This window comes from Oncorhynchus keta, chromosome 10 (genome assembly GCF_023373465.1).
Source record: "Oncorhynchus keta strain PuntledgeMale-10-30-2019 chromosome 10, Oket_V2, whole genome shotgun sequence".
Taxonomy (NCBI): Eukaryota; Metazoa; Chordata; class Actinopteri; order Salmoniformes; family Salmonidae; genus Oncorhynchus; species Oncorhynchus keta.
Genome location: NC_068430.1, coordinates 61,264,471 through 61,516,542, shown reverse-complemented (window position 1 = coordinate 61,516,542; position 252,072 = coordinate 61,264,471). Strand labels below are relative to the sequence as shown.

General features: G+C 42.7%; 2 protein-coding genes and 1 long non-coding RNA gene across 7 annotated transcripts; 1 reads left to right on the top strand and 2 right to left on the bottom strand.

Annotated features, from left to right (window-relative positions):
- Positions 1-101,730: 101,730 nt before the first annotated feature.
- On the bottom strand, positions 101,731-203,617 carry LOC118389126 (signal-induced proliferation-associated 1-like protein 2). Of its 4 annotated transcripts, none has more exons than XM_052527430.1 (23): positions 203,399-203,617; positions 163,765-165,497; positions 161,139-161,266; positions 159,213-159,401; positions 153,097-153,271; positions 148,074-148,177; positions 144,449-144,606; positions 138,722-139,301; positions 137,013-137,287; positions 133,302-133,517; positions 127,762-127,911; positions 125,777-125,874; positions 125,057-125,154; positions 123,413-123,816; positions 119,372-119,596; positions 116,530-116,583; positions 115,308-115,428; positions 114,083-114,323; positions 111,577-111,708; positions 106,727-106,789; positions 104,755-104,875; positions 103,827-103,908; positions 101,731-103,191 (listed from the first exon to the last, which is right to left on the bottom strand). In XM_052527430.1, exons 2-23 carry the CDS (start codon positions 165,230-165,232, stop codon positions 103,042-103,044), a joined length of 5,232 nt encoding a protein of 1,743 aa, XP_052383390.1. In that variant the 5' UTR covers positions 165,233-165,497; positions 203,399-203,617; the 3' UTR covers positions 101,731-103,041. The 4 variants fall into 4 exon arrangements, with proteins under 4 accessions (XP_052383390.1, XP_052383391.1, XP_052383393.1 ...); XM_052527431.1 differs by lacking the exon at positions 203,399-203,617 and adding an exon at positions 201,131-201,150; XM_052527433.1 differs by lacking the exon at positions 106,727-106,789.
- LOC118389128 (uncharacterized) lies at positions 201,137-205,324 on the top strand. Its single transcript, XR_004826677.2, has 3 exons — positions 201,137-202,873; positions 204,713-204,749; positions 205,200-205,324. It is a non-coding gene; the product is annotated as an uncharacterized LOC118389128 (long non-coding RNA).
- On the bottom strand, positions 204,069-239,500 carry LOC118389127 (uncharacterized). 2 transcript variants are annotated; one of them, XM_035778912.2, is made up of 19 exons: positions 238,661-239,500; positions 232,284-232,402; positions 229,327-229,441; positions 228,986-229,063; positions 227,934-228,049; positions 222,584-222,737; positions 222,187-222,323; positions 221,991-222,084; positions 221,614-221,688; positions 219,811-219,960; positions 219,378-219,587; positions 218,965-219,090; positions 218,359-218,511; positions 214,083-214,300; positions 213,670-213,853; positions 213,320-213,478; positions 212,625-212,957; positions 209,278-210,957; positions 204,069-205,840 (listed from the first exon to the last, which is right to left on the bottom strand). In XM_035778912.2, exons 1-18 carry the CDS (start codon positions 239,159-239,161, stop codon positions 209,302-209,304), a joined length of 4,578 nt encoding a protein of 1,525 aa, XP_035634805.1. In that variant the 5' UTR covers positions 239,162-239,500; the 3' UTR covers positions 204,069-205,840; positions 209,278-209,301. The 2 variants fall into 2 exon arrangements, with proteins under 2 accessions (XP_035634805.1, XP_052383394.1); XM_052527434.1 differs by lacking the exon at positions 221,614-221,688.
- Between the last annotated feature and the right edge of the window lie 12,572 nt (positions 239,501-252,072).

The window sequence follows — 252,072 nt, the reverse complement described above, 5'->3', positions numbered from 1 at the left end:
CATGCACAGTATTGCAAAAATGTAGCAAGTTACATGGTTATGGTTATCCTTACGTTTATGGCTATGGTTAAGGTTATGCTTATTATTACAGTTTATTTTAAGTGTGCTTATTGGTTTATTATTCTCACAGATGTAATTGGTTGTGGTTTATTTTAAAATATACCGAAACAGCGAGCACATGCAAAAAACATATATGTCTGAGACCCATCAAATCAAGCTTTATTTATAGATCACATTTCAGACTTGGAATGCAACGCAATGTGCTTCACAGTGGAAGAAAAAAAATAAATAATGAAAATAAAAGCTGAAATATTTACTACACAACAAACATTAGAATAAAAAAACTAAAATAATGACAAAAACTGAAAAACTAAAAAAGCAACCTGAGGAAAAGTAAAGCTAAAAATGTGTTTTAAGATCTCTTTTAAATATGTCCACAGTTTCGGACCCACTCAGGTACTCTGGCAGGCTATTCCAGAGGCCTTGGAGCATAATAACTAAATAATGCTACTTGATGAGTTTGGGATGATTAAAAGGCCAGTGCCAGAGGACCTGAGCGACCTACTGGACACATAAAAGCATTTCTGATATTTATTGGGGTGCATGTAAATAAAATAATCTTAAAATGAATTCTGAAACTCACAGGCAGCCAGTGCAGAGACCTTAAAACCGGTGTACTGTGTGCTCTCCGTCTGGTCGTGGTCAGTACCCGTGCTGGAGCATTCTGTATGTTTTGCCAATGGCTTCCTTCGGTAGACCAGACAGGAGAGCATTACAGTAGTCAAGCTCTCCTGTCTGGACTACCCAAGAAAGCCATTGGTCAACTGCAAAACATACAGAATGATGCAGCACGGGTACTGACCAAGACCAGACGGAGAGCAAACATTTGATCGGTTTTTAGGTCTCTGCATTGGCTGCCTGTGAGTTTTCTGAATGTGAGTTTACAGTAGTCAAGCCATCACTGCCAAGACTTTATTGTAATTTCCTTCTTTTTATTTATTTAGTTTGTTTTCTAGCTACTACCAGTCTGCATGTCACAGTGTTTTGGGGTGGCAGCACAGCGACCTGATTCTTAAGTAATGAATCTTTAAGCAGTAGGCTGATTCAAGTCCCAAATGGTTAAATTTGCCTTGCTCGTGTGAGGGTTATTTGTAGTAGCAAGTTTAACTTTTCACACCATTACTCAAGAAGCACATGCTTCCAGAGATTTCCCATGTTTTTTTGTGAATTCATAACGCTTTCTGTCTCTTTCACAGACTGTTTTATATTTGTAGTTTTTTCCAAATGTTATTTTCTCCCGTGGCTTCTTGCCCCAGTTGTGAGTGAAGCTGTAAAATAGGCCTACTGTGTACTATGAGGGGTGTGCTTGTGTGTGTTTGTGCGTGTACTTATTGTCGTGTCTTTGGCTATGCCGGATTAAGTGATATGACATGCTATTCTATAAAATAATTTATCCGTAATTAATATTACATGATTGAGCTAATCATGTAAATGTAATTAACTAGATAGTCGGGGCACCACAAAATAATATTTATAGAGCTGTTATCTTCTTAATAAACTCTTAAAGACCTAGTAATATTTTACATCAATAGCAGTCCATATTAATCGTCACCTTAATTCAGTCTCATCTAAAAGTTGTAAATTCTTGGTTATCTGCACGAACCCTGGCTAACAAGTTGAATCAGCAATACAAAATTGGGTTTAATTATTTATTTACTAAATATCTAACTAATCACACAGAATTACACATACACATAATTAATCATAACTTGATTACAAATGACGTCATAAAGGAAAACGTCCCTAGCGGGCGGAACGGATATGTCAGCTTGTTACACAAAAGAAAAGGGGCTGGGTTTGAGTGAAAGAGCGGGAAGACTGAGGAACAAAGGGCGAAGCTGTGCTATCGTAAATACAATATCTTATGCATTCTAAATTACCGCCCGTTTGGAAAAGGAAAATGCAATACATATTTACTCTGAGCTGCGCTTCAGTAGGTTGGTGGTAGATGGAAGGCTACCGTGCTTCTACACCTGCATTGCTTGCTGTTTGGGGTTTTAGGCTGGGTTTCTGTACAGGACTTTGAGATATCAGCTGATGTACGAAGGGCTATATAAATAAATTTGATTTGATTTGATTTGAAGGCCATGTTGCCAAACCGAGTCCTTTGTCCTTTGAAGAATGTCTCTGGTGGTCAATTGGATATGTTGTAGTAACGTCGTTGTGTGATAGACGGGATACTCTGTCTGTTCCTTCCTAACCCTCGTTTGCAATGGCTGTTGCTAACTCAACGGCTAGGAGGTATCACTTCTGTAGTGAATAAGAGTTCAAAGTTCATACCATTCGCAACCAAAGCTCACGCTGATGTTGGCTTCATTCTGTAGTTATTATCTGAACCATTCTGACATCGGACAGTCATCCTCACATCCTCGGAACAGGAGGTTACATTGTCATCAAGGCTTTATATAGGAAGGGAGAGGCGGGCGTGTTTGAAAAGTTTTATAGCCCATGTCCTTTCACAGGGGCGAGCCACTGATTGAGCATAGCCCTAACCTTATAAAAACCCAAATCTCACATCTGAGATGCTAAAATCACATTTCATCCCATCACGAATGATTTCATATTCAAACATTTAAATTGAACAACAATTCCATGTGAATCCGATAACTCTGATGTGTAGACTTTCCACTGTAGAGTTTATGTCATCTTATCATTGACGAGAATGTCTCAGATGACAACCGAACTGACATCATATTCATTAAGTACCACCGCATGCATATGTTCAATTGGTCGGATTAACAGAATATAGTTTATTTCCCCCCACCTTCTGATGTTCCCAGAATCACTATGTTAACCAAGGTGTTTGCAAATGTAACATCAGTAGGATAGAGAGAGGAAAAAGGGGGGAAGAGGTATTTATGACTGTCATAAACCTACCCCCAGGCCAACGTCATGACATTATAAATTAAGACAGTGGCATAAACATTACTATCCCAAGTCTGAATTCTACAGTTTTTATTTTGGAATATGTAGCTATGCATGCCTAGCCTGGTCAATATTACTGACTGCTGAACTCAACCAGATTGGCCGCTGTGCTCACTCAGTCTGGTTTAAGGGGCTAATGCATACCATGCCTTTTGCTTTTAGGAGCCGCACCACGGCTTATGACATAATCACACAGTGCCGTCTGAGACCATTTTCCCTGTTCTGGAACGTGAGTCACTGAGGTGCTCCAGGTTGAAGTTTCCTCTAGGTACAGATGCAACACTGACCCAAGATCAATGTCTAGGGACAACTGACATGAGTCGTTGAGGTAGCACTGCTGCTGCTGCTACTGCAAGCATTTCTCCCTCCATGTCTAGGGAGAGCATAGAACTATTTAGAGAAATAGCAGGACGTCGTAAATGCTTGGCAGGGTATCTTCTCAGCAGGAAAGTGGGCCAGCTTATCTGTCACATTTGAAGGAAAAATCAACACTTGAGTGACTCGATTCTGCAACTTCTTTTGACAGTAAAAGGGACAGTGTAAATGTCAAGACAGATTCAAAGTTATAGGTTGGCATGTTGGTTGAACACTTTGGATTGATCTTTCCATCACTGGCGTGTCAAAAGTTTTTGCGAGAAGGCTTTCAGATCAATCCATTTTTGCTTTAAAGCAAACCCCTTCAGGAACACACTCGTACACAGATAAAAACCCAGAGGAGTTTGAAGCCAGAATCAGCTATAGTGGGTGTTAGCTTTTTGAACAAATTATATTTGTGAACCAAACCTACATTTTTTTATGTAAATGGCACATTATAGAAGTGTCCAGATACTTTTTTTGTGATTTCACTTCCCCCACCATTGACATATATTTTTTAATGGACATTTTGCAGACACTCTTATCCGGAGCAGCTGGAGTGCATACATTTTTGTACTGGTCCCCATAGGAATCAAACCCACAACGCTGGCATTGCAAGAGCTAAGCCCCACCAAATGAGCCACACTGAGCGGCTTTGTGCAGTGATAAAACATGTACAAAGGCTCCAAAAACACCCAAATATGTCCATCTGATGCTCTTCAGATGTGGCAGGGCTTGAAAACTATTATGGACTACAAGGTGAAACCCAGACGCGAGCTGCCCAGTGACGCGAGCCTACCAGACGAGCTAAATGCCTTTTAGGCAAGCAACACTGAAGCATGCACAAGAACGCCAGCTGTTCTGGATGACTGTTTGATAAGGCTCTCGGCAGCCGATGTGAGTATTGCGTCAAACAACAACATTGACGAATATGCTGATTCGGTGAGCGAGTTCATTAGAAAGTGCTGATGATGCCGTTCCCATAGCAACGATTAAAACGTTCCCAAAACAGAAACCGTGGATTGATGGCTGCATTCGCATGAAACTGAAAGCGCAAACCACTGCTTTTAACCAAGGAAATGTGAAAAAGAGTGTAGCTATTCCCTCTGCAAGGCAATCTAACAAGCTAAGCGTCAGTATAGAGAGAAAGTAGAGTCACAATTCAACGGCTCAGACACAAGAGGTATGTGGCAGGGTCTACAGTCATTCACGGATTACAAAAAGAAAACCAGCCCCGTCATGGACCAGGATGTCTTGCTCCCAGGCAGACTAAATAACTTTTTCGCCCACTTTGAGGACAATACAGTGCCACTGACATGGCCCGCAACCAAAACTTGCGGACTCTCCTTCACTGCAGCCAACGTGAGTAAAACATTTAAACGTGTTAACCCTCGCAAGGCTGCAGGCCCAGACGGCATCCTCAGCCGCGCCTTCATAGCATGCACAGACCAGCTGGCTGGTGTGTTTACGGACATATTCAAGCAATCCTTATCCCAGTCTGCTGTTCCCACATGCTTCAAGATGGCCACCATTGTCCCTGTTCCCAAGAAAGCTAAGGTAACTGAGCTAAACAACTACCGCCCCTTAGCAATCACTTCCGTCATCATGAAGAGCTTTGAAAGACTAGTCAAGGACCATATCACCTCCACCCTACCTGACACCCTAGACCCACTCCAATTTGCTTACCACCCAAATAGGTCCACAGACGATGCAATCTCAACCACACTGCACACTGCCCTAACCCATCTGGACAAGAGGAATACCTATGTGAGAATGCTGTTCATCGACTACAGCTCAGCATTTAACACCATAGTACCCTGGGTCTCGACCCCGTGATGTGCAACTGGGTACTGGACTTCCTGACGGGCAGCCCCCAGGTAGTGAGGGTAGGTAACAACAGCTCCACCCCACTGATCCTCAACACTGGGGCCCCACAAGGGTGCATTCTGAGCCCTCTCCTGTACTCCCTGTTCACCCGTGACTGCGTGGCCATGCACTCCTCCAATTCAATCATCAAGTTTGCAGACAACACTACAGTGGTAGGCTTGATTACCAACAACGACGAGACGGCCTACAGGGAGGAGGTGAGGGCCCTCGGAGTGTGGTGTCAGGAAAATAACCTCACACTCAACGTCAACAAAACAAAGGAGATGATTGTGGACTTCAGGAAACAGCAGAGGGAGCACCCCTCTATCCACATCGATGGGACAGTAGTGGAGAGGGTAGTAAGTTTTAAGTTCCTCGGCGCACACATCACGGACAAACTGAATTGGTCCACCCACACAGACAGCGTCGTGAAGAAGGCGCAGCAGCGCCTCTTCAACCTCAGGAGGCTGAAGAAATTTGGCTTGTCACCAAAAACACTCACAAACTTCTACAGATGCACAATCGAGAGCATCCTGTCGGGCTGTATCACCGCCTGGTACGGCAACCGCTCTGCCCACAACCGTAAAGCTCTCCAGAGGGTAGTGAGGTCTGCACAACGCATCACCGGGGGCAAACTACCTGCCCTCCAGGACACCTAGACCACCCGATGTCACAGGAAGGCCATAAAGATCATCAAGGACAACAACCACCCGAGCCACTGCCTGTTCACCCCGCTATCATCCAGAAAGCGAGGTCAGTACGGGTGCATTACAGCAGGGACTGAGAGACTGAAAAACAGCTTCGATCTCAAGGCCATGAGACTGTTAAACGGCCACCACTGTCACGCCCTGGTCAAAGTATTTTGTGTTTATCTTTATGTCTTGGGTCAGGCCAGGGTGTGGCATGGGGTTTTTGTATTGTGGTGTGTTTTGTCTTGGGGTTTTGGTGTGTATATATTGGGATTGTAGCTAGTGGGGTGATCTAGCAAAGTCTATGGCTGTCTGGAGTGGTTCTCAATCAGAGGCAGGTGTTTATCGTTGTCTCTGATTGGGAACCATATTTAGGCAGCCATATTCTTTGAGTTTGTCGTGGGTGATTGTCCTTAGTGTCTTGGTTCCTGTCGCTGTGTTAGTTGACAAGTATAGGCTGTTTCAGTTTTCGTTACGTTTATTGTTTTGTAGTGTTTGTGTTATTTCGTGTTTACGTTTGTTTGATTAAACATGGATCGCAATCTACACGCTGCGTTTTGGTCCGACTCTCCTTCACCACACCTAGAAAACCGTTACAACCACTAACATTGAGTTTCTGCTGCCAACACACTGACTCAATTCCAGCCACTTTAATAATGGGAATTGATGGGATTTGATGTAAAATATATCACTAGCCACTTTAAACAATGCTACTTAATATAATGTTTACATACCCTACATTACTCATCTCATATGTATATGTATATACTGTACTCGATACCATCTACTGCATCTTGCCTATGCCATTCTGTATCATCACCCATTCATATATCTTTATGTACATATTCTTTATCCCTTTACACTTGTGTGTATAATGTAGTAGTTTTGGAATTGTTAGGTTAGATTACTTGTTGGTTATTACTGCATTGTCGGATCTAGAAGCACAAGCATTTCACTACACTCGCATTAACATCTGCTAACCATGTGTATGTGACAAATACATTTGATTTGATTTTGATTTGATTTGACCTTTAAACAGGACAACATTCACAAAGCCGTTGGGCCAGAAAGATTACCAGGACGTGTACTCAAAACATGCGCAAACCAACTGGCAAGTGTCTTCACTGACATTTTCTCCCTGACTGAGTCTGTAATACCAATATTTTTTAAGCAGACCAGCATAGTCCCTGTGCCCAAGGAAGCGAAGGTAACCTGCCTAAATGATTACGGCCCCTTAGAACTCACGTCGGTAGCCATGAAGTGCTTTGAAAGGCTGGTCATGGTTCACATCAACAGACCCACTCCAATTTGCATACCGCCCCAACAGATCCACAGATGATGTAATCTCAATCTCAATCACACTCCACATTTCCCTTTCCCACCTGGACAAAAGGAGCACCTATGTGATAATGCTGTTCATTGACTACAGCTCAGCGTTCAACACCATAGTGCCCACAAAGCTCATCACTAAGCTGGGACTAAACACCTCCCTCTGCAACTGGATCCTGGACTTCCTGACAGGACGCCCCCAGGTCGTAAGGGTAGGCAACAACACGTCTGCCACTCTGATCCTCAACACTGGGGCCCCTCAGGGGTGTGTACTTATTCCCCTCCTATACCCACGACTGCGTGACCAAACACGACTCCAACACCATCATTAAGTTTGCTGACGACACAACAGTGGTAGGCCTGATCACCGACAATGATGAGACAGCCTATAGGGAGGAGGTCAGAGAACTGGCAGTGTGGTGCCAGGACAACAACCTCTTCTTCAATGTGAGCAAGACAAAGGAGCTGATCACCGCCTGGTATGGCAACTGCTCGGCATTTGACCTGTAAGGCGCTACAGAGGGTAGTGCGTACTCTGGTCTCCCAAGTCATAGACTGTTTTCTCTGCTATCGCATGAAAAGCGATACCGGAGCGCCAAGTCTAGGACCAACAGGCTCCTTAACATCTTCTACCCCCAAGCCATAAGACTGCTGAACAATTAATCAAATGGCCACAAACTATTACATTGACCCCCCTTCCAATCCATTTATTTTGTACACTGCTGCTACTTGCTGTTTATTATCTATGCATAGTCACCTCACCCCAACCTACATCTACAAATTTCCACCGCTCACTGACTCGGTACCAGTACCTGTACATAGCCTTGGTACTGTTTTGTTATTGTGTTACTTTTTATTTGTAATTTTTTACTTTAGTTTATTTCATAAAAATGTTCTTAACTCTTCTATAACTGCACTGTTAAGGGCTTGTAAGTAAGCATTTCCCGGTATGGTCTACACTTGTTGTATTCGGCGCATGTGACAAATAAAGTTTGATTTGATTTTAGAAATGGCAAATTTCTCAGTATAGAGATGTATGTCTTTAGATGTTGTACACACGAACATGTGTCATTCTGAACTTCACAACGTTATAATCCATTATGTTGAACTCAAGCAATACTTTTCCGTGTGCGAGCATGGGCTTGCTTTACGTTCCCATTGTGCTGATAGAAAGCACACGCATGCTCACACATTGAAAAGTATCGCTCGAGCCTAAACAAAATGTAATATATAATTATCTGTATTTTTTAAAATGTCAAAGCAGGAATCCTTTGCCTTTCACCTTTAAGGGCATAGGTCATCTAGGATACCTAGAATCCCATCTAACTTTAATCAGGAGTCTGTTCCAAAGGGCCCCATTACAGAATGCAATGCTCAGCTAGAAATGTACAGTATTGTGTTCAACAGATATTATTGTCTGTCGGTTAGAATTGTGGCTGCTCTTTTAATTTGATTTATGATTCACTTGTAAAGAACTGTATCAAAAGAAGGAAAACAAAGACAGCGCTTTTCAATGCAAGCCCCTCCCTCCATTGCCTTTGAAATCCAAAGAACTAGAATCATATTTTTTAATTACACTATATTTTCATGGGTAACACATTACTTTACTGCACAGGAAAAAGCAGTTATGCTAGTTGTGACCTAAAATACTTACCGACATCACTTACAGCAGGTTTTATTTTTTTTAAAGTACATAGTAAAATGGTACATGAAGACCTTCTTTTCAGTTTGACAGTTAATGACGGCTATCTCCAGGAAGTCTTTGACTGTGTCCCAAATGGCAATCCATTTCCTAAATAGTGCACTACTTCTGATTACAGCCCTATGGGCCCTGGTCAAAAGAAGTGACCTACATAGGGAATAGGGTTCCATTTGAGAGGTAGATTCTGGAACTGACCTTTACAGTTAGTTGGCTTGGCCTTTGTGACAAGGCGCCTTCCTTTCCACTTGACATTTCTGGGGCTACTGTGTGCGTATGGGGGCGGTGTGTGTGGAACGGGGGTATCTGTGTGTGTTTGTGTGTGTATGTGTGTTGGGGTGTGTGTGTGTGTATCGGGGTGTGTCTCTGTATGTGTGCGAACACATGTGTGTGTGTGTGTGTGTGTGTGTGTGTGTGTGTGTGTGTGTGTGTGTGTGTGTGTGTGTGTGTGTGTGTGTGTGTGTGTGTGTGTGTGTGTGTGTGTGTGTGTGTGTGTGTGTGTGTGTATAGCATGGCTGGCGTTGGAGGAGCTGAGACTTGTGACTGTTCACGGAGGTGACAGTAGCTTATTGCGTGGAAGGAGATCAGTGTTGAAATTCCACCGCTGCCAGGGGGATGCCAGTGACAGGGGCTCTTTGGCAGCCACCCACTGGGCAAAAACTGGTTGAATAAGTGTTGTTTCCACGTCATTAAGTTTTTTTTAATGTTTTCTTTTTAATGTTACGACGTATCAATGTGGAAAAATTATTGGGTTTGCAAAACGTCAACAACATAAGGGAATTCTGAGATTTTTTCACCGAACTTTAACCTAAATCCAATGTCATGGTAACATTTTTTGTTGACAAAAAATAGACATTGAACTGACGTCTGTGCCCAGTGGGCAGGCACGGGTGTGTGTGTTTGGTGCGTGTGTGTGTAACCTGATGTGAAATGGTTAGTGGTGGTACACGCTAATAGCGTTTTAATCGGTGACGTCACTCGCTCTGAGACCTTGAAGTAGTTGATCCCTTTGCTCTGCAAGGACCATGGCTTTTGTGGAGCGAGGGGTAACGATGCTTCGAGGGTGGCTGTTGTCGATGTGTGCAGAGGGTCCCTGGTTCGAGCCCAGGTAGGGGCGAGGAGAGGGACGGAAACTATACTGTTACATTGATGCTGTTGACCCGGATCACTGGTTGCTGAGGAAAAGGAGGAGGTCAAAGGGGAAGTGAGTGTATCCGATGTGAAATGGTTAGCGGTGGTACGCGCTAATAGTGTTTGAATTGGTGACGTCACTCGCTCTGAGACCTTGAAGTAGTTGTTCCTCTTGCTCTGCAAGGGCCACGGCTTTTGTGGAGCGATGGGTCACGATGCTTCGAGGGTGGCTGTTGTCGATGTGTGCAGAGGGTACCTGGTTCGAGCCCAGGTAGGGGCGAGGAGAGGGACGGAAGCTATACTGTTACGTGTGTGTGTATGTTCGGTGTGTGTGAGTGTGTGCTTGTGATGATATTTTTCAGTGTGTATTCTTATCAGCCAGTCTGAGTATACAGAGGCTTGTTGAATGACGTGTGTGTGTGTGTGTGTGTGTGTGTGTGTGTGTGTGTGTGTGTGTGTGTGTGTGTGTGTGTGTGTGTGTGTGTGTGTGTGTGTGTGTGTGTGTGTGTGTGTGTGTGTGTGTGTGTGTGTGTGTGTGTGCGCGATGGCGCACGCCCGTGTGTGTGTGCGCATGTGCGACCGTACACGCTTGCATATGTGTGTGTGGATGGGAATATGTGGGTGGGTATTGTCTGTTCATGCATCAATAACCAAATTAACCCAGTGAAATTAGCAGCCATTCCAGACTGGAGGTTAAATGCATTTAAGATTCAAACCTTCTTGTTCTCACGCAAGGTCCCAATAGACCAATGACATGACAAAAAGTGTGTGTGTTTGTGTGTGTTTGTGTGTGTACATGCTTGACAACGCCTGTCCCCCTACATGCCTTTAGCATTTAAATTTCATACAGAATGTGACAATTTCAATTTTCCTCAATCCTTTTGAGGCATAACGTTTTGCAATCTAGTATCTATGAAATTATGTTCATTGAATATACTGTATGTCAAGTACTGTAAGTTCATTATCAAGTGCTGGTCAAAGGGGAAGTGAGTGTATCCGAGGAAAGAGGAAAGGCCTCCAAATTGGTTGTAATTACTATCGTCATATTGCAGAATGATACCATGCCAAGTTATCTCGTTATGCTGTCTGACCAATATGATGGAATCATAGATGTACAAAATTATCATTGTACTGTGTTGTAGGCAGAGGAAGGGATGGTTTCAAATGAGCAATCTTGCATCACTCATTCAAAGTCCCAAGCCATTCCACTAAGAGCAACGAAGCCTAATGGCTATGCTGTGAGAGCTTACTGACATGCTCGCTATGGTTGTCACTAGAATACACTCCTACATGCTGACCAGACCATATGTGCGCATGTGTCCGTGTTCGCCATGGCGCGCATGTTGATTCTGTCCCCCCACACTGGACACTAAAATAAAATATCAAAACAAACTCTGAACCAAATATATTAATTTGGGGACAGGTCAAAAAACATTTAGCTAGCTAGCTTGCTACATTGGGTTGTTATTTTACCTGAAATGCACAAGGTCCTCTGCTCCGACAATTAATCCACAAATGAAATGGTAAACGTTTGTTTCTAGTAATCTCTCCTCCTTCAGGCTCCTTCTTCTTCTTTGGTCTTCATATGGCGGTTGGCAATCAACTTTAAGGTGCATTACCACTACCAACTGGAATGGAGTGTGGACCTCAGTTCGTCTTTCAATCACCCACGTAGGTATAAAAACCAACAAGTAAATAGTAGTTCAATTTTAGCACCTGGCCACGCAGACGCTCGTTAACGCGCACAAGCCGTATGGGTGCAATGATTGAATAACATGTATGTGTACATTTATTTTGCAACGCTTGCTCACGTGATGCGAGCGGGGTTGTCAGCATGTTAGAAAACAGGGTTTCCTAAGGGTTCTTCAGCTCACCATAGGAGAACCCTTTTTGGTTCCAGGTAGAACCCTTTTGGATTCCAGGTAGAAAGAACCCTCTGTAGAAAGTGTTCTGCATAGGACCCAAAAGGGTTCTACCTGGAACCAAAAGGGTTCTTGAAAAGGTTCTCCTACAGTATGGGGACAGCCGAACAACCCTCTTAGGTTCTAGACAGCACCTTTTTTTGTAAAAGAGTATACCAAAGCCCCTGTTGATGTCAAACGCCATTGGTTTGGAGATCCAGCCCAACCCCAAATTAATGGAAAAGATAAGCACCGCAAATGTGGAAATGACATGGGGATTACCTTATTCATTCAATTTGGATTGTGGCATAGAGCTGGATATACACAATAGATCTCCTGGGACATGAACTCATCTTGACATTAGACTACTTTTGACAAAGTTTGATTTTGGAGGGTGTTGTCCCTTTAAGTCAGCGTCCTTCAGCCCTATTCATGGAGGGCTGCAGTATGTGTGGGCTTTAGTCTCAACCCAGCACCAACACACCTGATTTGTCTCGTCAACTAATGACCAAGACCATGATTAGTGGATTAGCTGAATCATTAAACTAGGTGATTTAATGTTGAGCTGGAATAAAAGAATGCACACACTGTCTATGTACAGATTTCTAAGATCAGAACTGTGAAGTGGAGAACACTGCTTCAGTTAGTCATTGTTTCGTTGATGCTTGTTGAGTGATGGAGGCCATGTCTGCCTGTATGCAGCTGCGTCGTTGTTCTCTCTGCTGTAAAATCTTTGTTCACTTCAGCCTCCACTTTGAGATGTCGATGTTCAGAGGCGGCAAGCCTGAAGCGTAGCCTCGGGGGAGACAGGACCTCCAGTCATCCTCAAATAGCTTTCTCTGATGGAAGTTCCAGCTGCAACAACAGACAACTATGTAGCAACATTGTCATTGCATGCTTCCATTATTCCATTATATCACTCTGGTAAAAACCCAGAGTGGTAAGATTTTTGGTGCAGTGGTAAAAATAGAAATGGTTCTTTTACTGGTATTTTACTCTTTGACTCTCTCTCTGTAGGACATTTTCTTTTCCTTTTTGGGTGTTTTTTTTAGATGACTGCTGAAGGACTTCGCCTTTTATTGGACTGTACTTGTCCTGTAATGTACAGTATGGTGCTCAATGGAATTCTGTACTTCAATTACATTTTGCTTGGTGCATTTACATTAGAAATTCAAGACTTAAAGGAACAATCTGCAATTGCTACATCCATTTAGACGTTTAAATGAATGATATATGTGACTCACCAGCTGGATTCGGTCTCATGTAGCAAAATTTGAAATTTTGTTTTTCACATTAGATACAAGTAGAGACTCAGAGATACACAATGGTATATCATACACAAATTTTGAGGAAGATTGGGAAAGTAATTCTGCTTTGAAAGTTGATCAACTTGTAAACTCACTTTTGACAAAATCGCCTTTGAATGTTTTGCTATCTATTGTAGAGTTAATCTTTGTCTACACCCATTCAGCATTGTTCACACCCTCTACCTAAACTTTAGTCCCCCCCCCCATCTCGTTTCACTCTCAAAGCGCACACTTGACGCTCTGGCCGATGATTTGTTTACCTCTGGATAGCATGAAAACAGCCTAACCAGCTCTGCTGGCAACAATTTTATTACACGTTTTTGCAGACGTTTACTGACACCGGCCATATTCAAAGGGTGTTGTAGACACGCCACGTGACGAGCCAGCCAGCCAGCCAGCCAGCCAGCCAGCCAGCCAACGTTAGCTAGTTAAACAATGAACAGTGCCAACACTGCCACAGTGCTGGGAGCTAACCAACTATGGCTCTAACTAGAACAGCACACGGCTCTGGGAAACAAATTATAACGTCAACTAGGGAACCGGCCAGCTAACGTTAGCTAGCTAGCTAACAGTACACTTTAGCTTAAGACATATAGCTAGCTAGGTAAACAATGTACCTAGCTAGGTAAACAAAGTGTAAGTTCACACAAGTCACATAACGTTAGCTAACAAGCCAGCCAACTAACGTTAGCTAGTTAAACAACATGTTCAATGTTAGCTAACTAGATTAACAAATTGCTCTGGGAAACGAATGATAACATCAGCAAGGGAGCCAGCCAGCTAACATTAGCTAGCTAGCTAACAGTACACTTTAACTTGAAATGAAACCACTTTCTGTCAAAATTAGAAAACGTGTAATATCTGAAAATGTAGCTAGCTAACGCTAGACTATTTTACCTGTATACATCATTGTGCATTGACGCGTCTCCCTGACAGAAATGCCATGCCACGGTTGCCCTTAGTTTGAAGATGTAATCCGAGACAGGTGTTTCCTCCATCTCTTTAGCTATAATACCCTAATTCCACTGAGTTCAAAACTTGATCCTCCAGAAAGTGGAGAGCAACACTTATGCAGCTCCACTACACAATACATTTTTAAAAAGCCGCGTTCGACAGGATTTCCAACACAGACTGAAGAGCTTCTATGGCAGACCAATCCGAATTCCTCTCTCGGGCATGTCCAGCCCACTCATTATCTCAGCCAATCATGGCTAGTGGGAAGGTTGCTGAATTTTTCTGTGGCTTAACCAACAAGGCTTATAATTTAAAAATTGTATTCGTATGGCATACAAGTTTGTTATTAAGGCACATGAAAGTTCACATATCCAAGAAGGCATTTCTGTCCAAAAACACATTTTGATTTAAAAAAAAGTTTACGTTCAAACGGCTCTCCTGTGAAGTCAAGACTTGTGACATACGCCTAGTTTCCTGAATCGGGTCACACATACCCCTTCTTTATTGAAGAATATACTATAACTTATAGATGCCTCATGAGCTTAGTTCAACTGTAGTGTCCCATCAGAACTCAAAATATAAGCTTGTTTTAATCCAACAACGTGAATGTAAACAAATCCTGTATAGCCTGAAAACATGATTAAAACTATACATGTGATATTATGGATGGTCAGTCCTTGTATCTATAGCTCTGTCCATGAGTTTGAGAGTTGTTACATTTCTCCAGCTCCACCCTTCAGCTGTTTACCAAATCAGTGGCAGGGTGTTGCTTTGTTATTTTTTCGAACCGGCATGGAGTGACTGCCCTTTTAAAGGGACAATCTGGGATTGGTACATCCATTTTTTAGAATCCCAGATTGTCCCTTTAAAAACACGTTCTGCATTTCTTACACTCTACACGTTTCCCTGTCTATAGGAGCCATTTTGGCCTGTTTATGATATATATGTTGTCTGTCAAGGGTTATTTGTACTTGTTTTGTACACTAGAGGGCACTAAATGTTTGTTATGGGTCACTGGTCTTGTGTGCATAGGTCGCACAGGTGACCAGGAAGGGTTAGCACAGGTGAGAGGAGAGCACATACAGTTCTTACCGTATCACATATATACAGTGGCAAGAAAAAGTATGTGAACCCTTTGGAATTACCTCGATTTCTGAAATAAATTGGTCATACAATTTGATCTGATGTTCATCGAAATCACAACAATAGGCATACACAATGTGACACAAATTATTGTATTTTTCTTGTCCATATTGAATACATAATTTAAACATTCACAGTGTAGGTTGGAAAAAGTATGTGAAACCTTGGATTTAATAACTGGTTGACCATCCTTTGGCAGCAATAACCTCAACCAAACATTTTCTGTAGTTGAGGATCAGACCTGCACAACGGTCAGGAGGAATTTTGGACCATTCCTCAATGATTCTCCCTCCACCATTGTCTTTTATGCAATCAGGTGAAATAAACACTTGTGCTGTGTGGTAAATGGTGCATAGAGTATTAGCTGTATTCCTCTTATCCGTGTAACATGAATTATTTCCGCGTACCCAATCAGCTGACCATTTAGAATGCAGACACGACCACAGAAATGACATAAATGAAAGGGAAGCATAGAACCCCCACAGGCACATGAACACAACTAAAAAAGGACGTTGAGACTAGAGACATTCGACTTCACAAAGGATAGAGAAATATCATTCAAGGATGTTGAGAAACATTAGATTCACTCAGAGTGTATTAAATATTTAATCCAAAAGCCCCCAATTCGACATTTATGCACTCACTTCACATGCTCAATTCATCTCCACTGAGCCTACAGTATGAGTCAGTGAGTCAGTAGCTCAGAAGGGCATTTCCTGACCGGTGGATAGATCTTGACATGACAGCAGGACAAGTGTGTGTCCAATTACTCACATTATAGTCTCCTGAAGCAAGCAAGGAAAACTCCACAGGGACTGCAAGTAGATAGTGAATCATTTGCTTTTGTTGTGACTTATCTTAAATTTGTTTCCTTACCTTAAAAACAGTTGGACATGGAGTGACTGCAATCAATACTTTGATTTTGTTAAAGTAGCCAAACAAATATGTAAAATTGATGAACCATCCCTTTAAGACTGAGTAGGGGAACTTAGCCTACAGTCACTGTTAGTTCAAATAATGCGTAACTTAATTGGCATGGCCCAGTTTCATTTAGAAGTTTGAGTCATTTTCTTTTTTTTAAATGACATCCTTTCAAGGAAATGTAGGCTACAGCAGCAAACGGATCATACCCATCAGACCAGTATTTGTAAAAAAAAAATGTAACTAATGTGACTAAGCGCAAATTGTGAAATCAGTTTGTTATTTATGGGGCACATTATCAAATCAAATCAAAGTTTATTTGTCACGTGCGCCGAATACAACAGGTGTAGTAGACCTTACAGTGAAATGCTTACTTACAGGCTCTAACCAATGGTGCGGGAAAAAAGGTATGTGTGTGTGTGTGTGTGTAGTGTTAGTGTTTCTTACTGGAGAGGGAATGCAAATCAACGACGCTGGACAGAGTGGAATCAGGTGTATCAAAAAGGCCGTTTATTGGTCAAAGATATCTTGTTCTACATCGTGCACGGATCTAGTTCATATAACCCGATGAGGGGTCATGTGAAAAAGAGGACTTATACAAAGGTTACATTCATTTTTATACATAGAATAAAGTAGGTATAGTCTTGTCGTGATGTCTTCTGAATGGTCCCGTAGGGTTGGAGGCGGACCCGCTCTAGCCAGAGTAGAAGCCCCCATTAGTGCACAGCAGTCTTCTGTTCTGGTCACCCGACCAGTAGCAGGGGAGAAGAGTGTTTATTCTAGGAGATGTTTGTGTCAGGGGTTCCTGAGACAGGAGAGCAGAGGGGGTCGTGAAACAACAGATCTGAGAGGGTAGTTTTATTGCAGGGAGAGTGACCTGGTTCCTGTTTTAGCAGGGGTACGTGAAATGACTTGAGTCAGGCGGATTAGCTTAGCGCTGTATAATATATAAGCTATGTGTATAAATATTTATATAACAGTAGGTAAGTAAAGAAATAAAACAACAGTAAAAATACATTTGAAAAAAAGAGTAGCAAGGCTATATACAGACACCTGTTAGTCAGGCTGATTGAGGTAGTATGTACATGTAGGTATCGTTAAAGTGACTGTGCATATATGATGAACAGAGTAGCAGAAGCGTAAAAAGAGGGGTTGGCGGGTGGTGGGACACAATGCAGATAGCTCGGTTAGCCAATGTGCGGGAGCACTGGTTGGTCGGGGCAATTTAGGTAGTATGTACATGAATGTATAGTTAAAGTGACCATGCATATAAAATAAACAAAGAGTAGCAGCAGCGTAAAAGAGGGGTTGGGGGGGGACACACAATGCAAATAGTCCGGGTAACCATTTGGTTACCTGTTCAGGAGTCTTATGGCTTGGGGGTAAAAACTGTTGAGAAGCATTTTTGTCCTAAACTTGGCACTCCGGTACCGCTTGCCATGCGGTAGTAGAGAGAACAGTCTATGACTGGGGTGGCTGGGGTCTTTGACAATTTTTAGGACCTTCCCTTCATAAAAAAGGTCCTGGATGGCAGGCAGCTTTGCCCCAGTGATGTACTGGGCCGTACGCACTACCCTCTGAAGTGCCTTGCAGTCGGAGGCCGAGCAATTGCCGTACCAGGCAGTGATGCAACCGGTCAGGATGCTCTAGATGTTGCAGCTGTAGAACCTTTTGAGAATCTCAGGACCCATGCCAAATCTTTTTAGTTTCCCGAGGGGGAATAGGCTTTGTCGTGCCCTCTTCACGGCTGTCTTGGTGTGTTTGGACCAATCTAGTTTGTTGTTGATATGGACACCAAGGGATTTGAAGCCCTCATCCTGCTCCACTACAGCCACATCGAATGGGGACGTACTCGGTGCTCCTTTTCCTGTAGTCCACGATCATCTCCTTTGTCTTGATTACGTTGAGGGAGAGGTTGTTGTCCTGACACTGTCAGGTTTCTGACCTCCTCCCTATAGGCTGTCTCATCGTTGACGGTGATCAGGCCTACCACTGTTGTTTCGTCAGTAAACTTAATGATGGTGTTGGAGTCGTGCCTGGCCATGCAGTCGTGGGTGAACAGGGAGTACATGAGGGGACTGAGCACGCACCCCTGGGGAGCTCCAGTGTTGAGGATTAGCATGGCAGATGTGTTGCTTACCACCTGGGGGCAGCCTGTCAGGATGTCCAGCATCCTGTTGCAGAGGGAGGGGTTTAGACCCAGAGTCCTTAGCTTAGTGATGAGCTTCGTGGGCACTATGGTGTTGAATGCAGAGCTGTAGTCAATGAACAGCATTCTCACATAGGTGTTCCTTTTGTCCAGTTGAGAAAGGGAAGTGTGGAGTGTGATTGAGATTGCGTCATCTGTGGATCTGTTGGGGCGGTATGCGAATTAGAGTGGGTATAGGGTGTCCGGGAGGATGCTGTTGATGTGAGCCATGACCAGCCTTTCAAAGCACTTCATGGCTAACGATGTGAGTGCCACGACGCGGTAATCATTTTGGCAGGTTACCTTCGCTTCCTTGGGCACAACAACTATGCTGGTCTGCTTGAAAAAATGTAGGTATTACAGACTCGGTCAGGGAGAGGTCGAAAATGTCAGTGAAGACACTTGACAGTTGGTCCGCGCATGCTTTGAGTACACGTCCTGGTAATTCGTCTGGCCCAACGGCTTTGTGAATGTTGACCTGTTTAAATGTTTTGTTCACATCAGCTGCCGAGAGTGTTATCACACAGTCATCCAGTACAGCTGGTGCTCTCGTGTAATTCTTTAGTGTTGCTTGCCTCGAAGCGAGCATTAAAGGCATTTAGCTCATCTGGTAGACTCGCGTCACTGGGCAGCTCGCGTCTCGGTTTCCCTTTGTAGTCCGTAATAGTTTTCAAGCCCTGGCACATCCGACGAGCATCAGAGCCGGTGTAGTTGGATTCAGTCTTAATCCTGTATTGGTGCTTTGCTTGTTTGATTGTTTGTCTGAGGGCGTAGCAGGATTTCTTATAAGCGTCCGGAGTAGTCTCCCGCTCCTTGAAAGCAGCAGCTCTAGCCTTTAGCTCGATACGGATGTTGCCAATAATCCATGGCTTCTGGTTGGGCTATATACGCACAGTCACTGTGGGGACGACGTCATCGATGCACTTATCGATGAAGCCGATGACTGAGGTGTTGTATTCCTCAATGACATTGGATGAATCCCGGAACATATTCCAGTCTGTGATAGTAAAACAGTCCTGTAGTGTAGCAACCACGTCATCTGACCACTTAGATATTTAGCAAGTCACAGGTGCTTCTTGCTTCAGTTTTTGCTTGTAATCAGGAATCAGGAGGATATAATTATGGTCAGATTTGCCAAATGGAGGGCAGGGGAGAGCTTTGTATGCATCTCTGTGTGTGGAGTAAAGGTGGTCTAGGATTTTTTCCCCCTGGTTGCTCATGTGACATGCTGGTAAAAATGTGGTAAAACTGATTTAAGTTTGCCTGAATTAAAGTCCCCAGCCACTAGGAGCATCGCTTCTGGGTGAGCATTTTATTCTTTGCTTATGACCTTAGATTTGGTTGAGAGCAGCCTTAGTGCCAGCTTCATTTTGTGGTGCTAAATAGACGGCTACGAATAGTACAGATGAGATCTCCCTTGGTAGATAGTGTGGTCTACAGCTTATCATAAGGTACTCTATCTCAGGCGAGCAATACCTCGAGACTTCTTTAATATTAGACATTGCGTACCAGCTGTTATTGACAAAAAGACACACACCCCCACCCCTCGTCTTACCAGATGTAGCGTTTGTTCTGCCGGTGCCTTGAAAATCCTGCTAGCTCTATATTGTCCGTATATTCGTTCAGCCACGTCTCGGTTAAACATGTTACAGTTTTTAATATCCCGTTGGTAGGATCATCTTAATCATAAGTCATCAATTTTATTTTACAATGATTGCACGTTAGCAAGAAGGATGGAAGGCAGTGGGAGTTTACTCGCTCACATCCGGATTCTCAGAAGGCTGCCCGATCTGTGGCCCCATTGCTGGGGGTCTTTTCTTCATGCAAAAGGTGTGGATCTGGGCCTATTCCAGTGAAAGAGGGATGTCTTTCTTGTCGGACTCGTTAAAGGAAAAAGTGTCTTCCAGTCCGCGGTGAGTAATCGCTTTTCTGATGTCCAGAAGTTATTTTCGGTCATAAGAGACGGTAGCAGCAACATTATGTACACAATAAGTTAAAAAATAAGTTACACAAAATGCAAAATAACCCAACTAAATAGCACAATTAGTTGGGTGAATCTAAAACGTCAGCCATGTTCTTTGGCGTTATCTTTTTCGGCCATCATGGTTGAAGATTGAATCTTCCTCATGTATGCCATCCTCACTGGCTGCTTTGGCACATTCCCATATCCATTTAGCTACTTTAAGTTATACCAAAAACATTTGAGTTAAAACCATTCTCAAGATCTGGAACCAGTTTAGACATCACTTTAGTTTCCAAACCTATTCATTAAGGGCCCCTCTACTCAGAAATCATGTTTTCCATCCATCCCTAGTAGACGGAGCCTTCTCCATGTAGTTCAGCCTTGGCATCAAACCATTCAATGATTTGTATATTGACAGCACATTTGCATCGTTCCAACAACTCTCAGCTAAATTCTATTTTCCGAATAGTTATTTCTTTACATATCTACAAGTGCTCAGTTTTGTCCGTGACATGACCTCTCAATTCTCCACTCTTCATGTGGGCCCTCCCACTGATGCATTTTTCACACCATCTCCAACAGTAAAGGGTATTATTTCTTATAGCTATGATCAAATTTACTCTCTTCACAATCCTTCATTCGCAGCTATTAAACTCAGGCTTTCTAAGATCTATCCTGATGTTGACCCTGTTTGCGACAGGTGTCGGCAAGCCCCTGCTTTATTAATACATATGTATTGGTCCTGCTCTTCTCTACATAACTACTGGTCTGCCATCTTTGATACCATATCTAAAGTATTACAAGTGCCTTTTACTCCTACTGCCATAACATCATAAATTGGGGTAATACCTGCCTTTCCTTCCAGTTCTCTACTGCCAATGACTGGAACGAATTGCAAAAGTAATTGAAATGGGATACTTATATCTCCCTCACTAACTGTAAGCATTAGCTGTCAGAGCAGCTTACCGATCACTGCACCTGTACACAGCCCATCTGTAAATAGCCCACCCAACTACCTCATCCCCAAATTGTTTTTTATTTTTCTCTTTTGCACCCCATTATCTCTACTTGCACATCATCATCTGCACATCTATCACTCCAGTGTTAATGCTAAAATGTAATTATTTCGCCATTATGGCCTATTTATTGCCCTACCTCCCTAATCTTACTACATTTGCACACACTGTATATAGATTTTTATATTGTGTTATTGACTGTACTTTTGTCTATCCCATGTGTAACTCTGTGTTGTGGTTTCTGTCGCACTGTTTTGCTTTATCTTGACAGTTGTAAATGAGAACTTGTTCTCAACTGGCCTACCTGGTTAAATAAAGGTGAAATAAATAAATACAATTAAATACTATAACATTACCAAAATACATATGTGACTTTTGTTGTTGTCATTTTGTTGTTGTTTGTTCTGTTGGCAAGACTTCTGTGGAAGTTGCCCACCCCTCCCTTTCATTTTCTGTGGATTAAAGATGTCTTACACTTTAGTAAATTGGAGAAGATAAAATATACCCTACGGGGTTCTTCTGTCAAATTCTACCGAATGTGGCAACCTTTCTTTACCTACGTAGAAACACTACAATTTCCCTCTAAACTACAGTCAACTGCCTACCTAAGCTTTGTATTTAATTGATCTAACACCTGTGAGTGTTTAATATTAGTCTGTCTTACTGTTATAATTCTTCTATTAGGTTTGAAGATTAGTTTTATTTTATTTATTTGTGTATGTTATTGTTGTTCTTAATGTATGTTTTGTTAGGAAAGTATTACTTAAGTATTTTATTATAATAATCGTATAGGTTAACACATTCCTACCTCATTTAAAAAGCATGTTCCCATGGTATATCCAATGTATAAAAACACATGTGCAAACATTGTTTACTGTAACTGTGAAAGAAAATGCTAATAAAAAGTTGTAAAAAAATGATAATTCAGAACATGGGCCGTTCTTACAGTATTCGCCGGGTAAACCATGTCATAACCGTATTATAAGCAGAACGTGAAAGCTCTTACAATATTCAATGATTACATTTATCTCAAACAGGCTATAAGCTACATGTGCACCACCAAGTCAGAACAGTAGGCTAAGTTAGGAGGGGGAAAGGGACCAAATTATTAGGGTGAGGCACATGGGCTACAAACTGCTTACTACACAACATACACTCAGTATTACTTTCTTAGCTACAGTATACATATCTCCCTGGCATATTACATCATTTATGCAGCAGCATATAAGACATTCGTGGACTCACCTTGTTAGCTGTCAAGAATGTCCTGTGAGTATCCGAATGGGTCAGGTCAGCTTGGCAATGGATGACAGTAACCAGACCCTCTCTCACCCACAGAGGGGAGGAGGGAGTTACTGGGGGGGTTGACGTTTCACACCCTGTCATAAATTAAAGGAGAGGAGCGAGAACATCCTCTTCAAAATCCACACAGGAATTGTAACGGCAGATTTCCTCCTCTTCGTCTGAAGAGGTGTAGCAAGGATCGGACCAATACGCAGTGTGGTAAGTGTCCATGTTTTAATAGAAAGGACTGAACACTATGAAATACAAAAACAATAAAGTGAATATAAACGAACCGAAACAGTCCCGTGTGGCACAAACACTGACACAGGAAACAAACACCCACAAACCAACAGTGAAACCCAGGCTACCTAAATATGGTTCTCAATCAGGGACAATGATAAACAGCTGCCTCTGATTGAGAACCATATCAGGCCAAACACAGAAATAGAAAAAACATAGAAACACAAACAGACTGCCCACCCCAACTCACGCCCTGACCATACTAAATAAAGACAGTGCAGGGGGCTGCCACCGGAGGGCTGGTGCGTGGAGGTGGCACTGGGTAGACCGGACCGTGCAGGCGCACTGGAGCTCTTGAGCACCTTACCTGGTTGAATGCTCCCGGTAGCCAGGCCAGTGTGGCGAGGTGGAATAGCCCGCACTGGGTTGTGCTGGCAAACCGGGGACACCATGCGTAACGCTGGTGCCATGTACGCCGGCCCAAGGGGACGCACTGGAGACCAGATGTGTAGAGCCGGCTTCATGGCACCTAGTTCGATGCCCACTCTAGCCCGGCCGATATGAGGAAATGGAATGTACCGCACCGGGCTATGCACCCGCACCTGGGACACCATGCTCTCCACAGCATAACGCGGTGCCTGCCCGGTCTCTCTCCTTTGTCTACACAGACAGTCTTCCTGCCGAAACTAACAGTTTCTAATGTGAATACTGGAACAATATTTCTAACATAAGAACGTTGGGAATGGTCAGAGATGATTTATAAAAAAGTAATGTCATATTGGTTTTTATTTTGTTTTGTGATGTCATGTAAAAGTGTTATAAAGGAAATACTGCAACTTGAAAAGTACATAAAGTATTTTTATTATGATAGGAATGTGATTTTCGGAGTTATAAGAGAGAATTTATCTCCTATAAATCTTGCACAGTAAGTAGCCACGCCCAGAGTGAGGTCAGAGTGTTTCAGCCTGACGGAACCGTCCTTCTCAATCAGAGTGCATCAAAGGATTGGTAAAGAAAATCGTGTAGCGGCAGCTACACGTTTGAAATGGTTGGAAGCTTGAACCTCAACATGAGGTTCTCTTTCTCTCCCTATGTAGTACTGAATCATACCTAACGCTGGAGCTTTTGCAGATGCAGGATATTACGACTGTTCAGAATGATGATATGATAAGAGGTTATGATTAATACGTTGACTGTTTTATGGATGCGATAGGTAAAGACCTTAAGTGTTATATTTGGGAGATTGTAACTTTAAACATTTTTTATATTTTATTTTTGCATTTTCCAATTGAGAACATTCAAAACAAAAGTGAAAAGATATTAGACAACGATAGGACAAAGTGACAGTAACAGACGAGCGTAACAAAAAAATAATTATAATTATAGTCATATATTTTATTTATTTCATTTTATTTATCCGTTATTTTACCAGGTAAATTGACTGAGAACTCGTTCTCATTTGCAGCAACGACCTGGGGAATAGTTACAGGGGAGAGGAGGGGGATGAATGAGCCAATTGTAAACTGGGGATTAACACCCCTACTCTTACGATAAGTGCCATATATACAAACATACAATAAGAAGAAAATAATAATGAGACATTGGATCACCTGCCGTAGGCTACATATTATACATTACGTGTGAAACATTATGTGAGGATTATATAGAGATTCAATCAATAAAAGGTTGCCAAATTCTGTAAAATGTCTTTAACTTATTCCTCAAGCAGTAAGTGATTTTCTCCAAAGGGATACGACTATTAACTTCCGATAGCAACATTGCAACTGGCTCTAAAGGGAGGAATCAAATTTCCATTTCAAGGCAATACATTTCTTGGCAATCGCTAGCAATATTTCTGTTAGCTTTATAGTATGGCTTTGCCTAAGATTGGTGTTAGTAAAGTTACCCAGTAGACAGACCTCCGGGTCTAAAGGGAATGCAACGCCGTGAATTGAGGATATGGTATCGCATACCCCCTGCCAAAAACCGTGTAGTTTTGAACACTGCCAAGTGGAATGGAGGAATGTTCCTTCATCTGAGCCACATCTAAAACATAGGGAGGAGATATCTGGGTTGAACTTGTGCAGTCTAGATGGGGTGATACAGAGCTGATGGAGGAAATTAAACTGGATCAGTCTGGAGTTCAATGTGGATGTAACACCATCCCTGCATAGGTCACTCCATAGATCCTCATCAAGATCAATACCCAGATCTTTTTCCCATCTAAATTGGGGTTTATCTAGCCTAGGCCGTGTTAATCCTGACATAAGGTCATCATATACAAGGGAAATGGTATTGAACAGTGGTTGGTCTGCGTGGCAGAGTTGTTCAATAGGTGACATCTTAGGTAGGTTAAAGGGTTGTCTGTGATGGTTTTTATAGATTTTCTGTCCCATTTGAAAAACAATTCTGCCCCAGTGTCATCATTTACCTCAAGCTTTTCAATGTTCAACCATGAGGGAGAGTGACCATTGTGTCAAACCTCTGAGCCAGAAAACTAGACTGTGCAGCCCAGTAGTACATTCTAAAATTGGGGAGGTTTAAGCCCCCTTGACTGTAATCAAGGATCAGTTTATCCAGGCCAACACTAGGGGTTTTGCCGTGCCAGATAAACCGTCTGGTCAGCTTGTCAAGAGGAAAAAAATGCTGCGGGAACAGGGATAGGGAGAGATTGAAACAGATATAGAAACCTGGGCAGGACATTCATTTTAATTACATTGATTCTACCCAGTAGAGTGAGAGGTAAGTCCATCCATTTACAAAGGTCAACCTCCACCTTTTGCAACAAACTGGCCAGATTGAGTTTATAGAGGTTGTTCAGATAACCATCCACCATTATGCCCAAATATGTGAAGCCCATTGGCGACCATCTAAAAGGAAACTTATGCTTGATGGTATGATGGTCAAAGACAGACAACGGTAAGATTTTGCTTTTATCAAAATGTACCTTATATCCAAAGAAAGAACTATAACACTGTAGTAGGATCTGCAAGTGAGAAAGGGAGTGTTCTGGGTTGGTTAGAAATAAGATAAGGTTGTGCGCAAAGAGTGATAATTTATGGGTATGGGGGCCCACCTCAAAGCCATGTATGTCAGGGCACGTTCTAATAGCCTCAGGCGATGGCGAGGGCAAAGAGGTGGGGGCTAATTGGGCAACCTTGTCTGTTCCCCCTATAAAGAGGGAAAGAGGAGGAGGTAATCCCATTGGTAACAATTCTAGCTTTAGGAGATTTGTAGAGTGATTTTATCAAATTTACAAACACTTTACCTAAACTGTCTTTCCAAGGCGCGAAAGAGGTGTGGCCATTCAACCCTATCAAAGGTCTTTTCAGCGCCGAGAGAGACTGGGACGCTAGGTATTTTGTTTTTGTTAGGTGAATTATATCAAAGAACCTTCTGAGATTATTGGAGGACAATCTATTAATTATGAAGCCAATTATGAAGCCAGTCTGATCTGGGTTGACCAACAGGGGAAGACATGACTCCAGTCTCTTAGATAGAATCTTGGTGACCAGTTTACAATCTGTGTTAAGGAGAGAGATTGGTCTATAGGAGGCGCACTTTTGCAGGTTTTTCCCTTTCTTGTGGATTACAGTAATCACTGCTTGAGAGAAAGACTCTGGAAAGCAGTTGTCTTACCTGGCTTTTTTAAGTACCTCCATAAGGTAGGGGACGAACAGCTCCCTAAATTCTTTATAGAACTCTGGAGGGAAGCCATCCTCCCCGGGAGATGTATTAGAAGGTAAGGATTTAATGGCCTCCAACAATTCAGGAACTGAGAAGTGTTCACTCAAGTGCTCGCTGTCTTCCCCTGACAGGCATGGGAGGTTGAGAGAGGAGAGAAAGGAGTCGATCTCTGATAGATCATGGCTTGATTGGGAAGTGTAGAGGTCTTCATAGTATTTCTTAAATGTATTATTAATTTCAGTAGGGTCGAAAGATACTGTATCGCATTAGTAAGACTTTCTATAGCATTAATTGTCCTCTTACTTTTCTCTGCTTTCAGTTGCCATGCCAATACTTTGTGAGCTTTCTCTCCAAGCTCGTAATAACGCTGTTTTGATTTAGTGATGGCCCTCTCAGCTTGATATGTGTTCAGAATATTATATTTACGTTTTTTATTTACCAAAAGCCTGTATAGATCTTTAGTCGGGCCTCTTTGGTAGGTTTTCTCTAGCTCGGAGATTTCAGATACAAGGGCACTCAGTTCCGCACCGTGTTTTCTCTTCAGACCTTTAGTATAGGAAATTATCTGTCCCCTCAGATAGGCCTTCAATGTGTCCCAAAGAGTGAAACTGTCAGGAGGGGAGGGTTTGTTTGTCAAAGTAAAAATATTGATCTGCTCTTTGATGAATGCACAAAATTCAGATTGCTTTAGGAGTGTAGAACTTAGTCTCCATCTATATGCTCCATTTACCTTGGTAGGAATGGAGATTGATAATACCAGATGAGAATGGTCACTAAGCAATCTGGGGAGATACTCGACATCTAACACTCTATGAAACAGTTGTGTCGAAAGTAAAAAGTTATCTATGCATGTGTGTGTCTTGTGTGGGTGTGAATAAAAAGAGTAGTCCCTATCCTGTGGGTGCAACTGTCTCCAGATGTCTAGTAAATTGAGATCTTTCATGAATGACATGGTGAGCTTGCCGGCTTTGGTAAGAAGTGAGGGTTTATCAGAGGACCTATCAAGAACTGTATCTAAGCAAAAATTAAAATCTCCTCCAACCACTAGCCATCCTGGTGGTGCTTGAGCAACCTGAAGGAAGACATTCTGAATAAACATATGCTCATCGAAGTTAGGAGCATAAATATTCAATAGGGTCCAAGACTCTGAAAACATATGCCCCTGCACCAAAACAAACCTGCCAGAGGGATGAGAGATGGTGCTGTTGACGCAGAGCGGATGTGTCTACTTATCAAAATTGCAGTTCATCTTGCTTTGGAGTTAAAAGAGGACGCAAAAACTTGTCCTACCCATTCCCTCTTCAATTTCTTGTGTTCACTGGCTATAAGATGTGTTTCTTGTAAAAACACAATGTCAACCTTTCATTTCTTAAGGTATGTATAGACTCTTTTCCTTTTAATCGGGCTGGTAAGACCTTTTACGTTGAATGTGACATATTGTAGTGGATTAAGCATAGGTTGGCTTTCAAATATGTAACTGAATGGAAATCTATCATATGCAGATAATTAGGAAATGTTTCAACTTTGGTTTGAACACAGAAGTGACATATGTGTCTCTTTAGGAAGGAAACAATAAACATAGAAAAAAGGAAGAAAAAATAAATAAAAATCACACCCAACCTGATTCAGACTAAAACAACAATCCCAACAATCAAACATGAATACACTTGTAGAGATACGTTGCTGCTCGCTTTCCATTTTGCTCTTACTAGCTAAACCTTGGGGTAAACTAAAACCTGTGAGCTCTCTAAGTTGAAAACAAACATTGTGAATAGATATTTATGGTTGAATATTTACTGCCCACGGTAAGGGCTGCTTGAGTCTCTTTTCGAAAGATTACCATAAATGAGGGGGAAAGCAGTGGGCCTAAGCCCATTTATTTGCTTCGCCCAGTGGATATGGACTAAACCAAAATATACTCTCCTGTAAATGTAATAGAACTCACCCGGAAAAGATACGGTTACTTGAAAATATGCAAATCAATTATAGTGACCGGGAGATACCAGCAGTTCAGTCCGGATAAGAGAAAACAAACAAACTGTATTTTATCCCCCAGAGAGACCGTCCTGGCTCAGACGTTGCATCTTATCCCCCAGAGAGACCGTCCTGGCTCAGACGTTGCATCTTATCCCCCAGAGAGACCGTTCTGGCTCAGACGTTGCATCTTATCCCCCAGAGAGAGCGTCCTGGCTCAGACGTTGCATCTTATCCCCCAGAGAGACCGTCCTGGCTCAGACGTTGTTCAGTTCTTTGAGAAAAGTGTGCACTTCTCCCGGTGTGTTGAAGAGATGGCTTCGGCCTTTGTACTGAACTTTCATCCGCGCAGGGTGGATGAGGTAGCCGGTGATGTTCTTCTCCTTCAGTGCTTTGGCGGCAGGTCTGAACTGCTTGCGACATCTGGCGAGATCCGCTCTCATATCCGGGAAAAGGCTGACCCTCTTTCCATCAATGGTGATGTCCCCTTTGGCTCTTGCGAGTTGCAGTATCTTCTCTTTGTCTTGGAAACGGAGGAACCTGATCAGGACGGCTCGTGGGGGCTCATCTGGCCGGGGTTTCGGTGCTGATGTTCTTTGGGCGCGTTCGATTTCCAGCGGCTTGGTGAAGTTGATTATGCCTAGGACCACCGGGATCCATTGAGTGAAGAAACGGACCGGGTCACGGCCCTCGCTGTCCTCTTTCAATCCCACCACACGGATATTACCACGTCTACTCTGGTTCTCCATCTGATCTACCTTGTTTTTGAGGTAGGCATTGTCCTTTTGCAGTTGTATCAAGACCTGGTCATGTCGAGCGATGGTATCTTCAACTGTGCTAATGCGCAGCTCTGCCTCAGTCGTTCTCAAAAGGAGATCATTCATGGAGGATTTCAGGTCGTCAATGGAAGAATGGAGTTCAGCCGATTTCTTATCAATTTTCATAGAAAGACCTTTGTTACCACCCTGAATTTCCCGGAGGAGAGTAGCCAGCATGTCGGCAGGCTCGTAAGAGCAACAGTATGGAACTGTCGTCTGAGTTGTGAGGGCTAATGCTAATCTTGCTAGCTGTAGCATTATCGTTATCTTGGGAATCAACAAAGTTTTGGTCGCCCTTCTTGCCTCTCGGTCGGAGGTCCCCATGGCTCTTTGGGAAGGTAAGTACTTGACAATTTATCAGCCGATGTTAGAATACTGTTTCAACATTGTTATTTCGGTAAAAATAGAATAACTTTGAAGAGCTCGGTTTGTCAACGTCTGCTCAGCTCCGCGGCATCACGTGCTCCTCCGATGGTAACCTTTTTAAACAACTGCTCTCGATAAATAACAGATAAATAACAGTCATCAGATTAATGAAAGTAAAGACACGACATTGTGCTGTACTCACTTGAACAGGAAGGGGCCCGATCCTTCATGGACAAATTTTGTCATCAAAGTCTGGCATTCTCTGGATTTATGGTGCTTTCAAGACAACTGGGAACTCTGAAAAAACAGTTGAATCATGACGTCAGTGATCTTCAGGTCGGAGCTCTAGAAAGAGTCCAGAGTTCCCAACTTGGAATTCCGAGTTGAATGACCGGTCAAAATGTATTTTTACAGTCGGAGCTCGTTTTTCTTTCAGAGTTTCCAGTTGTTTTGAACTCACTGAAGTCTGAGATTTTCCAGTTCTGAGTTTCCAGTTGTTTTAAACACGGCAGAAGTCATGCTGGATTGATAGCATTGCCAATGTATTCAACCTTTTCTGGCCCATGGTTAACCCCTGATTCTTCCAAACCACTCATTGTTGAATTTCTAACTTGTTGTGTAATGTTCATGACCAATTGTCGATGAGCACCAATACATTTTATCCATAATTTCTCATGTTAGAAACGGGCTTCTGATCATGAACAATCATTGATGTCAAAGGGATTTAAAACCAGGTTATTGAGCTACAAAATCAATTTCAAATATGTTTTGGGGAAGAAATCGGAGGTTTACATACACCTTAGCCAAATGCATTTAAACTCAGTTTTTCTCAATTCCTGACATTTAATCCTAGTAGAAATTCCCTGTCTTAGGTCAGTTAGGATCACCACTTTATTTTAAGAATGTGAAATGTCAGAATAATAGTAGAGAGAATGATTTATTTCAGCTTTTATTTCTTTCATCACATTCCCAGTGGGTCAGAAGTTCACATACACTCAATTAGTATTTGATAGCATTGCTTTTAACTTGTTTAACTTGGGCCAAACGTTTCGGGTAGCCTTCCACAAGCTTTCCACAATAAGTTGGGTGAATTTTGACCCATTCCTCCTGACAGAGCTGGTGTAACTGAGTCAGGTTTGTAGGCCTCCTTGCTCGCACACTTTTTCAGTTCTGCCCACACATTTTCTATAGGATTGAGGTCAGGGCTTTGTGATGGCCACTCCGATACCTTGACTTTGTTGTCCTTAAGCCATTTTGACACAACTTTGGAAGTATGCTTGGGGTCATTGTCCACTTGGAAGACCCATTTGCGACCAAGTTTTAACTTTCTGACTGATGTCTTGAGACGTTGCTTCAATATATCCAGACAACTGCTTGCACAGCAGGATAAATTAAGAACATGGGGGCCTAGGGGCTAGTTCTCTTGGGAGAAGGGCTATGTGTGTGCATGTATGTGCACACGTGAATGTTTGTGTGGATGGGGTGAATTGCACAAGCATGCCATACTTGGTTTGGTCCAGTGGAGACCGAAAGGTCAAAGCTCACTCAACACATTGGGCTGCGCTGGAGCAAATTAACACTGGAATGGCGCAAAACAATGCTGGGATGGATGAGGAGGGAACACTGGGGATCACAGGATCAGCATGGTCAGTTTATAGTGTGGAAAAAATATATCAGATGACAGGTTCACTCGTAGGCATTGGACTGAGCTGTACTCACACAGCACTGTACTCTAGGTCAACTTATCTGAGCTGGAGCCCTGGGTTCCTGAGGTGTAGTTATCTTTAAGCCATATAAGTAGTTGAAAACAAATTTAGGGTGTAAAAGTGTACAGTACCTTCAGAAAGTATTAATAGTGTTTAACATGATTTTTGAATGACTACGTCATATCTGTACCCAACACAAATAATTGTAAGGTCCCTCAGTCGAGCAGTGAATTTCAAACACAGGTTCAACCACAAAGACCAGGGAGGTTTTCCACTGCCTTGCAAAGAAGGGCACCTATTACTATATGGTAAAAAATAAAAAATATTCAACCCCTTTGAGGATGGTGAAGTGTCCTTCCTAATTCAGTTGCTGGAGAGGAAGAAAACCTTTCAGGGATTTCACCATGAGGCTCACGGCGACTTTAAAACAGTCATGGAGTTTAATGGCGGTGATAGGAGAAAACTGAGGATGGATCAACAACATTGTAGTTACTAGACGATACTAACCTAATTAACATAGTGAAAAGAAGCAAGCCTGTACAGAATAAAAAATTCCAAAACATGCATCCTGTTTGCAACAAGGCACTAAAGTAATATTACAAAACAATTGACAAAGCTAAAAGCTATACTTTTTGTCCTGAATACAAAATGTTGTATTGTATTTTCCCTAAACATAACACATTACGGAGTACTACTCTCCATATTTTCCAGCATAGTTGTGGCTGCATCATGTTATGGGTATGCGTTAACTGGGAAGCTTTTCAGGATAAAAAATAAACATAATAGAGCTAAGCACAGGCAAAATCCTAGAGGAAAACCTGGTTCAGTCTGCTTTCCACCAGACACTGGGTGATAAATTCACGTTTCAGCAGGACAATAACCTAAAACAAGGCCACATCTACACTGGAGTTGCTTACCAAGAAGACAGTGAACGTTCCTGATGGGCCGAGTTACAGTTTTGACTTACAGTGCATTTGTAAAGTATTCAGAATCCTTGACGTTTTCCACATTTTGTTACGTTACAGCCTTATACTAACATTTATGAAATTGTTTTTTCCCCTCATCAATCTACACACAATACCCCATAAAGATAAAGCAAAAACAGCTTTTTAGACATTTTGGCAAATTTATAAAACAATAAAAACTGAAATATTACATATTACAGAAAAGCTCAAATGAGGAAAGAGAAATGAAAGTCCATCATTACTTTAAGACTTACTTTATTATAACTGAAAGTTTCTTCAAGTGCAGTTGCAAAAACTAAACTAATGGAAGACCCAGAGTGTCACGCCCTGACCTTAGAGAGCCTTTTTATTTCTCTCTTTGGTTCGGTCAGTGTGATTTGGGTGGGAATTCTAGCTTTCTATTTCTTTGTTGGCCGGGTATGGTTCCCAATCAGAGGCAGCTGTCTATCGTTGTCTCTGATTGGGAATCATACTTAGGGCAGCCTTTTTCCCACCTGTGTTTGTGGGTAATTATTTATTTTCTGTGAGTGTTTGTGTGCGCCACAGTTGCGTTACGTTCTGATTCTGTTTTACCTGTTTTTTTTGTGAAAGGTTTCACTTCGATTGAAGATGTGGAATCAGACAGATCTCAACATCAACTGTTCAGAGGAGAATGTGTGAATCCGGCCATGGTCAAATTGCTGCAAAGAAACCACTACTAACACCAATAAGAAGTTGGGCCAAGAAACACAAGAAATGGACATTAGATCGGTGGACATCTGTCCTTTGGTCTGATGAGTCCAAATTTGAGATTTTTGGTTCCAACCACCATGCTTTTGTGAGACGCAGAGTAGGTGAACGGATGATCTCCGCATTTGTGGTTCCCACCATGAAGCATGGAGGAGGAGGTGTGATGGTGTGGGGCTGCTTGCTGGTGACACTGTCAGTGATTTATTTAGAATTCAATGCACACTTAACCAGCATGGCTACCACAGCATTCTGCAGCGATATGACATCCACATCTGGTTTGCGATTAGTGGGACTATCATTTGTTTTTCAACAGGAAAATGACCCAACACACCTCCAGGCTGTGTCAAGGCTATTTGAACAAGAAGGAGAGTGATGGGGTGCTATATCAGATGACCTGGCCTCCACAATCACCTGACCTCAACCCAATTAAGATGTTTTGGGTTGAGTTGGACGGCAGAGTGAAGGAAAAGCAGCCAATAAGTGCTCAGCATATTTGGGAACTCATTCAAGATTGTTGGAAATGCATTCCAGGTGAAGAGATGTTTGATCAAGTTCAAGTCCGGGTTCTGCTGGGCCACTCAAGGACATTCAGAAACTTGTCCCAAAGCCACTCCTGTGTTGCCTTGGCTGTGTGCTTAGGGTTGTTGTACTTTTGGAAGGTGAACCTTTGCCCCAGTCTGATGTCCTGAGTACTCTGGAGCAGGTTTTCATCAAGGATCACTCTGTACTTGGCTCTGTTCATATTTCCCTAAATCCTGACTAGTCTTCCAGTCCCTGCTGCTGAAAAACACCTTAACAGCATGATGCTGCCACCACCATGTTTCACTGTGGGCATAGGGCCTGTTTTCCTCCAGATGCGACTCCTGGCAGTCAGGCCAAAGAGTTCAATCTTGGTTTCATCAGACCAGAGAATCTTGTTTCTCATGATCTGAGAGTCTTTTAGGTACCTTTTGGCAAACTCCAAGCGAGCTGTCATGTGCCTTTTACTGAGGAGTGACTTCCATCTGGCCACTGTACTATACAGTAGGGCAAAAAAGTATTTAGACAGCCACCAATTGTGCAAGTTCTCCCACTTAAAAAGATGAGAGGCCTGTAATTTTCATCATAGGTACACTTCAACTATGACAGACAAAATGAGAAATCCAGAAAATCACATTGTAGGATTTTTTATGAATTTATTTGCAAATTATGGTGGAAAATAAGTATTTGGTCAATAACAAAGGTTTATCTCAATACTCGTTATATACCCTTTGTTGGCAACGTTTTCTGTAAGTCTTCACAAGGTTTTCACACACTGTTGCTGGCATTTTGGCCCATTCCTCCATGCAGATCTCCTCTACTGCTTCACAGTAGGTATGGTGTTCATTGGATGCAACTCAGCATTCTTTGTCCTCCAAACACGACGAGTTGAGTTTTTACCAAAAAGTTATATTTTGGTTTCATCTGACCATATGACATTCTCCCAATCTTCTTCTGGATCATCCAAATGCTCTCTAGCAAACTTCAGACGGGCCTGGACATGTACTTGCTTAAGCAGGGGGACACGTCTGGCACTGCAGGATTTGAGTCCCTGGTGGCGTAGTGTGTCACTGATGGTAGGCTGTGTCACTTTGGTCCCAGCTCTCTGCAGGTCATTCACTCAGTCCCCCTGTGTGGTTCTGGGATTTTTGCTCACCGTTGTTGTGATCATTTTGACCCCACGGGGTGAGATCCTGCATGGAGCCCCAGATCGAGGGAGATTATCAGTGGCTTTGTATGTCTTCCATTTCCTAATAATTGCTCCCACAGTTGATTTCTTCAAACCAAGCTGCTTACCTATTGCAGATTCAGTCTTCCCAGCCTGGTGCAGGTATACAATTTAGTTTCTGGTGTCCTTTGACAGCTCTTTGGTCTTGGCCGTAGTGGAGTTTGGAGTGTGACTGTTTGAGGTTGTGGACAGGTGTCTTTTATACTGATAACAAGTTCAAACAGGTGCCATTAATACAGGTAACGAGTGGAGGACAGAGGAGCCTCTTAAAGAAGAACAGAGAGAGCCAGAAATCTTGCTTGTTTGTAGGTGACCAAATACTCATTTCCACCATAATTTGCAAATAAATTCATTAAAAATCCTACAATGTGATTTTCTGGATTTTTTTTCACATTTTGTCTGTCATAGTTGAAGTGTACCTATGGTGAAAATTACAAGCCTCTCTCATCTATTGAAGTGGGAGAACTTGCACAATTGACTAAATACTTGTTTTGCCCCACTGTATAAGCCTGATTGGTGGAGTGCTGCATAGATGGATGTTCTTCTGGAAGGTTATCCCATCTCCCAATCTCCAGATTGCTTCGTTTAGCCGGGCGGCTAGCTCTAGGAAAAGTCTTGGCGGTTCCAAACTTCTTCCATTTAAGAATGATGGAGGCCATTAGTAGATTTGTGATGAGATCTGTGCCTCATCACAAATGCACCTGAGCTCAGTTTCGAGTCTCATAGCAAAGGGTCTGAATACTTATGCAAATAAGGTATTTCTGTTGCACAATCAAGGTGTGGAAAACTCTTAGAGACTTACCCAGAAGGACTCACAGCTGTGATCACTGCCAAAGGTGAATCTAACATGTATTGACTCAGGAGGTTGAATACTTATCTTATCAAGATATATTAGTGATTGATTTTTTATTATTTAAAAACTTTTGTAGAAGGTCCAGGTATTCCCGCTCTGTGTCAGTCTGTTTTATTCTGTTTGGTGCTTAATGACCTGCGTGGCTGTAACGAGTTTCCTCCTCTTCTTCCGAAGAGGAGAGGCGAAACGGATCAGAGGACCAATACGCGGCGTGGTAATTTTCCATGGTACTTTTTAATGCTATAAGGTACACATGAACAAAACTAACAAAACAAAAAATGTGAAACTCAAAACAGTCCTATCTGGTGCACACACTGAGACAGGAAACAATCACCCACAAACACACAGTGAAACCCAGGCCACCTAAGTATGATTCTCAATCAGAGACAACTAATGACACCTGCCTCTGATTGAGAACCATACTAGGCCGAAACATAGAAATTCCCAAAACCTAGACAAACAAACATAGACTGCCCACCCAACTCACGCCCTGACCATACTAACTAAACACAAAACACAGAAAATAAAGGTCAGAACGTGACAGTACCCCCCCCCCCCCAAAGGTGCGGACTCCGGCCGCAAAACCTTGACCTATAGGGGAGGGTCTGGGTGGGCGTCTGTCCGCGGTGGCGGTTCTGGCGCGGGACGCGGACCCCACTTCACCCTTGTCTTTGTCCGCCTTATTTTCCGCCTCCGTGGCTTTCTCACCATGGCAACCCCTCTCAATGACCCCACTGGACAGAGGGGCAGCTCGGGACAGAGGGGCAGGGGCTCTGGACAGAGGGACAGGGGCTCTGGACAGAGGGACAGGGGCTCTGGACAGAGGGACAGGGGCTCTGGCGCCTCTGGGCTGAGGGGCTCTGGCGCCTCTGGGCTGAGGGGCTCTGGCAGCGGCGCCGGACAGGCGGGACGCTCCGGCAGCGGCGCCGGACAGGCGGGGAGGCTCCGGCAGCGGCGCCGGACAGGCGGGAGGCTCCGGCAGCGGCGCCGGACAGGCGGGACGCTCCGGCAACGGCGCAGGACAGGCGGGACGCTCCGGCAGCGGCGCAGGACAGGCGGGACGCTCCGGCAGCGGCGCCGGACAAGCGGGACGCTCCGGCAGCAGCGCCGGACAGGCGGGAGGCTCCGGCAGCAGCGCCAGACAGGCGGGAGGCTCCGGCAGCGGCGCCGGACAGGTGGGAGGCTCCGTGGCGCCGGACAGGCGGGAGGCTCCGGACAGGCGGGAGGCTCCGCAGCGGCGCCGGACAGGCGGGAGGCTCCGGCAGCGGCGCCGGACAGGCGGGAGGCCCGGCAGCGGCGCCGGACATGCGGGAGGCTCCGGCAGCGGCGCCGGACAGGCGGGACGCTCCGGCAACGGCGCCGGACAGGCGGGAGCACCTGCAGAGAGGAGACAGAGAGACAGCCTGGTTGGAGCTGCTACAGGAGGCAGCGGCGCCGGACAGGCGGGAGGCTCCGCAGCGGCGCCGGACAGGCGGGAGGCTCCGGCAGTGGCGCCGGACAGGCGGGAGGCTCCGGCAGCGGCGCCGGACAGGCGGGAGGCTCCGGCAGCGGCGCCGGACAGGCGGGAGGCTCCGACAGGCGGGAGGCTCCGGCAGCGGCGCCGGACAGGCGGGAGGCTCCGGCAGCGGCGCCGGACAGGCGGGAGGCTCGCAACGGCGCCGGACAGGCGGGAGGCTCCGGCAGCGGCGCCGGACAGGCGGGACGCTCCGGCAGCGGCGCCGGACAGGCGGGAGCACCTGCAGGGAGGAGACTGAGAGACAGCCTGGTGCGTGGAGCTGCTATTGGGGAGACTTTCAGGAGGCTTGGTGTTAGAAGGAGCCTGAAAGACCGGGCTGTGGGGAGCACTGGAGCTCTGGTGCGCAACCTTGGCACCACTTCCCCAGGCTGGACAACTACTCGAGCCCGACCTTCCAGAGTGCAGGCACAGGTTGAACCGGGCTGTGGGTAAGCACGGGAGATCTAGTGCTTACTACACGCACCTCTCCCCTAGGCTCCACTCCCACAGTTGCCCGGTATTGGAGCGCAGGCAGAGGACGCACTGCACCCTCCCAGCGCCCGGAGACACAGCACGCAGAGCCGGCGCAGGATAACCTGGACCAAGACTGCGTACCGGTGACCAGACCCGCTGAGCAGGCACCATACGCCCTGGCTCAATGCCCACACTCGCATGGCACTCTCGGGGGCTGCCCTAAGCGCACCGGGCTATGGACACGCACTGGCGACACCGTGCGCTCAACCGCATAACACGGTGCCTGACCAGTAATGCGCTGCTCATAATAAGCACGAGGAGTGAGCTCAGGTCTGCTACCTGGCTTAGTACCACACCTCGTGTGCCCCCCCCCAAAAAAAATTTGGGGCTGCCTCTCGTACCTGTCGCACTGCCGTGCTGGCTCCTCATATTGCCGCCGATCAGCTTTCGCTGCCTCCAGCTCTGCTTTGGGGCTGCGATTTTCCCCAGCCCGTGCCCAGGGTCCCTCTCCGTTCAGTATCTGCTCCCATGTCCAGGAGTCCTGTGATGGTGGCCTCTGTTGTTGATGCTGCTGCTGCTGTCGTCGCTGTCCTTTACCACGCCGCTTGGTCCGATTGTGGTGGGTGATTCTGTAACGAGTTTCCTCCTCTTCTTCCGAAGAGGAGAGCGAAACGGATCAGAGGACCAATTGGTAATTTTCCAAAACTTTTTAATGCTATAAGGTACACATGAACAAAACTAACAAAACAAAAAATGTGAAACTCAAAACAGTCCTATCTGGTGCACACACTGAGACAGGAAACAATCACCCACAAACACACAGTGAAACCCAGGCCACCTAAGTATGATTCTCAATCAGAGACAACTAATGACACCTGCCTCTGATTGAGAATCATACTTAGGTGGCCTGGGTTTCACTGTGTGTTTGTGGGTGATTGTTTCACCAGATAGGACTGTAATTTGAGTTTTCACATTTTTTGTTTTGTTAGTTTGTTCATGTGTACCTGATAGCATTAAAAAGTACCATGGAAAATTACCACGCCGCGTATTGGTCCTCTGATCCGTTTCGCCTCTCCTCTTCGGAAGAAGAGGAGGAAACTCGTTACAGTGGCACACTGTTTTTATTTCATGATATTTATTCTGTCCAAAACAGACGTTGCATCCCTAATGGCACCCCGTTCCCTACATATTTCACTACGTTTTCCATTTATATTTGAGTCATTTAGCAGATGCTCTTATCCAGAGCGACTTACAGGACCAGAAGCCATAGAGATCTGGTTAAATGTGGTGCACTATATAAGGAATAGGGTGCCATTTAGGATGCAGAGCCAGAGGCACAGAGCGCGTGGTGGTGAGTAGCCGACTCCCACGATGCAGTCGGGTACCAGTGATGAACTGTTGATGAGACATTCCAGAAGGTGCCAAAGGGGATGCTGTGATACGTAATTAGATCACAATGCCGATTGGACCAGAAGTGGACGTAGCTGAGAGGAAGGCAGATAAGAAAAGCAAAACATTTTTGATTAACAAATCAACTCCCAAAATGGATGCCAAAAAACATGCAAAAAGAAACATCCGAAAGCATTAAGAACACGTTGTTATGCGAGATCTAGTCTCTGACCAAAATCGACTCACTTTATACTGGGGGCAGACATGAATCATTGAAAACCTATTTGGTTGTCATCGCACAGCAGGAATGAACAAACACAGAGTGTGTGGTGGCGGTGGCAAGCAGTGAGGGCAATTCCCACAATGCAATGGGGCACCCAGTGATGGGGAGTTGATGTTACACAGGAGGCTGCCATAGTGATGCTGGGTAATTAGATCTCAACTCCAGTGAGCCGAAAGTGGCTCAGACACAAAGGGGAGGCACATAGGGAAAGTGTAGCATGTGTGTGTACCTGTGAGAGTAGACAGATAGTGCACTGATCCTCTCTTCAAGGTCCATGACAGTGTCCTGGCTTTGCAAGTAAAGGGCAACTCTACCACTTTTCAACCTCATTTTCATCATCCCCAGCACAATATCAATGTCAACATATGAAGAATTTAATTCCAAAACATACTACACATCCATTTTCAGTTCATGTGTTTTCTAATCATGGTATGGGGTTGGTAAATGACAGACATGAACTTGTTTGAAATCATGTTTTTTGCAAACACTAGTATATATCCACCTCACTCTCAGAGAAATAAGTTGTACTGCTAGGTTTTACACTGTCAAATGTAACAAATAACTCGATTTTTATAAAGAACTGTAGAACTTTTTGACATCAATATTTAATAATGTAATATTACATTTGACATTTTAGTAATTTAGCAGATGGTCTTATCCAAAGTGACTTACAGTTAGTGCATTGATCTTAAGATAGCTAGGTGAAACAACCACATATCACCATCAAATGTACAGTATATAACAATTCGATTAAAAAAACACATTAAAAAACACATTAAAAACACATTAAAAAACACATTAAAAATCTAAAATATATGAATAAAGAAAGTGTATTTTACACACACATGAAGGTACCCATAAGCAATCTCTTTTTGTGAATAAACAACTGTGGCAAATTGGTGGATGTAGCATTGTTGAAATAAACTCTTCATATACAAAATTGACATTTTTACCTGGCTAAAAGAGAAAGAATATAATATCTATTGTTTACAGGAAAATAATTCTACAAATATAGATGAGATTGAGTCGAAAAAGGACTGGGAGGGAGAAATATATTTTTGTCATTGGCAAAGAAACTCAAAAGGGGTGATTATACTAATTAATACAAATGTTGAACTGATTGTAAATTAAATCACACAACAAACTATCACCCGCAAGCACTTAAGGAGATCACGTATCGTGGATACATTAGAACTAGATGATATATGGAGGCTGAAAAACCCTGGCCTAGTGAGAGATACATGGAGGAGGCGAAATCAAGCTAGCCGTCTTGTTTACTTCCGAGTCTCATTCTTGCTGGCATCAAAAGTTTTAAAAAGTATGAATAGGAGACCGATTGTGATCGGAACACCATCTAATTGGCCTCCATATAACTCTTACAGAATTTCCACGTGGCTATTGGAAATTTAATCAAAGCCTATTGGATGAAAGTTTGTCTGTTGTTTTTGCACAACATAGGTACAGCAGATCCCCTTATTGTATGGGACACTTTTAAATGTACTTTTATAGGCCATTCAATACAATACTCCTCATTAAAACAAAAGCAGTTTAGGTTAAAAGAGATGAGACTAAATAAAGGTAATATAGGAAGTAACAGTGCAGGTAGATGGTAATGGAAACTGTACTATAGAGGAACAAAATAGGATAGAGGAAAACAAAAAGAAATGGAGATACTTATTCAAGAATGAACAAGTGTAATGTATTACAAAAATTGTGAAATGCTACCAAAAATAATTTACAGAAACTCGTTACAAATGATGGAGTCATCCATGAATCACCAAATTATATTTTGAAAGAGGAAGCAAAATATATTAAACATATGTTTTATTTTCAGTCTCCTCCATTTCCACTGAATGATGTTAACTGTAAAGATTTCTTTCCTAATCGCAATAATAATAATGTCAAATTAACACATTTACAGAAAGACCTGTGAAGGCCAAATTGCAGAAGATAAAACTTTGAGGCAATAAAATATTTTTAGTCTGAAAAAACACCAGCGCTTGATGCTATATAGAGGTATGTCAGACCTTTTTTATGTACTCAAAGATGCATTATTAGTATGTTGTAATTATTAATCACTCCTTTACAAAATGATACATTTTCAGGTACTCAACAAGAAGGTCTGATTTCATTACCACTAAAACAGGACCCAGGTGGTATTTATACAGATCTAGTCCACTTCAATGTTGTGATGCGAAAATCCTGGTGAAATTAATTGAGCATAGAATAAAAAGGTTTTACCAGATATTGTTAATCCTGATCAGACATGTTCTTTACATGAACGATATATTGGACATAATATACAACAATTACTTGAAACAACTGAACATTATGAAACATCAAAGATACCAGACCTGGCCTTCATAGCAGATTTTGTTAAAGCGCTTGATAAAGTACGACTAGAAATGATATCTAAATTCCTGGATTACTTTAATTTAGGTGAATCTCTTATACAAAGTGTTAAAGTTATGCACAAAGGGTTAAAGTTATGTACACCCCAGATGTAAAATAGTAAACCTCTCAGAATGTATTGGGCTTTTAAGAGGAGTAAAACAAGGCTGTCTGTTGTCTCCATATCTATGTATCATGACCATTGAAATGCTAGCTATTAAAATGGGATCAAACAAAAACATCAAGGTGTTAGAAATACAGGTGTCAATGTATGCCGATGACTCTAGTTTTTTCTTAAGTCTGCAATCTGGATCCCTGCAAACTGTCATTGAAAATCTTTTCTAGCCTCTCTGGACTAAAACCTAATTATGACAAGTGTACCATATTACGTATTGGATTGTTATAAAACTGTGTTTACATTACCATGTAGTTTACCGCTAAAATGGGTGGATGGTGAAGTAGACATACATGGCATTCACATCTCAAAAAATATTAATGAACTAACCACAATCAATTTCAATAGAAAGTTAGCAAAAATAGATAAGATTCTGCAACCATTTACTTGTCTATTTATGTAAAAATCACATTGATTCACTCTTTGGTCCTATCACAGTTTACTTACAGTTGAAGTTGGAAGTTTACATACACCTTAGCCAAATACATTTATACTCAGTTTTTCACAATTCCTGACATTTAATCCTAATACAAATCCCCTGTTTTAGGTCATTTAGGATCACCACTTCAGTTTAAGAATGTGAAATGTCAGAATAATAGTAGATTTATTTCAGCTTTTATTTTTTTCATCACATTCCCAGTGGGTCAGAAGTTTACATACACTCAATTAGTATTTGGTAGCATTGCCTTTAACTTGAGCCAAACGTTTCGGGTAGCCTTCCACAAGCTTCCCACAATAAGTTGGGTGGATTTTGGCCCTTTCCTCCTGACAGAGCTGGTGTAACGGAGTTAGATTTGTAGGCCTCTTTGCTCACACACGCTTTTTCAGTTCTGACCACACATATTCTGTAGAATTGAGGTCAGGGCTTCATGATGGCCACTCCAATACCTTGACTTTGTTGTCCTTAAGCCATTTTGCCACAACTTTGGAAGTATGCTTGGGGTCATTGTCCATTTGGAAGACCCATTTGCGACCAAGCTTTAACTTCCTGACTGATGTCTTGAGATGTTGGTTCAATATATCCACATAATTTCCCCCTCCCTCATGATGCCATCGATTTTGTGAAGTGCGCCAGTCCATCCTGCAGCAAAGCACCCTCACAACATGATGCTGCCACCCCCGTGCTTCACGGTTGGGTTGGTGTTCTTCGGCTTGCAAGCCTCCCCTTTATCCTCCAAACATAACGATGGTCATTATGGCCAAACAGTTCTATTTTTGTTTCATCAGACCAGAGGCCATTTCTCTAAAAAGTACATTCTTTGTCCCCATGTGCAGTTGCAAACCTCAGTCTGGCTTTTTTTTAATGGCGGTTTTGGAGCAGTGGCTTCTTCCTTGCTGAGCGGCCTTTCAGGTTATGTCGATATAGGACTCATTTAACTGTGATACTTTTGTAACGGTTTCCTCCAGCATCTTCACAAGGTCCTTTGCTGTTGTTCTGGGATTGATTTGTACTTTTCACACCAAAGTACGTTCATCTCTAGGAGACAGAACGCGTCTCCTTCCTGAGCGGTATGACGGCTGCGTGGTCCCATTGTGTTTATACTTGCGTACTATTGTTTGTACAGATGAACGTGGTACCTTCAGGTGTTTGGAAATCGCTCCCAAGGATGAACCAGACTTGGAGGTCTACAATTGTTTTCTGAGGTCTTGGCTGATTTCTTTAGATTTTTCCATGATGTCAAGCAAAAAGGCACTGAGTGTGAAGGTAGGCCTTGAAATACATCCACAGGTACACCTCCAATTGACTCAAATTATTATTATCTGAAGTTTCTAAAGCCATGACATAATTTTCTGGAATTGTCCAAGCTGTTTAAGGCACAGTCAACTTAGTGTATGTAAACTTCTGACCCACTGGAATTGTGATTCAGTGAATAATAAGTGAAATAATCCATCTGTAAACAATTGTTGGAAAAATGACTTGTGTCATGCAGAAAAACTATTGTTTGTTAACAAGAAATTTGTGGAGTGGTTGAAAAACAAGTTTTAATGACTCCAACCTAAGTGTATGTAAACTTACGACTTCAACTGTACTTACTAATGGCACTGCCTACTCCAGATGTCTTGTTTTATTTGGAATGCTAAACCAGACACAATTAAATGTGCCTATTCTTACAATGAGTATGAGTTTGGGGAGCTAAAATTATTACATTTTCAAGCTTTAAACCTCTCACTAAAAGCTTCACTTATACATAAATTATACCTAACCCCCAAATGGTTCTCTAGTAGATTATTAAGAAAGGCTCATTCTTTGTTATAAAATGTCCTTTTTGCCTTTATACAGATAACAACTTCACATTTCTGACTAACTGAAATGAAATTGTTTAAAGTATCGTCCTTTCTTAAACAAGCCAAACAAAGATAGTTACAATTTCAGTTTTATCCTCCAGAAAAGAGAGAACAAATATTACAACAAATTTGATGGTTAAACTCAAATATACTGAAAAAATAATATGGTATTATATTTATTAAGGATATTATGAATAGAAATGGATGCAGCTAACGAAAATATATGAGAATATCTGCTCAATCCAAATTTACAACCAACTGATTGCAGCATTTCTGCAAAAATGGAGGAGGCAACTGTCACGCCCTGGCCTTAGTATTTCGTGTTTTCTTTATTATTTTGTCAGGCCAGGGTGTGACATGGGTGATTTATGTGGTGTGTCTTGTCTAGGGGTTTTGTAGGTTATGGGATTGTGTTTAGTTAAGTATTCTAGGTAAGTCTATGGTTGCCTGGAGTGGTTCTCAATCAGAGGCAGGTGTTTATCGATGTCTCTGATTGGGAACCATATTTAGGCAGCCATATTCTTTAGGTCTCTTGTGGGTGATTGTTCTAGTCTCTGTGGTTTGCACCAGTTAGGACTGTTGTTGGTTTTCCACGGTTTCTTGTTTTGTATAAGTATATTGTTCCCGTTATCATCTTTATTAAAGATGTTTATAAATAACCACGCTGCGTTTTGGTCTGCCTCTCTTTCACCAGAAGAAAACCGTAACAGCAACTGGAAAAGGGAAAATGTAGGGTACTTGTTTGCCTGCCATATTTTAAAGATACAAATTGGCTGAAAGGAATTGGCTTAAATAGAAGAATATACCAGTTTAATTTGAGGACAAAAATGTTGACAGCTGTGTCATACAGGTTTTAAAATAAATGGGAAGAGATTTTCGATGTACCGATGCCATGGTATCGGTACATTGAAAATCGCACTCAGTACCAGAGATAACAGAGGGAGCTCGGTTTTGTTACCCACAGGATACAGAAATACCCCGGAGCCCCGAAGATGGTATTCTTTGTGTTTTAAATAAACACCCTTGAAACCTTGCTAATTCTGTCTGTGTCTGATCTGTGTAAACATCTTGACCAAACCACCTGGTCTGCCACAGGTGGTGGAGAATGCGGGAATTCTGATAACTGGGTCAGTTCAGGGTTGACATTTACACAGCATCAGCATGGACAAGTTGATAGCTCAGTTCGTCCGGGCCCAACAAGCACAACAGGCGGTTCAGGAATGGATGCTGGAGGAACAGCAGCTACAAAATGTCCACCTTTTTGAGGAAATCAGGAAGCTACAAGAAGGAGCGCCTACTGAATCACATCCAAACCAGTTTTTAATCAAGCTAGGAGGACAATGACATCGAAACATACCTCTGCACATTTGAACGGACAGCGCTATGGGAAAGCTGTCCAAGGCCGAAGTGGGCATGTCTGCTGGCCCCATTCCTGTCCGGGAATGCCCAAAAGGCGTATGGGACATTAACAACGAACATGCGGCTAACTACAACGGTCTCAAACTAGAGATACACAGCCGCTACGGGTACAGCCTGGCCCATCGGGCCCAACTGGTCCACGACTGGATTCGTGGCCGATGCCTCCCCCCAAGGGAACGAAAGGTCACCCCCACCACTGTATTACCCGAACCGAAAGTCAACAGGGCCAAAGGACCGCAGACCCGTAGAAAGACAGCTCGAGGAGAGCATACCGACGCCGCCGGCCCCAGGTAGATGGAGACCAATAAGGCCCGGTTCGAGAGGAGTTGATGCCATCAGCAAGCCAGGAGACGAGGTGGGCCAGACGAGGTGGGCCACGCAGTGAACTATGTCATCTCCTGTTGGGCACAACACAAACTAACGGTAGCCATGGTCCTAGGTGAAAGTAGATGGACACAACACTGAAGTTCTATTGGACTCCGGAAGTGTAGTTATGCTCGTAGCCATGGGCCTACTGGCCCAGAGGACTGAACTTGGCAGGGAGATGTCTGTTTCCTGTATCCAAGGTGACACCAAGCGGTATCCAACCATACAAGCCAACATCATGACGCCACAAGGGAGCTGCCAGATGATGGTGGGTGCCGTACCGGAGTTGCCTGTACCCCTCCTTGTGGGACAAGATTGTCCGCTGTTAATGGCACTGTGGAGGCACGAGCTGAGGAAAAAGGTACGAGCCGGCGGGAGACGAGAGTGAGGACGACCCATTACCTGTAAAGCCCAGAAGCAAGTGGTTGACAAACCCATCTATACGTGTCCGGAGTCGGTGGTGGAGGGGGTGCCGGAACCCAACCCTCCCTGGTGAACAACTGGAGGAGGAGCACATCCTCCCCCTAATTGATTTTGAGGGACCAGCCGAGACACCCGTTATGGGCCAACTGAGGGGACAGTTCAGGACTGCCCAGTGGGAGGAATGCCACTGCAGTCCAAGTGATAGCGGTGGATGGCCATGTCCAAATAACCTTTTCTATCAGGTGTCGCACCAACAGGGGGAACTTCAAGAGGTACTGTGGCTGCCCCGACAGTACGTAGGAACAGTTAGTCAACCCACACACATCTGTTGGTGGTGCACCTGGGAATGGAGAAGACCCGGGAACGTATCAGTTCCTGGTTCCACTGGCCCAGGATGAGGAGTGCTGTGGAAGACTATTGTCGCAGCTTCCCGGAGTGTCAAATCACTGCCCCAAAAGCACACTTCCAAAACCCGCTGGTCCCCCTACTGATTGGGGTGCCCATTGAATGCATCTCCATGGACATAGTAGACCCCTGGTAAAAACGGCACAAGGACACCAGTACATCCTGGTAATAGTATAGTAGATTATGCCACCCGGTATCCCGAGGCCATTCCCTAAGGGCGGCGGTCTCCAAGGGAATCGCCCGAGAACTGTTACACCTCTTTAGCCAGGTGGACGTCCTGAACGAGATCCTGACCGACCAAGGTACCGAGCTTATGTCCTGTCTAATTAAATATTTGTGTGCTGTTCTGCAGATCCAGACCTCTGTCTTTCACCCACAGACGCATGGGCTCGGTGAGCGGTTAAATAAAATGCTCAATCAAATGCTGCGGAAGGTCAACGAGCAGGACAGGAAGAACTGGGACCATCTACTACCTCACTTAATGTTCTCGATCCGAGAAGTGCCCCAGTCATCCACCAGGTTTTCCCCTTTCAAACTCTTCTATGAGAGGAGGGCACACGGTCTACTTGACCTCGCCAAGGAGGTGTGGGAAGTCCAGCCGCCCCCTGACTGAGTGTGGTAGAACACTGAGACGATGAGGGAGCGGATGACATCCATATGGCCAGTGATAAAGGAACATATGGAGAAGAAGGGCCCAATGTGCCCAAACTCAGGTTTAAAATTGGGGAACCCAGCCCTGAGAATTCCAGGTGGGAGACAATGTGTTGGTCTTAATCCCCACAGCAGAAAGTAAGTTCCTGGAAACATGGCACGGACTGTACGAGGTGATAGAGAAGCTGGGACCTGTCAAGTATCGCGTACGGCAGCCGGGGAGGCGGAAACCCCAACAGATTTACCACGTGAACCTATTTAAGAGGTGGCATGACAGGACAGCCGTGGCCATGTTATGGTCGGGACCCAGGATGCCAACGGTACCAGTGGTGGTCCCGAGCAATGAGGACCTCAAGCACCTCGAAGCAAACACTCCGGGGCATGTCGATCGGAATGCGGCGGTGTTCTCCGAGAATCCAGGCCACACGTCCTTCATTGAACACCACATATCGGATATCGGCCATATCGGATCCCCGAGGCCCAAGGGAAGGCCGTGAATCAGGAAGTGGAGGCTCTGCTGAGGATGGGGGTCATCGAAGACTCCCACAGCGCATGATGCAGCCCCATCGTGTGGGTGCCCAAACCGAACGGTAGCCTGTGCTTCTGTAATGATGGCGTTTTTGACACCAGATGCCTTATATCAGTACCGAGTGCTCACATACGGTCTTCACGGAGCCCTACCCACATTCCAGCACCTGATGGACCGTGTCCTCCGACCCCACCAACAGTACGCAGCAACCTATTTGTATGACATCATCATCCACAGCCAAGGTTGGGAAGAGCACCTGATGCGCCTCCAGGGGGTGCTGGATGTGTTCAGGCAAGCTGGGTTGACAGCAAACCCCAAGAAATGCAAGCTAGGGTTCGAGGAGGTAGAGTATCTGGGGTATTTGATTGGACGGGGGAACGTCAAACCCCAGGAGAGGAAGGTCCACATGGTACGTGACTTGCCCGTTCCACTCACCAAGACACAGGTCAAGTCCTTCCTGGGACTGGCAGGATACTACAGCCGGTTTATTCCCAACTTTGCGGCTATAGCCTCCCCCTTACCGATCTAACCAGGGCCCGCCTCCCGAAAATAGTGAAATGGACAGGTCGAGACCGCATCGGCGTTCAGGCACCTGAAGGAAGCGCTGTGTTCCCATCCGATTCTCTTAACACCAGATTTCCAGGTACCGACATTGGTCCAGGTGGGTGCATGCGACATGGGACTAGGGGCCGTCCTGTCCCAGGTACACGATTGGGAGGAGCACCCCATCATGTACATATGCCAAAAGCTGATACCAAGAGAAAAAAGTACTCTATTGTCGAGAAAGAGTGCCTAGTGGAAACGAGACATTCAAATATTACCTGTTGGGTACCCACTTCACCCTGGTCACAGACCATGCTCCCCTGATCTGGAAGGTCAGGGGAAGGGACACAAACGACCGGGTCACCAGGGGGTTCCTATCCCTTCAGGGCTTCTCTTTTCCTGTTGTGCACAGGTCAGGGGTGAAGCATGGGAACGCGGATGCCCTATCGAAAAGGGAGACATATGTAGCACTGACGACAGCCCCCTCCCCGACAGAGCTAAGGGGGGCATACAGCAGGTTACCCACCAGGGGTAGACTCATCGATGCCTGGTGGCAGACAGAGTATACATATACGCTGTGATGGCTCCCTCTGCTGGACATACCAGGTCTCGATGGACTCTCTGGCCAGGACTAATTGGGGCTGATTGTGGTTGGTGAGTGATCAAGGGGCTGATTGCTCACCAGCTGGACCAGTGCCATAAAGCTGCCAGAAGGGCAGCACACGGGTGTGGGGACTGGGTGAAGAGAGGTTCCTCTCGTATAGTCGTGCTCAGTACCAGAGATGACGGAAGGAGCTCGGTTTTGTTCTCTACAGGATACAGCAAGACCCCGGAGCCCAGAAGATGGTATCCCGGAGGAGGTCTCCTGGAGGAGGATATGTGATATGTGGTCTGCCACACCACATATCATATGTAAACACTGGTTTGGTGCTGGAGATGATGAATATGAGGTTGAAAAGTGGCAGAATTGCCCTTTAAGTGATACATTAAATGTATTAATTGTCCAGAGGTAGCACACACATGTCTACGTTTCTTAGGCCCACTGCCTCTTTAGGCCAAAATCTCTTTATTAGTCTGAGGACAAAGTAACTTCACTCTAATACAATAAAATGTAAAACCTGAGGAACACATCACTTTTCTGTTCGTGCAATAAAAATTTATGGAATAGAAATTTTATTTATTCCCACACACAGAGTAGGGGACCACACGGCAGTCCCCAAAGGCCTTCTTCACTCAAGGGTACTCCATTCTAGATTTCGCTACAGTCTTTCACCAGAAGCTCAATCCAATTGAAATGATTAAGATATCAGGCTGAGCACCAGCACGTTTTCAAGTACCCCACCACACACTACTCGATATCCGTCAATTCAGAAAACGTGTTTGCATCCTAAATGACACCCTTTTCCCTATTTACTGCCCTACTTTTGACCGGGACACATAGGACTCTGGCAAAAGTAGAGCACAGCAGGGAATAGGGTGTCATTTGGGACGCAGACCACTTGTGTGTTGATGAATCAAAAAACACCAGATGGTCATGTATTATCAAGCCATGTAAAGTGATCAAAACAACACAGCCAAAGTGCTTGGGGCTGGTCTAGTGGTAGTGCTGCTGATTCTGAACCAAGCATGTCCCCCCTGGTGTTGTGAGTTTGAATCCCCAATTGGCAACATTCAATTCTGTCATTCCTCCTCTATTTGTCTCATATTTACCATGCCAACTGTTGCAAAATAATATAAGAAATCAACACAGCCACATGGATGAGACGAGAACTTTAGCAGAGATTTTGCAAATTAATTCAAATGGCATGATTGCAGCATTACCATTGCAGCATTACCTTCAATTTGAAATTTGAATTTGCAAGATTTCAAAAGACCTGATATGAAATAATTCTGAATCATGATTTGAATTTCACTTTAGCTCTTGAATTGAGTTTAGAGAATGGAATTGACCCAAACCTTGGCCAATTACAGAAAAAGTTATTTCATCCTGTCTTGACCTGGGTTTGGTATAAAGCACCATTTTGTCAAACTGTGCCTAAAATGGTTGCATGACCTTGCAGCACAGTTACGGTGCATGCCATCTCCTGGGCACCGTAGTTTCAGTTTGTTATTATGATCTCACACCCCTAACTTACACTTCGTGGTACACCTCTAGTCACACCAGATTGTGTTACACACACACACACACACACACACACACACACACACACACACACACACACACACACACACACACACACACACACACACACACACACACACACACACACACACACACACACACACACACACACACACACACACACACACACACAGGTACTAACACCCCGACCGAGGGCTGCCATGGTAACCTTAAGATAATTCACTTCTTACAAAGGTGTTAGCAAAACCCTAGGTGAGGTGATAGGAAGCCAATTATCTATAATGGGGTATTTCATTTACGTTGTCTGGATGTTGAAATTAGACTACCAGAGAATATCTCATGGCTATGTCTGGGTGGATTATAATAGGGCAGATATTTGGGCCACCCACTGCCTTTTCAAGTCTTGATTTACTCCATTGCCTCAAAGCAGTGACAGGGACGACAGTGTGTCGGAATCACAAATGAAAATGGTTTATTTTTGCTAACTTTTGATTACAGTTTTTGATTGCTTGAGCACATTTGTCCAAACATAATTCACTTTTTCAAAACAATTAACACGCAGCCCCAAACTGAAACACTTTGACCAAAATGACACATTGCATTTGAAAAATCCATTAAGACTCTAAAAATATTATATACATGACACAAAAATGAAACTACTGAAAAGTTATTTCAATCAATCGTTACACAATGGCCCAATAAATACCAACTGCAACTATCAATATACCCTAGCATGTTTAACCATCTTTTATATGTCTGTGCCATTTGTTGATACTATAATTATAGTATGCACCATAAAAGGCAAGTAAACATATTATCAGCATGGGCTGTATTCTGTTTTACTAAAATTATTTGACCAAAGATGACCAATGAAGAAATAATGTCACTCAAGAGCATGAATATCCAGGAACAAAAGTCTAATAACTGAACACAACCCTGTTCTTTCTCTTAGGCAAACATTATGACGTAAAGTATGCTGTCTATAACTCAACCCGATAATCCGAAAGTGATTGGAATTCCACTAAAGACGTTGACCCTAGTTCAGTTCGGTCTATAGAAATAATTTCATCCTAATATTCAATATAAGGATGGATACATGTCAAGATTCATCTGAGACATTATAAAATCTCATTTAGTCTATACCTATACTAGTCAGTCGGATATCTCCCGACTTTTTCAGCTCAAGGGAAATTCTTAATCAGTGTTTTGTGTTTGGGATTATGCAATTGCTTATGATGACATACTGTAGTATAGAATTTTAACCTTTTAAAAGGCAGGATGTGAAGGCACTGCCATTTTGCTTTACGTGATCATATGTTAAAATGAGATAATAGTACATTCTTAGGGTTTTCTCCATTGCATTGCTTCAACACCTGCATTGCTTGCTGTTTGGGGGTTTAGGCTGGGTTTCTGTACAGCACGTTGAGATATCAGCTGATGTACGAAGGGCTTTATAAATACAGTTGATTTGATTTGATTTAATTGAATGAACTCAAACTGAATTCAATTGGTATGCAGCAGACGCAGATGGTTAAGACGATCACATGTTAGTGGTAGTTTATTGCCGTGAAATGTATTAAATATCCACATTTTTCGGAAATTACGGGACTACTGTGCATCTCTTCAAAAACAGATGCACACTCAATTACTTAGAACATGTCAGTGAAGACTTCGCAGCTTTTGATAAGATACAAGAATAGGTGCATATTCCATGGCTATAAAACATGCACATGCACACACAGTTTGCAAGCCTTTCAGAGCTACCAAGAAGATGGACCCATGATACCCTTAACACAAAGCATGGCAAACTAGTGACATGTAAACTGCAGCTCAATCTCTCCATAGGATCAATAAACAATTCATCTCTATCCAGTCTAATCAAACCACGAACGATAGCACACGATGCAAGCATGCCATACCATACCAGGATAGCATGCCCAAATACATATACCATTTACCCTCCAATCTCTAACAACTCCCATGTCATTTGGGGTACAGTATCAGGGATGTCAGTATGTCAGTGTGACGTTCTAACTGGTGGCCCAATGACACAAGGCACGTCAGCCATGGTAGCTGTTTCATTGACTGTGGTCATTTGATTTCTTGCAGTGTCACCATCCTCGCCTGCTTCAGATTATGAGGCCAATGTTTCCGCGTGAGCGAGCGACACACAGGCCGTGCGCCAGAATGAGATGTTCAACAAAAACAATGCTATGCATAAATATGGAATTACACACTGAATATATACTGAACAAAAATATAAACTGAACGTGTAAAATGTTGGTACTATGTTTCATGAGCTAAAATAAAAGATCCCAGAAATGTGCCATATGCACAAAAGCTTATTTTTCTCAAATGTTTTGCACAAATTTGTTTACATCCCTGTTAGTAAGCATTTCTTCTTTGCCAAGATAATCCATTCACCTGACAGGTGTGGCATATCAAGAAGCTGAATAAACAGCATGATCATTACACAGGTGCACCTTGTGCTGGGGACAATAAAAAGGCCACTCTAAAGTTTGGAGTTGTCATACAACACAATGCCACATGTTTTGTTGAGGGAGCGTTCATTTGGCATTCTATTGCAGGAATGTCCACCAGAGCTGTTTCCAGTAAATTGAATGGTAATTTCTCTGTCTTTAACCTCCTTCAATGTCGTTTTAGAGAATTTGGCAGTACGTCCAATCGGCCTCACAAACGCAGACCACATGTAACCACGGCAGCCCAGGACCTCCACATCCAGCTTCTTCACCTGTGGGATTGTCTGAGACCAGCCACCCCGACAGCTGATGAAACTGTGGGTTTGCACAACCAAAGAATTTCTGCACAAATTGTCAGAAACCGTCACAGGGAAGCTCGTCGTCCTCACCAGGGTCTTCACCTGACTACACTTTGGCGTTGTAACCAACTTCAGTGAGCAAATGCGCACCTTAGATGGCCACTGGTACACTGGAGAAGTGTGCTCTTCACAGATGAATCCCGGTTTCAACTATACCAAACAAATGGCAGACAGCGTGTTCTGGTGTTGTGTGGGCAAACAGTTTGCTGATGTCAATGTTGAGAAATCTTGCTTGTTTGTAGGTGACCAAATACTTATTTTACACCATAATTTGCAAATAAATTCATTAAAAATCCTACAATGTGATTTTCTGGATTTCTTTTTCTAATTTTGTCTGTCATAGTTGAAGTGTACCTATGATGAAAATTACAGGCCTCTCTCGTCTTTTTAAGTGGGAGAACTTGCACAATTGGTGGCTGACTAAATACTTCTTGCCCCACTGTATATAGGACCAGGGGCGGTGAGGAACAGGCAATGGTTGAAGGAGGCCAGCCGGAGCTTGCCACAGGGTCTTATTCTGAGCACACACAGTGATGGTGTCGAACGCAAAGACATCAGGAACCATGTTGGGCCTCCAAAAACGTGGTCGTACAAAGGCCAGAGATATTCCAGGTTCTTGTGATCAGCCCACACTATGAATGGATGTTCCTACCCCTTCTAACCAGTGCCCCCACTCCTCAAACGCTATCTTCACTGCAAGTAATTATTGTTTTCCCACATCATAATTCCTCTCAGAGGTGTTAAGACGATGGAAAAGGAAAGGGCAGGGATGCAGCTTTTGGTCCTGGGCAGAAAGCTGGGAAAGGACAGATCCCACTCTGACGTCTGAGGCATTGATCTCCACCACGAACTGATGGGATGGATCCGGATGGATGAAAATGGGAGCTGTAGTAAACCGATGCTTGAGGTCTGAGAATGCCCGGTCAGCAGCTGGAGACCATGTAAACAGGACATTGGGAGAGTGCTGAAAGGGGGGATGCGAGGGTGCTGTAACCCTGGATGAAACAGGGGTAGAAATGTGCAAACCCCAGGAAGTGTTGCAGCTGTGGGTTGAAGCCAATCCACCACCGCTCTCACCTTACCAGGATCCATCTGCATATTTCCTGCAGCGATGATGTATCCGAGGAAGGAGATGGTGGAGCGATGGAATTTGCATTTCTTAGCTTTAAACAAAAATCTGGTTCTCCAGGAGACGCTGGAAGACCTGTTGGATATGCTCTTGAAAAAAAAGAGGATATCATTGAGGTAGACGAAAATGAACCGGTTTAACATTTCACGGAGAACATCATTAACCAGGGCCTAGAACACTGCGGGAGCGTTGTTCAGTCCGAATGGCATCACTAGGTATTCATATTGCCCGCTAGCCATGTTAAAGACTGTCTTCCACTCGTCTCCTTCCCGTATCTTCACCAGATTATAGGCATTCCCGAAGGTCCAACTTTGAGAAGACAGTAGCCCCCTGGAGAGGCTCGAAAGCTGAGGCAATGAGTGGTAGCGGGTAACGTTTTTTAACCGTGATGACATTAAGGCCCCGGTAATCAATACACGGGCGCAGGGTTTTGTCCTTCTTCTCTGCAAAGAAGAACCCTGTGCCGGTGGGGGAGGCAGAAGGATGGATACACCCTGCAGCCAGGGAGTCCTCAATGTACCTTTCCATCGCTTTGGTCTCTGGACCTGAGAGGGAATAAAGCTGCCCCCGAGGTGGTGTAGTGCCCGGGAGAAGGTCAATAACGCAATCGCAGGGTCAATACGGAGGGAGCGATGTGGCACGGGCCTTGTTGAAAACCTCCCGGAGGTCCTGGTACTCAGCGGGAATGGCGGAGACGTTCAAGGCTTTTCCCACGCCCGCAGGAAGACATCCCGGGGCAATGAGCATGGCAAAACGGGCTCCAATCCTTGATAGAACCAACAGTCCAGTCGATTAGGGAATTGTGCCTCTGGAGCCATGAAAACCCCAAAACTGTGAGCAGAAATTGCATGGATTCACTGTGGTTACCTGACACAGGTTGAAAGGAATCGTATTGTAGGTGACTCTGCCAATAGAGCACCCATCCAGTGCTCTGATGTTCATGGGAATGGAGAGGGGTTGAGTGAGGATTCCCAGCTCTGACCCCAGGGTAGTGTCCATAAAACTCGTCGGCCCCAGAGTCAATGAATACCCAGAGAGATTTTAATCGTTTACGCCGCAGCAGGATGGCATGGAGAGGGGTACGAGTATTGACAGTTTGGAAATTCTCCATAGGGCCCACCAACGTACTCGCACCTACTGATGAGCCTGGTCTTTTAACCTCTCTAGGGGGTGTGGAACGGTAGCGTCCCACCTGGCCAACATCCAGTGAAATTGCAGAGCGCCAAATTCAAAAACAGAAATACTTATTAGAAAAATTCATAAAACATACAAGTGTTATCCATCGGTTTAAAGATTAACTTCTTGTTAATCCAACCACGGTGTCAGATTTCAAAAAGGCTTTACAACGAAAGCATACCATGTGATTATCTGAGAACAGCGCCCAGCAGACAAATCATTACAAACAGTTACCAGCTAAGTAGAGGAGTTACACAAGTAGAGAAATAGCGATAAAATGAATCACTTACCTTTGATGATCTTCATATGGTTGCACTCACAAGACTCCCATTTACTCAATAAATATTAGTTTTGTTCTATAAAGTCCCTCTTTATAGCCCAAAAGATCTGTTTTCTTTGCGCGCTTTGTTCAGTAATCCACAGGCTCAAAGGCAGTCACAACAGGGAGACAAAAAATCCGAAACCTATCAGTGAAGTTCATAGAAACATGTCAAACGATGTTTATAGTCAATCCTCAGGTTGTTTTTAGTCATAATACATGAATATTTCAACCAGACAAAAGCTTCATCAATATAAAAGGAAAACAAGAAAGGCGCGCTCTCGGTCGGGCGCAAGAAAAACCTCTGGGACACTGCAGTGTCCACTCATTCAGAGTGGTCATACTCCCTCATTTTTCAGAATACAAGCCTGAAACAATTTCTAAAGACTGTTGACATCTAGTGGAAGCCATAAGAATTGTCCTAAGTCAATGGAATCTGTATAGGCAGTCAATGGAAAACTACAAACATAAAACAATCCCACTGCCTGAATGGATTTTTCTCAGGTTTGTGCCTGCCATTTCAGTTCTGTTATACTCACATACATTATTTTAACAGTTTTAGAAACTGTTTTGTATCCATGTTGAAGTGTTTTGTATCCAAATCTACTAAATATATGCATATCCTAGCATCTGGGCCTGAGTAGCAGGCAGTTTACTTTGGGCACGCTTTTCATCCGGAGGTGAAAATAGTGCCCCCTACCCTAGTGAGGTTAATGGACAGGTAGAAATTAAATGACCGGTAGTACCACAATACAGACAGCTCTTGTTGTTCAGTCTGCGTAAACGTTCGGCTGGAGACAACCTAGCTCTGCTAAGTTGCATAGGCTCCTGAGGAGGCGATTCAGCAGACCTCTGTGGTTCCCGGGGTAACCTCAGACTCTCTTGGTAATGTCGACGTCGGGGACTTCCGGGATTCCTCGGAGGCGAGCTAGGATCGATCCTTTGACGAGCGAGTGTGACTGGGACCAGACCTAATCTCCCTCCTATGTTCCTGAGTCGAGATCCATAGGCACCTCCCGATCTCGTATTTAATCTCCATCGATAATCCATGCAGGAATGTGTCGAACAGAGATTCCGGGTTCCAGGCACTCTCGGCGTCCAACGTAAGGAAATCGACTGCATAGTCTGCCACACTACGGAAGTTCTGACGTAGCCGGAGTAGTTTCCCGGCGAGAGCCCTCCTGGACATCAGCTTTATAAGGTACGCTATCTTTGAGCCGTCCGAGGGAAAAGAAGAGGGCTGCAGTTCAAAGATGAGGGACCACTGGGAGAGAAACGCCCAACAGTTTCCTGAATCTACAGCGTAGCACTCCGGAGGAGGTAAGTGGGGTTCTCGGGAAGCCAGGGTGGGCTGGAGAGACACGCTGCTGACAGCGGGGTTACTGAGAGGCTGGAAGATAGACAATCCGCGGAATTGCTCCAGCAATGTATTGAAATTGCAGTCATGGGCATTCCGCCAAGATCTAAAACACGCTGGTAAGACTTGACAAGATAAGATGAACTCTCAACCGACCAACAGAAAACGCAGGTATATCTACACAGGGGATAATGGGGTGAAATGAGGGACACCTGGTGGGTGGTGGAGACAAGCACAAGACAGGTGAAACAGATCAGGGTGTGACAGTCCTGTCAGTGCAGTAACCGACTAATGACTATGTTCCATATCAATCTGTGTGCGCTCACACGCACACTTGTGTGTCCAGTTACTGTAAGTCATTAGGCAGGTTTCCATTGACCCAGGTTTATTCGACAAAAGCATTGTCTCAAAAAATATATTTTTGGCTCACCTAGGGCAGCAGAATGGCCAGAACAGGCCCTGTTTATTGAACTTTTTTTATTGAGACAAATTATGATGGAATCTCTGTTTTTCGAATAAATGGTGATTGACAAATAATTTATAAGGTATGTCATCAAATAACTATAAAGCTTCACCCCATATTTAATTCTTAATGCCCACTGCTTACAAAATATATTTCTTCAACTACTGTTTCAATAGTGTGGATTGTCCTGACTTTCAAGAATGCCTGAATTGCTTCACCTTGCTTTTCTGCTTGGCTGTCAAATTTCACCATCCAATTATTTCAGATCTACAGCAGTGCAAGTTTCACCATGGCACGGGCCGTGACGATAAGTTGGCACATAAGAATTATTAGTCAATTATTGCATTCTACTCATTCTTGGTTTTGCTGGGCTACCTGAGACATGAAAGAGATAGATGGGATGGCATACAGGCTGTCGGCAGTTTATTAATGAGCAATTTGCCTAAATTGCTAATGGAAACACATTTTTTTATGTGATGTCATTACATCCAGCTGTTTTTATCGACACAAGATAGTTAAATGGCAATGCACCTTAGCAAGCAATTGTCCCATTTATTTTCTATGCATAATATCTAAATATTGACAAACAAATATATGGACAAGGTCATGGAAATGTCAGTTAATGTCAGTTTAATATGGGCTTAAGGCAAGGAGAAGAGAAGAAGTGATTCGGAGGGGTTTTTTACTTGGCTTTGCAAGAATCCAAGCAAACAGCTGGAATTAATCTAGTACTCCCTTCATCTGGGTTGTGTTCACTGGGCACAAAATGAAAGAAAACGGATAGGTATTATAAAACGGGGAGGTATAACCTGAAATCATCCTATAAGAAACAGTCATTATCGTTGCATGTTTTGAAACGTTTTGCTATGGTGTGCCCTAATGAATACAACCTACAGTAGTTGTGTGTTTCTTTCCCTGTGTGTTTTCTTCCCATATTGTAAAGAATAATCTTTCTCTTTTGGGTCATGCTTGGATGTGAACTAAATGTGACAGGTTTTTTGGGGCGGCAGGTATGGGTTTCTTGAATACCAAATGAACCCCTAGTCCCTGTCCTGTAGGCACTAGATCTGAGAGGATTGGACATGTCTCTGCAATATGGCCACAATTCCACCAGGCCTATCAGAGGGCAAGATGGAGCTACCAATATATTGCTGACATCTATGCAATCTTCTCAGATCTACACAAGAGCCTAGCTAACGGGTAGGAAGAGGCTAGGGGTTGACATGGGAGTTAAGACTGCAGCTGCTCTCCTAGCTATCTCTATCTACTCTGGCTATTTCCTGAATAGCAGAAGCCACACCTCTTTTTAATTAGTGAAGCACAGGTGTTCTGCATTAGGTCAGGGAACCTGTTAAATAGATACACAGAATCAGTTAACAAGCAGTATTCAACCCCTCAAATTTCAATAGCTTTTCATCCGTCAAGCCCTTTTAGATTATTGGTCTCAGGGGAAATGAAACTATCATAGACTGTGCTGGAGTCTGGTCAAATGGCAGTGTAGCCCACTCTGGACCCCATATTACCCCTAGAGACATTGGTTCTGATCCCAGGTCTGCCTGTAGGTTTCCCCTTTTTATCCTAAATTTCCCCTTTGATTTATCTGGACCCAATATTACCCCTAAAGACATTGGTTCTGATCCCAGGTCTTCCTGTAGGTTCCCCATTTTTCTACTACCCCTTTCATTTATCTCCCTCTCTCTGAAAAACAACAAGAAAAAGTATTAAAGACCTTTGGGTCCACAGTATTTAGATCCTTGAGATCCAGGTTTAGATAACAGCGTGTTTTCCTTCACAGCACTACTACTAAGAGCAATCTATTTATAATTCATCAACTTGGCACTATGGACGCAGGGACAGTTATTTTTGTTAGGTACTGAGAGAGAGGAGTGTGTAGAGAGGTTGTCAGTAGGTCGCCCAAATAGCTCAGAATACCTTTTTTTAGTATGACTCACCGTTCCACAACAATAAACACAGCCACCATCAAATTAGCTTGGGCCCTGAACACTCCCTGGTTCTCCTTATTAGTCTTCTTCTGATGGAGGGAGGAGGTAAGTTGAACTCAACTAGTGAACACCATGTCAGGAAAAGGAAAAGAGGCAATTCACCTGAACTCAACTAGTGAACACCATGTCTTGACGCCGGCAGAAAGCCCACCCTATTCCCACAGTGATCAGCCAAACTAAGCCTTACCATTGTCATGTCGTTGCCCTCTTTGGGTACAGTGAGCACCATCCCCCTCTCTCTGTCTCCTACACTCAGGCTGCTGTGACCTCAGGTCGTAAATTCCTGGAGGAGATTATCTCCTCATGGCCACAGTATATAGAGAGAGTGAGTTTTCATAAAGAGAACAAAGGAATTTCTTCCACCTCGCAGATCGGTGAAGAATCCAGCTACGAACTTGTCCGTTTGGTACAATTTTGTGAAACTCGTGGGAGACAATATGGCCACATTACCATAACGCTGTTTATATAATAGCCTCAGATATGAGGTTTACATCTAATTGTTGTATAAGATGAATGAGTGAGGATGATACTGTTTGTGAAATTGTGTAATGTGATTTTGGACTGTTTAACCTGTCTTGGAACGGGGTTCCGCCAACAGCCAATGAAATTGCAGAGCGCCAAATACAAATCAACAGAAATCTCACAAATAACATTTCTCAAACATACAAGTATTAGACACCATTTTAAAGACAACATTCTAGTTAATCCAGCCACAGTGTCTGATTTCAAAAATGATTTAAATCGAAAGCTCCACAAACGATCATGTTAGGTCACCACCAATTCACAGAAAAAGCCAGCCATTTTTTCAGCCAAAGAGATGAGTCACAAAAAGCACAAATAGAGATAAAATGAATCACTAACCTTTGATGATCTTCATCAGATGACACTCATAGGACTTCATGTTACACAATACATGTATGTTTTGTTCGATAAAGTGCATATTTATATCCAAAAATCTAATTTTACATTGGTGTGTTATGTTCAGTAGTTCCAAAATATGCTGTGATTTTGCAGAGAGCCACATCAATTTACAGAAATACTCATTATAAATGTTGATGATAATACAACCGTTTATGCATGGAACTTTAGATACACTTCTCCTTAAAATCAAATCAAATTTATTTGTCACATAGATGGCATAGCAGTTCAGACGTCTTTTATCCTCGTCTTGTCGTGTCCCGTATATATATATTTACAACTTTTTTCACATACATTTTTTTTAAATTCTCCATCAACTCATCTTCAAAACAATCTCCTGCAACCCGCCTCACCAATTTATATTTATAAAAAAGTATTATTTACCTCAAATCTGTAATCCTCCAAGAAGCTAGCCAGAAACTCCAAGAAGCTAGCCAGAAAACTAGCCAGAAGCTAGCCAAGAGCTAGCCAGAAGCTAATCCAGAAGCTAGTTCAGAAGCTAGTTAGCGTCTTTACTGGCAAATCGTTAGTATTCAGCTAACCACGGTTTGTGGTCATCAGCTATCCTTTAGCTCGAAAATCTATCGCCAGTTTTGTACGGCGCAGCGCGGCTCGGAAGGGAACATACCGGACCAATTTTTCTCTCCATGTCCCTGGATTTCAACCGCTAACTCTGGACATTCATACCTGGATCTCACAGCTAGCTAGCTGCTCTCCGTGTGACTATCGGCTTTCGTCGATTCCGGAGCAAACATCAATTATTCCGGAGCTAGCCAGCTCCGTCAATCACTCCTGAGTTCCATTAATCACTCCTGGGCTGCAGTCACCTATCCGGACCCGTTTTACTGCCTACGCGGAGCCCCACCGGGCCTTCACAACTGGACTGCCGACGTTATCTACCTGAACGCCCATCTGCGGCCTGCTAACCGTTAGCTGTCTTATTGGCTGCTATCTGAATAGACAATCGGACAATTTATTTATTTATTTTTATTATTATTATTATTATTATTATGTTTTCTTCTTGGGCCTCTATAACTATATCTATTGTTTTTATTTTTGTTGTTGTTGTGTGATTTGGATTAATCCCCTCTACCACACGGAACCCCACTAATCTACTGACGGAACGCAAGAGGTGGCTAATAACAGACCTCCATCCTATGCTAGCTTGCTACCGATGGCCGGGCTAGCTGTCTAAATTGCCGTGGCCCCCAACCAACCTCTCCACTCACCGAACCCTTTTGATCACTCGACTAAGCATGCCTCTCCTTAATGTCAACATGCCTTGTCCATTGCTGTTCTGGTTAGTATTTATTGGCTTATTTCACTGTAGAGCCTCGAGTCCTGCTCACTATACCTTATCCAACCTATTAGTTCCACCACCCACACATGCAATGACATCTCCTGGTTTCAATTATGTTTCTAGAGACAATATCTCTCTTCATCACTCAATACCTAGGTTTACCTCCACTGTATTGACATCCTACCATACCTTTGTCTGTACATTATACCTTGATGCTATTTTATCGCTCCCAGAAACCTCCTTTTACTCTCTGTTCCAAACGTTCTAGACGACCAATTCTTATTGCTTTTAGCCGCACCTACTCCTCCTATGTTCCTCTGGCGATGTGGAGGTGAATCCAGGCCCTGCAGTGCCTAGCTCCACTCCTATTCCCCAGGCGCTCTCTTTTGACGACTTCTGTAACCGTAATAGTCTTGGTTTCATGCATGTTAACATTAGAAGCCTCCTCCCTAAGTTTGTTCTATTCACTGCTTTAGCACACTCTGCCAACCCGGATGTTCTAGCTGTGTCTGAATCCTGGCTTAGGAAGACCACCAAAAATTCTGACATTTTAATTCCAAACTACAACATTTTCAGACAAGATAGAACTGCCAAAGGGGGCGGTGTTGCAATCTACTGCAAAGATAGCCTGCAGAGTTCTGTCCTACTATCCAGGTCTGTACCCAAACAATTTGAACTTCTACTTTTAAAAATCCACCTCTCTAAAAACAAGTCTCTAACCGTTGCCACCTGCTATAGACCACCCTCTGCCCCCAGCTGTGCTCTGGACACCATATGTGAACTGATTGCCCCCCATCTATCTTCAGAGCTCGTGCTGCTAGGCGACCTAAACTGGAACATGCTTAACACCCCAGCCATCCTACAATCTAAACTTGATGCCCTCAATCTCACACAAATTATCAATGAAACTACCAGGTACCACCCCAAAGCCGTAAACATGGGCACCCTCATAGATATCATCCAAACCAACTTGCCCTCTAAATACACCTCTGCTGTCTTCAACCAAGATCTCAGCGATCACTGCCTCATTCTCTGCATCCGTAATGGGTCAGTGGTCAAACGACCTCCACTCAACACTTCAGCGAGCAGGCCTTTCTAATCGACCTGGCCGGGGTATCCTGGAAGGATATTGATCTCATCCCGTCAGTAGAGGATGCCTGGATATTCTTTAAAAATGCCTTCCTAACCATCTTAAATAAACATGCCCCATTCAAGAAATTTAGAACCAGGAACAGATATAGCCCTTGGTTCTCCCCAGACCTGACTGCCCTTAACCAACACAAAAACATCCTATGGCGTTCTGCATGCTCCTTTGCACCCCATTAGTTTTATTTCTACTTTGCACATTCTTCCATTGCCCATCTACCATTCCAGTGTTTTACTTGCTATATTGTATTTACTTTGCCACCATGGGCTTTTTTTGCCTTTACCTCCCTTCTCACCTCATTTGCTCACATCGTATATAGACTTGTTTATACTGTATTATTGACTGTATGTTTGTTTTACTCCATGTGTAACTCTGTGTCGTTGTATCTGTCGAACTGCTTTGCTTTATCTTGGCCAGGTCGCAATTGTAAATGAGAACTTGTTCTCAACTTGCCTACCTGGTTAAATAAAGGTGAAATAAAAAATAAATAAAAAACATACACATGGTTAGCAGATGTTAATGCGAGTGTAGTGAAATGCTTGTGCTTAATGCAACCGAAAATGCTTAATGCAACCGCTGTGTCAGATTTCAAAAAAACTTTACGGAAAAAGCATACCATGCAATAATCTGAGTATGGAGCTCAGAGCCCAAACCAGCCAAAATAAATATCCGCCATGTTGCGCAGTCAACATTAGTCAGAAATAGCATTATAAATATTCATCAGAATGCACTCCCAGGAATCCTAGTTCCACAATAAATGTTTGATTTGTTCATAATTTATGTCCATATACCTCCTTTTGTTAGGGCGTTTAAAAAAAAAACTTTCCAGCGGAAAGGTCGGGCGAAAATTCCAAAAAGTTAGATTACTGGTCTTAGAAACATATCAAATGTTGTATAGAATCAATCTTTAGGATGTTTTTATCATAAATGTTCAATAATGTTCCAACCGGAGAATTCCATTGTCTGTAGAAAAGCCATGGAACGAGAGCTAACTCTCTCGTGACCGCACGTCATGAGCCTGTGACACTCTGCCAGACCACTGACTCAAAGAGCCCTCATTCTCCCCTCCTTTATAGTAGGAGCCTCAAACACGTTTCTAAAGACAGTTGACATCTAGTGGAAGCCTTAGGAAGTGCAATTTGACCCTATAGACACGGTGTTTTCGATAGGCCAAGCTTTGAAAAACGGCAAACCTCAGATTTCCCACTTCCTGGTTGGATTTTTCTCAGGTTTTCGCCTGCCATATGAGTTTTGTTATACTCACAGACATCATTTAAACCGTTTCAGAAACTTTAGAGTGTTTTCTATCAAAATCTACTAATTATATGCATATATTAGCATCTGGGACTGAGTAGGAGGCAGTTTACTCTGGGCACGCTTTTCATCCAAAAGTGATAATGCTGCCCCCTATCCCAAAGAAGTTAATGAAGGAAACTCAAATTCCCTTTGGAGTTTTACTAAATCAGAGGACCTCCCATGAGCACGTTTATGGTCTGGCGTCCTGGAACAGGCCCCTTTCTGCTCTTCCGAATAAAACCCCCATCTTGAGAATTTCTCAACATTCCACGTTTCTCTCAATTACGAGAGGACTAAAGGTTGCAGACCAGCTTACCACGAGAGGGCCAAGGTTTGAGAGGAGACCATAAACCTAAGGTTTGAGTAGATGGCTGAATCTTTTAACCACACCACGTGGTTAAACTCTTAGACTATTGATACCGACAGAATAAGAACAAGTCTTTGATATGAATTACTCGTCTGCAGCTAGGAATTCGGTATCATTGAACGCGAAGACCGACAACCGCCGAAACATCTATCCTATAACGACATTAATGAATGTCACTCTGAACTATCCATTCTAACGACAGAGAGAGAGGGTGGACAAACTCTCCAATGTTATGATTATCAACTTTGTAGAATCTCACAAAGTATCCCTTTGTGTCCACCAAGCCGCGATACCGGTTTATCCCACTAGGGAAACTCCGTTATCATTTCCTTGTAACTATCTACTCTTTGTTTATGCATTTCTGTGAATTACTTAGTTAGTAAATAAATTATTTAAGACAATTGATGTATGGATGACTCATAGTAAAGACTGGGTTCGTGCAGATCAAGAATTTATGACGTTTGGAATGAGACTAATGTGAGGTAAAATAAATAAATAATTAATTAAGAAGACTAATTGATCAGATATTAAAATATATCTGAAAAGTTGTATTAGGAAAATTATAACTTTGTTATCTGAATATTTTCCTTGGTGCCCCGACTTCCTAGTTAATTACATTAGCCTGATTAGTTAATCATGAAATGATAGTAAAAAAAGTTAATGATAGTAAATACATGACACCATCATGGCTCTCAGTTCTGGCCACTTTGGCCAGCACTGGGTCCGGCTGAGATATATGGGGGAAGGCGAGGCCAAGGAACAGAAATAGGACAGCACTCTGGTAAATCAACTTAAACTGACACATTTTAATGCCCCATGAACATTTTGGGTAAGAGCCCTTCTTCTGCGTTCAAGGCAATGGCAATCAATGTCACAACATCAATACCATACAGGTGGGCATAATTATAAATTCACAGTCAGTATTGTCCCAATCAAGAGATCCCAGCAGAGGGAGCTGTGGGGGAAACATACAAATCAAATAAAGATATACACACAATAAAAATACATTATGATGTAATTACCTAAATGTTTGGCCTATTTATAACCTACTACAAAAAAAAACATTCAAAAACCACACAAGACCATTCCTCATTAAGACCTGCTGTGGCAAGAGTGCCCAAGCGGTCTAGCCAATATGTATCCCTTTGGATAAGTAATTTATCCCTATCTCCTCCCCTATGTGGCGCCTTCACCAATTCAATACATGTATTAACTAAGTAAGGCACTTAGTTCATGATTGATGGCTGTTGAAATGCCTGGCAACAGGTGATTTTTCATCATGGTTACAAATGGAGCTCTTATGCTCACATATCCTTGTATTAAGTTCACGTTTGGTTTTACCCATATAATAAAAGTTACAGGAACACTTAAGGAGACATACAACATAGAGATATGTTACATGTTATTCTACCTGAAACCTTTATCATATCACCCAAATGGGGATGGACAGGAGAGTTCCCTCTGATCATGGCATAACAGTGGACACAGTTGTGACAAGGGACAATTTCCATCGGGAATGATAGACATAAAATGTGATGCTTTTTTCTTAGGCAATCTGACCTTACTAAATAATCTCGTAAATTTGAGGGTCTCTTAAAGCCAAATCTCAAGGGGGGGTTCAAACGCTTTACCAAAGCTGGAGTCACTGTGTAATATGTGTCAATGTCTGTTAACCGTTTCGTTGATTGACCTTGAAATAGGACTGTGGGTTGGCACCAAAGTTGCAGAGGGAGGAGAGGGATTCCTTTGACGTTAATGCAGCAATGTGTTCCACTCAGTTTTTCTAACTCTCTTAAGGCAGTTGTCCAATAATTCTTCTTTATATATTCTTGTTTTGAATCTTTCACATAGAAGGCGTGCCCCCCAGCAGACTATGTAGGGAATTAATGGATTAACGCCAGTGACTTCTATAGCTGCATAGCCTTTAGGAAGGACATGAACTACCCACTGGGCAAAAACTGGTTGAATCAATGTTTCCCCTCCATAAAACAAATAGAAAAAAAATGGATTTGCAAAAAGTCTTTGATGTAAGGGAATTTAACCATAAATCCAATGACAGAGTGACATTTTTTGTTCATTTCATGTTGAATTCACATTAGTTGACAACTCAACCAAATGTAAATCAAAACTAGACATTGAACTGACATCTGTGCCCAGTGGGTAGTTTTCAACGCAGAGAAGCCTTTGCGCCACTTCCTGGAAGTCTATGCAACCAAGTAACAGGATGAGAAGTGGAAGCACTGGCAGGTGTAATCGTCAATGAACATTGATGAGAAGAAGCTCTGGATGGGAAGAGTGGCTGACGAAGAGGTCGACTGCTTCACTGAGAGGTATTGCACCATTCTACATCCAACTGTGAAGCCTGTCGATAAGTATGCTATCTGGTACGAAGTGAGAAAGTACAAGTTGAAGTTGAGGAGAGTAAGGACGGAAGAGCTGCAAGAGGTGCCAATAGCAATTGCCTTGGGCCCCCTATAGTGGTAGGGTTTTATACCCCGGACATGTCCTACACTGCTTCATCTGTAACCTTGCTGACCATCAAGCCAAAGAATGCACAACCATCAAGTGCTGGCACTGTGGATCCCTTGGCCACAAGGCCAGAGAATGTAACAACACCAGCAAATGCACAGAAGACAAGCAACACGAGAGAGAGACCAGTCAGTCATTGAGCAAGAAGGAGAGTGACAGCGTGGAAGAAGAAGACGACGACGAAAGCACTTCTGATAGTGAGTACAGTAGCGACTCAATCCTTCCTGAGAGCGAGGTTGACATAAGGGACTGGTATTCCAATGTGGACCCAGAAGGAGCCAGAGACAACAAGGACAACAAGAGATCACCCCCCCCCCCCCCCCCCCCCCCCCTCAACAAGTCAAGCTATATCACTCCTCACCATCTACAGGTAATTCAAAAAAGAAAAAATGTGAAGCCCAGCCCGACATAGAAGCCATACCAAATTAACACCCTGTATAATCTATGTGGCTTTTATTTGAGCAGGAATAGGAAGGAGAAAATCGAGACACTTAAAAGCCAAGGCCAATATTACTTTAGAACTCTGTTGAAACACCTAACAGATGTTGACCAAGTTTTAAAATGAGTAAAAGGAATGTCTGTGGTGGAAGTTTTATGCTTAGGGTATACGGTCATTATAGGAGGTGATCTAATACTGTAACAGAAACTAATGACCGGGAGGCATTGAAATGAAAACTGGAAGGGGGGAACGAGGGGAGATTCTTGCTTTTTGAATCCCTTAAAATCAATTCTCAATCCTTTTTGTGTTATGACATGTACAGTACCAGTCAAAAGTTGGGACACACCTACTCATTCAAGGGTTTTCTTTATTTGTACTATTTTCTATATTGTAGAATAATAGTGAAGACATAAAAACTATCAAATAAAACATGTAGTAACCCAAAAAGTGTTAAACAAATCAAAACATATTGTCACGCCCTGACCTGAGATATCTCCAGCGACGGGCCACAGTCCAGAACCTTCTATGACGGGCCACAGTCCGGAACCTCCAGCGACGATCCCCAGTCCGGAGCCTCCAGCGACGATCCCCAGTCCGGAGCCTCCAGCGACGATCCCCAGTCCGGAGCCTTCAGCGACGATCCCCAGTCCGGAGCCTCCAGCGACGGTCCTCAGTCCAGGGTCTCCAGTGAAGATTCCCAGTCCAGGGTCTCCAGAGACGGTTCTCAGTCCGGGGCCTCCGGCGATGATCCACGGTCCGGTTCTACAATGGCGGAGGGATCAGCATAAAGAGGGGGGGCGGCGTCCAGAACCAGAGCCGCCGCCAAGTGTAGATGCCCACCCAGACCCTCCCCTATTGGTTCAGTTTTTTTGTGTGTTTGGGGGTACTGTCACGTCCTGACCTGACCTAAAGTTTTCTTTATATTTTGGTTAGGTCAGGGTGTGACTAGGGTGTATTGTCTAGGGGTTTTGTATTGTCTAGGGGTTTTGTATTGTCTAAGGTTTTTGTATGTCTAGGGTTTAGTATGTTTATGGTGGCCTGATATGGTTCCCAATCAGAGGCAGCTGTTTATCGTTGTCTCTGATTGGGGATCATATTTAGGTAGCCATTTCCCTTTGGTGTTTTTGGGTTCTTGTTCTATGTTTAGTTGCCTGTCTGCACTATTCGTGTAGTGTCACGGTTCGTGTTGTTGTTTTGTTCATTTGTTCAGTGTTCATTATTTTAATAATTTAAAGAATGTACACATACCACGCTGCGCCTTGGTCTGATTCATACAACGAACGTGACACATATTTTATATTTCAGATTCTTCAAAGTAGCCACCCTTTGCCTTGATGACAGCTTTGCACACTCTTGGCATTCTCTCAACCAGCTTCACGAGGTAGTCAGCTGGAATGCATTTCAATTAACAGGTGTGTTTTGTTAAAAGTTCATCTATTTCCTTCTTAATGCTTTTGAGCCAATCCATTGTGTTGTGACAAGGTAGGGGTGGTATACAGAAGATAGCCCTATTTGGTAAAATACCAAGTCCATATTATGGCAAGAACAGCTCAAATAAGCAATGCGAAATGACAGTCCATCCTTACTTTAAGACATGTAGGTCAGTCAATGCGAAACATGTCAAGAACTTTGAAAGTTTCTTCAAGTGCAGTCGCAAAGACCATCAAACGCTATGATGAAACTGTCTCTCATGAGTACCGCCACAGGAAAGGAAGACCCAGAGTTACCTCTGCTCATTAGTTACCAGCCCAAATAAATGCTTCACAGAGTTCAAGTAACAGACACATCTCAACATCAACTGTTCAGAGAAGACTACGTGAATCAGGCATTCATGGTCAAATTGCTATAAATAAATCACTACTAAAGGACACCAATAAGAAGAGAATTGCTTGGGCCAAGAAACGCGAGCAATGGACATTAGTCCAAATTTGTGATTTTCTTATTCCAACCACCGTGTCTTTGTGAGACGCAGAGTAGGTAAATGGATGATCTCCACATGTGTGGTTCCCACCGGGAAGCATGGAGGAGGAGGTGTGATGGTGTGAAGGTGTTTTGCTGGTGACACTGTCTATGACTTACTTTAGAATTCAAGGCACATTTAACCATCATGGCTATCACAGCATTCTGCAGCAATACGCCATCCCATCTAGTTTGTGCTTCGTGGGACTATCATTTGTTTTTCAACAGGACAATGACCAAAAACATACCTCCAGGCTGTGTAAAGGCTATTTGACGAAGAAGGAGAGTGATGGATGACCTGGCCTCCAAAATCACTCGACCTCAACCCAATTGAGATGGTTTGGGATGAGTTGGACCACAGAGTGAAGGAAAACCAGCCAACAAGTGCTCCCATATTTGGGAACTCCTTCAAGACTGTTGAAAAAGCATTCCTCATGAAGCTGGTTGAGAGAATGCCAAGAGTGTGCAAAGCTGTCATCAAGGCAAAGGGTGGTTACTTTGAAGAATCTCAAATATACTTTGTTTTGTTTCACACTTCTTTGGTTACTACATGATTCCATATGTGTTATTTAATAGTTTTGGTGTCTTCACTAATTATTGTTCAATGTTGAAAATAGTCAAAATAAAGAAAAACCCATGCATGAGTAGGTGTGTCCAACCTTTTGACTGGTACTGTAAATGTAATGTTTTATATCAAATCTTATCATCTTTTTTGATCCCAAAAACTGGTGAAAATACCAAAAAAATTTAAAAAGGCTATTGAATGAGAATAATAATAAACTAAAACAATCAGAGAACTATGCTTTTAAAGCTGATCTTGTTAAAATCAGTCATATAGCGTCCTTCAGGCCTTCAGCGGAAATCGTGAGTTGTGCTCTGCCCCCCACCTCATCCCTCCATCTGTCTCTCTAAGTGAGGGAGGGAGAAAGAGACAGATAGAGAAAGAGAAATAAGAAGCTAAAATAACAAAGCAAATGGCAGAGCGGGCGGGCGGGCGGAAAGGGGGGGGGTTGTTTGTTTGGGGAAGGTTACGGCTGCATTCCACATTGCACAATATCCTCTATATACTTTTGAACAGAGGACCTTGGTCAAAAGAAGTGCACTATATAAGGAATGGGGAGTAATTTGGGACGCAAACTACTTCCTCTGAAAGGGAGACACTGTATAGGTTTTAATGGCGTTGATGGTGGAGTTAGTCGGATAGTGTTGTTTGTGATGGCCCCAAGCTCCCCGATCTCGAGACAGTGTGACCTCTATTGGTTCTAGCTACAGCTTCTATCGCCAAATTTGGTGACGTGAGTCGGACCAGCTGGGCGAATTTGGGTCTCTTGGGTGCCACTAGAATGTGTTAGCCCTCTGAGCCAAAGCCTAGTCATTAGCTTGGTTAATGAAGATGGTAATTTAGCAGGTTAAAATTGTTCATTTTCAATTGCATACGATGCTTTTTCTTACCATATAAGTTATCACTGCTGTTACCTTAGCAACTAGGAATTATATATATTTTTTGGTACCATATGTTATTATTCTCTGTCTGCTACCATCCTTTTACAAGTCTCTATGTCGGTCTACTTAACCTTGTGAAATGAAATACGGATAATTGGCTCAACATAATAGGTGTTCCAGCATGTTGGGAATATTTTTAAATGGGTTTGTGTGTGTGTGTGTGCTGTATCTTTAATTACAATTTCTTTCAAAAAATAACTCCTGTTGCCTGCTGCCTGAAGCCTCAGCCAATCGGCAAACAAGCAACCATGATTGACTTAAATTGCCGGAAAACGCTGTTAGTTTCATTTAATTTACACCTGCAAATTTCCATTGTCCTGTTTTCCTTGCATTGTTGTAGGAGGCATTTGCAATACCATGTAAAATCTCAAGTCATTTTATATAATGCAATTGTCTAACAATGTAGAATTGTTTTCTTGCTGTTTCATATGACAAGGGAGATACTGTAGATAAGATAAGGGGAGTTGCAGGAGGGAAATCATTCTATTAGAAGAGAACCATTTCCATGCACCTGCCTTTGATTCTCACCATCTCAAACACATACAAAAATAGTAGCCATTCTTGCTCTTCTACTTAGCCAACAGCAAGTCTCGGTTCTTAGCTTAACAATTTCATGTACGAATATGACGTGTCTACTCTTCACAGTATAAGCTGGCACTATGTATTTGGAAACTCTTCTGTTCAAAGCGAAACACTTTACTTTGAAGTCAGACCATTCTGACGGCGGGGGCATTTGCTACTTAACACGTGAAAATGTGTTCTATTTAGGGCCCAGATAGCCTGGCTCCACTCCTCGTGCCCCTCCTCGCCTTTCTAATTAGGCTACTGTTCATTCCCCAGCCTTCCACTCCTCTCTTCTGCACCTTTCTCCGTCTTCTCAAATCCTCATCTCTGTCTCTCTGTCAATGACTAATCCATCAGCCAGGAGCTTAGATAGAGAGAGAGAGACATCCCCACGCAATCTACTGAGCAAACCCAAAGCAGTCCTCTCCAGTGTCTCAATTTCATATTTCATTAGATGTATTCGATATCAAAACACTTGAGAAGTCGAGATGATCCTTTATTAAACCTACTGTAAACGTTTCAGATGATCCAGAAACTACTATTAGGATGAGAGACTATTAGGATGAAACAGAGGTGGGAAAATGCCCGGCATGTGGTGATATTGATGTCAAGACCTCTTTGTAATGGACTCCACTATTGACTAACACTATAGAAGGGTTGTGACCCTTCTCAAATACCCAAGGTCATATTGGATCCCTAGGCATTTAATGGCAGGTGGGTCTCAATTTTCAAAAGGTACTGCAATTCTTTCGGATAGAGAGAGAAATAGTGTGTGTGAGAGAGAGAGAGAGAGAGAGAGAGAGAGAGAGAGAGAGAGAGAGAGAGAGAGAGAGAGAGAGAGAGAGAGAGAGAGAGAGAGAGAGAGAGAGAGAGAGAGAGAGAGAGAGAGAGAGAGAGAGAGAGAGAGAGAGAGAGGAGATATAAAGAGGCATACACACACATCAATATCAGTGAATGGAGATGGATACTCTCCCTAGAGGGTTGAGAGGCACATGGTGATGGGCTTGCTCAGAGGGCATCTCTCAATGCACACACTGCAGAAATGTGTATGACAGGCAAACCTCACACGGACTCTCAAAAGCCAGCAAGGCATATAAAACAGCAGACTCAAGTATGCTGAGCTATGGCAAACCGCAATAAATACCATGTTAGTTAGCCTACTTGTGTCTGAAGACACATATGTTTTTGTATTCTTTCATTAGACTATTTCAAACAGTTGCATAAATATATTTACCATGTTTCATGAAACACAGGGACATACATTACTGACTCATGAATGTCAAATAGTCCTATCTGCATAAATTAAGAGATTTGAACTGACCTCAAACCCTACAAAACCTAACGTGGATCTAGACACAGGTATCTCTACGTATTGTCCTCGTAATGCATATTTATTAAGGCCAGGATACAATTTGATCACGGATTTAAACAATCCACCATTTAAAGATAATGTATGATTGCCAACAAATGCAGCTTTTACCGTATTTGTGGTCTCCGTGAACATGAAAACATTGCCTTTAAAATGTGCATTACGGACAATGTGTATTGCGATTGGTGGTGTGCCAATTTGTTGTGTATGACTTATTTATTGATGATGCACTATCCATATATTTAGGTGGATCACATTTTTACCCGTGTATCATATTGTATGACATCACATTTTATGTATGTACCAGCATGTTCTAATTACTGGCTGTGTCCCAAATTGAATCCTATTCCCTATATCATGGGTACTTCCTACGAGGTCCAGAGCCTGCTGGTTTTCTGTTCTACCTGATAATTAATTGCACACACCTGGTGCTCCAGGTCTAAATCAGTTCCTGATTAGAAGGGAACAATAAAAAAATGCAGTGGAACTGCCCCATGGGCCCTGGGCAAAAGTAGTGCAATATATAGTGAATAGGGTGCAGGGATCTGGCTACACAAGAGGCTCCAGATGTCAAGGCGATGCCAACTGATGCCAATGACATTGATTTCAGCTCGAGAGGGTGAGAGAAAGCAGGCACAGATGGTCCTAGCACCCCCTTTGTTTTTGATTTAAAACCTGGAAGTGCATACAGAATGCCACCAATGCCATAACAGCTAACAATATGCAGCATATCCTTTGGCTCTTAGAATAGGTGTAGCTATATGATAACTTGGAATATATCCATTGGTTGTAGCGGAAAATGAAAGCAACTTCACATAAATAGCTGAGCGATGATGCAACAACTCACTATGATTGGAGTAATAACCTATTAGAGCTGCAAAGACAACCGATAAAGACCCACTCCTTAATTTGCGACAGCAAACTGGCAGCCCCACCACTTGATTTACCATAAAGATCACTTTAAATGATCAGAAACTGGTGTATAAATCACAAAGTGAGCCTTTAAAACCAGAGGATTTAATAATCTACAAGCTGTGAGCAAGGGGGTCATAATCTTTCATTCTATCCCTAACCCTGGCTTAACCTAGCTTTGACCTCCTCAACCATAGGATCAGTGTTGTATAAGCAGTCCATGTATTTACGATTCCCCCTTTGTTTTACCTGGATTATTTCATAGAATCGTGTGATTTGTAATATATACGTGGTGGTAGATAATCCATAGAAGTTGATGCATTACATAAGTATACATCATGCGGACTGGGACTTGTGTTTTGGTGCATAGGCGCTAATTCCATGCTATACAGTCATGTGATCTCCCAGGTGAATGCGTTGCTCATACAGGGTAAAATAGGACGCTGTTCCAGGTGGTCTTTTCTGCCATCACTCTGTAGAAATGATCAGATCGCACAATGTCTAATCTGCACAGCACGACTCCAAAAAATAAAAAAAAACTACCTGAAACCCCACCAAGGTGGTCTTGCACCTTGATCTTTTCGACAGTGTTACGTTAATTTTCCATGACAACCAATGGATATATTCCAAGTATATCATATAGCGACACTGTATGCTGCAAACATTTTGGGGTGTATACCGCAGGGCTCTGTAATCAGACTTGCAGATTTGACATAGTAGCCTACAACGATGTGCCATGTTCAGGGATAAGCATAAGCACAAACAAACCCCCGAGCAACACATTCAATCTAAAGGGCAAACAAAAAGATATCTATAGGGTAAAAAAATCTAGAAGACATCAAATATCATAACGCCTGTTGATAGTGCCCAAATGAACATGTGAGAAAATATGTGGCAGGGGGATGTTTTGTTCTTCTTGGATCATAGGGGAACACTAAAGGAACATCAGAAGACTATGAACAGATCCCTGAGGAACGTCTTTACTACTATCTTCTAGTATACTAAAGCACTTAGGGAAGGACATGAGTTATATGCCCTGGAAAGTGTGTCAGAGAGAGAAACTGCTTGACAACAGCTGAAGACAGCCTGACCTATTTACAAGATGCGATGTGGACAATATCCCAGGGACGCAGGCAGCTCACCCCGAGGAGAACGTCTGCATAACGTCCAGCCATTAGGCAAAAAGCAGCAGCAAGTCGGCAGGCGGCATCTCCAAGAGAGCAATCTTCCATCCAGCATCCCTGTTCTCACTGACTACAGAGAAGAGACGCAAGCCATATTAATGTTGCCAGAACCATTTGTGTATGGTATGGTGTGGTGTGTGTCAGGGGCGTCATGCCTACTTAAACAGAATGTGTATACGTTTGTATGCTGAAAATACAGATACTATTGTTTATTTTACGCTGAGTTAATTCTAAGACATCGAATTTGGCCATGAGTGCCCCCTCCAGAAAATAGGTTGCATGATGCATTGTGTGTGGAATGTATACTGAGGAGCAGGCTTGTTAGCAATTCCACAATCCCTCCGAACTCCACCACACGCAAACCCCGAGCTTCCCTCTCAAATCAAATCAAAATGTATTTCTCATGTGCGCCAAATACAACAGGTGTAAACCTTACGGTGAAATGCTTACTTACAGGCTCTAACCAATGGTGCCAAAAAAAGTGTGTGTGTGTGTGTGTGTGTGTGTGTGTGTGTGTGTGTGTGTGTGTGTGTGTGTGTGTGTGTGTGTGTGTGTGTGTGTGTGTAGGTAAGTAAAGAAATAAAACAGGCTATATACAGACACCTGTTATTCAGGCTTATTGAGGTAGTATGTACATGTAGGTATCGTTAAAGTGACTATGCATATATGATGAACAGAGAGTAGCAGAAGCGTAAAAAGATGGGTTGGCGGGTGGTGGGACACAATGCAGATAGCTCGGTTAGCCAATGTGCGGGAGCACTGGTTGGTCGGGCCAATTTAGGTAGTATGTACATGAATGTATAGTTAAAGTGACTATGCATATAAGATAAAAAAGAGAGTAGCAGCAGCGTAAAAGAGGGGTTGGGGGTCATACAATGCAAATAGTCCGGGTAACCATGTGATTACCTGTTCAGTAGTCTTGGGGGAAAAACTGTTGAGAAGCCTTTTTGTCCTAGACTTGGCACTCCGGTACCGCTTGCAATGCGGTTGTAGAGAGAACAGTCTATGACATTAGTGGCTTGGGTCTTTGACTATTTTTAGGGCCTTCCTCTGACACTGCCTGGTGTAGAGGTCCTGGATGGAAGGCAGCTTTGCCCCAGTGATGTACTGGGCCGTACGCACTACCCTCTGAAGTGCTTTGCGGTCGGAGGCCGAGCAATTGCCGTACCAGGCAGTGATGCAACCGGTCAGGATGCTCTCCATGTTGCAGCTGTAGAACCTTTTGAGGATCTCAGGACCCATGCCAAATCTTTTTAGTTTCCTGAGGGGGAATAGGATTTGTTGTGCCCTCTTCACAACTGTCTTGGTTTGTTTGGACCAATCTAGTTTGTTGTTGATGTGGACAGCAAGGAATTTGAAGCTCTCAACCTGCTCCACTACTTCCCCGTCGATGTGAATGGGGACGTGCTCGGTGCTCCTTTTCCTGTAGTCCACGATCATCTCCTTAGTCTTGGTTACATTGAGGGATAGGTTGTTATTCTGGCACCACTCGGCCAGGTCTCTGACCTCCTCCCTATAGGCTGTCTCGTTGTTGTCGGTGATCAGGCCTACCACTGTTGTTTCATCAGAAAACTTAATGATGGTGTTGGAGTAGTGCCTGGCCATGCAGTCGTGGGTGAACAGGGAGTACAGGAGGGGACTGAGCACACACCCCTGGGGAGCTCCAGTGTTGAGGATCAGCGTGGCAGATGTGTTGCTTCCTACCCTCACCACCTGGGGGCGGCCTGTCAGGAAGTCCAGGATCCAGTTGCAGAGGGAGGTGTTTAGTTCCAGGATCCTTAGTTGATGATGAGCTTTGAGGGTACTATGGTGTTGAATGCTGAGCTGTAGTCAATGAACAGCATTCTCACATAGGTGTTCCTTTTGTCCAAGTGGGAAAGGGCAGTGTGGAGTGCAATACAGATTGCATCATCTGTGGATCTGTTTGGGCGGTATGCAAATTGGAGTGGGTCTAGGGTTTCTGGGATAATGGTGTTGATGTGAGCCATTTACCAGCCTTTCAAAGCACCTCATGACTATGGATGTGAGTCTGGATGTGTCTGGATGTGAGCTACGGGTCTGTAGTCATTTATGCAGGTTTTTATGCAGGTTGCCTTTGTGTTCTTGGGCACAGGGACTATGGTGGTCTGCTTGAAGCATGTTGGTATTACAGACTCAATCAGGGACATGTTGAAAATGTCAGTGAAGACACTTACTCACGTCGGCTACGGAGAGCGTGATGACACAGTCGTCTGGAACAGCTGATGCTCTCATGCATGCCTCAGTGTTTCTTGCCTCGAAGCGAGCATAGATGTGATTTAGCTCGTCTGATAGGCTCGTGTCACTGGGCAGCTCGCGGCTGTGCTTCCCTTTGTAGTCTGTAATAGTTTGCAAGTCCTGCCACATCCGACGAGCGTCGTAGCCGGTGTAGTATGATTCAATCTTAGCCCTGTATTGACGCTTTGACTGTTTGATGGTTCGTCGCAGGGCATAGCGGGATTTCTTGTAAGCTTCCGGGTTAGAGTCAGGCACCTTGAAAGCGACAGCTCTACCCTTTAGCTCAGTGTGAATGTTGCCTGTAATCCATGGCTTCTGGTTGGGGTATGTACGTACAGTCACTGTGGGGACGACGTCCTCAATGCACTTATTGATAAAGCCAGTGACTGATGTGGTGTATTGCTCAATGTCATCGGAAGAATCCCGGAACATGTTCCAGTCTGTGATAGCAAAGCAGTCCTGTTGTTTAGCATCTGCTTCATCTGACCATTTGTTTATAGACCGAGTCACTGGTGCTTCCTGCTTTCATTTTTGCTTGTAAGCAGGAATCAGGAGGATAGAGTTGTGGTCGGATTTACCAAATGGAGGGTGAGGGAGAGCTTTGTACACATCTCTCTGTGTGGAGTACAGGTGATCTAGAAGTATTTTCCCTCTGGTTGCACATTTAACATATTGATAGAGATTTGGTAGAACTGATTTAAGTTTCCCTGCATTAAAGTCTCCATCCGCTAGGAGCACCGCCTCTGGGTGAGTGATTTCCTGTTTGCATATTTCCTTATACAGCTTACTGAGTGTGGTCTTAGTGCCAGCATCTGTCTGTGGTGGTAAAGAAACTGCCATGAAAAGTATAGCTGAGAAATCTCTAGGCAAGTAGTGTGGCCTGCAGTTTATCACAATATACTCAACTTCATGCGAGCAAAATCTAGAGACTTCCTTAGATTTTGTGCACCAGCTGTTGTTTACAAATATGCACAGACCAACCCCCTCGTCTTACCGGAGTGTGCTGTTCTATCCTGCCGGTGCAGCGTGTATCCCGCTAGCTGAATATCCATATCATCATTCAGCCACGATTCCGTGAAGCATAGGATATTACAGTTTTTTATGTCCCGTTGTTAGGATATCCGTGATCTTACCTCGTCTAGTTTATTGTCCAATGATTGCACGTTGGCGAGTAATATTGACGGTAACGGCAGCTTTCCTCGTTGTCTTCTACGGGTCCGGACGAGGCATCCGGCTCTTCGTCCTCTGCTTCGCTTCCTTTTGCGAATAATTGCCCTGTGGGTTGTTTGGAGAATATCGTGTGAGTCCTGCTTGCTGCTGTTGTTGTTGAAGAAATCTTTGTCTAATCCGAGGTGAGTGATCGCTGTCCTGATAACCAGAAGCTATTTTCTGCCGTAAGATACGGTTGCAGAAACATTATGTACAAAATCATTTAAGAAAACTCATAATAGCACAATTGGTTAGGTAACCGTGAAACGGCGGCCATCTCCTCCGGCGCCATCTTGATATTGTGTCTATTTGACTGTAAAGTGTGTTGAAAGTGTATATATGTTTTGTTGTTGTTGATGAATTCCAGAATGTACCAATAAGAAACTACATATTATTATTACGATGTATGTCTTACTGTACAGCACTAGATACTAATAGATAATAGCACTGTTAGATTAAGTACCGCCTAGACTCCTACTATTCATTGTTCATTAATTACTTTATCCACCTTCATCCCCATTGGGCCATATGGCCACAATGAGGCTCCCTCCACTTTTCTATGTCCTTGGCGTCAAGTTCCTTGTTCATTGGTTTGTAGTAGCTAGCTGTCTAACAGCGCTGGGTGTGTAAGCCCCTATGGGACCACCTGTCATGGCCGACTAATTGTCTCAATGCCAGAAGGGGTCACTCTGACACTACCAATAAGGTGTCTGCTCGATCCAGCAATGGAGACAGGGACATTTCACCATCTCCTTCTCAAGGCTGGAGTGGCTGAGTGAGAATGTGTGTTTGTTTTTGTCACAGTCTTGATCTTTTAATGACGACCTATTGAATTAGCACAAATTAGCATTAATCAGACGTTGTTAATACGTTATATATATATACTGCAAGCAAAGGTCATTTTCTTCATTGGGGTCATAGTGTAGCTTATTGACTTGTCATTGGTACTAACCTCTTGGGGTCATCTCTAATCAACTTATTAATTACCTGGCGTGACACTTCAGTGATTTCATTGCTATGCATCGCCAGCTAATTATAGCTTGGCCTTGTTGCTCTTTCAAAGCATAAGCATAGGCATATGATTTCAATGACCTACTACCGTATAGAGTGGAAGCGTTTAGGTGTAGTAAGTCCCAAATGTAGAATATCTGTGTCAGTAACACAAGCCTATTACAAGCCTCAATATATGACCACAGAGTTCTTAGTACTGCAGATGGAACCTACATGCAATTAAATAGGAAAACATTCGAGCAGATTCATACAACAGCCCCTTGAGATAGCAAAGTTCTACTTTTACTCATGAGGACATTTCCTCCAGGCATGTTCATGAAACATTAATGTCATCATTAAATCAGCCCACCTGCTCCTTCCCCAACTAACAAATGAGTCACATGATTCATTATAAGACTCTTTTTTTTTTAAACAATAAAAAAAAAAAAAAAATTGTAATTTAGTAGACACGCTTATCCAGGGCGACTTACAGCAGTGAGTGCGTACGTTTTCATTCGAACTGGTCCCCCATGGAAATCAAACCCACAACTCTGGCATTGAAAGTGCCATGCTCTACCAACTGAGCCACACAGGACCACATTGCATCACCCTCACCAATGTACTGGCAAAAAAACAAACATATTTTATCTATATTAATTTTCTATATTCTATTCTACTCTATATGCGCCTAGTCCTATAGGACTTCCTCTGCAGATGGGGTCCCTGGAGCAAACCACACTGTGTTAGGCTGTAAATGAGTGTGAGACCTGGTCTCACTCAAGCTGATGCCTCTCGATGTGTTACATGGGGGGGGGGGGACTAAGATGGGTGCCTGCCGACACACATCTTATATAGCAAGTACACAAATGTCTAGGGGCATTGTTCTATTGGTGCTGTTAGGTACTCAGCATTACCACAGATGCACGCACGCATGCACGTACGTGCACACATATGCACACAATTGTTGTTCTTCGGATGGACCAGTAGTTTTCATTTCAGTCGGATACACTGCGTAAGTGTGGATAATGTATTCACGCTGTGTCAAAAATTGACTCCCACCACTACAGTGTGTCAGTTTAACGGTTTTGGAGTGTTCATATACACGTGTTGGAATGTTAATTCCACTACTACTGCAAAGCTGAGCTGACAAATGTGTCTGTGTCTCAATCTAGGGTTGCACACTACTTTTGACCAGACCCATATTCTCACTCTAATCACCATGATAACTTAGTGTGGTTGACTGGATTTGAACCTGGGTCTGCTGTATGTCACAAGACTGTGTTACACTACTGAGCTAAGGAAATTCTCCAGGTTTTAGGCAAGGTTACTTATCACATGAGCTTGTGTCAACGAGCCACCTCTGTTACATTAGCACATTTCATAAATCGACTATTGTTGTCATGCTATGCTATAGAGTTGTCAGAAACATTAATGTACATACTACCAAAATGGCCCGACCAACCAGTGCTCCCGCACATTGGCTAACCGAGCTATCTGCATTGTGTCCCACCACCCACCAACCCCTCTTTTTACATTACTGCTACTCTCTGTTCATCATATATGCATAGTCACTTTAACCATACCTACATGTACATACTACCTCAATAATCCTGACTAACAGGTGTCTGTATATAGCCTTGCTACTCTTTTTTCAAATGTCTTTTTACTGTTTTATTTCTTTACTTACCCACACACACACACACACACACACACACACACACACACACACACACACACACACACACACACACACACACACACACACACACACACACACACACACACACACACACACACACACACACACACACACACACACACATACATTTTCCCCCCGCACTATTGGTTAGAGCCTGTAAGGTCTACTACACCTGTAGTATTCGGCGCAGGTGACAAATAAACTTTGATTTGATTTGAACACCAGATGGGACCAGGCTGAATTAATACATTTTCCATGTAATAAACATAAAACAAAGATGAATGATCACAAATTCAGAATAATCTGACGAAGAATTGATATAAAGCAGATCCATAGAGACGGAAAACCCGCCAACACTACCTCTTTCCCATGCCTGCCTATTCAGACATTACAGTACGTTTGTTTATGCTAATTTACGAACATGCAAATGACCTCCACAAAGCAAACAGAGAAGGTCTACCCCAATCTCACAAGAATCTAAATTGAAGGGAAAGACAGAGAAAAAAATGTCCACAATCTCCACACAAACTCTGACAGATTGACAAAACCCGTATGCAAATGAACCAGGAAGCTCAGTTGGAGGAAAACCACAGTGTCACCCAAAGGCCGTTTCTCTCCTCTGCTTTGCGACAGACAAAATAAAGAAATGTTCTTTCACTTCTCCTCATCAATCGGACCAGGGAATGACAAGTCAACAAAGGAGAATGCAAGAGGGGAGCATCCTAAAAAAGGAAGCCATTGCAGGGTCCTGCTGAGCCGGTCGTAATGCCAGTTGCACAATTAACAGAGGTTGTATGAGGAAATGGAAGGAAGACATTAAATATTGATCCCATGGCAACAGTGTGTGGCACCCACGCTATGTTCCTAACTGGATAGAAACCGGTGCCTTAGGACAAAAAGAGTACCTTAAATGTGCCCTTTGGTTGTGCTGCCCATGCATGTCTGTTTTAAAAATGTTGGGCCAGTCTTTTGGACAATGGGCCTCTTTTAGTGAGTGAGAAACAAACAAATGTAGGACTGTCATTGTATCCTCCAGCCACTATCCTACATAATTACTTTGACAATATCAGTAGGTCTCCACTATTTCTCATAGAATCTGCACATAATGGCACAAATTCTTCAAATTAAATAGGGATTCATTGAAAAAGAAGAAAAGGTAAACGACAGCAGACCATGGGAGAGGAGATCCAAGAAGAAACATAGAGACAATCTACATAAACTGACAACAGTATGGACACATGATTTTTGTATGGGTGGTGAAGCCAGTGGAAGGTTGATGTCTTTGAGGAGAAATGATCGGAACAGACAGGAGACTGACGGCTGAAACAAGCCCTGTGGCTCCTTTTCTGTCAATCAAAATGATTGACAGATTAGACAGCATGGGGGAATCTCAGTTCCTCCAGGCACTAAAGACAACATTCTTAGACCCCTTACCAGTGCTCAGCATAGGCCCAATAAGAGTAAATGTGTGTGTGCGTGCGTGTGTGTGTGAGTGCGCCAAGGCTTACCTCCCCTTGGTGGGAGACGTTTTCCTCATCAACCTTGTACTTGTCAACTAAAACCAGAAGTAGAGACCATTTATCTTCTAGAAGGTGCATCATCAACCCTCTAGAAATAAGAGCTACAACGGCCCCCATTTCTCTCCTGTTGGCTACATGAGAGAGAGAGAGAGAGAGAGAGAGAGAGAGAGAGAGAGAGAGAGAGAGAGAGAGAGCTCTCCAGTCCATTTCTCTATGTTCTGTCTCTCTCCTAGTTATTTTTAGGATGGTTATCTGTCAATGCTTTGTGGTGCTTTGTGACAAGGCTGGCAATGAATTTGTTGTGTTGTACACAGACAGCTCGAATAATCCATCACTGTGCTGCGCTCGCCTTCAAAAGTTTCTTGCTCTTGGCCAATGACCTTTGCCAAGCTGTTTTTTAAAAGTTTTAACATGTATTGGAAATGACAAATGGGAGCACTTTTTTTTCTACCAAAAGATTAAGAAGAGAGAGCTTGCACCAAAGACCTGCAAAGGAACAAATAAAGTTTGGGAAGATTAAAACATTTAAAAATATATATCTCCAGCATCATAACAGTCTGTCTACACATTTGACAATGATGATTTTCTACATTCTGTAGTCAAAAAGATTTGATACCAAATCAAATGTATTTATATAGCCCTTCGTACATCAGCTGATATCTCAAAGTGCTGTACAGAAACCCAGCCTAAAACCCCAAGCAGCAAGCAATGCAGGTGTAGAAGCACGGTGGCTAGGAAAAACTCCCTATAAAGGCCAAAACCTAGGAAGAAACCTAGAGAGGAACCAGGCTATGTGGGGTGGCCAGTCCTCTTCTGGCTGTGCCAGGTGGAGATTATAACAGAACATGGCCAAGATGTTCAAATGTTCATAAATGACCAGCATGGTCGAATAATAACAAGGCAGAACAGTTGAAACTGGAGCAGCAGCACAGTCAAGTGGACCGGGGACACTAGTGATGCTTAATGAAGTGTCCCTTTAACATTCTGCAATAAGATCCATGTAAAAATGAAGCCATAAAGCTGTGTACTACCAAGTTCTAAACCACAGCATGGTTATCATTGGACAATCATAAAAGAGTTGTGAGAGATGAAATGTGAAATATTTGCATAGATTTAACTGGTTTCTATTACGAGGACAACCGATTAAACATGTCCACGGTTCTAAAAATGGCCTCCAATGAGAAACATGACTTGAAAGCCTTCCACAGGGATGTTGACTACAATGCTTCCCACAGTTGTGTCAAGTTGGCTGGATGTCCTTTGGGTGGTGGACCATTCTTGATACAAGTGGAGGCTGCTGAGGGGAGAACGGCTCATAAAATGTTTTTAAAAATGTAAAAAAAAATGGTGCAAATAGAATGACATCAAACTATGTGTTTAATTTATTTGATATCATTCCACTGATTCCGCTCCAGTTATTACCACAAGCTCGTTCTCCACAATTAAGGTGCCACCAACCTCCTGTGCTTGATACACACGGGAAACTCTTGAGCGTGAAAAACACTGGTACCTACTACCATACCCCTTTCACCCCCTGGATGGCCCACATACAATCCAAATCTCAATTGTCTCAAGGCTTAAAAATCCTTCTTTAACCTGTCTCCTCCCCTTCATCTACACTGATTGAAGTGGATTTAACAAGTGACGTCAACAATAATTGAAGGGATAATAGCTTCCACCTGGATTCACCTGGCCAATCTAATCTATGGAAAGAGCAGGTGTTCTCAATGTTTTGAACACTCAGTGTACATTTTCCATCACTCCTTTTCCTTCAGATGTTATCATGAGGATTTCGCACCATTCCATCAGTTCTATTTAATTCAATCTACAGTATATGTCGAGGGGAAATGGCCCTTCAAAGAATTATCTTTATTTTACTTCTCTATAGACAATTCTACAGAACCATGAAAGCAGGGTTCCAGCTACATTGGCTCTTGGCGGGCATTAAAGAGATGGTCCACTCAAAATATCTAACATGATTTATCCACTTATCTTGGCTATAAACAAAGCGTGAATCATTTTTCCCACAGTTCTTCCCCTGGGCCAGATCATATCGCCCACGGTTTACTGATGGAGGTGACAGAGACACATAGTCAAAACATGACAACACAGGAATGGGTTCATTTACTGTGCTTGTCACATGTAATACGTTACTACTGTAAATACATGTGGCCTCTAAATGTGGCCTGTTACTGTGATCATGGGATCAGAATCCTCCAGAGTTTAGGCATGAGTGACTATGACACTGCAGATAACTGGGATGTGCCTGTGTGTGAGGAGCCTGGAATCCCACAGAGGAATCTGAACCAGTTTCAGATTGTTAAGGTTTTGAAATACGTAACACGTGTATGTCCTCACACAAAATCCTTTCCTGGTGTTTTTCTTCTTAGCGGTTTAGTTATGCTGCCATCACCTTTATTCCTAGAGTATTCCAACACCTACAGGCACTATTTTTTTTGTGTGAGAACAAAATAGTTTAGGTACAATATACACATACATATCATTTCATATTCAACTCATATTGTATTTTCCACTCATTTTTTTTCATTCGTTAATTTACACATACTGTGGGCTGCCTTTTGTTTTTACAGAAGTACAAAGTACAAATATAGCAGGTAGAGGAAGAGAAGCAAAAAGAAGTGAGCCTCCCCCTCCAACCCCCATTCCCCCAACCCCACCCATACAACATGTCCAACCACCCACCTCCTGTGCCCGTGCTGCCTGCCAACAGTAATTATCTCTGATTGTTTTAGATATTCAAGGAGCTATCATCGTTAAGTAACATAGTAGATCCAAAGCATTGAATATTAACATGCATGCACTTAGAAACACATTTTGTAACTTCGTCCCAGAAGCATTTAACTGCAGGGCACTCCCACATCATTTGAAGGAATGTGCCTGCCTGATTTAGGGGACACAGAACTACAGGCAACTCTAACAAAATGGTGTTCTGCATTCTGTTTTATTTCCAACAAGCCCTCACAGTCTCACGTCAAAATTAGACGTTCACCCATGTTTCTCAAACGTCAAATTTCAAAGTTGTTACAAATGTAAAATGTCTAAGTGTTTAAGGTTAAGTTTCGGCATTAACTCCCAATAGTTCAGGTAAGGGTTAAGGTTTGGGATAGGCTTAAAACAAAAATCCAAAAAACGTTATATCGCTGGATTCGAACTTGAAACCTTTGGAATCAGAGGCAGTGCTCAATGTTGCCCCTAGTGGCTGTTTTCCACGTCATTTCCCAACATTCTCAGACATGGCTGGACGTTGAACACTGACTTGTATCACGGGTGACCTGGGTTGGCTAGGCTACAAAAGGCAATCAAGCCATACGTCAAAACCTATTTCATTTACTACTCCAATTGCTTGTGAGAGATGTAATGAAACATTTAATTTTGCCTAAAATCCCTTGAACATTGGTCAGTGTATTAAGCTGTTTTGCAAAAAGCCAAATGGATTTTCATGAATAAGTTAAGGACGCACAGTACAAATTATATGTCAGAATCTTGTAGGGTAGTGAAGCCTAAAGTGGAATGTATCAGAGCCCTTTGAAAATAGGCTTTGGGGTGGACAAAACTCCCCTCATACGGTGCACTAAAAATAATGTTTTTCTGTTTTTTTTAACAGATTTTTAAAAAAGGTGGGCAAACGTAACCGTTCCTAAAAAGCTTCAATGACACATTGGTGAACCATGAAATTAGATAAAAAGCCTTACTGGCTGAATAAGGCCCCTCTGGTACACAGAGTATGTGGTTTTGTAGCTCAGTTGGTAGAACATGGGGCTTGCCATGCCAGGATAGTGCACGCATGACTGTAAGTCGCTTTGGATAAAATTGTCTGCTAAATGGCATATATACACTGAGTGTACAAAACATTAGGAACACTTGGGGCGGCAGGGTAGCCTAGTAGTTAGAGCATTGGACTAGTAACCGAAAGGTTGCAAGTTCAAATCCCTGAGCTGACAAGGTACAAAATCTGTCGTTCTGCCCCTGAACAGGTAGTTAACCCACTGTTCCTAGGCCGTCATTGAAAATAAGAATTTGTTCTTAACTGACTTGCCTAGTAAAATAAAGGTAAAATGAAAAAATAAATAATAATAAACTTGCTCTTTCCATGACATATGACCTGGTGAGTCAAATCAAATCAAATGTTATTTGTCAAATGCACTAAATACAACAGGTGTAGTAGACCTTACTGTGAAATGCTTAGTTTCTAAGTAACCAACAATGCAGATCAAGAAATGTGTTAAGATAGTTAAGATAAATAAATAAACTAAAGTAAAACAAGTTTAAAAAAAAATCCCAGTAACAAAATAAAAGAACAATAACGAGACTATATGCAGGAGGTACCAGTACCGAGTCAATGTGCGGGGGTACAGGTTAGTCATGGTAATTTGTACATGCAGGTAGGGGTAAAGTGACTATGCATAAATAATAAACAGCGAGTAGCAGCAGTGTAAAAACTGAAGGCAGGGGGGATTAATGTAAATAGTCCGGGTGGACATTTGATTAGTAAATACGTAACATGTAGGGGGGAAAGCTATGATCCCTTATTAAATCCACTTCAATCAGTGCAGATGAAGCGGAGGACACAGGTTAAAGAAGGATTTCTAAGCCTTGAGACAACTGGCATTGTGTATGTGTACCATTCAGAGGGTGAATGGGCAAGACAAAAGATTTAAGTGCCTTTGAACGGGCTATGTAGTTGTCAGGCGCACCGGTTTGAGTGTGTCAAGAACTGCAACGTTGCTAGGTTTTTCAGGCTCAACAGTTTCTCGTGTGTATCAAGAATGGTCCACCACATGTGGAGAGCATTGGAGTCAACATGGGCCAGCATCCCTGTGGAACGCTTTCAAGTCATGTTTCTCATTGGAGGCCATTTTAGAACTGTGGACATGTTCAATCGCTTGTCCTCGTAATAGAAACCAGTTGTAGAATCCATCCCCCGACTGAGGGCAAAAGGGGGTGCAACTCAATATTAAAGAAGGTGTTCCTACTGTATATATGACGCCATGACATTACATGACAGATGGCATTAGCAAATGTGAGTTTGCTTCCTGCGAAGGAAATGCTTCATGTTTCTGGACGGCGGTGTGACGTCTACGTGTACAATTCTTTCAGCCTTACACTGTATGTTGTATTCCTCTCTGAAATCTATGTGTAACAATGCAAATGACTGGCCTTGTGTGTTTGTGGATGTGTGCGTGCGTAAGGGAAATGGATGTTGTGTTTTGCATTGTATACTGACGCAATGCTCAGGGGATCTGAAAAGAAGGTCTTGTCTTTGTGGCAACTTAATTGCCGATTACATGATTTGTTGGCACAGTAACCAGGTCACCCGCAGGATATGACTGTTACAGTCAGCCTCCTCTGGTGAGTTAGAATACCACTGTGCATCCCTCACTGTTGCACTTGGAAGTTTGCAGACTATTTGTTTAAAGTCTGCTGCTTGTTTCAAATATGGAAAAGTCACCATTATCAGCAGAGCCGTAACTACATATGAGGACACCAAGGTCCGGACCTTGTAATAAAAATAAATAATAAAATAATAATACAAACATATATTTTGTACACAATAAAGAAAATCAATTACGGGTCAACATTTAATATTGCTCCCGGCGTTTGATTAAAGCTCAGATTGCTTCGGCTATATTATTTTTCTGACTGAGTTCTAACCGTGTCTGACTCTTTGCTAACAAATGGGATCATGAACAGTGGTTTCTTCGTTATGTTTGCCTGCGTTCCCCGGATTTGCCTTCCGGATTTGTCTTTTTAGCAGCACATTCACCACTTACTTGCTAGATATTACTGCACTGTCAGAACTAGAAGCACAAGCATTTCGCTACACTCGCATTGACATCTGCTAACCATGTGTATGTGACAAATACAATTTGATTTGATATGATTTCCCTCAAACGGCTAACACCACCAACTCGCAGCACAGGCCGGGGGCCTGAGACGTGAAACGAACTACTCCAACTCATAGTCGGGTCAAGTAGGCAACTAGAGACGCAGCTGACGATGTGTTTGCGAGATACCGGACAAAAGGCCATTTTAAAACCAGACTCATGCTGTGTCTACAGACATCCCCCAAACGAACAAAAATACACTCTCGGAGAATGAGGGCACAACTGGTAAATAGTCGCTTAAAGATATGTCAGCCAGGTGGCTAGCTGCCGGCAGCGATTGCAGTAATGTTGAAGGGCTCTGGCTAGAATTACTTAGCCAGCTAGAAGGATGAAATAAGAAGCTAACGTTGAATAGAGCCTAACGCAGCAGGAACAAATAATCTGATGTTTTTGTGGCTATGACTGTAGTATACTGTAGTATTTACTGTAGTGTTTTTGCTGAAAATACCAAATTATTTACCCTATTGTATTTGCTTTACTATCTTTGTCATAGAAGTGGGGGCCTTCTCCTTGAGGATACGTACTGAACAAATACTAAAATAAAACATTTTCCATAACCTGTAGGTAGATGGGACTTGAGCCTGAATGGATAGTTTAGAGCTTCTGCTCTTTTCTATTACCTGAAGGGAACACAATATACAGTCTATACTTGGCATGCACAGTTGAAGTCGGAAGTTTACATACACCTTAGCCAAATACATTTGAACTCAATTTTTCACAATTCTGACATTTAATCCTAGTAAATATTCATCTGTTTTGTACAGATGAACGGGGTACCTTCAGGTGTTTGGAAATTGCTCCCAAGGATGAACCAGACTTGTGGAGGTCTACAATTTTTTCTGAGGTCTTGGCTGATTTCTTTTGAGTTTCCCATTATGTCAAGCAAAGAGGCACTGAGTTTGAAGGTAGGCCTTGAAATACATCCACAGGTACACCTCCGATTGGCTCAAATGATGGCATTTGGCCTATCAGAAGCTTCTAACGCCACAACATAATTTTCAGTCAACTTAGTGTATGTGAACTTTTGACCCACTGGAATTGTGAAACAGTGATTTATGAGTGAAATAATCTGTCTGTAAACAATTGTTGGAAAAATGACTTGTGTCATGTACAAAGTTGATGTCCTAACCGACTTGCCAAAACTATAGTTTATTAACAAGAAATTTGTGGAGTGGTTGAAAAACGAGTTTTAATGACTCCAACCTAAGTGTATGTAAACTTCCGACTACAACTGTATGTTTCTCACTCGTGGGTGGCACAAATTGGGATACAGGTCAAAAAAAAGAAGCAATAGTATTGCTAGGACTGTCTGGGAGTGGTCTGAGAGGAAAACTAAAACTATCTCTTATAGGTTTGTTATTGGGTTATTATTATTCCATATATTCTATAGTATACAACAAAATTCCATCCTAAGTATTAGACATGATTGAGGGATACTACAGTATGTAGTGTATTCTACAATGTACTACAAAATTCTACAGTAAGTACTACACATGATTGAGCGATAGTACAGCGTATAGTATTCTAGAGTATACTACAACAGTGTATATTAAACACTACATGATCAAGTGATACTACAGTGTGTAGTATAGTATTCTACAGTATAAAAAAACTAGTAAGCACTACACAATCAAGGAATACTACAGTTTGTAGTATAGTATTCTACAGTTTACAACACAATTATATAGTAAGTAAGTACCAAACATGATCAAGGGCGGCAGGTAGCCTGGTGTTTAGGGTGTTGGCCAGTAACCGTAAAGGTTGCTGGATCGAATCCCCGAGCTGACAACGTAAAAATCTGCCTTTCTGGGTAAGTCTCTAAGTGTTGGATTGTGCAAAAATTTGCCAATTTATATTTTCAAGCTCTGTCAAATTGGTTGTTGATTATTGCTAGACAAACAATTTCAGGTCTTGCCATTAATTGTCAAGCAGATTTAATTCAGAACTGTGTAGATTTAGCCTTGTGTTTTAAGTTATTGTCCTGCTGAAAGGTGAATTCATTTCCCAGTGTCTGGAGGATTTTGCTTGTGCTTAGTTCCATTCCGTTTAATTTTTATCCTGAAAAATTCCCCAGTCCTTAAACATTACAAGCATACCCATAACATGATGCTGCCACCACTATGCTTGAAAATATGGAAAGTGGTACCTGGTAATGTGTTGTATTGCATAAGCCCCAAACATAACACTTTGCCAAAATAATATTCTTTACAGGCTTCCTTCTTTTCACTCTGTCAATTAGGTTAGTATTGTGGAGTAACTGCAATGTTATTGACCCATCCTCAGTTTTCTTCTATCACAGCCATTAAACTCTGTAACTGTTTTCAAGTCACTCATGGCCTCATGGTGAAATCCCTGAGCGGTTTCCTTCCTCTCCGGCAACCGAGATAGGAAGGACGCCTGTATCTTTGTAGTGACTGGGAGTGTTGTTTTATTTATTTTTATTTTATTTAACATTTATTTAACTTTAACTTGATATACCATCCAAAGTGTAATTAATTACTTCACCATGCTCAAAGGGATTTTCAATGTACCAATAGGTGCCCTTCTTTGTGAGGCATTGGAAAACCTCCCTGGTCTTTGTTGTTGAATCTGTGTTTGAAATTCACTGCTTGCCCGAGGGACCTAACAATAATTGTCTGTGTGGAGTACAGAGATGAGGTAGTCATTAAAAAAGACTGCTAAACACTAATTATTGCACACAGAGTCCATGCAACTTGTTATGTGACTTGTTAAGGAAATGTTAACTCTGAATTTATTTAGGCTTGCAAAAATAAATGGGTTTAATACTTATTGACTGAAGACATTTCAGCTTTTCACTTTGAATGAATTTGTAAAAATTCGAAAATCATAATTCCACTTGGATATTAATCAATTAACCAATCAAATGTATTTATAAAGCACTTCTTACATCAGCCGATGTCACAAAGTGCTATCCAGAAACCCAGTCTAAAACCCCAAACAGCAAGCAATGCAGATGTAGAAGCATGGTGGTTAGGAACAACTCCCTAGAAAGGCAGGAACCTAGGAAGAAACCTAGAGAGGAACCAGGTTCTGAGGTTGGCCAGTCCTCTTCTGGCTGTGCCGGGTGGAGATTATAACAGTACATGGCCAAGATGTTCAAACGTTCATAGATGACCAGCAGGGTCAAATAATAATAATCACAGTGGTTGTAGAGGATGCAACAGGTCAACACCTCAGGAGTAAATGTCAGTTGGCTTTTCATAGCTGATCATTCAGAGTTAGAGACGCAGGTGCGGTAGAGAGAGAGAGGGCCCGAAAACATCAGGTCCGGGACAAGGTAGCACGTCTGGTGAACAGGGATATTGTGTATTGGCCATTGACAAAATGTGGGAAAAGAAATCTCCTTATTGTCTGCCTTAACAATGCAAACTAAGGAATAACTCTGGATACAGACACTAGAGAAAAGCAGAGACCAGACGCTTCTTGCGTTTTTTTCGTAAGTATTATGTGAATTTGAGCCCTGATGTTTTCAGCAAGAGAAAAACAGATGGAACAGGTGATTCCACGGGACTTTGTTATAAGCCTTTTATTTCTCCAGTCCAGAGGAGACAAAGATATCCACTCTCCGTCACACATAAATGGTGTCGATTACAAAACCCACTGGCTGATGTGGAATTACAGCACATCCAGAGGTGTCATGCCCATAGGGGGCGGAAGGGCATGTGCCCCCTCAGATTTGTCCTGCTTCTTAATTTTTCAGATGTTAAATTAATGACTAAACTTCATTTTTAAGCTCACGCTTGATCACAATTATTTATACAAAAAATATCTGTCAGGGTTTGTACCACGGAGCAAAGGTAGGAGGTATGTTTGTAAATTAATTTGATCTAGCTATGTTAGCCTATTTACTCCTTATTGATGAATAATAAAACGGTGTTTCTCTGTAATGCCTAGTAATTTTATGAAGTTGGCCAGCTAGATAGATTCACAATCTCCCAACCTCAAAACTAGCTATCAAGCCATTTCAGGCTATCAATCAAGTTAGAGTAGCTTGTCTAACTATCTTACCTGGCATGCTTGCTGGCAAGGTTGCCAGACTTTAGAAAGTTCCAAAATTGCTTTAATTCTTGGGTTATGATAGAATATACCACTGTACTAAACTCCTAAGGGCACAAACATGGTTAAAGAATCAATGTGGATAATTCATTTAAATAACAATTGATCAGGTAAATACCTATGTTTAGATAACCAATGCAGAAAAATAGACAGAAATATGTGCCTGCAGGATCTCTTGGAGATTAGAGGGGAGGTGTAGTGTACACAGAGACACTGACATCTGGACCTGTGGCTCTCTCGATTGGATTGTCGCCATGTGTGGACCAGTATTGTGGTTGTGAGAGACGCTGACAGTTTTCAATGCATCGATGCCACAATAGAAGCCATATTCTTTTCATGTGTCGATTATAAAAGGACTGCTGAGTTTCTATGGTGATACATCCTGTGGGAAAGTCAAAGTACAACTCAGAGCAGATCTACACATTTACATTTAAGTCATTTAGCAGACGCTCTTATCCAGAGCGACTTACAAATTGTTAGTTGATCCTTTTGATCCTTTTGTTCAAGTCATTATCACATGCACGTATAGCTCACAACATAAGCCTGTTAGTGACTTTAAACACTTTATTGAAAAAACAAAACGGGTGCCACTTTAAACGGAGTACAACTTATACAGGCTTAAATGTAGCGTACATAAATGCTTCACAAATCATCTATACGTGTAAGTCATACTCTATAAATGCTGTAGAATGTAACATTTGCCAATTCTACTCGGTTTTCTACTCCGCTAGCCAGCACCTCGCCTAAATAGGTGTGCTTTTCTTTTTCTTCTAGAACATTTGCCAATTCACCATACTGTGGGAAAGGTTATGTACCCTTTATACACCATTTATATAATATGACATAGGCTTAAAGATGACTTGTGAAGCATTGTCATAGTGCTTATCTTTATCTTTATGTCTGCCTTGATCTTTATGTATGCTATATAAAGCCTTTATAACTAATATTTTGCTTAAACAGGGACCAAAATATGTTTCGTTTTTCTGAGGCAGTAGCCTCAAGGCTGGAGAAGCAGGCCAGTGAACAAAGGGTTGCCGGTTCAAATTCCAGGGCTGACGGGGAACAATCTGGCGGGAGCGAGGTGCCACCCACTGCCGTTATGCCATTGAACAAGGCACTTAATCCCTAAACTGCTCCGGGGTGCTCCTCTTTAGCTGACCGTGTGCTGACCCTGTGCTGCTTCCAGGCTCTCGTGTGAGTGTATGTTCATATGTCCGAAGGGGTTGGGGGGAACCCACATAATACAGCAGACACATTTCCATTTTACAACAATAGTTGTATTGTATTTTATTAGGAAACGCTGACTTAAATGGAGACTCTGCGAAATGACGCTGCCACGAGCGGCACCGCAGATATTGCGATGAGCGAGATGCAAGACCATGCTCTCACACAGCATCTGTGCATGTGCACGGGTTCACTTCACGCTGTTCCAAACAGCCGGAGAAGTAGAGCCTTGCGCTTCAACGCTCTCAGTTGTTGTGGAAATTGACCTACTATGCTGTTAACTTTCTGCATCTACTTCATAACGCTGAGTCTGCATTTAATGTACTGAAAGACAGTGGGGTCCGGAAGTATTGGCACCCTTGATAAAGATGAGCAAAAAAAAGACTGTATAAAATAAATAATACAAATACTGAGCTAAAAATGTAAAAAATCTATTATTATATACTAATACAATTGCTCGGAGAAATTGATTTTGTAACAAGTAATAAAACAAATCTCAAAAAGATTGGGTCAAAATGATTGGATCCCCTATTATCAATACTGCAGCATGCTCACCTTGCAAGGATAATAACACTGAGGCTTTTTCTAAAATGTTTTATGAGATTGGAGAACAAATTGGGAGGGATATTAGAACACATTGGGAGGGATATTAGAACACATTGAGGGGGGTATTAGACCACATTGGGAGGGATATTAGACCACATTGGGAGGGATATTAGAACACATTGGGAGGGATATTAGAACACATTGGGAGGGATATTAGAACACATTGGGAGGGATATTAGAACACATTGGGAGGGATATTAGAACACATTGGGAGGGATATTAGAACACATTGGGAGGGATATTAGAACACATTGGGAGGGATATTAGACCACATTGGGAGGGATATTAGAACACATTGGGAGGGATATTAGAACACATTGGGAGGGATATTAGACCACATTGGGAGGGATATTAGAACACATTGGGAGGGATATTAGAACACATTGGGAGGGATATTAGATTGGGAGGGATATTAGAACACATTGGGAGGGGGGGGGGATATTAGAACACATTGGGAGGGATATTAGACCACATTGGGAGGGATATTAGACCACATTGAGATATTAGGGGGGATATTAGAACACATTGGGAGGGATATTAGAACACATTGGGAGGGATATTAGACCACATTGGGAGGGGGGGGATATTAGAACACATTGGGAGGGATATTAGAACACATTGGGAGGATATTAGAACACATTGGGAGGGATATTAGAACACATTGGGAGGGATATTAGAACACATTGGGAGGGATATTAGAACACATTGGGAGGGATATTAGAACACATTGGAGGGATATTAGAACACATTGGGAGGGATATTAGAACACATTGGGAGGGATATTAGAACACATTGGGAGGGATATTAGAACACATTGGGAGGGGATATTAGAACACATTGGGAGGGATATTAGAACACATTGGGAGGGATATTAGAACACATTGGGAGGGATATTAGAACACACATTGGGAGGGATATTAGAACACATTGGGAGGGATATTAGAACACATTGGGAGGGATATTAGAACACATTGGGAGGGATATTAGAACACATTGGGAGGATATTAGAACACATTGGGAGGGATATTAGAACACATTGGGAGGGATATTAGAACACATTGGGAGGGATATTAGAACACATTGGGAGGGATATTAGAACACATTGGGAGGGATATTAGAACACATTGGGAGGGATATTAGAACACATTGGGAGGGATATTAGAACACATTGGGAGGGATATTAGAACACATTGGGAGGGATATTAGAACACATTGGGAGGGATATTAGAACACATTGGGAGGGAGAACACATTGGGATATTAGAACACATTGGGAGGGATATTAGAACACATTGGGAGGGATATTAGAACACATTGGGAGGGATATTAGAACACATTGGGAGGGATATTAGAACACATTGGGAGGGATATTAGAACACATTGGGAGGGATATTAGAACACATTGGGAGGGATATTAGAACACATTGGGAGGGATATTAGAACACATTGGGAGGGATATTAGAACACATTGGGAGGGATATTAGAACACATTGGGAGGGATATTAGAACACATTGGGAGGGATATTAGAACACATTGGGAGGGATATTAGACCACATTGGGAGGGATATTAGAACACATTGGGAGGGATATTAGACCACATTGGGAGGGATATTAGACCACATTGAGAGGGATATTAGAACACATTGGGAGGGATATTAGACCTCCATACAGAATCTTTCCAGATCCCTGATATCCTTCGTCTGTGCTTATGGACTCCCAAACTGTATGTATCTTTCTGTAACTAAAAGCGCTATAGGCCTATATGTTCCAATAAATAAATTCTACTTTTTAAAAAACTTTAAATAATGTTGTAATTATGAGATCCAGAGGCAAAAAATCTGAAACAACATGCAAAATCCTTCACTAATTAACTAACTCTTTCCTGAAAGAGTTTTTTTTTAGGATGTAAATCATCCTTACAAGCATGCACACCACTCACCACACGCATACATACTGTACTGTTCACCAACCACTACTACTACGGTTACTATCTAACGCTTAATGACTGTTTATTACAACGCTTTATTGATTGCTTCATTTACATATAGAATTGATGAAAAGAAAAGGGGGCATACTGAAGTGAAACTAATGGTGACCTCTAGCTCACTTTAGTTTCTTCCCATAAACATACACGTTGCACTGTACATTTGAACTTCTACAGCTTATGCGTAAATATTTCATTTGAAAGACTATTATTTGAAAGACCCCATTTTAACTGTTCCAACTACTCAACTTATCATCAAGCCCTTGATTAGTTTGGGGCAGAAACAATGTTCCAACTTATTTGAAATGACTACGCAGTGAAGAGAAAAGACGGAGGCCGAATGATGCTTAGGTGAAGCTTCTATACATGGTCGGTCACATACACAACAATATACTCCAAATTACCATTGCATTCCCATTATTATTTTTGTAAAATGTTCTCATTTTGACCTAAGGCTCACTGTTGAGAATTACACTCTGGCCTAGAAAGCGCAAACCTTCAGGGCACCACTGCTGAAAACATTGTGCAATTTGCAGCTTCACCCCGAGCCATAGAGGTCTCTGATCTTTCTCTACACTCCCTGCTTTCCATTGTGTGTGTAGAACACAGTGAAAAACGCCAATGCATTGATCTTTTTTTCCCCACTCTCACAGCATTTTTTTGTGTGAAACCAGGTCATCCAATCTATGAGTTATAGATCCCTCTCCATGACAAACTCCGGCACTACACAACATTGTGTAGCTTTCTTTATCCCTTCGTTTGCACGCTTCTGTTCGGGATTTAGCATGCCTTGTGCTTTGCAAGCATCTTTGTAAAGTGTTGTTCCATTAAGTCATTGGGAGTGACGGGATGCAGTGTCTTCTCATTTCGTGTCAGATTCCTCGGGTCGGCGCTCTCATCCTAACAGCACTTCGTCATGCGGCAGGTGCTCCATACGTTCCCCACGCAACCACCAAAGTGCTTAATCAATAATGAAAATACTCTGGTCGGCTCCAGTGAGGAGAACGCTGGGGTTTTGAAATGGAAGGTGAAACATGAGCTAGAGTAAAGGGGGCGACAATGGCACTCCATTTAATATTCAGCACTCCATCCATCCAACTTCTCCCTTTTCTCTTCCATTCATCTTAAAAAAAAACTTAACTTTGAACTATTTTCTTGGCCCATTTGTCTTCCCCTACTTGCAGGATGCCTCTCCTGTTACATCTCTCTTCTCCTCAATGTCTCTCCTCCTCTCCTTTCTGTTTCTCTCGGGCCCCCATTTTTTTTTAAAACTCTCTTCTTCATATCCAACCTAACCTTGCTACTCCTCCTGGACCTCAATGACGTCCATGCCTGCTCCCAATTGCATGTGCGAGTGGGTGTGTGTCTCTCTCGGTTCCTCCACTTTTTTACATCTGCGGTGAAACCATATGGAGAGAGGTGAGGTAATGGGACCTAAATTGGGTGACTGGAGGCTGCAGGAGAGCCATCTGGGACATAAAGCCTACTGTTGTAGTCAGGCTGGGCTGACAACTGTACAGACTTTCCCACCAAACCACAGGCTATTGTCCCTAAGGGATGGGAATGTTCTCCATCTGCCATACATAATGGCTCATCTGTTGAACACAATGCGAGTATGTTGCCTTCTTAGTTGGACTTGAGAGTTAAACTGGTGTCGACCAAATCTAGGACTTGTTTTCAAAATGTATTTGAGGTTTTCATAAGAGACTGGTTTACTAGTTTGGTTGTGTGGGGTTTTAGGAAAATTCTATGCTCGCATTTCTCAACACACAAAACATTCCAATATGTGAAGTCTAACCGAAAAGGAATAAAAACAATTATAGTGGGATTAATATTGTGTGAATTCTACAGTACAAGAGGAAAGGCTGACATATATTTGCACTCGGAGCAAAATTTCACTTGTGCCACCTTGCCATAAGAGCTAGTAGGCCTACTCCGGTAAAAGATACCTCTGAGCCAAATACTTTACAGTACCATCATTTCTTGGCAAATATACACAACCATTCAAAAGTTCGGGGCCACTTAGAAATGTCCTTGTTTTTGAAAGAAAACATTTTTTTTGTTCATTAAAATATACAATTGTTCAGAAATACAGTGTAGACATTGTTATTGTTGTAAATGACTATTGTAGCTGGAATCGGCAGATGTCCAGACGAATTTCAGAAGAAAGTACTTTGTTTCTGGTCATTTTGACCCTGTAATCAAACACATGAATGCTGATGCTCCAGATACTCAACTAGTCGAAAGAAGGACAGTTTTATTACTTATTTAATTGGAACAACAGTTTTCAGCTGTTCTAACATAATTGCAAAATGGTTTTCTACTAGCCTTTTAAAATGATAAACTTGGATTAGCTAACACAACGTGCACAGGAGTGATGGTTGCTGATAATGGGCCTTTGTACACCTATGTAGAGATTCCATTACAAATCAGCCATTTCCAGCTACAATAGTAATTTACAACATTACCAATGTCTACACTGTATTTCTGATCAATGAGATGTTATTTTAATAATGGACAAAAAGTGTTTTTCTTTCAAAAACAAGTACACTTCTAAGTGACCCCAAATTTTTGAACAGTAGTGTGTGTGTATGTATATATACACTGCTCAAAAAAATAAAGGGAACACTTAAACAACACAATGTAACTCCAAGTCAATCACACTTCTGTGAAATCAAACTGGAAGCAACACTGATTGATAATACATTTCACATGCTGTTGTGCAAATGGAATAGACAACAGGTAGAAATTATAGGCAATTAGCAAGACACCCCCAATAAAGGAGTGGTTCCACAGGTGGGGACCACAGACCACTTCTCAGTTCCTATGCTTCCTGGCTGATGTTTTGGTCACTTTTGAATGCTGGCGGTGCTTTCACTCTAGTGGTAACATGAGACGGAGTCTACAACCCACACAAGTGGCTCAGGTAGTGCAGCTCATCCAGGATGCCACATCAATGCGAGCTGTGGCAAGAAGGTTTGCTGTGTCTGTCAGCGTAGTGTCCAGAGCATGGAGGCGCTACCAGGAGACAGGCCAGTACATCAGGAGACGTGGAGGCCGTAGAAGGGCAACAACCCAGCAGCAGGACCGCTACCTCCGCCTTTGTGCAAGGAGGAGCACTGCCAGAGCCCTGCAAAATGACCTCCAGCAGGCTACAAATGTGCATGTGTCTGCTCAAACGGTCAGAAACAGACTCCATGAGGGCCCGACGTCCACAGGCGGGGGTTGTGCTTACAGCCCAACACAGTGCAGGACATTTGGCATTTGCCATTGAACACCAAGATTGGCAAATTCGCCACTGTTGCCCTGTGCTCTTCACAGATGAAAGCAGGTTCACACTGAGCATGTGACAGTCTGGAGACGCAGTGGAGAACGTTCTGCTGCCTGCAACATCCTCCAGCAGGACCGGTTTGGCGGTGGGTCAGTCATGGTGTGGGGTGGCATTTCTTCGGGGGGCCGCACAGCCCTCCATGTGCTCGCCAGAGGTAGCCTGACTGCCATTAGGTACCGAGATGAGATCCTCAGACCCCTTGTGAGACCATATGCTGGTTCAGTTGGCCCTGGGTTCCTCCTAATGCAAGACAATGGTAGACCTCATGTGGCTGGAGTGTCAGCAGTTCCTGCAAGAGGCATTGATGCTATGGACTGGCCCACCCGTTCCCCAGATCTGAATCCAATTGAGCACATCTGGGACATCATGTCTCGCTCCATCCACCAACACCACGTTGCACCACAGACTGTCCAGGAGTTGGGGAATGCTTTAGTCCAGGTCTGGGAGGAGATCCCTCAGGAGACCATCCGCCACCTCATCAGGAGCATGCCCAGGTGTTGTAGGGAGGTCATACAGGCACGTGGAGGCCACACACTCTATTGAGCCTAATTTTGACTTGTTTTAAGGACATTACATCAAAGTTGGATCAGCCTGTAGTGTGGTTTTCCACTTTAATTTTGAGTGTGACTCCAAATCCAGATCTCCATGTGTTGATAAATTTGATTTCCATTGATAATTTGTGTGATTTTGTTGTTGGCACATTCAACTATGTAAAGAAAAAAGTATTTAATAAGAATATTTCATTCATTCAGATGTAGGATGTGTTATTTTAGTGTTCCCTTTATTTTTTTGAGCAGTGTATATATATATATTTTTTTTAATTATTTTTTATTAGTTCCACATGGCTCCAGGATCCAGATCTGAAAATTCTATTTCGAAAGGAATATAATGATATTTCTACCAAACCATGAATTATTCAAAAGGTTCATATGGGTGATGCTTATGGACACTGGTGGGCCATCTGGGTCTAATAAGATATGATGACAGTGTGCTACAGTCGAGAACACCTGCTTCCAGCCAGCCAGGCATCCCTTTTGCTAGATCCTTTAGAGAGACGTTTTGAATAATGGCCTGACCTATAAAAAAGGCACATCTGCTACTATGCAGATTCCCAATTGTGCCTAATATGTGATCCCTGTACAAGTGTTACCCATAATTCAAGACGACAAATGACTGCATGGCACTTATCAAACACTGTGGCACTGATTATTTTGTCAAGAATGTCAACTAACCAGTTCATCAGGGACATACTATGGGCTGTCTCTTTAAGACATTTTCTGTCTGCAAAACAGCACTGAACCTTACAAAAAAAATACCTTGATACTCACAAACGTTGTCGGCTGGAATTAAATGACACTGTCGAGTCCATTGTTTTTCCAACATCCTACATTTATTAAAAAAGCAAACCTTTTGTCCCATCGTTAACAAAACACCTTACAAAGAAAGAAAGGCATACAAAACAACAGGCTGTCTTCTAGCAGCATCCAAACGTTGGACTTCCCAGAAATAACCCTTTATATGTATATAGTATTTATATCTTATCTCTTGCCAACTATACAGATATTGCCAATAAGGAGCCATTCATCTTTTTTAGTGCAGAAAAGAACAAAATACTCAATATTAAAATAAACAATTTGGAGGGTAAATTTAAATAAGAGTTAAATACAAGACACTTTCTCTGAAGTACTGTACAAAGACCATCAAACACATTTTGGCATTGAAAATACATAATTCATACACTTGGCGGTACCTTGTGTACCTGCAAGTGTTCGGGGTCAACTGCATAAGAATACTTTTCTCTGTGGCAAAAATAAAAAGGTCATAATATCATGGTAGACATCATTAGTGAGAGTAGTTGACAAGGCGTGGGGTTGGAAAAGGACGAGGTACTACAACAACAGAAAAGACTACAGTATCCATACACCACTGGTTAAAGTCAGGCACATTTTTGTTCCTGCAAAAATAAACACTTCCAAGAAATCCAATACAACCGCAATCTCGACAACACCACAATCAGTGCTAACCATTAATAACAGTTTTGTGACTATCACCATATTTATTGCTAGGACAATTTCTATTATTTTTTGTTGAAAACAGTGGAGTACTCTACAAAATGTACTAAAGATTAGCTTTTTTTTTATACAAGAACCTTATAACACCTTAGTTATTTCGGTTGTTTTATAATACATTAAAAGTCAAGGTAAAGTTGAGTCAGTTTATTTGGGTGAACTTCTTTTCATTGTTGTTTACTGAGGGAGCTGACACATTTTACATTTGCCTTATTCGGCAAAAGAATATAGTTTTCACATAAGTTACATTCATTTGTTTTAAATTCACATGTTCCTTCCTATAAGCAAATAGCCAAAAACATGAGGTCTGATACATTCTTCCCTTCCTCCCCTTTATCTAAACCTTCTATAAATGTATCCCTTTACCCTCCCCCTGGCCCCTTGGTATATTTACACTAATTCATGTTGTTGTTTTGATTTTAAAACAACGCTACTAGCATTAGCACGCTAACTCGCAACTCCTCGTTCTCATGCGACGGCTATTCACTTTGAATCACTGCAGACATCGTCCCTCTTGACATGCCACTGGCTCAGGTAATGTGGAGTTAACGGCCATGTTGCAGTGTGTCAGTGTGTGTATGTGTCAGTGTTTTTTGTCTTCCTTTTTTCCTCAGGGCTTCTTGTTGTCGACCGAGTGTAGGAACCATTCACTGAACCTCCTGAGCTGAGCGGCTGCCGTTTGGCTCTCCTCGTGCAGACGCATGTTGTCCTGACGCAAGTGCTGGACCTGCTCCTGCAACATGGCCTTGTCCTCTTGCTCCTGTGGTGAGGGAACACACACACACACACACACACACACACACACACACACACACACACACACACACACACACACACACACACACACACACACACACACACACACACACACACACACACACACACAGGTTATTACGCAACCTGGCATGACGGCATTGGCTTTACATATGATCACCATCTGGCACAGAGGACAACATTTATCTTCATTATGACATAATTGTCTGGTTGTACACTGGTTTTCTGAATGAGAAGACATATAACCAGATTACAACCAACTGTTCTCTGTTACAACCAGGTAAAGATGTATATTATATGACGACGTCAACACATCATGGGAAAGCAATCCTATTCTGGTCGTTTATCAGGTCCGATAAAGACATTTTTTCTGGTTGCTGACAAAACGTCCTTTTTGCCTGCCAGGTTGTATGATTTACAAAATACACCAACAGAGAAGTGTACATTTTAGAACAGATAAATTGTATAGATCATTCTAGTACATCATAGTAGTATGCTGATTCATGTGTTAGCTGCACATTACTTTGGATAAAATGAACCTGCTAAAAATGACCATGTTATTATTGTTACATATGGTAAGTGGTTCACTGGACATGATGTGCTTCGGGGAGCTGACTTTACCTTCCTGAGGTCGAACTGAAGCTGTCTGAGGATCTCTTCCAGTTGGAGGACTTTGCCCGTGAGCAGAGCAGGAGAGCCATCCCTGTATAGAGATAGAGAGACCGGCTTCTTTAAGTTTTGCAAGTCTAAAGAGCAGTCTTCTAGAAAGGGACCTCTTCGTCGCGTCTGCGATGATATATGCTTTTATACATCATCAAAAGCAGACCACTCTATGACGTGAAGCTTAACAACTGACAAACACCGGCATTGTTTACTTGCAAACTACAGGTGTGACCAGGTCACAGACTTAAAACATATTTAACTGAACAGTGTTGCGGGTCCACAATCAAAATCAGAGTGAAGGTAAATTTATGAAAATTGGTGTAGTTATTAGTTCATCTGAAAAGGTCCAATGAAGACGTTAAAAAAGAATAATCTACATTTCAAATAATTTCTGGTTAACAAGTAAGCACCTTACTAACAAGTAAGCACCTTACTGTGATTGTTGTCAATTAAAAGGGTCAAAAAGAAACAAAAATAGCTTCTTAGCAAAGAGCAATTTTTTAAGAAAAGACTGCTAGGACTGTCTATGAGAGGACAGAGAGGTTTGGACCCCTTTCTTATTGGTCTATTAACTAATTTACCAAAACTCCATCCCACCAAAACAGGCTGACATTTTAGGCAGCCTTTTCAAAAAGCTCTTACACTATAAGGGCATTATCATAATGTTCACAATTTCCCCATATTACACCAACCTCGGAGTGAAAACACACACACACCTTTAGAGGAAGATGAACAAAGTTTCGGCATTCATGCTATTGTCAGTGCATTCAGTCAGTAAGTAGTGTTAAACATACGTATATGTAAGACCTTCAATAACTACATTCCCTTCTCTGCTAAGTCAAGCTCCTTTAACTGTCTGCCCCACCCAAAGGCACAGTACACCTACCCTGCCTTCAGAGCGGCAGCCTCCGACGCAGCCACCCTCCGACTCAGCTCACGGGACAGCTCCATGGCCTGCTGGGCCTGCTCCACGTCCAACATGGAGCAGAGTGAACCCTGGTCTGATGCTAAAGAAACACACGCAAACAATACTATTAAAGCTGCAATATGTAACATTTGGTCGGTAGATCTGTTCTATGTGCTCTATTTCTATGCGTGCCATTCTTGAGTTTTTTTTTGCGACTTTTACTTTGTTTTTGTACACCAGCTTCAAACAGCTGAAAATACACAGAACAAAAATATAAAACACAACATGCAACAATTTCAAAAGATTTTACTGAGTTACATTTCATATAAGGAAATTAATCAATTGAAAAAAATCATTAGGTCCTAATCTATGGATTTCACATCACTGGGAATAGAGATATGCATCTGTTGGTCACAGACACCTTAAAAAAAAAGGCAGGGGCGTGGATTAGAAAACCAGTCAGTATCTGGTGTGACCACCATTTGCCTCGTGAAGTTTCCTTCACATAGAGTTGATCAGGCTGTTGATTGTGGCCTGTGGAATGTTGTCCCACTCTTCTTCTTCAATAGCTGTGCGAAGTTGCTGGATATTGTCGGGAACTAGAACATGCGATCCAGAGCATCCCAAACATGTCTGGTGAGTATGCAAGCCATGAAAGAACCGGGACATTTTCAGCATCCAGGAATTGTGTACAGATCCTTGCGACATGGGACTGTGCATTATCATGGTGAAACATGAGGTGATGACGGCGGATGAATGGCATGACAATGGGCCTCAGGATCTTGTCACGGTATCTCTGTGTATTCAACTTGCCATTGATAAAATGCAATTGTGTTGGTTGTCCATAGCTTATGCCTGCCCATACCATAGCCCCACTGCCACCATTGGGCACTCTGTTCACAACGTTGATATCAGTAAACCGCTCGCCCACACGACACCAGACAAATTCTCTGCGGTTGTGAGGCTGGTTGGACGTACTGCCAAATTCTCTAAAACGACATTGGATGCGGCTTATGGTACAGAAATGAACATTCTATTCTCCGGCAACAGCTCTGGTGTACATTCCTGAAGTCCGCATGCCAATTGCATGCTCCCTCAAAACTTGTGGCATTTTAGAGTGGCATTTTATTGACCCCCAGCACCAGGTGCACCTGTGTAATATTCACAGTTAAGTTTCTTGATATGTCACACCTATCAGGCAGATGGATTATCTTGGCAAAGGAGAAATGCTCACTAACAGGGATATAAACAAATTTTAGCACAAATTTTGAGAGAAACTTTTGTGCATATGGAGCATTTCTGGGATCTTTTATTTCAGCTCATGGAAGATGGTACATTGATTCTGTACACTACACTTGCTTGTTTTGTCACAAACTGAAATTAGGCAAACTATTAGAACTTTAGCAACCAAGAAATGGCGGAGCGATTTCTGCATAGTGCATCTTTAAATACCATGACACACATATCGACTTTAAGAACGTCCATAACTGCATAGAAATGTCATATTAGAAGAGGAGAGCAGTTTAGTCAGGCGTTTTAATGCTTGGCTGGAACAAAAGTAAGCAGGAGAAAACATCACAATTAGAAGAAGTGGTTGAGGTAACACTAGGCAGAGGCACTAGGCAGCTAGTAGTAGAAGGTGGTGGTGGTAGAAGTACAATGGTAGTGGTAGTTGCTGTAGTGTGACAGAAGCATTAGCTGTTGTAGTAGTAGCTCTGGTAGTACAGAAATGTTAATAGAAACCCTAATTGGATTTGGCTTCATACTAAATAAAATTGTAGGAGTTAGAGGTAATAGCAAAAGCACCAATGGCAGTAAAGGTGAAAGAAGCTCTAATGGCAGTAACTAACTAGAGTAGTAGTAAAAGTTAAGTAATTCCAGTGGAGAGGAAAACATTTATATATTTTTAAAAAAAGAGTAGAGAGCTGTGTTGAGCAAAATGTCATGTCACCTAGTGAGTCTTTCTGACTGTCTTTATCACACAGACGACTGGCATCCTTGTCGAGCTCCAGACCTGAAAACACGAGAGGAGACAGCACATCTCTCAGATACAGTTCAGCTACCCACACGGTGTTTAGTCCACTTTCAGTGCAAATAAGCTACAGCAGTACTTAAATGCTCCAAAAGCAATGTTTAAAGGAAAGGCACATTTTGGTACAGCCCTTTTAAGCAGTCCATTCTTGCAACCATGGAGGTGGAGAGCATGATTAATAGGGAGCGATGGAGAGCAGAATGGATCCTGTTGAGGTGCTATGGTTAGCTCCACCATCCCTAAACCTTTGCCAGTGTCTATTCTAAAAGCAATAATTATGGCGTGACAATGCTGTGCAAAACTATTTTCCCCCTTTCTAATTTTCGCTACTTTTGCATATTTTTTCATACTGAACGTTATCAGATCTTAAAAATAAAATAAAAAATTAAATAAAGGTTCAAGATGTGATAACATTCAGTATCAACGATATGCAGAAATAGGGAAATCAGAAAGGGGGCAAATACATTTTCACGGCACTGTATATAACAATTGGATCCACTCTCTCGGTGGGTGCCTTCGGAATGTATTCAGACCCCTTGACTTTTCCCACATTTTGTTACGTTACAGCCTTATTCTAAAATGGATTTTAAAGCAATCTACACTATAACAGTGAAGCGAAAACAGGTTTTTACAAATATATAAACACTGATTTGCATAACTATTTAGACTCTTTGCTCAATTTCGAGTCTCATAGCTCAGGTGCACCATGTTTCCATTGATCATCCTTGAGATGTTTCTACAACTTGATTGGGAAAGGGGGATACCTAGTCAGTTGTGTCTTCTGCATTTAACCCAACCCCTCTGAATCAGAGAGGTGCGGGGGAGGTGTCAGCTCATGGATTCGATCCTGCAACCTTTCGGTTACTGGCCCAAAGCTCTAACCACAAGGCTATATTGGAGTGGTAAATTAAATTAATTGGACATGATTTGGAAAGGCACACACCTTTCTATATAAAGGTCCCACAGTTGATAGTGCATGTCTAAAGGTCCCACAGTTGATAGTGCATGTCGGTGCAAAAACCAAGCCATCAGGTCAAAATAATTGTCCGTAGAGCTCCGAGACAGAATTGTGCCGAGGCACAGATCTGGGGAAGGGTACCAAAACATTTCTGCAGCATTGAAGGTCCCCAAGAACAAACTGACCTCCATCATTCTTAAAATGGAAGACGTTTGGAACCACCAAGACTATTCCTAGAGCTGGCCACCCGGCCAAACTGAGCAATCTGGGGAGAAGAGCCTGGGTCAGGGATGTGACCAAGAACCCAATGGTCACTCTGACAGAGATCCAGAGTTCCTTTGTGGAGATCGGAGAACCTTCCAGAAGGACAACCATCTCGGAAGCCCTCCACCAACCAGGCCTTTACGGTAGAGTGGCCAGACAGAATCCACTCCTCAGTAAAAGGCACATGACAGCCAGCTTTGAGTTTGCCAAAAGGCACCTAAAGGACTCTCAGATTCTCTGGTCTGATGAAACCATTGAACTCTTTGGCCTGAATGCCTAACGTCATATCTGGAGGAAACCTGGCACCATCCCTACGTTGAAGCATGGTGGTGGCTGCATCATGCTGTGGCAATGTTTTTCAGCGTCAGGGCCTGGGAGTTAGTCAGGATCGAGGCAAAGATGAACAGAGCAAAGTACAGAGATGCTTGAAGAAAACTTGCTCCAGAGCGCTCAGGACCTTAGACTGGGGCAAAGGGACTGAATACTTATGTAAACGTCCTATTTCAGTTTTATTTATTTTTGCATAAATATGCAGAAATTTCAACAACAAAAATGATTTTTCTTTGTCATTATGGGGTATTGTGTGTAGATTGATGCAGGGAAAAAACTATGTAATCAATTTTAGAATAAGGCTGTAACCTAACAAAATGTGGAAAAAGTCAAGGGGTCTAAACACTTTCCGAAGGCACTGTAAGCCGGCGATTCTCAACTCCAGCTGTAAAGACCCACATGACAGCACATTTGTGTTCTTGTGCAACACTAACACAATTGATTCAACTCGTCAACACCTCAAACGGCACGTGGTTAGTCGAATCAAGTGCGTTGGCACTGGGCTAGAACAAGTTGCAGTCCGAGGTGAGAAACTCCGGAAGCCGTGGCCCTTTCTTAGTAACCGACACGGCACAGCACACTATTGTTACCTTCCAGATAAAGAGCATAGGACTATTCTGGATAAGGAAGAAAACAAGAAAAAAAACAGACTAAGCTTGTGACAAGTCAGAATAGCCTCGCAGATGTCTGAGTCGGCCTCACATATCAATTTAGAAAGCCGGGGATCTTAGTGAGGAAATTGAGGTTAAGTTTCTAGCAAAAGGGCAGCACCAACCATCCCCCACTTTGCGTCTGTCTTCTCAATAGCTGGACGGTGTTGAGAGGTGACGCTGATGTGGTATTTGAGGACCGAAAGGAGGGAGAAGGGGAAAGGGATGGGAGCTGTTCTCTCTAAGATTGTTCCCGCTAAGGAGTGAGAAGAGGGGAAAGAGAAAAAGGGAAGTGCGAGTGAGAGGTAAGAACGAGAGAGGGAAGAGATGAAAGTGGTTCTCACTAAAGATACGTGTCTCACTGAAGTTGCTTCTGAGAGACAAGAGAGAGACTGAAGCTGTGAAAATCTCACCCATAATTACACATCCCTCTTTCTCCCTTTTAACAAACCACTCTCTGTTTTAGTTGACTGTCTCAACATTGGCTTAACGCTGATTGAAGTAAGTCACAGGTGAAGTGATTACCATAGTGGAAAACAAAGAATACAAAGGAGGGCAATGGAGAAAGTAAAGAAGAGAGATCTATAACAGAGTCAGGTATTAATTTTCCTTCAGTAAAAAGACTAGCCTATATTGAGTTGTGAACAAGAAAAACATCCCATGACATTCTTTCTGTAGTGTTCAACATGGAAAACAAACGGTCTAAGATAAATCTTGAGGTTAAGTTATCATCGATAAATATGAATCACAACTGAATAATGAGACACGTAAGGAGAAAGGAATGTCTATTTCGTGGCTGTTTCACTGCACTCTTGACTGTGAATGTGAAGCATTTGTCCTGTTCTAGTATGCGTGGGTCTACAGAAACAGAAATAATGCTCGCTAGTTGCAACTAATGCTCACCACGCCCTTTGCCCCCGGCATGCTAATGAGGGCTAGCATGCTAGAGTTTCTGCGTGCTTAGCAACACTGCCTTGAGAACACACAGCGAGCACCACGAAACTAAACAAGCCAACTAAATGACACAACAAGCCCGGGCTAATAATGCCAGGGTCAGCACACCCACAACTCTCTAAGCAAATTAGTTCCCCCTCTTTTCTCTGTTGTTGACTTCTATGCAAATCCTGTGCAGCCCAATGCTAGTCAATGGAGTCCCCGGCCTGAACCCTCATTGCGCAGGGTGAAAGAAATGTGGTCACCGGTTCCAACCTATCCAGTCTATAAACATCAGTTGGTCATGAAGGAAGAATTTTTTAAATAATTATAATAAATACAAAATCGTGAGTACATCACTCTGTAGCTCAGGTAGTCTAGTGGGCGGCAGGTAGCCTAGTGGGTAGAGCATTGGGCCAGTAACCAAAAGGTTGCTAGCTGACAAGGTAAAAAAATCTGTCATTCTCCCCCTGAAAATGGCAGTTAACCCACTGTTCTTAGGCCGTCATTGTAAATAAGAATTTGTTTTTAACGGACTTGCCTAGTGAAATAAAGGCTACTTTTAAAAACAAGTCATTCCAGGTTACCAGAAAAACACTCCCAGCTTCCCCTGAACACAGTTGACCGAGGTAGCGAAGCTATAATTGCCAGAGAAAGTGTGCAAGAAAGGGGTGCAATTACGGCGCAAAGTGGGTTTGAGTAATTTGGCAAAATGGTTCCTTGCTGTGCGCTCCATTGTGATAATGCTTAGTTTCTCAAGTCCCCAAATACTCTCGCTCTCCTTCCACTTCCTGCTAATTAGCACCTCGCCATAGACAGACTGAGTGCAAGGGAGACACAGACAATGGGAGAGACTGAAGATTTTGACTGGGTCAAGATGATATTGGGGATCAATTTGAATGAATGTCCAGTCGCTTTAATTGGACGACGGACAACGAAATCACATCTGAACATTACAAGAAAATATATATATGTTATAATGGTCTTTTCACACATTGAATTTCACGCCAAATTAGATACCTAAATTGACCAGAGTGGGAAAAAAAAACATTGAATACAATTTAGACACTGAATAAAGGTCAGGAATTGTCCTATTGAGTGAACAAAAGGGTAACAGTTAACGCGCTGAAAGCCTGATGAGAACTGGGGACAAAAGATTTGACAGCACGACACCTTGGTAGCAGCAAATGTTAATCAGGTACCACTTACACCTAGCTAACAGTTTTGTGTTCCCAGAGCATTTCTAGTAGGTTTAGGAAACATTGTTTCTGGTAGGTCTAACATCCCCATAGCCTTTGTTGGTCCTGGTTTTAAGAGCTTTAAGAAAGTCCGTCCATAGGGATGTTCCTTGAATGTTGAGTTACAACACAGATAACGTTTTCCTCTCAACATTGTTCAAACAGATCTCGCTTGAATGAAAATGGTCCAACAAAATGTGAAGATTCCCCTTCTGAAGATTCCCCTTTACATCACAACCAAATGGGTACCTGACAAAAAACATTCCATACTGTTCTAGGCCATGTTAATTGTTAGCTGGGTAAGCTTTTGGGAGCATCAAAAGGTCAAACAGTGAATAAGTACACAGTTTTGTTTAATGCCATGCGGGAGTATGATGAATCTAGACGTTATATTACCTTCAAAAGCCCTTGCGGCATCAACAAGATGGGACCAGTCCAGGCCAGACACTGCTTCCGGGAGAGGCATCAGACTGCCATCGGCCATTTTGCAGCGGTCGGCCAGGGAGCTGTCAGAGAACCACAGCTCATCTGTAGAGATGAGACAATTCGGTTTAGATAAGTGAGCGACAGCCTCACCGATTTGGGTGAAGGGAACAGTTGGTGCTCCCTCCCTCCTTTCTTTCTTTCCCTCCTCTCCTCCCCTCCCCCACCCTCCTCCCACCCTCCCCATCTCCTCCCACCCTCCCCATCTCCCCCCCTCCCTCTCCTCCCCTCCCCCTCCACCCCTCCCCCCTCCCTCTCCTCCCGCCCTCCCCCTCTCATGTCTACCGATAATGAGACATCAGTGCTCATCCATTCTCCACTTGGAACACCTGCTCCTGCTTGCAGATTAAGATTAAGTAATTTTGGGGTTTTATGTTTCAGTAAAAACATACATTTCAAATATACAGTTTAAATGAGATGATACTCTAAACGAATGAAATATGGGCACTTTCCACCAAAGCGTAACAAATATCTCACACCTTAACAGACATTTTTCAGGCATCTGCAACTCCCCTTAAGCAAATACAATCCTCCCTGTTCAATTTGCGAGTCTGTCCCCACTCCCAAAATGTGAAAAAATGCAAAACAATTGCAATCCTGCTTGGAAAACTGCCAAGAACACGGTTACTTTTTTAAAAACCCAATGTCACAGTCTGCTGTTGAAAGCTGATTAGAGGACGGAGACGAAGGGGGAGCTTCCCCCCGCCAGACAGACAATTAACCTGCATCTCGGGGACGCCCACAGGGGTCAGCTTTGGCGTAGATTCACACAAAACTAGGCACACAAATGTGTGCATAAAAACACACACGCACACACAGGTAACTTAATCTCGCACACAGCTGGAGATTCATGATCCTTACATTTTGGTTTCTGAGCCCCCCCCCACAGAGTTAAATAAGACACAGCAACCACATATTCATACACACCTCCACCCTCAAATGTGGGGGAGGGGTATTCCTTTCATAAGGACTGGATTAGCAGCCCCTTTTTCTCATTGTGAAATACAACCAGTGGTTAGAATGCTTCAACAAAGAAAGCAAGGAGGCCCGACAGTGAAAGGGTTAATATCGTGCCTACTCAATGAGAACACACTGGGATGTTTTTCCCAGTGGAAAATATCCAATACCTTACTATGTAAAAAAAAAAGAAGACAAAGCTTTTTAAAATCGGGTTTGCATCAATTTAACACCTATGAATTCTCACCTAATACAAGACAGATGGGAAATTGAAAGTGGCATACGCTGTAGCTTTTATGATGGGTCTCGTAAAGTTCAGCTTCAGACTGGCAAGAACGTTTGCATTTAATTGACCACAATGAGCTCACAGTTAGATATTTTTTATTTCTATGGCCCACTCCTTAATTTGAAAATCAAAATGGCTGCCCCGCCACTTTGTTCACTATAAAGCTGAGGAATGGGGCTGGAGATATATAAAACTGGCTGTAAATATCACAGTGGGCCTTTAAGTACGTTTCAGGTGTAGGTGAAGGCAGCTTTCCACTCAGCACCATTTGCCGTGTTACTACACCTCAGGGGACTTCCATCTTTGGCAGATACATGAATGATTTCGTAACATGTGTTTCCATTCCTAATTGAACGTCCGAATCAACGAAATGTACTCCAAGGTTTCACTAATACATAATAAATGTAAAGCAGACTTTGGTACTTTAACACTGATTCTAAGGTAAAAATGGTATTAGTTGAATCTGGTGGGTTAGAGCAGGACTGGAACAAAAGTGTATACATCCTGTAGTTCTCCAGGAGAAAGGTTGTATACATCCTGTAGTTCTCCAGGAGAAAGGTTGTATACATCCTGTAGTTCTCCAGGAGAAAGGTTATATACATCCTGTAGTTCTCCAGGAGAAAGGTTGTATACATCCTGTAGTTCTCCAGGAGAAAGGTTGTATACATCTGGTAGTTCTCCAGGAGAAAGGTTGTATACATCCTGTAGTTCTCCAGGAGAAAGGTTGTATACATCCTGTAGTTCTCCAGGAGAAAGGTTGTATACATCCTGGAGAAAGGTTGTATACATCCTGTAGTTCTCCAGGAGAAAGGTTGTATACATCCTGTAGTTCTCCAGGAGAAAGGTTGTATACATCCTGTAGTTCTCCAGGAGAAAGGTTGTATACATCCTGTAGTTCTCCAGGAGAAAGGTTGTATACATCCTGTAGTTCTCCAGGAGAAAGGTTGTATACATCCTGTAGTTCTCCAGGAGAAAGGTTGTATACATCCTGTAGTTCTCCAGGAGAAAGGTTGTATACATCCTGTAGTTCTCCAGGAGAAAGGTTGACCAACCCTATTCCCTCACAACCATAGAGATACATTAAAATATCTAGTACCCATCTGTTCTATTGAATTCTATGCTCACAACCGACAAGACCTAGCTAGCTAGCCAGCTAGGTGGCGTAGTCTCACTCACTCTTGTGTAGCGGCGCCCCATGGCTGTGGCCGAGGTTCATGCGAGGTGGCAGGGTGCTGTGGTAGGGCCCAGCGGCGGTGCTGAACAGGATATCGTTGGGCAGGGCCTGGTCCAGTAGAGAGCTCCGGGAGCTGACCAGGGACAGGGTTTTCCTGTGGCTGCTGCATAGGCTCTCGTCCGACAGGGTCCGGTACAGGGACCTCCTCGGGGACATGGGCAGGCCGCCAGGACCAGTCAGACTCTGTGGGAAGAGATAGAGAAAATGAGGGAGGGAAAAAGGGTGATGGAAAATTTGGAGACATTTTACATCTCGGAGGGCTGCACAACGGAAGGAGTGATTAAAGCGCCAACTGGTATGTGCTAAACTAGGAAAAAAACAGCTTGAATCTTCCATAAAATTGGCAAAACAGTCACTTCGGTGTACCACAGTGCCATAAATGAGAGCCAATAATTTCCCCTCAATTATCTGACAATAGCTTCCCTGTGCATAGTAGTTGGTATCAATGCAGGGCTTCAAATAACGATAGACAAATCTTCCATTTATTACAGGAGGATATGTCAAGACTATAGACTATTATGTTGCTGGCAGCCATTTTCTTTCATTCCTGTGATATATTTTTCAAATCAGTGAACAAAGAGGTCTGAAGAACAGCTTGCTAGCTCCCAGATCAAATCCATTTGTGTCAACCCCTTCCCATTCCACCCTTGTTTCCTGGCCACATTTTCTTCTTCTAATTACCCAAGAGCCTTTGCATCAAGTGGTGGGCTTTTTCTCCCGACGCTAGTCGCCATGGCCGGTGGCATTGAACGGGAGACGTCTAAATTAACCTTTTGATAAGCGGGGGGAATCTGTGCTAGGAAAAGGTTTAGCGTGAGTCTGGCGCCTTATAACCACCCTTGGTTTTAATTTCAGTTCATTTGAAAACGGTGCCGGCCTTGATTTTTAATATCACAAGCAATCCGAATGGATTATGTCAAGCGGAGGAAGGAGCCGACTGAAGGAGGGAAGGAAATTAAAGCAAGACACTCATTGTCAGAGTGGGGAGAAACGGGGAGCACTACACTAGAGAATCATGTCAGCTCTATGTATTACATGTCTATCGGCAACGTTCCAAACATTTCCTTTTCACTGAACACAGCCCAGAGAGTATACGAATGAACCAGAGAGCTGGAGTGATAGTGAACCAAGTAGTGTGGAGAAAAACTCGAGGGAGCAGGGGCTCACCTTGCCACGACCCCCATCCTCGGGGGGACTGTCGGGCAGCATCATCTTCAGGAAGGCCTCTCTGCTCAGGCTGGGCTGGACCTGCTGGAGCTGGCCGTCTGCACCCAGCATGGCCCGCAGCCTGCTCCCCAGGGGAGGATGGGGGATGCAATGGAGGAGAGGGAGGGAGGGGGAAACGAAGAGGTGGAAGAGAGAAAAGAAAGTGAGTTAGGGTTGAGAGAGAAAAAGGCATAAATGAAGAAAGATGGTAAGGTAGAGAATATAGTGAGAGTAAGAGTAGAGAGAAAGTGAGAGTAGGGAGAAACGAGGGAAGAATGACAGAGCGGGATGAGAAACAGGCAGGGAGAGGGTGTAGATGGGGGGCAAAAACAAAAGGTAAGAGAGTTGCATTAGAGACGAGCTTCTAAGTTTAATTGAGGTTTCTTGTGAATTGTACAAAGGGTAGGCGGAAGGCAGACTCTCCTGAACAAAGAACGTGTCTAAAATAACACCCCATTCCTGGTCAAAAGCAGTGCACTACATGGGGAATAGGGGGTAATTTGTGATTTGCCCACAAAAGGTGAGGTAAAGGAGGGGGCAGTGACACGTGTGGGAGACTGAACAGTAAGAGCAAAAACAGTAAGACCAAAAATAGAAGCATAAAGCTAACAGAGGTAAGACCAGGCAGTACATTACACAGCTCTTTGGGAAGGACAAAATAATAAACATGGTCATAAGAAAGAAGGATACTACAAGAACTACTTTAAAGGGTTATTGACGGTTGACTCTCAACACACACACACGGGGGAGTAATCTTTTACAATACGCTGTTCGGAACCAGTCAATCACAGTTCTTCAACTGGAGGGCATCTAGTTTGGGAAGTAGTTCCAGGAAGTAGTAGTAGTAGTTCCAGGAAAACACAGAGTGGGGGTGAGGTGTCACGGAAGGTACAGGTTGCGTTGTGTACAGACACCATGCGAGTGACAAAGTGGGTAGATTTATTTTACCACCCCATTTCAACCGGGCTTTGCCCAATATTTATGAAGAAATGATACACTTAACTTAAAAAGAGACTTCCACACAACCAAATGGTGATTTGAATCTCAAAGAAACAGGTAAATATGATATAATCCCTATCTTACAATGTCATTTCTTAGTAAATACTATGTAAATAGAGGAATGTAAAATAAAGCGTACATAGAGGTTTATTGAACAAAACAAGGTTCCGTAAAGCTAGTGTACCTGGATCTCAGTGTTAGAGTCTTTAGTAGGAAAGACAATACGCCTTCCACTCCACTGATGTAGAAAACCCCAAGTGAAAAAAAGGAGGGAAATAATGGTAATGTACATTGAGATGTAAACAAACGTTGTACATGGCTGATATGCAAGCATATAGCTGTCAAAATGGCTATGCTACTTAGGAAGAAAATACCTCAACATACCTCAAATAACATTGGCCTTATAAAGCAGACTGTAATAAACCTGTTACTTTTGTGTTAAACGTTTCTGTACAGGGGTAAGTACACTAACTACTTGTTCTTGCATACCTAGTACAAACTAATTACATAGTTACCTTGGAATAAGGCCAATGTGATGTGAAGTGCGGATGAAAAATTCTCCTCTACTCTTGTTATCCTCCACCAACCATAACAATTACAATGAAACCTGTCATGTCATGATATAATATAACAGCAAAGGAATGTCCATGAATGCTACTCCTACACTATATACACAAAAATATGTAGATACCACTTCAAGTTAGTGGATTCAGCTATTTCAGCGACACCCGTTGCTGACAGATTTATATAATTTGAGCACACAGCCATGCAATCTCCATAGACAAACAGTGACAGTAAATTGGCTTTACTGAAGAGCTCAGTCACTTTCAACCTGGAACCATCATAAGATGCCACCTTTCCAACAAGTCAGTTTGTCAAATTTCGACACTGCTAGGAGCTGCCCCGGTCAATTGTAAGTGCTGTTATTGTGAAGTGGAAACGTCAAGGGGACACAACGGCTTAGCCGCGAAGTGGTAGGCCACACAAGCTCACAGAACGATACCGCCGAGTGCTGAAGTGCGTAGCGAGTAAAAAAAAAAAAGTCTATCCTCGGTTGTAACCCTCACTACTGAGCTCCAAACTGCCTCTGGAAGCACAAGAACGGTTCATCTGGAGCTTCATAAAAGGGTTTCACCATGCGCAATGTCAAGCGTCGGCTGGAGTGGTGTAAAGCTCGCCGAAATGTGTTCTCTGGAGTGATGACTCGCGCTTCACCATCTGGCAGTCCAACGGAAGTGGAATTTATTTCCTTCTTAATAAGTTTGAGACAATCAGTTGTTTTGTGACAAGATAGGGGTGCTATACAGAAGATAGCCCTATTTGGTAAAAGATCAAGTCCATATTATGGCAAGAACAGCCCAAAAAAGCTAAGAGAAATGACAGTCCATCATTACTTTAAGACATGAAGGTCTGTCAATACGGAACATTTCAAGAACGTTGAAAGATTCTTCAAGCGCAGTCGCAAAAACCATCAAGCGCTATGATGAAACTGGCTCTAATGAGGACCGGCACAGGAAAGGAAGACCCAGAGCTACCTCTGCTGCGGAGGATAAGTTCATTAGAGTTAATACCACAAATCAACTTTTAACAAAGCACACCTGTTAATTGAAATGCATTCCAGGTAAGTACCTCATGAAGCTGGTTAAGAGAATGCCAACAGTGTGCAAAGCTGGCATCAAGGCAAAGGGTGGTTACTTTGAAGAATCTCAAATGTAAAATATATTTTGATTTGTTCAACACTTTTTTGGTTACTACATGATTCCATATGTGTATTTCATAGTTTTGATGCCTTCACTATCATTCTACAATGTAGAAAATAGCCAGAATAAAGAAAAACCCTGAAATGAGTAGGTGTGTCCAAACTTTTGACTGGTGTTTTTCATGGTTCGGGCTAGGCTCCTTAGTTCCAGTGAGTGGATACGTTAACTCTACAACATACAATGACATTCTTGGAGATTATGTGCTTCCAACATGTGGCAACAGTTTGGGGAAGGCCCTTTCCTGTTTCAGCATGACAACGCCCCCATGCACAAAGCGAGGACTATAAAGAAATGGTTCGTCAAGATCGGTGTGGAAGAACTTGACTGGCCTGCACAGAGCCCTGACCTCAACCCCATCGAACACCTTTTGGATGAATTGGGACGCTGACTGCGAGCCAGGCCTAATCACCCAACATCAGTGCCCAACCTCACTAATGCTCTGTGGCTGAATGGAAGCAAGTCCCCTGCAGCAATGTTCCTACATCTAGTGGAAAGCCTTCCCAGAAGAGTGGAGGCTGTTATAGCAGCAAAGGGAGGACCAACTCCATATTAATGCCCATGATTTTGGTCATGTAGTGTAGATGCAGCAATCCAAACTTGTTTTGTTTTAGCTATGTGCAGTCCCTTCCATCTAAAAAAATATTTTGGGGGCACTATGCCCACTACGGAGGCTGTTTTGTGAACAGAAAAGGTCACACTAGCTGATGGACACTTTACACGAGCTAAATGAGAGACCGTACTCGAGGACTCTGCTTCAACTCCTACTTATTAATAAGATAGGACATGTGTTAAGAGGATTCTGTCAGAGCCTCAGGTCATCAGTGGTTACTTTTAATATGGCTGTCCCCCTTTGTTCAGAACCTGTCTAAAATGGGTATGTTAATATGGCAGCATGACTTGCAACCTTTTCAACAGGACCAAAGCAGACAGTTTGTCAGCGCGCCATCTTTCTTTCCAGTTCAGTTAACTTAACCAAGAAAGACCCTTGAGGGTCGAAGCCTCGCTTGCGAGGTCAACCTGGCCAAAGGTTAGCAGGATAGTACTAGTAAAGTTGACAAGCGTACCAACTTGTGGCGTTGTTATTAAAATAGGACGACGGGCTTTATTTCAACGGTCGAGGCTGAAAATTTGTCAGTGGGAGGGAGAAAAAGGATGTGTGGCACCGGCAACTATTATGATGCTGTAGAACATATTGACAGTGCTCTAGGAGCAAGTTTTATGTCCAAGTAAGAATACAACTCCACAAAACACTGCTTATTTATTCACCTGTAGTCTTTTGACCTGCCCGGATCCAACATTGGAGAGCCATCCTCGGCTTTCTTCCAGCCAATCAGATACTCTTTGCCTGGTGATTGGCGGGTGTGGACGGCAGCATTAAGCCCCACCCCTGTCACAATGCCGCCGGAGGAGACGATGTAGACTTGGGAAGAGTCAACCGAGGTGGAGGTCTTAGGACCACGTTCCAAGGGGCTGCCAGAGTGTCGTGAGCCACTAGGAAAACAAAGACAGAAATATATGATCACAGTTGGCCAATTACATCAAATATGAGTGGCTACCAAAAATCCACAGTTTGGGGTCAGTCCATTTTATATCAGTCAAGTCATGGGATAATCAGGAGGAATAATTCCCCTCCCGAATTGAACTGACCCAAACCCTGCTACTCATATCAGTGATTCTCCTCACGATGGGCACTGTGTGGTTCTCGGAGCAGGTCCCAACTCCTATGACTCCACTAGCCTACTACAGCAGAATTCATACCAACCCTGCCTATGCGGACAACATAGTGATGATACGAATTGGGGCATGATGACACTGCACTGGTGCCGCTGGCAGCGAAGGGCAAATGTGTCACACCTCATTAAATGCTGCATTGTGCCCACTGCGGGGGAGGCAGGATCATGCCATGGCCACAGTGAGCCTGCCACAACATGGCAGACCGGTCATCACCTTTTAGCATAATCTTGTTCCAAAGACACTTTTTCCCCAACTGCACGTCTGGTGGACCAACACATCCAATTCAGTGAGCCTGGAGAAACTCCCAGCGCACAGGCATTTGTTTAAAATCGGCTTAATCTACCAACCAATCATCTCCCAGAACACTTTCCCCTTAACCCTCCCGCGTACACTAGCACACCATAAGCACAGAGCCACGCCTCGCAGTCGTGTAAATGACAAATACTTTAAATCAGTAGAGTACTTCCATAGAATTCTATGGCCACTCTGACTAAGGCCAACTTAGAGTGGTTGATATCCCTGGCTTATATAGGCTATGCGCAATAGCTGGAGGATGAGGTTACTTTTAGTCTGGTCCGGCAGGAAACTGCGGTTTGGCTCATGCAGTCTGACCTAAAATGGAGAACGTGATGTCACCGCTCAGACTGAAACAGCATGAAAAGTAAGACTATATCTAGTCCTATCTGACCCCAAAATTGAGGTACTGGTGTCACCTCTCAGCCTGGCCCAGCAGGAAACTGCACAGTTGGGCTCATCACGTCTGACCTCAAAATGGAGGGCAGGAAATTGTAAACTCTGTTATATTTGGTCTAACCCAAAAACAGAGGAAATAAAATGTTGGAAAGGTAACCTTGACTCCAGGCTAATGTGCACAGGCTTGGAGAGGAAGTGCAAAAATAATGGATTGGGAATCTGGTGGGGAGATTCTGTGATGATGACGACATGGTGGTTTTTGCCTAGTTGCTGGTTAAGTAGGTTAGCTGGCTACTTTAGTCTATGTGAATAAACGTTTTTATTGTGCAGGCACAGCCTTGCAACAGTTACCCATTTGCCTTACAGTAGTGGACTAGCCATCTAGAGCCCCAAATGGCTAAAACTACAGGGAATCATGCCAGCTCTCTTTATTACATTACTATCTGCAACGTTCCAAACATTTCCTTTTCACGAACACAGCCCAGACAGTATACGAATGAACCAGAGAGTCGTAGTGAGTGAACCAAGTAGCATGGAACTAGAGGGAGCAGAGGCTCCCGTTCACGAGAAGTTGAGCTAGCTACAAAGAGAAGTCCGCTTAGGAAAACTCCCAAATCAACATGGAAAAGTAACACCACAACACACACACACAAAAAAACACTACGGGGGGGGGGAAGTTAAGAGACAAAAAAAGTCCCTGGAGTCAGATGCAGCCAAATGTAGGAAATTGAGCGACTTATTCAGTTGTGCTGCTACTAGTGCTAACGTCAACGTGCATGAAGCCCATGCCAAGGGGGATGCCACAGCCCCTGGACAAGAGTTCTAGCAGAAGTAGAGGACAGCGACAACATAGCCGACGATTGTGAGCATAGCACAAGTAAAAGTCAGCGCAGCCGAAGCGGTAGGCAAAGGGGATCCAGGGCAGGGAGGGAGACATGGATAACACAACATCTATATTGGGCAAACTAACTAGGCTAACTAATAAACAAACTAACTATACCAGTAACATTTTTATTTATTTATTTCACCTTTATTTAACCAGGTAAGGCAAGTTGAGAACGAGTTCTCATTTACAATTGCGACCTGGCCAAGATAAAGCAAAGCAGTTCGACAGATACAACGACACAGAGTTACACATGGAGTAAAACAAACATACAGTCAATAATACAGTATAAACAAGTCAATATACGATGTGAGCAAATGAGGTGAGATAGGGGAGGTAAAGGCAAAACAAAAGGCCATAGTGGCAAAGTAAATACAATATAACAAGTAAAACACTGGAATGGTAGATTTGCAGTGGAAGAATGTGCAAAGTAGAAATAAAAATAATGGGGTGCAAAGGAGCAAAATAAATAAATAAATAAAATAAATACAGTAGGGAAAGAGGTAGTTGTTTGGACTAAATTATAGGTGGGCTATGTACAGGTGCAGTAATCTGTGAGCTGCTCTGACAGTTGGTGCTTAAAGCTAGTGAGGACATGATGCCAGTCAGACAGTTTCTTGATTAATGTGCATGCCAGCCACAGTCATTTCAAGCCCTATTCCTCGACTTTAGTTGAATAGGAACTACAACATATGATATTTCATATTTTAATCATATTTGTACTATGTACTTGTGTTTGTTTGAAGCCCTACTATTGTCATTAGTCAAATCCCAATTTATTGGTCGCATACACATATTTAGCAGATGTTATTGCGGGTGTAGTAAAACGCTTGTAAAGTCAGTCTTTGACACAGCACAGCCGCCTTTTATTTATTAATTTCATGATGATTAATTCTGACTATAAAGCTATTGTTTCCACTATGTTGCTATATTTATAATCTGTAGCTAAATCTATGAATACAACTGAATTTGTGTGCTGAGCTGGGGTAAAGTGAGCTGCTGAGAAAACTACTCTTCCGCTAAGGTAGCCAAGGACATTTTTCTACTTACCATTCACTTTACACCCAAAACGCCGGTGTCTTTTTACTGGTTCACTGTGCCGTCTGTTGTAGTGTTGTCTACTACTTTGACATAGTGAATCCAGCCAGTGCTTGGTCTCACTGAGTATTCTAGCTATTATACATTCTCTGTTTTATGCTCAGGCATCAGATTGATGGGATATTTGTCAATCATGACCATTCAGGATGTGTTCTGTAGAACTCTTATAACAGTCTACATTATGTGAGTTCTGTAGCACTATATTACCGCATTTGTGTACAGTAGCTGTGATGCTGGTGGTGGTATTAGGGCCTGGTGTGTGTGTGTGTGTGTGTGTGTGTGTGTGTGTGTGTGTGTGTGTGTGTGTGTGTGTGTGTGTGTGTACACGTGTGTGTGTGTGTGTACACGTGTGTGTGTGTGTCGGCAGTGGAATATCCGCGGGCTGGTTGTGGTGGGCCAGTCTAGGTCAAAGTCCAGGGCCATTTTTTGTCCCAGTCCGTCTCTGCTTACTCATCATGCCAATGTGTAATGTGTGTACATGCCTAGAGCAAAAATAACTCACATCCAATAATGACAGACATTGAAAACAGGCGCAGTTTGACATCACATTATGAAGTGTCATTGGGAGTGGTTGAATTGAAATGAAAAGGTACCAGAACTGATTTCAATTGTACAGTAACAGGGTTAATTTTAGAGTGAATATTCTACAATATAATCCGATAATCAAGCAGAACAACATTTCAGATGCTGGTACCCTGTATTGGTGAGCTGTGGCCACAATTCAAGCACTGGTCACCGGTCAGACAAAAGGGATCCAGTCAGCCTCTTGGTGTATGGTGAAGTTACCCTAGACGCTGATCGTAGGTCAGTTTTGCAGTTTCCACACTAATGGACAAGGGGACGGGAAGCTGATCTTAGATCTGTACTTAGGGGAACTTTATCTTGGAGCTACACCTTACCTGGACATGGAGGAAATCTCACTCAGGTCGCCCAAGCTCCCGTCCGTTACGTGCCCAGCCGAAGTGGCCTGGGTGCTGTAGCCTTGTGACGTCAACCCTTCTTCTGGCGTCCCCGCTCCGTGGTAGCCCCCCACTACCCACTGCTCCCCTCGGGCATCCTGGGGGACTGGTCGGCCGGCCGAGACCCCCGGTACGCCACCTCCGCTGCAGCCAGGTAGAGGGGGAGGCGGCGGGGGCATGCAAGTCGCCGTGTCGATGCCGCTGTCGGTGGACGCGCCCTTGATGTAGATGAGGCCCAGGGCATCGGGGTCCATGGGGTCACCCGAGCCGAAGCGCTTTTCGTCGCTGCTGCCACTGGAGGCATTGCTGGAGAGAGTGTTGCTGCTGGAGTGACTGGAGCCAGACTGGAAGATCAAACACAACAATAGGTAGTGGTTAGCAGCATTCATTTGTGTCTGAAAATTAACGGTCAAATCCTTGCTCCCTCAGTCCTTGCTTCCTCAGTTCCTCTCAAAGCGTATTGGAATAAAGGATCCAAGACCCCTCCCTCAGACCTCCAATGAGCTTAGAGAGGAATTGAGGAAACAAGGATTTTGGCAACTAGTAAACATTAAAAAAACAATGATACATAAGCTATGTATCCTGACGCCACAATTCAATCAGATCTAAGATAAAAGTGGAAATACACATTGTGGGTTTATTCACCGGTTCGGAATATATTAACCGCTTAAAACTTTAGAATTATGGAATTGGGACCCTGGAAATGTTTGGCAGCCCTTTACAGTGCATATGAAACTTTAATGTGTTCTGCATAGGGAGGCAAATACATTCTACCCCTCTTTCTGTTCATCAGCAAAAGCAGCAGCATCCCCTCAAGCTTCAAACTTTGCAATATTTTTCCTCACTCATAGTAATATTAATGAAAGAAATGATGCACATGAATCGACATTCACCATGCGTCACCATTTCTTTCAATACACAGATTTGGGGGGCAGGAGAATAAATCAGAGGCGACAGCAAAAGCGTCACCACCGACAAGGGTAAGCTGACCTAATCTAGCCTGGTCCGTCAAGGACGAGAGGAGGCGGGCCTCGTTCCCTGCAGACGTAGAGCTACACTCCATCGTACTGTGTCGGCTTGGGGCTGTATGGGTAACCGAGCCGTTCTCTACTGCTAGGTGCGACCCTAAAGATCAGATGACAATACGTACTGTATCATGGCCTATCATGGCCCATCTGTCAAGGGTGTCGTGTTCCAGTTCAAACCGACCATGCATGCTGCTAGAAGGGGATAAGGTGCTCTGGGAGCGCATAGGTAGGTCTACCAAAGCCTTTGTCGATTGACGAGGCAAATTCCTATGGGATATATTCACCAAATGGCCATGTTTTGTCATTGGTTTCATATGAAACATATTATTTATTTATTTATTTAAAGTGTCTTACAACTAACTGATTTTGTCCTGAAACAGTGTTACAAGACATTCTTCCCATTGACGCTCAAATGTAGGCTATTCCATGAGATGACAGACGCAACAAACTAACCCAAATCCAACATGACAAGAAAAAAGCATTACATTGTAAAATCAAAGTCAACCAGGCAACCCTCATTAAACATTAAAATAACTAACTCTTTCCAAGTACTCACATGTTGGTATTTATTGGGGGAGTCCTTTGCTCCTTGTCTCGGCTGGCTTCTCTCCCTCATGTTCAGAATCTTTGTGGAGGGATGGTGCCACTTGGCCTCTGCAAAAGAGGAAGACAATTTGTGATATAATTATCTCGTTAAAATACTCGTGGTACAATTTCTACGATACTGTCCACTAGAATTGATGTCAGGTCAACTCTTCATATATTCAGGACTTGAACTGGGTCATATTCACTATGAACCAAATGGAAGCAAACAGATTAAAGTGGGGAGGGACTACCTGAATGTGTCCAATAAGAAATGCTTGTTTTCATTTCCCATTGCAAAACCTTTTACTACAGTGTGAACTCAGGAATATGACCCTAGTTGCCATTACTGCCATTTTTTCAATGCAGTTTCTGAAATTCCCCAAAAATGAATTGGAATGGCAGTTATTTAGTCATTCTATTTTAAGGTACATGCTATGAAAGCACATTTGTCATTTTTTGACATCACAACATGAGACGTTTGGTAAAACTTTATGTGAATGACAATCTTGAATCTGTAAGAATGACAGTTAATATTGCGTTCTGTTTTGTCTGTCTCCAGCTGACCTTTTTGCTGCATTTCTACTGACTGGCGAGTCTCTTTCATAGCACAGTTGATGATATTGGTGATTACATGACGATGCTTATGATGGTGATGATGACGATGCTGGTGATGAAGAAGAGTAACCCATACCTGCAGATCTGGTCCTCTCCAGCTTGGGCTCCCCCTCTCTCCGGCCCTCTCCCTCCTTGTCGCTCGGCTGGTCCAGGTGCAGTGCAGGGGACTGGCATCTACAGGTGCCCAAAAGAAGAACAGGACATAAAGCTAGAGGTATCAGCAAACTGGTTTAAATCTTCAAAAGAGGGAGGCAAGATATGATATCTTTGTTGAACATTCTAACCATGAAGACAGTCAGTCAGTGACGCGCAGGTCTGCCATTTGTTTTGTTGTTGCCCAAACAGACTCAGTTTTTTTTCAACTGACCCGCACCTGCATGATAAGGTGTCATAAGGTGAATGCACCAATTTGTAAGTCACTCTGGATAAGAGCGTCTGCTAAATGACTTAAATGTAAATGTATGATCTAATGTAGAGCCGCCAGATCCTACCACAGGGGTTGGCAACGCTGGTCCTGGAGTGACCCAAGCACTTCATGTTTTTGATTTAACCGACCTGGAAGACCAGGTGTTTTGAATTTAGGCAATAATTTAACTGACCAATTACCTCAGTTGGTAAGGTGTGGTACCTAGTTGGAGCAAAATCCTGCAGTATCTGCGGCACTCCAAGAACAGGGTTGCTTACCCATGCCTTACCTAATCACAACTGTATCAACTTTCAATTAAATAATTATGTCAAATGAGAATTGTTGTCCTAAACTCATGCCTCAAAGAGAACGCTAACCAGCATATCATGGCTCCCAAACATTACAATTGAGAAAATGGGTTTAAATTAATCTTCTCCCACAGCATCCTCAATGCTTTGTCACTGATTTGCATTGGAACCTTTAAAGTGCATTGTAATCCTTATCCACCCCACTTCCTGCTTTTCGCACCACTGGCCATTGTTTCACCTCACCACTTGGCTAGTCACACTGAGCTATTTCAAACCTTTCCCTTGGCGTGTAACAGTATCCGTTAAACTGTGGCTGCCCAGACACATTTCCACAATGTGTCTCGATGCTGTGGGGATATTGAAGGAATGCCTTGCAACCTGAGAGTCAGGGTCCGGCTGGGGCCTCTGGCCTGGCGACTATAGACTTGTCTGGACTGCAGAAGGTCAAGGATCGGGGTCCTGGAAGAACCAGGATGGGGGGGGTAATGGCATTGTTCTGTCCTAGATAGGCCGTCTCCTCTATCATATGACACGCGACTGGTCCTACTACATATACTGAATATATGGGTTACTGTATTGAATATATAGACTATGCTGAATATATGTAAAGCACTTTGAGACAATGGCAGAGGTAAAAAGTGGTTTTAAAATAAATGGGATTGAATCATATACACTATTGGTCATTGTGAATGCTGAACAGTTATGAAAATCGCTTTGGATGAAAATGCTAAATGACCATAGTATTATTATGGTCCTCTTTCTCTATAGATTATGTGCCATCTATGCACATGTGGGGATAGTCTGGTTTAAGAGGGTTGATAGGAGTGTAAATATGTAGACTGTTGCACTTTTCATATGCATTTTAATTGTGCATTATGCTGCGTTTCTATGTATTATGCTCTTTGTCTTTTTAAGCACATTACCAAATGAAACTTGATCTAATCTAGGAGCAAAGAAAAGCACCTTATTAGATGACAGCCATCTCTCCCATTCATTTGTGCTTGGGGTCTGTAGATTTCTCCAACAGATGCCATCAAACATGGACTTGATTATTTTGAGGAACGTAAACATCTAATAAACTTGGGCGGGGTTTCTACTTTTGGCACTATTCCATCGGCATCATTGCCCCAGACAAGCTCAATCAAGCGCAGATACAGTATTTTAATATTATTGTATTCAAACCCAGTCTGCTGTGTATGTAACTCTCCATCGAGTGGCGAGGCATGAGGTTGAGTGTCTTAAAATGTACACCATAGTGGTCCTAAAATATACACCATAGTGGTCCTAAAATATACACCATAGCGGTCATAAAATGTGCATCGCAGCGCTGTGCCCTAATGCACTTACCCGTTAATGTATCCAGCCTTCTGGGACCAGGTGCCACAGGGTCCGGGGTCACTGGACGTGGACTGGTTGCTGGGGGAGCTGCAGTACAGTTGTCCAGGTTCCCGACTGCTACAGGAGGCCGTAGGGGATATCTCATATTCCTGCAGTACCCTGAAAACCACAAAATAACGTTTAGGGAACGTTTAACCAAACGGGCCTCGACCGCCAAAGTGCCCCACCTGTAGGCTACAGCTTCAATGGCCCTGTTGAATGGAAAGGATTAGTTGTTAGTTGGATTCTCAAAATGGCCACACACTCCAGGTCTAAGGGAACACTTTGACTGTACAAACTAAATTGCCCACTGGGTGGGTCACTTTGGATAAACACATCTGCTAAACGACCATGTTATCACTCATGTTATTCTCAAAGAGCCTTCGTGACAATGTCAGGCGTGTCATTACAACTCATCGCCTAGTCTGGACATATGACACACGTGCCCCTGATGTTTGTTTGTTTGCTTTGTATATCATCATGTGCATTGTGCCAAAGGTCAAATTACAGAGTGTAGATAAGATGTTTAATTTTTTATTATTCGATACTGACAATACAAATAGTAGGTCAACCATTAGACAGTGACGATAAATAGTAACTGGACTACTAGAATCCCATCCATTTATGAAGAGTGTTTGGGGAAATACTAGGGGAACATAGCGTAAGTTCTCAGTTAGGCCAGGCGTTATTCTTAGCCTGAACAGACTGTTCCAAGCCTCCGTGAGAGTGGGAGATGCTTGAGCCTCCGACTCGTGAAACTCGACTCTCCCGCCGGCCCGGGAGGAACGCTGAGCCCTCGAAAAAAACACAGAATCACAGATCATATGGAAAAGCTGAGATGGGATCGTAAATGTGCAATGGGTAAGCGAGCATAATAGAGGGTATATATTGTAGGGCAGGGAGGAAGGGATGAGGTGGTGTGAAAGGGAGGATAATCTTGCATATTCAGCAGCTTTGGAGCAGGCCTGCTTCGCAAGGCGTTGGCAGCTGCAAATTGAGTCCCACTCCCTCTTAATTAGCTGGCGAAGCTCCAACTAGGAGTGGAAGCCACAAAGTGTTTGAATTCAAACAACCCCCACACAAACATATGCAGTGTCTCCGTGTCGTTTCCCTTAGGAAAACATGTCACCTTAATGGTTCCATTGTACTACCTCAGAGTCTATCACGTCTGTTTTTTTCTGTAGAACCCAGACAAAGTGTCACATATGACAAATATGGTATGGTAAAAGGGTGCGGGAAATGTAATGTTACATGAATTATAACCCAGAAACCGGTTTTCCTATTTCCTGCTGGTAATGGTGTGGGTGACTCCCGGTACGCTCCACAGTGTTAATAAGAACCAATATGTTACTCTATCAACTGGTCTGGTCCGAAAAGTAGACTGAGAAGGCTAGTGTCTTGGAAATACGTGGTCATTTTAATTTTGTTACTCATTACGGTTTGATTCTCAAGAAATTTCAGTGACAAATGAAAATTCTAACTTTGTTCTAAAAGCTACCCCCCACCTAAGTGTAGCTCACAAGCGCTAACTAAAAACCCAAATAAAAGGACAATGACTAGTGGGTCAGGACTTTAGGTTCACTAAAGCCTTTAGTTGGAGTTTATCAAAGCACACTGCGCTTTATTATGGCCGACAATTTTCGTACTCATCACTGCATTCTCTACCAGAAAGTTGGTTGGCCCTCTGATGTCATGTAGGTTGATACATTGCTTCGTTCTCATTTATAAAGCCCTTTTACATAAAGTCCCACTGTACCGAACATCATTACTAAACTTTAGACACCCGGTCTCAGGGATGGCGAACTCTGGAAATTCCTTTGGTCTATACAGAGTTAGGCAACTCTGCTTTTATAGTTTTCTTGCACCTTATTTTGTGGAACAATCGTTCAAATGTGATGTTCTGGTGCCTCTAGGGCAATTCAGAAAGCTGATTGAGGACCTCATTACTGATGAACGTGTTTGTTTTTTCTGACCGTGTTTTTCTTTCTGCTTGCATTTTGTATTTACATTTTGATGTGGGTATTTTCTGGAATTTATGTAATTCAGGGTCTCATCTGTAAAAGAGATCATGGTTTCAGTATGAATCTCTGATAAAATAAAGGAGAAATAAATGCATAATTTGGTGCCAAAGCAGGGTTGACATCTTAACTCCTGACATCTTAAGTTTAATGAGAGAAATATCAGACACCAGAAGAGTTTGTAGCGAAGCAAACAACCTATTTTGCTTTAAAAGTATACAATTACCCAACAATGAACCTCTTCTGTGTGAAGTGCAGTCCATATGAAATGCCCATGTCTCCAAGAGAGCGACGTGACTGATAAGAACAGTTTATATGGTTGCAAACAGGTCTATAATATACAATGACTGAACAAAACATTAAGAACACCTAACACATAATATTGAGTTGACCCCCTCCCCCGCTTCCGTCAGAGCAGCCTCAATTCTTCGGGGCATGGACTCTTCAAGGTGTTGAAAGCGTTCCACAGGGATGCTCGCCCATGCTGACTCCAATGCTTCCCACAGTTGTGTCAATAAGGGAACATAGCCTTCACCTGGATTCACCTGGTCAGTCCACGTCATGGAAAGAGCAGGTGTTCACAATACTTTTGTACACTCAGTGTAGACTTGTAAAGTCTTTCATACAGACATTTTCAAGGACAATCCAATCTGAAAATAGAGTTTTCACTCCTGAGAGGACAATCTATGCCACAATCATTCCTGTGAAACCATTGACTAGAAGGGAATCACTTCATCTCAATTTTCCGCCACGATAAGGAAAAATGACAGCCAATAGGCTGTGCTTTTCTTTTGACAAAAGGTCAAACTCATCCCACAAAAATGCACTACTCCCACATGTACACACACATACCGGTATGCTTGCATGCACACACACAGTTGTCATACAGTTGTAAAAGGATATGCACACACTGATTATGTGAAACACCACACATACGCATGGCAACACACGCGCGTTCAACCTGATGCACCCTTGCATAGCTGACATGTAATGGAACACTGCCCAAAAGACCAGTGCTGAGGTAGCCTTACTGTCACTGTGTGTGTGTGTGTGTGTGTGTGTGTGTGTGTGTGTGTGTGTGTGTGTGTGTGTGTGTGTGTGTGTGTGTGTGTGTGTATCACACACACAGACCACAGCAGAGAGGCAGTGCAGGGCTGCAAACAAGAGCCTCAACACTCAGGAGCTCAATAAAACATTCACATGCCTTGACGCCCTGCTAGCGAACCCCACAGCCCCCCGCCCTCAACCCCTCACCAACTTCCATGCTGTGTGCCAAGTTCAGTAACAGGGGCACAACACGGGAGGTCGATCCACAATCCTTTATAGACAGAGTGAAAAAGTAGATGCTTATGGAGTGACATTGGTGCCAACAAAATTAAACATTTCATGATACAAATTCTGATAAAAATTCTGTTGCCACTAAAATCACTCCATAAAACATGACCAAACATATGGGCAAAAACGAGGAAAACCCTCAAGTCTCTTCTGTTAGTTTTTCTGTTAGTATCATATCAAGTGCCAAAGAGTGCTTATCATCTACATTCATCATTGATTCAGTTGTTTTTTTCTCGTTCTGGTACTCACTGTGTGTGCAAACACCATCTGAAGCAATGGCTGTGAGAAACACTGCTTTAAGTATCGTAGCTACAGCATGTTAGTTGGAATTAGAGCTGGGTCGAGTTTATTAGGGATCAACAGTAGAAAACTGACAAACCGGGATGTTTTACCTAGACTTGTCAAATAACAAACCCCATTCCTGTTTTCCATTGCAAATCGTTGTAAAACACTCAGTTGCTTTTCCCTAATGAACATGCCCCTTCTGCCATCTTGTTTTTCTTCCCGTCAGAGCAGTCTCCGTTTCCCAGTCATGTATTTGCCACTTAATTTTATGCTAATCACATTACAAAAACCTTGACCTCATTATGCACGGCCTATGCTAATGTCGTGCAGTGTCAGTGATACTAAGGATAGAAGTGCCATTGTGTTCGTCGGGAAAATTATACAATTTCACTAACAAAAACAGGTCACCAATGAGTCCTATTCAATCATTAGTAAAGGTCCTTGGGAGGAGTCAGACATGATTGGTCAGCAAATCTGTATATGTATATGACATCTGAGTGACTCTTTATACCAAGCAAGGAAGCATGTTTGATGTAATATACACTACCATTCCAAAGTTTGGGGTCACTTAGAAATGTCCTTGTTTTGGAAAGAGAAGCATTTTTTTTGTCCATTAAAACAACATCAACTTGATCAGAAATAGAGTGTAAACATTGTTAATGTTGTAAATGGCTATTGTAGCTGGATACGGCAGATTTTTATATGGCATATCTATAGAGGCCCATTATCAGCAACCATCACTCCTGTGTTCCAATGCCACATTGTGTTAGCTAATCCAAGTTTATCATTTTAAAAGGCCAATTGATCAATAGAAAACCCTTTTACAATTATGTTAGCACAGCTGAAAACTGTTGTTCTAATTAAAGAAGCAATAAAACCGGCCTTCTTTAGACTAGTTGAGTATCTGGAACATCATTTGTGGGTTCGATTACAGAGTCAAAATGGCCAGAAACAAAGTACTTTCTTCTGAAACTCATCAGTCTATTCTTGCTCTGAGAAATGAAAGCTATTCCATGCGAGAAATTTTCAAGAAACTGAAAATCTCATACAACGTTGTGTACTACTCCCTTCACAGAAGAGTGCAAACTGGCTCTAACCAGAATATAAAGAGGAGTGGGAGGCCCCGGTGCACAACTGAGCAAGAGGACAAGTACATTAGTGTGTCTAGTTTGAGAAACAGATGCCTCACAAGTCCTCAACTGGCAGCTTCATTAAATAGTACCCGCAAAACACCAGTCTCAACATCAACAGTGAAGAGGTGACTCCGGGATGCTGGCCTTCTAGGCAGAGTTCCTCAGTCCAGTGTCTGTGTTCTTTTGCCCAGCTTAATCTTTTCTTTTTATTGGCCAGTCTGAGATATGGCCTTTTCTTTGCAACTCTGCCTAGAAGGCCAGAAGTGATGGTTGCTGATAATGGGCCCCTGTACGTCTATTCCATTAAAAATCAGCCGTTTCCAGCTACAATAGTCATTTACAACATTGAAAATATCTACACTGTTTTAAATGGACAAAACATTTTCTTTTCTTTCAAAAACAAGGACATTTCTAAGTGATCCCAAACTGTTGAAAGATAGTGTATCTCAAGTTTCCTTTGGTGACAAACTTTGAGCATGATTATGAGTGTCAAAGGCAGGGATACTCAAATCTGGTCTCCATGTACTGCTGATGTAAATTCTTCTGATAAGCAGGGACTGATGAAGACAGTGCTCGTGAGTGGAATCTCTAACCAACCAGTGACAATGACTTTAGCCTGTTCGAAAAGAAAACCGGCAGCACTTTGGCCCGCCAGGCTCAAATTTGAGTACCTCTGATCTAGGGCGTTTGAACTTGGAACTATGAGTCAATGAAGATGGAGGTGGGTGCTGAGGTGTACCTGGTCCCGTCCTGTTGCTTCCTGTCGAAGGAGGTGCTGCGGGAGATGGCCCCCTGGGCGTAGTGGAACATCTGCTGCCCAGGGCTGGGGCCCTGTGTGGGGGAGGCCCGGGACATGGACGGGCCGCCACCTGGGGCGGTCGAGACGCGGTGCCAGCCGGCAGCCGTGGTGGTCTTGTACTCCACCACGGGGACGCGGTACATCTCCGAGCAGCTCCTGATAGAATAAATCAAAAGACACATTAGCAATTCAGCGTCTTACAAAACAATCTTAAAACAGTGAAGTATATGTACTAAAATTATACTGTAAGAGTATGAGTTGGTGTTGTTACCGTGTTATTAAGTGCATCTAATGTAAAAATGTGTAAATCCTCTTACTTGCCAAATATGTTATACTGTAAATCAATGGGAGATTTAATTTGAGATTTGGCAGATGGACTGCATTTTAAGAGTTAGGTTTTTTGAGATTTTTCAATGCCCGTTACATTTTTCCACAAACCTCACTAATTGATACGTCCATTTCCAAACTGGTATAGCCTCGTTCCACCTCTTTCTTGCTTGATTTAAATGTCAGAATACAGTATTTACCCAATATTCTGAGTGCAATCTCCCATTGCATTTGGGACCAGTCGCTGTTAACTTGTGTCCAAATTCATCCCAATTTACAGCTACTTTGCTACAGTTAAATATGTTAAACAGTTGCGGATGGATATGAGCTGCATTGACTAAGCCTGTGGCCGATTGATAACATTGATAACAGCCGATTGATCAATAACAGTGGTATTAGTATTTTATTTGGATCCCCATTAGCGGTTGCGAAAGCCGCAGCTCCTCTTCCAGGGGTCCACACAAAACACAACATTAATAGACAACATTGATTAATTTAACAAGCCCATTAGGTCATGACTACAGAGATCATTAGCTTTGAACTAGCCAAGTCCCAAAAGTCTGGGTCCCAAAATGCATCCTATTTTCCTATTCTGAACAAAAATATAAACACAACATGTAAAGTGTTGGTCCCATGTTTAATGAGCTAAAATAAAAGATCCCAGAAATGTTCCTATGGATAATGTTCTTTCACCCTGCTTGATTCCTGTTAAAACATGATTTGGCAAGTCTCAAGTTCTCAACACAACAGTTCACCAACCAACCCAACGACTACCTTGGAATGTCCCCCCAAAAAATGGCACAGCACGAAAACCCGGTCTTGATTCATACATGTTGGCCCAGTCTCAAATGGCACAGGTCCATAGGGCTCTAGACAAAAGTAATGCGCTACCTACACTGAACAAAAATACAAATGCAACAATGTCAAAGATTTTACTTTTACAGTTACAGTTCACATAAAGAAAATAAATTAATACAAAATCGGTCAACTGAAATAAATTCATTATGCCCTAATCTATGGATTTCACATGACTGGGAATACAGATATGAATCTGTTGTTCAAAGGTACCTTAAAAAAAGGTAGGTGCGTGGATCAGAAAACCAGTCAGTATCTGATGAGTTTGCATCATGCAGTGCAACATCTCCTTCACATTGAGTTGATCATGCTGTTGATTGTGGCCTGTGGAATGCGGTCCCACTCCTCTTCAATGGCTGTGTGAAGTTGCTGGATATTGGCAGGAACTGGAACAAGCTGTCATATACATCGATCCAGAGCATCCCAAACGTGCTCAATCGGTGACCTGAACACTGAGTACGGCAGTGCCATCATAACTTGATTGATGCGACGGCTAACATGTCCCGACATGTCGTTTTGTGGCCTTTTATGCATTCTAGTAGAGTTAAATAGTTACACACACACACACAGGTCTACGACACTGCATCTCAGTGCAAGAGGAGTCACTACAGTCCCTGGTTCGAATCCAGGATGTATCACATCCGGCCGTGATTGGGAGCCCCATAGGGCGGCACATAATTGGCCCAGCGTCATCTGGGTTTGGCCGGGGTAGGCTGTCATTGTAAATAATAATTTTTCTTAACTGACTTTAAATAAAAGTTTGCACACAGACACGCATAACAAAAATATATTTTGGTGGAATTTAAGTATGTCCCCATTACCAGTAAAACATAATCCAAACCTATTTCTTTCACTTACTTGCTGTGCTGTTTCATTGTACATTTGTTCAGTCGTTTCATTCTCAACCAGGATTTCATCATACATGTCAAGCAGTGAAGTTTCAGCTCTCTGTCCGTCCATGATCTCTTCCTCTGTGGGCACTGTCACTGTGTCCATTTCTATCTTGTCCAGCTGTGTATGTAACATTTCACGTAAACCCTGTTTCATGTCTGCATCGAAGTAGCGGTCCTTGTACATAGCATTGAGCATGGTTGCGACACAGTAAAGAAGCTCAGAGACAATACCACCGAATCGCTTATTCACAGCCTCGAGTACTTTTGTACATTTTGTACAGTTCTGTTGAGCAGGCGTTTCAATGCCATGACAGAGGGTATCATGTCTGCTGCAAACGCAGATGAGCTTATTTCTCGAGTGGCGATATGAGTTTGTTAATGTTTCCAAGTTTCAAACATGTTCTCAAATGCCATTGAAATGGCAGTAGCGGTATGAGAACCAGCACACTCTTGAGCATGCAATACAGCTTTCCACAGTACGACATCCTGGTTGGCCCATTGTGCTGTCAGACTCAGCATGCTCATGGGACTGACATCGCTGATCCAAATGTCAATTGTGACATCCATAGCAAGTAGCATAATGAGATCCATTATCTTGGCTTTAATGGATTTTGCCTTTGAGTTGTCTCGCTGAAATTTTCTTACTCTTTCAAATGACTGCTCAACTTGAACTTGTTTAGTTGTTGGAAGTGTGCACTTAGTATTTTTCTGCTTTTGTTCTGTGTAGCGCTGTATTTTCGTGGCGTCATTACGTCATCTACTTACGTTATATACGTATGCACGTCAGCTTTGACATCGGTTTTGCACATTGGCTTGATGTCTAGCTTAACACCGATGTTGGCATTTTTAGCTAATATCGGCCGATTCCGATATGCTCACCGATATATTGTGCATTCCTAATTTACATCCCTGTTAGTGAGCATTTCTCCTTTGCCAAGATAATCCATCCACTTGACAGATGTGGCATGTCAAGAAGCTGATTAAACAGCATGATCATTACACAGGTGCACCTTGTGCTGGGGACAATAAAAGGCCACTCTAAAAATGTGCAGTTCACAACACAACACAATGCCACAGATGTCTCAAGTTGAGGGAGTGTACAATTGGAATGATGACTGTAGGAATGTCCACCAGAGCTGTTGCCTCACAATCACAGACCACGTATAATCACACTAGTCCAGGACCACCACATCCATCTTCTTTACCTGCGGGATTGTTTGAGACCAGCCACTCTGACAGCTGATGAAACGAAGGAGCATTTATGTCTATAATAAGGCCCTTTTGTGGGGAAAAACTCATTCTGATTGGCTGGGCCAGGTTCCCAAGTCCCGTGCCCACCCATAGCTGCGTCCGTGCCTAGTCATGTGAAATCCATACATTAGGGCCTAGTGAATTTATTTCAATTTACCGATTTCCTTATATAAACTGTTACACAGTAAAATCGTTGAAATTGTTGCATTTTAGCACTTACATTTTTGTTCAGTGAAAAAATACAAAAACATCTGTCCCAAGCGTTGTTTTAAGAGCAATTTAGCTTAGTTAAGTACAAAGAAGGAGGAAGTGGTGTTTAAGCTACCTCCTGGGTGTGCCGTCCTCATGGGGCTGGACGATGACCACACTGACCGTGTTGGACGTGCGCAGCAGGTCGATCATCTGCTCGTGGGACAGTGTGGCCACGGCCACCTTGCAGATCTCCATCAGCCGGCTGCCCGGACGGAGACCCACCTGCCAGGCGAAGCCGAAGGGCTCCACGTCTGCCACCACACCCTCGAAGTTGACGTGGAATCCCAGCTGGCCCAAACCGTTCCGCCGAAGGGTCATCTCCACGGTCTCGCAGCCCCGGGTGACAATCTAGGGCGACATGACCAAGAGAGTAAATTTCAGCCTACTTTGATCTAATGGCTTTATTAGGGTTTATCCATGTTGGCAACTGTTTTGAAAAGTTATGAGCATTACCTTATAAGGCCAACCTTTCCCCCAGTTAAAGTTGCTAATTACTACCTCTCCGTGAGGTTGTAGTTTGACCTAATCCACACATATACAAAACCTTAACAGCACTGAAGCTGATGAGAACTTAAATTATTATCCCTTTCCATTATAAACTTGGTTGAAAAGACTAAGGGCTCCATTCAATCAAACTTGGCAACAAAAACAAAATATAGTCCAAATGTGGCCTGAGCTGCCCTCTTGAAGTGCAGGAAACATTTGCGGGATTTGACAAAAAAAGTTTGCCAACAATAGGAGAAATAACTACATAATTTCAGAATAAACCAGCCAATCTCACAATGTCAAGCTCTGCGAAGATTAGGGTCGTCACAAAACAAAAGGTTAAAAGACACCAGCTCTGTTTGGAGTGGCAACGTGTCACTATTTTTCATCCAGACTCCCCAGTTCTTCACCCTGTTCTAGCATCTTAAAGCCTGGGCATCTGAGATGAATGGTATTGTGACAACCCTAGCAGAGGCTTTAGACACCTTTGGATAATCCCATTTAACCAAAATTAAAAGGGCTTGGGACAGAGAGCTCAGGGACACCCGACCCCATACGACCTCTCGTCTCCCCCTAAATAATACAATTATCAATCAAATGACTCAATCAATTCGTGGGAAAAAAACAGGAGGAAAGTACACGCCCCGGCAGGCCTTAATTACCACCAGTGATTCAAGAACAGTAACTTTTAACAACAAACATATTGTTGTGAGGCTGAGGTAAATGGGGGACATCTGCTGACCTGCTGACTAATCTGCTGTGACTTGGGCTCCCAGGACTTGAGTAATCACCTCACTGCAGTGTTCACCCATAGTAAACTATTTAGCTTAACAAGATCTTTTCACATCAGATCTTTCACAGGGCTGATCTGACTGGTCAAAATACCAATTAGTTAGGAGAAGAAAAAAAATCTGAATTGGGATGCCTGTCAAAACGCAGCCAAATACTGAGGTACAAGTGTCTTATGATACTTATGTCTCAGGCAGAGGTGGCCAATCTTCTCTGGGCCTGTGTGGGTACAGCCAAGCAGTAACAAAACTAAGTGATCAACTAAACCTAGTCTTCAGTAAATACTTGGAGAAGTTGAATCAGATATGTTCCTTGTGGGTCCGATTGACGACCCCTGGTTTAAACTTTGAGGCGTGGTTTCCCGGACACAAATTAAGCCTTGACTAAAAAGCTCAATGGAAAATCTTAATTGAAAATGCTTTTTAGTCCAGGATTAGGCTTAATCTGTGTACAGGATGTGTAGCACTGAATTATGTTGTCTTTTAGCCTCCCACACAACCTTCTTACCTCCAACCTCTGCATGATCTCCCGGACGTCGTCCCAGCATCCTTCCTGCGTGGAGAACACCACACACTCGCCTCGCTCGTAGAAAAGCCGGACGCTCCCGGATGTTGAGCTCCAACCGAGGACATCGCGGCAGTAGCAGTTGAACACCACCTCCTTGGACGCCTCTTCGATCAGCACCACAAACTCATTGGAGACGGCCAGCAGGCAGCCAATGTCTGCTGACTGGCCAAAGTCCCGGGCCACCACGGCCCAAGTGACCGCACCGTAGCTCTGGAGGTGGGCGTTGCGCCGGGGTCGGCTGCGCTCCTTCTTCTTGACACCCAACGAGATGAAGCTGAACTTGGCCGCCGAAGAGTCCACGGGGGTGGCGCTTACAAAGTTCTCTGCCAAATCCTTCAGGTACTCTTGGCGCGTGCGCATGGCCATGGCGCGGAACTTGTCCGACTTATGCACTGCATTCTCGCCGTTCATCATCTTGGCCAGGAGGAAGTCCCGGAACATGGCCGACTTTGGGAAGAACACCCCCTGGGGGATAGGAGGACCGAAGGCGGGCACGTCTTTAGATCTGGTGACCGCCACACTAAAAACAAAGAAAAACAGCCATTTTAATCGCTCTGTCATTTTGCATCATAATCTTTTCTAAGTAACACAAATAGGTCATAACAATACATTTGAGAGAGATCTGTTGGGGGATTTTGAATTTCAGCCATTACGGCCACTCCCTGGAAATGGAAAGGCTCCAAACTGTTGTTCTGCTAATCCGAAATTACAAGAGCAGAACAAGTGGTTTCACAACCAACCGTACGTCATATTAGATAGCTGAAGTGCTGTTGCATTGCGTGAATATAATGGACTACATTAGCATATTTTTACAATGCTCTATTATAAATAGAGGTGTGGTATCAGTTTAAACAAATAGAGGTCCTTTCAACTCTCACAGTGGTGTTGGTAGTGACAAGCAACTGATGATTCTGTATGATCAGAATTCTGATTCAAGACTCAGGTCCGCTAACAGTAAGGGCCGGAAATCATTGTAGTGGAATTTAAGTAGTTTCTTTGAAATTGGACAGCAACATATACAAATCAAAAATAACATCTCCAAATATGTTTTGATTTATAACAGGTGCAGCAAAATGCTTGTGTTTCTAGCTCCAACAGGGCAGTAATAGCTAGCAATACAAAATCGTAAAATACACAATCAAGAAAAAAAACTAGCAATGTCAAGAGACTGGAATATATATACTCACATACATATATTGATATGTAAAAGTCAGTACAGACAGTATTGTACAGCAGTAGGTATACAGGTTGAGCCATGACTAGAATTCAGTATATAAAGTGAATTCGGAAAGTATTCAGACCCCTAGACTTTTCCCACTTTGTTACATTACAGCCTTATTTTTCACTCATCAATCTACACATAATACCCCATAATGACAGGTTGACATTTTTATTTATTGATTAAAAGTATAAAAAAACATCTATTATGTTTACATAGGTATTCAGACCCTTTTCTCTTTTCTGCAATTACAGCTTCAAGTCTTGGGTTTGAAGCTACAAGCTTTGCACACCTGTATTTGGGGAGTTTCTCCCATTCTTCTCTGCAGATCCTCTCAAGCTCGTCAGGTTGGATGGGGAGCGTCGCTGCACAGCTATTTTCAGGTAATTCCAGAGATGTTCGATCATGTTCAAGTCCGGGCTCTGGCTGGGTCACTCAAGGACATTGAGACTTGTCCCGAAGCCACTCCTGCATTTTCTTAGCTGTGTGCTTAGGGTCATTGTCCTATTGGAAGGTGAATCTTAGCCCCCAGTCTGAGGTCCTGAGCACTCCGGAGAAGGTTTTCATCAAGGATCTCTCTGTAGTTTGCATCATTCATCTTTCCCTCAATCCTGACTAGTCTCCCAGTCCCTGAAAACCTCTCCACAGCATGATGCTGCCACCACCATGCTTCACTGAAGGGATGGTACCAGGTTTCTTCCAGATGTGACGCTTGGCATTCAGGCCAAATAGTTCAATCTTGGTTTCATCAGACCAGAGAATCTTGTTTCTCATTTAGATGCCTTTTGGCAAACTCAAAGTGGGCTGTCATGTGCCTTTTACTGAGGAGTGGCTTCTGTCTGGTCACTACCAGTTCTCCCATCCCCACAGAGGATCTCTGGAGCTCTGTCAGAGTGACCATTGGGTTCTTGGTCACCTCCCTGACCAAAGCCTTTCTCCCCCAATTACTCAGTTTGGCTGGGCAGCCAGCTCTAGGAAGAGTCTTGGTGGTTCCAAACTTCTTCCGTTTAAGAATGATGGAGGGCATTGTTCTTGGGGACCTTCAATGCTGCAGAATTCTTTTTTGTACCTCGACACAGTCCTGTCTTGGAGCTCTACGGACAATTTCTTCAGCTTCATTGCTTGTTTTTTGCTCTGACATGCACTGTCAACTGTGGGACCTTATACAGACAGGTGTGCACCTTCTCCAAATCATGGTCAAACAATTGAATTTGCCACAGGTGGACTCCAATCAAGTTGTAGAAACGTCAAGGATGATCAATGGAAACAGGGTGCACCTGAGCTCAATTTTGTATCTCATAGCAAAGGGGCTAAATACTTACATAAATAAGGCATCTGTTTTTATTAATTTTTTATTTGCAAAGATTCCTAAAAACCTGTTTTCGCTTTGTCATTATGGGTTATTGTGTGTAGATTCATGAAAACAATTAATTTGATCAATTCTAGAATAAGGCTGTAACTTAACAAAATGTGGGAAAAGTCAAGGGGTCTGAAAACTTTCCGAATGTGCTATAAATATAAAGTGGTTAAACAGTATGTGAACATTATTAAAGTGACTAGTGTTCAATGACTATGTACATAAGGCGCAGGGTAGAGTACCACATGGTAGCCGACTAAAACAGTGAATAAGGTTCAGGGCAGGGAACTGAGGCCTGGATATAGAAGCTGTTTCTCAGTTTCTCGGGCCCAGCTGCCTTCAAAATGGTAGCGGGTTGAACAGGCTGTGGCTCGGGTGGCTGAGGTCCTTGGGCTGAGCACACTCCTGTGAAGCCCCTGTGTTGAAGATCAGTGTGGCGGAGGTTTTGTTGCCTACCCTTACCACTTGGGGTCGGCCCGTCAGGAAGTCCAGGACCGAGTTGCACAGGGAAGGGTTCAGACCCTTCAGTACCAGTCAAAAGTTTGGACACACCAACTTATTCAAGGGTTTCCCTTGATTTTTACTATTAGAATAATAGTGAAGACATCAAAACTATGAAATAACACATGGAATCATGTAGTAGCCAAAAAAGGTGTTAAACAAATCAAAATATATTTAAGATTCTTCAAAAGTAATCTTTCTTGGCCCAAGCAAGTCTCTTATTGGTGTCCTTTAGTAGTGGATTCTTTGCAGCATTTCGACCACGAAGGCCTGATTCACACAGTCTCCTCTGAACAGTTGATGTTGAGATGTGTCTGCTACTTGAACTCTGATGCATTTATTTGGGCAGCAATTTCGGAGGGGGGGTAACTCTAATGAACTTATCCTCTGCAGCAGGGGTAACACTGGGTCTTCCTTTCCTGTGGCGGTCGTCATGAGAGCCAGCTTCATCATAGCGCTTGACGGTTTTTGCGACTGCACTTGAAGAAACGTTCAAAGTTCTTAAGATTTTCCGGATTGACTGACCTCATTGTTTTAAAGTAATGATCTGGCAAGAATAGGGCCTTCTTCTGTATACTCCCTCTACCTTGTCACAACTCAACTGATCGGCTCTAACGCATTAAGGAAAGAAATTCCACAAATTCACTTTTAACAAGGCACACCTGTTAATTGAAACGCATTCCAGGTGACTACATCATGAAGCTTGTTGAGAGAATGTCTAGAGTGTGCAAAGCTGTCATCAAGGCAAAGGGTTGCTACCTTGAAGATTCTCAAATATAAACAAATATTTCAATTTTTGAAACTTTTTTGGTTACTACATGATTCCATGTGTGTTATTTCAAAGTTTTGATATCTTCACTATTATTCTACAATGTAGAAAATAGTAAAAATAAAGAAAAACCCTGGAATGAGTAGGTGTGTTCAAACTTTTGACTGGTACTGTAGGTATTTATCTTGTTCAGGTAGGATTGGGCAGGGTGCAGTGCAATGGCAATCACCCGGGGTCTGTTGAAGCGATATGTGAATTGTAGTGGGTCTGGGTTTCAGGTAATGTAGGTGAGATATGATCCTTAACTAGCCTCTTAAAGAATGATGACAGAAGTGAGTGCAAGGGGCGATAGTAATTTACCTTCACTTTCTTTGGTACAGTAACAATGGTGGACATCTTGATGCAAGTGGGAACAACAGACTGGGATATGGAGACGAAATACATCCGTAAACACTTCAGCCAGCTGGTCTGCACATGCTTTGAGGACGTGGCCCTGCAGTCTTGCGAGGTTTAACACTCTTAAATGACTTACTCATTTCGGCCACAGAGAACGAAAGCAGAGTCCCCGTGTGCGTTGGTGGCTCGATGTAGTTTTCCTCGAAGCAGGTGATGGTGTTTAGCTCGTCCAGGAGCGAGGCGTGGATGTCCGCGGCGTGTCTGGTTTTCCCTTCATAAATCGGTGATTGTCTGGAGTCCCTGTCACATATGGATCATGTCTGAGACGTTTAATGCAAATCCACTGTGTACCGTTGTTTTGCCTCTTGATTGTGTTACTGAGGTCGTCTGCTTGTACACATCCATGTTCCCAGTCACCTTGCCATGGTTAAATGCGAAGGTTCGCGCTTTCAGTTTTGTGAATGCTGCAATAAATCCACGGTTTTTGGTTTGGACGAGTTCTAATCGTCACAGTGGGAACAACATCCTCTATGCACTTGCTTATTAACCCATTCTCCAAGTCAGTGTGTAAGTAAATACTGTTCTCAGAGGCGAACCAGAATATTTCCAGTTCCGCGTGATCAAAAACAAACTTGAAGCATAGATTTCAATTGGTCAGACCAACATTGAGCAGTCCATACCACAGGAGCTTCCTGATCCTGTTTTGCATAGCCTAAAAAAGGGAGAGTAGCAATGATCCACGGTCCGTGTTGCGCATGTATCACAGGAGATGTGTTGATATAATTTCTGTAGCGTTTTCCTCAGATTTCCTTTATTAAAAGTCCCCAGCTACAATAAATGCGGCCTCAGAATAAGCGGTTTCCAGGTTGCACATAGAAAAGTGTAGTACCCTGAGTGTCGACTTGGGTGGGAATATACACGGCAGTGACGATGACCGAAGAAAATTATTTTGGGAGGTAATGTGGTATTCCTGATTGGGAGAACTTTACCACAATCACACAGTTGTTAATCATGAAACTTGTTTTATTTTTCCTGAATCATTTTTTCTTCCTGTCTGTGCGATAGACCGAGAACCCTGCTAGCTAAATGGACATGGACAGTATGTCCACAGATAGTGTTTTTTTTACAGAATCATAGCTATGTTACAGTCCCTGATGTCTATCTGGAAGGAGATCCTCGCCCTAAGCTTGTCTAATTTATTGTCCAGGGACTGAATGTTAGCAATGGAGGGAGTTGACACTTGATTCAACAATCATTAAAGAGGCACTTCTGAATGATTGACTCTTGTAATGATTGGATTCCAGCCTTATTGAAATTGGGCCCTTAGGTACATGAATGATTGAATAAATGCAAGTTAATTTAAACCAGCTCTCCACATCTCTCACGCCAAATGTTTTAGAAGTATCGGCGGTCTGCTTTGCTCACCTGTAGCAAACATTTTCTGTGCAAGGGTTGTGGACTTTGACGATGATGAACACGTGCTGGAAGTGCGAGCGAATGTTTTGGGGAGTGAAGGGAAGAGCACCAGGTTCCTGGAAGATGACGGTGACAATGTCATTTCCAATGTGTCTCTTCCTCAGTAGCTAAATGGCAAGAAAAGGAAACGGAAAAGAAAAAGCACATTAGAATTCAGAAATGTAAATGCCCTTACAGTACATGAGAGACTATGACAGTGTCTCAATGGTCTCAAAAGGCCTAAAAAAGACCTACATGGTACGCGAAAGAGATATATCCAATTCTTTATCACGAGTCAAGCTGTTAAGTGGTCAAGGAAAGGATATGGAGGACAGTACAACCTGTTTATTTGGAGTCTATCAGAGGGCATGTGGGAGCTATAATGCTGTCATATTGCTTACACCTCTCATATCCTTGCCAATCAACAGAAGTGTTAAAGGCAGTGGCTAGGGTCCAGAGGTTCCTAACAGGGCGATAACAGACTATGGCCTCCTGATGTCTGTTAAGTCCCTTGGTGTAGGGTAGGTGGTAAACAAACAGGATGAGGGGTGGAATAGGCCGGATCAAGGGGCTCAAGTAGTGGCAGAGCCTTTGCAGACCTTGGGGGCTTACAGCTAATCTCAGAAATCAAATGGGATCCCAGGGGAGGAATGAAACTTCAAATCCTGATAATCCTGATAATCAAGGCCCAAGACACATGCGATGCACAAGACATTTGGCCCATTCAAATTTCCCTAACGCGCTTAGAAAGGACACTGGCCCGGTATAGGTGGATTTCTATGAACGCGGGGCAGTTTGTCAGTCCTGATTCCTGGACATACTCTGCAGAGTGGCACAGTTTAAAGATGGCCGAAAATCTTTATTGCTGTAACTGAATTTTAGACCTCCAGAATAGTCCATTAATTTAAAAAAACAGTGAATTGAATTAGAGGTCGACCGATTAATTAGGGCCGATTTCAAGTTTTCATGACAATCGGTAATCAGCCTTTTTAGACGCCGATTACATTGCATTCCACTAGGAAACTGCGTGGCAGGCTAACCACCTGTTACACAAGTGCAGCAAGGAGCCAAGGTATGTTGCTAGGTAGCATTAAACGTATCTTACATAAAACACTCTTCAAATAATCACTAGTTACCTACACATGGTTGATGATATTACAAGGTTAGCTAGCTTGTCCTGCGTGCATATAATCAATGTGGTGCCTGTTAATTTATCATTGAATCACAGCCTACTTCGCCAAACTGGGGATTATTTAAGTGCATTCGCGAAAAAAGCACAATCGTTGCACGAATGTACCTAACCATAAACATCAATGCCTTTCTTAAAATCCATACACAAGTATATTTTTGAAACCTGCATATTTAGTTCAAAGAAATTCATGTGAGCAGGCAATATTAACTAGAGAAATTGTGTCATATACAGTGGGGGAAAAAAGTATTTAGTCAGCCACCAATTGTGCAAGTTCTCCCACCATAATTTGCAAATAAATTAATTAAAAATCCTACAAAGTGATTTTCTGGATTTTTTTCTCATTTTGTCTGTCATAGTTGAAGTGTACCTATGATGAAAATTGCAGGCCTCTCACCTTTTTAAGTGGGAGAAGTTGCACAATTGGTGGCTGACTAAATACTTTTTTGCACCAATGTATATATATGTAAAAAAAAAAAAAAAAAAAATCTAAATCGGTTGATCTGTAATCTGAATGCTGTTCCCAAGAGCTTTACGTAAAATACTGCTTACAACTGCAAAGCAAATAGAATCAACATGGTGCACATGACAATTCATTTATAGACCATGTTGCTATGGTCTAGATAGAAAGACCCACCCAGGCATATTCAGACACCAAGCAGAGTGGAGAATTTAATTGAGGAGTGCATGCGAAATTGTTGTCGTGGCAACATCTCCAGCAATAGCATTTCCAATTAACAAGTCACTGACTGGGGGAAATTATGCACGACTCCGAAATGATGAGTGCCAATTCCTAATATTGGAGAGCAGATTGTGACTAAAGGATCAACATGGAAAGCTACCAGTTGTAGCAAATGGGTAGAAACTATAAGGAATGTTCATGATAATGATCACTATAATGATGATAAAAAAGGGTTGCAGTTAGAGTCATTGACGTCAGTGAGAAAAATATACATTTTTCAGAGCAGCACAATTCTTCTCTCGCTTGACTTGAGTTTCTGGGGGGGGTTACTACGCTAACATATGTAATTGTTTTAAGATGGTCATAGCAAGGATCATTTAGCTATTTGATGTTGAATTTTAGAACCCCTTTATCTATCCCCCCCAACTATTAAAGCATTACGGCACTTAAGCCCATAGAAACACATTGATAACTGATTCATACATGGGAAAGCAGATAGTAAAATAAATAAAAAATAAAAAAGTTTATTATTTTTGCACATTTTTAACCCAATTTGTTTGGTCTGACAAGCTCAACCACCTTCCACTGTACATGTGGAAGGCCACCACTAGTGGATGTGGTGGATTGAGACGCAGCCCATGCAATAAAACAGGTACAACTATCTTAAAACAGACCGATTTGATGGGGGTGTTTTTATTTTGGTTTCATCTGACCGGGGCAGCGGAAATTGACTCGAGGGTTATGTGCAGTGGTGTAAAGTACTTTCAAGTACAACTTAAGTACTTTTGTGGGGTATCTGTACTGAACCATTTATATTTTTGACTTTTATTTATAAGTTTTACTTCACTAAATTCCGAAAGTAAATAATGTACTTTTTACTCCACACATTTTTCCCTGGCACCCAAAAGTACTCGTTACATTTTGAATGCTTACCAGGACAGGAAAATGGACCAATTCAGGTGCTTATCAAGAACATCAATGGTCATCCCTACTGCCTCTGATCTTGGCAGACTCACTAAACACACATGCTTAATTTGTAAATGAGTGTGCCCCTGGCTTTCCGTAAATAAAATAACAAGAAAATGTCAAATTTTTACATTTGATACTTAAGTATATTTTAGCAATTACATTTACTTTGATACTTAGATATTTTTAATACCAAATACTTTTACTCAAGTAGTATTTTACTGGGTGACTTCCACTTTTACTTGAGTAATTTTCTATTAAGGCATCTTTACTTTTTCCTCAAGTATGAAAATGGAGTACTTTTTCCAGCACTGTTTATGTGCACATCTCCAGTCAGGATTCAGCCTTTAATGTTTTGAAAATCTGACCTACTAGATCTTTGTGTTTATTATCAGTGTTCAATAGCACCTCTGAAGTGGCACTCCTAAATCTGGCTTTAAGGGCAGTTACAGCAATATTCAAATACCTGTGGCAGTGACGTTTGCCAAGACCAATCTCTCAGTTTACTTACACAAATGTTGGGTGTCCACTGCGGGTGGACACAGATTGACTAGTGCTGCTTTAAAGGGATACTTTCAGATGTTGGCAATGAGGCCCTTTATCTACTTCCCCAGAGTCAGATGTACTAGTGCATAGACATTTTACGCATCGGTGTCCAGTATGAAGGAAGTTGGAGGTAGCGTTAGCCCAATGACTGGAAGTCTGCGGTATCTACTAGCATGCTAGCAGGTACCCATAGACTTCCAGTGTCCACTCACCTGTTGTCTGTTGTTGGGGGTGTAGGGGAGCAATGTGGACACGTGGAACATCAGCTCATAGTCTTTGTAAGTAGTGTAGAGAGAATGTGTTCCAGTGGAATCCGCTGTAACACCCAAACAAAGAATTTAGGTCAGAGCAGAGACATTCTAAACAGAATTTAAAATAATGTAATATTGTAGGCTCTGGAGAAAAAAAATATCTAATTACATGATCTGCAATAAGATCATTGAATACAGCAATAATAATCCTGTGGTATTTCCAGGGACGGACTGGGACCAGAAATGGGCATTTCCAACACTCTGGACCATTCGTTTCCTTGAGGTCCCCCATTATTAGTCAAATAACAATAACACTGCACAAATTATTTTTAAGACAGATCAGGCAATCTTGCATTTGCCTGAAATGCCCTATGGCCAGTCTGTTTCTGGGTATTTCTAAATGGCCAGAGCTTTCCCCAGAGCTCGGAAACGACACTGGCCATTGTTCCTGTATGGTGGCTTTACATGAAAACTGGGCAGATTGCGTGTCATTTCCAGGAATCAGGATAGACAGACTGACACAGCTTTAAGATGGCTTAAAATCTTGACTGCTGTAACTGAATTTCAGACCTCCAGAATAGCCCATTAATAATAAAACAGTTATCTGAATGCTTTCCCCAAGAGACTTATGTAAGATGTTGCTTACAACTGCAAAGCAAATAGAACCAACAGAGTACACATGACAATTCATTTATAGAGTGTTGCTATGGTCTATATAGAAAGACCCACCCGGGTTTATTCACAGACAACAAGTCGAATCAAGCTTTATTTATACAGCTCATTTCAGACATGGAATGCAACAGATGCAAAAAACAAGGAAAGGAAAGCTTAAATATTTACTACACAACAAACAAGAATAAAAACTAAAGTGTGACAAACTGAATAACTAAAAAGCACCCTAAGGAAAAGCAAAGCAAAAAACACGAGTTTTAAGATCTTTTAAATATATGTCCACAGTTTTGGCCCCCCTCGGGTTCTCTGGCAGGCTATTCCAGAGGCTGGGGGCATAATAACTATAGACTGTCTATAGTGGAGAACTTAACATGGAGTGCATGCGACCAGCCTGTCTTTAATTTGACTGAACTGCTCAATGGTAGGTCTATTTCTAAATTCCTGTATTTCAGCACAGAGATATACATAAATCTCTATATCTATATCTATCTATCTATACAGAAACCGTATTTATCTAAAACTTTGCACTCACATGTATTTACATCCCTGTTAGTGAGCATTTCTCCTGTGACAAAATAATCCATCCATCTGACAGGTATGGTATATCAAGAAGCTGATTAAACAGAATTATCATTACACAGGTCCAGCTTATGTATTAAAGCCATTTCGTGGGGTAAAACTTCATTCTTATTGGCTGGGCCTCTAAGGCCCGCCCATGGATGCACCCCTTCCTAGTCATGTGAAATCCATAGATTATGGCCTAATGAATTTATTTCAATTGACTGATTGCATTATATGAAATGTAACTGAGTAAAATCTTTGAAATTGTTGCATCTGTCTGTCTGTATGTACAGTATATACACTACCGTTCAAAGGTTTGGGGTCACTTAGAAATGTCCTTGTTTTTGAAAGAAAATCAAATTTTTTGTACATTAAAACCACTTAAGCCTACCCCTTAATTTTTCAAACATTCTGTTAAAAATCGCGCAACATTTCAGCGTCCTGCTACTCATGCCAGGAATATAGTATATGCATATGATTAGTATGTGTGGATAGAGAAACACTCTGACGTTTCTAAAACTGGTTAAATCACGGCTGTGACTATAACAGAACGTGTGTTTCATCAAAAAGCGCAAGGAAAACTGATCACCGAAAACTGGAAAAAATATCAATGCGCCACTTGCATGTATTGTCTATGGGACAGCAAATTAGATGGGGCTGAGATTGCAAGTCCTACAGCTTCCACACGTTGTCGCCAGTCTTGTCAATTGCCTGGGTGTTGTTTCTTGGTCAAAAGAGTAAGAGAGACCCCATTCTTTCCGGTCTCCGACAGGATGTTTTGGAAGAGAGATTTCCGACCATGATTTGAAGACGTGGAGCTATTGAATACACATCGCCCCGTGATCAATTTGATAGATTATTAACGTTTACTAATACCTAAAGTTGGATTACGAAAGTATTTCGAAGTGTTTTGCGAAAGTTTATCGTCGACTTTTTTAATAAAAAAAAAATGACTTTGCGTTTTAAAACGCAGTTTTTTTCTGGATCACACACTTTTCATAGATCGATATTTGGGGTATATATGGACCGATTTAATCGAAAAAAAAGACCCAATAGTGATGTTTATGGGACATATAGGAGTGCCAACAAAGAAGCTCGTCAAAGGTAATGAATGTTTCATATTTTATTTCTGCGTTTTGTGTAGCGCCGGCTATGCTAATTATTTTGTTTACGTCCCCTTCAGGTATTTTGGGGTGTTGCATGCTATCAGATAATAGCTTCTCATGCTTTCGCCGAAAAGCATTTTAAAAATCTGACTTGTTGGCTGGATTCACAACGAGTGTAGCTTTAATTCAGTACCCTGCATGTGTGTTTTAATGAACGTTTGAGTTTTAACGAGTGCTATTAGCATTTAGCGTAGCGCATTTGCATTTCCAGATGGCTAGATGGAGCGCCTGCGTGTCGGGTGGGCTTAAGAGGTTAATATGCATTAGGGGGCACTATTAAAATTTTGGGATGAAAAACGTTCCCGTTTTCAACAAGATATTTTGTCACGAAAAGATGCTTGACTATGCATATAATTGACAGCTTTGGAAAGAAAACACTCTGACGTTTCCAAAACTGCAAAGATATGGTCTGTGAGTGCCACAGAACTGATGTTACAGGCAAAACCCAGATAAAAATCCAACCAGGAAGTGCCGCATTTTTTGAAACCGCCTCATGCCAATGACTCCTTATATGGCTGTGAATGAGCTACGAATGAGCTTACATTTTCCACGTATTCCCCAAGGTGTCTACAGCATTGTGACGTCTTTTTAGGCATTTCCATTGAAGAATGGCTGTAAGGGACCATATATGGCATGTGGTCACATGGTGTCTCCCGCAGAAAATCTTGCGTAAAATACTGAGATAGCCATTTTTCCAATCGCTTCTTATGAGAAACCAATTGCCTCGACGGATATATATGTTAAAAAACACCTTTAGGATGGATCCTAAACAACGTTTGCCTTGTTTCTGTCGATATTATGGAGCAAATTTTGAAAAATGTTTGGCGTTATAGTTCCGGTCGATCCGGTCGATTTCCCAGCCAAGCATGATGAAGAAACGGGAGCTATTTCGCCTACAAAAATAATCTTTTTGGAAAAAAGGAACATTTGCTATGTAACTGGGAGTCTCCTGAGTGAAAGCATCTGAAGTTCTTCAAAGGTAAATGATTTAATTTGGTTGCTTTTCTTATTTTCGTGAAAATGTTGCCTGCTGCCAGGGAAACCTAGCATAGCATTATGCCATGATAAACCTACACAAATGCTTGTCTAGCGTTGGCTGTAACGCATATTTTGAAAATCTGAGATGACAGTGTTGTTAACAAAAGGCTAAGCTTGTGTTTGAATATATTTATTTCATTTCATTTGCGATGGTCATGAATAGGAAAAGTTGTGTTATGGTAATGCACTTGAGGCTATGATTACGCTCCCGGATATGGGATTGCTAGTCGCTAGAGGTTAAAATAACATAAAATTGATCAGAAATACTATTGTAGCTGGAAACGGAGTCCCATTATCAGCAACCATCGCTCCTGTGTTCCAATAGCACGTTGTGTTAGCTAATCCAAGATTAACATTTTAAAAGGCTAATTGAGCATTAGAAAATTATTTTGCAATTTTGTTAGCACAGCTTTAAACTGTGGTTCTGATTAAAGAAGCAATAAAACTGGCCTTCTTTAGACTAGTTGAGTATCTGGAGCGTCAGCATTTGTGGGTTCGATTACAGGCTCAAAATGGACAGAAACAAGAACTTTCTTCTGAAACTTGTCAGTCTATTCTTGTTCTGAGAAATGAAAGCTATTCCATGTGAGGAATTGCCAAGAACCTGAAGATATCGTACAACGCTGTATACTACTCCCTTCACAGAACAGCGCAAACTGGCGCTAACCAGAATAGAAAGAGGAGTGGGAGGCCCCGGTGCACAACTGAGAAAGAGGCCAAGTACATTAGTGTATCTAGTTTGAGAAACAGACACCTCACAAGTCCTCAACTGGCAGCTTCATTAAATAGTACCCGCAAAACACGAGGTCTCAAAGTCAACAGTGAAGAGGCGACTTCGAGATGCTGGCCCTCAAAGCAGAGCTGCAAAGAAAAAGCCATATCTCAGACAGGCCAATAAAAAAGGAAAGATTAAGATGGGCATAAAACACAGACACTGGACAGAGGAACTCTGCCTAGAAGGCCAGCATCCAAGAGTCACCTCTTCACAGTTGACATTTAACACCCCTACTCTTAAGATAAGTGCCATGGGATCTTTAGTGACCACAGAGAGTCAGGTCACCCATTTAACGTCCCATCCGAAAGACGGCACCCTACACAGAGCAATGTCCCCAGTCACTGCCCTGTGGCATTGGGACATTTTTTTAGACCAGAGGACAGGGTGCCTCCTACTTGCCCTCCAACACCATTTATCCGTATAATAAAAAATAAAAATAAAAATAAAAATCGCATTAATTTTGCAGAGTAAAAAAAAATTCTGGCCATGTAACACCTCAAGCATTTTTCAGTGTACAGAGAGACATGGACCTTCTTTGGAATGTTTTTTTTTTGCAATCTACCACATTTTTTCAAACTTTCAAGTTTGCTCCTATCAAAAGATAAATCATTCAAAACTGAATTCTTCAGTTTTGAATGATTTAGAGGATGTACAGTATGTGTCCAGCTGGGCCCTCATCCCCTAATTTCTTGAACATTTATCAAGCATATGATAAATCAAATGATTATAAAATATATAAAACAAATGTGTGTGTTGAGTCATGAACTCTTACTTTTGTTGTCCAGCTGGGCCCGGTACTTGGTGAAGCCCTTCAGCCTGACCCTCTGGCCCAGCAGCTCCAAGAACTCCTCCAGGGCGGGGCTGGCGCACTCATTGTTGTACATCTCCTCTTCGGTGCTCTGGCCCGCCTGGCAGTACATGATGCCCACCTTGTGCTGAAAGCTCAACTGGAATGACAAAGAACAATAAGGGTGGGGTTATGACATGCCAATGTCTGCCCAATATCTGTTTATGCTATGCTAATGTGTGGAAGAACCTTGTAATTTAGGGGTGGGTTATAACCTGGGGTTATGATCTGCCTATGTCTACCTAATGTCTGTTTATTATACGATAATATATATACATATATATATATATATATATATATATATATATACAAATATATACATATATATATATATATATATATACATACACAAATATATACATACAAATACATACATACATACAAATACACAAATACACATACATACACATACACAAATACACAAATACACACACATACATACATACATACATACACATACATACATACATACATACTCAATGCAAATCTTATAAAAAGGAAACTGGCATAAAGCTTATGAAACATTTATCCAAATGCTTGGGCTCATGACCAAATTATAGCAGGTGTTATTTTTCATAAGACACGTCATTTCAGAGCAACACTGAGATGGGACATACAGTATTCAACGATGCATTCCTCCTTATCTACACTCTTGATTGAAATGCTCTGTAGCGTCAGAGACGGTTGCCGGCGCCGGTGTATGGTGTCAAATTAGACTGAAACGCCCCTGTAAGGCCTCAGGGAGGGAAGGATATATCAAGCGCTGTACCAGCCCAGTGCATTTTATCTTCTGCTATCAATACCTATTACCTGACACCAGGTGCTGAGATTGTTCAGATGGCTAGCACTAAGTGTGCTATCAGAGGAGTTGACACACACAAAAGAGGAAATAATTACAGTGCGAGTGGCCCTCACACCACACCTAACGGTTGGTCCTGAATAATTTATTAATCTTAGAAATGCTGTAGGATGAAACATTTTTGTGTGTGTGTGGGGAGGCTGGGGGGGGTACACAAGACCAAAATCTGCAGACCCTCACGAAACTCAAAGAAGGTCCTCATAAGCCAGTGGGGGTGCTCACTGCTCACAGCTAGGCAACATGACGAGACGAGCAGTCAAAAAAAAAAAAAGCATTAAATCGAGAAGTCTCAATTTGCTTGGCTGGTCTCTTCCCATCTCTCACATTGTCGTGCCAACACAGCAAAAATTCAGTGGGATGTGAGGCCATATTGTTTTGGATAAGGGAACTGGAATCTGTACCGCCTTAGTAAATGATTCACACTTGAGGGGGATAGGGGAAGTACTGCTGGTAAAGCGACGTTAGATTGCCATTGATGGTTGTCTTTACTACGTATCTGCACGGTTGATTAACGAGTAGATCACAATAATAGCATTCCAGTCCTACTTACAGTAGATATCACCGGTGAAAGCTCATTATGATATTATCACATCAATGAAATGTAACATAATTAAACGTAGTTGAATTAAACAACATGGAATTAAACTTAATCAAATAGAGGAATAAGAGAGTTGACCCCTAGACATTCCTTGAGGTCAAGATTCCCCCTCCTCGCCTCTCACCAGCTTTGCTCCAATAGATTTACAAACCACCTGCCACGCTCCCCAAATGAAAGAAGCTTGTATGAAACTTGATCTCATCAATACTCTGATATTGCACCCTGATGCCATTTCTCCCACTGCTGTTACATGCTTTAGGGATTGATCTATCTTGATGCACGTCTCTGGTTACCCAGAAATCCAGTTACATGGCAATACCGCTTATTGTTTTTTCCCCTGTCCAGAGATGAGTGAATATTCCACCATATTGATACTAGATACCGGAGCCATGGTAGCATAGAAATATAATTACTAGAATGGGAGAAAACCCCTCAGACGGTGGCAATTGGATTTCTTTGCATGGTAGTCATAATTGGGAAAATAAATGTGATTAAAGTCTAGCCTCTGACTGAGTGGTGAGTTGTGTATTTGTACAATATCCTGGTTTCCCGCTGTGCCAGACATAGCCCGAAAGGCAGTATGCTGAATCCGTAAGTGCTTGATTGATGATAAGGGCTCAAAAACAGCAAACTAAATATCTGGGTTTTTGCTTAACACAGTAAAGCAATCAATATTTGCAATGTAATCCCTTGTTTTAAGCGGAAATACCTACTTGTGACAACAGTGATGTATAAGATATGTGATTGTATTAGGATGTGTCATACTGTGCACTCAATTGCAATACAAATACCTTCGTCATTTACCGGGCGAATTAAAAGCCCCAATGCAGTCAAAATCCTGTGTTTTATATATATTTCCACACTATGGAGGCTGGAATAATACTGTGAAAATGACAATGCCCTTTTAGTGTAAGAGCTATGTGAAAGGTTTTGTTGGGATGGAGATTTGGCCTTCCTGGTTATATAACCAGGCGGTAAATTAGTTAATGGACCCACAAGAAAGAGAATCCCAAACCTCTGTGACAATAACATCTAGTTTTTAAGTTTACCCCTCCCCACTCAGAAAGTCCTAGCAAAAGTATTGTATGAAAAATGTCTCTTTGCTAAGAAACTATTTGTTTCTTTTAGACTTGTGGTCACCAACCGATCCGTCAATCTCCAAGGCTTTCCTAGTCAACCGCCAAACATTTCTGTAATTATTTTTTTGATTTGTTTGGTGCTGTTGGCGGTGTGCCTATTTTGAATAATTCCATGTGTCTGAATGTAGAACTCCGCCCAACTGGTTGGCCCAGAAAACAAATTAAGTGCACCTACAGGCTTACCACTGGCCAATCAGACAGCTCAGATCACTGTGTCTGCACAGTTTCCTCGAGCCATAGACAAGTCTAAAAAGTCTAGAGCGCACAGCAAAGTTGATACGGTGAGATTTCAAAACGTAAAATCATGACTGGAGAGACTCAATGAATACAGCTGCTGTTTTGTGTGTAAGTTCACGTTTAAGTTGTTATTCAACACTGGCAACACTTTATTCACTTTGAGAAGCCATCAAATGGGTTCTCCCTACTTCCACTCACACTACAACCAGCACGGCAGCTGCAATAATGAGTTTAGCAAAGTGTTTCGATAAGCTTGCGGGGTTATTATTAGGGGCTTGTGTATATTTTATTTCATTTTCTCTGATCATAGCAGTGACAACATGAATTTCACTATTAGCTGGAAGGCTGTGTCCCCTTCTCTCAGTGGGAGGGAGGGAGAGCGGAGAAACAGTGAGAGGCAGCCTCACCGCTAGCGTTGATCCAAGGGTTTTTACACAGCACATTTAAAAAAAATTATAAACTTGGTTGCATCGAAGCTCTCACTGCTGCCCCCTCCAACTGACCATCAGATGCAGGCCATCAGTCCAGCGAAAGCTAATTACGCTCACTCAGCTGTGCCTCAAGTAATACAACAAGTTATATATTACCAGTGTGATCACATACCGAGAACAACAACAATGGCAGGGCTATGCATGCTTAGCCAAAATGCAGCGATAATGTATAGGGCCTATAGCCTCCTGCACAAACAGGTTAAAGAAGGATTTGTAAGCCTGAAGACAATTGAGACAGACTGTATGTGTGTGCCATTCAACGGGTGAATGGGCAAGACAAAATAATGAAGTGCCTTTGAACAGGGTATGGAAGTAGGTGCCAGGCATACAGGTTCGTGTCAAGAACTGCAACTCTGCAAACTCCTGGATTTTTCACGCTCAATAGTTTCCCGGGGCTGTATAATAATAAAAAATATATAACATTGAGGAGATTTTTTTATCCAAAGCAAATTACAGTCACGCACGCGTCATTTTCTGGGGGGTATTGTTGGTCGGGTGAATTGAACCCATTATCCTGTCATTGCAAGCGCAATGCTCTACCATAAGCAATGTTACGAGGCAGAGCAGGTTAGAACCTTTTGTATTGACCTGTGGCTTTATTATGAAACTCCCATCAGTACTTCCATTAAGCTCACTAAAGTTAACTGCAACCATTAAGTCGATTGAACTGCCCTGAGATCAGCAGAAAGGTGACTCCAAGAAGAGGGAGTTTGTTAGGATCAAAAGAAATGTAGAATTAGCAACGCCCAGGTAAAAAGTTAGATAGAAACCAGTCTTCTGCAAACCTAACCCTGGGGTAGAAATGTTATTTTTCAGCAGGTTAATTACACTATTTTCAATGCAGAAAAACACACCAGAATGACACCAGAAAGGTTTGAATGTTGCTGCCCACCAATGATTCCCAACCAAATAGATTATTTTGAAAAAAAAACAATGGATAAATGTTGCCCGAAGAGTTGTGCAGGGGTGGAAGAACATTTTTCAAAATGAATCACAGCTGCAATGGCTGCCAAAGGTGCTTTCACCAAGTATATACAGAGTTGAAGTCGGACGTTTACATACACCTTAGCCAAATACATTTAAACTCAAGTTTTTCACAATTCCTGGCATTTAATCCTAGTAAAAATTCCCTGTTTTAGGTCAGTTAGGATCACCAATTTATTTGAAGAATGTGAAATGTCAGAATAATAGTAGAGAGAGTGATTTATTTCATTTTTCATTTCTTTCATCACATTCCCAGTGGGTCAAAAGTTTACATACTCAATTATTATTTGGTAGCATTGCCTTTAAATTTTTTAACTTGGGTCAAAAATTTAAGGTAGCCTTCCACAAGCTTCCCACAATAAGTTGGGTGAATTTTGGCCCATTCCTCCTGACAGAGCTGGTGTAACTGAGTCAGGTTTGTAGGCCTCCTTGCTCGCACACGCTTTTTCAGTTCTGCCCACAAACTTTCTATAGGATTGAGGTCAGGGCTTTGTGAGGGCCACTCCAATACCTTGACTTTGTTGTCCTTAAGCCATTTTGTCACAACTTTGGAAGTATGCTTGTGGTCATTGTTCATTTGAAAAGACCCATTTGTGACCAAGATTTAACTTCCTGACTGATGTCTTGAGATGTTGCTTCAATATATCCACGTAATCTTCCTTCGTAATGATGCCATCTATTTTGTGAAGTGCACCAGTCCCTCCTGCAGCAAAGCACCCCCACAACATGATGCTGCCACCCGTGCTTAACGGTTGGGATGGTATTCTTCGGCTTGCAAGCCTCCCCCTTTTTCCTACAAACATAATGATGGTCATTACGGCCAAACAGTTCTATTTTTGTTTCATCAGACCAGAGGGCATTTCTCCAAAAAGTCCCCATGTGCAGTAGAAAACCGTAGTCTGGCTTTTTTATGGCAGTTTTGGAGCAATGGCTTCTTCCTTGCTGGGCGGCCTTTCAGGTTATGCCGATATATGACTCGTTTTACTGTGGATATCGATACTTTTGTACCGGTTTCCTCCAGCATCTTCACAAGGTCCTTTGCTGTTGTTTTCACTTTTCGCACCAAAGTATGTTCATCTCTAGGAGACAGAACACGTCTACTTCCTGAGCGGTATTACGGCTGCGTGGTCCCATGTTTTTTTTAACTTGCGTACTATTGTATGTACAGATGAACAGATGAACGTGGTACCTTCAGGTGTTTGGAAATTGCTCCCAAGGATGAACCAGACTTGTGGAGGTCTACAATATTTCAGTTTGAAGGTAGGCCTTGAAAAACATCCACATGTACACCTCCAACTGACTCAAATGATGTCATGGCTTTAGAAGCTTCTGAAGGGCAAATTGACAACATTTTCCGGAATATTCCAAAATGTTTAAAAGGCACAGTCAACATAGTGTATGTAAACGTCTGACCCACCAAAATAGTGATACAGTGAATTATAAGTGAAATAGTCTGTCGGTAAACAATTGTTGGAAAAATTAATTGTGTCACGCACACAGTAGATGTCCTAACCGACTTGCCAAAACTATAGTTTGTTAACAAGAAATGTGTGGAGTGGTTGAAAAACGAGTTTTAATGATTCCAACCTACTTGTATGTAAACTTCCGACTTCAACTGTACACACACTTTGAAAATGTGGAGTAGGTTTATACATTAAAAAAAAATGTTTTAAAATCAGCAAAATGTTAAGACTGTGCAAATTTCACTTGCGACTGTGTCTATGATCACTCACCCCCTGTTGGTCCAGCTTGAGGAGCTGCTCAGGGACCTTGGGTGAGCTGGTGGCCAGCCTGAGACACTGGATGTTCAGCTCTGGAACCACATACTCCAGCACCTCCTTCAGCGGTAGGCCCCTGGCCATGCCATGCTTGGCGGTGGAGGGCACGGCGTCTTCCAGGATGGCCCCTCGGAGAGTGGTGAGCTGGGGAGGACAGAGAGAGAGAGAGGCTGGAGTTTAGCTGGGGGTTTAGCCTTGACGGTTGAGTTGGAGTTTGAGTAACAATTTACAAACAACTTTCATGAATAAAGTTGCAAATGATAAGTTAGAAATAACTATTTTATTATATGCAAAAGTTTTAACCCCCTAGTGTCCATCAAAATCTGTCAGTTTAAGCTAGAGATGTGTTTTTTTGGTTGCATGGGCTGCATCTCAATCCAACACATCGCCTATGTCACCCTGTGGCAGAGCTACAGCACTATTGGTCAGACCAGGAGACATCCCGAAAATCGGTCTTCTCCGTCTGTAGCATCCTAACAGTTTGTCACGGGACTCGTCTAAAGTCAGTAACACTGATGTACCAACGTTTGTCTGTAGTGTCCAAACCATTTGGGCTACAAACTAATATGATCACACTGCAGAAAGGGGAGACTCCATTTTGCTCTACAGTATTCAGAAGTGTCACGGGACTCGTCTAAAGGTAACCCAAACAAATGAATGAATGTAAGTATGGAGGTAGTTGTGCCAAATGGGTTAAAAAAAACTACAATATTTCCTGAGCTTTCTTATATCTCCTAGATAAAGGACATACACTTCAAAACCCAATTTTTTGGTGTATTTTTTGCTATTTTTGAATGTGTAATTCAATGCGTTTCTATGGGCTACAGTAGTAAAAACATGATCCATGGTATGACATTCTTAAAACAATTCCATATGTTGGCTTAGACGTAGGAATTAAGCACTTCTAGGCATTTACAATCAATAAGCTTTTAGTTACAACATTGAAAGTCATTCATAAAGTGTAAGCATTTATAAAGGCTCATTCGTGAAAGTTGTTATTAACAGTTTAAATCTTCCGCACCCATGTTTCAAGAGCAACATGATCCAGAAGAATGTTTGTAACACATTAAGTGAGTGGGAATCATTGCAGTGTTTGGCTGTCTTAAGTAATGTAGCTACGATGTTGTTATTATAGAAGAATCCGTTTTTTTTTTTTTTTTATGGAAAATGATTACAAATTATGAATAGAAAATGAAGTAAACTACATCAGGAAGAAAACGTAAGAGACAAATGACTGTAATATATAAGAAACATGGGTGATATATAGAGTAGTAAACAAGGATACTAGTGAAGAGAGTACCTCCCAAAGAGCTTCAATTTCCCGCTACACGCAGTGAAAAGTCTCTCTCCCATTTCTCTGGGTTAAGTTGCATAGGGAATTAGCTTTTAGTCAAACTAAATAGATTTGCTTTTAGCATGTCACAATCTCCCCACTTACAGTATCTCATAGGAGAACTAACATATCGTGGGATCAAACTTTCCCCATTACCTTGCCAGGATTAAAAGTTGTTTAATGTCCCATTGGTATGATAATACAAAATGTCTGCTTATCTAGTCCACTGTGCATCATCTCACAAAAGTTGTGCCTTTCAGTTATGTTACGATTATCTACAGAGATTACATTTTGGAAGGGGGGGTTCTATGGAAGAACTTGGTGTAGTTTGAATTCAATCTTGGAGGTATTTTCTATTTCACATCATTTGTGGTCTTATAACTAATTGATTATTCATTATGTATGAAGGTATGACAACATTCCACCACTTCAGAATTAATTTTGCCTGCTGGTTAGCAATGTGAGAGTCCACAGTAAGACCCTGTGTACAGCATACATTTTAGGACACTCTCAGCCTCACGCGACATCCCCCCTTTTCGATTATTTACCTCGCTGGTCCGGAAGGTGACCCGGTAGTTGTACTGTGCTCCCTCCTTTCCCTCATCCAGCTTTTCCCGGCGGATACTGACCGCCACGGGGCCCAAGTTCTCATCAGTGCCAAAGTAGTTCTGATGATCTGAGGGTAAATGGTAAATGACGGTACAACACAAACGTTAGCTGCGGTTTGGATTATGATAACATAAGAAATCTTTATTTTCCATTAAATTCACAAAAGAATACACATTTGGCTTTGGCACTCTGGCTTACAGGTCAAAGGTAAAAACAGACCTGCAACAAACACAGTTCAACTTAACATGATTTGCCTGATTGGACATGCCTTTGCAATCCTTAAACTCCATGAATAGGGCCTACACATTTTAGATTATAACACTAGCAAAGTCAATCAAATTGATCAAATACATGCTAACCCATAAAGATATGCCTAAACCTAGTGTATGAATAAATCAATGAGGAGACAGATATTTCATGTAGTAATGCTCCCTTTGCTGATTAATTGACATGTAGGTTTGCAAAAGACATGTAACTACAGGCTCATTTCAATAAAACCTGCACGGACTGAAACCTGCACTGCAGAAAAAACAGTCTTTGTAGTGCCATTAACTTCACCACGGGTTTCATTATATTCATCCCAAGGATGAAGTGTTTTTCCTCACTCCCTCGACCAGGGGTGTCAAATACACTTTTATCCGGGGAACACATTCGGACTTCAACGCGGTCCAGCGGGCCGCACCATTTCCTCTGTGTCAAAATTTACTCCTAACTGTCTAGCTTTAAAATGTGATTATTAGCGAGCTGGACACAGTCAATAAACTATATAAATGTAGGTTGATTAACATTTCTACATAGTTGCGATTTGGTTTTATTCATGTTAAAGTACACATCTATATCAATCTATATATAGATATGGTCAAATGTCATTGTAATTGCTGTTATTGTGAAGTGAAAACGTCTAGGAGCAACAAAGGCTCAGCCGCGAAGTGGTAGGCCACACATGCACACAATGAATTGGAACGCTGACTGCAAGCCAGACCTAATTGCCCAACATCAGTGGCCGACCTCACTAATGCTTGTGGCTGAATGGAAGCAAGTCCCTGCAGCAATGTTCCAACATCTAGTGGAAAGCTTTCCAAAAAGAGTAGAGGCTGTTATAGCAGAAAATGGGGGACCAACTCCATATTAATGCACACAATTTCCGAATGAGATGAGCAGGTGTCCACATACTTTTGATCATATAGTTTATATGGAGTTTGCTGTCCCACAAAAACATAGCAATCGGAAATCGGTATTTTTGGGCGCCGATTTTGCCGATTTAAAAAGAAATGTATACCTTTATTTAACTAGGCAAGTCAGTTAAGAACACATTCTTATTTTCAATGACAGCCTAGGAACGGTGGGTTAACTGCCTTGTTCAGGGGCAGAACGACAGATTTTCACCTTGTCAGTCTGGGGGATCCAATCTTGCAACCTTACAGTTGCACTCCACAAGAAGACTGCCTGTTAAGATAGGCATTCCTGAAACATTTTGTAGACTTTACATTTTTTTTTTATATCTCTAAAGCTAATTAATTGCACCCAGATTGCTCATTTTAATTGATAGGATACACATAATATTCAATAAAGTGCATTTGAAATGTATTCAGACTCCTGGACTTTTTCCAGATTTTGTCATTGTAAATAAGAATTTGTTCTTAACTGATTTGCCTAGTTAAATAAAAGGTAAAAAAATAAATAATAATTATCCCGAAACTTCCAGTTTCTACACACACACACACACACCACACTCACGTATGACTTTACTCACATAATAACTGTGGATGGAAATGAGGAGTATAATGACAACAAGATGTCTGTATCATGTACGGTTCACAGATCATAAGGCAGGCATGTAAAGATCTAGAAAGGGCCTGAAATGGACATTTACATCATGATTTATGATCTTTCATGAACGTGATACTAATGTCAAATGCATGTCAAACATTCTTCCTCCCAACGAAGTTTCTATGTGAGGATTGCTAGAACAATCTGAGATACCAAAAACATTTTCCACCTACGCAGGCATGGAATCGCTCATCTTCAAGTTTAGTTCAAGTCTGTAAAATGGCTGTAAAAAAGCTATTAGCAACATCTTGGATACTGACAAATGTAGAGGGAAAAACTCATGCACTGCATTGCGGCGGTGACTCAAGGGTGACTAGCTTCAAGAGTTGTTCACCTCAGGCAATGTCACGCACTGACATATGGGACATCTAAGTGCCACGGAAGTCACGGTCAACTAACAAGCTAGACTTATGCAGTCCAAAATGCAAAGTGGAAAATTGCAGATTTTACATGTACCCTGCTATCTCAGGTATCATGTTGATGTCTACTCCAGTAAAACGATTTCCTCATTCAATGAGCAGGTCATAGATTTTCAGAAACGCTCAAATTTAGCTACACATTGCTCGATTCTATGGCGTGACTGCTAGCGTTGTGCATTTGTAAACACTGCAAAGCACATCGTAAATTAACTTGAAAAAACTGAAAAGCCCCATCTGGATCTTTCTTTAAGTTGCTAGAGTACTTTGTAGTAAGGAAACAATTTAGTATTAGGTAGGTAGTCGATGCCTCTCTTACCTTTATTGTAAAAGTACTTGTGGTAGTAGTAAGCCCCCTGGTCAATGTGTTCAATTATGTAGCGCTTGTACATGTCCCTGTGGAAGGCCTGGCTCTCCCTTGACACCTCGAGCACCGACACCCCTGCGTTGGTGCACCGGGTGCTGAGCGATGATTCCACAGAGTAGCCTTGTCCTCCACCCCCATAGCTTGGAGCATAGTCTCCACTCCCATAGCTGGCGCTGCTGGCTTTGCTCAGGGCCACCCTTCTCTCGCCCTCGCCACCAGTCTCGTTACGGAAGTACGGGCAGCTGAGCACCAGGGTATTGCTCTTCCCATCCCCCTCATCTGCGTCCATGCTGGCCTTGTGACCCAGCTCCTCGCAGCTGCCTATGGGAGACTCACAGATGGGAATTGGCGTGGCGCTGTCTCCCAGCCCAGAAGCCGGGGCCTGGCACTGAGAGGCGGCCGATGCCCCAGTGGTAGTATTCTTCCTGCGACCCAGGTCGGCGCGGTTGGCCACCGCCTCGCTGATGTTGAAGAGGACGCTCTGCACGTCGTAGTGGGCGAAGCACTTCTGGAAGCTCAGGGGCCTTCCGAAGCGCCCTCCGTCCTCCTGGTCCAGGTACTCGCCCTCGCTCTTCACGTTCCGCAGCCTCCGGAAGATGGAGGTGTCGGCCTTCTCCGCCTTCATGCGTTGGAGGAAGGACTTCTCCCGCTCACGGCTGTAGAGCAGGGAGCTGTCCACGTAGTCATAGCCCGGGATGCAGACAATGTCACCTCGCGCAATCTGGGTGGCCGTCTGTAGGCTGGGCGACAGAGTGGTGTTGAGACGCAGCAGCTCCGGGAAACTCTGTGGAGGAGGCGCACTGGGTTGGTCCGAGCGGTCCTCCATGTGGTAGCCCCTCAGGGTGCCCACAAAGCCTTCGCTGGCGCCGGACAGACCCTGCTTGTCGAGAGATGATGTGCTCCCATACTCACGGCGCAAGGTGGCCCCAGTGTTGGGGTTGATGGTGGTGTGATCCAAGTCCTCAGCGCCGATGTCGCTAATGGTGACCTCACTGTTGCTCCTCTTGATCCCGGGGAAGCCCTTCATAGGGGAGTGGCTCAGGAGGTCGCATAGCGGATACTTGGTCTCTGGGAACTCAGTACTGAGCAACTCCTGGCTCTTTTGGAGGATGACCTCTGTGCTAAGTTTTGACGGTCCCTTCTGGAAGGTCGGCACCAGGCTGTCATAGCGTGGCGGAGGCTGTGACTCCCAGCCATCCTTTCGCTGGGGCCAGTCCGACACCCTCGCACGGACACCCATCTTGGGCATGGCTGGCGTTCCTTGCACGTTGGCGTTTGGAGGTCCCATAGGCCCCTTTAACGCTTGGAGTTTCTTGTTGAACAGGTTGTCCGACTGCATGAAATAATTGGAGCCCTTTGGTTTGCTAGCTACTCCAGCAAGATTAGCTATATCCTCAGTCCAGAGGCTAGGCACACTCATATCCTGTGTACAGGCACCTTACAGTCCCAAATTTCATGACTGGTTTCCAATACAAGCCATTTGTTATGGAAACTGCTACCATGTAGTATTAGACAAAACCCAAATCTGGGATTTCACTTCGCCAGGTCCATAATCCATAGAAAAGGATTAGATTGACAGATCTGCTCAGGTCTCTGAAGGGCAGTGCAGCATAGAAGGTGAAGATCCTTTCCTCGTCCACATCAAGCCAATAACAGCCACATGGTGATCCTTCGTGGATTCAGATCTTAAAGTGAGAAACATGACATGATTAATTTCATTAAAATTATAACATCAAAATAAAAACAGACCTAAAATTGCATTTCACCTTCAATTTGTGCAAAGGCCTAAACATAATGAACACCAATAGACATTTCATTGCTATTTCGGTTTAATCAATCGGACTGAAGGCCTACAAACAATGCCCATGTACCAATACTAGAACAAAAAGACACTTGTATTGCTTTGATAGGGTTTTTGGCAGCTTTTAACATTGTGGGAATGGTGTGGCTGAAAGATGAAAGGCCTTTTCAAGTTCAATGGCTCATTTGCAATAATTCTGCTGTGAGCTACATGCCTGTGAATGGCCCACAACCTTGTCGAATTTGAAAGATTTATCGCAGTCATCTGATCTGTATTAATGTAACATGACAAACCGTCTATGCAACAACATAGAAAAATGTTATGCATTGAGCGAACACTTCTTAAACTCACAATGAATGCCTTCCAGGTCTTAGAGAGGAGTAACAATGTCATATGAATCATCCTCTATCTCTCTCAAAGTCAACTATTTATCATACTGCCTCTGGACAGTGGACTCACTTAAAATTTTAAAGTTGAGGAGGGCAGGATTTCAGAAAACATCAGAAAACAGCCAACTTAACCAGTATGTGGTTAGTCGTCTTAGAATGTGATTAACCGTGTGAACATGTGACCAACATTTCAACCTTCCTGATAAGTACTGTATGCATTTGAAAGTCATACTAATTGGAACTGTGACGACATTACTGTGGAATTGCCCCTATTACATTTTTTAAAAAAGAGTGGGGGTGTTGATGTTAAGGTAGTTAGATTATTCAGAGGATTTATTTCAAAAATAGGCTACAATGTTCATGAACAAGGAGAAATGTTATTCATTCCGGATTTGAATATCCATAATTCTCAATTTCCTGTAGTAAACGTCGACAGAATTAACACTAGGGGGGTATATTCGTATTTTTTTATTTAACCTTTTTATAACTGGGCAACAGCATAGCCTAGTGGTTAGAGCGTTGGACTAGTAACCGGAAGGTTGAGTTCAAACCCCCGAGCTGACAAGGTACAAATCTGTCGTTCTGCCCCTGAACAGGCAGTTAACCCACTGCTCCCAGGCCGTCATTGAAAATAAGAATATGTTCTTAACTGACTTGCTAGTTAAATAAAGGTAAACATTTAAAAAAAAAAAATTTAAAAAAAAGTCAGTTAAGAACAAATTCCTACTTACAATGACGGCCTAACAAGAGGCCTCCTGCGGGGGCGGGGATTAAAAATAATTTAGGACAAAATACACATCACGATAGGAGAGACAACACTACCTAAAGAGAAACCTATGACAACAACATAGCATGGTAGGAACACATGACAATACAGTACGGTAGCAGCACAACATGGTAGCAGCACAAAACAGGGAACAAACATTATTGGGCACAGACAACAGCACAAACGGCAAGAAAATAGAGACGACAATATATCACACAAAGCCTCCAGAACGGTCAGTAAGAGTGTCCATGATTGAGTCTTAGAATGAAGAGATTGAGATAAAACTGTCCTGTTTGAGTGTTTGTTGCAGCTCGTTCCAGTCGCTAGCTACAGCGAACTGAAAAGACGAGCGACCCAAGGACGTGTACGCTTTGGGAGCATTGGTTGCAAATCTGATAGCCGAATGGTAAAGAACATCTAGCTGGTCGAGAGCACCCTTACCTGCCAATCTATAAATTACGCCTCCGTAATCTAGCATGGGTAGGATGGTCATCTGAATCAGGGTTAGTTTGGCAGCTGGGGTGAAAGAGGAGCGATTACAATAGAGGAAACCAAGTCTAGATTTAACTTTAGCCTGCAGTGTTGATGTGCTGAGAGAAGGACAGTGTACCATCTAGCTATACTCCCAAGTACTTGTATGAGGTAACTACCTCAAGCTCTAAACCCTGAGATGAAGTAATTACACCTGTGGGGAGAGGGGCATTCTTACTACCAAACCACATGACCTTTGTTTTGGAGTGGTTCAGAACAAGGTTAAAGGCAGGGAAAGCTTGTTGGACACTAAGAAAGCTTTGTTGTAGAGCGTTTCTAACATACAATCCAGGAAGGGGCCAGCTGAGTATAAGACGGTTTCATCTGCATATAAATGGATGAGAGCGTTTCCTACTGCCTGAGCTATGTTGCTAATACAATGTTGGAAAATACCAGTCTGAATACATCCCAAATGTCACCCTATTCACAACATAGGCCCCAATACCAGACGGAAAAGTCCCCTACCCTTTGAGGATAAAGAGACCTTATCCTTTCATCTGTGTCTCTTGCCTCATTGTATTGAATGTTACTAATTGGATGCTCATTTGAATTAAGGTTACCTTAAATAGTGTACAAAAAAATTAACTCATCTTGGGTTTGTTATAGGATACTTTGAAAGTGCCACATCCATTCCAACTGGACCTTTGTTTGATTATAAACTAGTCTAAATAGTCTCAGCAAGAGCCAGACCGACTATTGCGAACGAATCCGTGCAAAAACACCTCTAACAGACGGCTGTTTAAAAAGAGCATTAAGCATTCATAACATCAAGGTGTAAAAGTTATTTGCAATCACTACAGATGCAGCCGTGCTACGATTGGACACGGAACACTGAGGGGGCCCAAGGCGGAGCAACCGATGCCATCCGCCCCCAATGATGCCCTATTCCATTATTAAAAACACCCGAATAAAATGAGGAAGAGATGCAATATGAGAAAAGGGTCCTCATTAAAAATGCATGGCCTTGATGTCCGACCGCTTGAGAGCAAACAGATCATGAAAGCGTGAGATGAAAACGGCTTGCGACACATCCTTTTTTCCCCCTTCAGTACTCGTCATGAATCTTCTGAAAGGTTCCTGCCTTGCCATAAGAGGACAACTTTGGTTCTAAGGCTTGAGTCAGTTATTTGATCTACAAAGCCGAATCACGTGGATACGGTTTAGAACTACAATTTCATACTGCTTTACATATCAGTATGTATACTTCCTATTGGCCATCAAGAGTCTGACTGATGCTGCAGTCGGGTCTGACTGATGCTGGAAGTTTGGACAAGCTAAAGTATGATGCTGCACTGCATCGGACTCTTGATTCTTCAATATGTCAATGTTTGTGTTGTAATACGTCTCATTTTTTTGGGGTACAAAAAAGTACATACAGCACTAAATTAAGCAATATGATGTTATGGAGAGACCGACAATTGCAATTACAAACAAATAGTAATTATCAAGAGTCAGATAAATTGCACAAACATTGTGTGCGGGCATCAGTCCATCCCAGATGGTCTTTAAAATAAGACCATCTAAAACGGGGGAAAGAAAACAAATAAAAAACAGACAAACGTGGTCACAAATGAACAGATGACACCGTCCATCAAACATCAGCCTGAATGTAGGCTACAGTCTCGCCACTGCTGGTTAATGACAGAACTGCTCCAGTTGGTTCCACGAACCAGCGGGGCACACAGAGCTGGTCGTTCACCCAAACATAACGGCAATCAATGAGAGAACGGCGCAAATGCTAGGGTAGTGAGATGGTCTGGGGGCAACATTTGGCTGGGAGGCAGGGTAATGTTGTTTTGGTTGAAATCTATAGAATGGACACTCCCGTGTACCCTGACAGGGGTACAGTGAAGTGGATGTCAGTACTGGATATTGGATTCCGTGATTTGAGATGAATGGTGTGTGGCATCTAGAAATGAGCTAGGCCTAACCCGTTGCTGGCTGCAGAGGTCTGTACTTGTTATGTCTGTCTGCATGGCTCAAATCAATTTCACATACAGTTACACTGAACTATAGATTTATACGTGATCTGAAAACTGTACTTGAGCTATAATCTTATGCGATGAAGCTATTATGTTCAGTAGTACAGTTCTTCAGTGACATTTTGGAAATGCTCATGCAGTCCGTTTGTCATCAGACTTCATTAACCACGGGAACGAGCTCACTGGCGCAAGTGGCGATGTCCTTTGGGAACATTGGGTACAGATTTAGAAAAGGCAGACAGACGGACGGACCTCCACTTTGAGGTATGATGAGGTGGGCAAAAACAACGACAGAGAAAGGAGGTCAGTGAGCAGTGGAAGCTTACGCTGTCCAGTTCCAAAAGCCCCAGAGACAAGACAACGCCGCCATTCCTTTGTTCTACTTTGACATTTCCCCTTTTTTGATGTCATCCCTCAGAATGAGTTCCAATTTAGAAAGAGATGTTCCAACCAAACAATGGCCACTTGTACTGTAGTCGACACCCGCCAGCCTGTATAACCTATTATTAAAAAGTCTCACTCCACTCCAGGAATTCAGCCCTCATGTGAAATGAAAGGTAAACCACCCGGAATAAATGTAGAAGTTATTTGATTGGCTGTTTTGGCCCTGATGGACAAAAATGGTCCAATGTGAGCTTTATCTTTACCATTGACCGTATCCAAACCAGGGGGCAAGAATACAACGGCGTCAAGCCTGCTTCCAACACCATACATGGGTGCATCCCTTTAACTGGCAATCCACCCTGGAACTCACATAGCTCCGTCTTATTGATGTGTGAGGGTAAGGTAGCGGGTTCACCATCCATCCTCCCACTGCTCGTCTGCTTTGCCTTGTTAGGTGCACTAAGCACCCAGGCATTCAGGCCCCTGGAAGAACTACGAGATACACCCAGCCGTCCGTGTCAGGGGGGGGTTTCTCCAGGATTTATTCCAAGCGGAGGCAGGCAGGCAGGGTGGGGTACAGACAGGGATCAGTTCATATACACATTCCAGTGCGGTCCTCCAATATGCACTCCACCACGACACACGTGTACGTTTGATTTTGATTCCTGAAGCAGAGGCAAAATAGTATGTGTTTAGTTTCAAATGACTACTCCCTCAAGAAGGCAGTTTGGTTGTGGGGTGGGAGAGGTTGGTCGTCTGTCGAGAACATGGTTTAGTTGCGGGGTTGTAGCTAGTGAAGAGGGGCAGTGGCAGTAGGTGGGCCCAATGAAGGTATGGAGCAAGGCCAAAAATAAACAAAGACAGTAAATGCAGAACATCAAGGAAGTGAACGTAAACACCGATGGCTCCGCAGGGGCTAAATGAAAGACGGACCCCTGGGAAGGTTCTGGGGGGGGGGGGAATAGTGCATCTGGGCGTTAACATTGGTTTTGTTATTGTTGTGGATATGTTCTCTTCTGTCGGTCTTTCTGTTTACTATATAAAATAGACCACAGGGGTATACTACAAAGCAGGATCAATAAGCTTGCCAACTAACTTGCCTAAATACTTTGAAATGGCCATAGTCTAATCGAGTCAACAACCAAAAACACAAAAGTTTAGATTTCTTAATTAATTAAGTTTAGATTTGTTCATTTAAATTTATTTATGGTTGTTGAACAAAGTTAGCTGGCTAACTCATTGATCCTGCTTTGCAGTATACCCCTCAGCACCCACCCTGGGCTACTTCAAAAGGTTGGGCCAAGGGCTATTTACATATCACAGTAGCAGAGTAAATATACCTTTTACCCCAATAGCCAAACCCCAATAGCAAAACTGGGCAAAGCTAGTTGAAATTACGTAATTTCAGGTTGTACGTTTATTGGCTTCTCACAGTGGCTGCTCTTCCATATCCTAATGTACATGTTACAGGTATTCATGTTGAAGAATAAAGTACTGTATCATTACTTCCAAATCAGCCTATGTCTGCAGTCTCCAGCAGTTTTTGGCAAACCAAGTAGTCAATGCGAGGGGCTGCCAATAAAGCTCTCGTAGACTTTTATTGAAAGTGGGATGGCTATGTTCTGGCTCTGCTGACTGGCCCAGTTGACTTGGATCAGCTGTTCAAATAAATCAAGGCCAGAACTCACCAGAAGCCCTTTCCTCCCTGCGAGCTAACCCCCCGGCCAACACAACCCTCCACAGCTGAGCTCTAGGCAAGCTGCCAGGTGGAACCAAGATAAGGGGGTTTGTTTGCATAGATAAAGCACTGATGACATCTTTCAACAAGTTATGGGAACTGTATGTTGGGCTAATGTTTGACTAGCAACATGGTTCTCCAGGCTCGATCGCTTAAGAGCCCACGCAAGGAGCTCCCAGCTGAGATGGAACTGCTGGACTAGGACAGTGTTGACTTCTGTTTGTTTCTTTTAGGGGGTCTGACATTTTGTTCAACTCCCCCATCTGGACTTCTCATGCTGAGAAACACTCCCACGTTGTTCTCCTTATTTCCCTTAACAGGAAGCATTGGAATTCGGGGGCAATTAAGTGTGTTAAGGCTCAGTTATTCTAATTTAGACCTTTTAACGTAATGCCTACCATATGCCTTGCAGCATGCAACAATGCCACTCTCTTAGAGGCTAAGGACCAGACGGGGATGTGACTGTGTTGTTACCATACAATTTGGAACTAGTTTCATAACTATAGCACAAGGATGGGATGCCCAAGACCCAAAACATTTCATCTGCATATCTGTTGCTGTGTCTACCTATAAAAGCTCAAATCATGTGCCATGCATTTCCTGTTTCGTTTTTAAACGTCAGCACACCGAACCCAAAACTTAGTCCTGGGGGGCCACTATGTAAGCAGCAGACTCTTCGTGAAATGGCTTAGGTTTTTGCAATTCGTTGAAATATAAAAACTACGAAATCACCTGAAAAAGGCAGCATCAATCCATTGAGAGCATCATTTTAAAAATATGCGCTTGAAGACAAGACCAGGGGAAAAGCCCTGTTTGTGAAGGGAACACGGTCTGGAACGAGACTGTTTGAGGAAATGGACTACAGGTGAGCCTGAAGATACAGATTAAAAAGGCTTGCAGGTTGGTCAGGCATTGTTTGGAAAGGACAGGTGCTCGAGGTAAAACGGTGTCACTGCATCTTACCACACAGCAAGGAAAACAGTAGGAAGACATTTTAAAAAAAATGTATTTTTTAATTCTCTCCACTAAACAGTACAGCTGCTACACAAATATGAACTTTACAGCATTCACAGGCCTGTGGACAAATGTGTCTGCGTGGTGGTAACTGTTTGCTGCGTAACAAGAAACACAAAAGAAATGGGTCAGCCCTCGGTTGATGACATCAGTTGGGTTGCCACTCATAACACGGCTGGTTTTGGGCTCGTCACTTGATGCTGTTGCAGACACTTTGCTCCTGGGCACATAGGAGGGTGTGCACAAAACATACAAGAACAAGCCCTGTGCACGCACAAAGCCTTGGTGTTCCCTTTCATTTCGATATTGATTTTATACTAAAAGGGCAGTGTGCTATCTCCAATGACAATGGAAGCAGCGACAGAGGGGGAGAGCGAAACGAGAAGACGGAGAGGCTGTTTTTTTGCAAGCCTATTTACTGCCGGGATTTTCCCAGAGAGATATTTGAGGAAAGCCGCCTGTTGCATTGTCTGTTGACATAAAATTAACCCCATTGGGTGGGAACGAGGAGGAATCATTCATGCTAGAATGCTAATGAAAAATAGGAGAAAGAGAGGCGGCAACTGAAGTCTCCTACGAAGATGAAAAAGGAGAAGAAAGAAAAAAACAGAGCAGCAGGTAGCTTGGTTGCATTCCAGTCGCTCTGCTTTGCCCGAATGAAGTCAAGTCAGTCATCCCATATCGGCCTATAGCTAGGCCTAGTTGTCAAACAATAACACCTTTAAGTAGAAGTACATCCATCCACCCCCAGAATAGTCAACCATCTGGTGACTGAGAGGGAGCACTGAACAGAGAGCTAGCGAGACTCCCCTCACACCCTACTGTGAGTGGGACGGGATGTGGAGCTAGCTACCCCCAGTGTGTGTCCTCCCTGAACAAATGCCGACACCCTCCCCCCTCCCCGAAACTCTCAACCCCACAACTCCTGTCCCCAATGTTCCTTTGGCAAAGGAATCACCTCATTTCCATAACCACACATGTAGGCTGTCCTGCTGCATCGTCTCTCAACTGACACCCTTTCACGATCAGACGACTCACACAATGGAGTGAGGCGGCGGGATGGGGTGGGGTGGGGACGGACACCTTCCCAGTTGGCAAGAGAAGCAAGACTTGGCAACTGTGTAGCTACGGTAGGAGAGGCGCAGATTTAGTAGTTCTACTGATTCAAGAGGGATTTTCACAAGAGTACAAGGTTCGTTTTGTCACTGGAAAATGGCAATAAGTTCCAACAGATGAGTTATTACAGTTAAGATGGATGCATAGGAAAACCTGAAAGTTGACATTGCCGTAAACAAACAACATGATGATTTCTTTGACACTTCCATATGGAAATGAGCCCAACACACCCACCCACCTGTACATGCAAACAACCTGAGACACTAATAGTAGACAACACAGCTGCCATCCTACCCAAACATATGGAATTTCATGTACTGCTCTATTATTTATCTGCATAAAAAAATTGAGGTTTAAGATTCTATAAAACACTGAATCTTTTACATTTTAAACTTTTGTGAAGAGGTAGTGAGACCATGTCAAATGCAATTAACTAAATGTAATTAGGCTTTTTCTGTCTTTTTCAACCAAAATCGGGTTGCCTTTTTAATGATTCATTCACATTATGAATAATGCCACGGCTCTTCTCTTATTACCTCCACTGGTAAAGATTTGACCCGCAATTAGGGCAGCTGCTTGTCTGTTTTTTTCCTTCCGTAGTGAATATATAGTACATGAGAGAGAGCGAGAGACTGACAAGAGGAAGAAAAAAATTAAATGGAGTGAATGCCTGATTGCAGCTCGTGTAGCTTCGCCCCTACTGATAATCCTCTATCCTCCTTTTGACAACATCTCCAACTGCCGAACTGATTGGGAGGCATTAGCATGTGTATAGAGAAAATGGACACCGTGACATTCAGCTTATCAGGACGACAGATACAACCTGATTGTGTCGCCCACAATAACCCCAGTTCACGGCGCAAACCCCCAATTTCTGAAGGACTGAAAGAGCCTTTAGAGGGGGAACAGCAGGATTGAAGAAGGACCTTTCAATTTATTCTGGGGGACAAAATAAAAAGAATTGCACCCCTTTAAATTCCTGAGGTTTAGAAAGACGCAGAGGAGGCAAAGGATCTGGTGCTTTCAGAGCTTCAAATAGGACCTTCTATGGGCCATATGCTGTGGCTGCATATTTTTGACTTCCTGTGGATTTCAGCGAAAGAATAGGACAAAGGTATGGAGGGAGAGAGATTTTTCATAGAGATCACAAGCGGAGGTCGCGATTTTGGCCGGTGTGTGTGTGTGTGTGTGTGTGTGTGTGTGTGTGTGTCTGCACTAAATTCACCTCCCCACTCCCTTTCACTTGGAAGCGTGTTTTGGAAGCGTTACCAAGTCTGACGAGAGATCATCTGGGATCAACCAAAGTCTAAGAGAAACATCCTCGACAAGAGCATGATGCTTCTACTTAATCCTCAAGTACACCGCCACCAGTGCCTCCATTTAGACAGACTAGAGAGATCGGTCTCTAAGTCAATAAGTAACACTACTTCATCCGTTTTACACTGGTCTTAACCGTATAAACATCTTGCAATACAAGGTTTGATGCAGATGTGGGCTTGATTCTGTGAATCAAGCCCTGAAAACGTCTGTCTGGTGCAACCTAAAACAGGCAAAAAGAGAAATTTCGTTCAGTTTGTTTAGACTCTAGGGTGGGGGGGGGAGCTGTAAATAATGCTAATTTAATAATTCTTCTACATGCTTAAAATGCAGTGGTATATTTTACAGCGGTAAATATGAAAATAAACGTGAAAACACCCCCACCTCTCAGTCATGGTTTAAACCGTTTGTATGTGGTGGCACTGTCCATTCAGTAGTGCTGAATTTCAGCCACAGCTGAGCTCCTTTACACATAGGGTTTGCTTTGTACTTCCTCATTTTCAACATTGGTTTGCCATGCGTCTTTAAAAAGCTTTTGATTTACCATTGTTGGCTTTTGTCAGTCAGCTGTTTAGTGCTCATTGCTTTGTTTCAGGTGCATGCGGGTACTGGTGTTCTTAGTAAAAGTATTTGATTTTCTAGAAATATGTTTTCTTTCCTTTATTAGCTGATGGTTGACACTAACACTAGACAACTAGCCTACAGCTGGACACCAATGCGTATCCAATTCATCCAACAGGTATATACGTTAATGACAGTAGGCATATCGTTCACTTTAGGTTAGAAGCATTCGATTTTGCAACGGCATAGGCCTACGTTATTTTGGGATTTGTGCCCGTGAGAACTGTTTTCACGGTGAAACATAAATGGCATGTTACGCAGGCATAGCTGCACATGCAGGACATTTTCCCAGATAGCTAAGATCAATGATTCATACAGGGTTTAAGTTTAATTGTTAAATGTTTAAAAATGACACGTTACACTGTCATGAATGTAATTAAATGTAAGAAAAGGTCGTGTTATGTCACATGATCTGTAAAGACTCCAAGCATTAACACATTAAGCACAAGTTATTTTTACCAGTACACATTCACTACCAGTAGGCCTATTCAAAGTGCATGGTAATCCACATTTTAGACTGGTTTATAAGTTGACCGTGTGTGTTAGGGTGATCATTACGTTTTCCCAAAACAGTTTCAGACGCATTTTAAGTGTCCCGGCTTTTCAAGCAACAAAAAAAGGTAAATTTGTCAGCAAGACGCATCAGTTAATGTAGGCCTAATCAATTGTAAAAAATCAATGAATGTTACAGATGTCCATTCATAAATTGGTGCGAGTATACATGCAGTTGTGTATACTGGAATCATTTCAGAGTGCACATGCACCCTACTTTTTTATTAATTGACTTTGTACAATCAGATGAAAATACCATGACTGGTAATTCATTTTGACTGTTTAAATTAAGTGTTTATTATTAGGCCCATAAAAATAATGGTGCAAGCGTGTGCACTCAATACAGACCAGTCCCCACCTTCCCTAATGTCACAGTGTATTTCGCACTCTGCTTCTCTGCACACATGCAATATTAAAACTAGCGTCATTGTTACTTATCGCTTCAGAGTGCTTCAAAACGCCACGCAAGATCTCGGCATATAGTTCACTTTCGGTTAGAAGCATTTGATTTTGCAACGGCATAGGCCTACGTTAATGGTTTAAGCCCACAAAAAAAAGTCAGCGAAAGCCAGTCCCAGTGGTCACAATTTTAGGATTACTTTGTCAGTCTTTTGCTCAATCACACAACAGCAGATTCGTAAAAAGCTTTCAGAAGGCTTGTCTCTTCAAAACATATTTAGGTGTCTAACCCTCAACCACTCTCCTTAGGCGTAAAATGTGTGGTTCCCATTATACTAATCCACATTTAACACAAACACGAATCACCGGCGGTTGTTCTCCACACCCCATTGAAAACTTTCCAGGAGACAAGTCTGTATTTTTTAAATGATCTCTGTGTGTGAGGGAGGAGTGTGTGTAAATGGACTGTGTGTGTGTGTGTGTGGGGGGGATTTTAAAAAAAAGGAATAAGAGTGGGACTGATAAAGATGGAGAGAGGAGGGAGAAAAAGCAATAAGGGGAATAATAAGAGGGGAGAGATACAAATGGAGAACGAACGACAGACATAGGAAGGAGATAGAGAACAGGAGAAAGACAGTCTTTAGGTCAACCCTTTTCTTCTCCTAACACCAACAATATCCTAATACATATTTGGACACGTTCACTCTGCAGCCACAACAACCAGAGACTAAAAAAGACCTGAATGACCCTGGTGACCCCAGACTGTTTATCAAGATACACTACATGACCAAAAGTATGTGGACACCTGGTCCACTCTTCCGGGAAGGCTTTCCACTAGATGTTGGAACATCCCGATCGACAAATAATTTCTGTACGGACCTCGCTTTGTGCATGGGGTCATTGTCATGATGAAACAGGAAAGGGCCTTCCCCAAACTTTACATTTAGCACTATGCATTGGGGCAGGTAGCGTTCTCCTGGCATCTGCCAAACCCATATTAATCCGTCAACCTGCTAGATGGTGAAGCATAATTAATCAATCAATCTAGAGACAAGCTGTGCTGACATTGCGTCCACAGGCAGTTTGGAACTCGGTAGTGAGTGTTACAACTGAGGACAGATGCGCTGCGCGCTTCATCACTTGGCGGTCCCGTTCTGTGAGCTTGTGTGGCCTACCACTTGGCGGCTGAGCCGTTGTTGCTCCTAGACGTTTGCACTTCACAATAACAGCACTTACAGTTGACCGGGGCAGTTCAAACAGGGCAGAAATTTGATGAACTGATTTGTTGGAAAGGTGGCATTCTATGACGGCACTATGTAGAAAGTCAATGAGCTTTTAAGTAAGGACATTCTACTGCCAACGCTTGTCTATGGAGATTGCATGGCTCTGTGCTCGATTTTATACACCTGTCAGCAATGGGTGTGACTGAAATAGCCAAATCCACTCATTTGAAGGTGTCCACAATTTTATATATATGGAGTAGTTTCCACTTGAAAGAGGGGGTGTGGATAATCCTCTTCATCAGGGTATGTATTAATGGACAAAGCCATCAATCATGTGACACCACTCATTTCTATGTGAAGACAGCCAAATTAAAGTGGTTAAGATGGCATCTCATGGAAACATAACAGCAGCAGTTTGAGCTACTCTAGAAAGTGAGGTTGCAAACTCTCATTGAGTAACTCATGGCCGACCGGAGTACTGCAGGCTGCCATTACAAACTCAATTATCCTTATATCTGTGTGTGATTTTAAAATATTTGGTTCAATGACATACAGTGCAGTCGGAAAATACTCAGACCACTTAACCTTTTCCACATTTTGTTATGTTCCAGCCTTATTCTAAAACGTAAACTACCGTTCAAAAGATTCGTGTCACTAAGAAATGTCCTTGGGATGCTGCCAAGAATGCCAGCATCCCAAAGTCGCCTCAACAATTTGGACGTTGAGACTGGTGTTTTGCGAGTACTATTTAATGTAGCTGCCTGTTGAGGACTTGTGAGGCGTCTGTTTCTCAAACTAGACACTTCAATGTACTTGTCCTCGAGCTCAGTTGTGCACCGGGGCCTCCCACTCTTTCTATTCTGGTTAGAGACAGTTTGCGCTGTTCTGTGAAGGGAGTAGTACACAGCGTTGTACGAGATCTTCAGTTTCTTGGCAAATTCTCGCATGGAATAGCCTTCTTTTCTCAGAACAAGAAAATACTGACGAGTTTCAGAAGAAAGTTCTTTGTTTCTAGCCATTTTGAGCCTGTAATTGAACCCACAAATGCTGATGCTCCAGATACTCAACTATTCCAAAGAAGGCTAGTTTTATTGCTTCTTTAAATCGGAACTACAGTTTTCAGCTGTGCTAACATAATTACAAAAGGGTTTTCTAACAATCAATTAGCCTTTTAAAATGATATACTAGGATTAGCTAACACAAAGTGCCATTGGAACACTGGAGTGATGGCTGCTGATAAATACAAATTAAAAAAGGAATATCTTATCAGCCATTTCCAGCAACAATAGTCATTTACAACATGAACAATGTCTACACTGTATCAATTTGATGTTATTTTAAAATGGACAAAAAAATGTGATTTTCTTTCAAATAAACAAGGACATTTCTATGTGACCTCAAACCTTTGAATGGTAGAATACCCCTTAAGGACAAAGTGAAAACAGGTTTTTATACTTATTTACATAAGTATTCAGACCATTTGCTATGAGACTCGAAATTGAGCTCAGGTGCATCCTGTTTCCATTGATCGTCCTTGAGATGCTTTTACAACTTGATTGGAGTTTATCTGTGGTAAAGTCAATTGAAAAGTAAAGTCAATCATTTGGAAAGGCACATCGGTCTATTCAAGGCCCCACAGTTGACAGAGCGTGTCAGAGCAAAAACCAAGCTCGATGTTGAAGGAATTGTCTGTAGAGCTCCAAGACAGGATTGTGTCGAGGCACAGATCTGGGGAAGGGTACCAAAAAAAGAAAGTATGCAGCACTGAAGGTGCCCAAGAACACAGTGGCCTCCATCATTCTAAAATGGATGAAGTTTGGAACTGCCCAGCCAAACTGAGCAATCTGGGGAGAAGGACCTTGGTCAGAGAGGTGACCAAAAACCTGACGGAAGGACAACCATCTCTGCAGCACTCCACCAATCAGACCTTTATGGTAGAGTGGCCAGACAGAAGCCACTCCTCAGTAAAAAAAAAGGCACAAGACAGCCCACTGGAGTTTGCCAAGAGGCACATAAAAGGACTCAGACCATGAGAAACAAGATGCTCAGGTTGGAATATTGAACTCTTTGGCCTGAATGCCAAGCATCATGTCTGGAGGAAACCAGGCACGGCTCATCACCTGGCCAATACCATCCCTACGGTGAAGAATGGTGGTGGCAGCATCATGCTGTGGGGATGTTTTTCAGCACCAGGGACTGGGAGACTAGTCAGGATTGAGAGAAAGATTAATAGAACAAAGTACAGAGAGCGCTCAGGACCTCAGTCTGGGGCGAAGGTTAACCTTTCAACAGATCAATGGCCCTAAGCCTACAGCCAAGACAACGGGTGAACGGCTTCGGGACAAGTTTCTAAATGTCATTGAGTGGCCCAGCCAGAGCCCGGACTTGAACATCTCTGGAGAGACCTGAAAATAGCTGTGCAGCGACACTCCCCATCCAACCTGACAGGGCTTGAGAGGATCTGCAGAATGGGAGAAACTCCCCAAATGTTTTTCAATTCACTATAATGGAGGATCCTGTTTTCTGCTGACAATGCAATATGTACTGCTGTTGGCCTTAAACTTTCGTGGCTTCAATGAGAGGGTGCGGTCATTCTCCCTTGATGTGTGCAATAGGCCACCACACAATGCAAACATTTTGCAATGGAAAACAAAAATGAGTTTCTTATTGGACAAGTACAGGTAGTGCATCCCTGTTTCAGTCTGTGTTATTCTAATTGTCACCTAACGAACATGACCTAGTTACCCACCATGTGCAGATGAAAGCAGTGCCAGCCACAAGTTGAGTGATCTGCTGGAGTGTGAAAGCAGGGTCATTCAACTACTCTCACATGCAATAATTCACATGGTTTTGAAGTTAAATAGTGCAGGAAAGAGGGAAGGGTAACCAAATGATTAGGCAATGATGGAATAGGGAAGAGAGTGGAAGTATATGAGGCAGAGAAACAGGGAGAGATGGAGATTGTATGATCACAGCGAGTATGTTTATGCCTCTCTACTTCCCCGTCTCTAGGCAACAACCAACCCGATTGGACTATTTTCTTCAGAGACAGCAACCGGTCGTCTGGGAAGGCGTGCACCGTATCATTGAAGAGGAATTTGATTGACAGAATGTGCCTCTCTGTTTGGCTTAAGGCCTGTTGGGAAAACATTTTAGAGGGGGATAGACTGTAATTTAAGCTCTTTCAAGCCTGTATAAAGTGTGGCAATGCTTCAACACATCTGGTGGTTGGGCATGTGTGTGGGAAACCAAGAGTGGGAGTGTTTGGGGGGGTATAGACAGCAGATGTTTCTACCACCTGACACTCCCATGTTAAAGAAGTGACGTGCCAACTGTTCGGCAGCCCGCTGTGCCAAAGTCAACAAGCTACGAGTCCGTGGTCCACTTGAATAAAGGGTGTGTTGCGTATGTGTGAGTGGGCAGAAGGGGGGGAGAGGGCAGATTTTTTTTCTCCCAGAGGGCCCTGTGTAAAGGAGATAAGCTGGAAGAAAAAGATAAAGAGATGGTGCCTTTGCTTTCAAGATTTATCATGCTGTATTCACCTCGTCATCTTTGATGGCAAGAGCCTAAAAGCAGGAAGACTTTCATGCCTGTCAGGCGAGCACACATTAATCCACGCTAAAGTGTGTGTGTGTGTGTGTGTGTGTGTGTGTGTGTGTGTGTGTGTGTGTGTGTGTGTATAAAGGCATGGTCCAAAAAAAATGTACCTACTGTACACACAAATGATCATAAACGTTGTAACAGAATGAAAGGCTTTCTCTGGAGCAAAACATAAAACTGTTTAAAGGTGTCGTAAATATGGCTGCCGAGCTGAAGTTCAATGACAGCAAGTTATTTCCATTCCTGTGTATGCTAGTGGAGGGGTATGGTCTGTCCATTCCTGTGTATGCTAGTGGAGGGGTATGGTATGTCCATTCCTGTGTATGCTAGTGGAGGGGTATGGTCTGTCCATTCCTGTGTATGCTAGTGGAGGGGTATGGTATGTCCATTCCTGTGTATGCTAGTGGAGGGGTATGGTATGTCCATTCCTCATCTAGGGAAAGAAAAAAACAGAGCTGTCCAACTTTACAAAGTCAACTGTAGGTTTCATCAAACAGGCTTCCTTTATCATGCAACTATCCTCTACAATAAGGTAAAAATAAAAAATAAAGTGCTTAATTTGTCTTCGCGGACTCTCAAAACTCCCATCCTAAAGCTGCTTGCATGCAACGCTAACGACGTAAGCAATTTAGCCATCGCTAGCTTTAATTACCGTTTCCCCACTCCGCGGAGCCAGAACACCTGCACTGTCAACTCTGAAGTGAACGGGAAGCTTGATGCTAATGACAGACAGGCCAGGGGTTCTCTTGTGGTGGTTACAGTGAAATATTAGATATCTCTGTTTGACATTTAGGTCTCGCTGAGAGAGTACATTCGGCCTCTGAAGGACTGGGGCTTTCTTTAACAGCTAGACCCAAACATTTTAGTTGGTTGGCCTCCATGCTCTAACCTTTTCACGTGTTTGTCTGAGCTGTATAGCAGGCTGTAGGCAAATCCTGTGGTGGCTGTCATAGCCATAATGGTTGGCAGCAAAAACAGATACGGGACGAGGATATCTGTGCTGCCTGACTAGGTTTTTGTTTGTCTTTGTTTTTACAGGTCACACATGTACAAGAGTAACCTGTACAAGTGTGTGGTGGGAAAATGTAAATGTATTTTTTTGCATATAGCAATGAGACAACCGCGGAGAGTGGGGTCACGGCCAGGGATCAGCCATTATTGACAGCGACCCTGGAGCAATTAGGCTTAAGTGCCTTGCTCAAGGGCAGAACAACGTATTTTTCACCTAGTCGGCTCTGGGATTCGAACTAGCAACCTTGCGGTTACTGGCCCCTAGCGCTAACCGCTAGGCTACCTGCCACCCTGAGACAGGGTGTGTGTGAGTCACTAACTGGAGTTTCAGAACTCCCTCTTAACAGTTTGTTTGTTTTCCTGTTCCAGACTGATAGCAGAAGAGCACACCTGTACATGGAGGAGTGAATTTTTACAGCCGCATAGCAGATCTTTCTGCAAACTGACCAATGACTATTGCAGTGTTTTCCACAAGCACACGGAGAAGCCAGCCAAATAGAAAAAGTAGCCGGCCAGGCTCCCAAAGGATTAATTATCGGAGTAGAGGACCTTGTGCATTTCAGGTACAATAACAACTTGATGTTTACATCCCAGGACAAATTAGCTAGCAACTGCAAGCTAGCTAGCTAAATTGCCATAAATGTTTAATGCTTTTTGACCTGTCCCCAAATTAATTTAATTGGTTCAGTTTGTTTGGATATTTCAACGTTAGTGTCGTGATCGCGTTTGGTGTGGGGGGACAAAATCAATTTGCACATGATGGCGGATGCACGCTCGAGTCTGGTGTAATGCTCGATTGCATTTTCAACCAGCAACTGTCAAGAAATAACACTGATCAAATGTTTTCACACTGTTAGTGTTACTTGCATCAGTTGATGCAAGTAACAATATGTACAATATGATATTGTATTGTACAATATGATATAAAAACACAGGGAAACTTAATTTTGACTGCACTTGGCCTTTAAAGAAAGATGTAAGAGTCAGTGGACTTCCACAGGCGTCAAGCATCCTTTTAATGGGCATTTTCTCAGCTATTTGCAATACAGGTATGATTGAAGAATGAAGCAGGTGTTAAAACATGGGCTTTGCTACACAGAAAGCAGCAGATGACTACTCCATTGTCAACACTTGGATGAAATCTGTAGACCTATATCAATATCATATACAGTGCAGTGACAAAGTATTTCCCCCCTTTCTGATTTTGTCAATTTGAATGTTATCAGATCTTGAACTAAAACCTAATATTAGATCAAGGGAACCTGAGTGAACAAATAACACAACAATGACATACTTATTTCATAAACAAAGTTATGCAACACCCAATGCCCCTGTGTGAAAAAGTAATTGCCCCCTTACACTCAATAACTGGTTGTGCCAACTTTATCTGCAATGACAGCAACCAAATGCAGAGCAATTACTTTTTCACACAGGGGAATTGGACGTTGCATACTTTTATTTATTTAATAAAGTTATAATTTTTTTGTAAACTCCGGTTTCCTTTATCTAATATTATGTTTTGGTTGAAGATCTGACAACATTCAGCATAAGAAATATGCAATTTGGGAATTTCAGAAAAGGGGGCAAAGACTTCTTCACAGCACTGGAAGCATCATTAAGAGAACAAATTTATTCAGTTAGTTCGACATCTTTTAAACTGGCTCTAACCATTAACTAGTCAAGCTTGCTATTCGTAAATCAGAGCATAGAAAATAGCTGATGCACCCCCACTCCGTAGCTGTGTGTTTCATATGCAGCTACGGAGTGGGGGCGCCAGGGTCTAACAAACTTTTTCCCAGACATGGTGTAGCTCTTATGGGGTCATGCAGTACCTATAAGGTTGGCATGCCTTCTCTCCATATTCAGCTATTAAAACAAGCTACATTTGGTTATTATATGTATTTAAAAAGCGATGTAATATAATTTAGCAATGCAAGTCATTACTTTATTCTTTCAAATTGTATTATATTAGTTGCATTCATTTTTGTTTCTAAAGTATGTAATTGAGAAGATGCCCCGTTAAGACAAACTTTCCAAAAGAGAAAGACCTGGCTAAAGTAAGCTAGCCAAGACAAATGCTAGGCGTCTTTTTGCAGACTATCAACAGTAACCAACATATTGCTAGTACGTTCACTATCGGAGGTCAAACACTTTAAATAAGCTCAGCGAGTAGATTGATGGGTGCTTCTCTTTGCTCTTGACAGCTCACGTGTGCTGTGTGAACATTACTTCTGTACCTGCCGGTGGGGCGGGAGTAACAGCCTTGGGGCGGGAGTAACAGCTAACGAGAAGTGCACAAAATATGTTTTACCTCCATGTTTCTGGTTTGCAATGCTCATTACTTTCAACAAATGTACTAAAATCAGCCATGTGGTGTCGATTTGAATAATTAATGCTATTGGTTAGGAAATGTATGACAATGAACCATGAGCGACCATCGCAATGTTGCACAAACACAATATTTTGCCATACAATATTAAAATCGGACTAAAATGGATCATCTTATGATATTAGCCATCACTTTCTCATCTCACTGTAATGGGAATGTAGTAGGAGGTAGTTTTCCCCGATTTCAATGACTATTCATGCATAACCCAACCAATCAAGTGTGCTCCAGCTGTCCTTGTCATGCGTGCTCCTCGTCTCTTGATATAATTTTTTTTTTGTTATTCTCCTCGCAAAACGGCAAACTCGTCACATTTCCATGGTTTGACATAAGGTAATTAACACTCAAAATCATAAACATAGATTTCTAACCACTAACCTGTCGATACAAGTGAAAGTAAGAAGCTGGTCCATCAAGGTAATTGATTAAGGCATAATTCTAATATCATATATAGATTTTAAAATCAGTCACTTTAAAATCAGTCACCAGACGAATAACCAAGACTAGCTAGCAGGACACTTGAAACCTATGCTGTAATTTAGTGACTAGATGGGCTAATATCTACATAGGCCCATTATCAGCAACCAGCAACCATCACTCGTGTTCCCAATGACACGTTGTGTTAGCTAATCCAAGTTTATAATTTTAAAAGGTAATTATTAGAAAACCCTTTTGCAATTATGTTAGCACAGCTGAAAACTGTTGTTCTGATTAAAGAAGCAATAAAACTGGCCTTCTTTAGACTGGTTGAGTATCTGGAGCATCAGCACTTGTGGGTTCGATTACAGGCTCAAAATGGCCATAAACAAAGACCTATCTTCTGATACTCGGCAGTCTAGTCTTGTTCTGAGAAATGAAGGCTATTCCATGCGAGAAATTGTCAAGAAACTGAAGATCTCGTACAACACTGTGTACCACTGCCTTCACAGAACAGAGTAAACTGGCTCTAACCAGAATAGAAAGAGGAGCAGGAGGCCCAGGTGCAAAACTGAGCAAGAGGACAAGTACATTAGGTATCCTGCATGTTTTCACTGCATCACAGTGGTAGTCCCATAGGGTGGCGCACAATTGGGCCGGCATTGTCCGGGTTAGGGGAAGGGGTTTTGCTTGGCTCATCGCACTCCAGTGACTTCTTGTGGCGGCCGGGCACCTGCAGGCTGACTATGGTCGTCAGTTGAACGATGTTTCTTGCTTCCGGGTTAAGCGTGCATTAAGGAGCACGGTTTGGCGGGTCATGTTTCAGAGGACGCTTGACTCCACCTTCGCCTCTCCCGAGCCCGTTGGGGAGTTGCAACGATGAGACCGTAATTGGATATCACCAAATTGGGGCGAGAAAGGGGTAAAATACAAACAAAACAAAAACTCAAATTTTCAATTACTCCTCAGTTGAGTTTACTTCACATTTAGGTAGCTAATGTAATGAATTTGTTTGCTAGGGCAAGTCTAGATAGCAATAGCTGTATTGTGCCCACAGTGAAGTTTCAGTCCGCTGGGTGCATCTCTACAGTATGGGCATATCTCTGGGTGACGTAGACATCCCCATGCATGCACCATATCAAAATATCATTGATTAAATATTGCACCGTCCCATTCTCTGGGCTCTGTCTGCAATCATAACCAGTAATATCTACCAGGAATAATATAACAATGAATTATGAATGACCACTGGAGTCTGACACTCCATTTAAAAAAATATATATATATAATATACATGAGATTTATTGCATCACTCAAAATCTTGCCAAATTATATTCTGCTAGAGGGGTTATTAATATGATTTATTTTTATGATTTATATGAAATTCAGGTCATGAGCATACTTTGAAATTAATAAGGGAGAGGTTCAAACGTAGGCTAAGTCTGGCATAAGCGTAATCCCACACTTTACAATAAGTTGGAACAGTGTTTCCTCCGACACATTGGTGCGGCTGGCTTCTGGGTTAAGCGGGCGGGTGTTAAGAAGCGTGGTTCGGCGGGTCATGTTTCGGAGGATGCATGACTCGACCTTGCCTCCCGACCCCGTTGGGGAGTTGCAGCGATGAGACAAGCGCGAAATTGGAGAGAAAAGGGGGGTAGCAAGTGAAGCCGTACAAAGGAAGAGTAGAGGTCAGACTGAATGACGGAGAGAAAGAGCAATAACTGAGCATCTGAAAACAGAGAAATCATTAGTAGAGTGAGAGAAGACACAGCAGACAGCCACTGAAGAAATAAAAGATTGAGTGAGGGACAGAGCAGACTAAAAGCCTCAAGAGAGACAGAGAGCAGAAATAAGACAATGACAGAGGAAGAGTGGAGCGAGTGAGTGAGAGAAAGAGAATGCATGTTTAATGCCCCATTGGGTACATCAGAGCCCATCCCCGACCCGGAGGCAGGTCTGGAAAGCCTCAACCAAGACAGTGCTACCCCCCCTTTACTTCTCCCTCCACTTCCCTCCTCAGGGAAAATAATTTGGGGGAAGGCATGGGCTCTGCCTGCATCGAGGCCTCCTTCAGCGAACATGTCTCCTGGAGCAGTATGTCCAGAATCTCTGAAGAGTGGTCACCTTTGACCTCGAGTCTTTCAGAGCTAAATGATCTCATGTAGTCTGCAAGACTTGACTTTTTAAAGGAGGCAGGCAGTCATAAGAATGTGTATCCTCTGTTTTTTGTTTCTTTTTCACCTTTATTTAACCAGGTAGGCTAGTTGAGAACAAGTTCTCATTTGCAACTGCGACCTGGCCAAGATAAAGCATAGCAGTGTGAACAGACAACACAGAGTTACACATGGAGTAAACAATTAACAAGTCAATAACACAGTAGAAAAAAAGGGGAGTCTATATACATTGTGTGCCAAAGGCATGAGGAGGTAGGCGAATAATTACAATTTTGCAGATTAACACTGTAGTGATAAGTGATCAGATGGTCATGTACAGGTAGAGATATTGGTGTGCAAAAGAGCAGAAAAGTAAATAAATAAAAACAGTATGGGGATGAGGTAGGTAAAAATGGGTGGGCTATTTACCGATAGACTATGTACAGCTGCAGCGATCGGTTAGCTGCTCAGATAGCAGATGTTTGAAGTTGGTGAGGGAGATGAAAGTCTCCAACTTCAGCAATTTTTGCAATTGGTTCCAGTCACAGGCAGCAGAGAACTGGAATGAAAGGCGGCCAAACGAGGTGTTGGCTTTAGGGATGATCAGTGAGATACACCTGCTGGAGCGCGTGCTACGGATGGGTGTTGCCATCGTGACCAGTAAACTGAGATAAGGCGGAGCTTTACCTAGCATGGACTTGAAGATGACCTGGAGCCAGTGGGTCTGGCGACGAATATGTAGCGAGGGCCAGCCGACTAGAGCATACAGGTCGCAGTGGTGGGTGGTATAAGGTGCTTTAGTGACAAAACGGATGGCACTGTGATAAACTGCATCCAGTTTGCTGAGTAGAGTGTTCGAAGCAATTTTGTAGATGACATCGCCAAAGTCGAGGATCGGTAGGATAGTCAGTTTTACTAGGGTAAGTGTGGCAGCGTGAGTGAAGGATGCTTTGTTGCGGAATAGAAAGCCAACTCTAGATTTGATTTTCGATTGGAGATGTTTGATATGAGTCTGGAAGGAGAGTTTGCAGTCTAGCCAGACACCTAGGTACTTATAGATGTCCACATATTCAACGTCGGAACCATCCAGGGTGGTGATGCTAGTTAGGCGTGCGGGTGCAGGCAGCGAATGGTTGAAAAGCATGCATTTGGTTTGACTAGCGTTTAAGAGCAGTTGGAGGCCACAGAAGGAGTGTTGTATGGCATTGAAGCTCGTTTGGAGGTTAGATAGCACAGTGTCCAAGGACGGGCCGGAAGTATATAGAATGGTGTCGTCTGCGTAGAGGTGGATCAGGGAATCGCCTGCAGCAAGAGCAACATCATTGATAAATACAGAGAAAAGAGTCGGCCCGAGAATTGAACCCTGTGGCACCCCCACAGAGACTGCCAGAGGACCAGACAGCATGCCCTCCGATTTGACACACTGAACTCTGTCTGCAAAGTAGTTGGTGAACCAGGCAAGGCAGTCATCCGAAATACCGAGGCTACCGAGTCTGCTGATAAGAATATGGTGATTGACAGAGTCGAAAGCCTTGGCAAGGTAGATGAAGACGGCTGCACAGTACTGTCTTTTATCGATGGCGGTTATGATATCGTTTAGTACCTTGAGTGTGGCTGAGGTGCACCCGTGACCGGCTCGGAAACCAGATTGCACAGCGGAGAAGGTACGGTGGGATTCGAGATGGTCAGTGACCTGTTTGTTGACTTGGCTTTCGAAGACCTTAGATAGGCAGGGCAGGTTGGATATAGGTCTGTAACAGTTTGGGTCCAGGGTGTCTCCACCTTGGAAGAGGGGGATGACTGCGTCAGCTTTCCAATCCTTGGGGATCTCAGACGATATGAAAGAGAGGTTGAACAGGCTGGTAATAGGGGTTGCGACAATGGCGGTGGATAGTTTCAGAAATAGAGGGTCCAGATTGTCAAGCCCAGCTGATTTGTACGGGTCCAGGTTTTGCAGCTCTTTCAGAACATCTGCTATCTGGATTTGGGTAAAGGAGAACCTGGAGAGGCTTGGGCGAGTAGCTGCGGGGGGGCGGAGCTGTTGGCCGAGGTTGGAGTAGCCAGGCGGAATGCATGGCCAGCCGTTGAGAAATGCTTGTTGAAGTTTTCGATAATCATGGATTTATCGGTGGTGACCGTGTTACCTAGCCTCAGTGCAGTGGGCACTGAGTGTCCCAGAACTTTTTGGAGTTGGAGCTACAGGATGCAAATTTCTGCCTGAAGAAGCTGGCCTTAGCTTTCCTGACTGACTGCGTGTATTGATTCCTGACTTCCCTGAACAGTTGCAAATCGCGGGGACTATTCGATGCAATTGCAGTCCGCCACAGGATGTTTTTGTGCTGGTCGAGGGCAGTCGGGTCTGGAGTGAACCAAGGGCTGTATCTGTTCTTAGTTCTGCATTTTTTGAACGGAGCATGCTTATCTAAAATGGTGAGGAAGTTACTTTTAAAGAATGACCAGGCATCCTCAACTGACGAGATGAGGTCAATGTCCTTTCAGGATACCCGGGCCAGGTCGATTAGAAAGGACTGCTCACAGAAGTGTTTTAGGGAGCGATTGACAGTGATGAGGGGTGGTCGTTTGACTGCGGCTCCGTAGCGGATACAGGCAATGAGGCAGTGATCGCTGAGATCCTGGTTGAAGACAGCGGAGGTGTATTTGGAGGGCCAGTTGGTCAGGATGACGTCTATGAGGGTGCCCTTGTTTACAGATTTAGGGTTGTACCTGGTGGGTTCCTTGATGATTTGTGTGAGATTGAGGGCATCTAGCTTAGTTTGTAGGACTGCCGGGGTGTTAAGCATATCCCAGTTTAGGTCACCTAACAGAACAAACTCTGAAGCTAGATGGGGGGCGATCAATTCACAAATGTTGTCCAGGGCACAGCTGGGAGCTGAGGGGGGTTGGTTGCAGGCGGCAACAGTGAGAGACTTATTTCTGGAGAGAGTAATTTTCAAAATTAGTAATTCGAACTGTTTGGGTATGGACCTGGAAAGTATGACATTACTTTGCAGGCCATCTCTGCAGTAGACTGCAACTCCTCCCCCTTTGGCAGTTCTATCTTGACAGAAAATGTTATAGTTGGGTATGGAAATCTCCAAATTTTTGGTGGCCTTCCTGAGCCAGGATTCAGACACGGCAAGGACATCAGGGTTAGCAGAGTGTGCTAAAGCAGTGAGTAAAACAAACTTAGGGAGGAGGCTTCTGATGTTGACATGCATGAAACCAAGGCTTTTTCGATCACAGAAGTCAACAAATGAGGGTGCCTGGGGACATGCAGGGCCTGGGTTTACCTCCACATAACCCGCGGAACAGAGGAGGAGTAGAATGAGGGTGCGGCTAAAGGCTATCAAAACTGGTCGCCTAGAGCGTTGGGGACAGAGAATAAAAGGAGCAGATTCCTGGGCATGGTAGAATATATTCAGGGCATAATGCGCAGACAGGGGTATGGTGGGGTGCGGGCACAGCGGAGGTAAGCCCAGGCACTGGGTGATGATGAGAGAAGTTGTATCACTGGACATGCTGGTTGTAATGGGTGAGGTCACCGCATGTGTGGGAGGTGGGGACAAAGGAGGTATCAGGGGTATGAAGAGTGGAACTAGGGGCTCCATTGTAAACTAAAACAATGATAACTAACCTGAACAACAGTATACAAGGCATATTGACATTTGAGAGAGACATACAGCAATCACAGGTGTTGAATTGGAAGAGCTAGCTAAAACAGTAGCTAAAACAGTAGGTGAGACAACAACAGCTAATCAGCTAGCACAACAACAGCAGGTAAAATGGCGTTGACTAGGCAGGGAGGGTCGGATTAACTACACACAGAGCCCGAGTGCGGCTGGGGCCGACAGATAAAACATAAACAAGCAGAATGGAGTACCGTGATTAATGGACAGTCCAGCATGCATCAGCTATGTAGCCAAGTGATCAGTGTCCTGGGAGCAGCGGTGGATGGGGCAGGGAAGCTAGACTGGCTAATATTATCCAGGTTAAAAAAAAACTGTCTGGCTGTGCAGAAGGTAAAAGGTAAAAGCCGCTAGCAGTGTCTAAAAATGACTAAATAGCTTGTAGCTAGTTAGCTGGTTAGCTTCTGGAGGTTGTTGAGTGTGTTCTAAAAATAAAAAATAATACCGATTCCGGTTAGGAAAGAAAGAGGGGAAAAGAGCACGAGGCTTTTGGTTAATGCTGGACTTGTTATATACAGCAGAATAGTTCAAGGCAGTGACGACTACAACAATAAAATATTTTTCTGGTGTTACATTACTAGTTCAAATGCCTGTGTGTGTTGTGGAGCCGTTTGCTCTTCTCTGAAAGTGCACAATGAGTGCTGAGTAAGGGAGGATTAGTCAGCTCTACAAATCCCTGCTCCCACACACACCATATATAAACTAGAGACCAAAACACAACAGTCTAGTCTAGTAACACAAACACCCACCCAACACACGATTTTTCAATTACGGCAAACTCGCACATTATGACCCAGTCATCCAACAACACATGGACCATGCAGATGAGAGCCAAGATTTTCAGACATTTATGCTAGATGTCTATTCATGTGTGATATAGACTAGCCCCATAGATAGCCTTCAACACACACGAAAACCCTGGCCCCATGAACGATATCAGAAGAGCATTTCTGCCCATTATGGTGGGAATTTGAACAGTGCTACCACAGTGGATCTTGCTGCGATTTGACCTATGGCCTTTGAGTGTTCATAGCCTTGTTGGCCAGAAATGACCATTGAATAATCACGTATGAAGACACCATCATCCTAAATAAATAAAAAGTCATACTATTGGGAATGATTACTATAGCAAACTATGCAAAGGGCATGTTATATGGTGATTCCGGTCGGTCACTACCCATTCTCTGCCGTTGCAACTAACTAAATCTGTTGAAACGGCTCTCGGGTCCACGTCGCCGCACTTGATTAGTGACCATAATTCCAATTAACCTCGAAGAGGACTGGGTCGTCTTCCATCTAATGGTTCCCTTTGTCGAACGGGGTACTCCTCACGTGACGGCGCCGGGTAAATCGGTTCGTCGCGAGGGCGATGAGCACAGTTAGCATGTTCACTATATCATTTCCACAGTTGCCTGAATGGCTTCGAGTTGATGGCCGAAATGGGATATTGATGGGCTTCCTGGTTAGCAGGGTCAACTTAGTGTCAATGTTATCCGGCTGGATGCGTGTGGCAGAATTGAGTGGAATGCCAGCAACAAGAGAAAAACAGTTTTTTTTTGTATGTGAAGCTGTTATACTAAGGCAATACGTAATCCATGAATTATGAATTCCATCCATAACAAAGCCTATGTGAAATCAAATCTCTTGCTGAGTAAGACACAGAGTAGTACTTTTAAAAGATTTAGCTTCTCTGAGTGAAGCATATGGTGGAAGCGCTTGACTGATTAAAAAAAAACATCTCTTCCTCCTGTGTCTGGTGAGGCCTAGAGTGCTGAGGACCCTCTACAAACACATCCGAAAGGTAGCAGAGCAGCTGCTCCCAAAAGTGAAGAAGATTTAGAAGACTTAGTTACGCAATAACATTTCAAAGGGTCGGTACCAAAAAAAAATGTGTTATTGTATCCCCAAAGCTTCTTACAAAATCCCTTTTGAGAGCAGTAAACATTGAGTAAACAGTTTAGTGTGGTGGCAGGGATAAACGTTTGGAGATTTGAAAGACATGTGGATCAGAAAAATAACCAAAATACACAGATGGTGTAAACAAAACAGAAGATTTTAAAACCTATAGGGAAACTGTAATTTAAAAAAGCATGACAACAAAAAGAGTACTCGATACCAATCCAAAGCCACTAGGAGAGGTTCACACTGTTGGTAAACAACTACATAACGAAACATCGATCATGCGGTCTCATGACTCTAGCTGGTTGGTAGTAGGGCTGGTGATATGGCCTAAAAATAATATTTAGATTATTTTCCAAACTTATGGGCGACTTATGATATCCATCTCAATTTCTGTAACGTTTTCTCTAAATAAGCTGTTGGAAAATTAAAGGTCAATGCACTGGATGTAATATTATACCTAGGCTAAATATAAGCATTCCACAATCATAACACCCACAAATAGTTTCATTATTAACCTGCTTTTTTGCAACAATCACTGATCGGGCTTTCAAGTACGTCTATAAAAATGTAATTTTTGGTTACAAATTTAACCAGAACCATGCACATCCACTAATAATGACCAACTTGTTGTAGCAGGCGTTGTAGAACACAGGTCTCATACACAAGCCCTCAAGCACAAGGCCACGTGCTTGTGAGTAGACAGCTCATCTTTATACAAGTCTAGACAACATGGATCTATTTGCTTGGTAACACGGTAGAACAATTGAACTGTTATGAATAGACCCTCCTGTCCATCTCCAACTGTTTGAACAACATAGCCTGTTCACTTTAAGATATTGAAATCAAGTGGCCTACCTGGATAAGAAGATCCTTATTTCTCAGAACGAGTTGCCAATTCCTTACATAAATGTGTATTTTTATGCTAACTTATAAAAACAGACTAGACAGCTAGCACATAAGTTTGTTGATAAACCTCAGAAGCAAATAGCGAGTTGAAACTGCTTGTTGTCGGAAAGGAAGAAGTTGCCGTTCGTCTTTGTTGTGAGTGTCGGTGTATAATTCTGTACATCACTTGGCCCTAGTTGGTAGGCATGCATTAGTCTGATAGCCTGAATAAGACGAAACTGTCTGATTCAGATCATTCCTCTAACATGCAAGCCACCACTGTGACAGTAATCAAAACCATTAGGGCAATACAGTTGTTTAGCATCCAAAGCCACTCAGGCCTCCAATACATGTGGCCTAAAAGGGAATCAAACCCACACCCTTGGTGTTCCAAGCACTATCCTCCAACCAACTAAGTCCTTCTTGGTTCCTATAATAGCTGAACCACCAATATGGTGAATTTGTCTGCCAAAAATGTTCACAAAGACTGAATTTGTGTTTGCTAGCACTCGCCCTTTAAAGCTACCGGGGACAAACAACTTCCTGCCAATATCAGCACGCCACATCATTTCCCTCAGCCAGCTCTGCTCGCCAGCACTTGATGAGATGACTTCCCATCCCAATTCATAAACGATATCAGTGGAGATAGAAGAGTCAAGTGAACCAGGAATGTCAAAGCAGATCCCAGAGGGCTTCCTATTGAGATGGTACTTTCGCCTCAATGAGGGGAAGGAATGCAGGGAGGGAAGGCCGGTAATCTTCTTGTTATCTCCCGTTCAAGGCTGGGGCCAGTAAGCCCCTTTTGCTCTGGGCTGGAGAAAACACAACACATTCCCCCAGGTTGTCTCGCCTCAGAGGAGCTGCAGTTAACCGTAGCATGGCCAGAGGTTATCACAAGCTTGACTTCTGGGTCAATGACATGGCAGACTTTGCTTTTCTGACTTTATATGAAAATAACTGGTAAGGCGGGCGTATTTTTTTTTTCTGAAAGATTGAAAAATATGACTATAAAGAACCTTTTTATTTCCTTTTCATCTTTTACAAATATTTAATTTGGAAGACAGCTATACAGGTGCAAGCCCTTCTAAAGACTTAGTAACTTAGCGACACTAAGGGGAGAACTTCAGGGCAGTGACTGGTCATTTACAGGACTTTTACTTTTGACATGCAAGTCCTCAGAGAATCGGAGGATTCCCGGGGTTATACAAGGGTTATGTGAGTGACCTATCATAGTTCGTCGTCAGCAACCTATAGGGATTATGTGAATACATTGCTCTGGGAGCAAAACAAACAGAAAAAGGCTTTATTGCAGCCTTATGATTTTTTATTTATTTGAACATTTAATTAACTAGGAAAATCATTGATTGAATTGAAAACTATAATTGACAGACGCGGGTCAGCCACGTTGAGGGCACTTGCACCTTGACCCCCAAAATCATGAGTCCATCTGCCACCCCATGAAATTGGTTGCTGTCTACAAATGGGTCTATACCATAACCCACCCGGTGTCATTATCCCAAAACTCATTCTAATGATAGTGTATTCCAGAAAAAGAATAGTGTTGCACTATTATTTATCACCATCCACTATAAATGACAAAGAATAACAATACTTTCCTACTAAAGCAGTCAGAGCAAACAACTCTTCCTTTACAGCACAAGAGAAAGGTTAAGGAGGATTACATAAATTAATTTACGATATACGGCTCATCATCCACCCACACAAACAAACCCACAAAGAAAAATAGAAATGTCATGGGAAATCACATCAGTATATGGAGGGAATTGTAGGCCAAAAACAACATCATTTGTGCTCTATTGTCATCACGGGGACATTTAGTCTACATCCTCATTAATTCTTAGACAAATGGCTCGAAAGTTATTGTCTCCCCTGGCAAAGAAAAATGGAAATACTAAATGGTTCCCATGTCGTTGCTGAAATAACACAAACTGTGGGATTCTCATTTGGAGTTGATAGCTCTGAGGGACTAAATGTAATAAAATACGATTAGTAAATCGAGCAAAGAAACATGATGCAAAGCATAGAAATGGAGAGTAATGTACCCCAAGGGCTAATGTATGCATTAATACAACAACAGTCACTTGTCATTCACTAATAATTGCAGAACCATTGTCACTGACACTGTCATCTGAAAAAAGCCTTGCCCAAACCTCAACTCCATTACTAAAGTGTTAAAGACAAAGACACAAGAAACTTGTCAGCACAGCTGTCAAGATCCAATAGATAACTTAAAACGAGAAGGTGACCAAATATGCTAACCTTTTTGATTTTACCAGTTAAGACAAGCCCCAGATGCTCGTCTCTGTAGACACCCACTCTACTGCTTTGTAGCTCATCGCTACTCAATGGTTACGAAGGCCTCCAAGTGCCATAACGCTAAATAAACCCACTGTCTGTCGATTGCTTTTCTATAGCATACACATCCATGACAACTACTGGTGTTGCTTCACCAACCTTTTGGCAGGTGTTTCTACAATAGTCTGCTCTTCCTTTTCATAGACCTTTCAAGCTCGATTCGTTGTTTTGTGGTTCCCCAGTGGACACCAACCGAGGAAGTGCCTGTCAATTAGAGGTTTATTAAGAGGTGAAATTCTTCACATTTTCACCCGGAGGCGTTTGCTGACATCCTGAAAACACCTTCAACCGTGGGTAAATTAGAGGTGGCTGTCTACTTTAAACACAGTTCGTTTTGAGCAACGTTGCACTTGTCTTTGTTAGTAGTCTGATGTAAAGTTCAAAATGTCTTAAGATCTTAAGAAATTACCTATACTGAGCACTCTGGAAACAAAGGGTGTACTTAGCAACTGTATCAGCCCTGGCCTATTATTACTACCAACTCAAAGATTTCAATAATCATACATTCAGCCAAATTAAAATGTTACGAAAATAAACTCTCAGCACATCAGTCAAAAATACCCTTTGCACAAACCAATGAAACAAATACATTTACAAAATGCCCAAAGTCCTCAATTATACTTGTCAGCAAAAAAAAAAAAAAAAAAAAAAAAAAAACACAGCATCCATTTGTCACATTTAATTTGCAACGCATCCAGTAGGTACTGCAGTTGGAGGTTGATTATTAAAAGCTTCCCCAGCCAAAGCACACAAGCATTCAGGCAGACTTGAGTGGTCCACATTCATAGAAATGTTCAAATATTAAACATGTTGTCAACAGATTTTTTTCACCCAGAAAAGGAAGGAACGTGTGGATGACTTATGAATGGCGATGGGCTATCTATTCTATTGGTGGTGATAATGCTTGGTCGTCAGTTTTTAAACCGTCTTTAATAGAAACAAACGTGTCTCTGAGGAGAATTCGAAATGGATTGCAGTGTGGGCTATGGTGTCAGGTGTCTAGGCAGATGGCTGCATGTTTGGGAAAGGCCTTGCCAGCAGCTTGATCCACTCCCTTGGGAGTCTGTGGTGCTGGCTAGAGAGAATTTCAGATGATAGCGTAGAGGCTCCAAACTGTTACAGAGACTGGGAATGGGGTTACCACACAAGAGTAGGCTAAATGTTATCCTTCCTTGCAGAAGTATATTAGAATAGCAGTAGTGTTGATTCAAGTCATTGTTATTTCTACAAGGACCCACAGAGCCATAGCTATGAAGAAATGCTGACATATTACACACCAGAAATTATATTTGCATTCTTTGAAACACTAAAAGTAGAAAGTTAATCAAAAATGTTGCCTCAGTGTTTAAATATTTAATTGTTTTAACTCCTTCACTTAAATTAAGCCAATCCACTTAATTGAACTTAAACCTTGACCGTGGTCTGCGACCTAAGTCACCTGACCAGTTTATGGAGCCAGCCCAGACACCACGCAGGCCCACAGTCCCCGCATAGTAATTACAGCTGATAATAGATGAAACACACAAACAAGATGAGCGACTAAAGCCGTCTGCACTGGTAAACCTGTTAATCCCATGTTTCACCCTGCCAGGGCTATGGCCCCTGTGACTGACTAGCTGGGCTGGCAAAGCAGGGTGCTAAGACCAGGTGATTCACATTTGAATGTCACTGCGAGCAGTAGAGCAGAAGTGAGATGCCTTTCCCCGAGCTGGCGTCACCTCTTTAGGGCTCTCTGCTGCGATCATGGGGAAGGAGATGTTTCTTCATTGACCTGCAACTTAAATCTCTGTGGAGTTTACAGAGGAGTGGCGCCTCCCTGGCTACAGTCTCCTTTCTCCTGTGGTATGGAGAATTGGGGAATGAAGGGAGGTGATTGTGGAGGCAGCTCCTCCCTCCAGCTCCATGGTGAAATCAAATCATTAAAGATCCCAGGGTGGCCCAGATGCATAAGGACGTCAACGGGGGTTCCAGCAGACACTTCCGGACTCCATGCAGGGGACACCAAGTAAAGGCCTGGCTACCGCTGTCCTTCGCACAGATGGCCCCGGCTCGCTAATCCCAGTCTGCGTCCATGCATTCCCTTGTTACCCGATACCGGGTCATAACAGAGCTGATATAGGCCGTTTTAAAATGTGTTTACCCAGTTCTAAAACCCCTTGTCTGTAACACTATCATTGCAGCCTTTCTAGTCATGCACATTGAAATAGGTCTACAAGCTGGCCTGCACTCAGGTTACACATGTGGATGATTCGATGTGCAGACTAACCTATCGCCAGTGGCCATTTTCCTGTTCTGCACCAGACAGGATTTTTGTATAGAGAAGGAAAAGTGTGCGGCACAAAGTTGCAGACACCTGGTTAGGAATTGAAATATGTGCAGTACACTACTGGGCAGGGTAAGTAAAAGGTCAAGTGAAGGACAATAGGATAACCTGTTTACTCTACAGGAGTATGGCACTTAGTCCTTCCTCTCTTGACCTTGTTTGGAGGAACACAAAACAAATCCGGATTGATTCTCTCTCACTCAATTATCTATAATCATGTAAACTATGCACATGATCTTCCCTACCATGTAGGATGCTGGTGATGAGATCACACTCCAATTATTTAACCTCCCCGGGGGAACCAAAGAGACAGGAGTACAAAGAGGTGGGGAATATGGAGATAACTAGAGAAACTCGACTCGCAAACAACAGATCCAGCTAACATTACACTCCAATGCCCTACAGTAAGAAGTACTCTGGGTTTTCAAACATCAAGAGTGGGGAGAAGGAAAAGGGGAATGCAGATAGGGATTTGTGGATTACTTTCATCTACAGTGAACACCTTGCAGAGGGAACGACGTTCCCTGGCCTGCTTAAGGGTACCTTAATGCATACATAAAATACACTGAATACACTGCTCTGGAGTGTGGACTGCATCTATAAACGGGCTTGGCTCGTCTCAGCTGTCCAGCATTCCAGGAAAAGGATTAGAAAACTGAGTGGAAACAAAAGCTATGCTTTTTAATTAGCTGCCGCCAGTAAAGAAACTTGGAGTCCCATTGAGCGGGCTTGAGTGCTGACAGGCACTTTTGCAAATTCAGATAAAAGGAGCTAATCTGGCCAAACAAATCACCCTTAAGCTTGTCTTCTCAGGCGCTTGGCAATACAAATGCTATTGAATTTAGCCATATGAGGAGGGTATGCAGGCTAGTATTGGTAGCCAGTTATGAGCATTTTAGGCATGTTCCTTGGTGGATGGATTTTGGGAGCCAAAGGACCACAGCACTTCCCTTGTTGCCATAGCCATTTTTTGTAGGGATCCTCATAGATTTTCCAAAATATTAAGTCCCCAAAACAAAAAGGGATCTTGACTTGACCAAGCATACGGAGATCATTTTGCATTGTGAACTCGGTTTGAATGATAATCTAGGCTACTGTATTCTTGGCTGCCTCTTGAACTACCAAGGTCTATCCTGGAGAAAACCACACTCCTTTTTCAAAGTTGAGCATTTCTGTCAGATTCGTTTTCTCATGACCGATAAACCACTTCACAAGTCATTGTGTTTGACATCTCAAACACACAACACATCAGCGAGCTATACGCAGCTGTACTTAGCTGGCGTTTCTCCAAAAGTCTGAAATCAAAAGTACCGCATTGTAGGCTGATGAAGACAACAGCTGTCAAGGTTAGCACTGCCACACTAGGTAAAAGAAACAGACATGGCTTTAATATAACCCAAACCCTTACACAGGTACCAGCTAGAACAGTTGACAAATTGTCCTCATGTACGCTTGTGTGTATGAGACTTATTTTGATAGCATAGTGATGATATCACTATGTTTTCATTGTTAAGCTATCAAAACACAATTGTTAGCAACAGCCTACATACTTAGGACAGTTTCATTAGAAACTATACAAAATGGTGTGTAGAACAAACTTAGCCAATTTGAGAAGTTATACTCAGTGGTGTAGTGGAGGGTATACGCAAGTATACGGTGTATAACCATTTATTTTTCAGTGGTCATTGCCTATATTCACTTCTTAATTAATGCCCAGGATACATATCATGCCCAGGATGGATACCATCAGAGACAGAAACATCCATTTGAAATATAGAAAGGGATCTAGCAATGCTAATGACAGGCCTAAACGTCCTCAGGTAGATGGAAAGGCTTTCCCAAAAACCTTCTCAATTAAACATTACCTAGCAACAATGTAGCCTATGCCTAACTTGCAAATATTATCATGATTATTATAATCAATCCAGTAGCCATTTGTTTTGCAAACTCCCATCTCATGTGCTACAGAAACACCACTAACCAGTGTTAGGTACCAGAGCCCTTGAAATAAAGGGTAACTACATGCAAATATAAAAAAATGTCTTAGATTTGTCACAGATCTCAAAAGTTGTCTCCTGATGTGGTTAACGCATTTTTGTGGACTTAGAAAAACAACAACATTAGATCTTCTATTTTTTTTTTTTAAGTGTGAGCGAAAACTCGAGAAAAAAACATGGCGCAAATCTGAAACCTGTGAATTTCTGACTCAGTTGACAGACTTATTTACGTGTTTCAATAGTAGGTCTACTATTAGCAGGCCCAAGATGTACTCTTAAGAAGCCTAATGTTTCCGTTACTCCTAAAGGTCAAAGGACCTCATGTTATTTTCAGAGTTAGACTGGCTCTGGCTGCCAAAACAGCCAAATGCACCATCTAATTGCAACACGGTCCTAGAAACATAAACCGCTTTACTTTCATATCCCAACAAAATAATTTCACAAACGCAAAATACAGTGTTTTAACCAGCTTTATCACAGTTGTAGCTAATGTGACGTTTCTAGCAGCCTTCTTCTGTTACACACAGGTGTTCGGAGCATGTTAGATCGCTAAATAGCACAGTGGTCCCGTCCCTCTGTCGCAAATACATCTTCTGTAAACACTTGCTGTAACACGGCGATATGGACTTGTGGGAACACTAACCCTATACAAGGTGCGTATCAATTGAACATTTCTCGCTGATATGAAAGATAAGGTCGTTATACTTCCAAAACTGTACCACAAGCAATGCATGTTAAGCAGCACCCACCCGAAGCAGGCGCTCCAGCAGGTATATCTCACTGTTCCTACTTTGGCTGCCTTTCCTTCCAGATCTCTGCTGTCAATGACTGGAATGAACTTGGGAAACAAAAAAACAACAAAAAAAATCAAGAAAAATAAAAAATAAAAATCACTGAAGCTGGAGACTCATATACCCTTCACTAAGTTTAAGCACCAGCTGTCAGAGCAGATCACAGCACATGTGCATAGCCCATCTGTAAATAGCCCATCCAACTACCTCGTCCCCCATACTGTTGTTTATTTTGCTCATTTGCACCCCAGTATCTCTACTTGCACACTCATCTTCTGCACATCTATCACTCCAGTGTTTAATTGCTATATTGTAATTATTTCGCCATTATGGCCTACTTATTGCTTCACCCCCCTTATCCTACCTCATTTGCACACACTTTGTATAGAACTTTCAATTGTATTATTTACTGCATGTTTCTTTATTCCATGTGTAACCCTGTGTTGTTGTTTGTGTCACGCTGCTTTGCTTTATCTTGGCCAGGTCACAGTTGTAAATGAGAACTTGTTCTCAACTGGCCTACCTGGTTAAATAAAGGTGAAATAATAAAAAATATTAATAGTTCAGAACGAGTGTCGGGGCTCATAACAAAACTCCCCCGTGTACAGATGACGCCTTCATCCAATGACTTATGTGAAATGTAAAGGAAAGGAATCATGATCAAGGGCTAACTATCAAGGCTTTCGCATGCTTCAGTTCAGATGGCACCTAGACAAACGAGTGTGCTCGCATATTCCCCTAAAAGACTTTTGCTTAAAACAAGATTAAAGCAGAATATGTACTGTTTGTCCATCTTGAGGCGTCATAGCCAGAAGCCATACACTTCCTCAAATCGTCAGAATGAATCTTAGATAACTCAAGAAATCTATCATTGAGTTTGACTTTTTAGCTGAGGAGATCTTAATCTCGCAATTTGAAATACAACAGTTTTTTGGTGCAGTATTTCTCAAGTGAAAAAATATGTAGTCTATCCTTGAATGACAAAAAAAAACACTTAATTTGAGAATCCCTACTGTTGACCAATGAACGACAAAAAGGGGCGTAGACTTTGGCCACCGAAATTCGGCTTTCCTCAAAAAAAATTGCGCGCACAAACAGCCGAAGAAACCCTTTCTGAAGACCAAAACATCACAAAATGTCATTATTTCGGACGGGAAGTATTGCAGACACCTTTAAGCCTTATGCATGTTTTGGCTAGGCGAACCAAACGAGGGTGCTTGCATACTCCCTTATAAGACCTTCGCTTGAAAAACAAAAAAAAGCTGTATCTTGAAATGCCGTCCCACATGCACTTCCTCAAAATAGTCTGAATTAATCTAAGATAACTGAAGAAATGTCATTAATTTAAACGTTTTTGGTCAAGGAGATCGTAGTTGGACAATTTTACATATAAGATGTTAGGTGCAGTATTTTTCAATGACATTTTTCTGCATAAAACCATTAGTCCTTGAATTACAAACAATTCATTGAAGAATCCCTACTTTCGACCAATCACCAATGAAGGGGCGTTATCTTCGGCTACCGACTTCGGCTTCCCTCAAGAAAAATGTGCGCACGAACAGCCGAAAAAAACTCGCGGAAGACAAACGTAACATGTCTTAATATATACACGAACTGTTCCAGATGGGAAGTATGTGGACGCCTTAAGCCTACATGTACAGTTTGTCCTGACAAAGACCAATTTGCGATTTATCATTTTAGGTGTGTATGTCACTTTCTCAGAATTCTTCACAAAATTATTAGTGTAATTTTGGCAAAATGTTTGTATACCCACTTCTCCAGGCACCACTGTTTTTACTTATTCCAACAGAACAAGCAGTGAGTTTTGCAAACAATCACAATTGGACTCAAAGGAAACAAGTTATTCGTAGAATCACTAACCGTATCGTATCAATTCTGGCTACAAAATATCAGTCCAGTTTATAATTTATGAACGGTGTTTTGCTTCTAATGAAAAGTTAATGTCATTTGGGCTAGAGAGCCCGCTGTGGAGAGCGAACTCGCAGCACAATAGAATCGAAGACCCTTTTCAGATCTCGCTGTTGTTTTTACCATTCGAAACCAGATTTAGATGGTCAGACCGACTCATAAAGCAGCATTCGTTTATGATACACTTTGAACAGTTTTCAAATCAATTTATGCCTTAGTTATTCTTAGAAGTTTGGCTACTTTAATCGAATTACTTCTACAACAAAAAAAGCAAAACCTCAATGAAAAATATCTTACCTCCGACGAGATCTAGATATCCAATCCCATTTTATCCAAAACGATTAACTTGCAGGCTTAACATCCTAGTTGAAGAATAAACTGTGTTTATCAGTGACTTTATGCAATTGTAACTAGACAAAGCCCCGTCCCCACAATTCATGAACTGTATCAATAGGCCTAGCTGTGTGTCTAATACAACTAGTTTCTGTTGAGTCGCGCTGGCAGAATCGGACGAAGTCCCGCCTCCCCCATGCGGTCATTTGTTTAGGGATAGGCTGACCTACCGTGGCGTTGATGCTCATTTGTTCTCTGAGATGTCAATCATCACTTGTAGTTACTGAAACATATTCACAAATAATGCAGAAAGAATGAGCATACAGTAATGAAAGATGAGCATAAATAATAGTAGTGACACTATCTTTCCAGTGCTGCTCGACAATGAAATTATGTAATGGCCTAGATTGTGTCCACATAAAGTAGCCTATATAAATGAAGGCTCTTAAATGGTCCATTACTGGCCCCAACTGGAAGTTTGCAGACCCACGAATTAGACGACAAGTTGTCTTGCTTTTTGTAACAGTAATAAAGTGAATATATCTGAGCCTGACCATCTAAAATATCTACTCCTAGAACTTCATGATAACCTGAAAAAGGTATCTCTATTACAACTAATGACAAACTACTTCAATTCAATATGAAGAGCCTGCAAATTCTTTGCTTTATTTCTCTTTTTTTTTTTTTTTTTTTTTTTACAAAAGTGATTAAAATGATAAGTGATAGTCTATTGTACAGCAGGTTAAAATAGCAGTTTATGTGCCCTGCATGCATTTCATACACTGTTGAAAGAAATAAGGCACCAAGTGGCATTAAAGAGACAGAGCAAATACATTTTGATAATCTTGTATGGTATTCAATGGGGTAAGTCCATTCAGTTCAGTGTATTGCACTATTTGTGACCCTACATGTCTGATTTCTTCAATACAGTAATGTTATATTGTTTTATGTTGTATCATATACACTCAAGTTGTGTTAACAGCCAGTAACCAATGGCAAGAGTCACAAAGAAGACTATAGTGCTTCGGCCCTCCATTGGCCATTGACATCCATCAATTATTGAGTGGAAATCTGTTTTTGGTATGTGAAGTTAATCGGGTGTCCTGACTCTGTGGTCACTAAACATACCATGGCACGTATCATAAGAGTAGGGGTGTTAACCTTGATGTCCTGGCTAAATTCCCAATCTGGCCCTCATACCATCATGGCCACCTAATCATCCCCAGCTTCCAATTGGCTCATTCACCCCCCCTCCTCTCCCCTGTAACTATTCCCCAGGTCGTTGCTGTAACTGAGAATGTGTTCAACTTACCTGGTAAGTTGAACTTTTTTTTAAAGCATTTTTTAAAGGATGATACCTAGTCGAAATCCCAGTTAAGAGTTTAATATGGGGAATTCTAGCCAATTTCCCTTAAAGAACCATTCCCATCAAAGCATTAAAGAACCATTCCAGTCAAAGCATTACACAGGAAAAAAAGACATGAATCACTTTGTACAATGTGGCATCACAATACATTCATGACTCCTTTGGTCTTGTATGGATGTTTTCAGTCTCCTGTAGTGAGATTCTTGCAGACTGCTTGCCAGTGGTGTTAAGTACTTAAGTAAAAATGTTTAAATACTACTTAAGTAGTTTTTTGGGGTATCTGTACTTTACTATTTATATTTTTGCCAACTTTTAATTTGACTACACTAAAGAAAATAATGTACTTTTTATTCCATACATTTTCCCTGACACCCAAAAGTACTTCTTACATTTTGACAGGAAAATGGTCCAATTCGCACACTTTTCAAGACATCCCTGGTCATCCCTACTGCCTCTGATCTGGCGGACTGACTAAACACATGCTTACTTTGTAAATGATGTCTGAGGGTTGGAGTGTGCCCCGGCTATCTGTTAAATAAATCATTTATTTTCTAATTGTGCCGTCTGGTTTGCTCATTATTAGGAATTTGAAATGGTTTATACTTTTACTTTTGACATTTAAGTATATTTTAAACCAAATACTTTTGGACTTTTACTCAAGTAATATGTTACTGGGTGACTTTCACTTTTACTTGAGTAATTTTCTATTAAGGTATGACAATTGAGTACTTTTTCCACCTCTGCTGCTTGTACACGATGATCCTCTGTCAGTGAGGCAATGTGAAGTAAAAGTCCATCTGGAGTCAAAGTTGGAAAAGGGGGAGAATAAGCTGATCCTAGATCTGTGTCCGTATCCCACAAAGCATCTCAGAGTAGGAGTGCTGATCTAGGATCTGTCCATATAATCTTATTAATTTTGTTCTAAAAGGCAAACTAATCCTAGATCAGCACTCCTATTCTGAGACGGTTCACGTTTAGGGCCACTTTAATCTCTGGCTGGTTGGTCACTGGTCTGTGCGTCAGTGTGGCATGGGCACCACCTAGTGGGAGAAGGAACATCATGAAAATACGTTAAATATTAAAATCGAATTGTTCAAGGCAAAACCAGTTCAATCTATTTCAGACAATGGTTCACTCAGAATGTTCAGGCTATATCTGTGTTAAAACAGACACATACACTACAAGCTTTTCCTAATGCAGTGTCCATGTAGAACTTGATTTAAAATTGAAGTGTAAAAGTCTGAAACCTAAATCACTTTTATTTGTTTACTTAGCAGTATGTGTGTGTGTGTGTGTGTATTTTATGATAATTCTTGATCATCATGAAACCAATTGACTGTCAGCATATGGTCAACATTATTTTTGATGTACAAATGTATGCATATTTCATGAGAATTAGGATCGTGAAACTCAAGAGAAACTGATGTTATTTCTGCTTATCAATGCATGCATCAGACCTACCCAATCCCTAATATTTCTATGTGCTAATGCTTATCACTTTATTTTTTGTTGTTTCTTTGAGTATCCATCCAGATGGTGTTTTGATTCATAATCCATTGCATTTACCCAACTCACACCTCAAACTTGCATGCGTGGAAAAGAGCCACCTCAGAAATCAGTTGGTTTGTGTGTAGAAAAATTGATGCAAGAATGTACAGTTGTGGCAAAAAGTTTTGAGAATGACACATTAATTTCCAAAGTTTGCTGCTTCAGTGTCTTTAGATGTTTTTGTCAGATGTTACTATGGAATACTGAAGTATAATTACAAGCATTTCATAAGTGTCAACGGCTTTTATTGACAATTACATGATGTTGATGCAAAGAGTCAATATTAGCAGTGTTGACCCTTCTTTTTCAAGAACTCTGCAATCCGCCCTGGCATGCTGTCAATTAACTTCTGGGGCACATCCTGACTGATGGCAGCCCATTCTTGCATAATCAATGCTTGGAGTTTGTCAGAATTTGTGGGTTTTTGTTTGTCCACCTGCCTCTTGAGGATTGACCACAAATTCTCAATGTGATTAAGGTCTGGGGAGTTTCCTGGCCACAGACCCAAAATATCGATGTTTTGTTCCCCGGGCCACTTAGTTATCACTTTTGCCTTATGGCAAGGTGCTCCATCATGCTGGAAAAGGCATTCCTAGATGGTTGGGAGAAGTTGCTCTTAGAGGATGTGTTGGTACCATTCTTTATTCATGGCTGTGTTCTGTTTGTGAGTGAGCCCACTCACCTTGGCTGAGAAGCAACCCCACACATGAATGGTCTCAGGATGCTTTACTGTTGGCATGACACAGGACTGATGGTAGCACTCACCTCGTCTTCTCCATACAAGCTTTTTTTTCCAGATGCACCAAACAATAGGAAAGGGGATTCATCAGAGAAAATGACTTTACCCCAGTCCTCAGCAGTCCAATCCCTGTACCTTTTTGCAGAATATCAGTCTGTCACTGATGTTTTTCCTGGAGAGAAGTGGCTTCTTTGCTGCCCTTCTTGACACCAGGCCATTCTCCAAAAGTCTTCGCGTCACTGTGCAGATGCACTCACACCTGCCTGCTGCCATTCCTGAGCAAGCACTGTACTGGTGGTGCCCCAATCCTGCAGCTGAATCAACTTTAGGAGACGGTCCTAGTGGTTGCTGGACTTTCTTGGGCGCCCTGAAGCCTTCTTCACAACAATTGAACCGCTCTCCTTGAAGTTCTCCATGATCCGATAAATGGTTGATTTAGGTGCAATCTTACTGGCAGCAATATCCTTGCCTGTGATGCCCTTTTTGTGCAAAGCAATGATGACGGCACGTGTTTCCTTGCAGGTAACCATGGTTGACAGAGGAAGAACAATGATTCCAAGCACCACCCTCCTGTTGAAGCTTCCAATCTGTTATTCAAACTCAATCAGCATGACAGAGTGATCTCCAGCCTTGTCCTCGTCAACACTCACACCTGTGTTAACGAGAGAATCACTGACATGATGTCAGCTGGTCCTTTTGTGGCAGGGCTGAAATGCAGTGGAAATGTTTTTGGGGGGATTCAGTTCATTTGCATGGCAAAGAGGGACTTTGCAATTAATCTGATCACTCTTCATAACATTCTGGACTATATGCAAATTGTCATCAAACAAACTGAGGCAGCAGACTTTATGAAAATTAATATTTGTGTCATTCTCAATGTTTGGCAACGACTGTATGTATATTACACAGAGGCATTTTGTGTGTGTATGTGTGTGTTTAAAGTGCAGATACACTACCATTCAAAAGTTTTTGATCAATTAGAAATGTCCTTGTTTTTGAAAGATAAGCACATTTTTGGTCATTAAAATAACATCAAATTGATCAGAAATACAGTGTAGACATTGTTAATGTTGTAAATGACTGTTGTAGCTGGGAACAGCTGATTCTTTTATGAAATATCCACATAGGCGTACAGAGGCCCATTATCAGCAACCATCACTCCTGTGTTCCAATGGCACGTTGTGTTATCTAATCTAAGTTTATCATTTAAAAAGGCTAATTGATCATTCGAAAACCCCTTTGTTCTGATTAAAGAAGCAATAAAATAATGACCGCAAAACACCAGTCTCAACGTTAACAGTGAAGAGGCGACTCCGGGATGCTGGCCTTCTAGGCAGAGTTCCTCTGTCCAGTGTCTGTGTTCTGTTGCACATTTGAATATTTTTTCTTTATTGGCCAGTCTGAGATATGGCTTTTTCTTTGCAACCCTGCCTAGAAGTCCAGCATCCCGGAGTTGGCTCTTCACTGTTGACGTTGAGAGTGGTGTTTTGCGGGTACTATTTAATGAAGCTTCCAGTTGAGGACATGTGAGGCGTCTGTTTCTCAAACTAGATACACTAATGTACTTGTCCTCCTTCTCAGTTGTGCACCAGGGCCTCCCACTCCTCTTTCTATTCTGGTTAGAGCCAGTTTGCGCTGTTCTGTAAAGGGAGTAGTACACAGCGTTGTACAAGAGCTTCAGTTTCTTGGCAATTTCTTGCATGGAATAGCCTTTATTTCTCAGAACAAGAATAGACTGACGAGTTTCAGAAGAAAGTTCTTTGTTTCTGGACATTTTGAGCCTGTAATCGAATCCACAAATGCTGATGCTCCAGATACTCAACTAGTCTAAAGAAGGCTAGTTTTATTGCTTCTTTAATCAGAACAACAGTTTTCAGCTGTGCTAACATAATTGCAAAAGGGTTTTCTAATAATTACCTTTTCAAATTATAAACTTGGATTAGCTAACACAATGTGCCATTGGAACACAGTTGCTGATAATGGGCCTCTGTACTCCTACATAGATATTCCATTTAAAAAATCAGCTGTTTCCAGCAACAATAGTCATTTATAACATGAACAATGTCTACACTGTATTTCTGATCAATTTGATGTTATTTTAATGGACAAAAATGTGCTTTTCTTTCAAAAACAAGGACATTTCTAATTGACCCCAAACTATAAGATGGGTACTTTTGTTGATCTACGTACCTCAGATTTTTGGACCACATTAATTCAAGGTGCTCTTTCCCGGGCTGTGCAATTCCAAATATCCTCCAGCTCCTCTTCCTCCTCCTCAAACTGCCAATGATCAGGATGAATATGATCTGGTTCTCTTTTGGGTGAAGTTTCTTTTTCCAATACCATCATAGGTGCGGGACTGTCGGAGCATACGCAACAGTTGTCCTCAGAGCACACAATGACTCGTCCAGACCTGCGCACACCCATCCATGTGGAGTCTTCAGACACAGCAGACAAGCCCTTGATCTCTACAACTCGAAGGTCACTTTGGAAAGCGAATTGCCTCTTTGCAGAAGGGAAGTATATGTGGTTATTGAGGTCTTGAATCTTAGTGTGAACACTTAAACAGTTGTGGTTCTGTGATGGTTCAGTGCGGGCGTGGTCATGCATCATCGAGCTGCTGCAGTTTGGTTCAGTGCGTTGCTTGTTAGAGTCCAAAATAGCTACTGGAATGGAAATCTCGACCTTATCCTCATAGTGGATGCCAACAGTGCTGGAGAAAATGTTCTCATGTCCAGCAGCAAGGGCAGGACTCCTTGTGACGCTTCTTAGGTCGTGATAGACGTTGTCTTTCTCAGGTAGAGAGAGACACTGAACCAAAAGAGAAACAGACTCTGAGCTGACCTTCTGCGAGTCCTGCCTAGCTGCTTCGCAGCTCTTTTCTTCTTTTGGACTGAGGGCAAAAGTATGTCCAATCACTTTGTGAGTCTGACTGAGTGTATTTGAGTCTGCCAATTTGTATAAATTCAAAGGTGAACCATTTTGAACAGCATAGTCCCCTGTTTCACATATACTTTCCTCCCCTGGACTGAGGGTGAAATTCTGCCCAATCACTTTCTGAGTTAGACTGAGTGTATTTGAGCCTGACGGTCTATAGTCCCCATCAGCTTCAAGATGCCTTTCCTTCTCTGGACTGAGGGTAAAAGTCTGTCCAATTACTTTGGACGATACGTGAGTCTGACCGAGTGTGTTTGAGCCTGACGGTCTGTACAGATTCATAGGTGGACTGGCATGGTCCCCATTGGCTTCAAAAGGCACTTTCTCAGTTGTGAGGTCTTTTGCACTTATCTGTGAGATTTTCCCCCAATCCTTGGGCAGGTCAAAACTCAACATCGACCCAAGATGGATAATGCCATAGTGGCTCTTGTCTTGCCTAATGGTCATCTCACTGGGCCCATGCAAGAAATGCCCCTGGATGGTAGGAATGCTTGACGTGCCTGAAGAGTTGCCATCCATGACACTCACCACAGAATTATGTTTGATATACAGTTGGAGTTCTGTATTACCTGGACTCCCTTGTGTGGCATGACATTCCTTCTTATCCTCCAGTGGCCAGGTGTAAGCCCTGTGTTTGACATTGGTGGGCGCGGTAGTAACCCCCTCTGGCTTGGGCATTGCGACAATTCCAGTCACAGTGTGTCTGTGTGTCATTTTCTTCCTCCTCTTCATCGGTCCCTTCAGGTTTAAGGTAGAGGTGGAACTGGTGCTGGGTAAGGTGGGGAGCAAGACAGTCCTGACTTGGGGAATGAAAGTAGCGTTGATTGAGCTTGTGGAAAAGGTGGTTGACACGTGGCTCGTGTCAGTAACATGAGACGATGCCACGTCTTCAAAAACAGGACTTCCATCTGTGACTTGCAGATAGGTGCTCACCTGAAAAAGATTAAGATAATTAGATGTATTAAAATACAAAACTCTGCAAAAGGTGACTTTCATGTTCCTTGAAATGAAATGCTTATGCAACCATGATCAAAGACATCTTAGATTCATTTACGGAGAACCAATTTCTGATACTCGTTCACACTTTATGAAATATGTAGTTGATTCTGTATAAAAATACTGTACGTTATTTTAAGACATCACTCCAGCCGCACGCCTTCAAAATTGGATCTTACATTCCGCAAACCTTATGAAAATCACATGGAGATGAGGTGGTCTCATACCCAGCTGCAGTGTCAATGGCTTGACCATGACTAATCCACTGAGTGTGAGCCAAGTTGATTAACTACCACTTCTGGAATGGGGGACAGAAATCTTACACCACATTCCTTGACTAATAGCTGCTCTAAGCCATTAGGATCAGCTCTCACTATCCCAGTCACAATCTAAAGCTTTTAAAGATAAACACAATAGAAATGTGCCTGAACGTCCTGAGGTTCTACAAGATGTTTTGTATTATTAGCTGTGAGGATAGGTTTGTCGGCCTTGAAATACACTGCATGGCAGAGTACAAAAGTATGTGGACACCTGCTCGTCAAACATCTCATTCAAGATCATGGGCATTAATATGGAGTTGGTCCCCACCTTTGCTGCTATAACAGCCTCCACTCTTCTCGTAAGGCTTTCCACTAGATATTGGAACATTGCTGCTGGGACCATTCAGCCACAAGAGCTTTAGTGAGGTTGGGTACTGATGTTGGGCGATTAGGCATGGCTCGCAGTCAGCATTTCAATTCATCCTAAAGGTGTTCAATGGGGTTGAGTTCAGGGCTATGAGCAGGCCAGTCAAGTTTCTCCACATCGATCTCGACAAACCTTTTCTGTATGGACCTCGCTTTGTGCCCGGGGGCATTGTCATGCTTAAACTGGAAAGTGCCTTCCCCAAACTGTTGCCACAAAGTTGGAAGCACACAATCATCTAGAATGTAATTGTATGGTGTAGTGTTAAGATTTCCCTTCACTTTAACTAAGGGGCCTAGGCTGAACCATGAAAAACAGCCCCAGACCATTATTCCTCTACTACCAAACTTTACAATTGGCACTATGCATTAGGGCAGGTAGCATCCGCAAAACCCCGATTTGTTTGGCAGAGTGCCACATGGTGAAGTGTGATTGTGTGTGGCTGCTCGACCATGGAAGCCAATTTCATGAAGCTCCCGACAAACAGTTCTTGTGCTGACATAGCTTCCAGAGGCAGTTTGGAACTCGGTAGTCAATGTTGTAACCAAGGCGAGACGATTTTTCTAGCGCTTACGCACTCGGTGGTCCCGTTCTGTGAGCTTGTGGGGCCTACCACTTCATGGCTGAGCCGTTGTTGCGCCTAGACGGTTCCACTTACAGTTGACCAGGGCAGCTCTCGCAGGGCAGAAATTTGAAAACTGACTTGTTTGGAAGGTGGCATCCTATGATGGTGCCACACTGAAAGCCATTGAGCTCTTCAGTACGAGCCATTCTACTGCCAATGTTTGTCTACGGAGATTGCATCAACAGCAACAGAATTCAAATCTGACTGTTGTCCAAAACTTTGCATCCTCCCTTTTTAATTTGGTTGATGTTGTCTTGTGGTATGTAGATATGAATATGTGGTGATCTATACTCACCCTATGCACAGGTTCCACTGCCTGCTTTGGCTCCACTGGCCCCTGTTGCAGACCGCCCCCTGGTGGCTGTTGGTCAAAACTGAGGATGAGGTTGATGCTGCTGCCCAGTGGGGTGACAGTAGCACAGGGCTCTTCAAGGATAATGCTGGGCGAGTTGACTACCACAGCCAAGGGGACGTGTCGTGTTACGTTTACTGGCTTGGCAAAGTTTTCTGCATGGTGACCTATCCCTGGTTGGGATTTTTGTGGTCCTCCAAACTGGCTCGCCACCATGAGCCTGTGCTTTGTGGACAGGCTTTCAGAGGACTTGTGTTCTGCCAGAGAGGATAGATTCTGCAAAGAAAACCAAAGATTTTGATCAATAACTCCTATTTCAAGTATTTAAAAATATATATTTTTAGGTTTTGTGCAATAAGCCTTGATCCTTAGGAGCAAGATTTGGGCAGGTAGAATATCATCAGAAAGCATTTGGTATTCTATACACATTATTACGGTAGCTTCACAACAGCGATGTAGTTCAGTGCTTTAAATGTGTCTAATTTCAATAGAACAATGTTATTGTTCTGGAATAATTTGTTATAACGAATAAATATCATATTGGTGTGAAAGCAGGGATATCCTTTAAACAAAAAAAAATCATTTATCATTATTATAATTGTTATACCTTTTAATAGGGGGAAGCAGGGATATCCTACCTGGGGTTGACCTTGTGAAAATCTGGTTGCGTCTCCTTGAGGGGCATCACTTCTTCTTGAATCGCTTGGCCTCACCTGACCCAGCTGGTCTTTCTGTGCCCTCCAGTATACCAGGATCCATCCCAGAATGCTTTGCAATTCCTCAGTCCTCTCCTTTATCTGTATAAAACAGTTGCCAGATATTTTCTGTCTCTTCCAATGGTTGGGTCATTGGGGTTTGTGCAACTAGACTAGTTCCATTTTTTTTTAAACAAGTGAAAGTACAAATCATTGAGTTAATCACAGTCTTTTCAAAGGCTGTGGTCCACAGGGCAAAATATGTTTGTGACCCCTGTCGTAAAAGAACTCACAATATCTGCCAAGTGATGTCGCTCCTTGATAATCTTCTGCCCAGCAGCAGCGAGCTTGTCAAACTCGTCAAACTTCTGCTCTATCCTCAGATCCAGTTCAGATTGAACACTCGATTCTGCCAATCTCCACTGCTGGGCTGAAGCCTCTGAGAAAATGCAAGTCTGTGTGTCCTCTGTCCATGAGCTGTAGGGGAGACATCAGAGAGAGAGAAAGAAAGAGAGAGAGAGAGAGAGAGGAGGAGCTCAGTAAGAACATTGTGGTTATTACAATAAACATAATAAGCATATTCATGAGCACTAAACATATACACGTGCATTATTCAGGACAAAACAGGCACAACATTTTAGTTGTATCAAGAACCAATTGTACCAAGAACAATATTTGACATCATACTGTATGTGTAATTGCTCACATCATGGCCAGGTAGGCCCTAAGAAAGTCTTGCAGTTGCTGAAATTGTTGGAGGTTGCATTGGTTCTCTGCCATGCTCAAGCCCAACTCCTCCCAAGCTTGCTGGGTCACATGGATGTCCTCCCCCAAAGCCCCTGGCATTTCAAGTAGGAGGACCTGTAGTCGCAAAGCCAGTCCCTCCATCTCTTCCACCTCCTCTTTTATGACCTGATAGTCCCTCTGAAAGCAGATCATACTGAATTTTTTATGTGGAACAATTACACTTTTGCAGGTGACTTGAATATTCTTGCATCAGAGTTTAAGCCTGACAGAGGCTCAAAACCAATCAAATTTAGCGAGTCCTGGAATAATAACGTCTGTCATAATATTATGCTAGATAATGGACATGGGGTTGCATTCTGCTATGAAAACAAACTATATTTTTTCAGGTCTCATTCATAGAGGGCTACCAAGGCTAGTATGATTTAACTCATGTACCATGACTGCATAGCCAAGCATACACTATTATCAGGTATCTGCTGGATAGTTTGAGAGAACTATCCCTTTATTAATGATGTTCAGAATTTTAACACAAGTGTAAAGTCTATGAATCTGAGATGAGATCTGACAATTCAAAGAAAACAAGTTGAATACAATGCAATAGAGAGTTAAAGCAAACTGAAGCATTCACTATCTCTGAAGACAGTGGACTATACAGTGCATTCAGAAACTATTCAGACCCCTTGACTTTTTCCACATTTTGTTACGTTAGACTTATTCTAAAATGGATGAAATGGTTTTTTCCCCCCTCATCAGTCTACACACAGTACCCAAAGTAAAAACATGTTTTCATGATTACAGCCTCGAGTCTTCTTGGGTATGATGCCTCAAGCTATAGTTTGTTAACAAGACATTTGTTTAGTGGTTGAAAAATGAGTTTTAATGACTCCAGCCTAAGTGTATGTAAACTCCCGACTTCAACTGTGTGTGTGTACACACACACACACACACACACACACACACACACACACACACACACACACACACACACACACACACACACACACACACACACACACACACACACACACACACATAGTACAGTACCAGTCAAAGGTTTGGACTCACCTACTCATTCAAGGGTTGTTCTTTATTTACACTATTTTCTAGATTGTAGAATAATAGTGAAGACATCAAAACTATGAATAACACATATGGAATCATGTAGTAACCAAAAAAGTGTTGTACAAATCATAAATAGATTTGAGATTCTTCAAAGTATCCACCATTTGCATTGATGACAGCTTTGCACACTCTTGGCATTCTCTAAACCTGCTTCACCTGTAATTATTTTCCAATATTATGGCAAAGATGAAGGTCAGACCAAATTTTATGACTAATTTATCCAGAAATCCAGGTAATTCCAAAGGGTTCACATACTTTTTCTTGCCACTGTATATGTGTAGAAAAGAGGACATTCCCTCTATCAAAGTGACGACACCCAAGAACCTGTGAGTCAGGTAGAAGTTGACTGAACAGTTTTTCATTTGGATGTGGTCCTCTGTAGCTCAGTTGGTAGAGCATGGTGCTTGCAACGCCAGGATAGTGGGTTTGATTCCCGGCAACTGTCATCTGATACAGTACCAGTCAAAAGTTTGGACACACCTACTCATTGAAGGGTTTTTCTTTATACTTTTTTTTTACATTGTAAAATAATAGTGAAGACAAACTATGAAATAACACATATGGAATCATGTAGTAACCAAAAAAGTGTTAAACAAATCCAAATATATATATATAATTTAAATAGCCATCCTTTGCCTTGATGACAGCTTTGCACACCCTTGCCATTCTCTCAACCAGCTTCACTTGGAATGATTTTCCAACAGTCTTGGAGCTCCTACATATGCTGAGAACTTGTTGGCTGCTTTTCCTTCACTCTATGGTCCAACTCATCCCAAACCATCTCAATTAGGTTGAGGTTGGGTGATTGTGGAGGCCAGGTCATCGGATGCAGCACTCGATCACTCCCCTTGGTCAAATAGCCCTTACACAGCCTGGGAGTGGGTTGGGTCATTATCCTGTTGAAAAACAAATGATAGTCCCACTAAGCCCAAACCAGATGGGATGGTGTATCATTGAAGAATGCTGTGGTAGCAATGCTGGTTAAGTGTTCCTTGAATTCTAAATAAATCAGACAGTGTCACCAGCAAAGCACCATCACACCACCTCCTCCATGCTTCACGGTGGGAACTACACATGTCATCTGTTCACCTACTCTGCGTCTCACAAAGACAAGGCGGTTGGAACCAAAAATCTCAAATTTGGACTCATCAGACCAAACGACAGATTTCCACCAGTCCATTGCTTGAGTTTCTTGGCCCAAGCAAGTCTCTTCTTATTATTGATTTCCTTTAGTATTGTTTTTTTTCACGCAGTCTCCTCTGGACAGTTGATGTTGATGTGTCTTAATTGTGAATCATTTATTTGGGCTGCACTTTCTGAGGCTGGTAAAGCTAATGAACATCCTGTGCAGCAGAGGGAACTCTGGGTCTTCCTTTCCTGTGGCAGTCCTCATGAGAGCCAGGTTCATCATAGTGTTTGGTTTTGCGTATTTCGTATTGACGGACCTTCATGTCTTAAAGTAATGGACTGTCGTTTCTCTTTGCTTATTTGAGCTGTTCATCATAGTCACAACAATAGACATCCGCAGTGTGCTTAAACTAATAACACACAAATGATTGTATTTTCCTTATCTATATTGAATACATCATTTAAACATTCACAGTGTAGGTTGGAGAAAGTATGTGAACCCCTCGGCTAATGACTTTTCCAAAAGCTAATTGGAGTCAGCTAACCTGGAGTCCAATCAATGAGACGAGATTGGAGATATTGGTTAGAGCTGCCTTGCCCTGTAAAAAACACTCACAACACTTTATAGTTTGCTATTCACAAGAAGTACTGCCTGATGTGAAACATGCCTCGAACAAAAGAGATCTCAAAAGACCTAAGATTAAGAATGGTTGACTTGTATAAAGCCGGAAACGGTTACAAAGGTATCTCTAAAAGCCTTGATGTTCATCAGTCCACAGTAAGACAAATTGTCTATAAGTGGAGGAAGTTCAGCCCTGTTGCTACTCTCCCTAGGAGTGGTCGTCCTGCAAAGATGACTGCAAGAGCACAGTGCAGAATGCTTAATGAGTTTAAGAAGAATCCTACAGTGTCAGCTAAAGACTTACAGAAACCTTTGGGACATGGTAACATCCAGCAGAAGAAGCCACTGCTGTCCAAAAAAACCATTGCTGCACATCTGAAGTTCGTAAAAGAGCACCTGGATGTTCTACGGCGCTTCTTGCTAAATATTATGTGGACAGAATAAACTAAAGTTCAATTGTTTGGAAGGAACACACAACACTATGTGTGGAGAAAAAAAGGCACAGCACACCAACATCAAAACCTCATCTCTACTGTAAAGTATGGTGGAGGGAGCGTCATGGTTTGGGGCTACTTTGCTGCCTCAGGACCTGGACATCTTGCAATCTTGAAAAATTAATTCCCAAGTTTATCAAGACATTTTGCTAGAGATGCAAGGTTATCTGTCTGCCAATGGAAGCTAAACATTAGTTTGGTGATGCAACAGGATAACGATCCAAAACACCAAAGTAAATCAACAACAGGATGGCTTCAATAGAAGAAAATATATACCTTCTGGAGTGGCCCAGTCAGAGTCATGACTTCAACCCATTTTTCAAAAATCCAGGTTCACACTTCTTGCCATTGTGTGTGTGTGTATAGACAACTGTTCAAAACCTTGGGGTCACTTAGAAATGTCCTTGTTTTTGAAAGAAAAGCAATTTTTGGGGGGCAGCTTCGTTAATCAGCAAAACACCAGTCTCAATGTCAACAGTGAAGAGGCGACTCCGGGATGCTGGCCTTCTTTTTGAATGCTTCTTTAATCAGAACAACAGTTTTCAGCTGTGCTAACATAATTGCAAGGGGTTTTCTAATGATCAATTAGCCTTTTAAAATGATAAACTTGGATTAGCTAACACAACATGCCATTGAAACACAGGACTGTTGTTTGCTGATAATGGGCCTCTGTACACCTATGTAGATTTTCAATGAAAAATCAGCCATTTCCAGCTACAATAGTTATTTACAACATTAACAATGTCTACACTGTATTTCTTATCAATTTGATGTTATTTTAATGGACAAAATTGCTTTTCTTTCAAAAACAAGGACATTTCTAAGTGTCCTCAAACTTTTGGTTGTGTATATACATATATTGTATATACCTCTAGCTCATCCTGTTGCTCCTGCAGTCCCTCGAGTTCAGAACTACAGGGCTCACATCTGACGGCCATGTCTGTCTCAGTGTCCAGAATGTCCATGCTGAACTCTGCACACCTGGACAAGAGCTGGTTGATGCGCAGCGTCAGTGTTGAGTGCTAGTAGAAGAGAGGAGAGGAAAGGAGAGAAGAGAGGGTGCATCACAGATTTTATTTTATCTAATAGGTAAAAAATAACTTTGCTTGTAGAATTTCGCAAACTGAACAATAGTAACAGAAACAGCCTGATTTTACGAGCATTGATTGGTTACACTACTTCAACCAGTCAATGCTAGTAAAATCAGGCTATGTTTCTGTTGCTATTGTTCAGTTTGCAAAACTCTATAAGCACAGGGTGCTAATTTGTGCCCGTTTTCTGTTCAAAGCAACAGAAAACAATAATATATGCCATTTAGCAGACACTTTTCTCCAAACGGACTTACAGTCAAGCGTGCATTTTTTACTTACGGGTGGTCCTGGGAATCAAACCCACTATCCTGGCGTTGCAAGAACCATGCTCTACCAACTACAGAGGACCAAATCCAAATAAAAAATTGTTCAATCAACTCCTACCTGTCTCATAAGTTCTTGGGTGTCTTGACTTTGACAGAGGGAATGTCCTCTTTTCTCCACTGCTTCACCAAGGTCCTCCATAGGGTAGTCCATGCACCCTTGGTCATCCATTTGTCCAGTAAGGGTCTGCAATGATAGTCAAATAAATTACTCAGTATTATGATAGATTGTGGTTGTATTAATCTAATAAATTATCTGGTCATAGAAATGGAGTGTGGTTAGCTTTGCCTGCAAGGCCAGTGACCATGTCTTGTTGAGGTCTAATGGGAGTTTTAGTGGGAGTGTCTGTATCTAGAAAAAAAAAACACACCCCCACCTTCCTTTTACGGAGGTTTGAGAAAACAGAGTTGCAAAAAGGACATGAATAAAGTGGTATTGGAAAACCGTGTAAACGGATAAAGTTGAAACCTTACCTGTTGCTCTACCTCACAATGATCACAGTTTTCATCCTGGTCAAGACACCTCAGCAGCTCTGTCAGCATTCCTCTGTCGTTTTCCTCCAATGTCTCAGAGAGATCCTTGACATCTGAGACGCTCCAGAATTCTGCGTTTTCCGTGGTTGCACTGTATTCTGAAAGGCATCCCTCGAGCCGATCCTTGTCTGTCTCATGATTGTCATCCCTCTACAAAGGATAGCATGGATTTGTCTTCAATGCTGCATAAATTGCCCTCTGGGGACCAAAGAGCGTCTCAGAATAGGAGTACTGATCTAGGGTCAGGTCCCCCTATCCATATAATCATACTAATTATTATCTAAAATACATAACTGATCCTACATCAACACTCATACTTTAAGACACTGTGAATACAAGCCCAGAACAGTATGTAGACACAAATAATCAATACCTCAAACTTGAGCCTCTCAGAGCTGTTTGAATAAATCATGCTTCTATGAAGTCTTCTCCTCAGAACTTCCCATAGCGTTTCCACTTGGCCAAGGAGGTCTTCCATCTTCACACAATCTTGGTGCTGGCCTTGTGTTGACTCTGGCTTTTCCTGTCCCAAAGCAATGAACATTCATGTTTGCTCTAGTCTAGTATGTCATTTTGTAGGATAAAATAAAACATTTTCCATTTTAACAGTCACATTTATACATTTCTGAATTGTAAATTATATTAACGAATTGGATAATCCTGATAGTGAAAGTGGTGTCCTTGATTTATCAGATCAATTTAAACCCTTTGCCAGAATGAATGACCCCGACTCTGATAGACCCTGCAAATCTCATCATACATATACTGAACAAAAAGATAAAGGCAACATGCAACAATTTCAAAGGTTTTACCAAGTTACAGTTCATATAAGGAAGTCATTCAATTGAAATGAATTAATTAGGTGGATATTGGCGGGTACTGTAACACACTGTCGTATTCCCAAACATTCAATGAATGACATGTCTGGTGAGTATGCAGGCCATGGAAGAACTGGAACATTTTCAGCTTCCAATAATTGTGTACAGATCCTTGCGTCACAGGGCTGTGCATTTTAACGCTGAAACACGTCGGATGAATGGCACGACAATGGGTCTCAGGATCTCGTCATGGCATTCAAATTGCCATCGGTAAAATGCAATTTTGTTTGTTGTCCGTAGCTTATTGCTTTGGCTGAGCGATTTGCTGATGTCAACAGCATAACCACATAACCCCACCGACACCATGGGGCACTCTGTTCACAACGTTGACATCAGCAAACCACTCACCCACACAAACGCCATACACGTTATTTGCCATCTGCCCAGTACAGTTGAAACCAGGATTCATCTATGAAGAACACACTTCTCCAGTGTGCCAGTGGCCATCTAAGGTGAGCATTTGCCCACTGAAGTCGGTTACGACACCGAGCTGCAGTCAGGTTAAGACCCTGGTGAGGATGACGAACAAGCAGATGAGCTTCCCTGAGACGGTTTCTGACAGTTTTTGCAAAATTTGTTTTGGTTATTCAAACCCACAGTTTCATCAGCTGTCCGGGTGGCTGGTCTTAGATGATCCCACAGGTGAAGAAGCTGGATGTGGATGTCCTGGGTTGGCGTGGTTACACATGGTCTGCGGTTGTGAGGCCGGCTGGACATACTGCCAAATTCTCTAAAATAACATTGGAGGTGGCTTATGGTAGAGAAATGGACATTCAATTATCTGGCAACAGCTCTGGGGGACACACTTGCAGTCAGCATACCAGTTGCACTCTCCCTCAAAACTTGAAACATCTGTGGCATTGTGTTGTGTGGCAAAACTGCACACTTTAGAGTGGTCTTCTATTGTCCATACATCAATGTGGACCTATGTAATGATCATGCTGTTTAATCAGCTTTTTGATATGCCACACCTGTCAGGTGGAATGATTATCTTGGCAAAGGAGAAATGCTCACTAACATGGATGTAAACAAGTTTGTGCCCAAAATTGAGAAATACGTTTTTTGTGCAAATGGAAATATTCTGGGATCTTTTATTTCAACTCATGAAACATGAGTCCAACACTTTACATTTATATTTTTGTTCAGTATATATTGCCCAATGTAAATCTTTCTGAATCCGATAAGTACCATTAAGTACCAAGGACTGAATATTATGCAATGAAAAGCTACAAAATGTACTTGGACATGTCGAAGCAGATCGTGTTCGGGTAAATATCAGCTGACAGGTTTTTAATCACCTCTGGACCACTCAGACTGGCTCTGCGGTGGCTGGGGGTTGACATAGCAAGGTTGTCTTTCAGCCATGACAGAGTCTTCAACCATTAAGAAACAGGAAAGGAAGAGGAAATGAGGAAACAGGAGAGGAAGAGATAGAACAAGAGGAGGAAGTGACGTTTGGTTAACCCAGTGGGATGCATCCAGGCCCAAATTCAATCAATAATGAATAAAGGAAAAGTACAGTACACTGGGGGTTCACTCTCGATGTTTACAACCTTTAACTGTAAAATCAACACACCCTGTTTATCACGTGGACATTGCCATTGGATTTTTACTCTAAAGTATTAGTACTGTTGTAGCAGACCACAAGAAACACCCGAAATCAGTCCATAGCTACCTTATCAGCAGATGTGGTAGAATTTTGCAACTGAATACCAAGTTCTGATTGGCAACCTGGAAAACAAGTGTTCAAATGGGTTGTCTGGTCCTTTCTGCAAAGCAAGAAAACGTTACGTTAACTTAATGGTCTGCTTAAAGTGTCATCAACAATTTCATCTGGTTTCAAAAAACAAGAAGCTGATGGAAGTCTATACCTTTGCCCCTCCACACACAGTCTTCCAGTCAAGTCATTGCTGGTGGTGTCACAGGAGACTCGGGCATAGCTTTTGGAAGGCTGTTCTTCAACTTGACTAACAGTCAGCTTCCTGGGGACCCCACAGTCTTTCATGTTCTAAAAGAAAAGGAAATTACACAGGTCATTAGTAGGTCATATAATTAGAGTAATTCTACTATTTTACAGAGGTATCAAGTACCACCTATTCTGATGAGTTCCTCTTTTCATAACAGTTCACCCAAATTACACCCCATATTACAAAATGACCTATTAGTTTTTAATCGACTCCTTAAAAGTTATTTGTAATTTGGGTGAACTATCTACTAAACTACTTTTAACAAGAATTTCCTAGTTATTTGAAAAATGGATCTGCTGACCTCGAACCCTTTGAGAGGGTTCTGTTCCTCTTTGAAGTCCTTTCCTATGATCCTCTGGGCCTCATGTTCCGTATCTCTGGTTGGACTCAGTGGGCCAGGTTCATCACAGGAGACGTCTATGGCAAGGGTGGTGGGCAAATCTGGCCACTCGCTCCTGCATGGCAAAACATTATGGGTTACTTATTGTAACACTGGTTCTATCAATGATAGTGACCCTACCCTACCACATCCGTAAGGTCAGTTGACACTCAGTGCTAGTTTCGTTGGTGATGAAATAGAATGGTTCATGTGAGTGAATGGGCCAAAATCATGATAAAGCAAGAACAAACTCACTGTAAAAGACCAATCCAGCACATACACTACCGGTCAAAAGTTTTAGAACACACTCTCATTCAAGGGATTTTCTTTATTTTTATTACTTTCTACATTGTAGAATAATAGTGAAGACATCAACATTATTAAATAACATATATGGAAACATGAAGTAACCAAAGTGTTAAACAAATCAACAAATATTTTATATTTGAGGTTCTTCAAATAGCCAACATTTGCCTTGATGACAGCTTTGCACACTCTTGGCATTCTCTCAACTAGCTTCATGAGGTAGTCACCTGGAATGCATTTCAATTAACAGGTGTGCCTTCTTAAAAGTTAATTTGAGAAATGTCTTTCCTTCTTAATGTGTTTGAGCCAATCAGTTGTGTTGTGACATGGTAGGGGGGGTATACAGAAGATGGTCTTATTTTGTAAAAGACCAAGTCCATATTATGGCAAGAACAGCTCAAATATCAAAGAGAAACGACAGTCCATCATTACTTTAAGATATGAAGGTCAGTCAACACGGAACATTTCAAGAACTTTGAAAGTTTCTTCAAGTGCAGTTGCAAAGCCCATTAAGCGCTATGATGAAACTGGCTCTGATGAGGTCCGCCACAGGAATGGAAGACTCCGAGTTACTTCTGCTGCAGAGGATAAGTTCATTAGAATTACCAGCCTCAGAAATAAATTCAGAGTTCAAGTAACAGGCACATCTGTGTGAATCAGGCTTTGTGAATCAGGCCATTATTGTTGAATTGCTGCAAAGAAACCACTACTAAAGCACACCAATAAGAAGAAGAGATTTGCTTGGGCCAAGAGACACGAGCAACGGACATTAGACGGCTGGAAAGTTGTCCTTTGGTCTGGAGTCCAAATTGGAGATTTTTGGTTCCAACCGCCGTGTCTTTGTGAGACGTGGTGTCGGTGAACGGATGATCTCTCATGTATGTTTCCCACTGTAAAGCATGGAGGAGGAGGTTTTATGATGTGGAGGTGCTTTGCTCGTGACACTGTGATTTATTTAGAATTCAAGGCACACTTAACCAGCATGGCTACCACAGCATTCTGCAGCGATATCCCATCTGGTTTGGGCTTAGTGGGACTATCATTTGTTTTTCAACTGGACAATGACCCAACCCACCCCCAGGCTGTGTAAGGGCTATTTTACCAAGGAGGAGTGTGATGGAGTGCTGCATCAGATGACCTGTCCTCCACAATCACCCGACCTCAACCAAAGGGAAAGGGTGGCTATTTGAAGAATCTCCATTATAAAATATATTTTGATTTGTTTAACACTTTTTTTGGTTACTACATGATTATTATACAATGTAGAAAATAGTCTAAATAAAGAAAAACCCTTGAATGAGTAGGTGTTCAAAAACTTTTGAAAGGTAGTGTGCGATTTACCTCTGCACGTTGTTTTTGCTGTTGTTTCGGTTAGAGACCTGACTCAAAATTGTCTTGAGAAAAGTCACCGTCCGAAACGTTGACGACAACAATAATAATAATAATAATAATAATAATAATAATAATGCAAGAGGTAATCGTGTGTCCGGGAGTAGTGTTTTACAATGAACAATATTATGCTCATTCTCCACAGCAAACATTGGTGTGTACACCCCAGTGATATACTAGGGAAATTATCTTTCTTGAGGCATTTATTTCCAGCACCACAAACAAGATGAGAAAAAAGCATTGTGGTGTGGAGTGTTAAAATAAAACACATACTGTATTTAGTGCTTTTTATGTAGGCAGATTGGAAACCAAGGGGTAGATCGATGTGGGGGAGAGGTCAGAAGGGTGGACACAAAGATTTAACTCTGGTCTCCAGGGCCGTGGTACCTAGCGATGGGAGTGATACCACTTAACCAAGGCTTAGCACCTATTGTCATGCATCAGAGACAATATGTCCAAAGTGGATCATTTGTAGCAGCTGCGGATGCCTGTGTCAGTTTTACTGTGTATTCTTTAGGGTTTTTGAGTCATACCCACAAGTTTGAGCACTCCTCAACATGTCTAGAGCACTTCTGCTTGGAGACGTGTCACATGACTCAGAAATCCAAGGATGAACAACACTGACTGGATCCACCAGATATGCTGAATTAGCTAACAACATGTTATGCAACCATGACAATCTGAACAGACAGAAGGCTTTGTCCTTGGAGTGACTGACTGGGGCTGGCAGGGGTACAAAGTAATGATGTCACCCCCCTCTGAAAGGGTGAGGTCATGGTTTCAGGAAAGGGCTTTTGTTTTAGAAATAAACTATCAAACAGAGAGTGAACAGCTGGGAGGAGTCAGAAGTCTCGCCATCAAAAAGGAACACTGTGTATGTCGTGTCTTGTCGGTTGTCTTTAATTCAAACGTTCTTTCTCATTGGCACCCGTTAAGGAAACCTATATCCAGTTTTGACAGAAGAGAGCCCATTGCCGCCCTTACAACAAAAATAGTAATTTGTTTATATTTCAAAAGTTTAATACCCTAAAACTTAGGATTCTATGGTTCAATGTGTTAAGAAAAATGTGTTCAGAAATATGTTAAGAAATATGCCTCAGTTTAAATCCAAAATCTGAGCTAGAACATTTGTAATTAAACTTCCAAAATGTAACTTTAAATGCAGAAGTGCATTAAACCCACAGTTGAATGACTAACATGGTAACTGACCAGTATACTTCTGTTCAATAAGCTTTATAAGCTACATCCGTTTGTATCCCTGGTTACTAGGCCATACCATACTTATGAGGCACTCTGCACACATCTGCTAAAGAAATTAGGAGCAGGTTTATCGTATAGTATAATCTCCCCCCAAAATGTCTTTCTCTATATTCATCCATATCTAATTTTGGCATACACTTGTCGCTCCAGCTCCTACAAAGAACACTTTTACACAGGGGCTTGCGAAATCCGCGTCATGCTTAAAGTTAGAGCATTGCATAATACAAAGAGAATTCCCCCGAATGAATTACCCCAAATTGATTCCATGGCGATTATCTGGACTGCATTTGCTGGGAGTGAAACTCAGACTATGGCTTATTAGGGCAAGGATCATTTCAATGTCGGCTTCAGTTGCCATTAGGACATTGGCTCTAATGCCAGAATGTCTTGTTAGTTACACAACAAGAGTGTTAGTAGGGAAACAATACATCATCTTATTCACCGAGTATGTTTCCCATTAATCCAATTGTAAACATCAAACCTTTTCATCTGCAATACATTTTCCATGAGTTCATCCTGACGTAAACTGTTAAGTGATGTTTATCAACATGTTGAAAAGTTCAGAGTCGACATGTGGGTTGGGTCAAAAGGGCTGCCCGTTTTGTGTCATTATACTGTAGCAATGGCTCGCTAACTCAGTTATTGGTGACCTCCATTGATGACTTTATTCAGCACTACCAAATGTAAACGGTTTTATGGAGGGAAAAATAGCAATGGTGTACTTAAGTAAACATTAAAAATACATTTTTGGGTAACTACACTACATTCCTAAAGAAAATAATGCACTTTTTACTCCATACATTTTCCCTGACACCCATAAGTGCTTGTTACATTTTGAATGATTAGCTGGACAGGAATATCCCTGGTAGTCTCTACTGCCTCTGATCTGTCGAACTCACAAAACACAAATGTTTTGTTTGTAAATTATGTTGGAGTGTTGGAGTGTGTCCCCTGGCTATCCGTAAGTAAATGAAATAAAACATGTAAATTGTGCCGTCTGGTTTGCTTAATATAAAGGAATTTGAAATTATGTATTTTTTTCCCTTTACTTTTGATAGATAAGTATATTTTATCAATTACATTTACTTTTGATACTTAAAACCAATTACTTTGAGTTTTACTCAAGTAGTATTTTACTGGGGGACTTTCACTTTTACTTGAGTAATGTTCCATTAAGACATCTTTACTTTTACTCAAGTATGACAAGTACTTTTTCCACCACTGAAAATAGACTACAGGTAAGCACCCTGGTTCTCAGACTGTGGTTTCAGGAGGGAAATATACACAGTCTTCAATAGAGTTGAGTGATGCAAACACATCCTCACTTGAACATTTGAACCTTGCCCCTAATTGAAATAGTATTTGTGAGTGTTTATTTCTATGTTAATTGTATTCCAGATTCCTGCTCAACATACATTACTCATATCATAGATCTCATTCCACCATTTCACCTAAACCAGTGAAGTGTGTAATAATTGAGTGTTTGTGTCTGAATAGGTATTGGCTAAAGAGGTAATTGTAGGCCCCTCCCAATAAATGAGTTAACGAGCTACAGATGTGTAAATGTTTGTGTGAGAGTGCCAGTGGGGAAGAGAGGTAAGCAAGGATAGACCAGTGAAGATTATTATTTTATTCTTGGGCTTATCTTTTAGTCCATGTTTTTACCATTTTGTATTTATATATTTATTGAAAATAAATATCAAAATTTGGAAGAAACCGTTCCCGTTCTTTTAGTAAAACCTTTTTTATGTGAAGGGCATCGGCCAGCCCTGTCACAGTTAAATCAGGTGTTTCAGGAGTTATGATGTTACAATCGGCATTCTGTTCCTAGGCAGTCATTGAAAATAAGAATTTGTTCTTAACTGACTTGCCTTGTTAAATAAAGGTCAAATAAAAAAATAAAAAATACAAATTCTCCAACCAAACGGGAACCATGTGTGAATGTTGTAAACATTGATCTTACATTTATAGCAAATATTGACATAATATATATCACCACTTTTGACCAGAGTCGCATGGGCCTTGGTCAAAAGTAATGAACTACAGTATATAGGGAATAGGGTGCCATTAGAGCAGGGTTTCCCAAACTTGGTCTTCGGTACCACAAAGGGTGCACATTTTGTTTTTTGCCCAATCACTTCACTGCTGATTCAAATAATCAACTAATCATCAACCTTTGATCATTTTAATCAGCTGTGTAGTGTAAGGCCAGAAACCAAAACGTGCACACCTTGGGGTCCCGAGGACCGATATTGGGAAACGCTGCATTAGAGACACAGACAAAGAAACAATATGAGTTTTCAGGACCCATATTTACCCGCTACTCTCCTGGAGAAGGCCCCAACTCTCCTGCACCTCAGCCTGCTTCCGTGTCACTCTGGCAGCCAGGGTAGGGTGGAGGTCCGAAAGGCGTGAAACAGTCTCGTTCAGCATCTGGAGAGAGCGTGGTCGAGGGAGGGGATGGGAGCAGTGGAAGGAAGGAAGTGACACAATTCATTTGGTGTTGATTTACAGTCTTGGAAAACGACCCACGCTCTAAAATGGAAGGGTATGGTTAGATGGAACACAGAAGTATTTTTTATTTTATTTCACCTTTATTTAACCAGGTATGCTAGTTGAGAACAAGTTCTCATTTACAACTGCGACCTGGCCAAGATAAAGCAAAGCAGTGCGACACAAACATCAACACAGAGTTACACATGGAAATGTGTGTGAAAATGGCGTGAGGAGGTAAGGCAATAAATAGGCAATAGTAGCGGAGTAATTACATTTTAGCAAATTAACTATGGAGTGATAGATGAGCAGATGATGATGTGCAAGTAGAAATACTGGTGTGCAAAAGAGCAGAAAAGTAAATAAAAACAATATGGGGATGAGGTAAGTAGATTGGGTGGGCTATTTACAGATGGGCTATGTACAGCTGCAGCGATCGGTTAGCTGCTCAGATAGCTAATGTTTAAAGTTAGTGAGGGAAATATAAGTCTCACAGTATAGCATCACATCATAGAAGGCTTCTTAAGGGGAAAACACCCCAAAAAGATCCAGAGAAGGTCTAGGAAGGAATAGTCTGGTGGTGTTATGTTTCACTGTCTTAAGATAGTGTCTCTGTGTTTCTCTCTACTTAGTAGGCTTGAGTACTGAGCATCTGCCAATACAGTTGTAGTGCATTTCTTTTAAATTCAGTGAAACAGTGACATTCAATTCATATTTTTGTTGGTTATATTTTCAATTTTCTATTTTTTTTAAATCACTAGTATTTCACTTGAAATGGAATTGAACACAACCCTGATGTATGAATGACGCGTTACTGCGTTTCACCATAAATGTATTCATTATTTTGAGCTACATTTTCCCCCACGTGCCACTCACCGTGATTTGGCTGGCAATATTGTAGATCTCTGTCTGACCGCAGCTCCCCTGGTTATCAGATCCAGTCAGGACGCTTCTCTACCAAACACAAAAATAATATAGAGTCAATCTTATGATAATAAGTGTAATAACGTGTAGTTACAAAACAATGATACTTTGGAGAGCTTTGGGACCCTTTATTGGGGTTATGATGGGGACAGTTGTACTAAGCTCATGGAGCATATATTTTTCAATCAATTGAAATAAACATTTAACAGCATGTAAATATTGCAGGTTGTACCTTTAAAGGATCACTGGTGCAAAATAGGACTCTTGTGCAAATTCCTATTCTGCCTTTTTACCTTCCTGTTGATGGTGCAGATGATGTTGTCAGCCTGTTGGTAGAAGGAGGAGACGTCCAGAGCCAGTTTGAGGTCTTGGTGATAGTTTCTTAACAGTGACTGGAACCTCAGGCAGCTACCAAAGAGATACAGTATCTAGTTCAGTGCTTTGGCAATGGGATCCCATGGGGGTCAAATTCCCAGATATGACTTGAAATCCAAGATGGATGCAGAATCATTTAAGTCAGACCAAGTAATGTTCCTTTACATGGAAAGCTGTAGTTACATAGTAGTAGCTAGGAAAACAACATGTTAACGGTAGCCATAACAAATATACATCCATAGCACCAAGGACAAAGTATATGTAGCCTAGTCAAGGAGTGGGACTTTAACCTAGATGCTTATAAGAAATCCCGGTATGCCCTCTGATGAACCATAAAACAGGCAAAGCGTCAATACAAGACTAAGATTGAATCTACAACACCGGCTCCGACGCTCGTCAGGTGTGGCAGGGCTTGCACACTATTATGGACAACAAAGGGAAGCACAGCCGCGAGCTGCCCAGTAACACAAGCCTACCAGACAAGCTAAATCACTATGCTCACTTCAAAGTAAGCAACACTGAAGCATGCATGAGAGCATCAGCTGTTCCGGACGACTGTGTGATCACACTCTCCACAGCCGATGTGAGTAAGACCTTTAAACAGGTCAACACTTACAAGACCGCAGGGCCAGACGGATTACCAAGATGTGTACACTAAGCATGCGCTGACCAACTGGCAAGTGTCTTCCCTGACATTTTCAACCTGTCCCTGACCGAGTCTGTAATACCAACATGTTTCAAGCAGACCACCATAGTCCCTGTACCCAAGAACACCAAGGTAACCTGCCTAAATTACTACCGACCCGTAGCACTCACGTCTGTAGCCATGAAGTTCTTCGAAATCTGGTCATGGCTCACATCAACACCAGGGTAGACTAGTGGTTAGAGCATTGGACTAGTAACCGGAAGGTTGCAAGTTCAAACCCCCGAGCTGGCAAGGTACAAATCTGTCGTTCTGCCCCTGAATAGGCAGTTAACCCACTGTTGCTAGGCCGTCATTGAAAATAAGAATTTGTTCTTAACTGACTTGCCTAGTTAAATAAAGGTACAATTAAAATAATCCCAGAAACCCTAGACCCCACTCCAATTTGCATACCGACGCAACAGATCCACAGATGATGCAATCTCTATTGCACTCCATACTGCCCTTTCATACCTGGAGAAAAGGAACACCTATGTGAGAATGCTATTCATTGACTATAGCTTAGCATTCAACACACTAGCGCCCTCTAAGATCATCTCTAAGCTAAGGACCCTGGGAATAAACACCTCCCTCTGCAACTGGATCATGAACATTCTGATGGGCCACCCTCAGGTGGTAAGGGTAGGCAACAACATATCTGCCACGCTGATCATCAACACGGGGGGCCCCTCAGGGGTGCATGTTCAGTCCCCTCCTGTACTCCCTGTTCACCCATGACTCCATGCCCAAGCAGCATCATTAAGTTTGCTGACGAATCAACAGCTGTAGGCCTGATCACAGACAACAATGAGACAGCCTATAGGGAGGAAGTCAGAGACCTGGCAGTGTGGTGCCAGGATAACAACCTCTCCCTCAACCTTGATCAAGACAAAGGAGATGATTGTGGACTACAGGAAAAAGAGGACCAAGCACGACACCATTCTCATCGCTGGGGCTGTAGTTGAGCAGGGTTGAGAGCTTCAAGTTTCTTGGTGTCCAGATCACCAACAAACTATCATGGCCCAAACATAACAAGACAGTCATGAAGAGGGCACGACAATGCATATTCCCCCTCAGGAGACTGAAATGATGGGTCCTCAGATCCTCAAAAAGTTATACAGCTGCACTATTGAGAGCATCCTGAATGGTTGCATCACCGCCTGGTATGGCAACTGCTCGGCCTCCAACCACAAGCACCACAGAGGGTAGTGCGTGCTGCCCAGTACATCACTGGGGCCAAGCTTCCTGCCATCCAGGACCTCTATACCAGGTGGAGTCAAAGGAAGGCCAAAAAATTGCCAACGACTCCAGTCACCCTAGTCATAGACTGTCCTCTCTGCTACCGCATGGCAAGTGGTACCGGAGTGCCACTTCTAGGTCCAAAAGGATTCTTAAAAGCTTCTACCTCCAAGCCATAAGACTTCTGAACAGCTAATCAAATGGCTACCAAAACCATTTGCTTTGTCCCTCCCACCCCCATTTTTATCCTGCTTCTACTCTCTGTTTATTATCCATGCATAGTCACTTTACCTCTACCTACATGTACTGTACGTATTACCTCAATTACCTAAACTAACCGGCGCCCCCGCACATTGACGCAGTACCGTTACCCCCTATATATAGCCTCCACATTGACTCAGTACCGGTACCCCCTATATATAGCCTCCATATTGACTCAGTACCGGTCCCCCCTATATATAGCCTCCACATTGACTCAGTACCGGTACCCCCTATATATAGCCTCCGCATTGACTCAGTACCGGTACCCCCTATATATAGCCTCCACATTGACTCAGTACCGGTACCCCCTATATATAGCCTTGCTGCTTTTATTTTATTGTTGATCCTTAATTATTTGTTATTTTTCAATTTTTCACTTCAGTTTATTTTAGTGAATACTTTCTAAACACTTTTTTTCTACAAGCCCTTAACCAACAACTGCATTGTTGGTTAAGGGCTTGAAAGTGTTTCACTGTAAGGTCTATCTATCCCTGTTGTACTCGGCGGATGTGACAAATAAAATGTGATTTGATTTAGTCATAGAGAAATAAAAAAAACTATAATAAATCACGAGTGGCCATGATTTATCATGCATATATCAAAGTTTAGGGGCCTGTTGTTTCTTACTGTTTATTTTTTAAATCAATGTAAGGTGTTACTGATATATCTTGCTCAGTCAAAAATGGGACCTACGTTTGGTTAACTGTGTTTTCTCGGGAAGGGACTTTGTTGCCTTCTATCTGTTGCAGTCTCTTCCTCTTCTCTCCCTTGTGGTCGGTCTCCACGTCAAGCGTCTCGTACTGATGTCCATCCTATAGAGGTCATTATAAAGGAAGAACCTGTGAACCAGTATACTCAATGCATGGTTCTGACACTTGAGGGCATGTACAGTTGAAGTCGGAAGTTTACATACACTTAGGTTGGAGTCATTAAAACTCGTTTTTCAACCACTCCACAAATTTCTTGTTAACAAACTATACTTTTGGCAAGTCGGTTAGGACATCTACTTTGTGCATGACACAAGTCATTTTTTCCAACAATTGTTTACAGACAGATTATTTCACTTATAATTCACTATATTACAATTCCAGTGGGTCAGAAGTTTACATACACTAAGTTGACTGTGCCTTTAAACAGCTTGGAAAATTCCAGAACATGATGTCATGGCTTTAGAAGATTCTGATTCTAATTGACATAATTTGAGTCACTTGGAGGTGTACCTTTGTATGTATTTCAAGGCCTACCTTAAAACTCAGTTTGCTTGACATCATGGGAAAATCATGGGAAATCAAAAGATTTCAGCCAAGAAAATAAATTGTAGACCTCCACAAGTCTGGTTCACCCTTGGAAGCAATTTCCATATGCCTGAAGGTACCACGTTCATCTGTACAAACAATAGTACGCAAGAATAAACCACGCAGCCATCATACCGCTCAGGAAGGAGACGCGTTCTGTCTCCTAGAGATGAACATACTTTGTGCAAATCAAAGTGCAAATCAATCCCAGAACAACAGCAAAGGACCTTGTGAAGATACTGGAGGAAACGGTTACATAAGTATCTTTATCCACAGGAAAACAAGTCCTATATCGACATGACCTGAAAGGCCACTCGACAAGGAAGAAGCCACTGCTCCTAAACCGCCATAAAAAAAATATTATAGAAAATTTGTGGGCCGAACTGAAAAAGTGTGTGCAAGCAAGGAAGCCTACAAACCTGACTCAGTTACACCAGCTCTGTCAGGAGGAATGGGCCAAAATTCACCCATCTTATTGTGGGAAGCTTGTGGAAGGCTACTCGAAACATTTGGCCCAAGTTAAGCAATTTAAAGGCAATGCTACCAAATACTAATTGAGTGTATGTAAACTTCTGACCCACTGGGAATGTGATGAAAGATATAAAAGCTGAAATAAATAATTTTCTCTACTATAATTCCAACATTTTCCTGACCTAAAACAGAAAATGTTAACTGTGTCAGGAATTGTGAAAAACTGAGTTTAAATGTATTTGGCTAAGGTGTATTTAAACTTCCGACTTCAACTATATAGAGTGCCTTGCGAAAGTATTCGGCCCCCTTGAACTTTGCGACCTTTTGCCACATTTCAGGCTTCAAACATAAAGATATAAAACTGTATATTTTTGTGAAGAATCAACAACAAGTGGGACACAATCATGAAGTGGAACGACATTTAGTGGATATTTCAAACTTTTTTAACAAATCAAAAACTGAAAAATTGGACGTGCAAAATTATTCAGCCCCTTTACTTTCAGTGCAGCAAACTCTCTCCAGAAGTTCAGTGAGGATCTCTGAATGATCCAATGTTGACCTAAATGACTAATGATGATAAATACAATCCACCTGTGTCTAATCAAGTCTCCGTATAAATGCACCTGCACTGTGATAGTCTCAGAGGTCCGTTAAAAGCGCAGAGAGCATCATGAAGAACAAGGAACACACCAGGCAGGTCCGAGATACTGTTGTGAAGAAGTTTAAAGCCGGATTTGGATACAAAAAGATTTCCCAAGCTTTAAACATCCCAAGGAGCACTGTGCAAGCGATAATATTGAAATGGAAGGAGTATCAGACCACTGCAAATCTACCAAGACCTGGCCGTCCCTCTAAACTTTCAGCTCATACAAGGAGAAGACTGATCAGAGATGCAGCCAAGAGGACCATGATCACTCTGGATGAACTGCAGAGATCTACAGCTGAGTATATTGCATAAATCTGGCCTTTATGGAAGAGTGGCAAGAAGAAAGCCATTTCTTAAAGATATCCATAAAAAGCGTTGTTTAAAGTTTGCCACAAGCCACCTGGGAGACACACCAAACATGTGGAAGAAGGTGCTCTGGTCAGATGAAACCAAAATTGAACTTTTTGGCAACAATGCAAAACATTATGTTTGGCGTAAAAGCAACACCCTGAACACACAATCCCCACTGTCAAACATGGTGGTGGCAGCATCATGGTTTGGGCCTGCTTTTCTTCAGCAGGGACAGGGAAGATGGTTAAAATTGATGGGAAGATGGATGGAGCCAAATACAGGACCATTCTGGAAGAAAACCTGATGGAGTCTGCAAAACACCTGAGACTGGGACGGAGATTTGTCTTCCAACAAGACAATGATCCAAAACATAAAGCAAAGTCTACAATGGAATGGTTCAAAAATAAACATATCCAGGTGTTAGAATGGCCAAGTCAAAGTCCAGACATGAATCCAATCGAGAATCTGTGGAAAGAACTGAAAACTGCTGTTCACAAATGCTCTCCACCCAACCTCACTGAGCTCGAGCTGTTTTGCAAGGAGGAATGGGAAAAAATGTCAGTCTCTCGATGTGCAAAACTGATAGAGACATACCCCAAGTGACTTAAAGCTGTAATCGCAGCAAAAGGTGGCGCTACAAAGTATTAACTTAAGGGGGCTGAATAATTTTGCACGCCCAATTTTTCCTTTTTTGATTTGTTAAAAAAGTTTGAAATATCCAATAAATGTCGTTCAACTTGTTGTTGATTCTTCACAAAAAAATACAGTTTTATATCTTTATGTTTGAAGCCTGAAATGTGGCAAAAGGTCGCAAAGTTCAAGGGGGCCGAATACTTTCGCAAGGCACTGTATATATATATATATATATATATATATATATATATATATATATATACACTGAACCAAAATATAAACACTACATGTAAAGTCCCATATTTCATGAGCTGAAATAAAATATCCCAGAAATATTGTGCCATTCATCTGCTGCCGTCACCTCATATTTCAGCATGATTTTGTTTATTTATTTTTTATGTCACCTATTTTTAACCAGGTAGGCCAGTTGAGAACAAGTTATATTTTACAACTGTGACCTGGCCAAGATAAAGCAAATCAGTGCGACAAAATCAACAACACAGAGTTACACATAAACAAACATACAGTCAATAATACAATAGAAAAATATATGTACAGTGTGTACAAATGTAGCAGAGTAGGAAGGTAAGGCAATAAATAGGTCATAGAGGCATTAATGCTGGAATGATAGAATTGCAGATGATGATGTGCAAGTAGAGATACTGGGGTGCAAAAATGATAATGCACGGCCCCATGTCGCAAGGATCTGTACACAATTCATGGAAACTGAAAATGTCCCAGTTTTTTCATGACCCGCATACTCACCAGGCATATCACAAATTGAACATGTTTGGGATGCTCTGGATCAATGTGTAAGATAGTGTGTTCCAGTTCCCGCCAATATCCAGCGACTTCACCCAGCCATTCAAAGGGAGTGGGACAACATTCCACAGGCCACAATCAACAGCCTTATCAACTCTATGCAAAGGAGATGTGTCACGCTGCACGAGGCAAATGGAGGTCACACCAGATACTGACTGGTTTTCTGATCCACGCCCCTACCATTTTTCTTAAGGTATCTGTGACCAACAGATGCATGTCTGTATTCCCAACGATATGAAATCCATAGATCAGGGCCTAACTAATTTGTTTAAATTGACTGTCCTTATATGAACTTTTTTTGATCTCAGTAAAATTTTAGTAATAGTAGCATGTTGCGTTTATATTTTTGTTTGGTGTATATACCAGCCACCTATGTGTAATACGTTACAAAGGATTTCTGTATGGTCATTTAATTATTTGCAGTACATAGGCTGTTATAGGGATCCATGAGTTGTAGTGTAATGTATTAGGAATGTAGCTGTTATTCATTTATAAGTGCTGTTAAAAGTACCCATGATGTGCTTTGAATGGTTATCACAAGTGCTTTACTGCACTATGAGCAAGGTCATGCGTTATACAGATGGTTGTCAGTATTTGTAGCATAAAAATATGAAAATAATGTATTTTTTTGTCATAGCTGTGAAATCACTACAGGCGATACATTCATTTCATTTAATTTACTTCTGCTACTTTGCAATGAATAATTTTCTGCGAGCTGCAGAGCACTACTCCATCTTTGCGGTTTCATAACCTTTAAGCTTGTGGAACCTTTTCCTTGTCTGTCTCCGTTCTCTCTTTGCCATGCCGATGCATTCTGTACTGATGACCTCATGCAAAACGTTGAATGATGCATATTATCTTTCCGAGACCTCTTACATCATTGCCGTGTGTAGCTAAATCATGGAGCAACTTGCTGCTGGTTCCCTACAGTCTCCACAATAATCTGAAACTTGTTAGGCCTGCCTGGTTTTCATCTTAGACAGATGTTTGTTTTCCTGGAATGTAATGTACTGTATTTTCTGCAGTGAAATACACATTTTGGTAACAGTTTACTTAAAACTTGCAATTCTAATGCATTATGATGCGTTGATAAGCTTGAATATGAGCTTTTAGAATGTTTTACAATAACGTATCACTGTAAGCACTGTTGCGCAGGTTTCACCATGTTGCAAGATTTCCATATACCTTGGTAGTTCAAGCCGCAGGTAGGCTACAAAAGACCACGAAACTGAATGCACATACCCTGCAGTCTTTGGATAGCTTGGCTATACACAAAGCTATAACAAAAAAAAATGTGTCTGTGTAGTCTTGGGTACTTGAAAAGTTGAAAACTTCAAGAGATGTAGACATTGTCATAAGAAACAGGGAAATGTACAGACAGATGCCCAAAGACGGACCCCCAGAGCTATACTCAATCCTGGTGAAAGAAAATGGAATGTGTATACTAAATACAGCGATGAGAGAATGCAGGCTTTGTGTGACTCAGCCAGCCCACCTACACAGGGCCGAGATGAAGAGCGAAAGAGAGCCAAAACCATGATCTCATCTCAAAATAATTGCTCCTCTTTTTGCTGTTCCAGTTCCTTTTCCCATCCCACTGTCATTTTGCTAGTTGCATGCTCAGCATTGAAAACTGTAACCATGGGATTGTTATCTGTAAAACTATATATATTTAACTTAATTTTCCTGTTAACTTCAAATGTATGTCATGCTTTCTGAGTGCATAACATATGCATCTTAACATGGTATGTGATATTAAGTACACTATCTTCTTTATCTGTAAGCTTATTTTGGCATGCTTCTTCCGCAAATTGTTGTTCAGTGTCACTATTAAATCCAATCGGGATCCCCTTAAATTCCGAAAGGCAATCGCAAATTTTGAAATAACCCGTTTGCCAGCTGTGGATCTGGAGAAACACTTAATCACAGGTACAACTTCAGTTTGGCATCATTATATCCACCAACGCAATGTGCCTGATTGCTATTTTCACGACGCAGCCCCTTCAATTATGGAATTGGGAGTCGTTTATTCTGTGGAAATAACTAGTTCATCCGAAACGTGGCCTTTTACCTTGCTTAATGAAAGCCTGCTGATGATCTCATAGCTCGAGAGTACAGTGTGGATAATGCAACACTGAGGTAATAGTGCACACATTGTGTGTGTGTGTGTGTGTGTGTGTGTGTGTGTGTGTGTGTGTGTGTGTGTGTGTGTGTGTGTGTGTGTGTGTGTGTGTGTGTGTGTGTGTGTGTGTGTGTGTGTGTGTGTGTGTGTGTGTGTGTGTGTGTGTGTGTGTGCGTGCACGTGCGTGGAGGTTTCATGCTGGAACAATGTACATTATGGTGTTTATATCATGTTGCTTTTGGTAACAGATGCAAAAAAGTGTCTTGTGTTGCAGGGTGGAAGGCATTAAACTGAAAGATTGATGTTGTTACTCAGCTTACTCAGTAACGCAAATTCAGTAATTATTAGTATGTGAAAACAAACAATTACTTAATGAGAGCATTACATAGTATGTGAAATGAGGGAGAAAAACAAAACATTACTAACACTGGGTTTTGTGGTTATGGATTTAATTCCCAATTCTCCTATTGCCTTTTGGCTCTGGACTTACTTTCTTTAAAGTAAACAAGTCAATTAATTTGCTTTCAGAAAGCTTGAGAATGGCCAACAGAAACAAAACAAATGTCCATAACAACACTGGCTGAGACATTCACCAATTATATTTCATATAAAGCCAGTTGATTTGAACCAAGTGATTTGAAATGTAAATGAGTTGGTGCTGGCTTGCAGCCTATCCTAACTCAATAACATGTGAGACACAAAGAATAAAACAACTGTAATCCAAGGTTACCTTAGACTGAGAGTTGGACATCTTATCCAAGTCATCCTCTACTCTCAAGGATGGCGGTTTTGGGTGAAGACTGTTGCTTCGGATGGTCTCCGGCGTGGAACTGACTGAGGTGGCCAGGTCAGAGTCACACAAGGACACGTCGGGGACTGTCTCGGCATTCCTGCAAATAGCAATCTTCCTGATGGACCTAGAGGATGCAGTGGGGGACACAGAATTCCTGTCCTCCTCCACTCTCTCATCCTGATGTCCCTCTGGTGTTGAAGCGTAGACCTGGGCGGCCACTTGTGGGAGTTCCGAGTTCCCAGTCTCAGGCCATCCCTGGGACTGGCCCACGTAAAGGGACATTTGGTCGTGTAGGTTGTTCTGCAGCTCCAACTTGTTCGGAGCAGCAGACTTCGGCAGATAGACATCCACAATCTCCTGGCATTTGGCTTCAGAGGGGACAGACAGCCTGGTCCCAATGGTAAAGGGCTGGATTTTTCTGACAACACCCTCAGACATGGTTTTTGATAGCTCTGCAGTGTAGTCTAGATGGGCATACTGTGACAAGAATCACAACACAATACAGATATCTCACCTCATCTACTGCAAAGTCCAGTATCAGAAGTTCAGAATGAGAGGAAAAACAAGACGAATCCTCGAATGAACAATGCTCTTTTCCCCAAAGAATTGTCAGGAGAAAAACTCACTCAAAAAGCCTCCCGCCTCCTTGCACCTCATGGAGAGAAGACAAGTACAGGACACACAATAGGACGTCCCCTCCTGTCTGTTTCTAAGTTATCAACTGAGCCTGTGTCATGTCAGGGGAAACCAATGTGAGAAGCAGAGGAGGGAGGAGTGCCTCTTCTGAGCAACCACCAAGCCAATAGTGAGAGAGAGGGAGAGAGAGACAGATAGATAGAGAGAGCTGAGTGAAGAGAGAGAGAGAACTGAGTGAAAAGGGAAGTGTCTGGCTTGCTGCCTGGCTGCTCTCTTAGAAAAAAAATAGGAAGGGAAAGAGAGGGGGGAAGTTTCATTAAAAAGGAGTGAGGTCACCACTTTCTGTCAAGGGCTGGGCAGAGTCAGAGTGACTGAGTGTTGTAAACTGGAGCTGTAAAAACTTCCTCCCCAAACAAAAAGCTCCATGCTCAGATATGAATAGAGTAACAGAGGGGTAAATGCTCTCTCTCGCTCGCCCGCTCTTTCACTCGCTCCCACTTTCTCTCATTCTGCTCTCGCCAACTCAGTCACAGCTGGACAATGAGGTAATGCTTTTAACAAGAACAACAAACATGAAGCACCTCTAGATCTCACGTCTGTAGTCTGCTCTCTCTCTTTTTCTCCCTCTCTCTTTATCTCTCTCCATAACTGGTCAAATTGTCAAATGTTTGTTCCACAAGTACAAAAGATGAGGGTATTTGCTTGTTCTCAAATATGCCTCAAGAATCAATTGTCTTTTCTAACCGTTTTCACACTTTTTTTCATAACAATCGCTCTGAGTTTGTTTTGAGGAGTAACACAATCCAATGCAATTTTCTACTTCTTGTTCTAGTTCCACATTCACAGTCCAAACATTTACAGACACGCATAGGAAACACATTGTGCTTACTCAGGCCTCAGGCTTCCACTTGATTTGAACCAGGTGTCCTATCTACGGGTCAAACTACATCAGGCTACTGTAACATCCTCTGTACTTCTCTGGCAATCCCTTACAGGTCTTTTCCATGTTATAGGCCATAGGCTTAAACTGTTAGTGGACTGGGACTTATACAATGTCGTTTGTTCTTATAGGATCAGGAGAAAATACCTGTTTTTGTTTCATGAAGACGGATTGAGTTTTTGTAGAAAGAAGATTATTTTTGTTTTCTCAAATATATTTCACTGTGTAATCCTATACTCTGTTCACATATTTGGCTTGTACAAGATGCATGGAAATTCCCTCTTTGATTTATGAACACGACACCATTACACCATGCTAACTTGCTCACTCTCACAAATGAACACTTCTCATGTTTGTACTTTACCCTTACACCCAATTCCCCCTTTCTCTCGAGGCTCAACTGAAGTCAATTGACTTTGGGTCAACACCATGAGGACCAATAATACTTAAGGCATGAAACTGCCCTGTCCATTTACTGTTCCAAGAACAGTCTTATGTACTGTAGCTACATGACCTCAAATTCCTATGGCTATAGCTCATCCCCTTACCATGTCTTGACAGCTCTTGTTTAGCTGATAGGAAGAACAAAGAGTTCAGTCACATACTCCTGTGTTTTCGTGCAACACTTATTACCAACATGGGTTACTAGAATTTTCATTTTGCCATGAGGCTAATGAAACATTAAATGTTCCAGAATGAATTGCAACATGCAGTATCTAAATATAAATCTGACCATCTTGATCCTACCATAAAACAAACTCAATGGGGCGGTTTCGCGGACACAGATTAAGCCTAATCCTATAATAAATTTTACTTTTAAACTAGACTGACTGAAATTAAATTTCTCAGACATGGTTTAAAATAGTCTTAGACTTGTCCTAGTCTAGAATTAGAAAAGTCTAATTTCCAGAAGGACGATTAGAATTAATCTAGATCTAAGTGAAAGCTTAAATTAAACCTGGCCAAAGGCAGGTTTAACTTCAGATTAATGGATGTTGATCAAAGAGCACCACCAAGGCTAGACAGAAGGGTGGTTATAGACAGGAGCAACCCACTGAATGATTTTGATTAAATCAATTTTTCTGACTGTTTCCGTATACACAAAGAAAATGCTGCTGCCATTGAGGTTTTTGTCATCTGGAACCTCCCATTGTGAAACAGGAGATTTCTGTGGTGCAAGTGAACCGACAGTTTGAAAAATAGTCCACAATGTCTGCAATGCTATATGTGAACTGAAAGGTGCAACTCCAAAACTCCTCCTTGTATTCTCAGATTGAAGGAGACAACATAGTCTGCACAGACCAACTTATTGTTCACCCCCTAGCTTCCTGCAATAGGACCTGAGCAACAACGGTACAATCAAGCTCATATTCGCACCAGAGGTGCAGTGGAGCGCAATTTTGGTATATAGAGACTATCAGCATGCTTATAGAGAATGGAACTTGACATGTACTGCACTGACACAAATGGTTGAAAGATATTGATAAGAAGATTGTGGGAGCTGTACTGTTAGATTTCAGTGCAGACTTTGATCTTATTGACCATAACCTGTTGCTGAAAAAGCATATAGTATGTTTTATGGCTTTTCAACCTCTGCCATTTCTTGGATTCAGAGCCATCTAATATAACTTGTGGTTTTCTTTAATGGAAGATTCTCTAATGTCAAACATGTAAAGTGTGGTGTACCACACAGTAGCTCTCTTGGCCCTCTACTCTTTTATTTTTTACCAATGACCTGACACTGGCATTAAACAAAGCATGTGTGTCCATATACGCATCTTAACAAAGAGTTGCAGTCTGTTTTGGAATGGGCGGGCAGTAATAAACTGGTCCTGAACATCTCGAAATCCCGGAGCATCGAAGGGTCCCGGACGTCCTCCACCGGCACCGAGCATCTCTCCTCCAGACCGTACCCCTCCCACTCCACGAGGTACTGAAGGACCCTTGCCCAACGCCTCCAGTCCAGGATGGCTCCAACAGCATATATGCCGGGGCCCTTCGATGTCCAGAGGGGGCGGAGGAACCTCCCGCACCTTTAGATTCCTGGAGTGGACTAGCCACCACCGGCCTGAGGAGAGACACCTGGAACAAGGGATTAATACGATAATCTGGGGGAAGCTGTAACATGTAGCATACCTCGTTCAGTCTCCTCAGGACTTTAAATGGCCCCACAAACCGCGGACCCAGCTTCCGGCAGGGCAGGCGGAGGGGCAGGTTTCAGGTCGAGAGCCAGACCCGGTCCCCCGGTGTGAACACCGGGGCCTCGCAGCGTTGGCGGTCGGCACTCACTTTTTGCCAGAGCTTCGATCTGGCTCTGATGCCAAGGTGCCAGAACTGGCTGATACCCCAGTACGCACTGGAAAGGAGAGAGGTTAATGGAGGATTGGCGGAGTGAGTTTTGGCCCATCTCTGCCCAGGGGATGAACGTCGCCCACTCCCCCGGCCGGACCTGACATGACCGCAGAAGCCTACCCACATCCTGGTTTACTCTCTCCACCTGCCCATTACTCTCGGAGTGAAAACCTGAGGTGAAGCTAACCGAGACCGCCAGACGTTCCAGAAAACTATGTCCTCAGGCACCCCGTAGTGCCGGGAGACGTGCGTGAACAGGGCCTCCGCAGTCTGTAGGGCCGTAGGGAGACCGTGCAAAGGAAGGAGATGGCAGGACTTAGGAAACCGATCCACAATGACCAGGATCGTGGTATTGCCCTGTGAGGGAGGAAGATCCGTCAGGAAATCCACCGACAGGTGCGACCACGGCCGTTGTGGAACGGGTAGGGGTTGCAATTTCCCTCTGGGCAGGTGCCTGGGAGCCTTGCACTGGGCGCACACCGAGCAGGAGGAAACATAAACCCTCACGTCCTTGGCCAAGGTGGGCCACCAGTACTTCCCACTAAGGCAACGCACCGTCCGACGGATGCCAGGATGACCAGAGGAGGGTGACGTATGGGCCCAACAGATCAAACGGTCGCGGACAGTAGACGGAACGTACAGGCGTCCAGCTGGACACTGGGGGGGAGTGGACTCTGTGCGTAACGCCCGCTCGATGTCCGCGTCCAGCTCCCACACCACCGGTGCCACCAAGCAAGAGGCCAGAAGTATGGGAGAGTGATCCATGGCCCGCTTCTCTTTGTCATACATCCGGCACAGTGCATCTGCCTTAGCGTTCTGGGAACCTGGTCTGTAGGATAGAGTGAAAACAAAACAGGTAAAGAACATGGCCCACCTTGCCTGCCGAGGGTTCAGACTCCTCGCCGCCCAGATGTACTCCAGATTGCGGTGGTCAGTCCAGATGAGAAAAGGGTGTTCAGCCACCTCAAGCCAATGTCTCCACGCCTTCAGAGCCTTGACAACAGCCAACAGCTCCCGGTCCCCCACATCATAGTTTCACTCCGCCGGGCTGAGCTTCTTCGAAAAGAAAGCACAGGGGCGGAGCTTCGGTGGCGTGCCCGAGCACTGAGAGAGCACGGCTCCTATCGCAGCCTCGGATGCGTCCACCTTCACTATGAACGCCAAAAATGGGATCCGAATGAGTCAGCACGGGAGCCAAGGTAAACAGAGCCTTCAGGTGACCAAAAGCCCTGTCCGCCTCAGCCGACCACTGCAGCCGCACCGGTCCTCCCTTCAGCAGTGAGGTAATGGGAGATGCTACCTGACGAAAACCCCGGATAATCCTCCGGTAGTAATTGGAAAACCCTAGAAACCGCTGCACCTCCTTTACCGTAATGGGAGTCGTCCAATTACGCATGGCTGAAATGCGGTTACTATCCATCTCCACCCCTGACGTGGAAATGTGGTACCCTAGGAAGAAGACGTGACTGTTGGAGGAAGCCTTGACGTACAGGTCATGCTCCAACAGTCAACCAAGCACCCTGCGACACACCATTGACACACACCCTGCCCGTGCAGGTCCCGGAAAATCTCGTCAACAAAGGCCTGGAAGACTGATGGAGCATTCATCAATCTGTACGGCATGACGAGGTACTCATAGTGCCCTGAGGTGGTACTAAATGCCATCAGCGCTCCTGAGATCCAATTTTGTGAAGAAGTGCGCCCCGTGCATTGACTAGATTGCACTGGCGATGAGAGGCAGCGGGTAGCTGTACCTCACAATGATCTGATTGATACCTCGATGGTCAATACACGGGAGCAGACCGCCATCCTTCTTCTTCACAAAAAAGAAACTCGAGGAGGCAGGTGAAGTGAAGGGCCGAATGTATCCCTGCCTCAGCGATTCAGAGACATATGTTTCCATAGCCACCGTCTCCTCCTGTGACAGAGGATACACATGACTCCTGGGAAGTGCACATGACTCCTGGGAAGATTTATTGCACAACCCCCCCGTCGATGAGGTGGTAATTTAGTCACCCTCTTCTTACAGAAGGCGAGAGCCAAATCGGCATATTCTGAGGGAATGCGCACGGTGGAGACCTGGTCTGGATTTTCCACCGTAGTCGCACTAATGGAAACCCCCACACACCTCCCTGAGCACTCTCGTGACCACCCCTTGAGAGCCCTCTGTTGAAGGAAATAGTGGGGTCATGACAGACCAACCAGGGTAAGCCCAGCACCACGGGAAACGCAGGAGAATCAATAAGGAAGAGACTTCTCTCCTTATGACCCTCCCGCGTAACCATGTCAAGGGGAGCGGTGGATTCCCTAATCAGCCCTGACTCTAATGGTCGACTATCTAGGGCGTGCACAGGGAAGGGCATATCCACAGGAACAAGGGGGATCCCTAAACTATGGGCAAATGAACAGTTAATAAAATTCCCAGCTGCTCCTGAATCTACTAGCGCCTTATGCTGGGAATGCGGGGAAAACTCAGGAAATGAAATAAACACATACATGTGAGCAACAGGGGGCTCTGGGTGAGCCTGGTGCCGACTCAACTGGGGTGACACGATAGTGCCCTGCCTGCTGCCTCGACTCCCTGAGGAACCCCCCCAGCACCTCCCAGCAGTGTGCCCTCTGCGGCCACAGATGGTGCAGAGAATGGCCCCTCCTCTGGTCGCCCTAAGTGCAGCACCTCCCAGCTCCATGCACGTTGGAGCGGAGGTGCTGGGGGATGGAACTGACAGGCCCCGATCCGGACGTCCGCGGGCAGTCAGCAGGTTTTCCAGCCGGATGGACAGGTCCCCCAGCTGGTCCAATGTGAGGGTGGTGTCTTGGCAGGCCAACTCACGACGGACGTCCTCGTGCAGACTGCACCAGTAGTGATCGATCAGGGCGCCGACGTTCCATCCTGCGCTGGCGGCCAAGGACCGGAAGTCCAAGGCTAAATCGTGCACGCTCCTCGTCCCCTGCCTCTGGTGGAACAGACCGTCCAACACCGCGTCTTCCTCACTCCATACAGCATTGGCCCACTCCAGGGCTTTGCCTGAGAGGCAGGAGACGAGAACGGACACGCTCTCACGCCCCAGAGGAGCCGGGTAGACGGTCGCCAGGTAGAGTTCCAGCTGTAGTAGAAACCCCTGGCATCCGGCAGCCGTTCCATCATACTCCCTCGGGAGTACGAGTCGAATTCCGCTGGGACCGGGTGAAGGAGGAGTGGACAGTGGGACCTGCTGTAGTGGGGCTGGTGGAGGTGCTGGAAAACCTCCTCCTCTCTCCCAACAATCTATCGTCTGCAGCACGCGATCCATGGCGGTGCCCAGACGTTGCTGCTGAACACGCTCCTCCACTGCAACGGAGAGGGCGTCTGCTCCTGCTGACTCCATTCTTCGGGTGAATTATTCTGTAAGGGTCCTGTGTGTAGTTGGTGTAGAGAGTCAGGCGCAGGACAGCAGATATGAGTAATCAACGTATTTTACTCAAAAAGACAAATATACAAAGCATCATCATGAGCCCACAAAGACGGACCGAATTGTAAGAAACAATCACTCACAAACACAACATGGGGAACAGATGGTTAAATAATATACAAGTAAGTGGTTGAGTGAAGCCAGGTGTGTAAGACAAAGACAGAACAAATGGAAAATGACAAATGTATCGGAGGCGGCTAGAAAGCCGGTGACGTGGACCTCCGAACGCCGCCCAAACAAGGAGAGGGACCGACTTCGGCAGAAGTCGTGACACACAAATACAATTACGTCCCACTGTGTAGTGCTACACAAAAAAACTAACATTTAAAAGTGACTGATTTGTAAAAGTGGGTCAACAATAAATACAGTATCTTACCTGAAGTCATTGTAGCATCCTTGTGTTTATTTTTTTATAAGAGTTGAATTCATTACAAATGGTAGTCCAGGCATTCTTTTTCTTGTTTTCTGTTGATGAATCATGCTGTTTGTTTTCGGTAAATGGGTGGTTTGACACAATTCTCTTTAAGAGGGTATTTCAGCCACTGAAATATTTTATATTTTTCTTTTACCTCTGTCCATTGTTTGGTTTAGGTGACCTGCTCCAATTCCACAAAATGCTTATGTATTTGTGTCCCATCCCTGATTTTTGAAGTAGCCTCTGGTCAGCATGAAGTGCATTTTACATTTTTTAAATTTTTATTTCACCTTTATTTAACCAGGTAGGCTAGTTGAGAACAAGTTCTCATTTGCAACTGCGACCTGGACAAGATAAAGCATAGCAGTGTGAACAGACAACACAGATTTACACATGGAGTAAACAATTAACAAGTCAATAACACAGTAGAAAAAAAGGGGAGTCTATATACAATGTGTGCAAAAGGCATGAGGAGGTAGGCGAATATTTAAAATATTGCAGATTAACACTGGAGTGATACATGATCAGATGATCATGTACAGGTAGAGATATTGGTGTGCAAAAGAGCAGAAAAGTAAATAAATAAAAACAGTATGGGGATGAGGTAGGTGAAAATGGGTGGGCTATTTACCAATAGACTATGTACAGCTGCAGCGATTGGTTAGCTGCTCAGATAGCTGATGTTTGAAGTTGGTGAGGGAGATAAAAGTCTCCAGCTTCAGCGATTTTTGCAGTTCGTTCCAGTCACAGGCAGCAGAGTACTGGAACGATAGGGGGCCAAATGAGGTGTTGGCTTTAGGGATGATCCGTGAGATACACCTACTGGAGCGCGTGCTACGGGTGGGTGTTGCCATCGTGACCAGTGAACTGAGATAAGGCGGAGCTTTACCTAGCATGGACTTGTAGATGACCTGGAGCCAGTGGGTCTGGCGACGAATATGTAGCGAGGGCCAGCCGACTAGAGCATACAAGTCGCAGTGGTGGGTGGTATAAGGTGCTTTAGTGACAAAACGGATGACACTGTGATAGACTGCATCCAGTTTGCTGAGTAGAGTGTTGGAAGCCATTTTGTGGATGACATCGCCGAAGTCGAGGATCGGTAGCATAGTCAGTTTTACTAGGGTAAGCTTGGCGGCGTGAGTGAAGGAGGCTTTGTTGCGGAATAGAAAGCCGACTCTTGTTTAGACTTCACAAAGATTAACTGGTTAGTCTTTACTTACCTTAGTCTGGTACTCCACAGTCTAGAACTAGTTCATCTGAAGTAAGGCAACATCTCAGAAAGCATTTAAAAAAAAATCTGGATTAATTTAAGAAGAATTAGCCAAGTCCTGACTTAAATTAAACTCTGTCTGGAAACCGCTCCTAAAAATGCATGTTTATTCTTCACAACTACCCATTTATGTAAGTGGAAAACAGTTTTTGGGCACTCAAATCATCATTAAATTATCATAAAAGCCTACCCCATACCCTACTGTAATCGATTGCACACAGTAAACTATCTAAAGTGATTTTGTATTACAGACCAAATAGTCTTCTCGGCCTATGTAAATCAATGACTCCTGCATTTAACGACTCACATCGACCTACACATATTAAACCATAGGCCTATAATTAATAGACTATGACACAAAAACTTAATGCCCAGATATAACAGTAATCGTCACAATAGGCTTTGCAACTGTAAAAGGGTTATATTGGTGATTCCGCTTGCCACTTTATTGTTAAGCCAATTTTTTGGTTTGAGTTTGTCTTGCCTTCACCTACTCAACATGGCATCTTATTGGCTGGTTTGCGTAGCTTGCTTACGAGAGGGGATGTTCCAGTTAGAATCATCCCAGTGAACAAGCACCAAACCAGCGGTAAGTTGTTGGTTGCAAAGCACTGTACATCAGAAGTGATTTTTATACTCTCAAGTGATGATTTAAATGTACAATTTATATCAAATTGTTTGTAAATGTTATTCGAACATCACACATAAGATGCAGCGGTTTTTGGAGAATATTTGTTGTGCATTTTGTTGTAAAGAATTCCCGCCAGTACGAGCTAGCAACTTACTGTGTCTGGTGGGGGGGGTTCATATATTTTGTACAGTGCGTGAGTGCAGAGTTGGATGGTGAGACGAGCATTGCATGACGTGCAATTTTGTGTCGTTCCTATCAGGTACATTGTTAAAGATATTATATTGTATATTGTAATTGTATTATTTTGGTAACTAGCCCAGTGAACAAGTACCAAACCAGCGTGCGTGAGTACAGAGTTGGATGGTGAGACGAGAATTGCATGACGTGCAATTTTGTGTCGTTCCTATCAGAATAAAGCTACATGACTGGTGCTATATATTGGAGTTCTGTGTCGATGACTGATTGTACACAACGCAAGAAGAGTACTGTTACACAACCTCTCATTGGCTCAGCGACCAGGAGATATTAGGCTAGACGGCCACAAATGTAATTTAACACTAGGAGAGCCGAGAGCTCCATACTGACTCAAAACAAAAGTACTTTTTCTAAAGTACTGCACCCACCCAGGCCCACCTGTGCCTACACCCCTGATCTGCAACTTGGATGCACCCAGTTGAAACCTTTCAACTTTGTGCAACTGGTTGCAAGCAACAGACAATCAAAACGAATGCTTTTGCACCTGATCCATTTGAAGGTTTGGAACTCCGGCCCAGTTGTAATGTCAGTGCTGCGGAAACCATGATCAAGGTGGACAGCAGAGACATTACTCAAACGGGAGCTGTATAAATAAATACTGGCGTCAGGGCTAGTAAAGGTTTATCTACATGGTTTGGAAGTCAATAAATATATATATTTTTTATCTGAACCCAGACCTCTCTCTGACCAGTTTCAACTGAAATTGTTCAACATACACTAGCAAGCAATTATTTTGCTAGCTTGGTTAGCTCGTTGCTAGCTGGCTTGATCAAAAGGGGCTTGCAATGAAATTGTGTCTTGCTAGATACATTTTCTCTAAATCAATCCTTATACAACAACGAAACAGTTGGATAAAAAACAAATTTGTGAAATCACGATGTCATGCAGATGACATGGAGTGAGTTTAGAAGTCTCAAACAATACGACAGAAGCAGCTTCAATTTGATTGGCTGTTGCATGCAAATTTAATCGTGTTTGAGTTGCTTCACGTAACAGTAAAGTTGCTTGAGATGATGTCACTTGCAACCTGCAACTACATTTTTTTTAGTCGAGTTACTAAACCTCGAGTCTGAGTCGAGTCTCAGGTCCCCTGTCACAAGTCCAAGTCACAATTTCAAAGACAGCCTACTTTTCTATAGGCCTACTCAAGGGGAAAAAGAGCTAGTCTGTTGTTTTACTATTAAACTCAATACTATTGTTTGCAATTTCGCAATGCTGTTTGTGTTTCTTAACCAGGCAAAGCTAAATGTTTTGCTTGTGACTGGTGGTTACAGGGGAGCAGGAAAGTCGCGTGCGCGATGTGTAGCCTATGATCGGAGTAAGAGCCTGAGACAAGCCTGCCTGGCCATAATCATTGCTTGAGCCAAGCAGCTCACCAGCTGACGTAGGCTGTGCATGCCCTTCCAGCAGCGAGAGAACAGAACCCTCGCCTCTCTGCTTATCAGATTAGCCGATCCAGTGCAAGTGCAAATGCAAGTCACGAGAAGGCAAGTCCAAGTCACCAATGGTCGAGAAGGCGAGTCCAAATCCAAGTCAACAATAGTCGAGTCCAAGTCGAGTCACAAGTCATGAAAGTTGAGTCAGATTCCTGGACTTGAGTACTGCAACACTGTCGTCGTGTAACTGCGGCCTTAAGACTTATAAACTCAGACTTTTGCTAATATGTTTTGTCTCCCAAAAAAGCTTGTCCATTTCATGTAATGTCCATAATGTCTCTCATTTTCTTAATTTCTTTAACATGCCAATATTTAAAAGTCTGCCTTTTTGGGTGTACACTCCCCCTAAGGACTACTATAGACACACAGATCAAAAGTTTAATTTTATATTTTGTTTCTCCATTCTGAGACAATAAAGTTGTGATTTTGCATGCAAATGTAATGTTCATAACGTTGGAATTCCCCAGCTATTTGTACTTATTTTGACATTGACCTCAAAATCAATTATAAATCATTGCTAACATATTATCAAATGAATCAAAAAACAAAATAACAGCCAGAGGAGTTGATCATGGAGACTTCTCCCTCCAGCAGAGCACTGTGATTGTGAAATATATAACCCTGCCATCACACTAGTCTCAGTTCCACTTCCATACTCCACAGACAATCACCCTGATGTTTCACTTCACAAAAGTACTGTCGCTACAGTACATTCAAGTATTCAGACCCCTTGAGTTTTTCCACATTTTGTTACGTTATAGCCTTATTTTAAAATGGATTAAAATACTTTTTTTCCTCATCAATCTACACACAATATGAAAACAGGTTTTAAAAATGTTAGCAAATTTATAGAAACTGAAATACCTTATTTACATAAGTATTCAGACCCTTTGCTATGAGACTTGAAATTGAGCTCTGGTGAATCCTGTTTCCACTGTTCATCCTTGAGATTCTACAAATTGATTGGAGTCCACCTATAGTAAATTCAATTGACTGGACATGATTTGGAAAGGCACACACCTTTCTATATAAGGTCCCACAGTTGACAGTGCATGTCAGAGCACAAACCAAGCCATAAGGTCAAAGGAATTGTCTGTAGAACTCAGAGACAGGATTGTGTCGAGGCACAAGGTTAGCAAAACGTCTGCAGCATTGAAGATACCCAAGAACACAGTGGCTTCCATCATTCTAAAATGGAAGAAGTTTGGAACCACCAAGACTTCCTAGAGCTGGCTGCCTGGCCAAACTGAGCAATCAGGGGAGAAGGGCCTTGGTCAGGGAGGTGACCAAGAACCCGATGGTCACTCTGACAGAACCTCAGAGTTCCTTTGTGGAGATGGGAGAACCTTCCAGAAGGACAACCATCTCTGCAGCACTCCACCAATCAGGCCTTTATGGAAGAGTGGCCAGACAGAAGCCAAGATTGAACTCTTTGGCTTGAATGCCAAGCATCACATCTGGAGAAAACCTGCCACCATCCCTATGTTGGCAGCATCATGCTGTGGGGATGTTTTTCAGCGGACTGGGAGAATAGTCAGGATCGAGGGAAGGATGAAAGGTGAACGGAGCAAAGTACAGCGAGATCCTTGATGAAAACCTGCTCCAGAGCGCTTAGGATTTTAGACTGGGGTGAAGGTTCACCTTCCAACATGACATTGACCCTAAGCACACAGCCAAGACAATGTAGGAGTGGCTTTGGGACAAGTCTCTGAATGTCCTTTAGTGGCCCAGCCAGCGCCCGGACTTGAACCTGATCGAACATCGCTGGAGAGACCTGAAAATAGCTGTGCAGCCACACTCCCTATCCAACCTGACTGAGAGGATCTGCAGAGAAGAATGGGAGAAACCAAGAAGCATCAAGGGTGTAATCTCTGCCAAAGGTGCTTAAACAAAGTACTGAGTAAAGGGTCTGAATACGTATGTAAATGTGATATTATTATTTATTTTTTAACATTTGAAACA

Coding starts and splice junctions, on each gene's coding strand:
- LOC118389126 (XM_052527430.1), bottom strand. CDS start 165,232: ATGAGTGTGCCTAGCCTCTGGACTGAGGATATAGCTAATCTTGCTGGA. Junction 125,875..127,761: donor AAGGCTGGATACATTAACGG/GTAAGTGCATTA, acceptor GGGCACCTGTAG/ATGCCAGTCCCCTGCACTGC. Junction 115,429..116,529: donor ACTCTAACACTGAGATCCAG/GTACACTAGCTT, acceptor CCTGGGGAGCAG/GCTGCGGGCCATGCTGGGTG.
- LOC118389127 (XM_035778912.2), bottom strand. CDS start 239,161: ATGTCTGAGGGTGTTGTCAGAAAAATCCAGCCCTTTACCATTGGGACC. Junction 222,738..227,933: donor CTTCTCCAGGAGAGTAGCGG/GTAAATATGGGT, acceptor TTTGCCATGCAG/GAGCGAGTGGCCAGATTTGC. Junction 221,689..221,990: donor CTACCACATCTGCTGATAAG/GTAGCTATGGAC, acceptor TAATGGTTGAAG/ACTCTGTCATGGCTGAAAGA.